This window comes from Triticum urartu, chromosome 2 (assembly GCF_003073215.2).
Source record: "Triticum urartu cultivar G1812 chromosome 2, Tu2.1, whole genome shotgun sequence".
Taxonomy (NCBI): Eukaryota; Viridiplantae; Streptophyta; class Magnoliopsida; order Poales; family Poaceae; genus Triticum; species Triticum urartu.
In genome coordinates this window covers 480,840,229-481,128,586 of record NC_053023.1, presented here as the reverse complement: position 1 = coordinate 481,128,586, position 288,358 = coordinate 480,840,229, and the positions used below count along the sequence as shown (strand labels likewise).

The 288,358-nt window shown below is 48.2% G+C and overlaps 1 pseudogene; it reads left to right on the top strand.

Moving 5' to 3' along the window:
- The first annotated feature begins 62,196 nt into the window (after positions 1-62,196).
- LOC125537095 lies at positions 62,197-227,698 on the top strand (annotated as a pseudogene).
- The last annotated feature ends 60,660 nt before the right edge of the window (positions 227,699-288,358 follow it).

Sequence of the window (288,358 nt, the reverse complement as noted above, 5' to 3'; positions counted from 1 at the left end):
TTGGTCAGAAAAACCCATCAGCTGGAGCCGGGCCGACCATCCAGAGGTGATGCCGTCTCCCGGCTCTTATGCGTTGGTCCTGGAAGCCACCCTCGCGACGGACAGACGCGCTGCCCGCTTCTCCCGCGTGCTGATAGACGGCGGGAGCAGCATCAACATCCTGTACCGTGACACCCTGGAGAAGCTAAATGTCAAGACGAAGCAGCTCATGCCTACTCGGATAGTGTTCCATGGCATCGTACCCGGCCTGTCCTGCGCCCCCATTGGCAAGATCAAGATTGATGTACTTTTTGGGGACAAGGAGCATTTCCGCCGGGAAGCGATCTGGTTTGAAGTGGTGGACCTGGAGAGCCCTTACCAAGCATTGCTTGGCCGACCTGCCTTGGCCAAATTCATGGCGGTTCCCCACTATGCATACCTCAAGATGAAGATACCAAGCACCAAAGGTGTCATCACCGTAGCCGGCGATTACAAGAAATCCTCTGAGTGCGTAGCAGCCAGCAGCCGGCTGGCCGAGTCCCTTGTGATTGCTGAAGAAAAGAAGATGTTGGACCGAGTCGTGGCCATAGCTGGCAAGCAGTCGGCCGTGTCCCCCGATCCCAAGGAGCATGATGCTCAAGGATCTTTCCAGCCGGCCAAGGAGACGAAGAAGATACCCCTTGACCCCGAGCACCCAGAGAGGTTTGCCGTCATCGGGGCAAGCCTGAACAGCAAATAGGAAGGCGAGCTCGTCGATTTCCTCCGTGAGAATCGGGACATCTTTGCATGGTCCCCCAAGGACATGCCTGGTGTTCCGAAGGAATTAGCCGAGCACAAACTACACGTCCGAGAAGACGCAAAACCAGTCAAGCAGCCCCTCCGCCGACTATCAGAGGAAAAGAGAAGGATTTTAGGGGAGGAGATAGCCCGGCTTCTGGCAGCCGGCTTCATTATGGAAGTCTTCTTTCCAGAGTGGCTTGCCAACCCGGTCCTCGTGTTAAAGAAGAACAACAAGTGGCACATGTGTATAGACTACACCAGTCTCAACAAGGCCTGCCCTAAAGATCCCTTTGCCCTGCCGAGGATTGACCAAGTGATAGACTCCACAGCCGGATGCGAGCTGTTGAGTTTCTTGGATGCTTACTCAGGATATCACCAGATAAAGCTAGATCCGGACGACCGCCTGAAGACCGCCTTCATCACGCCATTTGGAGCCTTCTGCTACCTGACTATGACATTCGGCGTAAGAAATGCCGGTGCCACTTTTCAGTGTTGCATGCAGAAGTGCCTCCTCAAGCAACTCGGTAGAAATGCTCACGTCTACATGGACGACATTGTGGTGAAGACGGAGAAGCGCGGCACCTTGCTGGAAGACCTCAAAGAAACGTTTGAGAACCTACGCCGATTCCAAATCAAGCTCAACCCCGAGAAATGCGTGTTCGGAGTGCCAGCCGGCCAGCTCCTAGGCTTCCTGTTCTCCGAACGCGGCATCGAATGCAACCCGGTGAAGATCAAGGCCATCGAGAGAATGGCGATCCCCACCAAGCTTCGAGACATCCAAAAGTTCACCGGATGCTTGGCCTCCTTGAACCGCTTCATCAGCCGGCTCGGAGAGAAAGCTCTCCCCCTCTACCGCCTCATGAAGAAGAGCACTCACTTCGAGTGGAACGACCAGGACGACCAAGCTTTTCACGAGCTGAAAAAGATGCTGGCCACGCCGCCTGTCCTGGCGGCGCCGACTGAGAAAGAGCCCATGCTCCTTTACATTGCCGCAACTAGCCGGGTGGTCAGCACCGTCATCGTAGTCCAAAGCCCAGAAGAAGGCCGAGCCCAGCCGGTCCAGAGGCCGGTGTATTATTTGAGCGAGGTGCTGTCCGCTTCAAAGCAGAACTACCCGCACTACCAGAAGATGTGTTACGGCGTGTACTTCACCGCCAAGAAGCTGACGCCCTACTTTCAAGAGCATCCCGTCACGGTCGTATGCACCGCCCCGCTGGCCGAGATCATAGGCAGCCGGGACGCATCCGGCCGGGTGGCGAAATGGGCCATCGAGCTGGCCCCTTACACGATCTTCTACCAGCCCCACACCGCCATCAAGTCCCAAGCACTGGCCGACTTCCTCGTCGACTGGGCCGAGACCCAGTACCTACCGCCGGCTCCCGACTCCACCCATTGGCGCATGCACTTTGACGGGTCCAAGATGCGCACTGGCTTGGGAGCCGGCGTCATCCTTACCTCTCCCAAAGGCGACAAGCTCAGATACACGCTGCAAATTCACTTTGCCGCCTCCAACAACGTGGCCGAGTACGAGGCGCTCATACACGGGCTCCGGCTTGCCAAAGAACTCGGCATTCGCCGGATCCTATGTTATGGCGACTCGGACTTGGTGGTCCAGCAATCATCCGGCGACTGGGATGCCAAGGACGCAAATATGGCAAGCTACCGCTTCCTGGTCCAACAACTCAGCGGATACTTTGAAGGATGCGAGTTCCTCCACGTACCGCGAGCCGACAACGAGCCAGCCGATGCCCTGGCCCGAATAGGCTCCACTCGGCAAGCAATACCAACCGGCGTCGCTCTACAACGCCTCCTCAAGCCGTCCATCAAGCCGTCTCGAGAGTCTGATTCCATCTTCGTGCCGCCTGACCCCGATGCTGCCGGGTCCGGCTCGAAGAACCAAGCAGGCGACCCCGGGACTTCAGTAGTCGGCCCGGGGACTTCGGCACCCGGCTCGGGGACTGCCACACCCGGCTCGGGGACTGCAGTAGCCGGCTCGGGGACTGCACCAGCACAACAGCCGGCGGCCGACTCTAGCATTTCACCACCCAGCCCGCCCACCCTGGTGGCAGTAGCCACATTGGCAACAGGAGAAGTCGCGGCTCCGTCATGGGCCCAGTCCATCCTCAACTTCCTAGTAAACCAAGATCTGCCGGCTGACAAAACAGAGGCAAGACAAGTCCAACGTCGAGCTGGATCCTACACAATCGTCAACAGAGAACTCGTCAAGCGCATTGTCACTGGAGTCCTCCAACGGTGCGTCGAGCAAGAGAAGGGCATTGCAATCCTCAGTGACATTCACCAAGGAGAATGCGGCCACCATGCGGCTTCAAGATCGCTCGTCGCCAAAGCTTTCCGCCATGGTTTCTTCTGGCCGACTGCTTTGGATGACGCCAAAGAATTAGTTAAATATTGCAAAGGGTGCCAACTCTTCAGCTCCAAGCAACACATGCCGCCTTCGGCACTCAAGACCATTCCCCTCACTTGGCCCTTCGCCGTTTGGGGACTGGACATGGTGGGCCCATTCAAGACGGCGCGCGGCAGCATGACGCATTTGCTCGTCGCCGTGGACAAATTCACCAAGTGGATTGAGGCAAAGCCGATCAAGAAGCTGAATGGGCCGACTGCTGTGACATTCATCGCAGATATAACAACTCGGTACGGCGTGCCACACAGCATCATCACCGACAATGGCACGAATTTTGCCAAAGGAGCCTTGGCGCGTTTCTGTGTAGCCCAAGGTATCCGGCTGGACTTAGCGTCCGTCGCCCACCCGCAGTCAAACGGCCAGGTCGAGCGAGCCAACGGCCTCATCCTCTCCGGCATCAAACCCCGACTGGTCGTACCACTGGAGCGTTCAGCCGGCTGTTGGCTCAATGAGCTGCCGGCTGTCCTTTGGAGTCTGCGCACTACACCAAACAAGTCAACCGGCTTCACCCCTTTCTTCCTTGTGTATGGTGCCGAGGCGGTCATCCCAACTGACATCGAGTTCGACTCGCCTCGAGTAACCATGTACACAGAGGCGGAGGCCAAGGAAGCACGAGAAGACGGCGTCGACCTGCTGGAAGAAGGCCGGCTGTTAGCCCTCAGCCGGTCTGCCATCTACCAGCAGGGTTTGCGTCGCTACCACAGTCGGAAGGTCAGGCCAAGATCTTTCCAAGAGGGTGATCTTGTTCTCCGGCTGATCCAGCGAACAGCCGGCCAGCCCAAACTCTCGGCCCCCTGGGAAGGCCCCTTCATCGTCAGCAGAGCCTTAGGCAACGACTCCTAATACCTGATCGACGCGTAGAAGCTGAAGGCACGAAAGAGAGACGACTCCGGCAAGGAGTCGGAACGACCATGGAACGCCAACCTCCTTTGAAGATTTTACAGTTGAAATGCAGTATGTATCACGCTAACTTTTGTACTAAGTACGAGACAATACGCCCCCCGAGGAGAGCTCGGGGACTGCCATCTTTTATCTATGAATGAAAAGTATCATGCTTATGACCATGTCATTTCATTTACTTGTTCCGTCCGGCACCGGGTTCGACAAGTCGGCCCGAGGACTGGCCGACTGGAGTTATATTAGAAGTCCTACCCACGGTCAGACAAGTAGTGTGCCGACACCCAGGCTTAGCTCTTGCCAAAGTCGCAGTTCGAAGAACCGGCTGTCCGGCTGGCAAGTGTCAAAAGCAGGAAAGGATGCCCACACGAAAAATGGCCAGGGACCAACGGACTAATATAACGAAAGCCGGTTCGTCGCCTACCACGGACCGACTACCAGAGTAGCCGGCCGGCCGGTTTCCATTCACTTCACTTCAATCCAAGAAAGCTCGAATACTTGCCTCCCCAAAGAGGGAAGGCAGAAAAGGAAAAAGCCTAAGGATAAAAAGCATACGCGAATGGAAACCAAACATGCACATAATAATATTTACAAAAAAGACCTCCAAGAGGCCAGCATTCAACATAGTTTGGATACACCCCAGTGGGTGGAACTGCGAAGCTTAATAAAGATTGTTCAAAAGGCAACAAGCAGGAAAAATAAGGATGGCAGGTCAAGCTGGCGGAGCGACCGACGAGCCGGGCTGGTTGGCGGAGACGGTTGTGCCGGCTGAAGGAGCGGCCGGCTGGCGAACCTCGGCTTGATCACCACCTCCCGCAGAGGGCGCGCTTCCACACGCCTCGTTGCTGGAGGCACGGTCGGCCTGAGGTCGGCCGATTGTTCCACCAGCCGGCTCGTCGTCTTCACCGTCCTCTTCTTCGTCATCCTCGCCCTCGTCGCTGGAGGCGATCTCCTCCGCCGAGTCCTCGCCCACTGCCGGGTTCGGCCCGAACCACTCCTCCGGCTGGGCAATGCCGTCATCATTGATTTTAGGGGCAAAAACGCTGATGTCGGTGCACTCGACGATCGTCGAAGCACGCTGGGCGATAGCCGGCCGCACCTCCTCCAGCTCCGCATCGGCCTCCAGCCGCCAAGTGCGCAGCTGGTCCAGGTTCAGCCCTGGGTACCAAGCCCGAACGAACTCCAACGCCCGCCCGGCTCCGAGACGGGCCGCCAACGCCTTCCAAGCCTCAAAGCGACCGACTGCAACCTCCAGCCAGTTGGCAGTCCGGCTTGGGGTGCGGGGGATCGTCTCACCGGGCCAGAGGGCGGCCAACACCTGCGCCCCGGCACGTTGGAGACGGCGAAGCATCCGATGAGCCGGCTGCAGCCGCGCCTGGACAGCCAAGAGCTGCTCCTCAAGCGTCCGGTTCGCGTCCGGCGCAATGTTGGCCCCCGCCTGACGGCGCGCCTCGCGATGGGCCTCGATGGTTTGGGCGGCGAAGTGGAGTAGCCGGGAAAGTAGTCTGCACAAGAAAATAGGCAGCAGCACAAGTCAAGCCAAAAACTAGATGGCAAGGGGCAGGAGAGGAGCGAGGAAGGCGACTTACCGTCGATCAAGTCCTCGATGCGGCCGAAGCCTTCATCCAGCGCTCGCCGGGTCTCAGCCCAGCTCGCCGCCTCGGTCTCAAACTCTGCCTTCAGGGCGGCCTCGCTGTCCTGCGCTTTCTGCAGGGCCGCCTTGTGGCTCTCCTCTTGGTCAGCCAGCTTCTTGGCCAGGCGGTCATGCTCTTGGACCAAGGCGGCGTACTCAGCATCCTTGGTACGAAGGGCGGCCTGTGCTTCGCCGAGCTCCCTCCTCAAGTCGGCGTTGGCCCCTGGAAGCACGAAAGACAAGAGAAGAAAAACCAATAAGGAGAAAGTCGTCAAGGAAGATCCGACCCGACTGCTCAGCAGTCGGCCCGAATCTCGGGGACTACACCCAGTGGGTGCGCTGACGCGCCCCCACAGGAGATAGACAAGATCAAGCACTTACTTCGGCTGTCGGCCAGGTCATTGGTCTTCCGACCCAACTCCTGAGCCTGGGAGTTGAAGGCGGCGGCACGGGAGTTATGATATTCCTGGAAGTTCAGACAGGAAGAAAAAATAAGATAGTCGTCAAGAAAGATCCGACCCGACTGCTCAGTAGTCGGCCCGAATCTCGGGGACTACACCTAGTGGGTGCGCTGACGCGCCCCCACGGAAGAAACCAAGAGATCAAAGCGGCCAAGAATGAAGGACTCACCCGGATGGCAGCCCGCGTCGACAGGAACTCCTGGGTGAACTGCTGCAGCAGGGCGGCCTGAGCTTGAAGCCGGTTCCAGACCCCTTGAGCCGCCACATTCAGCTCGCCAGTTCCCCCGCTGGGAGTCCACTCGGACGTGGCGGTGCTGGACGCCTCCGGATCCTCCGCCGATTGGCCGGCGCTCGCAACTCGGTGCGTCTCCGGCGGAACGGCGCCTCCCCCTGCGCGCCGACGTGTCACCGGCTGCACCTCGAAGCCGGCTCCGTCCTCCGGCTCACCCCCGGCCGGCTCCTCTGGCGCCGCTGACGATTGGCCGCCTTGGCCCGCTCCGGTTGGCGCTGCCGGCGGCGCTCTCCCCGCGAAGACCATGAGGTCCTCCCTCCTCTCCATCAGCGGCGGGTCTTGGACGATTTCCTCCGCCAGAGGCAATGGGGTGTCAGGGGCCACGGCTCGGAGGGGAATGGCGAGCAGCGGAGGCTGGTTGCGTGAACCCTCCGCCTCCGTTTCCGCGGTCGCTGCCTCCGCCTGGGCCTTGGCTGCCGCGTCGGCCTGCTCCCTCGCCGCCTGGGCGGCTGCTTTCTCCGCCGCCTCACGCTCCTCCCGTGCCTCACGGGCGTTCCGCTCCGTGTCCTCCCCGAGGTTGGCACGGGGGTCCACACGGCGGGAGCTCGAAGACCCCCCAGCCGGCCCAACTACGGAGGCGCCCGGACCCCGCTCAAGGGAAAGCGGCGCCCTATCCAGCAAGCAGGAAAAGGTTAAGAAGAATGTTCGAACAAGAGAGAACGATGAAAAGCATGCGACAAGGCAATCGACGACTTACGCTGAGACCGCCTGAGGTTGCTTCACCGCCTTGCGGAAGCAGGCCGCTTTCGCGGCCGCCTCATCTCGCTTGGTCGCCGCGGTAGAGGCTTTGGACTTCTTCGGCCGACTGCCGAAGAGGATTGACGTGGCCCGGCGCTTCTGCGCGCCGCCACTGGCAGCCGGCACGGTGGACGAGCCCGCGCCCTGATGGTCGGCCGCCGGCTGGCGACGCGGGGCGACTTCGGCTTCGGCGTCATCCGACCAGTCCTCGAAGCTGGCGGTGAGCCTTGTGCCTCCGGGCTCGGCGTCGTCCCCCACGACGGCGTCTTCCATGGCGGCCGCCCCCAAATCCGGGTCGTCGACGTCGTCCGCCGTGCGGTCGGGGACGTACTCGTGCTCTATCCCTGCTGCCCCGGTCGTTGGCGGAAGAAGGGGGTTCTGCTAAGAAGAACCTACCAATCAGAAGCCGGCCATCATAAAGCCGGCTACCAACGGAAAGAAGAAAGAGAGGAAAAGCTTACCACGGGCGGAGGGTTGGCGCGAGAATACGGCGCCTTGCCGTATCGCCAGTCCTCGGCGAGCTTGCAATTAGAGATATAATTTACCATGTACGACACCTCCGCATGAGGCATCTCCCTGGTTCTCAGCCGGCTTGGGTCGAAGCGGCCGCTCATCTGACACATCATGTGGGGCCGGCTTTGGAGAGGAGATATCCTGAGCTCCACGAAGGTGGCCACCAAGTCGACCCCGCTCAGGCCTTCCGACTGGATCATCACCCGAAGACGGGAGACAGCAGCGTTCCCGGCCTGAGACAGTGACCGGGACCGGAAACTCCATGAGGGCTGCCTCCCAGCCGGCGGGCCGGCTACGTAAGCCGGCAGGTTGACGTGGTCTCCTTGCTGGGCGACGTTCTTCACGTAGAAGTACGACTTCTGCCAGATCTTCACCGACTGGATCAGGGGGATGGGCGGGAACGGGTTGTTCTCACCCACCCTCCTCATGGCGATAAAGGCCCCGCAGGGGGCGGGCACGCTTGCGACGACGGTGCCGAGTTTGCTCTGGAAGAATTCCCCCCGGAGCTCCAGCGTGGGGAGCAGCCCCAAGAAACCTTCGCAGAGAGAGACGAAGGCCAACAGCAGCATCACCGCATTGGGCGTGAGGTGATGCGGCTGAAGATTGTAGAACTCGAGGAAGGAGCGCAGGAATCCGCTCGCCGGAAGGCCGAAGCCGCGCAGGAAGTGCGAGCGGAAGACGACCCGCTCGCCCTCCTCCAGTGCCGGCGAAATCTCCGTCTCCGGCGCCAGGAGGACCCGCACGAGGTTGGCATCGGGCAGGCGCCGAGTCTGGCGGAGGAACTCAACATGGTCCTCATGGACGTTGGAGCCATCCCACGAGCTTGACAGCGCCATGGGAGCAAGACGATGTGGCGGCGCGGCGGTGCTGAGACGGGAGGCTGCGGCGGCAACGAGAGGAAGAAAGGAGGGCGAGAAGGGGCGGAGCGAGAGAGAGCGTGCGAACCTCTGTCTCTCCCCCTCCCCCTCTTACTTATAGGCTCGCGTGGCGGAGCCGAGGAGGCGCGGCGTGGGGAAACATGGGGATCGATCGTGCCCACTCCCCCACGTCCCGCGTTTATTGCGCCCTAACGGCGAAATAAAATCGCCGCGGGAAGGCGAGCGGTCCACCTGGGCCGCAGAAGATCAGCGTTCGGGCCGAGGCCTAGGAGTGGCGGGCCCGGGCCTGCGGCGGCGTCCCGTCGCGCGCGTGCGCCGGCAGGGTCTCGCTGCCACATGGCCCACGGGAGGGCCCGCGGTCAGCACGCGGGTCGACCACTTCCCCGCCTGCGAGACGCAGGGCTCCCCGAAATCGGCATACACCAGCAAAGCCGGCTCTTCAGGGTAGGAAGCTGACCAAGCTTCTCGTCCCTTTGTCCGCCTCGGAGCTCGATCAGCTTCGGGGACTACTGTAGGAGGAAATAGCCATGGGTAGCCTAGCCGGCTTCCCCTGGCCCTTCTGAAAAAATTACGAGCCCGTCCGGCTCTCAAGAATCCAAGACATGGGGCCACCTTCCCCTTGCTGGCTGTCACCCAGGACGGCTTTTCGAAGGCGGCCCGACTTTAGCCCTCATGAAGAAAGCCATGTGAGGGCCGCCTTCGAGAAGCCGGCCACGAGGAGGCCGACTCCAAGAAGTCGGCTCCCATAGAGCGGTCGAGACCGTACCCTCAAAGTTTGCATCCACCTAGCGGCGATGAGATGGGGCGTGGCTACAGTAAAGCCTGCAAACTCCCGAATCCCGGAGCACGCCTGGCATAGTGCGCCGTACGGGTGGCCATGACCCGTCCGGCGCGGCACTGTTGCCATGTTGACCCTAATGTCATCCACGACGGGCTGCCAGCGCAGCCCACGGGCGGTGGGCCCCTTCGGGCAGAGAGACACCCGAAGGCGGCCAGCCCCCCCAGTCGGCCCAAGACAGAGCCGGCTCCCCGCAGCCGGCTTGCCACCTCCCTCGAAGGAGACGCCCCCTTAAGGAGACAAGACGCGGTGAGGCTACAGCGATCGCCCGCCGAGCGGCGGCACTGTAGCCACGCCTACCACGACGAAGCCCACATCACCAAGATGGAGCAACAGTAACCAGCCGCCGACCAGGTCCTGGACAGTGGGGCCTGCCTGTCGACCAAGGGGCCGGCAGCCGGCGGGACCCACTAGTCGGCGGGCCCTAGCAGCCGGCGCAGAAGCCGGCGAGCGCAGTCACAGACGGCTGGGCCCTGCGCCCAGTCGGATTACCATTGTACCCCCGGGGGGTAGGCCTATATAAACCCCCCGGGGCACCCATGCAAAGGGTTAGACACTCAGCAAGGGTTCGACCCCCAGCTAGTTTTAGACACCATACAAGGAGAAGAAGCAAGCTAGCCGTGCCCTTCTTCCTCCTCCCACCGAACAGCTCAAGGAGCATTGTGTAGCTACTAGTCCATCTAGTGATCATGTGGAGACCCCGCAGAGCAGCAGTAGGGGTGTTATCTCCACGGAGAGCCCCGAAGATGGGTAAGATTCGCCGGCGTGCATGTCTTCGCCTCATCCTGTTTCCAGGCACCGGCGATGTCTTACTGGCTCCCACAATGATAAGCCACCCGTTAGCATATGTCGCACCTACCACCCGACAGACGCTATTTTCAGCAGAATTGCCATGATGTTGTTTTATGTGCAGAAAACAAAAGTTCTCGGAATGACCTGAAACTCCACGGAATATCTTACAATAAATAATAAAAAATCCTCACCAAAGATGAACACCAGGGGGCCCATAGCCTTGCCACAAGGGTGGGGGCGCCCCCCCCCCTAGGGCGCGCCCCCTACCTCGTGGGCCCCTTGGAGACCTCCCGACTCCAACTCCAACTCTATATAACTGCTTTCGAGGAGAAAAAAAATAGGAGAGAAGATTTCATCGCGTTTTACGATACAGAGCCGCGGCCAAGCCCTAAAACCTCTCGGGAGGGCTGATCTGGAGTTCGTTCGGGGCTCCGGAGAGGGAGATTCATCATTGTCGTCATTATCAACCATCCGCCATCACCAATTTCATGATGCTCACCGCCGTGCGTGAGTAATTTCATCGTAGGCTTGCCGGACGATGATGGGTTGGATGAGATTTATCATGTCATCGAGTTAGTTTTGTTAGGGTTTGATCCCTAGTATCCACTATGTTCTGAGATTGATGTTGCTATGACTTTGCTATGCTTAATGCTTGTCACTAGGGCCCGAGTGCGATGATTTCAGATCTGAACCTATTATGTTTTCCACAATATATGAGAGTTCTTGATCCTATCTTGCAAGTCTATTGTCACCTATTATGTGTTATGATCCATTAACCCCGAAGTGACAATAATCGGGATACTTACCGGTGATGACCGTAGTTTGAGGAGTTCATGTATTCACTATGTGCTAATGCTTTGTTCGGGTTCTCTATTAAAAGGAGGCCTTAATATTCCTTAGTTTCCATTAGGACCCCGCTGCCACGGGAGGGTAGGACAAAAGATGTCATGCAAGTTCTTTTCCATAAGCACGTATGACTATATTCGGAATACATGCCTGCATTACATTGATGAATTGGAGCTAGTTTTGTGTCACCCTATGTTATGACTGTTACATGATGAACCACATCCGACATAATTATCCATCATTGATCCAATGCCTACGAGCTTTCCATATACTCGTTTACGCTTATTTACTTTCTCGTTGCTAGTGTTACAATCACTACAAAATACCAAAAATATTACTTTTCTTTCATTACTCTTTTGTTACCGTTACCATCACTATCATATTACTTTGCTACTAAACACTTTGCTACAGATACTAAGTTTCCAGGTGTGGTTGAATTGATAACTCTGCTGCTAATACTTGAGAATATTCTTTGGCTCCCCTTGTGTCGAATCAATAAATTTGGGTTGAATACTCTACCCTCAAAAGCTGTTGTGATCCCCTATACTTGTGGGTTATCAAGACTAATTTCTGACGCCGTTGCCAGGGAGCATAGCTCTATTCTTTGAGTCACTTGGGATTTATATCTGCTAGACACTATGAAGAACTTGAAAGAGACAACAATTTATCCCTCAACTACGAGGGGAGGTAAGGAACTGCCATCTAGCTCTGCACTTGATTCACCTTCTGTTATGAGTAAGCTTGCGACACCTAAACCTGCTTCTGCTTCGCTCTGATATGTCGCATGTTATTGATGATGCTACTTCTGCTATACATGATACTTATGATGAAACTACTTCCATGCTTGATACTACTGTGCCACTTGGTGATTTTCTAGAGGAACGACTTGCTAGGGCTAGAGAGATTGAAAATATTGAATCTGATTATGAAGATAAAAGTAATGATGAAGAATCACTTGTTATTCCCGAGGGTTATTTATTTGATTAAGAAGCTTCTTTAGCTATTTTAGCTTGCAAAGATAGATATGAACTCAAAAGGTTATTAGCTAAATGGAATAAGCAATCTCTAAATGCTAGGATGAGACCCGACCCTGGTTTTGCTACTTCACCTATCAGTGTTGCTGATAAGGATTATGAATTATCTATTGATCCTGATATAATTACTTTGGTTGAATCTGATCCTTTTCATGGCTATGAATCTGAAACTGTTATGGCACATCTTACTAAATTGAATGATATAGACACCCTGTTCACTAATGATGAGAGATCTCGCTACTTTTATATCCTTAAAATATTTCCATTCTCATTAAAGGGTGATGCTAAGATATGGTTTAATTCTCTTGATCCTGGTTGTGTGCGTAGTCCCCAGGATATGATTTACTACTCTGCTAAATATTTCCCTGCTCATAAGAAACAAGCTTCTTTAAAGGAAATATACAACTTTGTGCAAATGAAATACTTAATGCTCTTCCTGATCATCCTCTTAAGAAAAATGAAATACTTGATATCTTTTATAATGGACTAACCGATTCTTCCAGAGATTACCTAGATAGTTGTGCTGGTTCTCTTTTCAGGGAAAGAACACCAGATGAAGCTGAAATGTTATTGAATAATATGTTGACAAATGAAAATAACTGGGCACCTCCTAAGCCAGGCTCAGCTCCTGCTCCAATTAATGATCCTATTACTAAACCAACTCCGAAGAAGAGAGGTGTTCTATTTCTCAGTCCCAAAAATATGCAAGAGGCATAGAAATCTATGAAAGAAAAAGGTATTAAAGCTGAATATGATAAGAATTTACCTCCTATTGAAGAAATACATGGTCTTAATTTACCGCCTATTGAAGAAACATATGATATTGATCCTTTATTTATTGAAGAACCTCCAGACCCCGATAACCCGATACAGGTAGTAAAGGTAAATTCTCTCTATAGATATGATAAAGCTGAAATCCCTCCTGCTAAAATTGCTAGTCAATGCTTGGATGAGTTTGATAATTTTATGTTTAAGCAAGAAGACTTCAATGCTTATTTTGGTAGACAATTAAAACAAGATGCTGATATGATTAAATACTTGGGTGATTATATGGCTAATATTAGAGGTGAACTTAAACTTGTTAGCAAACATGCTTCTATGGTTACCACTCAAGTAGAACAAGTACTTAAAGCTCAAAAGGAATTGCTCAATGAGATGAATAGTAAGAAAAATGATTATGCTGTTAAAGTGGCTACCAGAACTGGTAGAATTTATCAGGAACCTTTGTATCTTGAAGGCCACCCTAAGAGAATTGAGCAAGATTCTCAGAGAAATAATATTGATGCACCTAGTTCTTCTAAAAAGAAGAAAAAGAAAAATGATAGAACTGTGCAAACTTCTAGTGAACCTATTGCTGAACCACCTGATAATCCAAATGATATCTCTATGTCTGATGCTGAAACACAATCTGGCAATGAACATGAACCTAATGAAAATGTTAATGATGATGTTCATAATGATGCTCAACCTAGTAATGATAATGATGTAGAAATTGAACCTGCTGTTGATCTTGATAACCCACAATCAAAGAATCAACGTTATGATAAGAAAGACTTTGTTGCTAGGAAACATGGTAAAGAAAGAGAGCCTTGGGTTCCGAAACCCACGCCTTTTCCTCCCAAACCATCCAAGAAAAAGGATGATGAGGATTTTGAGCGCTTTGCTGAAATGATTAGACCTATCTTTTTGCGTATGCGATTGACTGATATGTTCAAAATGAATCCTTATGCTAAGTACATGAAAGATATTGTTACAAATAAAAGAAAGATACCAGAAGCTGAAATTTCCACAATGCTTGCTAATTATACTTTTAAGGGTGGAATACCAAAGAAACTTGGAGATCCAGGAGTACTGAGGGAGTCCTGAATTAGGGGGTATCCGAACAGCCGGATAATATCCTTTGGTCGGACTGTTGGACTATGAAGATACAAGATTGAAGACTTCGTCCCATGTCCGGATGGGACTCTCCTTGGCGTGGAAGCCAAGATTGGCAATACGGATATGTAGATCTCCTTCCTTGCAACCGACTCTGTGTAACCCTAGCCCCCTCCGGTGTCTATATAAACCAGAGGGTTTAGTCCGTAGGACGAACAACAATCATACCATAGGCTAGCTTCTAGGGTTTAGCCTCTCTGATCTCGTGGTAGATCAACTCTTGTACTACTCATATTATCAAGAACAATCAAGCAAGACGTAGGGTATTACCTCCATCAAGAGGGCTCGAACCTGGGTAAACGTCGTGTCCCCTTCCTCCTGTTACCATCCGCCTAGACGCACAGTTCGGGACCCCCTACCCGAGATCCGAAGGTTTTGACACCGACATTGGTGCTTTCATTGAGAGTTCATCTGTTTCATCATCGTTAGGCTGGATGGCCACTTCAATCATCGATAGCGATGCACTCCAGGGTGAGACTTTTCTCCCCGGAGAGATCTTTGTATTCGGCGGCTCCGCACTGCGGACCAACTCACTTGGCCATCTGGAGCAGATCGAAAGTTACGCCCCTAGCCACCAGGTCAGGTGTGGAAGCATAAACCACACGGCTGACATCCATAGAGACTTGATCTCTGGCGGATTCGAGCCCTTGCCGAGTGTGCCGCATGGTCACAATGAGCATGATTTAGCTCTACCATCGGACAGTGTTCGGGAGATCGCACCGGCGACCGTTCCGACCCTCAATTTGGAGCCAGTTGCCCCATCCAAGGATGGGTGGATAGACCATGCCACGGAGGCCGCATCTTCAGCGGCGATCGAGCCAAATACCGACCTTACCCTTCGCGGGAGCCATGACACCGAATTGCCGGATTCTTCCCCGGCCACGGACTCCGAACCGTCTACGCCCGTGCCTATCAAATCCGACTGAGCGCTGATCATGGAGTTCACCTCCACGGATATCTTTCAGCACTCGCCCTTCGGCGACATACTGAATTCATTAAAGTCTCTCTCCTTGTCAGCAGAGTCCTGGCCTAACTATGTCCGGCAGGATTGGGATGCGGATGAGGAAGAAATTCGCCGCCCACCCACCACCCACTTAGTAGTCACTGTCGACGATTTGACTGACATGCTCGACTTCGACCCCGAAGACATCGACGGTATGGACGACGATGCAAGAGACGAACAGGAGCCACTGCCCACAGGGCACTGGACGCTCACTTCATCATATGATGTATACATGGTGGACACACCCAAAGAAAACGACGACGAGGAACGGAAGGATGCAGCGAAGGATCGATCCCTCGAGAAGCAGTCAAAGCGGCGACATAAGCACCGCTCCAAATCCCGCCTCGGTAGAAACAGCGATCATATAGATCCAGCGATAGAGCAGGGTGAGCCAGCGGACGACGAACACGGTGTTGAACCACCGTCCAACCATGGCAACACGGATAATCAAACTGAACAACCCGACTCCGACGAAGATTACAGTCCGGATGACATCACACCGGACAGGCACCCGGAGCAACAGAATACCCATCAAAGGCTTGTTGCCACTGCAAGGAGTCTGAAAAAGCAGAAGCAACGGCTCAGGGCTACACAAGACACACTCAGAATTAGATGGAGTGAGGTACTCAACACTGCAGCAAGGTACGGTGGTAGTCGCCACACAAAGAGCTACCCGAAGCGAAAGCTGCTACCTGAATTCGATGAGGAGGCCTTAGATCCCCCGCAATCAAAAAACAAAACAGCCATCCGGTGGGATAGACGACCTCGTGGCCAACATAGAGCGGCAAACGATGCCGCACACAAGCCAGTACGCGATCCACGTGAGCGCTCGCATCGAAAGGACGGCGCAACCAGATCCATCTATGGGCCAAACAAGCGCGCTCCAGCATGCAATGCAACACAACAAAAATCCGAACACCATGGTACACCCAAATACAGGGGTGCGGCACACCCCCTATGTTTCACCGATGAGGTGCTAGACCATGAATTTCCAGAGGGATTAAAACCCGTAAACATCGAGGCGTACGACAGAACGACAGACCCTGGGGTCTGGATTGAGGACTACATCCTCCATATCCACATGGCTCGAGGGGACGATCTCCACGCCATCAAGTACTTACCCCTTAAGCTCAAAGGGCCAGCTCGGCACTGGCTTAAAAGCCTCCCCGAAAACTCCATTGGAAGCTGGGAAGAGCTCGAAGACGCTTTTCGGGCAAATTTTCAAGGGATCTATGTCCGACCACCGGACGCAGACGATTTAAGTCATATAACTCAACAGCCCGGAGAGTCAGCCCGAAAGATTTGGAACAGGTTTCTCACTAAAAAGAACCAAATAGTCGACTGTCTGGACGCTGAAGCCTTAGCAGCTTTCAAGCACAGCGTTCGAGACAAATGGCTTGCCAGACACCTCGGCCAAGAAAAGCCAAGAACAATGGCATCATTAACAAGCCTCATGACCCGCTTTTGAGCGGGCGAGGACAGCTGGTTAGCTCGATGCAGCACCGGTGACCTAAGTACATCCGAAGTAAGGGACGGAAACGGGAAGCCACGACGCAGCAAAAACAAGCGCCGGAATAAAGAAGACAGCCCGAAGAGCACGGCGGTAAACGCCGGATTCAGAAGCTCTCGGCCAGGTCAGCAAAAGCTGCCCTCCAAAGGCAACAGAGACGAACTGTCCAGCCTGAGCAAGATTCTGGACAAACTATGTCAGATCCACAACACCCCCGATAAACATGCAAATCATACCCATAGAGAATGTTGGGTCTTCAAGCAATCCGGCAAGCTCAACGCCGAACACAAGGGGCATGATACACCAAGCGAAGATGAGGATGAGCCTCGCAAGGAAAGTAGTGGGGAACAGAAGAAATTCCCACCAGAAGTCAAAACAGTAAACGTATTACATGTGATGAAGGGGAGAAACAAAGCGGCACTCCTAGAGACACATGCCCCAGGGCCTATCACCACGGAGTTCTGCCACTAGTCGTCCAAACCAATCACCTTTGACCATCGGGATTACTCGGCAAGTATCCGACATGCAGGATGGGCTGCCTTGGTGTTAGACCCGATAATTGACGGATACCACTTCACACGAGCCCTGATGGACGGTGGCAGTAGTTTAAACCTGATATATCAGGACACAATCCGCAAAATGGGGATAGACCCAACAAAAATCAGCCATAGCAATACTACCTTTAAAGGAGTAATGCCAGGCCTAGAAGCCCATTGTACGGGCTCCCTGCTACTAGAGGTTATATTCGGCTTTCCCGATAACTTCTGCAGCTAAAAGTTAATCTTCCACATCGCTCCGTTCCAAAGTGGCTTTCAAGCACTACTCCGACGCGAAGCTTTCGCTCGCTTTAATGCAATACCTCATTACGCTTCTCTCATGCTTAAGATGCCCGGTCCATGTGGCATCATTACAGTAAATGGAAGTATTGAGCGCTCCTTGCGTGCGGAAGACCATGCGGCTGCCTTGGCAGCCGCACACTAGACGGCCTCACCAACTAAAGCATCTGACAGGTCGTTAAGACCACGGACACGGTTAGATGAGTCCAGTGGAGCTATATATAATTGATATAGGTTTGATGGCTATACCCCTATAACAATACAAGGGGCTCAACGCGTGTATACAAGTGACAATTAGGCTCAACTTTACTCATCTTGAACTGTACATGGTTTATTTAGTATAACCTACCTTTTGTCTGACAACTTTTCAACTAAGTTCCTCTCTTTTTCAGATGACCATCATGCTACACCCCTCCAGGATACGGCACAACGGAGAAACAGGCGCAGACGTGCAACAGGCACCCATTCCAAGGATTCTTTTTAGATTAAGACCCTGCGTAAACCTTTTTTACTGTCTCTTGTTGATACACATCCCCCGGATTCTTAGTACAATTGAGAAGGATGCTGACGTATTGGCATGTGGCCACATCAGAATATTGCACGTACCTGGACACCAGGGGCTTATTACAAAGGGTATTATTTAGCCCGGTTTACATCATAAAGACCGAATACCCTAGGGAGTGTTCGGCATCGCGAGTTTGGCCTCATATGCATCAGCTCCGAATCATGTCTTTGGTCAAATGTTGGGTTTGCCCAGCTCCTGTGTTTTGCTGCCTTACGTTCCGCTCTATCGGCTAAGGCGGCACCAGGAGAACTACTGCGATTGTGCCCTGGTTCATCTGGACGAGCACCTCAGTAGAGAAAGCCGAAAACTGACTATTATGATATAGCGTAAGACTGGTCAACCACTCGATGACCTAGAGGAATCTTCGGGATTCCTCCGCCTTAACGAAGGGCCGTTTCCCGACCAGGCATGTACGCGCCCCGAATTCGGATGAGCGCGGAGCCACCAGTGGCTATATAGTAGCCCCACTGTCAAACTCCTCTGGCTAAGTGAAAGTGTTAAAGCATTATAGTCCGATTGCCTAGTTCGCTGCGCTATCACCTCTCCTTAATGGACCAAGACATTGGATCAAGTGTGAACATGCGTCTTCTGCGAGCACCCCCGCATTATATGCGTGGGGGCTGAAGCCGACGACTGCCATCTTTCAGGTTATATACATATATACATAAACGGCCGCACAGGAGGCATCATAGTACTTTCGGGCAAAAGTATTAATACAGCCTTGATAAACTCAATAAAACATTGTTTTTACAATGGGAATACATGTCACTCAAACATAATATTCTTCGAGCACTGAGCCTCTATCGAACGATCACCTTCAAGAACTTCTTCAAAGTAGTGCTCGGCAGCCACTCGACCTATGGCCGAACCCTGTGCCGCAATAGTGGTGGCATCCATCTCCGCCCTGTATGTTTTGACACGGGCAAGGGCCATCCGCGAGCCTTCTATGCACACCGACCTCTTTACAGCATCGATGTGTGGCACATCACCAAGGAATTGTTGCACTAAGCTAAAGTAGCTATTCGGCCTTGGCCCTCTCGGCCACAGATGATCCACAATGGACCTCATCGCAAGTACGGATAATCTATGGAGCTCGGCCCACTCGGCCATTTGCTCATTCAACAGCAGCGGACGGGCTGGAGCATGAAACTATGACCAAAATAGTTTTTCCACATCGTGATCTTTCCGATCCTTGAAGTACTCGGCCGCATTAGCGGCACTTGTAGCAAAATCCACGTAGGCGTCCGCAGAACTCCATAGCCGGTCCAGAGGTGCATACTTCGGATCCCCGAACTTAGTCCGCAACAAGAAGGGCTTCCCAGATACAATATCCGCAGCTTGATGCAGCTCCTCCTTCGTCGCTCTAATTTTGGAGCGGGCTTCCTTGGCAGCCACCCGGGCCTTTTCCAGGTCCGTCGCCTTCGCCCGGTTTTCTTCTTCAAGAAGCTGGTAACGGTCAGCAGCATCTTTTAACTCTACATCCATCTTGGCTATTTTTTCTTTGCTCTCACAATGCGCGGCCTGTTCGGCCCTTAACTCTTCGGCTGCCTTTAAAGCGGCCGCATTGCTACTCCTTGCTTGCTCCTTGGCTCGGGCAAGCTCCGCCCGAAGGGTCTCCACGATGGCAGCTCCATTTGCAGTCACAACATATTAAAGATACTGGCATCATGCTGCTCTTATTATGTGACAATCACCAGAAAAATCACCTACCCTGTGCCTCGTCAAGGCGCTTGTTAACAAGCACGATGTCGGCATCTGCCGCATCCAGTTGCCACCTTAGTTCGGCAAACCAATTAGTCCGGCTAGCCACCGGAGCTTCAACCACCTGCACATAAAGGCGGTCTGGTTATTACCTGGGACTATGATCCTCTGTTTGCCACCGTTTTCGACGACAACCAGAGTCTTAGGGGCTACTATCTACATAGGGCACATCTAAAAATGTGCGGTACTGTCAACAATGTACATCATTTCGTGTACCTCAAAACCCGTCAGTAGACTCATAAAGGCTTCATGCAACCCGCTTTCGACGGACAAAATCCTTTCAATCACCGTACCCATCAATGTGTGGTGCTCTTCTGAGATAGCCGCTTGCTCTAGCAGATCCCTCAGTACGTCCAACCGCACACCAGACGGTGCCAGACTCTTTTGATTGCTCTCTTCAAGAGCCGGATACTGAGGACTTCGGGTGGCCATAGGATTACCTTCTGGCCTTGCCGGATCAGGAGAAACCCTCCGCGATGACACCCCGGGGTCGCCCGCCTCGTGAGGCGGTGTGGCAGGGGGAGGCGTTTCGCTCTCCATCATCTCTGGAAGAAGATCCCCTGAAGACGAGCTCTGCTGAGAAGGGCTAAGATCTGAACTGCAAGATAAATGCTTCGATTATTTTCCTCAGAAGTAAAGCGAGATATTTTCATTATTAAGTACCCCTTTACTTATAGCTCGGTGGAGGGCTGATCCCCTTGAGGGCATAGTGCGGCCAGGGTATCCCCCAGGGCAGGACCCTCCGGCGGAGATTTCTTCCCCCGTTTGGAGACCATTGTCTCCGGGTCCTCAGAGGCGGTTCTCTTCCTTCCTTTGGGAGAGGAAGTTTCAGTTCCTCCTCCCCGGCTAACCTCCTTCGCGGAGGCGCTAGCCTCCTTGTTCCCCCCTCTATCTTCTCTTGAGGGCGCTTGATAAGGCGCGATCTCCAGCATCCTGGTTAGCACAGGATTTGGTGAAGTCTCAGGGAGGGGGGGACACCTGATCAACTTTGCCTTCGCTATCCAATCCTGGTCAAAGAGCGGCTTTAAGGGCAATGTTGCGATAAATAAACGGACAGTGTGTTCGGATGCGGGGCTACTTACTTGGGTATCCGTGCGATTGCAGCTCAGACCTGCATCCTCAGTGATGTCCGGACACATTATTTGTGGTCTGAAGAACAATTTGTACATCTCTTTGTGCATCATGCCGAGGAAACGTTGAATAGCTCACAGTCCTTCCGGGTTGAATTCCCACATGCGAAGGGGCCGGCGTTTGCAAGGCTAGACTTGACGAACTAGCATAACTTGCACTACCATAACCAGACTGAAATCTCTCTTAAAGAGATCTCGGATACGGCTTTGCAGTATTGGCACGTCCTTGGCTGGACCCCAGCTTAGCCCCCTGCTGATCCATGACATCAGTTGTGGTGGGGGGCCTGAGATAAAGGTGGGGGCAGCTACCCACTTGGCACTTCGGGGAGCTGTGATGTAGAACCTCTCCCGCTACCACAATCCGGACACCTCTAGGAAGCAACCCTCAGGCCATGGAGCGTCAGCGATTTTCCTTATTGAAGCGCCTCCGCATGCTGCGTGCTGCCCCTCGATCATCTTCGGCTTCACATCGGAGGTCTTGAGCCACAGGCCGAACTGAGGGGTAATGCGGAGGAAGGCCTCACATACAACAATAAATGTCGAGATGTGAAGAAGGGAATCCGGGGCCAGATCATGAAAATCTAGCCTGTAATAGAACATAAGACCCCTAACAAAGGGAACCAGAGCGAGGCCTAGTCCTGAGAGGAAGTGGGAGACGAACACGACGCGCTCGTTGGGTTCGGGAGTAGGGACGACCTGCCCTCGGGCGGGCAGCTGATGCGAAATTTCGGCGGTCAGATATCTGGCCTCTCTCAAACTCTTGATGTCCTCCTTCGTGATGGAGGAAGGCATCCACCGACCTTGAAGGTTGGATCCGGACATAGTTGAAGGTCTGAAGCACCTGACCTGAGTTTTGGGTGTTAGAACTAGAGGCGGGGGAAGGATTTGATTGAGCACAAGAGGGAAAAAACAAAAAGCCTTGTCCCCTTTATAAAGAGGGTGAATATCAAGCGTCCTCCTCGTGGCCGTTTGGGACTTGCCTAAGATCTAGGATACCTACCAATAAGCACGGTTGGGTTACCCACGTCCGTATTGATGAGAATCCCGTAATAAAGGGGACACGATCTCTGCTTCGACAAGACGTGCCGAGGAAACCGCCTCGCGAAACACGCTGAGATTGGTTATGAAAAACGATTCGAATAAAGACCTGGCTGTGGTGTGATGTCACACTACGGGGTACGTCATCATATTAGATTTATGGAAATATTATTCTCTCTATGGTGGTATGTGGAACTTGTTTTGCAGAGCCGGACACGATCCTCGTGTTCAAAATCTTCTATGAAGTATTCGAAGGAGGAACCCGCCTTGCAATGCCGAAAACAATCTGTGCGCTGGACTCATCATCATTGAAGCCTGGTTCAGGGGCTACTGAGGGAGTCCTAGATTAGGGGGTATCTGGACAGCCGGATTATATCCTTTGGCCGGACTATTGGACTATGAAGATACAAGATTGAAGACTTCGTCCCGTGTCCGGATGGGACTCTCCTTGGCGTGGAAGGCAAGCTTGGTAATACGGATAGGTAGATCTCCTTCCTTGTAACCGACTCTGTGTAACCCTAGCCCCCTCCGATGTCTATATAAACTGGAGGGTTTAGTCCGTAGGACGAACAACAATCATACCATAGGCTAGCTTCTAGGGTTTAGCCTCTCTGATCTTGTGGTAGATCAACTCTTGTACTACTCATATTATCAAGAACAATCAAGCAAGACATAGGGTATTACCTCCATCAAGAGGGCCCGAACATGGGTAAACGTCGTGTCCCCTGCCTCCTAGACGCATAGTTCGGTACCCCCTACCCGAGATCCGCTGGTTTTGACACCGACAAGTACCTACTATACCATGCTCCATTAAAAGAAACCATGTTAAAACTGCTTTATGTGATCTTGGAGCTGGTGTTAGTGTTATGCCTCTCTCTTTATATCGTAGACTTGATTTGAATAAGTTGACACTTACTGAAATATCTTTGCAAATGGCTGATAAATCAACTGCTATACCTGTCGGTATTTGTGAGGATGTGCCTGTTGTGGTTGCAAACGTTACTATTTTAACGGACTTTGTTATTCTTGATATTCCCGAGGACGATAGTATGTCTATTATTCTTGGAAGACCTTTTCTTAATACTGTAGGGGCTGTTATTGATTGCAACAAAGGCAATGTCACTTTTCATGTTAATGGTAATGAGCATACGGTACACTTTCCGAGGAAACAACCTCAAGTTCATAGTATCAGTTCTATCTGAAAAATTCCATCAATTATATTGGGAGGTTTTGAATTTCCTCTTCCTTCTGTCAAGAAGAAATATGATATACTTATTATTGGGGATGTGCATATCCCCGTTGAGGTAACCTAGTGTTATTCGAAATTTCTCCGGCTTCATGTTAATCGGAATGAGTTTGTTAACAAGACTTGATCAACCTTGTTAGTGGATTCCTTTTGACGAGCATGAGATGGATGAAACTAGAAGCACAACCTTCTGTACCCTCTCTATACTTTCTGTTATTTTGTTGAAATAAAATAAAAGTTCTCCAAATGCCCTGAAAATTAAATATGATTTTTTCTAGAATATTTGAGGATTTATGGAACAAATAACACACCAGGGGGACCAACCACCTTACCACGAGGATGGAGGGCGCGTCCCCCACCTCGTGGGCCCACGGTGGCCCTCCTCCACTTATTCCTGCACCCATCCTCTTATTCTTCCTCCCACAAACACGAAAAACCAACTCAAGCACGAGTTCCAACCCTCTTTGCTGCCGTTTTCGATCTCCTTGCTCAAACACCTCTCACAAAACTGCTTGGGGAGATTGTTCCTTGGTATGTGACCCCTCCATTGGTCCAATTAGTTTTTGTTCTAGTGCTTTATTCATTGCAAATTTTTGCTTCTTAGGTGACCCTGTTCTTGAGCTTGCATGTCAACTTTATATGGTCAAAAGTAGTTTTGATGCATGATATAGGCCCTAGGCACTTGTAGGAGTGGTTGCTATCAATATTATTGAGTTTGGTTTACTTTTATTTTGAAGTTACTAAAAATTTCAGAATTTTTCAAAAAATGATGAGGAGATTATTGGGGGGCTCATTGAGCCAAAGCTCGAAGGAAAAGGCACCGAAGCCTAAGTATAATTTGCCACGCACCATGGAGGTTCGGGCGTGTGAATAGCCTTCCGAGGATTTCTTGAGAGCAGCCAGGATTTATGAAGATTTTCATGAATTGGCTCATAATGCAGGCCTCACCACTTTCCTCCACGACCAATGCGATCAGTATCTCTTACTCACAAATACCTTTGTGCAAAACTTTCATTTTCATTCTAGGAACTCACCACCTATGGTGGAGTTTCATTTATATGATGAGCATAAGGAGATGTCACTTTATGATTTCTGTCGGATTTGTTTAGTCCCTTTTGGGGGCAAGACAGAAGAACCACATCATGATGATGTGGAGGGGTTTATTGATACTATCATTGTAGGAGAAACTAGGAAGGTTTCCGATGCACGTATCACTAGCATACATTTTCCTGTTTTACATTACTTTGCGTTATTTGCTAGTCGTTGCTTAATTGGACGCGGAAACTTTGGAAACCTTAGTATCCCTGATATAATTATTCTGCTCCACGGTTTATACAGTGATAACACTTTTAGTATGGGCGATATTGTTGCTAAACGATTAAGTCTGAACCGTACAAAGGGCCCCATCTTTGGAGGCATCTATGCTACACGCCTAGATGCACATTTTAACATACCTATTAGGCATGCTGAGAAGGAAGAAAAAGTGTTGCCTCGTGTTTATCTAGATTATAAAAGTATGGTGGCACATGACTTTATTATTAAGAATAGGGCAGGAGAGCTTAAATATCAATTGTTCTTTAATAAACACCATCCTGAGACTATTACCTTGCCTGCTCCTTCTTTGTTTGATTTGACTGTAGGCATGTACCTTGTTCCGTTGACGGCTATCCACGCCTACCGGAACCCTGCACCAGCCGAGGAGTCAGAACCGGAACCACAATTTCATCCTTCACGACAGTCTAACTACCAGTGGGATCCGGAGATGATTGCCAGCCAGTGGCAATCGGAGCCTTCTTCTTCCTCATCGCATTATGACTCCAACTATTATTATGGATATCAGCCAGGCCAGCCATGGCCATAGACCAACTTAGGCCAAAAGCCTAAGCTTGGGGGAGTACGTATTTCTCACCGACATTACATTTATGTTCACACACACTCATTGCTAGATGTCGGTGCGCATACTTTTTCATTGTATCATCCATGCTAGTTTATTTCCTTTTACGCTTTCTTCTTGTGTGTTTAATAAACCTTAAGAAAAGAACCAAAAAAATTAGTTGTAACTTTTAATAAGTTTAATTTCCATGCTTGTAGTAGTAATTAAAAAGAAAACCCAAAAAGATTTCGCGTTCTTCTTTTGCTTGTTGGGAGCTTTCCCGTGTAAATAGTTTTATTTCTTTTCTTTGGGGGTCGATAGGAGAAGACCATGATTAAATTGTTGAGTGGCTCTCATATGCATTATTGTTGACCTAACAAAGAGCCCATATTACCTTGTCTTCTCTCTTGAATGGAATGCTCGCAGATTCCAGCTTAGTCCAATGCACGTGCACTCTTATTATTCGCATCGTTCGGTCATGCAAGTGAAAGGCAATTATGATGATATATGATGGACTGACTGAGATGAGAAAAGCTGGTACGAACTCGACCTCTTTTGTTTTTGTAAATATGATGAGTTCATCGTTCTTGATTCAGCTTATTATGAATAAACATGTTTGCAATGACAATTAGAGATCATAGTTGCTTGTGCCATGCTTGATTAGCTATGAGTTATAATGGTTTACCTTGCATGCCAACATGCTATTCAAATGGTTATGATGTGGTATCCTCCTCTGAATGATTTAAGTGACTTGACTTGGCACATGTTCACGCATATAGTTGAAACAAATCAACATAGCCTTCACGATATTTATGTTCATGGTGGATTATATCCTACTCATGCTTGCATCCAATGTTTATTAATTTTAATGCATGTACATGGCTGTTGTCGCTCTCTAGTTGGTCGCTTCCCAGTCTTCTGCTAGCCTTCACCTGTACTAAGCGGGAATACTGCTTGTGCATCCAATCCCTTAAACCCCAAAGTTCTTCCAGATGAGTCCACTATACCTTCCTATATGCGGTATCTACATGCCGTTCCAAGTAAATTTGTATGTGCCAAACTCTAAACCTTCAAATAATCATCCTGTTTTGTATGCTCGAATAGCTCATGTATCAACTAGGGCTGTTTGTATCTTCCATGTTAGGCGGGTTATTCTCAAGAAGAGTGGACTCCGCTCCTCACTCACGAGATAAATGGATGGTCACCGGGATGCCCAGTCCCATGCTTTATGCAAACTAAATCAAAATAATTGCAAAACAAAACTCCCCTTGGGACCTGATGTATGTTGGAGGCACTCGTTATTTCGAGCAAGCCATGGATTGATGTTTGTTGGTGGAGGGGGAGTATAAACTTTACCATTCTGTTTGGGAACCGCCTATAATGTGTGTAGCATGGAAGATATCGCCATCTCTTGGTTGTTATGTTGACAATGAAAGTATACCGCTCAAAATATTATTCACCTCTATTTCAAAACCGAGCTCTGGCACCTCTACAAATCCCTGCTTCCCTCTGCGAAGGGCCTATCCATTTACTTTTATGTCGAGTCATCACCCTCTTATTAAAAGCACCAGTTGGAGAGCACCGCTGTCATTTGCATTCATTATTGTTAGTTTACATTGGGTGTGACTATGATTGGATCTCTTTTACCATGAAATACAATGTCTAGTCAGTCCTTGATCTTTAAACGTGTTATGCATTTATGTTTTGCGGTCTCAGAAAGGGCTAGAGAGATACCATCTTGTTATATCATCTTATGATTGTTTTGAGAAAGTGTTGTCATCCGAGATTTATTATTATGGCTTGCTAGTTGATTATGCTATTGATATGGATAATCATGAGACCTGAGAATTATTGCAAATGTGGTTAGTTCTAATCTTTGCTAAAAACTTGAATGCTAGCTTGACATATTTACAACAACAAGAGCAAACAAAGTTTGTAAAAGTTTTTCTTTATTTCTTTCAGTTTGTCAACTGAATTGCTTGAGGACAAGCAAGGGTTTAAGCTTGGGGGAGTTGATATGTCTCCGTAGTATCTACTTTTCCAAACACTTTTGCCCTTGTATTGGACTCTAGCATGCATGATTTGAATGGAACTAACCCGGAATGACGTTGTTTTCAGCAGAATTGCCATTATATTGTTTTATGTGCAGAAAACAAAAGTTCTCGGAATGACCTGAAACTCCATAGAATATCTTACAATAAATAATAAAAAATCCTCGCCAAAGATGAAGACAAGGGGGCCCACACCCTTGCCACGAGGGTGGGGGGCGTCCCCCTAGGGCGCTCCCCCCTACCTCGTGGCCCCCCTGGAGACCTCCCGACTCCAACTCCAACTCTATATAACTGCTTTCGGGGAGAAAAAAATAGGAGAGAAGATTTCATCAAGTTTTACGATACGGAGCCGCCGCCAAGCCCTAAAACCTCTCGGGAGGGCTGATCTGGTGTCCATTCGGGGCTCTAGAGAGGGGGATTCGTCGCCGTCGTCATCATCAACCATCCTCCATCACCAATTTCATGATGCTCACCTCCGTGTGTGAGTAATTCCATCGTAGGCTTGCTGGACGGTGATGGGTTGGATGAGATTTATCATGTAATCGAGTTAGTTTTGTTAGGGCTTGATCCCTAGTATCCACTATGTTCTGAGATTGGTGTTGCTATGACTTTGCTATGCTTAATGCTTGTCACGAGGGCCCGAGTGCCATGATTTCAGATCTGAACCTATTATGTTTTCATCAATTTATTAGAGTTCTTGATCCTATCTTGCAAGTCTATAGTCACCGATTATGTGTTATGATCACCCCGAAGTGACAATAATCGAGATACTTACCGGTGATGACCGTAGTTTGAGGAGTTCATGTATTCACTATGTGCTAATGCTTTGTTCTGGTTCTCTATTAAAAGGACGCCTTAATATCCCTTAGTTTCCATGGGAGGGTAGGATAAAAGATGTCATGCAAGTTCTTTTCAATAAGCACGTATGACTATATTCGGAATACATGCCTACATTACATTGGTGAATTGGAGCTAGTTCTGTGTCACCCTATATTATGACCGTTACATGATGAACCACATCCGGCATAATTATCCATCATTGATCCAATGCCTATGAGCTTTCCACATACTGGTTTACGCTTATTTACTTTCTCGTTGCTATTGTTACAATCACTACAAAATACCAAAAATATTACTTTTCTTTCATTACTCGTTTGTTACCATTACCATCACTATCATATTACTTTGCTACTAAACACTTTGCTGCAGATACTAAGTGTTGGGACCCCGATTCTAAGTCACACTGATCTAGCATGTAACACCTCATATCACTTTGCGGTCTCACGCACGGTATTCCCACGGGCGTCGCCTCACCATGGCCCGGGACCATTTGTGCCTTTTGGCTCACGTATATGATAGTATCGCTAGCATCCATATGACAGAGAACCCGGGCTGACATGACTAGTCGTGAACCCAAAGTGGCACTAACTTACGGGGACATGCATACATGAATCAACATCGAGCATGTCGGACAGCAGCGGGTGAATCCGGGCTGTAGCACTGGGCTAACAGGACTCCGGTGAACCGGGCTGTAGCGGGCTAGGCAGGACTCCAGATGTCACCACGTGACATTTCCCTGAAGGGACTGACACAGGAACGAAGTGAATCACATGCCGGCCAGTCTAAGTGTTCCGGAGCAGTAGTGCTGGGCTAGCAGGACTCCGGGTAAACCGGGCTGCAGCGGACTACCATGGCTCGGTGGAAGCACTAGACTACATTTCCCCATAAGAGAGGCTACCAAGGATAGACAACTAGGTTGCCGGATCCCACACATAGCAATACACGTTACACGTACGCATAACATGCAAGTATGTGCTATTCAACATGGCATCACAACATAACGCAAACTCATATAGATAAAGGCCCAGAAGAGCCACATAGCATTAAATACAAACAGGGGTCACATGACCCATCATTCAGAGCATACAAGCAACGGAAGCATTACATGTCTGAGTATAGACAACTACAAAAGAAAAAGGGTAAGAAGCCTGACTATCTACAAGTCCCTCCCAAGGGTACAAGATCGTAGCTGAGGTAACAAGCTGAAAGATGTCTCACCTACAAAACATAAATAAAGCAAACGTGAGTACAAAGGTACTCAGCAAGACTTACATCAGATCCTATCATACATGCATTTGTATCAAGAAGGTAATGTGGGGTTTAGTTGCAGCAAGCCAGCTTTGACTCAGTGGCTATCCTGTTCTACGACTACGAGAAACTTCTTTGAGGTGAGCCAGCACACACGATTCCACTAATCACCACATCAATACACTACTATGGATTCATCCCCGTCTCTCTACGAGAAGGCCATCCATAGCACTCACACTTGTCTTGAGCATTTTAGAGTATCCACTTTAAGTTGTCTAGGTACCACGTAAGCATCAAAGAAGTCGATAACCGAGGACATGGCTATTCAAATAGATCATGATAACCCTGCAGGGGTGTACTTCTTCACACACGCTCTCACCAATTATCACCATGTACACGTCATGTATCTCGGCAACCTTCAAGCGGAAGCCTGGAGAGGGTGTCGGCCATGACCTGACTAACCACACAAGACTCTAGTCCAGGTTTATCGCCTATTCGGGTTCCATCGATAAGGAGATCCGGCCGGGGTTTCGCTCACGGCCCCAAACGATGTGTACAGGGTTCTCGAGCCCACCATCCAGGTGCCACTCGGTACACCGGGCCACGATGCATAGTCTGTCCCAAGTCCACCCTGCCGGGTGCCACTCGATAGAAAAATAGCACTACCTACAAATACCAGAAACTATTTGCAACTCCTGGACAGAGATCAAGGCGATTAATAAGTCGAGAGAGCTTGGAGCGCCCGGAGCCCAATGTGTGGTAGTAGCTAGTCATTGGACAACTTACATAGAACTCAGTTCTTAAGGACGATCCCAATGAGACAACCCACCATGTACTCGTACATGGCCTCTCACCGCTATCTTTACCAAATCGTGTTCACACGCTTAACTCTTAGCACCAGAACATATCGTAACACTCCAATTCATTCTCGATGAATCAGATCTAACATAACTCTAAGCAATAGCAGGCATGGCATGGTAGGAACACAACTTGGCTCAATCAACTCCTACACATGCTAGTGGTTTTAACTATTTACTGTGGCAATGATAGGTCATGCAGAGGAATGGGTTCAACTACCGCAGCATAAAGTAGCAGTTGAATCGTTGTTGTCCTAATGCAATAAATGAGAGCAGGAGAAAGAGCGTAGGATTGTATCGGAATGAACAAGTGGGTTTGCTTGCCTGGTAGATCAACAGGGGCACTGCTCCTCTGACAGGTACTCTGGATCGGTCTCCGGAGCAGGACCTATCGAGAAGGAACGGTGTCGGCAATCAATACACAATCATATGCAACAATATGATGCATGAACATGGCATGAGTATGTGATGTGTTTTGAGCTAATGCATTTAGCATTATATTTGGAAGAGGTCCATTTGAACCAAAGGATCAAATGCAACTCTAAATTAAGTCCCTTTAAATGCCATACGTGTGTTTTCTCGTATACAGCATGTATAAGTTGGTTTTTCATGCATGAAAATGGTACAGATGGATATATTGCATTTTTTGATAATTTTTCATATAAAAATTATTTTAATCTGAGCTATGGTTGAATTTCTATGAATTTTTGAAGTATAGCTAATTTTCTGGAATTTCCTGATTTAATTTAAAACCAGAAAAGAATTAATTGCGTCAGCATGACATCTGAGTGACATCTGCAGGTCAATGGGCCGGTCCAGGTCAATCCTGATGAGTGGGACCCATATGTTAGTGTCTAACTAACTAACTTAAGTTAATTAGAACTAATCTAATCCTAATCTAGCTTAGTTAAGGTCCTGGGCCCACTTGTTAGTATCAGCAGGCTAATTAGGTTTAATTAATAATTAACTAATATTAGCAGGGGCCTGGGCCCACTTGTCAGCGATCTAGGGGAGGTCAAACCCCTGGTCAGCGGGGTCAAACCCGCCGGCGACTTGACGCCGGCGAGGCCAAACACGGCGGAGGGCCTCGGATTTGGTCCTCCGATGACCAAATGGGCCGCGGAGACCATCTCCGAGGAGCTGGTGCTCGCGCACATCTAGTGGAGGCGACGGGAGGACGCGGGGTGGCTGGAGCTCGCCGGAGTGGAGCTCGCAGCGGCGGCCGGAGCACGGCTCCGAACGGGATGTGGCTGCAGGGCACGACTGGAGCTGCAGGTGGCAGTGTTGGCCTTCTAGGAGGCTGCTGAGCGCGGTGGCAGGTGCAGGCGCGGGCTGCGGTGGCTCTGGCCACGACAAGGAGGTACCACGGCGGCGCGACCGCTCGGGTCCGGCGGCTAGCGTGGCTACGGCACGAAATCGAGCATGGGGAAGGAGGGGAAAACGGAGTAGAGCTCACGGGGAGACTGTAGACGTCGTCAGCAAGCTCAGGAAAGGTCGAACGTGAGTGGAAGGGCGACGGCGATCCGGTGGTCGGCGATGAAGATGACGGTGATGGAGGCGCTCCAGGGCCTCCCGAGGCGCATGGCTCGATGGAGAGGTAGACGGGGACGTGGTGGAGCTTGTGGACTCGACGGAGGGGCGAGGGGACGGCGGGGAGCGCGTCGGCTATCGCGGGAGAGAGCGAGAGAGAGGAGGGGAAGGAACGAGAGAGTGAGAGAGGTGAGGGGCGGCGTGTGGCGTCGCATGGGGCATCCAGGCTATGAGGGGGAGGCCAGGCAGGTAGGTGGTGTGGCGGCACGGCGGTGCGCGCGCGTCGGCCACACGCCCGGCCGACTGGCGCGAGGACAAGGACGACTGGCACTGTGCCAGTGGGCCGGCTGGGCTGCACAGTGCCAGGCTACAGGAAGGCACAGGTAAGCGTTTTTTCCTTTTTTTGTTTTCTTTTCTATTTTCTGACATTTGTTTTGACTTAGTAATAATACTAAATCATTTTATTTTCTTCTCACAATTTTTGCAGGGACCTAAAGGATTAATCCAAAGCCCCTCACCAAAATTCAGAATTTTTGGACATATATTATATATATAGCAAATATATATCCAAAGCAATTAATTACTGGATTAATTCCAAATGCCTAAAATAAATACTTATGAGCTCTTAAAAATATTGGTTTGATTTTCATCTTTGTCCAATATTTTCAGAGAGCAACATGAGCATTTTCTTGGACCTTTTTGGAGCAATTTTTTTATTTGGGTCATTTCCAGAAATGATTCTGAGGGTTTCACAAATCCTCATTTCAAATTTAAATGTAATTTAAACATGATGCTCACAAGAAGGCTAGACTAGGTCATACCAGATCTAGGGATGTGACAACTCGCCCCCACTAGAAAAAATCTCGTCCCGAGATTCAGGAGTTGGCAGAAAGAAAGTGGGGTACTCCAGTCGAAGACGATCTTCACGCTCCCACGTAGCTTCTCTCTCGGAATGATGAGACCACTGAACCTTGAGAAACTTGATGTTATGACGTCGAGTGACACGCTCTGCTTGATCCAGAATGCGGACGGGGCACTCTCGATAAGTGAGGTTATCTTGGAGATCAAGCATTTCGTGGTCCACTCCACAGATGGGATCCGATAAGCAACGCCTGAGTTGGGAGACGTGGAAGACATCATGTACTCAAGAAAGATGTGGGGGTAGTTCCAACTGGTAGGCAACCTCTCCTCGTTTAGCGAGAATGTGAAAAGGACCAATGTAATGAGGAGCCAACTTGCCCTTGATACCGAAATGATGGGTACCCTTCAGAGGGGTAACCCGAAGGTAAGCTTTGTCGCCAACTTCATAAGCCACTTCCTTATGACTATAGTCATACTGGCTCTTTTGACGAGATTGGGCTGTTTTCAAATTCTCACGAATGATGCGAACTTCCTCTTCTTCCTCTTGGATCATATCAGGTCCAAAGAATTGTCTTCACCAGTTTCTGACCAGTTCAAAGGTGTTCGACATCTTCGTCCATACAGAACCTCAAAAGGAGCTTTCTTGAGGCTAGATTGGTAGCGAAGGGAAGACACTTCTCCCAATCCATACCGAATGAGATAACACAAGCTCTAAGCATGTCTTCGAGAATTTGGTTGACCATTTCCACCTGACCACTTGATTGAGGGTGGAAAGCGGTACTGAAGGAAAGATGGGTGCCCATTGCAGTTTGGAAACTCTCCCAGAAATGAGAAGTGAAAAGACTACCACGGTCTAAATTGATCTCTAGTGGAACACCATGAAGTGACACTATTCGAGAAATATATAAGCCAGCAAGCTGACTAGCGGTGATATTCTTTCGAACAGGTAGGAAGTGAGCCACTTTGGAAAGACGATCAATGACTACGAAGATAGCATTATTCCCTTTCTTGGTCCTGGGAAAGCCGGTGATGAAGTACATACCAACTTTATCCCATTTCCACTCAGGAATGGCTAAAGGCTGAAGGGTGCTAGCATGTCTTTGATGTTCTGCCTTAACGTGATGACAAACGTCACAGTTAGCAATGAACTCAGCGATTTCTCTCTTCATCCTAGTCCACCAGAACCTCTGGCGTAGGTCCTGATACATCTTAGTACTACTAGGATGAATTGTGAGAGGAGATTCATGAGCCTCCTTAAGGATCAGTTGTCGCAGATGTTGATTCTTGGGAACCACCAAGCGATTCTCAAATAAAACAACACCTCGATCATCTATGGAGAAACTGCCACCAACTCCCTTGTCAATGTTTCTCTTGATCCAAGAAATTCCCGTATCCTCCTTCTGAGCAGAGATGATCTGATCCACAAGAGTAGTTTTCGCCACCAAGGTAGAAAGGAATCTGTGAGGAGCAATCTGAAGGTTGAGCTTACATAACTCCTCATGGAGAAGTGGTTGGCCCTGTTGCAACATGAGATTGTTGCAATAGGACTTACGACTTAGTGCATCAGCCATGACATTTCCCTTGCCCGGGGTGTAGGTAATCCCTAAGTCGTAATCTGATATCAACTCCAACCAACGCCTTTGCCTAAGGTTCAAATCTGGTAGGGTGAAAATATACTTGAGACTCTGGTGATCGGTGTAAATCTCGCAACGCTTACCAAGAAGGTAATGTCGCCAGGTCTTAAGTGCATAGACCACGGCTGCAAGCACTAGATCATGTGTAGTATAATTCTCCTCATGTGGATGCAACTGTCGAGATGCATAGGCAATCACATGGTGATCTTGCATAAGAATGCAACCTAGTCCCTGTCGTGAGGCATCGCAGCAGATAACAAAGTCTTTAGTGAAATCAGGTGGCACAAGTATGGGAGCAGAAGTCAGGCATCTTTTCAGTTCCTGAAAACTGTGCTCACACTATGGGGACCACTCAAACTTTTTATCTTTCTTGAGAAGTTCCGTGAGAGGATTGGCCACTTTGGAGAAGTTCACAATGAAGCGGCGACAATAACTGGCTAGGCCAAGGAAACTCCTAACTTGCTTAACCGTTTCAGGCGGAGTCCAATCAAGAACGACCTGAACTCTCTCGGGATTAACAGCAATGCCCTTACCAGATATCACATGGCCCGGGTAGGTCACTTCTGGCAACCAAAATTCGCACTTGGAGAACTTGGCATAAAGGCGATGCTCTCTGAGTTTCTCTAACACAAGTCTAAGATGTTCGACATGCTCTTCCTCGTTCTTCGAGTAAATAAGAATATCATCAAGGTAAACCACCACGAACTTATCTAAGTACTCCATGAAGATCGAGTTCATTAAGCGAGAGAATGTAGCTGGAGCATTGGTTAGACCAAAAGACATGAAGGTGTACTCGTACTGGCCATAACGAGTGACAAAAGCCGTCTTAGGAATGTCCCCATTTCTGATCTTGATTTGGTGGTAGCCTAACCTCAAATCCATCTTGGAAAAGACTAAGGATCTAGCGAGCTGGTCATATAGATCGTTGATCCTGGGAGTGGATACTTGTTCTTTATCGTGACCAAATTAACAGGACGATAATCTACAACCATCCGATCCGTACCATCCTTCTTCTTGACAAAGAGGATGGGGCAAGCCCAAGGGGAAGAACTAGGACAGATGAAACCTTTTTGTAAGGATTCATCGAGTTGCTTCTTAAGCTCAGCTAGTTCTAAGGGTGCCATCTTGTAAGGTCTCCTAGAGATTGGAGCGGTTCCTGGGATAAGATCTATGACAAACTCTGCATCTCTGTCAGGTGGAATACCTGGCAGTTCCTCTGGAAAGACATCCGGAAAGTCACGGACTACCGGGATACCTTCAAGGTCAGGAAGAGGGTTCGCATTAACAGAATAGAGTTGGCGCTTTGCAACTCTAGTGGAGACAGTGACTATCTTGCCAGATGGGTGTCTAATCTAAACAGACCTGGTGAAACAATCAATCTTGGCATGATGAACTGTCATCCAGTCCATACCCAAGATGATGTTAATATCTAAAGACTTGAGGGCTACAAGTGATGCAAGGAATACAAGTCTGTCAACAAGGATTTCATTACCATGGCTTATTCTGGTAGTTTGCCATCTAGACCCTGGAGTTTGGATTTCAAGTGGAGTTGGCATATCACAAAATGACATGTCGTGCAAACGAGCATAGCCTTCAGAGATGGAGTGAGATGCTCCAGTATCGAACAAAACCGAAGCTGGATGACAGTTGACAAGTAGTGTACCAAGAACGACATCCGGATCATCATGAGCGTCTTTAGCTGAGACGTGATGCACACATCCACGTCCAGTGGAAGTTGACTTGACACTAATTGTCTTGCATGATGGCTTACCACGAAGAACAGACTCCTCGGGCTAGGGTGGAGCATATTTGGCTTGAGGGCGGTCACGTGCATAGTGTCCTGGCTCTCCGCATGTGAAACAAGTCCCTGAAGTAGGACGTGGACCCGCATTGACAAGCGGTCCACCAATAGGCCTGGGTGGAGCATACTGTTGAACTTGGTGAGGTACCACACAAGAAGGCCTCGGTGTATAACCAGGTGGAAGAGCAGAGTTCGGAACCCAAATCCGGCGCTTCTGAGAACTAGAACCGGAGGAAGAACCCAAATCACGGGTGTGCTTACGAGACTCCTCGTATGTGAGTTGAGCTGTCTCTGCATTAATGGCCTTGTTCACAAGAGCTTGGAATGTATCACAGTGATGCAGGTGGAGATCACGACGCAACTTGGGGTTGAGACCCTTCCGGAACCTAGCTTCCTTCTTGGCGTCCGTGGACACCTCTTCTGTAGCATAGCGGGCGAGGTTCTCAAAATATTTACTGTAAGCATCAACAGCCATCTTACCCTGGGTGAAACTACAGAACTCTTCTCTCTTGCGGTCAATGAGGGCTTGAGGAATGTGATGCTCGCGAAAAGCCTCAGTGAAATCTCTCCAGGTGGGTATCTGGCCAGCTGGAAGCATAGCCTCATAGTTCTGCCACCAAAGACTAGCAGGACCTTCCAGGTGATATGCAGCATAGGTGACCTTGTCACTTTTAGCTACGTTCGCAGAACGCAGCTTGTGAGTGATACTACGAAGCCAGTCATCTGCATCGGGTGGTTCGATGGAATGATGGAAGGTAGGTGGTTTCAGACCAATGAAATCATAGATGGTCGCTGACTCTTTGCACTAGGGTGCGGTGTTCTTCTCGATACGGGCTAACAAGCGGTTAGACTGATGCTTGTTCCTCTCCATCTCTAACATGAACTCTGCCAATGAAGACTGGTCGGGAGGATCCTCATCCCTACCATCTCCGGGGTTCCGACTACGAGAAACAGAACTTCGGTTAACCGGCAACATCCTGAAGAACGAAACCAAGGAAAACAAGGATGGATTCAGCACCAACTATAGGATGCAGAAGGTAGCACAAGAAATTAGTATCTCTCGAACCCCTAGGACAATTCCGGCAGCATAATGGCAATAAAATGCTCAAAATGAGACAGTCTGCAAAAGACGGGGTAGCACCAAACTCAACATCATCACTCAAGGTTCTGAGATATTACTAAACAGGCTACACCGGAGGTACTCGAACTAGGATATGACTCAGATCAACCAATCCTTAGAGACTACGGAGTAGTAACACGTGATCCTGATAGACGGAAGAGTAAGCCTAGTTCCTTAACCACGTAGGAAAGATAGGATGACCCAGATCAGAAGGCATGAGGTATAAGGAGTAAAAAGAGCCTTACGTTCCCTTCCACAATCAATTCCCCTATATAGCTAAAGAATTTCTAGACCCAACTTCGACCAGGATGGCTTGGTAATCCTACAGGCAGTCAGGCTCTGATACCAAAGCTGTCGGGACCCCGATTCTAAGTCACACCGATCTAGCATGTAACACCTCATATCACTTTGCGGCCTCACGCACGGTATTCCCACGGGTGTCGCCTCACCATGGCCCGGGACCGTTTGCGCCTTTTGGCTCACGTATATGATAGTATCGCTAGCATCCATATGACAGAGAACCTGGGCCGACATGACTAGTCGTGAACCCAAAGTGGCACTAACTTATGGGGACAGGCATACATGAATCAACATCGAGCATGTCGGTCAGCAGCGGGCGAATCCGGGCTGTAGCACTGGGCTAACAGGACTCCGGTGAACCGGGCTGTAGCTGGCTAGGCAGGACTCCGGATGTCACCGCGTGACATTTCCCCGAAGGGATAGACACAGGAAAAAAGTGAATCACATGCCGGCCAATCTAAGTGTTCCAGAGCAGTAGTGCTGGGCTAGCAGGACTCCGGGTAAACCGGGCTGTAGCGGATTACAATGGCTCGGTGGAAGCACTAGACTAGATTTCCCCATAAGAGAGGCTACCAAGGATAGACAACTAGGTTGTCGGATCCCACACATAGCAATACACGTTACACGTACGCATAACATGCAAGTATGTGTTGTACAACATGGCATCACAACATAACGCAAACTCATATAGATAAAGGCCCAGAAGAGCCACATAGCATTAAATACAAACAGGGGTCACATGACCCATCATTCAGAGCATACAAGCAACGGAAGCATTACATGTTTGAGTACAGACAACTAAAAAAGAAAAAGGCTAAGAAGCCTGACTATCTACAAGTCCCTCCCAAGGGTACAAGATCGTAGCTGAGGTAACAAGCTACTCATCGAAGTCCAAGCGGTACTACTAGTGAGACAGATGTCTCACCTGCAAAACATAAATAAAGCAAACGTGAGTACAAAGGTACTCAGCAAGACTTACATCAGATCCTATCATACATGCATTTGTATCAAGAAGGTAATGTGGGGTTTAGTTGTAGCAAGCCAGCTTTGACTCAGTGGCTATCCTGTTCCACGACTATGAGAAACTTCTTTGAGGTGAGGCAGCGCACACGAGTCCACTAATCACCACATCAATAGAGTACTATGGATTCATCCCCGTCTCTCTACGAGAAGGCCATCCATAGCACTCACACTTGTCTTGAGCATTTTAGAGTATCCACTTTAAGTTGTCTATGTACCACGTAAACATCCAAGAAGTCCATAACCGAGGACACGGCTATTCGAATAGATCATGATAACCCTGCAGGGGTGTACTTCTTCACACACGCTCTTACCACTTATCACCATGTACACATCATGTATCTCATCAACCTTCAAGCGGAAGCCTGGCGAGGGTGCCGTCCACGACCAGACTAACCACACAAGACTCTAGTCCAGGTTTATCGCCTATTCGGGTTCCATCCGCAAGGAGATCCGGCCAGGGTTTCGCTCACGGCCCCAAACAATGTGTACAGGGTTCCCGAGCCCACCATCCGGGTGCCACTCGATACATCGGGCCACGGTGCCTAGTCTGTCCCAAGTCCACCCTGCCGGGTGCCACTCGGTAGAAAAATAGCACTACCTACAAACACCAGAAACTATTTGCAACTCCTAGACAGAGATGAAGGCGGTTAATAAGTCGAGAGAGCTTGGAGCGCCCGGAGCCCAATGTGTGGTAGTAGCTAGTCATTGGACAACTTACACAGAACTCAGTTCTTAAGGACGGTCCCAATGAGACAACCCACCATGTACTCCTACAGGGCCTCTCACCGCTACCTTTACCAAATTGTGTTCACACGCTTAACTCTCAGCACCAGAACATGTCGTAACACTCCAATTCATTCCCGTTGAATCAGACCTGACATAACTCTAAGAAATGGCAGGCATGGCATGGTAGGAACAGAACATGGCTCAATCAACTCCTACACATGCTAGTGGGTTTTAACTATTTACTGTGGCAATGACAGGTCATGCAGAGGAATGGGTTCAACTACCGCAGCATAAAGTAGCAGTTGAATCATTGTTGTCCTAATGCAATAAATGAGAGCAGGAGCGAGAGAGTAGGATTGTATCGGAATGAACAAGGGGGTTTGCTTGCCTGGTAGATCAACAGGGGGGGCACTGCTCCTCTGACAGGTACTTTGGATCGGTCTCCGGAGCAGGACCTATCGAGAAGGAACGGTGTCGGCAATCAATACACAATCATATGCAATAATATGATGCATGAAAATAGCATGAGTATGTGATTTGTTTTGAGCTAATGCATTTAGCATTGTATTTGGAAGAGGTCCATTTGAACCAAAGGTTCAAATGCAACTCTAAATTAAGTCCCTTTAAATGCCATAAGTGTCTTTTCTCATATAGAGCATGTATAAGTTGGTTTGTCATGCATGAAAATGGTACAGATGGATAGATTGCATTTTTTTGATAATTTTTCATATATAAATTATTTCAATCTAAGCTACGGTTGAATTTCTATGAATTTTTGAAGTACAGCTAATTTTCTGGAATTTCCTGATTTAATTTAAAACCAGAAAAGAATTAATTGTGTCAACATGACGTCTCAGTGACATCAGCAGGTCAACGGGTTGGTCTAGGTCAAACCTGACCAGTGGGACCCATATGTCAGTGTCTAACTAACTAACTTAAGTTAATTAGCACTAATCTAATCCTAATCTAGCTTAGTTAAGGTCCTGGGCCCACATGTCAGTATCAGCAGGCTAATTAGGTTTAATTAACACTTAACTAATATTAGCAGGGGCCTGGGCCCACTTGTCAGTGATCCAGGGGAGGTCAAACCCCTGGTCAGCAGGGTCAAACTCGCCGGCGACTCGACGCCGGCGAGGCCAGACGCGGCGGAGGGCCTCGGATTTGGTCCTCCGATGACCAAATGGGCCGCGGAGACCATCTTCGAGGAGCTTGTGCTCGCACGCATCTAGTGGAGGCGACGTGAGGACGCGGGGTGGCCGGAACTCGCCGGAGCGGTGCTCGCAATGGCGGCCGGAGCACGGCTCCGAGCGGGATGTGGCTGCAGGGCACGACAAGGGCTGCGGTGGCTCTGGCCACGACGGGGAGGTACCACGGTGGCGCGACTGCTCGTGTCCGGCGGCTAGCGTGGCTACGGCACGAAATCGAGCGCGGGGAAGGAGGGGAAAACAGAGTAGAGCTCACGGGGAGAGCGTAGACGTCGTCAGCGAGCTTGGGGAGGCTCGAATCCGAGCGGAACGACGACGGTGATCTCCGGTGGCCGGCGATGAAGATGACGACGATGGAGGCGCTCCAGGGCCTCTCGAGGCGCGTCTTTCAACGGAGAGGTAGACGGGGACGTGGCGGAGCTTGTGGACTCGATGGAGGGGCGAGGGGACGGCGGGGAGCGCGTCGACGGTGAGCTGTGGCGACGGCAGTGCTTCGACTGTCGTGGGAGAGAGCGAGAGAGAGGAGGGGAAGGAACGAGAGAGGGTGAGAGAGGTGCGGGGCGGTGCGTGGCGTCGTGCGGGGCATCCAGGCGATGAGGGGGAGGCCAGGCAGGTAGGTGGCGTGGCGGCACGATGGTGCGCGCGCGTCGGCCACACGCCCAGCCGACTGGCGCGAGGACAAGGACAACTGGCACTGTGCCAGTGGGCCGGCTGGGCTGCATAGTGCCAGGCTGCAGGAAGGCACAGGTAAGCGTTTTTCCTTTTTTGTTTTCTTTTCTATTTTCTGACATTTGTTTTGACTTAGTAATAATACTAAATCATTTTATTTTCTTCTCACAATTTTTGCAGGGACCTAAAGGATTAATCCAAAGCCCCTCACCAAAATTCAGAATTTTTGGACATATATATTATATATAGCAAATATATATCCAAAGCAATTAATTACTGGATTAATTCCAAATGCCCAAGATAAATACTTATGAGCTTTAAAAATATTGGTTTGATTTTCATCTCTATCCAATATTTTTAGAGAGCAACATGAGCATTTTCTTGGACCTTTTTGGAGCAATTTTTTTTATTTGGGTCATTTCCAGAAATGATTCTGAGGGTTACACAAATCCTCATTTCAAATTTAAATGGAATTTAAACATGATGCTCACAAGAAGGCTAGCCTAGGTCATACCAGATCTAGGGATGTGACACTAAGTTTCCAGGTGTGGTTGAATTGACAACTCAGCTGCTAATACTTGAGAATATTCTTTGGCTCCCCTTGCGTCGAATCAATAAATTTGGGTTGAATACTCTACCCTCGAAAGCTGTTGCAATCCCCTATACTTGTGGGTTATCAGTGAACAAATTACTATTGAGCAATTGACCGACTCCTGCCTACATCTACTACTATTACTCCACACATCGACCGCTATCCAGCATGCATCTAGAGTATTAAGTTCATAAGAACAGAGTAACGCCTTAAGCAAGATGACATGATGTAGAGGGATAAATTCATGCAATATTATAAAAACCCCATCTTGTTATCCTCGATGGCAACAATACAATACGTGCCTTGCTGCCCCTACTGTCACTGGGAAAGGACACCGCAAGATTGAACCCAAAGCTAAGCACTTCTCCCATTGCAAGAAAGATCAATCTAGTATGCCAAACCAAACTAATAATTCAAATAGACTTGCAAAGATAACCAACCATACATAAAAGAATTCAAAGAAGATTCAAATATTGTTCATAGATAAACTTGATCATAAACCCACAATTCATCGGTCTCAACAAACACACTGCAAAAGAAGATTACATTGAATAGATCTATAGAAGAGAGGGGGAGAACTTTGTATTGAGATCCAAAAAAGGATAAGAAGCCATCTAGCTAATAACTATGGACTCGAAGGTCTGAGGTAAACTACTCACACTTCATCGGAGAGGCTATGGTGTTTGATGTAGAAGCCCTCTGTGATCGATGCCCCCTCTGGCGGAGCTCCGAAACAGGCCCCAAGATGGGATCCTGTGGATACAAAAAGTTACGGCGGTGGAATTAGGGTTTTGGCTCCGTATCTGATCGTTTGGGGGTACATTGGTATATATAGGAGGAAGGAGTACGTCGGTGGAGAAACAGGGGGCCCACGAGGGTGGGGGGCGCGCCGGGGGGGGGGAGGGTAGGCGGGCCCCCCTACCTTGTGGCTTCCTTGTTGGTTGCTTGACGTAGGGTCCAAGTCTCCTGGATCTTGTTCGTTCCAAAAATCACGTTCCCGAAGGTTTCATTCCGTTTGGACTCCGTTTGATATTCTTTTCCCGCGAAACTCTGAAATAGGCAAAAAACAACAATTCTGGGCTGGGCCTCCGGTTAATTGGTTAGTCCCAAAAATAATATAAAAGTGAATAATAAAGCCCAATAATGTCCAAAATATAAGATAATATAGCATGGAGCAATAAAAAATTATAGATACGTTAGAGACGTATCAGTCTACTGTCAGCGTCCTGTGAACGGGGGTCCCCAGATTTGCCTGCCTGTGGCCCACGGCGTGGCTGGGCTGGCAGGTCTGTACGTCCCATCGTCATCGACAAGGCATTCAAGACCCTCGCGAGGGGCCAAGCCTCGTGAGGCGGACGGCGCAAGACCCCCTCAGGAGTGGCCACGCCAAGCAGGCTCACGAGGGGCGGAGAGACCAAGCCAGGGCAAACCTCGTGAGGTCCGCATGACGTGAGCCATGACGATCGAGACCAGGCAGGCACCAGCGCGCACAGTGTCCTTGTTTCCCCTTTGGTGCCAAGGGGGCAAGCGCAGGCGCGGAGTACCGAGGCATCAAGCAAAGGTTTCCATATTGGTGCAACGAGACCAAGACCAGAAGGACGGCAGGATGGAGATCACCATGGAGCCCAATACGGCATCATCACCAGAGCCTTTGGTAGGCGAAGACCACCTTTTGTCAGGATAACTTGTACTAGCTGTCCCCTTTCAAATTGGCCGTTGTTGGTCACTTCCTGCACAATATTTGGGAAGAGGACCAGGGCCTATATAAGTAGAACTAGCCACCACAGAGAGGGGGATGAAAGGAAAAAGGGGAGAGAGGAGAAGAGAGAGGAAACGAGAGAGGATCGACCTCATCACAAGCAAACCAAGCACAAGAACACCTCAACCTCAGGAGGCTGTTCTTCCCCTTGTAACTGTTCTTCATCAGCCCAAGAGGCAATCCACCACCACCACACTAGAGTAGGGTATTACACCACAACGGTGGCCCGAACCAGTAAAAATCTTGTGTCTTTCTGTGTTGTGAATTCGTCGAGTTCATCTCCAGGATCTTAGAGAGCTAGGGTGTGGATCGACAGGGAGAAAACCTTCATGCGCACCCGAGTGTTCGAACCTCAAGGGTTTGCCGGAACCCGTGATCCGACAGGTTCTTTTCCATAAGCACATATGACTATATTCGGAATACATGCCTACATTACATTGATGAACTGGAGCTGGTTCTGTGTCACCCTATGTTATAACCATGGCATGAGGAATCGCATCCGACATAATTATCCATCGCTGATCCATTGCCTACGAGCTTTTCATATATTGATCTTTGCTTAGTTAATTTTCTGTTGCCACTGTTACAATCACTACAAACCCAATACTGTTACTTTTGCTACCATTACTGCTACTATCATATTACTTTGCTACTAAATACTTTGCTGCAGATATTAAGTCCTTCGGGTGCGGTTGAATTGACAACTCAACTGTTAATACTTGAGAATATTCTTTGGCTCCCCTTGTGTCGAATCAATAAATTTGGGTTAAATACTCTACCCTCGAAAACTGTTGCGATACCCTATACTTGTGGGTTATCAAGACTATTTTCTGGCACCGTTGCCGGGGAGCATAGCTCTATTCTTTGACTTACTTGGGATTTATATCTGCTGATCACTATGAAGAACTTGAAAGATAAAAGAACCACGTTTTTTCCCTCAACTACGAGGGGAGGTATGGAACTGCCATCTTGCTCTGCACTCGATTCTCCTTCTGCTTTGAGTAAACTTGGGACACCTACACCTGCTATTCATTCTGATATGTCGCATGTTATTGATGATGCCACTTCTGCTTTGCATGATACTTATGATGAAACTACTTCTATGCTTGATAATACTGTGCCACTAGGTGAATTTCTTGATGAAGAACTTGCTAGGGTTAGAGAGAATGAAATTATTGAAACAGATAATATTGATGAAAGTGATGTTGAAGATTCTCCCCCTAGATATGAATTGCCTGTTGTGCCTGAGGGTTATGTTATGGATGAAGAAACTGCTAGAGACTTTTTAGCTTGCAATGATAGATCTGATCTTAAGAAATTATTAGCTAAGCTTAAAGAAAAATCCTTGAATGCTAGAATGAAATATGACCCTGCTTTTGCTACTTCACCTATCTTTATTTCCGATGAGGATTATGATTTCTCTGTCAATCCTGAGTTAATTACTTTGGTTGAATCTGATCCTTTCTATGGCAATGAATCTGAAACTGTTGTGGCACATCTTACTAAATTAAATGATATACCCACCCTGTTCACTAATGATGAGAAAACTCGTTATTACTTTATTCTTAAGCTATTTCCGTTCTCATTAAAGGGTGATGCTAAAACATGGTTTAATTCTCTTGATCCAAGTTGTGTACGTAGTCCCCAGGATATGATTTATTACTTCTCTGCTAAATATTTCCCTGCTCATAAGAAACAAGCTGCCTTAAGGGAAATATATAATTTTGTGCAAATTAAAGAAGGGAGTCTCCCACAAGCTTGGGGGAGGCTTCTTCAATTACTTAATGCTTTGCCTAACCATTCTCCAGAGAAAAATGAAATACTTGATATCTTTTATAATGGACTAACCGATGCTTCCAGAGACCACATGGATAGTTGTGCTGGTTGTGTTTTCAGGGAAAGAACTATTGATCAAGCTGAATTGCTATTGAATAATATGTTGAGTAATGAAAATGATTGGACACTTCCTGAACCAACTCCTACGCCAACTCCGAAGAAAAGAGGTATTCTATTTCTCACTCCTGAAGATATGCAAGAGGCAAAGAAATATATGAAAGAAAAAGGTATTAAAGCTAAATATGTTAAGAATGTAGCACCTATTGAAGAGATACATGGTCTTGATAACCCGACACAGGTAGTAAAGGTAAATACTCTCTATAGATTTGATGAAGGTGATATTCCTCATTATAAGTCTGCTAGCCAATGCTTGGATGAGTTTGATAATTTTATTGTTAAACAAGAAAACTTCAATGCTTATGTTGGTAGACAATTGAAACGTAATTCTTATATGATTGAACACTTGAGTGATTATTTGTCTAGTGTTAAAGGTGAACTTAAACTTATTAGTAAACATGCTTCTATGGTTACCACTCAAGTAGAACAAGTACTTAAAGCTTAGAATGATTTGCTCAATGAACTAAATAATAAGAAAAATGATAATGCTATTAGAGTTATGACTAGTGGGGGTAAAATGACTCAGGAACCTTTATATCCTGAGGGCCACCCTAAAATAATTGAGCAATATTCTCAGAGAACTAATATTGATGCACCTAGTTCTTCTAAGAAGAAGAAAAAGAAAAATGATAGGACTTTGCATGCTTCTAGTGAACCTGTTGTTGACACACCTGAGAATCCCAATGATATTTCTATTTCTGATGCTGAAACACAATCTGGTAATGAACATGAACCTAGTGATATCGTTAATAATGATGTTCATGTTCATGCTCAACCTAGCAATGATAATGATGTAGAGATTGAACCTGCTGTTGATCTTGATAACCCACAATCAAAGAATCAACGTTATGATAAGAGAGACTTCGTTGCTAGGAAGTGTCGGTGTCAAAACCGGCGGATCTCGGGTAGGGGGTCCCGAACTGTGCGTCTAAGGCGGATGGTAACAGGAAGCAGGGGACACGATGTTTTACCCAGATTCGGGCCCTCTTGATGGAGGTAAAACCCTACGTCCTGCTTGATTTATTCTTGATGATATGAGTATTACAAGAGTTGATCTACCACGAGATCAGAGAGGCTAAACCCTAGAAGCTAGCCTATGGTATGATTGTATGTTGTCCTATGGACTTAAACCCTCCGGTTTATGTAGACACCGGAGGGGGCTAGGGTTACACAAGGTCGGTTACAAGGAGGAGATATACATATCCGTATTGCCTAGCTTGCCTTCCACGCCAAGTAGAGTCCCATCCGGACACGAGACAAAGTCTTCAATCTTGTATCTTCATAGTCTAACAGTCCGGCCAAAGGATATAATCCAGCTGTCCGGAGACCCCCTAATCCAGGACTCCCTTAGGAAGCACGGTAAAGAAAGAGAACCATGGGTTCAGAAACCCATGCCCTTTCCTCCTAAACCATCCAAGAAAAAGGATGATAAGGATTTTGAGCGCTTTGCTGAAATGATTAGACCTATCTTTTTGCGTATGCGTTTGACCGATATGCTTAAAATGAATCCTTATGCTAAGTATATGTAAGATATTGTTACTAATAAAAGAAAGATACTGCAAGCTGAAATTTCCACCATGCTTGCTAATTACACTTTTAAAGGTGGAATACCAAAGAAGCTTGGAGATCCAGGAGTACCAACTATACCATGCTCCATTAAAGGAAACTATGTTAAAACTGCTTTATGTGATCTTGGAGCCGGTGTTAGTGTTATGCCTCTCTCTTTATATCGTAGACTTGATTTGAATAAGTTAACACCTACTGAAATATCTTTGCAAATGGCTGATAAATCAACTGCTATACCTGTCGGTATTTGTGAGGATGTTCCTGTTGTGGTTGCAAACGTTACTATTTTAATGGACTTTATTATTCTTGATATTCCCAAGGACAATAGTATGTCGATTATCCTTGGTAGACCCCTTTTGAATACTACAGGGGCTGTTATTGATTGCAACAAAGGCAATGTCACTTTTCATGTTAATGGTAATGAGCATACGATACACTTTCCGAGGAAACAACCTCAAGTCCGCAGTATCAATTCTATTGGAAAAATTCCAACAATTACTATTGGAGGTTTTGAATTTCCCCTTCCTATTGTCAAGAAGAAATATGATATTCTTATTGTTGGGGACGTGCATATCCCCGTTGACGTAACCTAGTGTTATTCAAAAATTCTCCGGTTTCATGCGAATCGGAATGAGTTTGTTAACAAGACTTGATCAAACTTGTTAGTGTATTCCTTTTGATGAGCATGAGATGGATGAAGTTAGAAAGCACAACCTTCTGTACCCTCTTTTTACTTTTTGCTATTTATATTAAATAAAGTAAAAATAGTATTTTCTGTCTGTTTTCTGAATTATCCTTGCAATAAAAAAATACCCTGAAAATAAAAGTTCTCCAAATGCCCTGATAATTTAATATGATTTTTCTGGAATATTTGAGAATTATTGGCACTGAGAACACACCAGGGGGACCCACCATGTCCCCATGAGGGTGGAGGGTGCGCCCCCTGCCTCGTGGACCCCACGTGGGTCCCCTCCACTTATTCTTGCATCCACACACTTCGTCTTCCACCAGAAAAAATCATCCACCAGCTCAAACCCGTGTTCTAGCTCATCTTGCTGCCATTTTCGATCTCCTTGCTCAAAGCTCCATTCACAAAACCGCTTTGGGGGATTGTTCTTTGGCATGTGACTCCTCCAATGGTCCAATTAGTTTTTGTTCTAGTGCTTTATTTACTGCAAATTTTTGCTGCTTAGGTGACCGTTTTCTTGAGCTTGCATGTCAAATTTATGTGGTTAAAAGTAGTTTTAATGCATGATATAGCCTCTAGACACTTGTAGGAGTAGGTGCTATCAATTTTGTTGAGTTTGGTTCACTTTTATTTTAAGTTACTAAAAATTTCAAAAAATTTCAGAAAAATATGAAGAGATTTTTGAAGGGCTCATCGAGCCAAAGCTCGAAGGATAAGCAAAGTGAAGAGAATAAGAAGCCCAAGTATAATCTCCCTCGTACTTCGGAGGTTCGGCCATGTGAATGGCCTTGTGATGAGTTCTTGAGAGAAGGCGGGATTTATGAAGAATTTTATTATTTGGCTGGGAATGCAGGCCTCACCGACTTCCTCCACGACTAGCGTGAACAATATCTCCTACTAACCAATATTTTTGTGCAAAAATTTCATTTCCATGCTAGGAGATCGCCACCTTCGATGGAATTTTATTTATATAATGAGCATAAGGAGATGTCACTTCATGATTTTTGCCGGGTTTGTAGGATACCCTTTGAGGGCAGCATAGAGGAACCACATCGTAATGGTGTGGAAGGATTCATTGATATGATTGTTGTAGGGGAAACGAGGAAGGTTTCTGATGCAAGAATTACTAGCATACATTTTCCTGTTCTACGTTACTTCGCAATATTTGCTAGTAGATGCTTAATTGGTCGCGAGAACTGTGGAAATCTTAGTGCCCCTGATATTTTTATTTTGCGCCATGCTTTGTTTCATGATACCTGTCGGAGTAATGGGCCGCAGGTAGGCTAACCCGAGTCCCAGAACCTTTCAAGACATCGGGGCAGGCTGCGCCCCTCAAGACCCCAGGACAAAGAGCCGCCTTCTGAGAAGTCGGCGGCAAGGCAACCGACTAGCCGCTCGCGGCCGAGTCTCAGGGACGACTTCAGGATAAGCCGACTCCTGACTAACGACTTCCTGAGAAGCCGGCCTTGGGAAGTCAGCCCGCGACTCCCACAAACCCCATGTCCTCATCAAGAGGGACATGACAGGGGAGTGGCTACAGTGAAGCCTGCTCCCACCCCTTTCCAGAGGCAGGCATGGCCACAATACGCCGTACTCGTGGAGATCTCTGAGCGGTGTGGCACTGTTGTCACGCCGGCCCTGACATCAGCACCGGTGGACCAAATCCTGCGCCCACGACGGCTTGTCTGTACGACCCTGGGGTGACGGGTCCCACCAGCCAGCGGGATCCCAGAAGACGGCAAGTGCACCACCAGCCGGACCCGTTGGGAGTCGGCCCCCGAGAGTCGGCCAGCTCCTCCCCCGGGGCCCACGCGCCATTAACCAGATGTGATGGAGAGTGGCAATAGTGATCGCCCGCCAGATGGCGGGGCTGTTACCACGACTCCATGACCAAGCCCGCGTCATTAGAAGTACGGCTACAGTAATCAGCAGCCGGCAAGACCCGCCCGCGGCGGACGTGGCCTGTCGGCTCTGTACCGAGCCAGTCGGCGGGGCCCACCAGTCGGCGGGCCGCAGGAGTCGGCGGATAAGACGGCGGCCAGAGAGACTGACGGCTGGGCCTGCGTCCGGCCGGATTACCATTGTACCCCTGGGGGGTTGGCCTATATAAACCCCCCAAGGCACCCAAGCAGAGGGTTGGAATCCATTAGTACTAGACCAGATCATATAGGAAGGAGAGAGCTAGCCTTGCCTTCTCCTACCTCTAGGAAACAGCTCAAGGAGCAGTCGTGTAAGCACTTTGCCATAGTGATCATGCGGAGACTCCTAAAAGCAGCAGTAGGGGTATTATCTCCCCGGAGAGCCCTGAAGCTGGGTAAGATTCGCCGACGTGCATGTGTTCGCCTCATCCCATTTCTAGGCACCAGCGACGTTCTACTCGCCCCCACCATGATAAGCCATCCTTTGGCATATGTCGCACCCAACCCCTGACATTTGGCGCCCACCGTGGGGCCTGGTGCACCGCCGTCTGGAGACCTGCTCTGGACGGGACCCTTTTCCTCCCTGGCGAGCGCAGCCAGCCAGGCACGCCAGACGGAGTTAGCATTGACGCGCTGCACGGTGTTGAGATCGCCTGCGCAGCCAGCTGCCTCGCCGAACTTGTCGGCAAGGTTCGCCTCTCCGACGAACCTGCATCCAATGCAGGCACGGGCGGCTCCGAGAGCCTCCTCGCAGGCCTCCTTGATCAACTCCACGTCACCGGCGAGCCTGTCGTGGACTTGGAGTCTGTAGGTTCCACCAACCCGATGCTGGTCGACTCCGACACCGCGTCGCTCGACGCGTTCCCCACTAATGTGGTGGTCTACGACGAGCCTCTCCCTCATGCGGAGAACGGCGGAAGCACCGTCACCGAGGTGCTCGTCATCAGTCATGACGAGCCTCTCGGCGGGGGAGCGCATGACCCACTTGGCGCGGCGCTACAAGACCTGACTGTGCCCATTTCGGAAGACGCTGACGCGGAGACGTTGGAGGCATGCCGCCTTCAGCTCGTCGAAGGCGTGAAGAAGCTGGCTAGCATGAGATGCTTGTCAGAAGCCTACCAGCGAGAGATGGATCGCGCTGTTGGCGGCTCACCGGCCCCAGCAGGGCCCAGCCGCCTTGGCGCGGTCCAGCAGTGCGGCGTAGCCATCGCCAATCTGTTCGGGGCAAGTCGCCCTGTGTATGCTACACCAGCGGAGAACATCCGAGCCGTCCAGGCGGCGGCGGACGAGCTGGACAATTTCGAGGCCGAAGAGCGCCGCCTGATGATGGAGAGAGTCCAGCGGCTCCTCGACGCGGCTGCCTCACAGAACGAGGCCGAGTGCTGCACGGAGGCGCCGCAGCGGCAAAACGACAACCTTCGCCGAGATCAAGGCGCGACGTCTTGAACGCCGACTGGCGGCGCCCGAGGAAGAAGAGACAAGGATCCGACTGTCAGCCACAGTCAGACTTACATTACCATAGAGCGCGACCGAGAAGGCCGCCCGAGAGCAGTGGAAAGACGGGACGACTGTCTGCCTCCTCCTCTTTGCAAGGAAAGGCGAGTCTCCCCGCCGCCTGTTGACCATCTGACTCTCGGCGACCGCCTTGGCCGCCGAGAGGGAGTCGGAGAAAACGACGCCCGCCACCGGATCGACCGACTTCACCGATCCCTGGCGCTGGAAGAAGAAGACGAGTTGGGTCCGCCTTGTTTCGGGCCCTGCATTCGAGACGAGCCCTTTCCCAAAGGGTTCACGCTCCCAAGAGACACGCCCAAGTACACCGGCTCCGTGAAGCTGGAAGACTGGCTGGTCGACTACTCCACGGTTGTCAGCATAGCGAACGGCAACAAGCATGTCGCCGTAAAATACGTTCCGCTCATGCTCCAGGGCACGGCCCGGACATGGCTGAACAGCCTGAAGCCCCGCAGCATCAATAGCTGGGTCGACTTCACCGAGGCATTCGTCCGCAACTTCACCAGCATGTACAAGCGTCCTCCCAAGCCTCGTCAGCTTTCCTTGTGCATGCAAGGTCCCAACGAGTCGACTCGCGATTATCTCACGTGTTGGGCCGAGCTTCGGAACTCCTGCGAGGGCGTGCACGAGGTGCAGGCTATCGAGTACTTCACAGCCAGGTGCAGAGAAGGCACCCTCCTCAAGCAGAAGCTCCTCTGCGACGAGCCAGAAACCCTCGACGAGCTCCTCATCATAGCAGACAAGTACGCCACGGCCGACTCCTCCATGAAGGCGGAGATTCAAGTTAGCGCAACTGGCAAAGTAGCCCCTCAGGCTCCAAGAACTCCGGCGGGAGACGCCAGTCGGCGGCAACAGCAGAGCGACCACAAGCGCAAGGCCCCACAGCCGGCTTCCAGCAGTCGGTAGGTCGCAACAGTTGAAGCCCAGTAGCCGGATGGGCAGCCTCCACCCAAGCGACAGAAAGGTGGCAAGCCCAACTGGTTGCCGGCCTTCTCCTACGAGCAGACTCTGGATGGTCCTTGCAAATTCCATAGTGGCGCGAAGCCGTCAAATCACACCACCCGGAAGTGCCACTGGCTCACCAGGATCGCCAAGGGAGATGGCCTCCTACCTCCCCAGCCTGCTGGGCAGCCGCCTCCGCCTCCGCCCCAGCAGCCGGCTGTCAGACCAGTCGGCGCAGTACAAGACGAATACCCCAAAGAGCATGGAGCCTACGTGGTGTTTACCAGTATGGCTGATGATCAACGCAGCAGGCGGCTGCAGCAACAAGAGGTGAATGCAGTAGCATCAGAGACGCCAGAGTTCATGCACTGGTCCGAGAAGCCTATCAACTGGAGCAGGGCTGATCACCCAGAGGTGATGCCGAGTCCAGGCTCCTATGCCTCGGTCATGGATGCCACCTTTGCCACGGATAGACGAGCCGCTCGTTTTTCGCGAGTTCTGATAGACGGAGGTAGCAGCATCAACATCCTATACAAGGACACCATGGAGAAACTGGGGATCAAGCAAAGATAGCTTCAGAGCAGCCGGACTGTGTTCCACGGCATTGTTCCTGGGCTTTCTATCACACCCCTAGTTCTGGTATGACCTAGGCTAGCCCTTCATGTTTGCATCATGTTTAAATTCCATATAAATTTGAAATGGGGATTTGTGAAACCCTCAGAAGTCATTTCTAGAAATAATCCAGATAAAAATTTCTCCAAAAACGTCCAAGAAAATGTTCATGTTACTCTCTGAAAATATTGGTCACAGGTAAAAATCAAACCAATATTTTTAGGAGCTCATAAATATTTATTTTGGGCATTTGGAATTAATCCAGTATTTATTTGCGTTGGATAAATATTTATATTTATATATATATAAGATATTGTCCAAAAATTATGCTAGTTATTAAGGAGCTCTGAAATAATACCATTAGCCCATGCAAAAATTGGCATAAGAAAATAAAATGGTTTAGTATTTTATTTAAACCAAACAAATGTCAGGAAATTAGAAAAGAAAACAAAAAGGGAAAGCCTACCTGTGCTTACCTGCGGCCTGGCACTGTGCAGCCGGCCTGGCCCAGCGGCCCAGCAGGCCGGCCCAGCCGACTGGCACTGCCAGTCGTCCCCTTCCTCGCGCCAGGAGGACAGGGGCACGCGCTCGCCGCGCGCGAGCACGCGCCGGCCACCTCCTGCTTCCCCGCTCGCTGCTGGAGGCCCCCGACGACGCCACGCACTCCCCTCGGCCTCTCTCACTCCCTCTCGCTCTTCCTCCTCCCCTGGATCCCTCTCTCTCACCCCCCCCGAACGGCTCCGTCGCCACGGCTCGCCGTTGCCGCGCCCACCGTCACGGCCTCGCCTTCGTTCCGTGCCCAAACGCTCCGCGCTGTCCTCCTCAACCTCTCCGACGACTCACGCAAGCCAGGACGCCCTGCAGAGCTGCCCTCGACGTCGTCTTCCTCCTCGGGCTCCGCCATCCGCCGCCATCGATTCGCCGTCACCAGGACTTCCCCGAGCGCGTTGTGCTGCTCCGTGTGACCGCCGTGAGCATCTCCCCGTTTCCCCTCTCTTCTCCTCCTCGTTCCCGCGTCGTAGCTTCATTCCCCACCATGGCCGAAGCGCCCCGCCGCCGTCCCTGTCGCCGCCATCGCCCTGGCCACCGTAGCCCGCAGCTGAGTGCGTCACCCTGCTCCTGGTGACGCCAGGAGGCTGTAGAGTCTCTCCGCTCGCTTCCCCATGCACCACAGCCCTCGCCCACACTTAGCCGTGCTCCGGCCACCGCCGCGAGCCTCGCTCCGGCGAGCTCCGGCCACCCCTCCTCCTCCTACCTACCCCACTGGATGCGCGAGAGCACGGGCTATGCCTCGGTGCTCCCAGCCGCCGCCCCCGTGCCCTACAGCGTGGATGCCGCCGCGTTCAGAGGTCGCCGGTGAAGACCTCGCCGGCCTGACGTGCGGGCCCGACCTTCCAGGTGATTAGCTTAAGGCTAATCACCATTTTTGCTAACCCCCTAACACTGACAGTGGGCCCCAGAGCCAATAATCTAAATTAGATTTGGAATAACTCCTCTGTTAACTAACTAAGTCACTGACATGTGGACCCCACACGTCAGGTTTGACCTGCTGATGCAGGCATGACGCAATGCTGATGCAATATTTCATTTTCTGGTTTAAATTAATCAGGAAATTCCATAATATATTCAAAACTTCAAAAATTCATAGAAATTCAACCGTAGCTCAGATTGAAATAATTTATATATGAAAATTATCAGAAAAATTCAATCTATCCATCTATACCACTTTCATGCATGTTCAACCAACTTATACCACTGTATAAGTGAAAACATGATAATGGCATTTTAAATGCTAAATATGGAGTTTGCATATGAACCCTTGGTCCATATGGACTTCATTTAAATGGTTGCTAGATGCATTATTGCAATCATAGCATCATTACCATGTTCATGCATCATAATGTTGCATATGCTTGTGTTTTGATTTCCGACACCGTTCCTTCTCGATAGGTCCTGCTCCAGAGAGTGTTCGAGAGTACCTGTCTGAGGAGCAGTGCCCCCCATGTTGATCTACCAGGCAAGCAACCCCCCTTGTTCATTCCGATACAATCCTACTCTCTCGCTCCTGCTATCCTTTATCACATTAGGACAACAACGATTCAACTGCTACTTTATGCTGCGGTAGTTGAACCCATTCCTCTGCATGACCTGTCATTGCCATAGTAAATAGTTAAAACCCACTAGCATGTGTAGGAGTTGTTTGAGCCATGTTGTGTTCTTGCCATGCCATGCCTGCTATTGCTTAGAGTATGTCAGGTCTGATTCATTGGGAATGAATTAGAGTACAGTGCTATGTTCTAATGTTGAGAGTTAAGCGTGTGAACACAATTTGGTAAAGGTAGCGGTGAGAGGCCATGTAGGAGTACATGGTGGGTTGTCTCACTGGAACCGTCCCTAAGAACTGAGTTCTGTGTATGTTGTCCAAGGACTAGCTACTACCACACGTTGGGTTCCGGTAACTCGACCCCTCTCGACTTATTAGCCAACTTGATCTCTGTGCAGGAGTTGCAAATAGTTTCTGGTGTTTATAGGTAGTGCTATTTTTCTACCGAGTGGCACCCGGCAGGGTGGACTTGGGACAGACTAGGCACATGTGGCCCGGTGTACCGAGTGGCACCCGGATGGTGGGCTCGGGAACCCTGTACACATCATTTGGGGCCGTGAGCGAAACCTCGGCCGGATCTCCTTGCGGATGGAACCCAAATAGGCGATAAACCTGGACTAGAGTCTTGCGTGGTTAGGCAGGTCGTGGCCGACACACTCGCCAGGCTTCCGCTTGAAGGTTGCCGAGATTCTTGACGTGTACATGGTGATAAGTGGTGAGAGCGTGTGTGAAGAAGTACACCCCTGCAGGGTTATCATGATCTATTCGAATAGCCGTGTCCTCGGTTATGGACTTCTTGGGTGCTTACGTGGTACATAGACAACTTAAAGTGGATAATCTAAAATGCTCAAGACAAGTCTGAGTGCTATGGATGGCCTTCTCGTAAGGAGACGAGGATGAATCCATAGTATTGTATTGATGTGGTGATTAGTGGACTCGTGTGCACTGCCTCATCTCAAAGAAGTTTCTCGTTGTCGTAGAACAGGATAGCCACTAAGTCAAAGCTGGCTTGCTGCAACTAAACCCCACATTACCTTCTTGGTACAAATGCATGTATGGTAGGATCTGATGTACATCTTGGTGAGTACCTTTGTACTCACGTTTGCTTTATTTATGTTTTGGAGGTGAGACATCTGTCTCACTAGTAGTACCGCTTGGACTTCGATGAGTAACTTGTTACCTCAGCTACGATCTTGTACCCTTGGGAGGGTCTTGTAGATAGTCAGGCTTCTGAGCCCTTTTCCTTTTGTAGTTGTCTGTACTCAGACATGTAATGCTTCCGTTGCTTGTATGCTCTGAATGATGGGTCATGTGACCCCTGTTTGTATTAATGCTATGTGCCTCTTCTGAGCCTTTATCTATATGAGTTTGCGTTATATTGTGATGCCATGTTGTATAGCACATACTTGCATGTTATGCATACGTGTGACGTGTATTGCTATGTGTGGGATCCGACAATCTAGTTGTTTATCCTTGGCAGCCTCTCTTATGGGGAAATGTAGTCTAGTGCTTCCTTGAGCCATAGTAGTCCGCTATAGCCCAGTTCACCGGAGTCCTGCTAGCCCAGCACTACTGGTCAGGACACTTGACTGGCCGGCATGTGTTTCACTTCGTTCCTGTGTCTGTCCCTTCGGGGAAATGTCACGCGGTGACATCCGGAGTCCTGTTAGCCCAGTGCTACAACCCGGATTCACACGCTGCTGACCAACATGCTCGATGAGAATCATGTATGCCTGTCCCCATAGGTTAGTGCCGCTTCGGGTTCACGACTAGCCATGTCGGCCCGGGTTCTCTGTCATATGGATGCTAGCGACACTATCATATACGTGAGCCAAAAGGCACAAACGGTCCCGGGCCATGGTAAGGCGACACCCGTGGGGATACCGTGCGTGAGGCCGCAAAGTGATATGAGGTGTTACATGCTAGATCAGTGTGACTTAGAATTAGGGTCCTGACAGCTTTGGTATGAGAGCCTGACTGCCTGTAGGATTACCAAGCCAACCTGGTCAAAGTTTGCGATGGTAGGGATGGTAGGGATGACGATCCTCCCGACCAGTGTTCGTTGGCAGAGTTCATGTCAGAGATGGAGAAGAACCACGGAGATGGTAGGGATGACGATCCTCGTAGCCAGAACCACGGAGATGGTAGGGATGACGATCCTCCCGACCAGTGTTCGTTGGCAGAGTTCATGTCAGAGATGGAGAAGAACAAGCGAGAGTCTAACCGCTTGTTGGCACGTATTGAGGAGAACACCTCCCATCAGCACAAAGAGTCAGCGTCCATCTATGATTTCATAGGTCTGAAACCACCTACCTTCCATCATTCCATTGAACCACTCGATGCAGATGACTGCCTCCGTAGTATCACACACAAGCTGCGCTCTGCGAACGTAGTTGAAAGTGACAAGGTCACCTACACTGCTTATCATCTGGAAGGTCCTGCTAGTCTTTGGTGGAAGAACTATGAGGCTATGCTTCCAGCTGGCCAGATACCTACCTAGAGAGATTTCACTGAGGCTTTTCGCGAGCATCACATCCCTCAGGCTCTCATTGACCGTAAGAGAGAAGAGTTCTGTAGTTTTACTCAGAGTAAGATGGCTGTTGATGCTTACAGTAGAGAGTTTGAGAACCTTGCCCGCTATGCTACAGAAGAGGTGTCCACAGACGCCAAGAAGCAGGCTAGGTTCCGGAAGGGTCTCAACCCCAAGTTGTGTCGTGATATCCACTTGCATCATTGCAATACATTCCAGGCTCTTGTGAACAAGGCCATTAATGCAGAGAAAGCTCAGCTCACTTACGAGGAGTCTCGTAAGCACACCCGTGATTTGGGTTCTTCTTCCGGTTCTACTTCGCAGAAGCGTCGGATTTGGGTTCCGAACTCCGCTCTTCCACCCGGTTATACACCAAGGCCATCTTGTGTGGAACCTCACCCAGTTCAGTTACATGCTCCACCTAGACCTATAGGTAGACCGCTTGTCAATGCAGGTCCACGTCCTACCTCAGGGACTTGCTTCACATGTGGAGAGCCAGGACACTATGCACGTGACTGCCCTCAAACCAATTATGCTCCACCCCAGCCTGAGTAGTCTGTTGGCCGTGGTAAGCCATCACGCAAGATGATTAGTGTCAAGTCAGCTCCCACTGAACGTGGATGTGTGCATCACGTCTCAGCTAAAGACACTCATGATGATCCGGATGTCGTTCTTGGTACACTCCTTGTCAACTGTCATCCAACTTCGGTTCTGTTCGATACCGGAGCATCTCACTCGTTCATCTCTGAAGGCTATGCTCGTTTGCACGACATGTCATTTTGTGATATGCCAACTCCACTTGAAATCCAAAGTCCAGGGTCTAGATGGAAAACTACCAGAATAAGCCATGGTAACGAAATCCTTGTTGACAGACTTGTATTCCTTGCATCACTTATAGCCCTCAAGTCTACAGATATTAACATCATCTTGGGTATGGACTGGATGAAAGCTCATTATGCCAAGATTGATTGTTACACTAGGTCAGTTCAGCTTACACACCCATCTGGCAAGATAGTCACTGTCTCCACTAGAGTTGCAAAGCGCCAACTCTATTCTCTTAATGCTAACCCTCTTCCTGACCTTGAAGATGTCTCGGTAGTCCGTGACTTTTCGGATGTCTTTCCAGAGGAACTGCCAGGTATTCCACCTGACAGAGATGTAGAGTTTGTCATAGATCTTATTCCAGGAACCGCTCCAATCTCTAGGAGACCTTAGAAGATGGCACCCGTAGAACTAGCTAAGCTTAAGAAACAACTTGATGAATCCTTACAAAAGGGTTTCATCCGTCCTAGTTCTTCTCCCTGGGCTTGCCCCGTCCTCTTTGTCAAGAAGAAGGATGGTACGGACCGGATGGTTGTAGATTATCGTCCCGTTAATTTGGTCACGATAAAGAACAAGTATTCGCTCCCCAGGGTCAACGACCTGTATGATCAGCTCGCTGGATACTCAGTCTTTTCCAAGATGAATTTGAGGTTAGGCTACCACCAAATCAAGATCAGAAATGGGGACATTCCTAAGACAGCTTTTGTCACTCGTTATGGCTAGTATGAGTACACCGTCATGTCCTTCGGTCTAACCAATGCTCCAGCTATGTTCTCCCGCTTGATGAACTCGATCTTCATGGAGTACGTAGATAAGTTCGTCGTGGTTTACCTCGATGATATCCTTATTTACTCGAAGAACGAGGAATAGCATGCCGAACATCTTAGACTTGTGTTAGAAAAACTCAGAGAGCACCGCCTTTATGCCAAGTTCTCCAAGTGTGAATTTTGGTTGCCAGAAGTGACCTACCTAGGCCACGTGATATCTGGTAAGGGCATTGCCGTCAATCCCGAGAGAGTTCAGGCCGTTCTTGATTGGACTCCGCCTGAAACGGTTAAGCAAGTTAGAAGTTTCCTTGGTCTAGCCAGTTATTGTTGCCGCTTCGTTGAGAACTTCTCCAAAGTGGCCAGACCTCTCACGGAACTTCTTAAGAAAGATAAAAGGTTTGAGTGGTCCCCACAATGTGAGCACAGTTTTCAGGAACTGAAAAGATGCCTGACTTCTGCTCCCATACTTGTCCCACCGGATTTCACTAAAGACTTTGTTATCTACTGCGATGCCTCACGACAGGGACTAGGTTGCATTCTTATGCAAGATCACCATGTGATTGCCTATGCTTCTCGACAGTTGCATCCACATGAGGAGAATTATCCTACACATGATCTAGAGCTTGCAGCCGTAGTCTATGCACTTAAGACATGGCGGCATTACCTTCTCGGTTAACATTGCGAGATTTACACCGATCACCAGAGTCTCAAGTATATCTTCACCCAACCAGATTTGAACCTTAGGCAAAGACGTTGGCTGTAGTTGATCTCAGATTACGACTTAGGGGTTACCTACACCCCAGGCAAGGGCAATGTCATGGCTGATGCGCTAAGTCGTAAGTCCTATTGCAACAATCTCATGTTGCAGCAGGGCCAACCACTTCTCCATGAGGAATTATGTAAACCTAACCTTCACATTGCTCCTCACGGGTTCCTCTCTACCTTGGTGGCGAGACCTACTCTTGTGGACCATATCATAGAAGCCCAGAAGCATGATACGGGGATTACCCGGATCAAGAGAAACATTGCCAAGGGCATTGCTGGTAGTTCCTCTATAGATGACCGGGGTGTTGTTTTCTTCGGGAATCGCCTGGTGGTCCCCAAGAAGCAGCATCTTCAGCAATTAATCCTTAAGGAGGCGCATGAATCTCCTCTCACGATTCATCCCGGTAGTACTAAGATGTATCAGTACCTATGCCAGAGGTTCTGGTGGACAAGGATGAAGAGAGAAATCGCTCAGTTTATTGGTAACTATGACGTTTGTCGTCGTGTGAAGGCAGTGCATCAGAGACCTGCTGGCACCTTTCAGCCTTTAGCTATTCATGAATGGAAATGGGATAAAGTTGGTATGGTCTTCATCACCGGCTTTCCCAGGACCAAGAAAGGGAATAATGCTATCTTTGTAGTCATTGATCGTCTTTCTAAAGTGGCTCACTTCCTACCTATTCGAGAGAGTATCGCAGCTAGTCAGCTCGCTGACTTATATATTTCTCGAATAGTGTCACTTCATGGTGTTCCACTAGATATCAATTTAGACCGTGGTAGTCTTTTCACTTCTCACTTCTGGGAGAGTTTCCAAACTGCCATGGGCACCCATCTTTCCTTCAGTACCGCTTTCCACCCTCAATCAAGTGGTCAGGTGGAAAGGGTCAACCAAATTCTCGAAGACATGCTTAGAGCTTGTGTTATCTCATTCGATATGGATTGGGAGAAGTGTCTTCCCTTCGCTGAGTTTGCTTATAACAACAACTACCAATCCAGCCTCAAGAAAGCTCCTTTTGAGGTTCTATATGGACGAAGATGTCGAACACCTTTGAACTGGTCAGAAACCGGTGAAAGACAATTCTTTGGACCGGATATGATCCTGGAGGCAGAAGAGCAAGTTTGCATCATTCATGAGAACTTGAAAACAGCCCAATCTCGTCAAAAGAGCCAGTATGACTGTAGTCATAAGGAAGTGGCTTATGACATTGGCGACAAAGCTTACCTTCGGGTTACCCCTTTGAAGGGTACCCATCGATTCGGTATCAAGGGCAAGTTGGCTCCTCGTTACACTGGTCCCTTTTTCATTCTCGCTAAACGAGGAGAGGTTGCCTACCAGTTGGAACTACCGCCACATCTTTCTCGAGTTCATGATGTCTTCCACGTCTCTCAACTCAGGTGTTGCTTCTCGGATCCCATCCGCGAAGTGGACCACGAAGCGCTTGATCTTCAAGATAACCTCACTTATCGAGAGTACCCTGTTCGCATCCTTGATCAAGAAGAGCGTGTCACTCGACGTCATAACATCAAGTTTCTCAAGGTTCAGTGGTCTCATCATTCCGAGAGAGAAGCTACCTGGGAGCGTGAAGATCGTCTTCGACTTGAGTACCCCGCTTTCTTTCCGCCAACTCCTGAATCTCGGGACGAGATTTCTTCGAGTGGGGGCGAGTTGTCCATCCCTAGTTCTGGTATGACCTAGGCTAGCCCTTCATGTTTGCATCATGTTTAAATTCCATATAAATTTGAAATGGGGATTTGTGAAACCCTCAGAAGTCATTTCTGGAAATAATCCAGATAAAAATTTCTCCAAAAAGGTCCAATAAAATGTTCATGTTACTCTCTGAAAATATTGGTCAGAGGTAAAAATCAAACCAATATTTTTAGGAGCTCATAAATATTTATTTTGGGCATTTGGAATTAATCCAGTATTTATTTGCGTTGGATAAATATTTTTATATATATAAGATATTGTCCAAAAATTATGCCAGTTTGTTGAGGAGCTCTGAAATAATACCATTAGCCCCTGCAAAAATTGGCATAAGAAAATAAAATGGTTTAGTATTTTATTTAAACCAAACAAATGTCAGAAAATTAGAAATGAAAACAAAAAGGGAAAGCCTACCTGTGCTTACCTACGGCCAGGCACTGTGCAGCCGGCCTGGCCCAGCGGCCCAGCAGGCCGGCCCAGCCGACTGGCACTGCCAGTCGTCCCCTTCCTCGCGCCAGGAGGACAGGGGCACGCGCTCGCCGCGCGCGAGCACGCGCCGGCCACCTCCTGCTTCCCCGCTCACTGCTAGAGGCCCCCAACGATGCCACGCACTCCCCTCGGCCTCTCTCACTCCCTATCGCTCTCCCTCCTCCCTTGGATCCCTCTCTCTCACCGCCCCGAATGGCTCCGTCGCCACGCCTCGCCGTTGCAGCGCCCACCGTCACGGCCTCGCCCTCGTTCCGTGCCCAGACGCTCCGCGCCGTCCTCCTCGACCTCTCCGACGACTCACAAAAGTCGGGATGCCCTGCAAAGCTGCCCTCGACGTCGTCTTCCTCCTCGGGCTATGCCGTCCGCCGCCGTCGATTCGCCGTCACCAGGTCTTCCCCGAGCCCGCTGTGCTGCTCCGCGTGACCGCCGTGAGCATCTCAACATTTCCCCTCTTTTCTCCCCCTCGTTCCCGCGTCGTAGCTTCATTCCCCACCACGGCCGAAGCGCCCCGCCGTCGCCCTGGCCACCGCATCCCGCAGCCGAGCGCGTCACCCTGCTCCTAGTGACGCCAGGAGGCCGTAGAGTCTCTCCGCTCGCTTCCCCATGCACCGCAGCCCTCGCCCGCACTTAGCCGTGCTCTGGCCGCCGCCGCGAGCCTCGCTCCGGCGAGCTCCGGCCAACCCTCCTCCTCCTACCTACCCCACTAGATGCGCGAGAGCACGGGCTACGCCCCGGTGCTCCCAGCCACCGCCCCCGTGCCCTGCAGCGTGGACGCTGCCGCGTCCTAAGGTCACCGGCGACGACCTCGCCGGCCTGACGTGCGGGCCCGACCTGCCAGGTGATTAGCTTAAGGCTAATCACCATTTTTGCTAACCCCCTGACACAGAAAGTGGGCCCCAGAGCCACTAATCTAAATTGGATTAGGAATAACTCCTCTGTTAACTAAGTCACTGACGTGTGGACCCCACACGTCAGGTTTGACCTGGTCAGATCCGTTGACCTGCTGACGCAGGCATGACGCTACGCTGACGCAATATTTCATTTTCTGGTTTTAAATTAATCAGGAAATTCCAGAATATATTCAAAACTTCAAAAATTCATAGAAATTCAACCGTAGCTCAGATTGAAATAATTTATATATGAAAAATTATCAGAAAAATTCAATCTATCCATCTATACCACTTTCATGCATGTTCAACCAACTTATACCACTGTATAAGTGAAAACATGATAATGGCATTTTAAATGCTAAATATGGAGTTTGCATATGAACCCTTGGTCCATATGGACTTCATTTAAATGGTTGCTAGATGCATTATTGCAATCATAACATCATTACCATGTTCATGCATCATAATGTTGCATATGCTTGTGTTTTGATTTCCGACACCGTTCCTTCTCGATAGGTCCTGCTCCGGAGAGTGTTCGAGAGTACCTGTCTGAGGAGCAGTGCCCCCCTGTTGATCTACCAGGCAAGCAACCCCCCCCCCCCTTGTTCATTCCGATATAATCCTACTCTCTCGCTCCTGCTCTCCTTTATTGCATTAGGACAACAACGATTCAACTGCTACTTTATGCTACGGTAGTTGAACCCATTCCTCTGCATGACCTGTCATTGTCAAAGTAAATAGTTAAAACCCACTAGCATGTGTAGGAGATGCTTGAGCCATGTTGTGTTCTTGCCGTACCATGCTTGCAATTGCTTAGAGTATGTCAGGTCTGATTCATTGGGAATGAATTAGAGTACAGTGCTATGTTCTGATGTTGAGAGTTAAGCGTGTGAACACAATTTGGTAAAGGTAGCGGTGAGAGGCCATGTAGGAGTACATGGTGGGTTGTCTCACTGGAACTGTCCCTAAGAACTGAGTTCTATGTATGTTGTCCAAGGACTAGCTACTACCACACGTTGGGTTCTGGTAACTCGATCCCTCTCGACTTATTAGCCAACTTGATCTCTGTCCAGGAGTTGCAAATAGTTTCTGGTGTTTATAGGTAGTGCTATGTTTCTACCGAGTGGCACCCGGCAGGGTGGACTTGGGACAAACTAGGCACATGTGGCCCGGTGTACCGAGTGGCACCCGGATGGTGGGCTCGGGAACCCTGTACACATCATTTGGGGCCGTGAGTGAAACCCCGGCCGGATCTCCTTGCGGATGGAACCCAAATAGGCGATAAACCTTGACTAGAGTCTTGCGTGGTTAGTCAGGTCGTGGCCGACACCCTCGCCAGGATTCCGCTTGAAGGTTGCCGAGATACATGACGTGTACATGGTGATAAGTGGTGAGAGCGTGTGTGAAGAAGTACACCCCTGCAGGGTTATCATGATCTATTCGAATAGCCGTGTCCTCGGTTATGGACTTCTTGGATGCTTACGTGGTACATAGACAACTTAAAGTGGATACTCTAAAATGCTCAAGACAAGTGTGAGTGCTATGGATGGCCTTCTCATAAGTAGACGAGGATGAATCCATAGTAGTGTATTTATGTGGTGATTAGTGGACTCGTGTGCGCTGCCTCATCTCAAAGAAGTATCTCGTTGTCGTAGAACAGGATAGCCACTGAGTCAAAGCTGGCTTGCTGCAACTAAACCCCACATTACCTTCTTGATACAAATGCATGTATGGTAGGATCTGATGTAAGTCTTGCTGAGTACCTTTGTACTCATGTTTGCTTTATTTATGTTTTGCATGTGAGACATCTGTCTCACTAGTAGTACCGCTTGGACTTCGATGAGTAACTTGTTACCTCAGCTACAATCTTGTACCCTTGGGAGGGTCTTGTAGATAGTCAGGCTTCTAAGCCCTTTTCCTTTTGTAGTTGTCTATACTCAGACATGTAATGCTTCCGTTGCTTGTATGCTCTGAATGATGGGTCATGTGACCCCTGTTTGTATTAATGCTATGTGGCTCTTCTGAGCCTTTACCTATATGAGTTTGCATTATATTGTGATGCCATGTTGTATAGCACATACTTGCATGTTATGCGTACGTGTGACGTGTCATGCTATGTGTGGGATCCGACAATCTAGTTGTTTATCCTTGGCAGCCTCTCTTATGGGGAAATGTAGTCTAGTGCTTCCTTGAGCCATAGTAGTCCGCTACAGCCTGGTTCACCGGAGTCCTGCTAGCCCAGCACTACTGCTCAGGCCACTTGGCTGGCCGGCATGTGTTTCACTTCGTTCCTGTGTCTGTCCCTTCGGGGAAATGTCACGCAGTGACATCCGGAGTCCTGTTAGCCCAGTGCTATAGCCCGGATTCACACGCTGCTGACCGACATGCTCGATGTGAATCATGTATGCCTGTCCCCATAGGTTAGTGCCGCTTTGGGTTCACGACTAGCCATGTCGGTCCGGGTTCTCTGTCATATGGATGCTAGCGACACTATCATATACGTGAGCCAAAAGGCGCAAACGGTCCCGGGCCATGGTAAGGCGACACCCATGGGGATACCGTGCGTGAGGCCGCAAAGTGATATGAGGTGTTACATGCTATATCGGTGTGACTTAGAATCGGGGTCCCGACACTTTCCTGCTCTCCAATCGGCAAGATCCTCATGGACGTCCTCTTTGGAGACAAAGATCACTTCCGTCGAGAGTCAGTTTGGTTTGAGGTGGTGGACCTCGAGAGCCCATACCATGCACTACTTGGCCGACCCGCCCTGGCCAAGTTCATGGTGGTCCCCCACTACGCCTACCTCAAAATGAAGATGCCCAGTTCCAGGGGAATTCTGATCGTAGCCGGCGACTATAGGAAGTCGTCTGCCTGTGCGGCCGAGAGCAGTCGGCTAGCCGAGTCCCTGGTGATCGCAGCCGAGAAGCGGCTCCTTGAATGGGTCGTGGCGATGGCCGGAAAGCAGCCAGAGGTGTTGCCTAACCCAAAGGAGTCGGAGGCTGAGGGTTCGTTCAAGCCGGCCAAGGAGACAAAGAAGATACCCTTGGATCCGGAGCACCCAGAGAGGTACGCTGTCGTAGGCGCAAACCTCGACAGCAAATAGGAAGGCGAGCTCGTCGATTTCCTCCGTGAGAATCGGGACATCTTCGCATGGTCCCCCAAAGACATGCCAGGTGTACCGACGGAATTCGCCGAGCACAAGTTACTTGTCCGATCTGATGCAAAGCCGGTCAGGTAGCCCCTGCGCCGCCTATCAGAAGAGAAGAGAAGAGTTGTCGGAGAAGAGATAGCCCGACTCCTAGCAGCCGGCTTCATTATGGAAGTATTCTTTCCAGAGTGGCTAGCCAATCCGGTCCTGGTACTGAAGAAGAACAAGCAGTGGCGAATGTGTGTTGACTACACGAGCCTCAACAAGGCCTGCCCCAAGGACCCGTTTGCTCTGCCAAGAATTGATCAGGTGATAGACTCCACCGCCGGATGCGAGCTGTTGAGCTTTTTGGATGCATATTCAGGATATCACCAGATCAAGATGAACCCAGCTGACAGACTGAAGACCGCTTTCATCACGCCGTTTGGAGCCTTTTGCTACCTCAGCATGACGTTCGGTTTGAGGAATGCTGGCGCCACCTTTCAGCGTTGCATGCAGAAGTGCCTCCTCAAGCAACTCGGCAGGAACGCCCACGTCTACATGGACGATGTGGTGGTGAAGAAGGAAAAGTGTGGAACACTACTGGAAGACCTCAAGGAGACCTTTGAGAACCTGCGCCGATTCCAGATCGAGCTCAACCCCGAGAAGTGAGTCTTCGGAGTACCAGCCGGCCAACTCCTTGGCTTCCTGATCTCTAAACGCGGCATAGAATGCAACCCTGTAAAGATCAAGGCCATTGAGAGGATGGAGGTACCCAGCCGACTGCTGGACGTGCAAAAGTTCACCGGTTGCTTGGCGTCCATCAGCCGATTTATCAGTCGGCTGGGTGAGAAAGCTCTCCCCTTATACCAACTCATGAAGAAGACCACTTTTTTCGAGTGGAACCACAAGGCGGACGAAGCTTTTCTCTAGTTGAAAAAGATGCTGACTACTCCACCTGTTCTGGCGGCTCCGACTCCTAAGGAACCTATGCTCCTATATATCGCCGCCACCAGCCGGGTAGTTAGCACGGTCATTGTAGTGGAACGCAAGGAGGAAGGCAAGGCACTACTTGTCCAAAGACCAGTATATTACCTGAGCGAAGTACTGTCGGCCTCCAAGCAGAACTACCCCCACTACCAGAAGATGTGCTATGGCGTGCACTTTACCGCCAAGATATTGAAGCCCTACTTTCAAGACCACCCAATCATTATGGTCTGCAAGGCCCCACTTGCCGAGATCATCGGAACCCGAGATGCTTCTGGCCAAGTGGCCAAGTGGGCCATAGAGCTGGCTCCCTACACCATCCACTACCAGCCCCGCACCGCCATCAAGTCACAAGCACTGGCCGACTTTCTCGTCGACTGGACCGAGACCCAGTACCTACCTCCAGCGCCCGACTCCACCCATTAGCGGATGCATTTTGATGGCTCCAAGATGTGCACCGGCTTGGGAGCTGGCATTGTCCTCACTTCTCCTAAAGGGGACAAGCTGAAATACGCACTGCAAATCCATTTTGCCGCCTGCAACAACGTCGCCGAGTACGAGGCGCTCATTCACGGGCTCCGGCTTGCCAAAGAACTCGGCTTTCATCGGATCCTGTGTTATGGCGACTCAGACTTAGTGCTCCAGCAGTCGTCTGGCGATTGGGACGCCAAAGATGCAAACATGGCGAGTTACCGTTTCCTCGTGGAGCAACTCAGTGGGTATTTCGAGGGGTGCGAGTTCCTCCATGTGCCAAGAAACGACAACGACCAAGCAAACGCCTTGGCACGAATCGGCTCTACCCGTCAGGCAATACCATCCGGCATCGCCCTTCAACGCCTCCTCAAACCGTCTGTCAAGCCTTCACCAGAATCAAACTCCATCTTCATGCCGGCTCATCCCGAAGAAGTCGGATCCGACTCCAGAGCCCCGGCAGACGGTACGGGGATTTTGGCAGATGGCTCCAAAGCCGCCACAGTCGAGGCCGGCCTAGGGACTGCAGAGCCTAGCCCCGGGACTGCGGCGGTGGGCTCAAAGACTCTAGAACTCGGCCCGAGAGCCGCGCCAGTCGGCCTGGGGACTTCATTAACCCAGCAAGCGGTTGTTGACTCCACCCCGCTGCCTCCCAGCCCAGCCGCCCTCGTCCAAGTCGCAGTTCTGGCAGTCGAAGAAATTGCAGCACCCTCATGGGCCCAGCCCATCCTCAAATTTCTGGTGAGCAAAGAGCTGCCAACTGATGAGACCTTAGCTCGGCAGGTACGACGTCGAGCGGCAGCCTACACCATAGTCAACAGAGAGCTGGTCAGGCGCAGCGTCACTGGTATCTACCAGCGCTGTGTAGAGCCAGAGCAAGGCCAAGCAATTCTCAGCGACATCCACCAAGGCGAGTGCGGCCACCATGCGGCTTCAAGAGCACTCGTCGCCAAAGCTTTCCGACACGGCTTCTTTTGGCCAACGGCCTTAGAAGAGGCCAAGGAATTGGTCCAAAAATGCAAAGGGTGCCAGAAGTTCCGCTCCAAGCCGCATCAGTCGGCTTCCGCACTCAAGACCATCCCCATTGCCTGGCATTTCACAGTTTGGGGTCTAGACATGGTGGGACCATTCAAGACAGCACGAGGTGGCTTAACTCACTTACTTGTTGCAGTGGACAAGTTCACCAAGTGGATAGAAGGGAAGCCAATCAAGAAACTGAACGGTCCGACTGCCGTGACTTTCATCTCCGATATCACAATTCGGTACGGCATACACACAGCATCATCACCGACAATGGCACAAATTTTGCCAAAGGTGCCTTGGCCCGTTTCTGCGCAACACAGGGCATCCGACTGGACCTAGCATCCGTCGCCCATCCACAGTCAAATGACCAGGTGGAGCGAGCAAACGGCCTCATCCTGTCCGGCATCAAGCCCCGATTGGTCGAGCCTCTAGAGCGTTCGGCTGGCTGCTGGCTCGGTGAGTTGCCAGCCGTCCTCTGGAGTCTGCGCACGACTCCAAACAAGTCAACCGGCTTCACGCCTTTCTTCCTCGTCTATGGTGCTGAAGCCGTCATCCCAATGGACATAGAGTTCGACTCCCCGCGAGTCACCATGTACACCAAGGAGGAAGCAGAAGAAGCACGTCAAGACGGCGTCGATCTGCTGGAAGAGGGCCGGCTGTTGGCACTCAGCCGGTCCGGCATCTACCAGCAGAGCCTGTGCCGATACTACAACAGGAAGGTCAAGCCAAGATCTTTCCAAGAGGGCGACCTTGTGCTCCGACTGATCCAGTGAACGCCCGGCCAGCACAAGCTGTCGGCGCCTTGGGAAGGCCCTTTCATCATCAGCAAAGTACTGGGTAACGACTCCTACTACCTGATTGACGCTCAGAAGCCCCGAGCATGCAAGAGGGACGACTCCGGCAAAGAGACGGAGCGGCCATGGAATGCAAATCTCCTCCGAAGATTTTACAGTTGATGCAGTATGTACCACTCTACCTTTTGTATTAAAGTACCAAGACTTCGGGACCCCCGAGACGAGCTCGGGGACTGCCCTCTTTTGTCTATATGATAAAAATTGTACCTACGAGTATGTTACTCTTTGTTTTGCCGCTTGGCACCGGGCTCGACAGGTCGGCCCGGAGACTTGCCGCCTTGCACTATGAAATGCTTCCTGCAGCCGGACAAGTAGTGTGTGGCGCCTAAGCCATCTCCTGTTAGAAGTCGCAGCTCGGAGAGCGACTGTACGGTGGGCAGGAGTAAGGTAGAATGGGCGTTCGCATGAAAAATGGCTAAGGACTCAAAGCATAAAACATTGCTTAAGACGGCTTCCAGCCTTCCTTTTTTCTTTTCGCAAGCCGACTATTAAGCAGTCGGCTCACCGCCTTCTATCCAACTTGCTATAAAACTCTAAAACGGCTAAGTACTTGCCTTCCCAAAGTAGCCAAGCATTTGATCCAACGGCAGTCCGCAGAGCGGCTGTCCGACTGGCAAGACAGGCAACTAAGGGAAAGCGGCAAAGGAAAATGCCAAAAGAGCAATGAGAAAGAAAAGATAGAATTCGGATAAATATTTACATAACATAGGCCCTTGGCCGAATCTTCGAGCAGAAGTTCAAAATACACCCCGCGGGTGGAATTGTGCGAATTAACAAGTTCTTCAAAGACTACTAAAGTAGATAAAATAAAGATAAGGCGGCAACTTAGGAAGTGGCAGACGGATTCGGAGGGTCGGAGGAGGCAGCAGCGTCAGGCGTTGGGGCGGCCGGCTGGGCAGTGTCGGCTTGATCGCCTCCGGTGGCAGTCGGCTCGCTCGCACGCGGCTCGTTGCTGGAGGCGCTGTCGAGCTGAGGCTGGCCGTCTGCTCCGTCTTCTGGTGCTTCCGCCTCGCCTCCGTCCTCCGCCTCGCCTTCCTCCTCGACGCTGGAGCCGATCACCTTCGCCGAGTCCTCGCCGTAGTCTGGGTTCATCCCAAGCCACTCCGGTGGTACCTCCTCGCCGTCTTCAGACCGCTCGGGGACGAAGATGCTGGTGTCGGTGTACTCGGCGATCGCTACGGCATCCTTGACGAGGGCGTCTTCCGTGGCTGCCAGCTCCGGCTGGGCCTCTGACCGGAGTGTGGCCAGCCGGTCTAGGTCCAGCCCCGGATACCACGCCTTGACGAACTCCAAGGCCCGGCGCGCTCCAGCTCAGGCCGAGGAACCTTTCCAGGCTTCAAGACGACCAGCCGCGACCTCCATCCAGTCGGCAGTCCGATTGGGGGTGCGCGGAGCCTGCATATCCAGCCACAGGGCGGCAATCGCCTGGGCGCCGACACGTTGAAGCCGGCGCAGCATCCGGTGAGTCGGCCGAAGGTGAGCCTCGATGCTCAGGATATGCTCGTCAAGGGTTCGTGGAGCATCGGTGGCGATCTCTGCGCCTTCCGCCCTCCGACCCTCACGGTCAGCCTCGATGGCTTGGATGGCAGCCTGCGAATGCCCAGGAAAGAAGTCTGCCAAGACGGAAGAAGCGAAGAAGCAAGTCAAAACCAGGAGTCGGCACGACTTATAATCGGCAGCTCGAAGAAAGAAAGTAAAGAAACTCACCATCAATGATGTCTTCAATCTCATGGAAGCCGGAGGCCAGCATTGCCTCTTTGTCAGTCCAGGAGGAGCGGTCGCTCGCGAACTCGGCCAGGAGGGCGGCTTCCGGCTCTTCCGCCTCCTTCTGCGTCTTCGTAAGCAGCTCCCTCTGCTCTGCCAATTGTGTGGCCAGCAAATCGCGCTCTGTGGCAAGCTTGCTGCACTCCTCCCCCTTGGCGCGCAACGCGGAGTAGGCTTCGCTCAGCTGCTGTTGAAGAGCAGCGTTGGCTCCTGAAGAGAAGGAAGAAAGAAGGCGTTAAGTCATCAAACAAGAAGGTCACCGAGGAGATCCAGCCCGATTGCTCAGCAGTCGGCCCGAATCTCGGGGACTACAGCCCACGGGTGCGCCAGTGCACCCCGCAAAGAAGGAAAAGGACTCACTCCGGCTCTCCGACAGGTCGGCGGTCCGCTTGCCCAGCTCTTCAATGTTGCGGTTGAAGGCAGTGACACAGAGGTTGTGGTAGTCCTGCGACAAGTATTTCAGACAAAAATTAGTACCTGGAACTCACCAATTGGAAGTTCCGGGCCGCCTGCTCAGCAGCCAGCCCGAAACTCGGGGACTACACCCAGTGGGTGCGCTGGCGCGCCCCCACAGAAAGGAACAAGAAAACAAGGACCAACGAGAAAGCATACCCGGACAGCTGCCCGCGAAGCCAGATACGCCTTCGTGCAATTCTAGATGGCGTCGCCCTCAGCTCGCAGCTTCGTTTGGACGTCCAGAAGCGCCTGGTTCAGCGGCCCTCTGCCGCCTCCTCGCACCCATCGAATGGGCGCGGCGCTCGTCGCTTCAGCGTCTGGGATCGCCGAGCTGGCGGTGTCGGGTCTCCAGGGGGCGGCGTGGCGCCAAAGTCGCCTTCTCAAGACGGCGGCGCATTGGCGAGCCGACTTGGAGGAGTAGCCTCGCCAGGGCCTCGTCTTCAGTCGGCGGCACCGGCAGGTCCGTCGGCTGTCTGCCTTGCGCGCTCCCAGACGGCGGCGGAGGTGGCGGCGGAGCGATCACGTCCGGCATTGAGGAGTCGCCGCCTTCCCTCTCCATGATGGGGTTCTCGCCGCCGGCTTCCCTAGTCTGCCCCGTGAACTCCGGAGGCGGCGGTGCAGAGTTCAGCGGAGTGACGAACACCGCCGATTGGCAGTGCGCGGCCTCCTCAGCCTGCCGCTTCGTTGCGGCGACGGCTTTGACCTCCGCCAGTTTCTTCTTGGCGGAGGCCTCCGCCTTATCGGCCTCCACCTTCCCCAGGCGGGCGGCCTCTTCCTCGTTGCGCTTCTCCTGCGCGTTCCGCTCCGTTGCCTCCTGGAGGTCGGCAGCGGGGTCAATCCGCCGAGTGGTGGCGGACGTCTCCGCTGACCCCATGACGGAGGCGGCGACAACCCTCTCAAGAGTGAGGGGAGCCCTGAAGCGAGGGAAGCAAGTAAAAGACTCAGACAAAAGCTACAAAGAAAGAATAAAGCGTTAAGACAGGAATACTCACGCGGAGACCAGTGGCGGCTTCTTTACTTCCTTGCGGAAGCGGATGGCCTTCGCGGCCGCCTCGTCCCGCTTGGTCGCCGAGCGCGAACTCTTGGGCTTCTTCGGCCGACTGCCGAATAAGGTCGGCACGGCCCTACGTTTCTTCCCGCCGCCTAGAGCACCCGACGCGGCAGAAGAGCCCGCACCGGGATGGCTGGCTGCTGGCCGATGGCAGGGGGCGACCTCCTCCTCATCATCAGGCCAGTCCTCTCGACTGGCACCGAGCCGCGGGCCGCCTCCTTCCTTGGCGTCGTCTTCCAAAGCCGCCGCCCCCAGATCAGGGTTGTCGACGTCGCTCTCCGCCCGGTCGGCAAGGAACTCGCGGGCCGGCCCCGTGGTGCCGGCTGGTGGATGGAGGAGGGGATTCTGACCAAAGCCGACTGGTCAGGTCACACAAACAAACTTGGCAAGACAGAAGACAATCCAAAGAAAGAAAGGGCAACTCACCGTGGGCGGGGGGTTGGCACGGGAGTATGGCTCCTTGCCGAACCGCAAGTCCTCTAGGAGCTTGCTGTCCGAGAGGTAGTTCACCATGTAGGCCACCTCCTCGTGAGGCATGTCCTTGGTGCACATCCGACTCGGGTCACGGCGCCCGCTCATTTGGCATATCATGTGGGGGCAGCCTTGGAGCGGGAGAACTCGGTGCACCACGAAGGCGGCCAGTAGGTCCGGGCCAGTCAGGCCCTCCGACTGCCTCAGCACTCGGAGTCGCGCGACGGTGCCAGCTCCCGCAAGCGTCAGCGACTTGGCCCGGAACGACCAGTTGGGCAGTCTCCCAGCCGGCGGGCCGGCTTCGAAAGCCGGCAGGTTGACCCAATCGCCCCTCTCGAAGACGCTCTTCACGTAGAAGTACGATCACTGCCACATCTTCACCGACTTTATTAGCTTGATGGTGGGGAAGGGGTTGTTGGCCCCCGACCTCCGCACGGCGATGAATGCGCCGCACTGAGCCGGCATGCCTGCAGCTGGGTGCCGAGCTTGGAGTAGAAGAACTCCCCCCAGAGCTCGAGGGTGGGGAGGACTCCGAGGAAGCCTTCGCACAAGGCCACGAAGGCGGTCAGCAGCACCACCGTGTTGGGCGTGAGGTGGTGCGGCTGGAGGCCGTAGAACTCCAGAAAGGAGCGGAAGAAGTTGCTCGCCGGCAGCCCCAATCCGCGCAGGCAGTGCGAGCAGAAGATAACCCGCTCGCCCTCCTATGGTGCCGGAGAGATCTCCCCCCTCGGCGCAAGGCGTACCCGCACATAATCTTCGCCGGGGAGCCGACGAGTCTTGCGGAGGAACTTGATGTGGTCTTCATGGACTTCTGAGCCATCCCAGGTGCCGGAATGCACCGAGGGAGGCACGGCGGCAGAAGAAGAACTCATCGTGAGCGGATCGCCGCGGCGTTCGGCAAAGTTTGGGCGCGCGGCGGTGCGAGAAAGAAGAAGAAGAAGAAGAAGAGCAAGGAGTAGCGTGGAGGAGGGGTGCGCGTGCTCTGCCGCGCCCCCCTCCTCCCCCTGCTTATAGCTTCATGGGCTGCGAAGCCGAGGGGCCGGACGTGGAATTTACTGCGCCGACGACCCCACGACCCCCACGTTTCCATGACAAAGTTACTGCGTGCAGTAACTCCATGGGAATCCGAACCGTCCGCCTGGGCCACAGCGGATCCGCTTGGGCGCTGAGGCGCGGTAATGGCGGGCCCCACCTACGGACCTGTCCTGTCACGCGCGTAGGCTGGCAGACTGGCCCGGCCGCGTGTTGCCACGTGATGGGCCCGGAACGGGCAGCGACCTGGAAGCTTAGCCATCACTCTACTTGGATCCCGTCGCGACGTTTGAAATATCGTGCGAGTCAGAGTTGGGCGAGTCCGACCCCTTCTAGTCGGCCCGACAGAAGTCAAGCAAGATCCATGTCTCGGGCACCCGGAAAGAGAAACTGCTGAGGCTCCTCGGCCGATCGTCCGCGGCACCTCATCAGCTTCGGGGACTACTGTCGGAGTAATGGGCCGCAGGTAGGCTAACCCGAGTCCCAGAACCTTTCAAGACATCGGGGCAGGCTGCGCCCCTCAAGACCCCAGGACAAAGAGCCGCCTTCTGAGAAGTCCGTGGCAAGGCAACCGACTAGCCGCTCGTGGCCGAGTCCTAGGGACGACTTCAGGATAAGCCGACTCCTGACTGACGACTTCCTGAGAAGCCGGCCTTGGGAAGTCAGCCCGCGACTCCCACAAACCCCATGTCCTCATCAAGAGGGACAGGACAGGGGAGTGGCTACAGTGAAGCCTGCTCCCGCCCCTTCCCAGAGGCAGGCATGGCCACAGTACGCCGTACCCATGGAGATCTCCGAGAGGCGTGGCACTGTTGTCACACCGGCCCTAACATCAGCACCGGTGGACCAAATCCTGCGCCCACGACGGCTTGTCTGTACGACCCTGGGGTGAGGGGTCCCATCGGCCAGCGGGACCCCAGAAGACGGCAAGTGCACCACCAGCCGGACCCGTTGGGAGTCGGCCCCCGAGAGTCGGCCAGCTCCTCCCCCGGGGCCCACGCGCCATTAACCAGATGTGACGGAGAGTGGCAATAGTGATCGCCCACCAGACGGTGAGGCTGTTGCCACGACTCCATGACCAAGCCCGCGTCATTAGAAGCACGGCTACAGTAATCAGCAACCGGCAAGACCCGCCCGTGGCGGACACGGCCTGTCGGCTCCGTACCGAGCTAGTCGGCGGGGCCCACCAGTCGGCGGGCCCCAGGAGTCGGCGGATAAGACGGCGACCAGATAGATAGACGGGTGGGCCCGCGTCCGGCCGGATTACCATTGTACCCCTGGGGGGTAGGCCTATATAACCCCCCAGGGCACCCAAGCAGAGGGTTGGAATCCATTAGTACTAGACCAGATCATATAGGAAGGAGAGAGCTAGCCTTGCCTTCTCCTACCTCTAGGAAATAGCTCAAGGAGCAGTCGTGTAAGCACTTTGCCATAGTGATCATGCGGAGACCCCGCAAAGCAGCAGTAGGGGTATTATCTCCCCGGAGAGCCCTGAAGCTGGGTAAGATTCGCCGGCGTGCATGTCTTCGCCTCATCCCGTTTCTAGGAACCGGCGACGTTCTACTCGCCCCCACCATGATAAGCCATCCTTTGGCATATGTCGCACCCAACCCCCGACAATACCACTTTTAGTTTAAGCGCTATTGTTGCTAAATGGTTAAATTTGAACCATACAAAGGATCCCGTCTTAGGAGGCATCTTCTCCTCGTACCTTGCTGCACTATGAGAAAGAGGAAAAGTTGCTAGCTCATAGTTTTCTAGATTATAATAGTATGGTAGCACATGATTTTATTGTTAAGTATAAGAAGAAGATTCTTAACTATAGACTGATATTTGATAAGAATTACTTTGAGACTATTACCTTGCCTGCTCCCTCTTTGTTCAACATATTTTCAGGCACGTACCTTGTTTTGCCAGAGGCCGTTCAGGCATACCAGAGCCTGATATCAGCTCTAGAGCCGAAGCCACTATTTGATCCTCACCGCCAGTCTGTTTATCAGTGGGATCCGGAGGAGATCACCAACCAGTGGCAACCCGAGGGCCCTCCTTAGTACACCGGAGAGGGCAGCTTTGATCCATGGGCATAGACCAACTTAGGCCAAAGGCCTAAGCTTGGGGGAGTACGTATTTCTCACCGACATTACATTCATGTTCACACACTCATGTCAGTTGTCGGTGCTCATACTTTTTCATTGTATTATCCATGCTAGTTTATTTTCTTTTCTGGCATTCTTCTTGTGTGTTTGAAAAACCTTAAGAAAAAACAAAAACAATTAGATTTAGCTTTTAGCTAGTTTACTTTCCATGCTTGTAGTAGTAGCAATTAAAAAGAAAACCCAAAAAGATTTCTCGTTTTTCTTTTTGCTTGTTGGGAGCATTCTCGTGTAAATAGTTTTGTTTCTTTTCTTTTCTTTGGGGTCGAGAGGAGAAGACCTTAATGAAAATGTTGAGGGGCTCTCATACGCATTATTGTTGATCTAACAAAGAGCCCATATTACCTTGTCTTCTCCCTTGAATTGAATGCTTGCAGGTTCCATCTTAGTCCAATGCACGTGCACTATTATTATTATCCACACTATTCGGTTATGCAAGTGAAAGGCAATAATGACGATATATGATGGACTGATTGAGATGTGAAAAGCTCGTATGAACTCGACCTCTCTTGTTTTTGTAAATATGATTAGTTCATCGTTCCTGATTCAGCCTAATATGAATGAAACATGTTTGCAATTACATTTAGAGATTACAGTTGCTCATGCCATGCTTAATTTGCTAGGAGTTTATAATGGTTTACCTTGCGCGCCAACATGCTATTAAAATGGTTGTGATGTGTTATGATAGGGTGGTATCCTTGTTTGAACGATTTGAGTGGATTGACTTGGCACATGTAGTTGAAACAAAATCAACATAGCCTCCACGATATTTATATTCATGGTGATTTATATCCTACTCATGCTTGCATTCAGCATTGATTAATTTTAATGCATGTTCATGACTGTTGTCGCTCTCTAGCTGGTTGCTTCCCAGTCTCTTTCTAGCATTCACTTGTACTAAGCGGGAATACTACCTGTGCATCCAACTCTATAAACCCCCAAAGTTATTCCATATGAGTCCACCATACCTTCTTATATGTGGTATCTACCTGCCGTTCCAAGTAAATTTGTATGTGCCAAACTCTAAACCTTCAAATGAAATTCTGATTTGTATGCTCGAATAGCTCATGTATCAACTCAGGCTGTCTGTATCTTCCATGCTAGGCGGGTTATTCTCAAGAGGAGTGGACTCCGCTCCTCACTCACGAGAAAATGGCCGGTCACCGGGATGCCCAGTCCCATGTTCAAATCAAATAAAAATAATTGCAAACAACACTCCCCCAGGATTGTTGTTAGTTGGAGGCACCCGTTGTTTCGGGCAAGCCATGGATTGATGCTTGTTGGTGGTGGGGGAGTATAAACTTTACCATTCTTCTTGGGAACCGCCTATAATGTGTGTAGCATGGAAGATATCGAGATCTCTCAGTTGCTATGTTGACAATGAAAGTATACCACTCAAAATATTATTCATCTCTATTTCAAAATCGAGCTCTAGCACCTCTACAAATCCACTTTTATGTTGAGTCATTATCCTCTTATTAAAAAGCACCAGTTGGAGAGCACCACTATCATTTGCATGTATTATTATTAGTTTACATTGAGTATGACTGGGACTAGATCTCTTACAATTTCCATTTAGCCCTTGATCTTGAGGGGTGCTCTGCATTTTTGTTTTGCGGTCTCATCAAGGGCTAGCGAGATACCATCTTGTCATATCATATTATGATTGTTTTGAGAAAGTGTTGTCATCCGAGATTTATTATTATCGCTCGCTAGTTGATTATGTCATTGATATGAGAAAACATGAGACCAAAATGTCATTGTGAATACGGTTAGTTCATAATCTTTGCTGAGAATTTGAATGCCGGCTTTACATATTTACAACAACAAGAGCAAACCGAGTTTGTAAAAGTTTTTCTTTATCACTTTCAGTTTATCAACTAAGTTGCTTGAGGACAAGCAAAGGTTTAAGCTTGGGGGAGTTGATAGGTCTCCAACGTATCTACTTTTCCAAACACTTTTGCCCTTGCTTTGGACTATAACTTGCATGATTTGAATGGAACTAACCTGGACTGACGCTGTTTTCAGCAGAATTGCCATGGTGTTATTTTTGTGCAGAAATAAAAGTTCTCGGAATGACATGAAAATCAACAGAGAATATTTTTGGAATATATAAAAAATACCGGCAAAAGAATCAAGGCTAGGGGGCCCACACCCTATCCATGAGGGTGGGGGCACGCCCCCTGCCTCATGCCCCCCTGGTGCCCACCGACCTCAACTCCAACTCTATATATTCATGTTCGGGGAGAAAAAAAATCTGAGGGAAGGATTCATCGCGTTTTATGATACGGAGCCACCGCCAAGCCCTAATCTCTCTCGGGAGGGCTGATCTGGAGTCCGTTAGGGGCTCTGGAGAGGGGAATCCGTCGCTATCGTCATCATCAACCTTCCTCCATCACCAATTTCATGATGCTCACAACCGTGCGTGAGTAATTCCATCATAGGCTTGCTGGACAGTGATGGGTTGGATGAAATTTATCATGTAATCGAGTTAGTTTTGTTAGGGTTTGATACCTAGTATCCATTATGTTCTGAGATTGATGTTGCTATGACTTTGCTATGCTTAATGCTTGTCACTAGGGCCCGAGTGCCATGATTTCAGATTTGAACCTATTATGTTTTCATGAATATATGTGAGTTCTTGATCCTATCTCGCAAGTCTATAGTCACCTTTATGTGTTATGATCCGTTAACCCAGAAGTGACAATAATCGGGATACTTACCGGTTATGACCGTAGTTTGAGGAGTTCATGTATTCACTAAGTGTTAATGCTTTGGTTCGGTACGCTATTAAAAGGAGGCCTTAATATCCCTTAGTTTCCAATAGGACCCCTCTGCCACGGGAGGGTAGGACAAAAGATGTCATGCAAGTTCTTTTCCATAAGCACGTATGACTATATTCGGAATACATGCCTACATTACATTGATGAACTGGAGCTAGTTCTGTGTCACCCTATGTTGTAACCATTGCATGAGGAATCGCATCCGACATAATTATCCATCACTGATCCATTGCCTACGAGATTTTCATATATTGAGGTTTGCTTAGTTACTTTTCCGTTGCCACTCTAACAATCACTACAAATCCAATAATGTTACTTTTGCTACCATTACCGCTACTATCATATTACTTTGCTACTAAATACTTTGCTGCAGATATTAAGTCTTTCAGGTGCGGTTGAATTGACAACTCAACTTTTAATACTTGACAATATTCTTTGGCTCCCCTTGTGTCAAATCAATAAATTTGGGTTGAATACTCTACGCTCGAAAGCTATTGCGATCCCCTATACTTGTGGGTTATCAGGATCTTTTAGAAAGAATTAAATGCAACTCTAAAGATTGGGAACTCGATGAAGGTAAAGAGTCAGTTATTAATCTTGAGTTTGATTGTGTTAAATATTTTATGAATACCGATGCTTTTCACAAGTTTAGCACTAAGTATGGACTTGACTCTGAGATAGTAGCCTGTTTTTGTGAATCATCTGCTACTCATGTTGATCTCTCTAAGGGTAAGTGGTTTAAATAGCACCCCCAACTAAAGAAGAAACTAACGAACTGATGAAACTATCATTACAATGTTGATCCAGTTGTTCCTACTGCTTATATTGAAAAACCACCTTTCCCTATTAGGATAAAGTAACATGCTAAGGTATCAATAGTGGTATGAAAAAGTAATATCAAAGCACCTAAACCCTATGAACAAATTAAAGTAGAACCTAGTGTGTTGCTATGGTTAAAGATCTCTTGTAGGAAATGTTGATGGCCATGTTATTTGTTTTTGTGATGAAGCTACTAGAATTACCAGACCCGATACTAAAGATAAGAACAAGCCTGTTGTCTCAGTTAAAATAGGAGATCATCGCTATCATGGTTTATGTGACTTAGGTGCTAGTGTGAGTGCTATTCCTTTTACTTTATACCAAGAAATTATGGATGATATAGCACCTGTTGAAATAGAAGACATAAATGTTACTATTAAACTTGCTAATAGAGATACCAACACACCACTTGGGATAGTTAGAGATGTTGAAGTCTTGTGTGGGAAAATTAAATACCCTACTAAGTTTCTAGTTCTTGGTTCTCGACAAGATGACTTTTGTCCCATAATTTTTGGTAGACCTTTCTTGAACACTGTTAATGCTAAAATAAATTTTGAGAAGGAAACTGCCAGTGTTAGTGTTGGTGATGTGTCTCATGAGTTTAATTTCTCTAAGTTTCGTAGAAAACCTCATAATTGGTATTGCTTCTATTGTCGTACCTCCTATTGATCCACTAGAACAATATTTACCAGACCATGAGAATGATATGCACTTTTGAGTGAAAGAAATGAAATAGATAAAATATTCGTTGAACAACAACCTCTCCTTAAACACAATTTGCCTATTGAAACTGTAGGAGGTCCTCCTCCACGTGAAGGTGATCCTGTGTTTGAATTAAACCAATTGCCTGACACATTGAAGTATGCTTATCTTGATGAGAAAAAGATATATCCTGTTATTATTAGTGCTAACCTTTTAGAACATGAAGAAGAAAGATTATTAAAAATTCCAAGGAAGCACCATGCTCCTATTGGATATACTCTTGATGATCTTAAGGGCATTAGTCCCACTCTTTGTCAGCACAAAATTAATATGGAACCTAATGCTAAACCCGTTGTTGACAAGCAACGACTGAGGGAATCCTGGATTATGGGGTCCTCGGATGGCCGAGCTATGCGGCATGGGCCAGATAGATGGGCCATGAAGATACAAGATAGAAGGCCTTCCCCCATGTCTAGGTGGGACTCTCCTTTGCGTGGATGGCAAGCTTGGAGTTCGGATGTGAAGATTCCTTTCTCTGTAAACCGATTCTATATAACCCTAGGTCCCTCCGGTGTCTATATATACCGGAGGATTTAGTCCATAGAGGCAATCACAATCATATAGGCTAGATATCTAGGGTCTAGCCATTACGATCTTGGGGTAGATCAACTCTTGTAACCCCTATACTCATCAAAGTCAATCAAGTAGGAAGTAGGGTATTACCTTCATCAAGAGGGCTCGAACCTGGTTAAACATCGTGTCCCCTGCCTCCAGTTACCTTTGATCCTCAGACACACAGCTCGGGACCCCCTGCCCGAGATCGGCCGGTTTTGACACTGACATTGGTGCTTTCATTGAGAGTTCCTCTGTGTCATCAATAGAAGGATCGATGGCTCGCCTTGTCGCCAATGAAAAAATCACCTCTGGAAGGGCCCTAGTTCCTGGGCAGATCCTCCAGATCGTTAGTTTCACCATGGGTGCTTGCCCGGCCGTTAAGCCCAAAGCAGGCCCCCAGATTGCCAAAAACCATCTCCGCATCATCCTTGAATGCGTCGATAAGATGGATCCAGTAGATATATCGTCTTTAAATGAACTACTAGATCGCATCGTTGCCCTGGGGGTCGCCCATCTAGTGACCGTCGTGGAAGAGCAAGAAGGGGATATCGTTCCACCTATGCTGAAAATGAACTATGTTCGGATCTCTGAGCCCCGCGAGCCAGATACCCCTCTTCGAGAAGAGACCATCTGTCCTCCGAACATAGAATCTGGAGTCAAGCCTAAAAATCCCCAGGACACTCCGGATCATGGGAAAATCACCTCAGAAATTTTGCAAAATCCGGATTCCCTAGTGGGTCAGGGTTCGGATTGAAAACCACACGCCCACCACAATCAATACTCTCCCAGCAATTCCGGTCCCTCGGATATATACGACTTAATGTATATACGATAGCAACCTTGGGAAACAGTCCATCACTTTTGGGCTAGGTTCCTGCTTGTTAAAAACAAGATTACAGATTGTTGCGACGACGATGCGGTATCAGCCTTTTCCCGCAACTGTATGTATGAAGGGATCCTCAATGCCCTCAACCAACATCGTATACTGCACTTCACAGATTTGGCACACATAGTACAGAAGTACTGTGCAATGAAAGCGCCTGGAATGCCCAGACAGCTCGGTGGGAACCACTGATTACCCACAAGTATAGGGGATCTATCGTAGTCCTTTCGATAAGTAAGAGTGTCGAACCCAACGAGGAGCAGAAGGAAATGATAAGCGGTTTCCAGCAAGGTATTCTCTGCAAGTACTGAAATAAGTGGTAACAGATAGTTTTGTGATAAGATAATTTGTAACAAGCAACAAGTAACAAAAGTAAATAAGGTGCAGCAAGGTAGCCCAATCCTTTATGATGTAAGGCGCTCTCGAGGACACATGGGAATATCGTCAAGCTAGTTTTCATCACGTTCATATGATTCGCGTTCGGTACTTTGATAATTTGGTATGTGGGTGGACTGGTGCTTGGGTACTGCCCTTACTTGGACAAGCATCCCACTTATGATTAACCTCTATTGCAAGCATCCGCAACTACAACAAAAGTATTAAGGTAAACCTAACCATAGCATGTGGATCCAAATCAGCCCCTTACGAAGCAACACATAAACTAGGGTTTAAGCATCTGTCACTCTAGCAACCCATCATCTAATTATTACTCCCCAATGCCTTCCTCTAGGCCCAAATAATGGTGAAGTTTCATGTAGTCGACGTTCACATAACACCACTAGAGGGGAGACAACATACATCTCATCAAAATATCGAACGAATACCAAATTCACATGACTACTAATAGCAAGACTTCTCCCATGTCCTCAGGAACAAAAGTAACTACTCACAAAGCATAAACATGTTCATAATCAGAGGGGTATTAATATGCATATAGGATCTGAACATATGATCTTCCACCAATTAAACCAACGAGCATCAACTACAAGGAGTAATTAACACTAATAGCAACCTACTAGCACCAATCCCGGACTTGGAGACAAGAATTGGATACAAGAGATGAACTAGGGTTTTGAGATGAGATGGTGCTGATGAAGATGTTGATGGAGATTGCCCTCTCTAGATGATAGGAGAGTTGGTGATGACGATGGCGATGATTTCCCCCTCCGGGAGGGAAGTTTCCCGGATAGAACAGCTCCGCCAGAGCCCTAGATTGGTTCCGCCAAGGTTCCGCCTCATGGTGGCGGAGTTTCGTCCGAGAAGATGGCTTATGATTTTTTCCCATCGAAAGACTCCATATAGCAGAAGATGGTCACCGAAGGGCCACCAGGGGGCCCACGAGGTAGGGGGGCGCGCCCAGGGGGGTAGGGCGCGCCCCCACCCTCGTGGGCAGGGTGTGGCCCCCCTGGTGAAGTTCTTGCTCTCAGTATTTTTGATATATTTGGAAAACATCTTCCGTGAAGTTTCAGGACTTTTGGAGCTGTGCAGACTAGGTCTCTAATATTTGCTCCTTTTCCAGCCCAGAATCCCAGCTGACCTTGTAAAATAAGAGAGAATAGGCATAAGTATTGTGACATAATGTGTAATAACAACCCATAATGCAATAAATATTGATATAAAAGCATGATGCAAAATGGACGTATCAACTCCCCCAAGCTTAGACCTTGCTTGTCCTCAAGCGAAAAGCTGAAATCGAGAAATATGTCCACATGTTTAGAGATAGAGGCGTCGATAAAAATAAAATACGGACATGAGGGCATCATGATCATTCTTAGAACATCAACTTATATAATTCTTGTCATATAATCTCTAATGCTAGAGTAATAATTCAATCACAATATCAAGTATGAATCTTAAACTTCATTGAAAACTAACAAACTATAATCTCTGTCATTGAAGCAATTGCAATTTATCATAACATAGGAAAGAGTCAATGTATAAGAGCTTTTCAGCAAGTCCACATACTCAACTATCATATAGTCTTTCACAATTGCTGACACTCACGCATTACTTATGAGTATGAAGTTTTAATTGGACACAGAGAAACATAGAGGCTTATAGTTTTGCCTCCCAACGCTTTACCTCAAGGGTAATGTCAACAGTAATAGTTCATGAAAACTCACATCCAATTATCCATATATACCAGGATCTTTCCAACATATTGTGCTTGCCAAAGGATAAAATGTAAAAAGGAAGGGTGAGAATCACCATGACTCTTTTGCAATGTAGGAGATAAAAGTAAAAGATAGGCCCTTCGCAAAGGGAAGGAGAGGTTGTCATGCGCTTTTATGGTTGGATGCACAAAATCTTAATGCGAAAGAACGTCACTTTATATTGCCACTTGTGATATGGACCTTTATTATGTAGTTTGTTTCTTTTATTACTTCCATATCACATGATCGTCTAAAGCTTATTTCCTCCACACCAATCAATCATACATATTTAGAGAGCAATTTTTATTACTTGCACCGATGACAACTTACTTGATGGATCTTACTCAATCCATAGGTAGATATGATGGACTCTTATGGCAAGACTGGTTTAAGGGTATTTGGAAGCACAAGTAGTATCTCTACTTGGTGCAATTAATTTGGCTAGCATGAGGGGGAAAGGCAAGCTCATCATGTTGGAAGATCCAAGACAATATAATTCATCTCAGATGTAAGAAAACATAACCCATTACGTTGTCTTCCTTGTCCAATGTCAACTCTTTAACATGTCATATTTTAATGAGTGCTCACAATCATAAAACATGTCCAAGATAGTATATTTATATGTGAAGAAATCCCTCTTTATTACTTCCTATTAATTGCAACGATGACCAAAACTATGCTTGTCAACTCTCAACAACTTTTATTCATCATACTTTTCTATGTGAGCTCATTACTCTCCATAAGACTCACATGATATCTTTGTTTCTTTTTATTTCTTTCTCTTTTCTTTTATTCACTTAGGATCATGGAAAAATAATCAAGGCCTTGACTCAACACTAATCTTTATTATATAGCTCACTGACTCGATTAGATAGAAGGATAATAAAGCAAAACTCACAACTAGATCACACTAACTTTTATTCTACTAGATCAAGATATTACCAAAAGTATCGAACTAAGAAAAACGGTAAAGATAAAGTGATGGTGATATGATACCGGGGCACTCCCCCAAGCTTGGCAATTGCCAAGTGGAGTGCCCATACCAGATACTCAATTCTTCTTTGTTGGTGGAGACGGTGGTGATTTTGTTGATGGCGTAGGCTTGTCGCCCTTCTTCCAGGGCATAGGCTCACCATCATAGAAGGATGATCGAGTCTCCTGAAACCTTAAATCTGCAGCCAAACTCATCCTCTTGAATCTATATTCATACTCACAGTTTTGGTTTTGCAGGTCATAAATCTGGGCTTGGAGGTGCTCGATTTTCTCATGAAGCTTGAAGATGGCCTCCCCAATGTCCTTGACATCCAGCTTGTGGTTGTTGATGAACTCCGTGATCATAATGTGATTGGAATCAAGTCCACGCTCCACCATCTCCTGACACTTGAAAACTTCTTGCTCCAATGCCTCGTGCCTGGCCTCCGTGCTTCCGGTCTTCCTTGGTCCCTCAGCATCGCGGATGTGCAACAACCCCTCACGCATCTCTATGGTTTGAGGGTATTGCAGCACTTCTACGAGGTAGGGGTTGATGACGTTCTCGAAGAACTGGTCCTTGGGGGCACTTGAAGACGACATGACGACCTGGATCTGCCAGAAAAACAGCTCGAAAACAAAGTGATTTTTGCGTGATACGGGAGTCAAAACCCCCGGGGAGATCATATAATGAATTTTTACCGACCAAAATATGTGTCGTGTATGGAAATGGAGTCCGGAGAGCACACGAGGTGCCCACGAGATAGGGGGCGCGCCCAGTAGGGTAGGGCGCACCCTCCACCCTCATGGAGCCCTCGTGTCCTTCCCGGACTGCTGCTTATTTTTGTATTTTTCTAAACATTCCAAAACGAAGAAATATTGCCTTGAAAACTGTTTTGGAGTCGGTTTACTTACCATATCACATACCTATTCCTTTTCGGAGTCCAAAACGTTCCGGAAAGTGTCCCTTATGTATTCCTCCGGGGTTACGGTTTCAATAACATTGGTTTCAACGTTTATGGGATTACCTGAAATATAGTGTTTGATTCTTTGACCGTTCACCACCTTCGGATTTGTGCCTTCGAAGTTGTTGATTTTTATGGCACTGGAACGGTAGACCTCCTCGATAACGTAAGGACCTTCCCATTTAGAGAGAAGTTTTCCTGCCAAAAATCTTAAACGAGAGTTGTATAGCAATACATAATCACCTACATTAAACTCACGCTTTTGTATCCTTTTGTCATGCCATCTTTTAACTTTTTCTTTAAACAACTTGGCATTTCTTAGGCTTGGGTTCTCCATTCATCAAGCGAGATAATATAAAATAACCTCTTCTCATCGGCAAGTTTAAAATCATAATTAAGTTCTTTAATAGCACAATAAGCCTTATGTTCTAGTTCGAGAGGTAAGTGACATGCTTTTCCATAGACCAGTTTATACGGAGGCATACCCATAGGATTTTTATATGCAGTTCTATAGGCCCATAATGCATCATCAAGTTTCTTGGATCAATTCTTTCTAGATCTATTAACAGTCTTTTGCAAAATTAATTTGAGTTCTCTATTGCTCAATTCTACTTGACCACTAGACTGAGGGTGATAAGGAGATGCAATTCTATGATTAACATCATATTTAGCAAGCATTTTACGGAAAGCACCATGAATAAAATGTGAACCACCATGAGTCATTAAATATCTAGGGACTCCAAATCTTGGAAAAACAACTTCTTTAAGCATTTTAATAGAAGTGTTATGATCAGCACTGCTAGTTGGAATAGCTTCTACCCACTTAGTAACGTAATCAACAGCAACTAAAATATGTGTATAACCATTAGAGGAAGGAAAAGGTCCCATATAGTCAAAGCCCCAAACATCAAATGGTTAAATAACAAGTGAATAATTCATAGGCATTTCTTGACATCTACTAATATTACCAATTCTTTGTCATTCATCACAAGATAAGACAAACTTACGGGCATCCTTGAAGAGAGTAGGCCAATAAAAACCAGATTGCAGTACCTTATGTATAGTTCTATCTCCAGCATGGTGTCCTCCATAAGCTTCAGAGTGACACTTGCGTAGGATCTGTTCCTGTTCACACTCAGGTACACAACGTCTAATAACACCATCTACTCCTTCTTTATAAAGATGTGGGTCATCCCAAAAGTAATGCCTCAAATCATAGAAGAACTTTTTCTTTTGCTGGTATGTGAAACTAGGTGGTATAAACTTAGCAACAATGTAATTAGCATAATCAGCATACCATGGAGCAGTATGAGAAGCATTTATGACATTTAATTGCTCATCAGGAAAGTTATCATCAATAGGTAGTGGGTCATCAAGCACATTTTCTAACCTAGACAAGTTGTCTGCAACGGGGTTCTCAGCTCCTTTTCTATCAACAATATGCAAATCAAATTCTTGTAGCAAGAGAACCCATCTAATAAGTCTAGGTTTAGCATCTTTCTTTTCCATAAGATATTTAATAGCAGCATGATCAGTGTGAATAGTTACTTTAGAATCAACAATAGAAGGTCTAAACTTATCACAAGCAAATACAACTGCTAAGAATTCTTTTTCAGTAGTAGCATAATTTCTTTGAGCATTGTCTAGAGTTTTACTAGCATATTGAATAACATTTAGTTTCTTATCAACTCTTTGTCCTAGAACAGCACCTACAACATAATCACTAGCATCACACATAATTTCAAAGGGTAAATTCCAATCAGGTGGCTGAACAATAGGTGCAGAAATCAATGCTTTCTTAAGTATTTCAAATGCTTCTACACAATCATCATGAAAGACAAATGGTATATCTTTTTGTAATAAATTAGTCAGAGGCCGAGAGATTTTTGAGAAGTACTTGATGAACCTCCTATAAAAACTGGCATGAACAAGGAAACTTCTTATACCTTTGATGTCCTTGGGACATGGCATCTTTTCAATAGCATCAACCTTGGCTTTATCAACTTCAATACCTCTTTCAGAAACTTTATGCCCCAAGACAATACCTTCATTAACCATAAAGTGGCAGTTTTCCCAATTCAAGACAAGATTAGTTTCTTCACATCTCTGCAAAACTCGATCAAGGTTGCTGAAGCAATCATCAAAAGAAGATCCATAGACAGAAAAGTCGTCCATGAAAACTTCACAAATCTTTTCACAAAAGTCAGAGAATATAGCCATCATGCATCTTTGAAAGGTAGCAGGTGCATTGCATAAACCAAAAGGCATACATCTATAAGGAGAAGTACCAAAAGGGCATGTAAAAGTAGTCTTTGATTGATCTTTGGCTGACACAGGTATTTGAGAGAAACCAGAATAACCATCTAGAAAGCAAAAATGTGTATGTTTGGACAATCTTTCTAGCATTTGATCGATAAAAGGTAAGGGGTAATGATCCTTTTTAGTAGCCTTATTTAATTTGCGGAAATCAATTACCATCCTATAACCTGTAATAATTCTTTGAGGAATCAATTCATCTTTATCATTAGGTACAACAGTAATACCCCCTTCTTAGGGACACAATGGACAGGGCTTACCCACTGACTATCAACAACGGGATAAATTATACCTGCCTCAAGGAGCTTTAGTATCTGCTTTCTTACCACTTCTTTCATTTTAGGATTCAGCCATGATCACGAACTGGTTTAGCATCTTCTTCCAAATTAATTTTATGTTGACATAGAGTGGGACTAATGCCCTTAAGTTCATCAAGAGTATACCCAATAGCAGCGCGATGCTTCTTTAGAGTTTTCAATAATCTCTCTTCCTCATGCTCTGAAAGGTTAGCACTAATAATAACATGATATATCTTTTTCTCATCAAGATAAGCATATTTAAGAGTATCAGGTAACTGTTTAAGCTCAAACACGGGATCACCCTCGGGTGGAGGAGGATCCCCTAGGATTTCAACAGGTAAATTGTTTTTCAGAATAGGTTCCTGTTTAAAGAATACTTCATCTAACTCCCTTCTGTTATTCATAAACATATCATTTTCATGGTCTAGCAAGTATTGTTCTAAAGGATCACTAGGAGGTACGACAATAGAAGCAAGACCAATAATTTCATCCTTACTAGGTAATTCTTCTTCACGGTGTTGTCTACTAAATTTAGAAAAATTAAATTCATGAGTCATTTCGTCTAAACCGATAGTAACAACATCTCTTTTGCAATATATGGTAGCATTAACAGTATTTAAGAAGGGTCTACCAAATATAATGGGACGGAAGTTATCTTGTGGGGAACCAAGAACAATAAAATCAGCAGGATATTTAGTTTTCCCACACAAGACTTCAACATATCTAACAATTCCGATTGGTGAAATAGTATCTTGATTGGCAAGTTTAATTGTGACATCAATATCTTCCATCTCAGCAGGTGCAATATCATGCATAACTTCCTTGTATAAGGAATAAGGTATTGCACTAGCACTAGCACCCATATCACATAAGCCATGATAACAATGATCTCCTATTTTAACAGAAAAAACAGGCATGCCTACCAAAGGTCTAGGTTTATCTTTATCACGGGGTTTAGCAATTCTAGCAGTTTCATCACAGAAATAAATAACATGCCCATCAATATTATTAGACAAGAGATCTTTAATGATAGCAATATTAGGTTCAACTTTAACTTGCTCAGGAGGTGTATATGTTTTAATATTGCTTTTACGAACCAGAGTTGAAGCTTTAGCATGATCCTTTATCCTAACAGGGAAAGGTGGTCTCTCAAGATAAGAAGTAGGAACAATAGGATCATTATAAGTGATAGTCTTTTCTTCAACTTAAATAGGTGCAGCTACTTTTACTTCTATGCGAGGATGATATTTAAACCACTTCTCCTTGGGGAGATCAACATAGGCACAAAAGATTCACAGAAAGAAGCTACTATCTCAGAGTCAAGTCCATATTTAGTGCTAAATTTACAAAAAATATTGGTATCCCTAAAAGATTTAACACAATCAAAACTAGGTGTCATACCTGACTCCTTACCATTGTCGAGGTCCCAATCTTCAGAGTTGCGTTCAATTCTTTCCAATAAATCCCATTTGAATTCCATAGTCTTGATCATAAAAGAGCCAGCACAAGAAGTATCAAGCATGGTGCGATTGTTACCAGAAAGCCGAGCATAAAATTTTTGAATAATCATTTATCTTGAGAGCTCATGATTGGGGCATGTATATAACATTGATTTAAGCCTCCCCCAAGCTTGAGCGATGCTTTCTCCTTCGCGAGGCCAAAAATTATATATATAATTGCAATCACGATGAACAAGATGCATAGGATAAAACTTTTGATGAAATTCCAATTTCAATCGTTTGTAATTCCAAGACCCCATATCATCACATAGCCTATACCATGTCGATGCATCTCCCCTCAAAGATAAAGGGAAGACCTTCTTCTTAACAACATCTCTGGGTACACCTACAAGCTTAAATAATCCACAATCTTCATCCACATATATCAGATGTTCATCAGGATGTTTCGTTCCATCTCCTAAAAAAGGATTAGATAGCAGTTTTTCTATCATACCCAAAGGAACTTCAAAGCAAGCATTTTCATTTTCATTTTCAGTAGGTTTAGTAGGTTGAGGAGCAACTCTTTGCTCTACTGGTCAGGGTGAAGATACCCCGAACAAGCCCCTCAGAAGATTACTTTCCATGGTAACAAGTGATAGTAAATTTCAGCACACTATATAAATTTTTCCTTACCAAATTCCACCTACCAAAGGCGCTTCACTCCCCGGCAACGGCGGCCGAAAAGATTCTTTATGAACCACAAGTATAGGGGATCTATCGTAGTCCTTTTGATAAGTAAGAGTGTCGAACCCAGCGAGGAGCAGAAGGAAATGATAAGTGGTTTCCAGCAAGGTATTCTCTGCAAGTACTGAAATAAATGGTAACAAATAGTTTTGTGATAAGATAGTTTGTAACGAGCAACAAGTATCAAAAGTAAATAAGGTGTAGCAAGGTGGCCCAATCCTTTTTGTAGCAAAGGACAAGCCTGGACAAACTCTTATATGATGTAAAGCGCTCCTGAGGACACATGGGAATATCGTCAAGCTAGTTTTCATCACGTTCATATGATTCGCGTTCGGTACTTTGATAATTTGGTATGTGCGTGGACCGGTGCTTGGGTACTGCCCTTACTTGGACAAGCATCCCACTTATGATTAACCTCTATTGCAAGCATCCGAAACTACAACAAAAGTATTAAGGTAAACCTAACCATAGCATGTGGATCCAAATCAGCCCCTTAGGAAGCAACACATAAACTAGGGTTTAAGCTTCTATCACTCTAGCAACCCATCATCTACTTATTACTCCCCAATGCCTTCCTCTAGGCCCAAATTATGGTGAAGTGTCATGTAGCCGACGTTCACATAACACCACTAGAGAGGAGACAATATACATCTCATCAAAATATCGAACGAATACCAAATTCACATGACTACTAATAGCAAGACTTCTCCCATGTCCTCGAGAACAAAAGTAACTACTCACAAAGCATAAACATGTTCATAATCAGAGGGGTATTAATATGCATATAGGATCTGAACATATGATCTTCCACCAATTAAACCAACTAACATCAACTACAAGGAGTAATTAACACTAATAGCAACCTACTAGCACCAATCCCGAACTTGGAGACAAGAATTGGATATAAGAGATGAACTAGGGTTTTGAGATGAGATGGTGCTGATGAAGATGTTGATGGAGATTGGTCTCTCCCGATGATAGGAGAGTTGGTGATGACGATGGCGATGATTTCCCCCTCCGGGAGGGAAGTTTCCCGGGCAGAACAGCTCCGCCAGAGCCCTAGATTGGTTCCGCCAAGGTTCCGCCTCGTGGCAGCGGAGTTTCGTCCGATAAGATGGCTTATGATTTTTTTCCCATTGAAAGACTCCATATAGCAGAAGATGGTCACCGGAGGGCCACCAGGGGACCCACTAGGTAGGGGCGTGCCCAGGGGGTAGGGCGCCCCCCACCCTCGTGGGCAAGGTGTGGCCCCCCTAGTGAAGTTCTTGCTCTCAGTATTTTTTATATATTTGGAAAACATCTTCCGTGAAGTTTCAGGACTTTTGGAGCTGTATAGACTAGGTCTCTAATGTTTGCTCCTTTTCCAGCCCAGAATCCCAGCTGCCGGCATTCTCCCTCTTTATGTAAACCTTGTAAAATAAGAGAGAATAGGCATAAGTATTGTGACATAATGTGTAATAAAAACCCATAATGTATTAAATATTGATATAAAAGCATGATGCAAAATGGACGTATCAACCACCGGCCGTTAAGCCACTCACCGGTCGGGCAAAAAGGATGGACCCTCACGGGGCACCTGATCATCACTACATGGACAAGAAAATTAAGCCCTTAACGGGACAGAGAACTGTCCTCGATGAATGGCTCGACAAGCCCTGCCATATACACGCAACACCAAATTCCAAACCAACACACAACCTTTGACCATGTTGGATACTCCAGCAGGTGGCTAAGAGCGGCGAGGCAATCCTCACCAACACTACCCCAGAGAAGTACTCCTCTGAGGATAATGGTCTCAATGTATTCACGGCCTTCGAGACCTTTTCTTCAAATAATCAGCGTAAAAGGGCACTCCGGGACCTCGCTGAAGTTAACCAAGTAGCCGCAATAAACCCTTGGAACGACACGGCGATAACCTTCAATGCCACTGACAACCACGCACCTGATCAGTCCGAGCACCAGCCACCTTAGTCCTAAACCCAATTATGGACGGCTTTCGGCTAACTAAAGTGCTCATGGATGGAGGTAGCGGATTAAACCTCATTTATGAGGACACCCTCGACAAAATACAAATAGACAAGAGCCGCATCGAGCAGAGCAGTACAACCTTTCGAGGTATTATCCCCAGCCGAGAAGCACAGTGTGCGGGACAAATAAAACTTGATGTGGTATTCAGCACGCCTGAGAACTACAGGTCCAAAGAATTATTCTTCCAGGTGGCACCTTCCAACAATGGATATCATGTCCTGTTAGGGAGAGATGCTTTCACACGATGTCGGGGGACTAATCCACGAGCACCTATGGGACCGGCGGACCGAGTCCCTTTCGGTTCGGCGGGGGCGAGGGTCGCACGAAGAGCGGATCGAGGCGAAGCACACGAGCAGTTTACCCAGGTTCGGGCCGCACGGATGCGTAAAACCCTACTCCTGCTTTGTGGTTTGTATTGAGTTCTTTCTCGGGAGCGCGGAGTGCTACAGTACACTCCAGCAGCTAACGAGACCGAGCGTGAGTGTTCTCTTCCTCCTCTCCTCTACGTTGCGCATGGGCCTCCTTTTATATGCTCAAGGGGTCACCGACAGGTGGCAACGTAGACAAGGGTAAAAATGGAAAGGTGTTGCGGTTGGTACAGCTACCTGCTATAGTGTATCATACCTAACCCTGACGGCAGGGGACAAGGGCATTAAATGCCCGTCTGCGTCGCCTAAATAGTGCAAAAGGGACCGTCAGGGACGCCACCGCTCGCCACGATGGCAATCTTGTCAGCGCCGCTTGCCACCGCGCACCGCTGGCTACACAGCCCCCAGCCACGTACGCCTAGATGGGTCCCAGAGCGACACGTTGGTGGATGTGCTGGAGCGCGGGCACAGAGTGGTGGCTTGCCGCGGCAAGCGCCTTGCCGCGGTCGTTGTCTTATCGCTCACCGGGCCTTGCCGGGACGCGTGGCGCGTCGCGGCAAGTTCCTTGAGATGCCTTGGTTGGCCTTCCCGGCAAGCTCCTCTTGCCGGGGTCTTGTCTCCTTGGCTTGGATACTTTGTCCTTGAATGGCTCCAAAGGAACCACGGAGGACCTTGGCGGTCACCCGGCAAGCCTTGCCGCGGGATGCTGCGACTGCTCGTGCACAAGTTCGGGATACTAGGGTACCCCTACTCTAGTACACCGACAGGAGCCCCCGGTCCTGGGCCATACACGGTGCCGAGCGCTGTTGGGCCAGGCCCAAAACAGGGCACGGGCACGCGCGGCCTGGGTTACGCCGTATCTCTCCCCGTATCCACCGCGCCCTCCCTGAACGGCATGCATTGAATGCGGCATCGTGGGAGAGATCCAGATCTTGAGTTGAAGCTGACCACTTTGACCAAGACGCTAGACGGCGCCAGGGAGCAGGAGGTGGCCTTGAAGGAGGAGATCAAGGCCGACAAGGCACTGCTGGCGAATGCTGCCGCCACCCAGAATGCTTTTAGGGAGAATGTGGAGCACTGGACGGGGGGTCTCGTGAATGCTGCCGCAGATTTCGACAGGGAGCTGGCGCAACTGGGGGTGGAGGATCTCGGGTATCCCTCTGATGAGAACCTCCAACCCAGCGCCAAGCTCACCTTGTTCTTCAAAGGCGTGGCGACGGCCCTCCAGCGGCTCCGGGAGAAGATCCCAAAGCAGCTGGCCGACGAGTCGCGCAAGATCTGCGCGGGAGCTCTTCAAAAGGTGTTGGTGAAGGTGGCCTTCCGCAACCCGGGCCTCAACCTCACCAACGTGCTCAAGACCCTGCTGCCGGATGCTAATCTGGAGGCGCTCAAGACCCTTGTCGCACCCATTGTGGACAAGGTGAGCGGGATCAAGAGGATTGAGGGCGATCGTGTAGACTAGGCCGCCCGTTTTCTTCTTTTCTTGTCACTGCTGGTCATGTTATGAGAACAATCTGTTAGAGCCACGACAAGCTACCTTGTAATATAACTCTATTCTGGGTAATGATTGCAATGTTATTCCCTTTACTTGATTCCTCCCTTTGTATGTTTTTTCCCTACGCTTTTAGGGAACTTTCCGGTGCAGGCACCTTAGCCGCGAGCGCTGAGTGCGGGATGTCAGCAGCTTGCTGGCGGTGCCGCTACCGACAAGAAACCTTGTCGCAACTAGTCGCAGCTCACTTATGTTGTTGAGCGGACTCGAAACAAAGTAAGGGCGCAACTAGCTATGAGTTGGTTCCTCCGCGCACAGGTTTTCCATACAAAGTGCGGTCGTTCAAGGGAGATAACTTAAAAATTTAAAAAATCTGATTGCTCAAACTTTGGCAACTTAGCTTTTCTGTTGTTTGCTTCCCGGTAAGGCGAAACTTTCTTGAACGACGCCTGGTCCATACCATTATCTTCTCCTTTCCCCCCGGCAAACTTTTGGGCGAGGGAACCTTCCTTTCCTTGAGAAAAAAGAAAGAGGATAAAATAAAGATATGGAGCCTTACGGCTCGTTATTGCTTACCGGGGAGTAGGTGCCGCACAAAGTGTCAGATCACATATGCAAAAAATAGGAAGCATGAAATTGACAAGATGTGCGGAGCATATGAGCTTTACTTATGCACGGGGTCTGCATCCGGCTTTGTACAAAGGATTACATGCAACAGTGGCAAGACTTGTACAAAAGGTGGTTGCCGGAACAGGTTCCGGCAACCGCGCCTTACGGGTAAAACTTACGAAGATGTTCAATGTTCCAGGAATTGCTCACCGGAATGCTATCTTCGGTCTCAAGGCGGACAGCGCCAGGCCTAGTGACTCGTTTCACCCGGTAAGGGCCTTCCCACTTCGGCGTCAACTTGTTGGAATTCTTGGCGGACTGAACACGCCGAAGAACAAGGTCGCCCTCCTCGAGACTTCTGGCGTTAACTTTGCAGCTATGGTAGCGGCGCAAAGCTTGCTGGTAGCGAGCAGTTCGTATAGCAGCCTGAAGACGGTCTTCCTCAAGGAGTAGCGCGTCATGTTGTCGCAGCTGCTCTTGCTCAAGCTCATCATAAGCGAGCACTCGAGGTGACCCGTATACGAGTTCCGTGGGGAGAACTACCTCTGCTCCATAGACTAGAGCGAAAGGTGTCTGGCCAGTGGCTCGATTTGGCGTCGTCCTGATCGACCAAAGAACCACTGGCAGCTCCTCGATCCAGTTTCTTCCGCACTTGTGCAGCCTGTCGAAAGTCCTGGTCTTGAGCCCATGCAGCACTTCAGCATTTGCCCTCTCCGCTTGACCGTTGCTTCTAGGGTGAGCAACAGAAGCGAAGCAGACCTTGGCGCCAAGATCTTGGACGTACTGCATGAAGGTGCGGCTCGTGAATTGCGTATCGTTGTCGGTGATTATCCTGTTAGGGATCCCGAAGCGGCAAACAATCGACCTGAAGAACTTGACTGCTGACTGTGCTGTCACCTTCCTCACTGCTTCCACTTCCGACCACTTTGTGAACTTGTCGATTGCAACGTACAAGTACTCAAAGCCCCCGACTGCTCGGGGAAAGGGGCCGAGGATGTCGAGCCCCCAGACCGAAAATGGCCAGGATAAAGGGATCGTCTGGAGAGCTTGAGCTGGTTGGTGTATTTGCTTGGAATGGAACTGGCACGCTTCACACTTGGTTACTTGTGCAGTTGCATCCTGGAGGGCTGTCGGCCAAAAGAAACCTTGCCGGAATGCTTTGCCGGCAAGTGCTCTTGCACCAATGTGGTGACCACATATGCCTCCATGTATCTCTGCCAACAGCTTTTGTCCGTCTTCCCGGTGAATACACTTCAATTTTCACACCATTGAGTCTTCTTCTGTACAGTGTGTTGTCGACAAACTGGTACATACTTGACTGCCGGGCTACTCTTTCCGCTTCTTCTTGCTCTTCGGGAAGTCCTCCTGTCTGAAGGAAACGGACAATCTGCTGTGCCCATGCTGGAGCTTGTGGCTCGACAACAAGGACTAAAGGCAAATCTGCTGCTGCGGGAACATCTGCTTCTACGGCGAGAACCTGCGGCTCTGCCGGAGCTTGACGTTCCCCAGCAAGCTTGCCGGAGCAAAACTTGTCAGGAGATTCTGCTTCAACGGAACAAACCCTAGGGCTTGCCGGAGCAGACTGCTCCTCAGCGCTATTGGCGTTGATCTTGGGGACCTTCTTGGCGGAGAGTGCACAGTGGTTGCACCCCCACCGGTCTTGTCGCCACCGGCTCGTGCCTGGCTAACTTGCCGCGGCTGCGACGTGCTCGACTGCCGTTGAGTGTCGCCGTTGACGAAGCCGATGAGACTCTGAATGGTGGCCCTCCAGTCGTCGATCTTGTCTGCCGTTGGAGGGTAGTCCAGGAGCAGTTGAGCTCGCGCCAAAGCTTCTGCTGTAGTGGCGGGTGGCGGTGGCGAACGGTGCGAGGAGCGGGATATGCTCGGACTTCTAACTATGTTAGAAGGAGCAGTATCCCGTCCAGGCAACCGTGCCTCGCTCGTGCCAGCATGTTGGCGTGCATGCTGGTCTTGAGCACTCCGAGATCCACCAGCTCGATCTTGGTCCAGCAAACGCATGGTACCGTGAGTACCATGACGCTGCCGGTCCCGCGCCTCCTGAGATGGGCGCGGTGCATGTACGGACGCCGCGGTCTTGGAGTGTGCCCGGTCGTTGTGGGAGCTGGCTACGCCGCCGATGGGCAGCGCAGCCTTGTCCTTGGACCTTGCAGCACCGTGAGCTCCCTCGTCGACGCCCGTTCTTCCGCCGGCGTCTGCCCCATCAGCCGTTTGCTCCGGCGGTGGTGGCTTCGGCGCGGACGGAGCAGCCGCCTCCGAAGCCTTCTTCTTCGGCGGCATGTCGATGAAGATGATGAAGATCTAGCTCGTGTGAACGCCGGATCTGGTTCACACAACCTCGACCCCCCTACCTGGCGCGCCAAAGATGTCGGGGGACTAATCCACGAGCACCTATGGGACCGGCGGACCGAGTCCCTTTCGGTTCGGCGGGGGCGAGGGTCGCACGAAGAGCGGATCGAGGCGAAGCACACGAGCAGTTTACCCAGGTTCGGGCCGCACGGATGCGTAAAACCCTACTCCTGCTTTGTGGTTTGTATTGAGTTCTTGCTCGGGAGCGCGGAGTGCTACAGTACACCCCAGCAGCTAACGAGACCGAGCGTGAGTGTTCTCTTCCTCCTCTCCTCTACGTTGCGCATGGGCCTCCTTTTATATGCTCAAGGGGTCACCGACAGGTGGCAACGTAGACAAGGGTAAAAATGGAAAGGTGTGCGGTTGGTACAGCTACCTGCTATAGTGTATCATACCTAACCCTGACGGCAGGGGACAAGGGCATTAAATGCCCGTCTGCGTCGCCTAAATAGTGCAAAAGGGACCGTCAGGGACGCCACCGCTCGCCACGATGGCAATCTTGTCAGCGCCGCTTGCCACCGCGCACCGCTGGCTGCACAGCCCCCAGCCACGTACGCCTGGAAGGGTCCCAAAGCGACACGTTGGTGGATGTGCTGGAGCGCGGGCACAGAGTGGTGGCTTGCCGCGGCAAGCGCCTTGCCGCGGTCGTTTTCTTGTCGCGTCCGGGAGCTTGTCGCTCACCGGGCCTTGCCGGGACGCGTGGCGCGTCGCGGCAAGTTCCTTGAGATGCCTTGGTTGGCCTTCCCGGCAAGCTCCTCTTGCCGGGGTCTTGTCTCCTTGGCTTGGATACTTTGTCCTTGAATGGCTCCAAAGGAACCACGGAGGACCTTGGCGGTCACCCGGCAAGCCTTGCCGTGGGATGCTGCGACTGCCCGTGCACAAGTTCGGGATACTAGGGTACCCCTACTCTAGTACACCTACACACGATTTCAAGCCATACCTCATTACGGGTACATGAAACTCAAAATGCCCGGGCCCAACAGAGTCATCACTGTCGCCAGTGATCCAAACATAGCACTCCGCGCCAAAAACAAAACCACATCCTTGGCCCTCGAGGCACTGTCTGACGCCCTCGTGGCCGAGGAGCTCACGACTCTACATTCCACAGTGGATAGAGATGATGTAATTCTAGATAAAATACCTAAGTCCACTTCTTTCAAGCCAGCAGACGAAATAGTCAAATTCCAAGTCCACCCAACGGATCCCAACAAAATAACATCCATTGGGGCATAGCTGGATCCGATGGTCGATGTCGCCCAAAGGGCATTCCTGTGAGAGAATTGGGACATTTTCTCCTGGCACCCTTTGGATATGCCAGGAATCCCACATAGACTGGCCGAACACAGCCTCAATATAATAAAGGGGTTCAAGCCAGTTAAGCAAGCGCTATGGTGATTTTCCGAACCCAAGCGGCAAGCTATGGGTGTGGAGCTAGCCAAGCTACTTGAAGTCGGGTTTATTAGAGAAATAAAACACCCGGAGTGGCTAGCAAACCTGGTCATTGTGCCAAAGAAGGACAAATCCTGGCGACTTTGTGTCGATTTTAAGGACCTTAATAAAGCTTGCCCTAAGGACCCCTTCCCACTGCCCCGCATTGACCAAATCATTGAAGCAACTGCAGGACACAATTCATTGTGTTTCCTTGACGCATACTCCGGATACAATCAGATTAAGATGAAGGAATCTGATCAGGCCGCAACGGCATTTATCACTCCATATGGGCCTTTCTGCTTTAACACTATGCCATTCGGACATAAGAACGCCGGCGCCACCTACCAACACATGATTCAAACATACCTGGAAAAACAATTTGGCAAGACGGTGGAGGCATATGTAGATGATGTAGTCATCAAAACCAAACACGTCGAATCATTGGTGGACGACTTACGTCTCACGTTCGACAACCTCCGAACATATGACATACGGCTCAATCTGGAAAAATTCATTTTCGGCGTTCCGGCCGGAAAGTTGCTCCTGTTAATCGTTTCCAATAGAGGAATCGAAGCAAACCCAGCAAAAATTCGAGCCTTGTCACCGTTGGCGATACCAACAGACCTAAAACAGGTCCAAAAACTAGCTGGGTGCGTGGCAACTTTTGGCCGCTTTATCTCTAGATTGGGAGAAAAGGCGCTGCCACTATATCGCCTGCTTCGGCGTACCGACCACTTTTAATGGACGGACACGGCAACAACCGGACTGGCAGAAATAAAAACTCAGCTTGCAATCAATCCAATCCGTGCCGCACCTAACATCGGCAAACCCGTGCTACTGTATATATCTACAACTCAACAGGTGGTGAGCGCGGTGCTCGTCGTTGAACGAGAGGAAGAGGGACATAAATTCCCGCTCCAAAAACCAGTATACTATGTATTGGCGGTTCTCACACCATGCAAATCCCGATACCCGCATTATCAAAATATAGCATATGCGGTTTTCATGGCATCTCGGAAGCTGCGATACTACTTTCAAGAGCGTTCGATCACGGTGGCCTCCGAGGTACACCTCAATGACATCATAAATAATCGAGACACCACCGGCCGAATTGCAAAATGGGCTATCGAGCTCTTACTATTTGAAATAACATTCAAGCCATGCCGAGCTATTAAATCTTAGGTGTTAGCCGACTTCGTCGCGGAATGGACAGAAGCCGAACTCCCTAAAGAGTATGGCACATACTCCAACTGGGTGATGTACTTCAACAACTCTAAAATGTTAGCCGGATTGGGGATCGGTGTCATGCTAACATCCCCCATAGGGACACAGTCTGCTACGTATTGCAAATCATGTATACGGACTCCAATAATGCAGACGATTATGAGGCCCTACTGCATGGTCTCCGGATGGCTGTTTCTATGGGCATACAACGCCTTGAGGTGCGCGGAGATTCAAACCTTGCAATATCCCAAATAAATGGAGAATTTGATGCAGAAGATCCAAAGATGGCAGCTTACTGCAATGTTGTGCTCAAAATATCAGCTCGCTTCGAGGGGCTCGAGTTTCATCACATGGCCCAAGACAGTAACCAAGCAACAGACATCCTTGCTCGAATGGGCGCTAAGCGCGACCCCATCCCACCTAACACCGTCCTAGAAAGGCTCTTCAAGCCATTCGTGGCATGGCAGGACGAGAGCGGAAATACCAGTCCGACGCCGATCACACCCCCGGATGCCGAACACGATTCAGACATCATAGGGGCCTCGGGCTTAGATCCAACACCTTCCACACATGTAATTATGGCGTTAATCACCCCATGGACTGAACCCTTCCTGGCCTACCTTAATAGGCAGGAGCTCCCTCGGGACCAGAATGAGGCTCGTTGCATCGTTCGGCGTTCGAAAGCTTACAAATTTCATGAAGGAAAGCTCTACAAGAAAAGCATAACCAGAGTCCTTCAAAGATGTATCTCCGAAGAGGAAGGACGGTAGCTCTTGGCCGAAATGCACGCTGGTCTTGGCGGCCACCACGCCGCAGCTCGGGCCCTTGTAAGTAAGGCCTTCCGTACATGTTTCTTTTGGCTCACGGCCCGAGCAGACGCGCAAGACCTTGTACGACGCTGCGTCGGATGCCAGCTTTTTGCCAATCAAAGCCATATGCCACCCACTGCCCTACGAACAATCCCCAGTACTTGGCCTTTCGCGATCTGGGGGCTGGACATGGTCGGACCCCTTAAAAGGGGGAAGCCATAAGAAAAAATACTTGTTGGTTATGGTTGGTAAATTCACCAAGTGGATAGAGGCCAAACTAGTTAAAACGGCTGAAGATGGACCGGTGATAGACTTTATATCCGGTGTCGTACACCGTTGTGGTGTCCCACACATTATTATTACTGATAATGGCTCTAACTTCATAGCCGACGAGGTAAAAACTTGGTGTGCTAATCTAGGCATTAAACTTGATTACGCCTCCATATATCACCCTCAAACAAACTGTCAAGTTGACCGGGCCAATGGCCTGATAATGAGCGGCATTAAACCCAGACTAGTGCGATCCTTAAAGGAGTCAGATAAACACTGGGTTGAGGAGCTCGACTCCGTACTCTAGGGGCTGCGGACCACACCCAATCGCACGACCAGATACACATCGTTCTTCATGGTGTAAGGCGCAGAGGCCGTCTTGCCCTGTGATATTATTCATGACTCACCTTGAGTGCGCATGTATGAAGAGAGAGAGAGAGAGAGAGAGAGGCCGAGCTCGATCGGCAAGATGACTTAGATGGCCTGGAGGAGGAGCGCGATGTTGCAAAAGCTCGTTCCGCATTCTACCAACAACAAGCTCGAAGATACCAAAGCAGAGAAGTGCGGGCCAAGACTTCTAATGTCGGTGAACTCGTTCTACGCCTACCAGCGAAGAAAAAGGACAATCTCAAGCCCAAATGGGAGGGTCCCTTCATTATAGAGAAGTCCTCACTGGAGGAGCCTATCTCCTTCGTAATCCATCAGACAATCACTTAGAGCCAAACCCATGGAACACTGCCAGACTCCGAAGATTCTACGCCTAAGTCCGGACACATTGTTCGTTACCTTCTTCTCTTTTTTCCCTCTCTTTTTTCGTTTAATTTACAATTTCTAGCGTATGTTCGGGTAAGCCGCACACTTACGGGGAATACATCTTTAAATGTACACACCCCATTATAACTAGGGCTTCCTTCAAATAGAACACTGGTGCACGTCGGTCCTAAACAAACGGTTTTTAACCCCTTTCCATGACGGCATTTGGAACCGTCGCCAAGTGAGTGTGTGCGATAGGGTGTCCTTCCCACACGACCTAGAAATCGTCGGGGATAGGCCCTCCTGGGACCCAGGCTGGGGCCGTGTGCGATCGGGCGAGGCATCAAAACCCTATTATTTCCATAGGTATGTATATCCCACACGGTAATCCGAGAAAATCATTTCCGTAGGTATGTACATCCCACGCGGTAATCGGAGAAAATCATTTTCTTAGGTATGTACATCCCACATGGTGAATCCCAAAAAAACATTTCCGTTCGTATGTATATCACACATGGTCAATCCAAGGAATACATTTCCGTTCCTATGTACATCCCACACAGTCAAATCCAGGGAAAACGTTTCTGTTGAGACGTACATCCCACACATTTTTATGTGTAGGCTCGTGTTTGAAAGGTGTAACTATCACACACGGTCTTCCTTGGTTAACTGTTTGCTTTTATCAACTATATCACACACGATTTGATGAAGAAAACTGTGTGGCATTGGGATATCCATCGCAAGAGCTTTTACTGCTAGAACCATTTGCAAAGATCCATGACACATTTAGCAGGTTTATTAGTTTACAATTAATAATTCCAGTATTTCACAAATTCACATTTCATATCGAACAGTTGTTTGCCAATTTCATATCAGGCACATTAATATATTATAACATCACAGTACAGTAGCTACATGAAAACAACACAGTACAACATATAGCTAGTTCAACTTCATAAGAACAATATATTCATTTCCCTAAGCGAGATCATTCAGGCTCGTCTTACCCACCTCTGCTTCCACTTCAGTGAGAACCCGTTTTGCACGGGCCAACTTGGAAAGTGCCTCCTCCTTCGCTAACACCATCTTAGCAAAGTCTGATTTAAAAAATCTGAGCTCATTCTCCACCTTCGACTTTTTATCCCGCATCTTGAAATATGCTTCAGCGTTGACAAGACTTTATCTAAGCCTACGTGTGTTCTCTTCCTCATACATGCTCCAGAGCTTTGTTAGGCACATCTTCAAAGATTGTGGCCACTCTTGATCAACCCAGTCCAAGTAAGAACACTTCAGTTCATCCTATAATATTTAAAACTAGGTCAGTAACAATTGTAGGGGAAATGGGTTTATAGCAACATAGAAAATCACCAATGCTTATTTTGAAAAACTAAAGAAACATGTTAATTATGACATATCTTCTCAAAAAGATAAATGTGCAAATGAAATAATTGGTACTGAGACAACAACCAAATTCTGGAACATCAGAAGCTATAATTAACTACAACGACGCTACAAGCTCTTACTCGTGTACAATAAATAACAAATTGAACATTTTATGAGGAAGGTAAATATAATTGCAACAACATAGCGACAGTGTTTGGATGACAACAAATTGAAACTAACAGGTGTGCACATGCACAAATTTAGTAACATAGAACTAATTGCACTAAGGCCGTCCACTATGTATTCCAAAACTGGGGTAAAGAGAACCGTTCCTACATGTCGCACCGGTGCCTTGCACTGGCGAGCCGATGAAGCGGAAAAAAATCAGGGACCCGGACTTCAGAGCACGTAGTTGCTCCGATGCCCAGTTCCTTCGTGCCATAAAGATTTAGTATTTTACTGCTTGGCTGCTAGGATGTGTGGACCAAAGTTGGCTGCACAAACTGCTAAAGCGGTGCCAAATAATTTTCTAATGGCACCGTTGATGAGATGGCAACAATTTAAGATACTAGGTACAAACTATGACACTGTCTTAGGATGCGTTTGGTTGAAGGTGTGGTATGAATGGGTTGGGACCATGACAATGTCTGAATCACATCTAACAAATGATTTGTAACGATGTAAGAGGGTCAAACCTTCTCTGCACATGCCAAAAACTTCCTCCCACTGTCCATAGAATCAAACGCAACTAGCTTCACGCATGGAGATTGATGGTGACAATGAGCAGATAGATCTTCAGCCACCCCGCTCCATTGTTGGCACTGATGGTCTTAGGGAGCTACAAGAGGAACAAACGACTCAAATCAACCTCCGGGAAAAAATCCTTCATTACAAGTCATAGCCCGAGAGAGAGAAGAGAGGCATACCTGGGTGGTGAAGGAGTAGTCACCGGAGGAGGAACCACTGGAGATGTCTTTCAAGAAGACCATGGCAACCCCTGCGGTAGGATGCGAGACAACGAGAGCGAGGAAGAGGCTATAGCTTAGCAAGGAGCGAAGGAAGGAGGAAACAGAGGAAATGTGACTAGTGATCGGGGAGAAAAGGGGGTGGGGAAGGGTGGAAGGGGGGAAGGGGTAGATATTTTGGCGGTAGGCAAATATTTTGGAAATGTGGAGGGAAACTTTGCGAGGTGCCGCCGGACCATTCACTTTGAACGATTGTGTGAATCACAAACGATTCTTCTGCTTTACGCGCATGGGATGAGTTTGATAATTCAAATTTTGGTCTCAAGGCATGGGCACATTCAATTTGAACGGGCGCGGTGCCGCCGGACCATTCACTTTGAACGATTGTGTGCATCGCAAACGATTATTCTGCTTTACACGCATGGGATGAGTTTGATAATTCAAATTTTGGTGGAAATTTCCCCGGGTATGTCATTGTATAATTTAACATCGGTTGCTAATCTGGGCATAGAAAAGAGCGTACAACAGATAGACCACACTTACTGAATCGAGCAATTTTAGTAATTACACAGAGCCAGTTGACCTAAACATTGCTCTAACAAAAGACCAACATTAAAAACAAAGCCTAAGTACGCATAATTAAAAATCCGCCGCCGCGTCGGCCTATGCATCGCCGGTGTGAGATGAGACATCGATGACTTGTCCTGTTAATATGCCGCCGTTGGTGGACTCCGCGTCCCCCCTGCTGAAGTCGACCGCGTCCTCGTCCTCGTCCTCATCCTCGGCGCCGCCCTCAAGGTTGTAGTACTCATAGTAGTGGGTGCGCTAGAGCTCGCGTTGGTACTCCACTGTCGATTCCTCGACGGACAGACTCTTCTCTACCTCGACCTCAGCCACGCGCAACTCCTCCTCCCGGCGCTCCTCGATATCTACCGCCTCCTGCATCTCCAGCTCCCGCTCGGCGAACTCATGAGGAAGCAGGTGCTCCATGGCCACCGCTGCCTTTTCAGACATGGGTTGCATGCTGGAGTCCGAGGTGGCATGGAATATCTTGGCGTGTGCATCCTCGATCTTGCCGTGGATGGCCTCGACCCGGGCCATGGCGACATCAGCGGCACGGATGGCAGCTCGAGCGCTCTCGGCATTTGTAGCCGCCGTCGCAGGAGCAGCTGCAGCCGTCTCGGCTGCAGGTGCCCTGTCGGCTGCCGCAGATGCCCTCTTGGCGGAAACGACCGCGCTCAATGCGGATGCGGTGGCACTCTCGGTGTAGGCGGCTGCGCTCTCGGCGTAGGCGATGGCGCCCGGGGGGTGGGGGGAAGCGGCCATCGTACGGGCCTTCACGAAGCATTTCCACGGCGTCATCTTTGCAAGAAGGGGTGCGGGAATTGGGATCAGGATTCGTGGATTCAGGGGTTGCCGACACTAGAGCAGACGAGCCGGCGAAGCTTAAGGAGGGAGACTTAAATAGACCCAGATATTTTCATCGCCAACAGTTCCTAGAAAACAACTGTGTGATGGTGTAGATATTTTTTATTAGCTGTGAAAGACGAATTTGGAATAAAGTGCCAACGGATAGTGTTTTAAATGAACGGGAAATATTGTAGTACTAATACAACTGTCATGTCAAATTTTGGAAAATCTCAGGGGTCATTTGACCTTCTAAGACATTTAAGTGATTTTCTAGCCATTTAATGACCGTAATTGAAATTTGAACTACATGTACATGCAACAGCTAACCACAACGGTTTGAAAACTCATATTTCGTTTAGTTGTGTGTGATTTAATTCCATGTGAAGTAAATTGGAAGGAATTTTCAAACATATTGGACTAACGGCTATGACACAATTAAGCATGGAGTGACATGGCATTTTAATTCCAAAAAAAACAGAAACACATGAAACCTTGGTTGATGTAATGTCATGCCACCAAGATGATGTGGTAAAGAAATTGTCATGTTTGACAAAAGTTTGGACACACACCCCTCACAAACCGGAGCAACTCGCTAGAAGGTTTGTGGTTCCGAGACGGAACAATGCATGTTTGATGACGAACGGGAGATGGCTTCCTCTTACGGCCTTCAAATTTTTTCTACGTGTAACTTGCACTGCTACAACTGTAATATGAAATTTTGGAAAATTCTAGCGGTCATTTGACCTTTTAAAGACATTTAAGTGATTTTCTAACCATTTAATGATCGTAATTCAAATTTGAACTTCATCTAAATGTAATGCCTAACCAAAACGGTATGAAAATCATATATGTGTACTTGTGTGTGAGTTAATTCCATGTGCAGTAAATTAGAAAGAATTTTCAAACATATTGGTCTCACGACATGGACACATCCATACGTATGCATGGAGTGACATGGCATTTTAATCCAAAAAATAGAAAAATGATCAGAAACACATGAAACCTTGATGATGTAATGTCATGCCACCAAGATGATGTGGTAAAGAAATTGGCATAGTTTATGAATGTTTGGACACATGCCCCTCACGAACCAGAGCAACTCGCTAGAAGGTTCGTGGTTACAAGAGGGAAGAATGCATGTTTGATGACGAATGGGAGATAGCTTCCTCTTATGGCCTTCAAATTTTTTTCCTATGTTTAAAGTGCAACTGTCATGTGAAAATTTGGTAAATTTCAGGGGTTATTTCACCTTCTAAAGACATTTAAGTGATTTTCTAACCATTTAATGACCATAATTCAAATTTGAACTACATCTACATGCAACGCCTAACCAAAAGGGTTTGAAAAATCATATTTTTTGTACTTTGTGTGTGAATGAATTCCATGTGCAGTAAATTATAAGGAAATTTCAAACATATTGGTGCCAAGGCATGTGCACATGCATGGAGTGCATGCCGTGGCATTTTAATTCGAAAAAATTAAAAAATGATCAGAAAAACATGAAAACATGCTTGATTTAATGTCATGCCACCAAGATGATGTGGTAAAAAAATGGGCCTGTTTGACGAAAGTTTGGACACACACCCCTCACAAACCGGAGCAACTCACTAGAAGGTTTGTGGTTCTGAGAGGGTACAATGCATGTTTGCTGATGAACGGGAGATAGCTTCCTCTTACGGCCTTCAAATTTCTTCCTATGTTTAACGTGCACTAATACAACTGTCATGTGAAAATTTGGAAATTTTCAGGGGCCATTTGAACTTTTAAAGACATTTAAGTGATTTTCTAACCATTTAATGATTGTAATTCAAATTTGAACTACATCTACATGCAACGCCTAACCAAAATGGTTTGGAAAATCATATTTTTGTGTACTTGTATGCGAGTTAAAAAATCATCAAACGATGTAAATATCTGGTGTTCAAAAAAGAAAATGTAAAGATCTGGCAAGACAACCGGCCCCCTCACGATTCGCAGTCTATCTCGCGGCTCGAGGTTTGGTAGGTGAATGGAGGGGATCATTAATCAGACACGCTTCTGCATTGGAAACCGTCAGCTATTATGTTCACACACAGATTTTGGCTATTATGTTCACACATGGATTTTGCTTCGGGAATCATGTGTAATTCAAACTACAATACTCATAAATTCCGGAGACCGGCGTTTGTACTGTCCCCATCGATCTATATTTCAGCCGCCAATAAATACTACCTTGCTCACGTCATCCTGCCTGCATTCTCATCTACATCCTCCCCTCGCTCGCCCTCTCTCTCTCTCAAATCTCTGCCATGGCGCGCCGGTCTGTCCACGCGCCGACGAGGAGTCGCCGCCCCTCGAGGACACTCACTCGATTAGCAGCGACGAGGACCCCTACACGCCGCCTGGCGAGGTTGCTCTGGACCCCCCAACTTTGGATTGGTTTTGGGGCAAGTACAATCTTTGTTTGTGGAAGTTGCTGCCACCGGCTGAGAAAGCCAGGAAAATGGCGTTCAAGAAGGAGATGGCGGAGGAGGAAGCCCGTGATGCCGCCTGGAAAAAGGAGGCAGCGGAGCTTTGGGGGCGGGCGCGTCGTCATGCCGAGGAGGTGTACGAAGACGGGTACTTCGCCAGGAAGGTCATAGGCGCTGGGCGCCTCGTCGCTGCGTAGAGGTGGGCCGATAAGCTCCAGCGTGCCACCGATGAGGAGCTCCGGTGGGCGCCCAATGAAATGGCAAGATCGATCATGCGCGTCCGCCAGCAAGAGGCAGATCGGTACGTCAAGCGCTGCGAGGCGGAGGAGTCAAAGTACTGCCTCCGCACTGGGAAGACGTCGCGCACCAGGGAGCTGCTGGCGAGGGGCTGCCGGAATACTGGCCCCAGGAGGGATTATTAGTTTTAGTATTGATCGTTTTAAATTTTATGCATTGTACCTAGTAGTTAAGTATCATCATGTATATGTGATGATATTATATATATATACATATATTCTGTGATGAACTAATGAACAATTAATATATATATATATATATATATATATTATGAATTCCATTTTCTATCTATTTTTGTATACTAATTTGAATCTAGCTGTTATCATCCACATATACAGAATGGAAAGCGTATATACACACATTGAAACAGAACATATAAGAATGGAAAACAGAGTACACACATTGAAACAGAGCAATAAACAGAGCAATACTATGATTGTTGTGAATACATAGCTATCCACGTCGAAACGACTTCTCAAAATAAAACACGTCCATGAGACCATAATTAGCAGCCTTGCCTAGGTTAGCTCTTGGCTCTGCCTAAACTCGTGTAGGCGTTCATCGAAGCGGTTGACATGCTCGCGATACATCTCAAGCGCAATCTCGAGCTCCAAGTTGGCTATTTCATTGGAGATCACCAGCTCGAGGATGCGACGGCCATGTTCCTCTACTGCGCCCAGGTGGACACCCAGGCCAATCAGGCGGACGAGCCTACGGACCAGCGCGTTGGCATCCAGCGGGCCGCGGACAAGGCGAACGGCGACACCCATGCGAATGGCGCAGTGGGCGTCCGGTGCAAGTACGATGTGCCGGCCTCTGGTGCAAGTATGGCGCTGAGGGCCTCTACCCACTCCTGGCGAGTAATGGGGGTACTAACGGGACGTGTACCCAGCTGCAACGCCGTGTCGACAGTAGGCAAGCGCCACTTGATCCGCTCTTGCTGTGCGGCGCGCCGCGCCTCTCGCTCTGCGGTGCTCCAACGGTCTCGCCGTGCGGCGAGCCGCAGCCTATCGGCGCGGACGCGCCTAGCTTGCTCTGCGGCGCGCCATCGATCATGTTGTGCGGCGAGCTGCAGCTTGTTGGCGCTGACATGCCTATCTTGATCCACGGTGCTCAAGAGCCATGCGCCAAAGGTCTACTCAACCCTGGCGATGACGCGCATCACAGCGTCGTCATCGCGTTGCCGGGGAGCGCCTCCCCTCGGCGGGCCGTGGCGCCTGCTCGTGTTCCTCGTCGACGAGGTTGATGGCATAGGCGGCGCTTTGGTGGGTTTGGCATGCTTGGAAAAGGTGGATGTGCTACAGGCTGCGCTTGTCGCCTCCATGCGTCGCGCGCCCCCTATGCGCAATATAGCAGGGTGGCGGGAAACAGGTGATGAAATGGCGGAAAATGGTGGCGTGTTCATAAAACGCCATCAATTAATGGAAATTTAGCATCGAGCTAGCACAAGAAGTAGATGATGATGAGATGAACATGGACCACACTAGGGAACCCGTCGGTGATGAATTCATCAATCCCAAACGGTTGAATACTAGCAAGCGTTTGCCCACAACACACACGGCCTATTCCATCACAAATAGGTCAGATGGATCAACTGTATGCCACGTATCGCACATTGTCAAAAAGTAATGCGGTAGACCTTCTTTAACATGTGTTAAAAAATAAAGAAAATAAAAAACAAGGACCTCGAGGTTAAATTAGCTAAGGGAATGGGGCATTTCGGTCATCGACACAACTTCCCATCCAGTCACCCATCCGATGGCTGCTCCAGCCCGAGCACACTTAACTTGATAGTTTTCTTACATGAGCTACCGGTGGAACAACTAGTACTTGCTAATAGGAATGCCTCTTCACATCCTTATGGCATATCCGGATGACCGCCCGTCCCACAATGGCCAATAGATGTTGTGTAGACAGAGCATATCACATATGTCTTATTAGAAGCAATCGTCTGCGTTATTATCGGTCTTTGCACACATTTCTGATTACAGACCTGTTTGCCGCGTATCACACACATCTTGTTATATTGAACCATTTCTGTTCTCTTGCCTAATCACAAATAGTTCATCCGAGTGAACCGTATGTTGTACATCGCACACACCTTGATCGGGCTGACCATTTCTTTTATGTTGCCTAATCACACACTGTTCATCCCAATGAACCGTATGTTGTATATCACACGCGCCTTCATATGGCTGCCCATTTATTTTGTTCCTCCTTGTCACAAACAGTTAACTGAGCTGAGTCATATGCCCTGCATCGCACACACAACTGAAATCTGAACCTTGTCTGATGCATCCTCCATCGCAAATGTTTTGCACCTTTTTTGACGGTTTTCATACACCATCGTTTGTGATTATTGCATCACACGCAGTTTCTCGAAGTGTCTCTGGTCGTAGTGTCACGTTAGCAGCATCCTGTAGTAGTGAAGGTTTGTTTACCTTGAATTTTTGACATGAGCAATTAGTAGCCCCCATGGGCCGGCTCATCACTATGTGATAGGTCGGGTCTTCAATAAGGGCGAGTTAAAAATGACTTTGCATTAGACCCCAAGTGCCATGGTGCATGCTGGTAGTGACATGGGACTTGCATATTTGATGTAATCTCAACTTGAATAATGTAGCCCCCAAGTGTCGGGTTGTAAGCCTGTAGCGACTCGGGACTACTCCTTCCATTGTAGAATAAATCATATCCATTGATAAAATAATAGCCATTGCACTGAAGCGACTTTGAAAACCTCAATCATAATACTGGTTATTGATAACAATAATAAAAATCCAGCCATGTTGGCTATTCAAGATTTGAATAATATAATTCGGTATGAAAACCTCAATCATTCAATATTATCATGACAATCCAGCCAAGTTTGGTTATTAAAGATTTGAATACCTTATCGGTTGACAAGTAAATCCAGAGTTTAAATACTTAGTGGCTCTTGGCCGATGGCGACTTAATGCGCATCCGTTATAATCTGGGATTTTTGTAACCCGGCGACTTATAGCCTTTGTGAAAATCAATAATTGATAACCCTTTTGAAACACCAATTTCAATTTTTGATGATGGGCTTGAACTTAATCATTTATGTAAGTCATAGCTCTGCAAATCCTGCACAGAGCTTAAACAACATATGCCCTGGCGACTTAACGTCAAAAGTCAGGGCGGGTAACAACCCAAACATAATATACTCTTATATAATTATGGAAAATACTAGTAATAAGGCCATTCAAGCCTAACATACTAGTGAGTTAAAGTCAAAAGGCAGGGCGGTTTACCAAACCCAAAATATTCATACCATTAGTGAAAGACATACCTGTAGATTAGTACCATGGTGATGCCTTGATAATTATAATCTGGGGCCAGTATCAACCCGGAGTCATGAAATATCAACATTTTGATTTCTCAAGGCAAAATATCCTGGCGACTTAAAGTTTGCTATCAGGGCAGGTCATCAAACCCAAATATACTCAATGATGAGTCATATAATCAAGGCTATATGGCCTGTGACATCAGTGCACGCTGCAGGCTTATCATATCAGCGCAATAAGGGTGATAACCCAAAAGATTGAGCGTACAAAGCTTTGTGCAATTTGACATATACCGCCGTCTTAATACGCCGTATGCAGCAAGGGGTAATATCCCAAAACTTAGAGCATAGCGCTTCCAAGTATATAAATTATCATACACTGACGACTTATAATCCAAAGCTAGGCCGGGTTAATAAACACCGAGTAGTTTCATGTAGGAACCATAAGGCATCATAGCCCTCATCGTTTTTTAACCATGTATTAATATGTCACAGGAGAGGAACCTCAAAAAATGTTCAAATCAAATAACAAAAAAAATCAAGGCTTTCATAGGCGGCCAGGCCTAACAATCAAGTGCTTTCAAGGGCCGCACAGCCACTAAGTTAAACCTTCATACAAACCTTATAAGTCGGACCTCACATAACCAATCGTCGTTTTAACTTTGACAAGTTCAGGGTCTGTATAAGATTGACTTGTCAAAAGTATGGAAGGTCGTTCCAAGATTACCTGGGTAGAGTGTTAGACTTAAAAAGGCAGGATAACCCGGGTTTTTAGGTGAATACACCTGGCTTCCAAGCCTGGCTTTTAAGCCTATTACAAGGGTCATAAAAACTCTTATCCGTTGAACAAAGAGCCCCGAAGTAAAATTTTATTTCAGGCATATAAGCCAGATCAACAAGGGTAGTCATAGCTATGCTTGATGAGCAGGAAACCCCCAAGTGATATATTTCTGAGCTGTGCTCGCCAGGTACCTATGTTTGAGTTGTGATGTGCAACAAACTCTCTTTGGGCCCTATAAATGGGGCATCAAGCCTCCAAGTGATTTGTAATAAGGCGTGTAAGCCGGAGTAAGAGGGTAAGCACATCTATGCTCATTGAGCAGGAAGCCCCCAAGTGACCAATAAAATAAGCCAATAAGGCAGGATACCCATGTTTGGACCGCGCATCATGGCAGTAATCTCTCTTTGGAAACCATTAATTTTTCTGAGAACTCAAACTTGCGAGAGATGGATTGTTTTTGAACCGGATGTTAAACGGGATACTGAGAGCTTCAAAGCTTTATGGGAGAGAGATGTCTCTTGAGCCGGATTTTAAACCGGAATCTTCATTTTGAGCCGGAAATTTTCTGACGGCCTTTCAATTTTCACCAATAGGGCAGTAGCCTCCGGGGCCGGGTTACTTTCCCTCCAATTGACCCGGGATTCTTGAACTGGCAAAATTTCCAAATTTTGTTGAGTTCTTTCTGTAGCGCTCGAGTCTTAAGCTGACTCGAAGAGGCGGCTTGAGAGTCTTCATAGTTGACTGTGCCATAAACGTATGTCCTTGGTGTTGACAATGCCATGTGAATCCATGGAAACTTGAGGTCGACTGTGGCATTATAAACCGGTGAGGACGGGTGAGTCAGCAGCGGTGTTGTAAGCCGGTGCGGACGAGAGAGTTGCCCGCAACATTGAAAACGGCTCGGCCGCGGGCGCGGACGACGAGTCAGTCACGTGTGTTGGTGTAGTGGGGGCGGTGACTTGCACACATATCCGTCGAGAAGTACGTCACGGACAAGCGCTAGTGCAAAGATAATGTTGGCGTACGCCCCTCTATGATACCTCTGTAATGAATAACGGTCCGGTGAAAAAATACCACGGAGCCGAGTAATTGTTCTCAAACAACTGAACATATACTGAAAATAGATTGAACAAATGGCACCTGATACTTTTTTCGGAGGAACACAGACACTCGTGCCAAGATAATGCTGAATAGTACATGCATGTTGAGCTCCGCTGATGTGATGTAGCACAAACTCCCACGCGACCCTCTTTTATCTAGTACTGTTGTAACTTGAATTGTTTTTCTTGCCCCGAATATTAGCTGCTCGTCATAGGAAACGCTTGAACGGTGGCTCAACAATGAAACGAGGCAGAGAGGCCTTGGAATTTTTCCACTAGGGGATAATACTTCATCTAGTCTGATTGACCAACTTTGCCTTCACATACCAACGAAAAAGCCCATTCGGTTTTACCTGCTGTTGAACGAGCCTAGCAGATGAAATTCCTCTGAATTTGTGCATGTACATAGCCACACGCAGCTAGACGAACCTAGCAGAGGATCGCGAGTGTGCATTTTGCAAATGAGTTGAACGGACCATAGACTTGTATCCTTGGCACATGTCCATCAGTCATTAGGTAGCTCGGCCCATTGGTATGGCGCAGAGATGGGTGGCTTTGACTGAGGGTTGGCATACAGTATCTGCAATACTTTTTGTCGGAGTCAGACCTGCCGTATCAATAAACGATAAAGTTCATGTGGCCATGGCCCTTCCAAAATTCTGGATGTGTCTGGCTGAATGATGGAGGAGTACAGACGTTGAACTAGCACTCATGTCACTTCCTATTTTTTGTGAATGTTTTAACTAGAAAAACGCCATGTTGCTTTCAGCTCCTACACCGTGACCAGTATATGGTCAATCTAAAATACAGGCCAGTGTTTTCCATGTCCAGAAGCTGATGAAACTGAACCATTGCAATTGAAATTAAGCCTGTCTTGTTCTTTTCCCAAGCCCTGTATGATGTATGTGCGGCCAATGGATTGGAATGCAGAAGCGACGCGAGGTCGGGCTCGTAGGTGAGCGCTGGCCATCCGGAGCGAAAAACGAGCGAAGGTGGCCCTGCGGGGCCGCAACGGCGGGGGCGGCTTGAGGGCGGACTCTGCTCAGAAACGAGAGGAGGCCGTGGCGACTTCAGAGGACAAGGCCGACTCAGATGCGATGCCGGCGGATCAATGTAGAAGTGATGGCGACTCATTGAATTAGTAAGGATGAGGCCGACTCGTAGGATAGACCGGTGTTGGTGAGGCCATGGCAGTGGCTTCAGGCACCTCGGCCCTGACATGAAGGGACGCGGGACAGCGGCTCTCCAGTGGCAGCTCATCGTAGGGAGGCTCTCCGGCGGTGGCTCAATGCGGGACGGCGGCTCAAGGTGGGGTGGCCCAGACGCGGCGAGGGCGGCTCAGGGCCAGTCAAAGCAGACGGCTCGTCGAGGCAAGCGCTGTGGAGGTGGTTTAATATCAGCCATGCGGGGGCTCATCGGCGACGACGATTTTAGGGGAGACAAGGCACGATGGCGACTCAGACGAGAGACGAGGCGTGATAGTGACTCGGACAAACGCCAAGGTGCGATGGCGACTTGGAAGGGAGGCAATGCTCGACAGCCACTCAGACGGGAGGCAAGGCGCGTCCCGTGGTGGCCGAGGAGTCCGGGTCATGGCCGTTCTGACTAATCCATGTTTATTTCTCCGAGTCTTGGTCGTCGTGCGGTACTGGCTTGGTCGTCAACGAGCAATAATCCAACAATCTTGATATTTGATGAAGGCTTTCACTATAAAAAAAATACACTTCCGTAATGATACGTGTTTGTCACAGTAGGTCGCATTTTCTGTCATGCATGTACATCCATGACGATTTTATGACAGAATCAAGATAGTCATACCTGTGCTGTCGTACAAGTGTTCCATGACATTACCAAAATTATCATCATGGAAGTGTCCACTTCCATAACGATAAATCCCGCGTCACAGACGTGCTTTCGTCAAGGGTGACTGACATGTGGCATCCACCGTAATGGAACGCCGTTAAGCTATTGGGTCGGGTTTTGGATCCGATTACCCGTTAACAGCCCCGACCAATGGGGATTTTCCACGTGTAAAATCATCATTGTCTAGAGGAAACATGTGTCGGCTCATCGTTGGGACAGATGTCATCCACTCATTGGACAAAAGGAACCTATGATACGTCGACACGTGGCACGGCCCAACAGAGGCCCATTCCTGTGAAAAGGCCGGCCCGTTTGACTTGGTCAAAAGGTGGCGGGCCGGCCCATGTAAAGCATGTTAACGGCTTGTTCGCATATATCCCATTTACAGCCCGCTAACCCAAGGCCCGTTACGCCCTATCCGAATTAGGCCCAGTAGTGTCATATGGGCCACTCAATATGATTCCAGCCCATTTTCACTTCTAGCCCATGTATGGCCCATGACGTCTTTCGGCCCATATGAGGCCCTATGTAACTCTTGGCCTATTAACGGCCCGTGGTGAAACTGGCCCGTAATGAACAGTGTATCACTTTACACCCATTAACGGCCCGTGGCAAAACTGGCCCGTAATGAACAGTGTATCACTTTATACCCATTAACGGCCCGTTATTCCGTTGGGCCGTTTCCAGCCCATGTTATCATTCGGCCTTCACAGAGCCCATTTATTCTTGGGCTCTATTCCAGCAATCATTTACTTATGGCCCGTTACTATCATTTTCTGCTTGTGGGCCAAATTCAGCCTGTGGTTACAGTCGGCCCATTTGTGGTCCGTTAATACGTTGGGCCGTTTTCATAGCGTCATCAAATACAGCCTATTAACGATGGCCCGTTATGGTCAGCTCATGAACGGATGATTTCTACTCCAGCTCGTTTACGGCCATAATGCGGCCTGTTATTGGCCCATGTTTGGCCAATCGATCATACTGCCCGTATAAGGCCCATTGATGATACGACCCGTAGAAGGCCCATTGTTTCTACCGCCCGTAGAAGGCCCACTGTTTCTACAGCCCATAGGAGGCCCAGTGTCACTACAGTAAATATTAGCCCATGGTTATTGTGGCCTAGGTTTAAAAAATAGGTTATTGCAGCCACTAGCAAACCACGGAAAAAGAACTGCAATGACTACAAGCAAACAAATAAACAAGACAACAAGGAAATAAATAAGAAAGCAACTTACGCTAGGCTATCACGGCTATCACACATATTACATCCACTGGGCATCAAAGTTTGCCACCAGTGCAAATAAACACGCCGGCAAAAGAATATACAAAACTGAGAGCACTTCAGAAGGCACTAGGCCTGGCCAGGTCGCCCCCCCCCCCCAAACAGATGAAGAAGCTGAGTAGACCTCAGTTGTGTCAACGATAGATGCAAAAACAGTCCTCTGACATCTTCATTGCATCTTTGACTTCAAGTCGAAGCTGAGCTGAAGCAAGCCTTTCCGCTTTAATTTGAGACTGAAGAAGTCGAACTGATTGAGGCAGCGACTGCACAGAGGTTGTCTCACACCTGTTGGTGAGTAGCTTCAACTCACTGTCTTCATCAAGACAGGACCTTGGGGTCATCTCGCTGTCCTCAAGATGGTTTGGCTCACTATCTTCCCTAAAGTTCTGCCTGGCGTAAGAGATACAAGTCTAAAAGAGAAACAAGGAGACACGTAACAGGTTTCACAATTATATAAGCAAATAAATGGATCTGTTCTGCATAAGGAACATGTTTTTACAACTACAATTTGAAACTGGTAGTTGTTGCAAACATCCAATCAGATGTAAACAGCAAAGCAAACAGAAGTGGAGGAAATGATGCCTATCCAAATCTATACTAGAACAAATTTTGAAGGCTTGAGAAGGATGAACTTACATTACATGTTAACACCGGCTGGACAAAGCCCTTCTCCATGTTGATGGAAGGATAATTCAATAAATTCCCCAAAGAAATTTCTTTATAAGCGTTGCCATTATTCTACATTTTGCAAAGAGTAAATATAGATCAAATAATATTGGAAGAAACAAAGGATAATGAAGCTTAGGTGCAGACTGATGATACATAATCAAATAGCAATTAATTAAGTACAGCGTTACAATGCAAAAGGGAGAGAGGTACTGACAAGAGAAATGCGAGCCCATTATTGTTTTGAGATCGTATGATCCTTTGAGCAAGGAGATTCATCTAAAATTAGTTTTCATACAAGAGAGAAGGTAAGGCACAAGCAGAAATTTAGGAGTTCAAATTTTGAATTGATATTATAGACAGTACCTAACGCTGGGCTCCCAGCAGTTCTAATAGGGGTTTGGCCACTTGAGTAGGGGTAAAGTGTGGTACAGTTGGGCCTGTATTTTCTATGGCTGCTGATCTATCGGATTTAACAGGTATCGCTACCTTTTCCAAATACCTAGTTTGCACTCCTTGAGGATCTGCACTCACCCTATTCGTTTTGGACATCTATTACGAAAGAACAACATTTGACTGGAAAAACATAGAGTGACGACACATGGAATAGGTACAGAAAATGGATAGGTATGGCATATACTCATATATGATGCTTAAAATAAGCAGATGGTGTAACAAAGTAGAAGTAATGCAAGAGATCAGATGCAAAATATGTGCGACCAATACAACTTTACAAAGTTAGAGCAAGCACCTTGATGGGTGAATAAGATAGGGCATCCTCCACCATGCCCAGTTTGTTAGCCAGTGGATCGTTCCACAATATTCCTCTCGTGCGCCCATTCTCATATTCATTTTGATAATGTTCAATATCTGACATGCATGAAAACATAAAAACAAGTGAGATTTTCTTTGTAATGCAGAAGTGATTCTAATCCAATACTGCCTCCGTGTAAACCCCTTTGTGCTATCTCTACAATTCTTTTAAAAGATGCCATGCATGATGTAATTTGTTGTGTGCATTAATATAATGTGGCCTACTACTCAAAATACAAGAGCTCCAGAAGTGATGACACTTCGCAGATGATAGCTTCAACATATAGTAAAGAAGAACAAGTCGACCTGACCTGACAGATTCAAAATATACTAAGGGAGAACAACTCGACCTGACCAGTCGACCGCAAGAGAAGAGTATCATCTTAAAGAAGAGCAGAAGAGCAAGCAGATTGAAGATATTACAAGTCTTTCAATACAATGTCGGTTGGCCACCCATGGTGAACCAGAGCGCACAGAGAAATACTATTCTTTCCGGTCTCTCCATATGTGGCTCACATGCATTTCGAAACTAAAGTAGGAACATTTAGCTTACCAATTAAACATCTCTCAGTTTTACTAATATCAGCAATAATATAAGATATGAATTTGTACAACTAATCTTGTTTAGCTCGATGGGTGGAGCAGTGCTATTACAACACGAACCATGTTGGCTGATTGTGTGGTCATCATAAAATGGGGAAACCATAAGCATGATGAGTACAGTGTTGACCGTGGCAGTGCGATGGCAGATCTGAAGCTGCAAACCGCACAAAGGATAGTTAGAAACCGATGTTTGCTTTGAAATAACAACTAAGATTTGGTATGGACAAGAAAGTACAGTCAACAAGTGACAAAGAAATGCAATTATGCTGTCTCTCTATATGTCGCGACATGCATTTGGAAACTCAAGTGGGACCTTTAGCTAACCAATTAAATGTGTCGGTTAACTAATATTAGTATCATATCACAAGCATATTTGAACAACTAAACTATCGAATTCTGAGTGTTGTGTTGTTTAGCTTGAAGGGTGGAGTAATGCTAGTACGATAGAAAGCACCTACGCAGATCATAGTAGAGTACTCCCTCCGTTCGGAATTACTTGTCGCAGAAATGGATGTATATAGACGTATTTTAGTTCTAGATACATCCATTTCCGAGACAAGTAATTCCGAATGGAGGGAGTAGATAAAAGGGGAAAACCCTTAGCATCAAGAGAAAAATCAGGAAAGTGGAACTAGCTGGACCAGTGGGTGACGCACATGCTCTTCGAAACGAATATAGGAACATTAGGTGACCAATTAAATGATCTCTGTTTTAGTGATATGAGCATCATATCGGATTCGTATTTCAACACGTAAGCTTTGGGTTGAGGTCTTGAGGATCAGTGCTAGCATGACATGAAGCAGCTACGATGATGGTAGTGAATATAAAGGGGGGAAACCATAAGCTTTACGAGTATAGTGCCCGTGCCATGTTGGATCTGAATGTGCAAACCGGACAAAGCTACTTCGCAACCAATGTTTGCTTTCAACTAGCCACTACGATTTGGTACGGACAAGAAAAGTATAGTAAACAAATTACGATCTGTTTTCCGGGTGAGATCAATAACTTAAGCACATATGGAAGAGTACCACCTCTCTTGCGACGCCATGTAGGCCTATGCTAATACGTTGAGGGTGCTACGGGTGCGATGGTTGTCGGCGGCGGGGAAGAAGACTTTAGATGGCAGACGGCCGGGTCGGGGGATATATCCTATTGCCGTGGACGAGGCGGTCGTAGGAGCGGCAACGACAAGGTGGACGACGGCGTCGATGAAGCGAGAGGAGGTGATGAAAGGATCCTGGTCGAGCGCCGTGGATGAGAGATGTCCATCTCTTGCAGTGGACGATGGGGTAGGGGTAGCGGCTCCGGCAAGGTGGAGGATGAGGTGGCGGACGAAGGAGGCTGGCCGCAGTGTGGAGGTTGTCATGCCGCCGATGCTGTATGAATGGGAAAATGGAGGGGAGGGGGGATCTCAAACTTTGGGACGCGCTTCTCTGAAATGGAGGAAAGTTACGAACTTATCCCCCATTTAAAATTTCGGACATCGCGTCCGTTGGGGATGGGACGGTAATCTCGCATCTCCCAAATATTTGCTGGTAACTATTTCGGGCGAGGAGAGGGTGTTTTGCCGCCCACGGTTGGCGCCCATGGTGTATGAATGGGGCTGACAGGTAGGGCAGTTGTGTCACGTATGATGGAAGTTACACATCTGCCCCTATTTAAAATATTAGCCTACATCGATTTTGGACGAGAAGAGTTTGTTTTGACGCCCACCGTGTATGAATGGGGAAATGGAGGAAGAGACACATGTCTTTCAGACGAGCTTGAATCAAATGTGTTTTGCCGCCCATGTTTGGCGCCCACCGTGTCTGAATGGGCTAAGAGGCTGTCGCGTCACATCTGATTGAAGTTACTAGTCTACCCCTATCAACAACAGTGTAAATCCGGTCGATAAGGATGTCAAGTGTCAGCGGTAGACAGTAATTTCCATCTCGCAAACACTTGCTTCGGGCAGCCCACAAATTATAGTGGGTGTTTAGCCGCTTCGTTCAAAACTTGGGAGAATTAGCATTCACGTTTGCCTTAGGACCTAGCAAACTAAATTGAAATCCAATTTGTATTCGATTACGAATATCCACAGATAATTATACGTTTTGTTATTTATTTCTTCAAAACCACAACAACGATTTATTCCACCTTTATATATGATTATGATTTAGAAATGTCATGATCTTCGAATTCATTAGGTTGGATACACTCCGAGTCAAACAGTTATTTCATCCAATACAATATGCTCACACGAAAAACAGTTCACCTTATGTTAATCATACAAGTACTGAGGATTACCTCGCCTAAAAAATTCGGATCATTACAACACATGGACAACATAGGGTGTCTTGCAACATAATCCATTCAGAGACATGACACAACATGCAAGTACAATAATCTAATGACAATTTCAACTGGTATCTAAAGAAGAACCGGGATCACCTTGGGCTTCAGATAGCAGAAACAGCAGGACCTCCTCCGTCTTCAAATGCAACATTCTTACTTCCTATAATTCTTGGGTTGCTTGCATAATGTGTGCCGCTAATTCCGTAATTTCCAGCCTCAAGATAAAGATTACCTCATTCATGGCAGCCACACCATCTCTTTCTTCCACTAGTAGAGCCTCAAGCACTATAATATCTGTGCTCAGACTGGTCTCCGGTGGTGTTGCCTCTGAACTGCTACCATCTGGTAACATGGATGGCACACTGCTTCCACAAATAGATTCTGGGGTTGTATGTTGTCTCCTAGTGTGAACGGTATCCTGAAAGGTTTCCGCTGGACATCAGTAAGAGATAGTTATCGTATGAACCAGGCAGTAAGCTTACATGGTAAACGACGGACGAATTATTGCCGAGCATGGCAAACTATATTTAAATGGTTCGTAGCAGCATCAGCCGAAAAGAAATTAAAATGGTAAGATGAAACTAGGGATGTAAGTGGCAAATAAACGACATCCGCCAGTCCCATCTAGTTAGTTTTTGCTACCTCCCTAGTTCATTTTCCTCAAAAAACAAAAACTCTTTTGAACTATCATACCACTAGTGGACTTTAATCAGGATTAAACGGGACCCAATTGACATCCCTAGTTGAAAGGGAGTGTACAACCGCTAGATTTAAGTTGCCAAGGCATCTAAGCAGTTGAAATAATCTGAGAAAGCACTTAACAGTGTGGCCTCATATAAACTACGAAGACACTCTTGTGATGAAGTTGAGAGGAAAAGTTAAGGACTCAAATGAAATAGGCATGCATTTCTTTACGATAGTACAACAGGCACTACTAACATATTGGCCAACTCAGGTATAGCGTAACAACAGATAAGCATTCGAATCAAGCAATACAACAAAGAAGACAACTGAACTATTTATAATTCGGTAGGATTACACGTTGAGGGCACAAGCCAAGAAAGTATCCCACTCGCATTACATTTCACATGTACTAAAACACATTGGCTTACCATATGTTGCTGTGAAGCCTAGCTGCTGTTGCAATGTTCTTTGAAGATATCGTCAGCATCCCGTGGTTGCAAGTCTAGTTGTTGTAGTTTATTCTGCACCATCTATTTAGGTAAAATTAATTTTAATCGCATGCACTGGTCCGAATTGATCATCAATGGTTCATCTAAACTAATGAAAGAAGGGTGTGCTCATACACGACAATATATCTGCTTCCCTCTATTTTTATGCTTGTTCGAGGTGCCAGCCCCAAAAGAACAAATATTTTGCTTGATGGGGTTGGCAGCTTCATAATTAATAGAAGCATCAAATTAGTCATGCAACTTGGGAAGATCAAGAACACACAAACAAGTAATGAATAGAGGCTCGGAGCAGTGATGTAATAGCTAGCATCAGAAAATTTAGGGTAAAACAAACAAAAAGCAGCGGAACCACATGCTAGTTTGCTGATGTGTAATTAAGCATAGAGAACATTAAGCAGTCTGATGGAACCAACAGGTGGCATCAGAACAAAACTAAAGCATATTAAGTATATGTGCACTGGTATGTAATTTAGCCCATGTAACATGTTCACTGCCAGAAGTATGGCCCTATAGGTGCAAGCAGAATAACGTGTCTCATGAAAAACTGAATGATGCCCTGAATAAATTCAAAGGTGCAGTGCTTATGCTAGGAAAGGGAACATAGGCGCCGGCCGTTGGATAATAGTACCTGATTCTCGGTGGCGTATGGGTATCGTTTTCATACTTGCTAGCTAAGGATCGTCGATGGTGCTCGTGTTGCGGTTGAGTTTGTGCCGGCTATCACCGTCGCTGAAGCGGCTCCGGTGCTACGGTTGCGGCGCCTGTCGACATACAAGAAAGCTCATCTGTGGTAAGTGAACAGTTGCACGATAAAGAGAAAAACCGAAGGAGTACAAATCGAAATAACCTGATGAGGCTACGGCATCGGTAAAGCAGGGCCGGTGGAGTTGAATATGGCGTCTGTCGGTGTACAAAAAGAGGGGTACACTTTTTGTACCCCTATAACTGTGCACGGGAAGTCTGAGCCACGGGCACCACCACACTGAGCAAGGCAAGGGAGGTGAGCCAAGGTAGGGCCAAAGCTCAGGAGAAGCAGAACGACGCCAAGACCAAGACCACAAAGAGCAAAGGGGACGAAGCGAACCCCCCGGCAAGATCCTTGCCGCGAGGCGGTTTTGGCAAACCCGGCAAGACCCTTGCCGTGGCAGCTCGCCCCACACGTACGGAGTGAGTCACCCTTGAGTCCACTGCCCCCATGGGGCAAGGATTCGGGAGACATCCCCGTGGTGGCATGCAGATCTTTGTGAAGACATTCGAGATCAGATACACCCTTTAGAAGATGATGATCCTTGGCGGGATCCCAGCCAAAGAGGACCATAGGGCCCCCCAGCAAGAGCCTTGCCGGGGATGACAGCAGGCGCCACGGCAAGACCCTTGCCGGGGCCCCGGAAAGGCCCTTGCCAAGAACACCCGTTGGGCCACCATCAGGCCCACGCCAGTCAAACCTCCACCGCCATTCGCATGCAACTGCCGACTCAACCAGCTGGGCAGGCACCTGCATGGCGGCATGCAGATCTTCATGGAAACCCACAACTGCGCCACCTCAGCTGCCTGCCTGCCTACATGGCACCGCGGGCGCCGCTGGCCAGGGCGCGTGTCGACGCGAGAGGGAGCGGCGACGGACGAGACAGGGCTCTCCCCCGTCCCCGATAAAGCAAGGACACCTGGACAAAGCACATTAAATGCACCTTGTCATGAATGCGAGGGATAACCTCACATCACTGCTCCCTTTCCACCTCCTGGTGCTACTGTGGCAACCCCTTTTCCTATAAAAGGAGGCCCGAGGCGACCAGGAGGAGGATTCGGCTTTTTGGAGCTCCTCATGCCCCATAGCTAGCTCAAGAACACAGATATACAATCCACCAAAGCAGGAGTAGGGTTTTACGCATCCCCGCGGCCCGAACCTAGATAAACGAACCGTGTGCTATCTGTTTGATCCGCTCTTCTCACGACCCCGCGCCCCGCAACTGTAGTAGGGATTCTTGTGATCCCATAGGTGTCATTCCCACCGACATCTTTGGCGCGCTAGGTAGGGGAGCGCAGTTGTGAGAATCAGCTTTAGCAGTTAGTTCGACGCTTCTTCATCGTCATGGCGCCCAAGAAGAAGACGAGGGTGGCGGTTGGACCGTCGGAAGCTGGACATCCCATCCCGACGCGGGCGAGCAGCGGACCGGTCGCAGAAAGGACCAACCGGTTGACCCGGGGCACCATTCGCGGACACTAACACCGTCCCAGCAGCCGGAGATTGGGAGGCGGCGATGTTCGTGCGCCTGGTAGCGGGCCGCATGCCACCAAATCCAAAGACGGAGCCAGGCCCTCCGCGGGTGGCGCGGGGCCTTCCAAGATCGCTACTGGCCCGCCCGAAGGCAATGCGAGGGCCTCCAAGACTCCCACGCCGGCGCCGACGGCGCGCTCCTCTCAAGCGGCGCGTGACGAACGGCGCAACCACGCTGAAGACCCCGGGCATCGCCACGGGAAGAGCCCCGAGCGCCACTCCCGGGAGGTAGAAGACCTGCCCGCTCGCCGAGGCGCTGGTGAAGATGGCATGCGACCGCGGGGTCGTGATAGAGCTCCTTCTGACATGGTCAGAAGTCGAAGCGCGTCGCGATCCGTGCAGCTTTCGCTGCCACCAACGCCAGCAGAAGCCCTAGCGCGCGCGCAGTTGCTCCTCGATTTTCCTCCCACTATGGGGAAACTCGACGAATGGAGAGCAGCTATCCAAAGCCTTGTTGCGGTGGCCAACAAAGACGAACCGAGTCCGGTGGAGCCCCCGGGTCGATGCTCCGACGGAGTCCCATGCACGAGTGGCAGGAAAGCCGGCGGTGCCGCGACCACGGTGCACTCGCCTCCTCCTTGCCCGGTACCGCGGACGCCAGCCCGTCGCGACGTTGCGGGCGACGAAATCTCCATAGCATCGTCCGACCCGCGGACCCACTATGACCAGTGCCAAGTCCTTCGGGAACGAGAACATGAAGACGCTCGAACCACTAACGAGCGCCGGCGTGGAGCACGCCACCAGTCAGACAGGTGAGTAGGGCCTGCTGTGAACCACCCGGCACCGGAGAGCCCTGCAGGCCTACCTTACGAGGTAGGCTGTCCGGCTTTTACTCGTGAGCTGCGGCAGTTCCAGTGGCCCACTCACCGCACCTTCAAACCTGACGTGGGCGAAAAGTACAGCGACAAAACCCACCCGTCCGAGTTCCTCAGCATCTACACCATTGCGACGCAAGCTGCCGGAGCCCGCGACGATAAGGTTCTTGCGAATTACTTTCCGTTGGCTCTTAAACCCAACGCCATGTCATGGTTGATGCACTTGCCGGTGGACTCTATTTCCTCCTGGTCGGATTTGTGCCATGAGTTTGTGGGCGCCTTTACTGGAGGCCACCAAGCCCATGGCCAAGCGAGCGACCTGCACGTCATTCCCCAGAAGGGAGGCGAGAGTCTCCACAAGTATATACAGAGGTTCAGCCGGATACAGTACAATATCCGAGATGTTCACCCTGCCGCCATCATCAGCGCGTTCCATCAGAACGTGCGTAACCGCAAGATGCGCGAAGAGCTAGCAATGAACAAGGTGAAAGATGTAGCAGAACTCTATGTTCTTGCTGACAGATGTGCCCGGCTGAAGAGGGAAGGAAGAACCCCGGCGAAGACGCCGACATGGAAACCGACTCCTTTGATGAAGATACTGCCGCCCCGGCGAAGAAGGGCCGGCGCCGCAACAGGAAGCGCAAAGGTAAAGCCGTGCTTGCCGTCGAGGGATCTGGTGACACCGGCTCCACCAAGGAAACCAAGGCAGATGACCCCGGCAAGGAAATTGCCGGATGTGTCGCCTGCCGGGCCTTGGCGGTTGCCGAGAAGCCGGGGAACTCCGACAAGCGATACTGCAAGATCCATCGCACCAAAGGCCATGATCTCCAAGACTGCCGACAGGTTGAGCTCCTCGCTGAGAAGCAGAGGGCTGAATATGAGAGGCGGGACAAGGAGAAGGGCCAAGATGGTGCTGAGGGGTCCGGCAAGAAGCCTGACGGCCAGGCGGGCCGTCGCGGCAAGGATAAACAACAGGAGAGGCCCGCCCGGGGCCGTGACAAAAAGCCAGAAGACGACGATCACGAAGAGGACGATGAATCTGGCGACCAAGAGTTTCAGAAAGCTACAGAGGCCATGTGCATCGACGGCGGCGCCTTGCTGCATACTTCTCACCGCCAGCTTAAACAATGGGCGCGAGAGATTACAGCGGCAGAGCCGTCGTTTGATGCCCAAAGGCCGCTGAAGTGGTCCAGCACACCTATCATTTTTGATACTAAGGATCACCCTGATCGCACTACTGCGGTCGGGTGCTTGCCATTGTTGGTTTCACCAACAATACGCAACCTCAAGGTGACAAAGATGCTAGTCGATGGCGGGGCCGGTCTGAACTTGATCTCGCCTGCCGTGATCGAGAAACTGCAGATTCCTGATGGAGACCTCGAGGAGACGGGCACGTTTCAGGGGGTCAACCCGGGAAGAAGCCAACCTAAGGGAAAGGTCACGCTACCCATGACTTTTGGGAGCGATCTGAACTACAGGACGGAGAGGATCGTGTTTGATGTTGCCAAGATCCCCTTGCCCTACAACAGGATCCTTGGCCGCCCAGCGCTGGCCAAGTTCATGGCGGCGTCACACTACGCCTACAACACCCTGAAGATGCCAGGACCTGTGACGATCATCACCATCCCCTCCGATAAGAAAGATGCACTGATTTGCGCTGACCAACTATACCAGCAAGCAGTTGCAGCAGCTGCCACCACTAGGGCACTTGCTCCTGCCGCTGGGACCCCGGGAGGAAAGAAGAAGAAGAAGACCGGTGAGACCTTGGACACCCACTCCGGCAAGCGCACCTCTTCAGAGTGTAGCGCTCCCGTCGAGGACGTGCCAGAGAGCTCCACCGGCGAAAACAAGAAACCCAAGGCCATACCGCCGGGAACCAAGAAGGTTTCTGTCAATGAGGACGGCACCGGAGGGGCTTTCACCATAAGCTCCACCCTTGACAAAAAATAGGAAGACGTGCTCGTCACCTTCCTGCGGGCGAATGTCGATGTGTTTGCATGGCAAGCTTCCGACATCCCCGGTGTTCCCAGGGAGGTGATTGAGCACCACCTTGCTGTCTGTCCTCATGCGCGGCCCGTCAAGCAGAAGGTCAGAAAGCAAGCTTTGGAATGACAAGAGTTCATCACAGAGGAGATCGGGAAACTAGAAGCAGCGGGCTTGGTAAGAGGAGTGCTCCATCCAACGTGGTTGGCCAATCCAGTCATAGTGCACAAGGCTAATGGGAAGTGGAGGCTGTGTATTGATTACACAGATATCAATAAGGCTTGTCCTAAGGACCCCTTCCCATTGCCGCGCATCGACCAGATTGTTGACTCCACAGCTGGGTGTGATCTGTTGTCATTCCTCGATGCCTACTCCGGCTACCACCAGATCTTCATGATAAGAGAAGACAAAGAGAAAACGGCATTCATCACCCCATGTGGTACGTATTGTTTCATGCGGATGCCTTTAGGGCTGAAGAGTGCTGGTTCGACATTTGCAAGGGAGGTCCAGATTGGTTTTGAACCCCAGCTCCATAGAAATATGGAAGCTTATATGGATGACATAGTGGTCAAAACCAAGGACAGGGCAACCCTCATACCGGATTTGCAAGAAACATTTGCAAACCTGCGCAAGATCAATCTCAAGCTGAACCCTGAGAAGTGCGTCTTTGGCGTCCCATCTGGCAAGCTTCTCGGGTTCTTTGTGTCATAGCATGGGATAGAGGCCAATCCAGACAAGATCAAAGCTATAGAGCAGATTGAAGCACCCAAGCGAATCAAGGATGTGCATCGGCTTGCTGGTTGCATTGCTGCCATGGGCGGATTCATTTCCATGTCTGCCGAGTGCGCCCTTCCCTTTTTCAAGATCCTGAAAAAGGCAGGCCCGATGGAGTGGACGCCAGAAGCCGAAGCAGCATTACAAGATTTGAAGAAGTACCTCTCCTCCGCGCCAATACTAGTTGCGCCTAGGCCACAAGAGCCGTTGCTGCTATACCTGGCGGCAACGAACCAGGTGGTCAGCGCCGCACTAGTGGCGCAGAGAGAGGTTGACGACGAGGTAATGACAGCGCCAGAGCCCGACACCACCAATGCAGAGACAACACAGCCAGTTGAAGTGCCGCCGAAGAAGAAAATGATCCACACCCGGTCTACTTTGTTAGTTCCCTCCTGCAGGGAGCTAGATCAACGTACTCTGGCGTGCAGAAGCTGCTCTTCGGCCTTCTTATGGCCTCGAGGAAGCTGCGTCACTACTTCCAGGCACACGAGATCACTGTTGTCACTCGCCTCCCTCTGCAACGGATATTGCACAATCCAGATGCAACGGGAAGAATTGTGGAATGGGCACTGGAGCTGTCTAGCTTTGGCCTCAAGTTTGAAAGTACTTTGACGATTCAGAGCCGAGTCCTGGCGGAGTTCATTGCAGAATGGACCGCAACGCCTGACGAAGAAGCCCAAGAGACTGCTCTCCCCGACAAGGAGGCAAGTTGCAGTTGGATCATGTACTTTGATGGAGCTTTCTCCTTACACGGCGCTGGGGCTGGCGTACTACTTGTCGCGCCCACCGGAGAGCACCTCAAGTACGTGATCCAGATGCACTTCCCCAGGGAGGTGTCAACAAACAATACGGCAGAGTACGAAGGGCTGCTTGCCGGTCTTAGGATCGCGGCGGACCTCGGAATCAAGAAGCTCATCGTCAATGGCGACTCGCAGCTCGTCGTCAAGCAAGTCAACAAGGACTACCAGAGCCTGTTGATGAAGGCCTACGTCGATGAAGTGAGAAAGCTGGAAGAGCATTTCGATGGTATACAGGCTGAATACGTTCCCCGAGCGGAGAACGATATCGCCGATTACCTGTCAAAATGCGCTGCCCTCAAGCTACCTGTGGAACCAGGTACCTTTGTGCTCCAGCTAACTCAGCCATCCATTGATCCATCAACAGAGCAGAACAAGAGGAGGAAATCAGGACCCGGCAGGTACTTTCCTGCCGAGCTCCCCGGAGCCGCCGGCAAGGATGTTGCCGGGGACACTGAGCCCGCCATGGGATGGCTAGCTCCGGTGGAGTGTCAAGCTCTTGCCGTCAAGACAGCCGCTCCTATAGCGGAGGAAATGCCTTTAGTCCTCACCGTCGAGCCTCAGGCTCCAGCATGGGCACAGCATACCGTCCAATTCCTCCAAACAGGGGAACTTCCTGAAGAGCGGGAAGAAGTGGAAAAAGTAGCCCGTCGCTCTATCATGTACCAGTTCGTCGATGACGTCCTGTACAAAAAGAGGCCGAACGGTGTGAAATTGAAGTGTATCCCTCGGGAGGAAGGACTGGAGCTGTTGGCGGAGATACACAGAGGCATATGTGGATCCCACATCGGGTCAAGGGCCCTTGCCGGCAAGGCATTTCGGCAAGGCTTCTTCTGGTCCACCGCACTCCAGGATGCGACGACACCAGTCACCAGGTGTGAAGCGTGTCAGTTCCATTCAAAAAAGCTTCATTAGCCAGCTCAAGCCCTTCAAACCATTCCTCTCTCCTGGCCCTTCTCGGTCTGGGGGCTCGACATACTGGGCCCTTTCCCCCGCGCTGTCGGGGGCTTTGAGTACTTGTACGTTGCAATCGACAAGTTCACAAAGTGGCCGGAGGTGGAGGCAGTGAGGAAGGTCACAACTCAGTCAGCCGTCAAGTTCTTCAAGGGACTAGTGTGCCGTTTTGGTGTACCCAACAGGGTCATCACCGACAATGGCACACAGTTCACAAGCCGCACCTTCATGCAATATATCCAAGACCTCGGCAGCAAAGTCTGTTTCGCTTCCGTTGCTCACCCACGAAGCAATGGTCAAGCTGAGAGGGCAAACGCTGAAGTACTATGAGGCTTAAGGACCAAGACCTTTGACAGGCTGCACAAGAGTGGAAGGCGCTGGATTGATGAGTTACCGACGGTTCTTTGGTCGATCAGGACGACGCCAAAACGAGCCACCGGCCGGACACCTTTTGCCCTGGTATACAGGGTAGAAGCAGTTCTCCCCACTGAACTCATATACGGGTCACCTCGAGTGCTCGCTTATGATGAGCTTGAGCAAGAGCAACTGCGGAAAGATGACGCAATGCTCCTTGAGGAAGATCGTCTTCTGGCGGCTGTGAAAGCAGCACGCTACCAGCAAGCCTTGTGCCGCTACCATAGCCGCAAGGTCCATGCCCGACGCCTTGAGGAAGGCGACCTTGTCCTTCGGCGCGTTCAATCGGCCAAGAATTCCAACAAGTTGACGCCAAAGTGGGAAGGCCCTTATCGGGTAATACGAGTCACCAGGCCTGGCGCAGTCCGCCTGGAGACCGAAGATGCTGTTCCGGTGAGTAACTCCTGGAACATTGAGCATCTTCGCAAGTTTACCCGTGAGGCGCGGCTTGCCGGGCCCCCTGGCAAGCCACCTTTTGTACAAGCATTGCCGATGATGCATGTAACCCTTTGTACAAAGCCAGGCGCAGACCCTGAGCATAAATAAATGAAGCGCTGGCGCCCTAAGTTATAGCATGCATGCTAGGTCGAGTCTCGTCCTTGGTTAGGGTTGATAGTGCTTAGCAGCGACTAACCCCTAGCTTAGAGGTCGATTGTGCGTCTCTTTGCCGTTCTTTCGTCTTCTTTGGTTCGCAGGACTCATAGGTATCCTTGCCGGATCACTTGAGGATGAAAAAGAGAAGAGGCACAGACCAGCATCTAGACCCCGGCAAGCCAGTATTGCCGGGAGCTGCAAGAGCAAAGATTCACCCACGGCAAACCAGAGTTGCCGGGGGCTACAGCTTCAGATTAGTTCTTCATCCCTTATCATGCATTCCCTTATGGACGGAGGTATGTGAAACCTCGTTTTTTCCTAAAAACTACCATGCTCCCCTAACTCTAGGCCCTAGGGCTCGTTTCTGGGGCCAGGTTTGGTAGTAGTCGCGGCAGCGAGAGGATGAAACAAGGAGCCTGAACCCACCTCATCCCTGCCTCCGCCAAGGGTGTGATAAAGGTCGAGCAAAGTGGGGAGACGGCAAGGCCTGTTGCTGGGCAAGGAAATGTTTATCTTAAGGATATCAATGGCTTACTCCTTGTCGTGGGTTCTACCCACAAACAAATAACCAGGCAAGCATCCCTTTTTCATTAAAAACATTCCACTCAGGTACAGTCCATAGGGAATGAAAAACATGAATGATGGGATTACAAGTTTTAAATCCAGCTAAGGCCCGAAGGCTTACAAACTAAAAAGAGATAAGATGCCCATAATCCCTTTCTTGTCCCTCTCCCCAGGAGGCAGGTCAAGGAGGCGAAAAGGGCAAAAGGAGCGCCTAGGCGAGCTACGGGTGGCAGAAGACACCAAGAGAACATCTCGGTGGCCGTCCGAAGGCTGGATGGTGATGGCGGCGCCGGAAGCAGAGCTCGAAGACGAGGCGGCAGGACGTCAGCACGCGTCGAAGGCGTCGGTGCCTGCGTACTCCGACTTGACGGCCTTGCCGCCCGCCCTCTTCCTCTTCCGCAGCCTCCCAATGCCAGCCGCCCATGGAGATAACCCCGAGAAGCTCAGGGAGCCGGCGACGTGGATGATGGGGTCGCCGGTGCCACATGGAGCGGCGCTCGACACCTAATCGGACCCGTCATCCTGCCGCCTACTACCCTCATCGTCGCTGCCGCTGTCCTCCTCGTCACTCCCGCCCGAGGAGGAGCCTTCACTCTCAGAAGAGCTCTCCACGCAGCACCTTGCATGGGTCCCAAAGCACCCGAAGACCTTGACGGAGAGGAGGCCACCCTCCATCAGCTTAAAATGAAGAGTGAGACCCTCCGTCAAGCGGTGGATATGGGCAAACGTCTTCCATCCCCGACGGAGATACATCACGTGAGGGGCGGGGAATCGACGCGGGCCCGCGTACCACTGATCGCGCAGCCCCTCATGTGCAGCCACAACGACTCCAGCGGATCCGACTCTATCTCCCGCGCGAATGGAGTCGGGAGACGAAGGCGACAGTGAGGCGTCCGGCGTAGCCTGACAAAGAAGTCGCAAGGGTCATCCCCAACGTGGCCCTCCATGGGGGGAAGAGCTGCTGGCGGAGGCGAGGCCGGCGCGTCGCCCCGTCCTCCTCTTCCCCGAGCGCCTCGGCCTCGCCCACGGCCCCGCCGCCTCCCCCTTCCCCTCGCGGCTGGCTCTGCCACCACGGGTGCAGGAGAAGGAGGGACGCATTGTCGAGCGGCGACCCTCGCCGCCACCGTTGAAGGACCAGGATTCCCTCTCTCCATGACGGATGGAAGGGGGGAGCAGAAGCTGAAGGAAGGAGGAGATGAAGGAATGCGGGACGCCATCCCCCCCCTCCCGCTCTATATAAAGGAACGGGGTGGGGGCTCGGCCGCCCCGCTCAGCCAATCAAGACGCGGAAGGCGCAGGGAACTGGGACTGACCCGCCGCCCCAGCCCGCGGCGGCCCGGTTTCCTGCCTCCACCGTTCGCCACCCCAAGCGCATGAGAGCCACATGGCATGCGTGCAGGACCGAGGCGACGGGTGAGGCGACCTCTCCCCACCCCGTGATCGTGGGGAGTGGACGCCTTGAAGACCACGCCTCGGCCCCGTTCAGTAAATGGGCCGCGCCTCCGCGCCTCCCTCCGTTTATGGGGAAGGCGCAAACCGCCCCCTTTACTATGACATGACGCGTGCATGCAGAGCTCAGCCCCATGCATGCCGCCCACGTCACACACGCCTCCCCACGCCGCGCCACGCGCGGGAAGCATGGGAAGCGCAGCGCGCGAAGAGACTTACCGTGGTAAAAACCGCCCCGCCTGCCCGCGCACCGTTTTTGGGCCTAGCCCAACGATGCGATTGCGCTTACGTGTGGCCCAGGCCCGGGGGCTCCTGTCGGTGTACAAAAAGAGGGGTACACTTTTTGTACCCCTATAACTGTGCACGAGCAGTCTGAGCCACGGGCACCACCACACTGAGCAAGGCAAGGGAGGTGAGCCAAGGTAGGGCCAAAGCTCAGGAGAAGCAGAACGACGCCAAGACCAAGACCACAAAGAGCAAAGGGGACGAAGCGGAACCCCCGGCAAGATCCTTGCCGGGAGGCGGTTTTGGCAAACCCGGCAAGACCCTTGCCGTGGCAGCTCGCCCCACACCTACAGAGTGAGTCACACTTGAGTCCACTGCCCTCATGGGGCAAGGATTCGGGAGACATCCCTGTGGTAGCATGAAGATCTTTGTGAAGACATTCGAGATCAGATACACCCTTCAGAAGATGATGATCCTTGGCGGGATCCCAGCCAAAGAGGACCACAAGGCCCCCGGCAAGAGCCTTGCCGGGGATGACAGCAGGCGCCACGGCAAGACCCTTGCCGGGGCCCCGGCAAGGCCCTTGCCAAGAACACCCATTGGGCCACCATCAGGCCCACGCCAGTCAAACCTCCACCGTCGTTCGCATGCAGCTGCCGACCCAACCAGCTGGGCAGGCACCTGCGTGGCGGCATGCAGATCTTCATGGAGACCCACCACTGTGCCACCTCAGCTGCCTGCCTGCCTACATGGCACCGCGGGCGCCGCTGGCCAGGGCTCGTGTCGATGCAAGAGGGAGCGGCGACGGACGAGACAGGGCTCTCCCCCGTCCCCGATAAAGCAAGGACACCTGGGCAAGACGCATTAAATGCGCCTTGTCATGTAATGCGAGGGATAACCTCACATCACTACTCCCTTTCCACCTCCTGGTGCTACTGTGGCAACCCCTTTTCCTATAAAAGGAGGCCCGAGGCGAGCAGGTGGAGGATTCTACTTTTTGGAGCTCCTCACGCCCCATGGCTAGCTCAAGAACACAGATATACAATCCACCAAAGTAGGAGTAGGGTTTTATGCATCCCCGCGGCCCGAACCTGGATAAACGAACCATGTGCTATCTGTTTGATCCGCTCTTCTCACGACCCCGCGCCCCGCAACCGTAGTAGGGATTCATGTGATCCCATAGGTGTCGTTCCCACCGACAGCGTCCGTGGAGCGGGTCCGGTGCAGTGGACGAAGGCTTCGGCGTGCGCATTGTATAGTGCTTTCGGTGAGGCGGATCTGTTGTGGCGGACGAGGGCTTGTACGAAGGGCCAGTGACCGGGCGGACGAGGGAGTCAGTGAAGGGCCTATGCTGTGGTGGACGAGGGCGCCGGTGCGGTGGACCATCATGGCGGTCAAGGAGATCTGGAGCGATGGACAAGCCAGTCGCTGAAGCGGCTCCGGTGAAGTGGTGAGTTGGCAGTTGGGGGTTCCAAGGTGTGGAAGGTAGATTCAGTGGGGTGTGAGGTCCACCGCTGCGGCGGAGGACTAGATTCGGCGGCTTGCCGTGGTGGGGGGGGTGGGGGAGGGGAAGGGGAGGGGCTCTGGGGAAGAATGTTGGGGGCAAAGAGGGGAAAACAATGGAGTTACCAAAGCTGCCCTTTTCCATTCGTGTGGCAAGGGTAAAACAGGAATAACGCAGGGCTAAACTTTCGGGCGCATGATATTTCGATATGAGCGGGAAGTTTGAAAGATTTTGGCGCCTAAAATTATAATTATTCTGCTCTCGTACGACCGACTATGATTTCTTGGTCGACAATTTGTTTGTTTTGCACGCAAAAAAATGTGCAAGTTTTGAAAATCAATGTCTCCAACTCAAAACTTAGATTGTCCGTTCAATTCAAATATGGATCATTGAGCTACTACAAGCAAATACCATCATACGGTCCAATTCAAATGAAATTCCAAATGTGTTTATCCTAAATATGATGACAAAAGCAAAAATGTGTATGTGTATGAATAAAGTGGATGATTATAAAGTTTGAATATGCCCGTATGTGTATATATTTAGGTTTGATATATGAATTTGAAATGATGAAATCCCGGCTTAAAAATGTACCTCCGTTTAAATGAATTACAAAAGCTAATGATGGAGTCGAATTCCAAAATTCCAATCTTAGGTTTGTAATTCTGGTACATCAAGGTATATCACGCATGTTCAAAAGTATCGTTATCTCATACTACAAACTATGAAACAAATTAATCAACCATGAGTGCACAATATCTCAATTACGCTAAAGTCCCTCAAATATAGACACCTCACTCTTTATCTTAAGTCAACCCCCCCACCACACACACACACACACACACATAGAGAAGTCGTTCTCTCCCCCAAACAGCAACACACGAGCACATTAACACCCCTCTCTCTTGTAAAGTCCGGACCCCAACATAGGTCTCTATCACTTTGTCTCTCGGGCATGCACACATCTCTTCCCTCACTCTCTAGGTCTCCTGCTATCTCTCTTACCCAAGCACACACAAACTATGTAGAGTGTATATTTCCCATACACACAAAACGTCGCCCCCAAACGTCTATCTCCCTAGTTATGTGGTTCTCGCGCACTCACCTCACACACCACCCCCACTGCAAACAAGCACACTTTGTCTCCTTGTGCACCACTCTCCTCTTTCTATCTCTCCCACATGCGGACCCGCCGAGCTCCTTCCCTGTATACATATATGTCGTGACTCTTTGCATAGCTCCCTAATGTATAATCGTTCTCGATTTCGCACATTGTTCTCTACACCATCTATTCTAGATCTCTCATGAAGTCCCTATCACACACACGATGACTCGCTTCCCTTGCGTCTCCGTTCATAGGCCAATTTCGGACAACATCAACATTGTCTCCCTATCTATACGCCATTTATAGACACAAACGACCCCTCTCGCCCCCTCTCTTCCTCTCTCTCTCTCTCCGTCGCTAGCTCTCTCTTTCTCTCGCTCTCACACCCCTCTCCCCCACACACACACTCGATGTCTCTTCCAAATAGTCTACTCCCCCCGCCCGCACCCGTGCTATCTCGCTACTACACATGTCACGCCATTCCCCCTTCCCTTATACTAGGTTTACATCATCAGTGGTCTCTCTACTCCACATACACTCTCTCCCTCTCAAACACAAACGCGTGCACAAACACACACATACACGCACAAACACCCATTTATCTGGATCCTCATATCTCCTCATGTCCACATGTGTATCTCACACAGACACTCTCCAATTATGTATATGTGTCTCCATGTTACACAACACAAAGCCCCATGTACATATCTCCCTCTATCCTCCACACACATCGACACAAAGAATCTGTTATCATTGCCTCAGTCTCTAACATATCACACACGCACACTGTCTCTCTTTCTCTCGCAAACAAGCTCAACAAGGGTTTCCCCGTGAATAACTTACCGTCTATTCATCAACAGTCGTGGCAGTACGGCGAACACGAGACGTGAAAAAGAATAAATCTACACGTGCTTAGACCACCTAGTATGACTACTAGGACTAGAGCAAGCCAAAAAGCACGCCGCCGTCACCCCCTCCTTGCCGGCGACGGGAAAATCTTTGTTTTACATAGTCGAGAAGTCATTGTGCTAAGGCCCCACATGCCGAGGCATTGAATAGAATGTAGATGCTAGTTTACGGAAGCAAGTATCGATAATACGTTTGTATCTCCATACTTATATTTCTTCTCTTATAAAAAACCGAGTTGGTGATGATGGTACGTGTGCCATCTTGCAATATAGACCGTCTGATCTATATCTGACGGATGGAAATTAAACTAAAAGATAACCGCACCCCTCTCCACATTTGCAGACAAGGCCTTCCCTCGTTCATCCTTATCTCCAACAAACCTCATTGTTGAGCAATTAAGAAAGGAAGCCTCTGGAACAAACTAGCCTGGTGGCCGCTGCCAGCGTCGTGAATCCCCATGCCTCCGCTCAGTCCGACCACCAACCACCACCACGCCCCACTCCTCTTCACCTTATCTCATATTTCTCGAGATATCATTAGTTTTTACACATGGGATTACTCCCGCAAGGGTCAATCACAACAAGTGTTTTATAAAAAAATGCATCTTGATGTCTCGTGCAATGCACGGATCTTGCTAGTACTCCTACACAAGACTAAGTTGGTGATGCTGGTGTGTCTGCCATCCGTCGTTTTTGACCATTAGATCTACATCTAACGATTGTGAGGTAAGTTGTTGCCTTTTCTCACCAACATCCCACTTGTCTACCAATTTGCAGAAAAACCCATAATTAGTATCTTAAAACCAACCACATCCCTCCCTAGCCTCACTAAAACAGCCCAAGGAATATATTCTAATTGAAACATAATATATCTCTAGTGACATATGTATATCAAAATTAGAGTGTTTTGTACCAAGTTTGTGAATAAGTATTATTCTAATTATGATACGTTGCAACGGACATGAACATTGCTAGTATTTCCAACCATGCATTTTTTCCTAGTATTCCATAGTTTCGACTTTTCCATCAAGATATTAGTCACTCATGGTTGATATTTACTTTCAATCATGTAAACATATGCACTGTGTAACTGGCCTTGCTTATTGGCTTCCAAAGCTTAACTTCCACTACTACTTACAATATGTAGAGTATTTAACAAAAAACTACCACTTTCAACCAGCCCTAGGAAGAATCTATTGTACAAAAAATAGCAAAAACATACCCAAAATTTCTTAATCCACGCCAAAAACTACCTAGTACTCCTACCGATTAGGTTTGTTTAAACCCATTTATGACAGGGTTGGCTCACACATCCGTGCTGACAAGGCAGCTTAAACCAACACATTTTGTTTGACCGTTGACACGAGAGACCCACATCTGACCTTCTATCCTGTTATTCCCCCTCAAATCATTATTTTTCCTGAACATTACTTCAAACAGTACTGATGCGTGTTCGTCGATGGCGCCGGTGATGAGCAAGTTGGCTGCCGCTCCATCGGACGGGCCGGACGCCGCGCTGGCCTCCGCACGGGTTGGCAGGCTGGCCCGAGCGTGACTCATGAGCGAGCAAGCCGCCGTGCCGGTCTTCGCTCGAGCCAGATGGCTGGCCTTAGCGCGGCGTGCACAAGCAAGCCGCCACGCTGCCGTGCCAATCTAGCTAGCAAACCATGCAGACAAGCAGCTGGACGGGGCTATCTTGGCTAGCTAGCGGCCGGGAGCGCCGGACGGAGCTGGCATCTGGGCTGCCGCAACATGGGCTCCGCATCGCCGGCGGTTTTGACCTTGCCTTCTGCCGGCAGCGGTTGCTGCGTCCCATGGCCGAGGATGACTAGGTGGACGGGCCGGAGGTAGGAGGTCACTCGAGGATTTTTGTTGGTAAGAGCATGTACAATGGTTGATAAGGTAGTCTTATCTTTAGTCTGCCATGTATGCATTATTAGAGCAAGTACAATAGAGCTGAGTCAGCGGGCTATAAGAAATAAACTAGTATATTTCTGCTTAGTTGGAGGAAAGAGAAGAGGAGAGAGAAGGTAAGCGGGCTCTTCGTGAAGAGCCAGCTCTAGCATGTGCTCCTAGGCACTTTGTGAGAATGAGAAGTGGGCCACATAATAAAAAAGTAGTACACTCTTTTGATCTATTATTGTACATGTTGGCTATAAGATGGGCTGTAGATGACATGGCACTGGCTTATAGCCAGCAGCAGATGATAGGGGTTTCTTATAAGGAACAATGTACATACTACTAGCGACAAAAGGCGATTCTAGGTTGCGTTGTACTCCAACGAGTACTACTAGTGGTCGTGGGAGTGTATACCTCATTTTGTGGGTTCGATCCCGGCCGAACGCACGGCAGCCTTTTAAAAAAAATAGTACTACTACACTTTGCTGTGAGCCAATATTTTACACGGGTAGTTTGAGTTTTGAAGTCAAACGGACGTGCGGCCCCACAATCTGGGTGCACTGGATAGCCTAGCCACGTGAACGGGTTTTCCTTCCCAACATCCCGTGGCTCGCGTGCTCACCCTAGCCGCACCTCGCTTGCAGCTTCCTCATCAGCTAGTAGCATATTTAAATTAGCGCCTCCCAACTAAGCCCGAGGAGCTGGAAAAGCCTGGCGGGGCATTGGGAACTGTGCAATATGGCTCTGTACATAAAGTGCTCTACTCCCTCCGTCTAGGTGTGTAAGTCACCATACGAAAACCAAATAGTCCCAAAACACTTAGGCACCGTACATTAACTCCCTTCTCGTTTTTTGTTTTGTGGCATATCAACCAATAAGATATGTGGGCTGTGCATGCTTTCAATGACTTGAGACTACCAAACATAACATGCAGTGGTTAATTCATTGCATGCAATGCTATTAATTAGCAAAAAGACATTAAGTTTTATCGTTTTCCTCTCCGCCTTGGTCGCGATGCACAACGTAAGATGACTTACACACCTAGACGGAGGAAGTACTACTACTCTATAGCTTGTGGCGTTGCACGCATGGACTTCACTCCATTATCGGCTCTACTATAAAAGAAATTCCTCTTGACGTGTTTTTTTTAAACGGAGGCAAAAGCTTTACTTCATCTCATTCATAAAGAAGGAACTACTAACAAAGTTCAACGAGATCCATTACACCTCCACAAATGGAAGCAAAAAGCCTAGTCTCGCTGTATCAAATAACTCAAATGTTCTGCTCCCGCAGTAACCGTCGCTGATAAACAGGCTACTAGTGTGTGCGTGAGAGGAGCGGTAGAGTAGGCCAGCTATGTGAGAGGAGCGGATGAATAGAGCACCGAGAGTACCCACTAGGCCACTACGCAGGTGTACTTCCCATGCATTGATAGTACATCGATGGTTCTAGAGAACAGTAGTACCCTCCACTTCCAACTGTAGCTCCTTGGCCCTGAGATTCAAGAGTTCAAAACTGGTTGAGAAAAGTAGTACTAGTACTGCTACAGTATGAGTACGTACTCCTCCGTCACATAATGTAAGACATTTTTTGACACTAGTTGGCATGTACAAAAAATGGCAAAAACATACCCAAAATTTCTTAATCCACGCCAAAAACTACTACCTAGTGCCAAATATTTCTTACTAGTGCTATTATTTACAGTATAATGCAATCCCATAACGTTCCGTAATCCCTTTCTTTCAAAAAAATCTCTTCTGGAGAGAAGATTGCTATCTCCACGCGAGCTTCTCATAGGCCAGCGCCACCGCATGCAGTCATGTGAGAGAGAGGGAGACATCCATGCAGCATGCAGAGAGAGGAGAACGCAGGCGGACAGCCAATGGGCTGCATGGGGCATTTATAGCTGCTAGCTCCTCGCATCCATGCGCCAGGGGTATTTCCGTCCAGAAAGCATACAGAGAGCCCCTGCCTTGGTATCTAGGTCTGCTCTTATGCGCAGAGTAAAAAGAATCGAAGGGAGTACTAGGAGTAAATAATAGCCTCACCCCTTCGCTGAGGAACGATCTACAGTTGGAAGGGACGAGGGCCTGCAGTTACTACGCTCTTATCTCCTCCTTGCCATCCCCCCCGAAGAGAAGGTAGTTCGTTGTTGCTCCCATGGATTTGCCAGGCGGTTCTCCTCCTCGTCAGGGCTGGGAGACCTTGGACGACGATCCTGTGGGAGAAATCGCATGCCGCTCCGACGTCCTCACCGCCGCAAGACTCGGTGCTTCCTGCACCAACTTTTTCAAGACGCTCCTTAAACAGGCCATGCTTGTTGGTCTTCCATGCATCCTTGAGGATAAGGTTCTTCTATGGGACAATCCTTCGAACAGTCCACCACTCCCTGGCCATGGTTGCACGTTGACTCCGCTAGAGTTGCCGATGTTGAGAGGTAGTCAGATTTTGTCCGATGAGCAGGTCAGTAATGGAGTTTGATCATGTAGTACTTACTTATTCCATTTCCATACCGTAATTTCTGCGCTGCCCACCATCTTATGTATAGGTCTGGGTCGGTGCCAACGAAGATTGGCTTGCATACCTCCGGCCGGATACCACCATCATTTTTCACAACATCCACAACAGTGCGGCCGTTCTGGTAGACCCCTTCTCCACCATTGGGATCGGCCTTCCAGACTGGCTGGGCTTGAATACGTATGATGATGCCTACATGAGATTGAAGAAGATAGCAATTGCGGACCCGCCGACAAAGCGACGCGGCTACGATGAGATCTCATCGCGGTGTTCGACATAAGGATTGCCATCAATGCAAGATGCAGTAATGGCAGAGGTTGGCGCATGTTGACGGCGGCAGATTTGTACCACTACACGTTCGAAGATGCCGTGCGCCATCTAGGCCGCATATTCGCGGTGATAAGCCAGGGGACTTGTTTCATCTGGTTGCCATCCTATGGTACGGGAGATTACAAACCGATTGCACAAACCATCATTTGCATCCCTAACGGTACTCCATTATTTTGCAGGGACCAGTCATCCCCCGATCAAAATAAGATCGCTGATCTGGGATGTGCATTTGCATCCGCGATTCGGTCTAACCTGGAACCTTGTAGCTAACTGTGGCATATTGGGATCAACTATCTTAGCAGTCGTTACCCATGGTACCACTGATGTGCAACATGGTCACACAATCTACCATGATCGGACCGTCACCATCTACCCAGGTATTCCATTTTTTAACCCTCTCGCCTTCTCTTTCATTGTTTTACTAGTAGTATACTTTGTAGTACTAGTAGGAGTACTTTTTACCTTGGAGGATGCGTATAGCTAGCTAGGCCCTTGAATACTTGAACCCACTACCTGCCACCATTTTTTTTTTCCATGTCTTACTATCTCATCCATGTAGCCAAGAGTGGCTATGTATAATAAACCGGTTATTTTACTTCCTCTATACCGGAGTAGTACTATTTGCTGCATAGTATTACTGACCGCCATATTTGACCACAACATTATTATGCATGGACCTTGACTATGTACGTCACCATGTGTCCAGATCTGGGATGCCGCGTGTACCAGATGAACGGCGCCGAGTTCGACCCCCGTGATGCTACGTGGGTGCCGAGGAACACTCTTGGAGAGTACTCGCTTTTCATCGGGGACAGCTACCCCATTGTGAAGCGGATGCCACCTTCTGTGCACAACACGGAAGGCCTGCCGTTCATGAAGCATGGTTGTGTATTCAATGCGCACCGCTGGATGAATGACATGCTGGGACACGCTAATCCCTGATTTATGCCGCTTCAGCTTGGATGAGTCTCCATCGTGTGGAACCGCACTAGAAAGCTGTGACAATGATTCCTGTTGCCCACCGCTATGTATCATGCCATCCATGAAGAACACCTGGGACTGGAACCTGGAGGAGGACATGTAGCCCATCTATAACGTAATTGTGAACGGTAATTGTGAATGGTAGCGCTGTGAATATATGTAGACTAGTCGTGCACAAATTTATCACATGAATTACAGATGAACTTGTGTGGCATACTGGCATGTGTCCTTTAGAATTTATTACTAGTAAATGTGTTATGTGTACGTACAACTTGTGTAGTTGTTGCACGGGCTCCAACACGCTCTTTGAGAAAAAAATGTGGCACAGCTTTGGATATACGTGACATGGCGGCATCATACAGTAGCATCGTTCACTATAGTTGTAGTACACTCCTACTAGGACAACAACTCCTATAAAACCTTGCGCTTGGCTCTTTGCCTCTTTGGGAGGTTCAACAGTTCGTACTCGTGTGAACCTTGCACTTGGCTCTTCGCCTCTTCGGAAGGTCCAACAATGATGAAACTACAGTACAATATGCTTCTGGCAATCTGACACCGATTGAACTGCTGCACATCCACCGCGAGGGCGAGGGCGAGGGCGAGGGAGAGGGAGAGGGAGAGGGCGCTGTAGTCAAAACCCTCTCCTCGTCCTGCGAACCACCGCGCGCGTGGGCGAGGGAGAGGCGTAGTAAGCAAGCTTCTCCTTGTTCGGCGAGTTGATGGGACACATCAAAGCAGTACTAGTACTAGTAGTAGTAGTCCATATTACTTCCTTTCCTATTAATATGGCTTAATTTGAAACGAGAAAAATACACTGGCGGTCAACGTTTGTAACAATACGCTCTTTACGGTAACTATATATAGTTTTGCGGCGATTATACGATCACTAGCTCATCGTAGAGCACCGTATTGCACCCTACTGACTGGCCACATAGTCGACGTGGCACTTTGTTGACTGGTTAAATTGTCACCTGGTTTCTGGGTCCCACCTGTTAGTTGGCAGAGCAAAGAAATCAGTTAAACAAAACTTTACGCAGGCGCGGCACGAGTCCAACCCTTGCGCGCGAACCGCCCTGGCTGTGTATGTGAGTGCATGCACGTGTCCTCCCTCGGTCTTCCAACACAGAGTGTACATCGTCTATAAAACAAAGAGTGTAGTACATGATGTAAATCTACACTTCCAATGCATTTAGCCTTTAATCTAAATCGATATTGATTGACTAATGCACCAACTTGTGATGTAGGTATAGGCTACATGTCTATCCTTAATTACAGCATGCAACAGCCTTCATTTAATATTCTTATCTCAATGGTCGCATGCACACATAAGTCTGCTACTTTTGGGCATTAATTATGCCCTGGTTAATGTGTAAATCTCTAAATGTACAGTCTTTCACGGACGTAGGGAGTAGGTTGAGCACTTGAGCATGAGCGTGTGTGTTGCGTCGTGTGTTGTGTGCCGCATGGGTGCGTGAGTGTTGCGTGCGTCCATGTGTACGTGTGAGTGTTGCATGTTGCATGCATGCATGCATGGGGTTACTCCCTCCCATTGACATTTTCATATTTCAAGCTTCCTATGTTCCCTCCATATGGTGATACTCCCTTTGTTCCCAAATAGTACGGAGTAAAAGCCTCCCTCTGTTCCCGAATACGGAGTATTTGTCTTTCTACAGATTTCAACAAGTGACTAGGTACGGAGAAAAATGAGTGAAGTGAGCGTAGAGGCATAGGGATACTGTAGAAAGGAAGTCCTCATGATCCATTATTCCCCATCTCGGTCAGAGAGAACTATTCAACTAGTCTTCGCAGTGAAGTGACAATACACGCTGCAGCAGATGGGGCACGTATTTAATAAGCTGAACCGGCGTGTTGGTGTTACTAAATCAGCCTTACCCAGTACTGCCATCTTGAAAGTGCAACTATTCCTGGGTGGTTTTGGTAATTCGTAACAACATATAGCTCATTGAGATAACATTATTCCAAGATTAATATTTCAGGAAAAGCTCAATGAATGGCATGGCATGGATGAGGAAAGTGGACCCCTCAGAATACTAAGGACAAAAAGATTGGCTCAAGCCCAAAGCTCAAGACTCTACATTTTATATTTTAGTGATCCAAGATCACATTGAGTCTATAGGAATAGCCAATACTATCAAGGAGGGATGAGGTGTTGCTTGATGAGGTTCTTGCTTCATAGTGCTCAGTGATATGCTCCAAAACCCTCAACTACCTTCCCACATCCACATATGACCTAAACCAAAAGTCAAACTCGGCCCCACCGATTCTTCCTATCCAGTGCCACCGAGTTCAGATGTCATAGCCACTGCCACAAACCCTAGGCAAATCGGTCTCACCGATAGGGATCTCGGTCACACCGAGATGGGGTTGTAATCTCTCTGTTTCCCTTCGTAATGTTTCGGTCCTACCGAGATGAGCGATCGGTCCCACCGAGATTTCAATGTAAACTCTCTTTTTCCTTTTGTAACAGTTCGATCCCACCGAAATGAGCAAATCGGTCCCACCGAGTTTACCTGACCAACTCTCTGGTTAGCTTATTACCAAAATCGGTCCCACCGAGTATGTGTAATCGGTCACACCAAGATTACGTTATGCCCTAACCCTAATCATACCGGTCCCACCGAGTTGCATCTCAGTCCCACCGAAAATCCTAACGGTCACTAGGTTTGCTAAATCGGTCAGACCGAGTTTCTCAATTCATTCTCACCGAGATTGGTAAATTGTGTGTAACGGTTAGTTTTTGTGTGGAGGCTATATATACCCCTCCACCCACTCTTCATTCGTGGAGAGAGCCATCAGAACATACCTACACTTCCAATACACATTTTCTGAGAGAGAACCACCTACTCATGTGTTGAGGCCAAGATATTCCATTCCCACCATATGAATCTTGATCTCTAGCCTTCCCCAAGTTTCTTTCCACTCAAATCTTCTTTCCACCAAATCCATATCCTGTGAGAGAGAGTTGAGTGTTGGGGAGACTATCATTTGAAGCACAAGAGCAAGGAGTTCATCATCAACACACCATTTTTTACTCCTTGGAGAGTGGTGTCTCCAAGATTGGCTAGGTGTCACTTCGGAGCCTCCGACAAGGTTGTGGAGTTGAACCAAGGAGTTTGTAAGAGCAAGGAGATCGCCTACTTCGTGAAGATCTACCGCTAGTGAGGCAAGTCCTTCGTGGGTGATGGCCATGATGGGATAGACAAGATTACTTCTTCGTGGACCCTTCGTGGGTGGAGCCCTCCGTGGACTCGCGCAACCGTTACCCTTCATGGGTTGAAGTCTCCATCAACGTGGATGTACGATAGCACCACCTATCGGAACCACGACAAAAACATCCGTGTCTCCAATTGCGTTTGAATTCTCCAAACCCTTCCCTTTACATTCTTGCAAGTTGCATGCTTTACTTTCCGCTGCTCATAGACTCTTTGCATGCTTGCTTGAATTGTGTTAAGATTGCTTGACTTGTGCGAAGATAGCTAAAATCTGCCAAAGACTAAAATTGGGAAAACAATAGATTTTTAATTGGTCAAGTAGTATAATCCCCCCTCTAGACATAATTTTGATCCTACAAGTGGTATCAGAGCTTTGGTCTACATTTGCTTTGATTTCCATAGCTTTTCGTGGTCATAGCCTTGGTTTCACAACCTAGGAGAGTATGGCGTCTAGCAAGGGAAATTACCACCGTAGAGGTCCTTACTTTGATGGTACTAATTTTGCTAGTTGGAAGCATAAGATGAAAATGCATATTCTTGGACATAACCCCGCTGTTTGGGCTATTGTGTGTGTTGGCTTGCAAGGTGAATTCTTTGATGGGAGAGAACCGAATCGTGAAGCTACCGCGGAAGAGTTGAAGATGCTACAATACAATGCTCAAGCTTGTGATATCCTCTTCAACGGATTATGCCCCGAAGAATTCAACAAAATCAGCCGTCTTGAGAATGCAAAGGAAATATGGGATACTTTGATTGATATGCACGAAGGTACCGACTCCGTCAAGGAATCCAAGTTGGATGTGCTTCAAAGTCAACTTGACAAGTTCAAAATGAAGGATGGTGAAGGCATCGCTGAAATGTACTCTAGGCTTGCTCTTATCACAAATGAGATTGCCGTCTTAGGAAGTGAAGAGATGACCGACAAATTCATCATCAAGAAGATCCTAAGAGCCTTGGATGTAAAATACGATACCGTATGCACATTGATCCAAATGATTCCAAATTACAAAGATCTCAAGCCAACGGAAGTCATTGGAAGAATTGTTGCTCATGAGATGTCACTCAAGAATAAGGAGGAGCTCCATAACAAGTCAAGTGGTGCTTACAAAGCCTCATGTGAAGCCCCCACATCATAAAGTGAGAAACAAACCTTCAATGAAGAATTGAGCTTAATGGTGAGGAACTTCAACAAGTTCTACAAGAATAGAAGCAAAGAGAGAAGTTCCAAGTCAAGGTCCTACAATGACAAAAGATCTTCTAGTCGGGAGCGAATTACTACAATTGTGGAAGACCCGGACACTACTCCAATGAGTGTACGGCTCCCCACAAGAGAAGAGAAGATTCTCCCAAAAGAAGAAGTAGAAGAGAAGAATCACCATCAAGGGAGAGAAGGAGTAGGGATGATCGATATGAACGAAGACCCTCTCGGAGAAGCAAGGATTCAGAAAGGAAGGGCAAGGCATCAAGGAGCTACACAAAACGAAGACATCAAGCTCATGTTGGTGAATGGGTATCCGGCTCCGACTCTGACAATGACTCCAAGAGAAGCTATCACTCCGACTCCGAATATAATCAAGATGACGGTGTTTCCGGTCTAGCACTTGTGTCAACCAACTCCTACGACATATTTGATTCACAAAATGAAGGAATTGGAAGATGCTTCATGGCCAAAGGTCCAAAGGTATCACACCCCGAGTATGTTGATTTCAATAGTGATGAAGATGACTTGTTAGGTGATGATGATTTAATTGTTGACAACTATAGTGATGAATACTATGATGAAACGAATGACAATGATAAGGAGAAGATTGAGTCTCTAACTAAAGAACTGAACACTCTGAAGTTAGCTCATGAAACTATCTTAGGAGATCATCGAGAACTTTTAAGGACTCATGAGAAATTACGTTTTGAGAAGCTCAACCTTGAGCAAGAGCATGAGTTCTTAAATGCAATCAATGATGATCTTCGCAAGAAAAGTTCTTCTTACATTGACAAGCGTTTACTCTTATCCACTTACATGCCTCAAGTCAAGTCTAGTAACAAGAACAAGAAAGATTCTTCCTCTAGTAGTAACAATAATCATGCTAAATCCAATATTATTGCTTCTAGTAGTTCTCTAGATTCCACTAATGATTCTCTTAGCCAAGTTACACTTGAGCAAGAAAATAGCTTATTGAAGGGAATCATAGAGAAAGGTGTTTACAAGAGCCTTGCCGGGAGTAAGCAATTCGAGGAAATTGTACGCAAGCAAGGAAGGCACCGGAAGAATCAAGGTATTGGTTTTGAACGAAAGTTCAATGCCAATGGAGTTGAGTGGGAAGAAGATCAGTACCCCAAGACGAAGTTTGTTCCTCAACAAGAGAAGTATGACCCTACTTCTTCCAAAGGGACACAAGCTCAAGATGATCTTCCACCACAAGACCACCGGCAAAAAAGGCAAGGACAAGCTTCAGGAGGAAATTGATGCATTTAAAGAAGCTCCTAAGGCCTTGGTGTAACGCCCCAAGACCGATGTGCCAGGTGTCTTCCAATTATTCGCTGTTGTTGCTTTGTCATTTGCTTGCGTGTTGCATCTTATTATGTCATCATGTGCATTGCATCATCATGTTTTAAAACTTGCATCCGTCGCGGCCTCCTCGTTCTATCCGTTGTCCGTTCTGAGCCCAGGTACAATTGCACGCGCCCGCGGCATGTGTGAAATATTATTTTATAAGTGGCCGGAAAATGTTCTCGGAATGGGCTGAAAGTTGGCATGCGGTGTTTTTATGTTGTAGGTAGGCCGCCTGTCAATTTTCGTCGCATTCGGAGTTCGTTTGACGCCCCAACGGTTAACTATAGAGGCAATATAGCCGGTCTAACGTCGGACGTTTTCGGTCTCCGAAAACAGTCGCCGGGCCTCTCTCTCTTCTCTTCTCTCAGCTCGAGCCCTTCTGCACAGCCCACGAGTCCAACCGACCCCTTGCGCGCGCGTCCGAAAAGCTGGCCCGGACCCGACCCGGACTGTCGCCACCGTTGTGTCCGGATCATCCCCAAACATCTACAAAACGTCTCCGTTGTGTTAATTGGACTTCCTAACATATTTTTCTTGACCGTCCAATTATGATTGAAGGGACGAGTTAACCCCTACCCAGATATCCTCAAGTAATATATTCTAGCAAAACCCTATTTTCTAGGGATTCCCCTAGCTGCCGCCGCCACTCTTCCTGTCTCCTCCTCATCGGGATCTTCGCCCGATCCACCTGCTCCTCTCTTTCTGCGCCTGACCAACCCTCCATCCCGATGCACCCGCCTCCTTCCTCGGCCCCTGCCCGGCAATCCAGCCCCAGGAAGCAGCAGCGCCCGAGCGCTCCTCTCCTCTCCGGTGCGCCCCTCCACTCCGGCGCCGGGAACGGAACCCCGCGCCCGGATCTCGCCACCGGCCGCCCGCGCCTCTGCTTCGAGGACCTCCTCGTCCCCAACCAGGAGCGCCGTCCGGTCCCGAGCTCCTCCGCCATGGACGCCGGGTCCCAAGGCCGTGCCTCTCCTCCTCCTCACCTTCCCCTCCCTCCGTTTCCCCCTACCATGGCCTCTCTCCTCACGATCTCCCTCTTCTGCTGCACCAGGGAACGCGCCTCTCCTCCTCCTCACCTTCCCCTCCCTCCGTTTCCCCCTGCCATGGCCTCTCTCCTCACGATCTCCCTCTTGTGCTGCACCAGGGAACGCCATGGCTGCCGCACCATGGAGCCACATCGACCCGGATCCGGCCGGAAACAGGATGAGCCTGTGCCTTCCCCGCCTCGGATCGGGTCGTCCCCGCGCCAAGTTCGTTGCTTCGGCTCCAGCCCTCGTGCACGCAGCTCCACTACTTCGCCTGCGTCCTCGCGTCCTCTGCTTCCCCTATGTAACCCCCTGTCTTCTTCCTCTTCCTTGTTCAAGCAGAGAATGAGCTCGCTGCCGCCTCACTCGTTGACTGCTCGATGACCACGCTTGGGCCGCAAGCGCGCGATCCGGCCCAGCGCCTCCTCACCTCGCGGCTGGACCGCACCAAGTCAGCCTCCCTGCTGCAAGCCGCTCCACGGGCCCAAGGCCTCGAAGGCCCATTGTGAGCAGCTCCCCAATCCGCCCAGATTCAGCCTGCCTATGTTTTTTTTCATGCCCTGTGAATTTGTCTAGTTATCCGGAGACTGCCTGTTTTACAGAAAACCCCTCTTAGTTCATGCATATAATAACTTATTAACTATGCACCATATGTAAAAACTTAATATATGAAACTTGCTTAGAATTTTGTCTAGATTCATAATTTGTCATTTTCATCTATGTTTAAAATTTTTAAAATACGGTTTGATTAAATTTGCCCCTATGCCATGCTAAAATGATTTAATTCATATCTAAATAACCGTAGCTCGGTTTTAAATAATCTTTATATGTAAATGGGGTAGAAAAATGCCTAGTTTAACATGGTGGCATCACTTTGCATGTTTAACAACTCTAAAATTGTGTTTAGGGGCAGAACAGTACCATAACCAAAATATGCATATGGGGATTTACCGGAATTGTTGTTTGTTGCTTCCGGCCTCATTTAAACTTGACTAGATAGGTAGTTTCACTTTGCTTCACCCTCTTGCCATGTTTAACAACATTTAATATTGTTGGGTACATAAACGAGATCGAACTAAATAACTTGTATGTGGTGTTTTGTCAATATGCAACGGAGTTGCATATTGAGCTCCACTTAATTTGTAGGGTTGTTTGTGCATTTTGCCATGCCATGCCTCATTAAACCGGACATGCATCATACTTGGTTGTGCATCATGCCATGCTTATGTGGTGGTTGTTTACTATGTTGTTTGCTTCTTTCCGGTGTTGCTTCTTCGGGTTGGTTCCGATAACGTCGTGTTTGTGAGGACCCGTTCGACTACGTCCGTTTGTCTTCTTCATGGACTCGTTCTTCTTCCCTGCGGGATTTCAGGAAAGATGACCATACCCTCGAAATCACTTCTATCCTTGCTTGCTAGTTGCTCGCTCTTTTGCTATGCCTATGCTGCGATACCTACCACTTGCTTATCATGCCTCCCATATTGTTGAACCAAGCCGCTAACCCACCTTGTCCTAGCAAACCGTTGTTTGGCTATGTTACCGCTTTGCTCAGCCCTTCTAATAGCGTTGTTAGTTGCAGGTGAAGATTGGAGTTTGTTCCATGTTCAGAACATGGTTATTTGTTGGGATATCACAATATCTCTTATTTAATTAATGCATCTATATAATTGGTAAAGGGTGGAAGGCTCGGCCTTATGCCTGGTGTTTTGTTCCACTCTTGCCGCCCTAGTTTCCGTCATATCGGTCTTATGTTCCCAGATTTTGCATTCCTTACGCGGTTGGGTCATAATGGGAACCCCTTGATAGTTCGCCTTGAATAAAACTCCTCTAGCAAGGCCCAACCTTGGTTTTACCATTTGCACTAACAACCTATAACCTTCCCTTGGGTTTTCGCGAGCCCAAGGGTCATCTTTATTTTAAACCCCCCCGGGCCAGTGCTCCTCTGAGTGTTGGTCCGAAACGGGCAGCCTGCGGGGCCACCTCGAGGCAACTCGAGGGTTGGTTTTACTCGTAGCTTGACCTATCCGGTGTGCCCTGAGAACGAGATATGTGCAGCTCCTATCGGGATTTGTCGGCGCATCGGGCGGCTTTGCTGGTCTTGTTTTACCTGTCAAAATGTCTTGTAACAGGATTCCGAGTCTAATCGGGTCTTCCCGCTAGAAGGAATATCCTTCGTTGACCGTGAGAGCTTGTGACGGGCTAAGTTGGGACACCCCTGCAGGGTTTTGAACTTTCGAAAGCCGTGCCCGTGGTTATGGGCAGATGGGAATTTGTTAACGTCCGGTTGTAGAAAACCCGAAGTTGATCTTAATTAAAATACATCAACCGCGTGTGTAACCGTGATGGTCTCTTTCCGGCGGAGTCCGGGAAGTGAACACGGTGTTGGAGTTATGCTTGACGTAGGTTGTTCTAGGATCACTTCTCGATCATAGTTGTTCGACCATGCTTTTGCCTTCTCTTCTCGCTCTCATTTGCGTATGTTAGCCACCATATATGCTAGTCGCTTGCTGCAGCTCCACCTCATACCTTTTACCCTTCCCATAAGCTTAAATAGTCTTGATCGCGAGGGTGTGAGATTGCTGAATCCCCGTGACTCACAGATACTTCCAGAACCAGTTTGCAGGTGCCGATGTTATCGTGCAGGTGACGCAACCGAGCTCAAGGAGGAGCTCAATGAAGATCGTGTTCGTTATGTCGTTTCCGTTTCTAGTTGATCAGTAGTGGAGCCCAGTTGGGGTCGATCAGGGATCTGTGTAGCTTTTGGGGTAGTCTTCTTTTATTTTGGTTCCGTAGTCGGACCTTGATTCTATCTGTTTGATGTAATGCTTTATTCATGTAATTGGGTGAAGTGGCGATTGTAAGCCAACTATGTATCTCTTTCCCTTATGTATTACATGGGTTGTGTGAATATTACCTCACTTGCGACATTGCTTTGAATGCGGTTATGCCTCTAAGTCGTGCTTCGACACGTGGGAGATATAGCTGCATCGAGGGCGTTACAAGTTGGTATCGGAGCCTTCCCCGACCTTAGGAGCCCCCTGCTTGATCGAATAGCTGGCGTTGTTGAGTCTAGAAAAATGTTTTGAGTCATTTAGGCTTATATATATCGGAGAGTTTAGGAATTCTTTTTACTCCCCAGTCCCTCGTCGCTCTGGTGAGGCATCCTGACGTAGAGTTTTGACTCTTCTCTTCTGAAATTTCACTAAAAAAATTTAGGATCACGCGGGTATCTTGGAATCGTTCCGATGGTTTTGTGACGAGAACATTGTTCTTGGTGCCTCCTGACATTTAGGGGTTGTGGCAGTGTCCCGGGGAGTTGAGCTCCGAGGTGTTGTCGTCGCAATTTTATCCTTGCAGTTCTAGAATACCTGAGTTTAGTTTCGCCGACATCAAAAATCTCTTTTATGGAGTTGTTGGTGAGATAACCTCGACGCCACCCAGTACTGGGGCGGGAGTTTGGGATTATTGCCATAACTCGTATAACGGATGCTTTTCGAAGGTTGAGGTAAACAATTTTTGAAGGTTTCTTGGTTATGTGTTGAAGGATGGATACAGCTGGATGTAGGAATTGCTAGTTTTGGGTGAGATATTATGTTTCCCCTGTATCCCCAACACCTGATTGCATAACCGGAAAGTTTCGGGAGTTTATAGGTGGGAATTCAAGTAGCTCTTAGGATGTCTTTCCGACGGATATATGATATGAAATTGGGGTTCGACGTCTAGTGGTCCGCCTATCCACGGTTGGTTTTACAGTGGTCTCGTTGTGTCTTAAAGAGTCCTTGGCTATGCTGACTCGGGGACGCTTCGTATGTCATGTGCACTGCCTTGTACATGATGGTGTTGTACGATCGAGCCCGTGTAGGCCCCACCACGAAAACTTCGGACGAAATTGCTATCATATGTTTGTTCCGGCTTATTCTGCAAGCCAATCCTTTGTTTTGTTTTGAGTTGTGGTATTCGAGTTGCTTCGAAGTCAAATGTTGATTCCATACCTTTCCTAAATGGTGTTCTCATACTCTGAGGTGAATACCAATCCTCCTTGATCATCAAGATTGTTTTGTCAATCTTTTTTCACCGGCGTGTTTCTCTTCAAGTGGATCCGATCACTTCAACATTCGCAAGATCAATTATCAGTTCTTCTCAACGGTGTTTGTGTCATCCGTCCCCAAGTTGCCTTGATTTTCCCGCCCACCCACCTTTTTTCTTCAAGGAATCCGATGTCTTAATCAAGTATCCGTTATATTCTTGTGAAGTCTCTCCATTCCTTTTCCGTCAATGTTCTTATCCGGTGATTCTCAGGAAGATTCTAATGGAGCTTCAAGTTCGTCATTCTTCATTCTTTTTCTTCTCCGGTGGATTCTATTCAAGCTTTTGGTGTTGATCATACCCTTTCCTCATTTCAATGCTTTCTCATGCCGGTGCAATTCTTAATCATTCACCTCTCGCTATTCAGTTGTGCCGGAGTGCTGAAGATATCTCTAAGATTCGTGTTTCCACTCTGCATTCGTTCAAGCTCTTTCGAGATGGGTATCTCATTCAAGCCATTTTAATTCAACCGGTGCAATCTCTCTTTTCAAGTAATCTTTTCAATGGTGTATCTTTTGAGTGGGCCCTAACCCATAGGTTTTTACAAGGATCTTACCTGACTCTTCTATTTTCCCGGAGCTATCCTAAATTCTTTTGAAGTTTGACGTAAGAATGAGTTATCATCAGTCATATGTATTTCTCCAAGATCTATCAAATTTTTTCATCGTTGGCTCAACCTCTTCGCTTTTGATTCTTCCGGAGTGTCTAAATAATTCATGGTGGTGCTTCTCGTCATCATTCTCAAAATTTGAAGACCGAAGAAGAGTTTTACCTCTATTTCTTGTCCGTTCTCTTCAAGATTTGTGATTCTAGCTTGTTGCCATCCTCTCACAATTTGTTTTGGTTGTGAGAATTCTTTTCATCCTTCCGGAGCAATCCAGTAGTCTTTTCAGTCTGATTCTTTGGAGCCTATCATCTCATAATTATTCATTCCACCTTTCAGCTCTCGTTCTCCAAATCATACCGGTGCATCATTCAAGTTTTCTCTTATCAGCTCGTGATCTATTCGTTCTCATGGATCTAAATTGACTCTAGCATCTTCGTTCATTTTCTAATTCTTCCCGGTGTTTCTTTATCTTTACTTCGTTCATTTTCAATTCTTACGGTGGTTCGTTCAAGATCTCTCTTCCATGGTTATCATACTAATTCATTCGTTGTTTCATCCTACCGGTGGTTCGTTGAAGACCTTCCCAAGTTTGTGCTATATCTATCTTAATCCTTACTACGTCAATAAGTAGTGTTCCAAAACCATTGTTGGTCATCAATTTAATTGGTGAAGGATAAGCATAATGTAATTCTTATTCTTGTTTCATCCTAATGATTAATTCCTTATTCCGGAGGTTCTTCAAATTCTCTATTTCAATTGTTTCATCTTTCTTTTCTGGAGTTCCGAGGTTTTCCGTTTTATCTCACCACGGAGATCCATCTAAATCATTACAAGGTTTCACCTTGTGTCTTCAACTTCTCTTTCCTTTTGTTTGATCATCCTTTTATTACCGGAGTTCCTCATGGTGGTTCGTCAAGGATTCTTTTCATTCTTCAATTGTTCTTCAAGATATCTCTCGAAGCTATGATCCGCCAAGATATACTTCAAGTTTTCTTCTTCTTGCAATCCGAAGTGCAATTCTTTCTTCCATATCATTAGAGGTGGTATTATGTCATTCTTGATAATTTGAGTTCATGTTTCACGATTCACAAGTTATCAAGAATGAGATATTTTAAATCCATCAATCTCGTAATTGGAGTTACCTTGGGATATATTTTACCTAAAGCCTTCCCTAAGGACTGTTGCTATCTATGGTGCTTATAAATGACCCAAGTTCTTCATTTATCCTCCCGGTGAAATAGATTTCTCGTCTCCTTGTTGATATCAATCCAATCAAATCTTTTTCGTGAGTGGCAAGTTGTCACCTCATAATTTTGAGATGTCCTCTATAAGTCCATATCAAGCTAATCCTTTTCGTTGTTGATAATCCAACAACTCCGCTCTAGCCTTTGTTGGAAGCGTGCGCTGCCAAGATCTTGTTTTCTACTTCGTTCATTCCATTCCTTTCTCTCATTTCTTCCGGAGGCATTGTGGTGTTGTTCTTTTCACCCATTGTCTCGTTTTTTCAAAGATCATGTTCTTTCCTTTGCTTATCCATTCAACCGGAGGGTCGTGTTTTCATTCCAATTCAATCATCTGATCAAGTTTTACCTCCATTCTCAACCGGAGTGATGTCTGAAATCTTCCTTACCCCTTGTGCCATTTTTTTGCAATAGTTCCGGAGGCATTGTGTTATTGTTTTCGTCAAGTATCTCCTCATCTTACCAAGTTCTTATTCAATTCCTTTTCTTTTCAATCGGAGTGCTGTCTGAAGTTGTTCTCCCTTGTTCCTCTTTTCTAACAGAGTGTTTTCAGCTTCGTCATCTCCGCTGTATTCTTTTCTCGAAATGGCTTAACCTTTTCAAGGTTCTTTGGTCTCACTCATTTGTCAAAGAAGCAACTTAGTTTTACCTCTCCTCTTTCTCTTCCGTTGTCCCTCCGGTGCCATTCTAGAGCTCGGGACGAGATCCTCTCGTAGTGGTGGAGTGTTGTAACGCCCCGAGACCGATGTGCCAGGTGTCTTCCAACTATTCGCTGTTGTTGCTTTGTCATTTGCTTGCGTGTTGCATCTTATTATGTCATCATGTGCATTGCATCATCATGTTTTAAAACTTGCATCCGTCGCGGCCTCCTCATTCTATCCGTTGTCCGTTCTGAGCCCAGGTACACATGCACGTGCCCGCGGCATGTCCGAAATATTATTTTATAAGTGGCCGGAAAATGTTCTCGAAATGGGATGAAAGTTGGTGTGTGGTGTTTTTATGTTGTAGGTAGGCCGCTTGTCAATTTTCGTCGCTTCGGAGTTCGTTTGACGCCCCAACGGTTAACTATAGAGGCAATATAGCCGGTCTAACGTCGGACGTTTTCGGTCTCCGAAAACAGTCGCCGGGCCTCTCTCTCTTCTCTTCTCTCAACTCGAGCCCTTCTGCACAGCCCACGAGTCCAACCGACCCCTCGCGTGCGCGTCCGAAAAGCTGGCTCAGACCCGACCCGGACTGTCGCCACTATTGTGTCCGGATCATCCCCAAACATCTACAAAACGTCTCCGTTGTGTTGATTGGACTTCCTAACATATTTTTCTTGACCGTCCGATTACGATCGAAGGGACGAGTTAACCCCTACCCAGATATCCTCAGGTTATATATTCTAGCCAAACCCTATTTTCTAGGGATTCCCCTAGCTGCCGCCACCACTCTTCCTGTCTCCTCCTCATCGGGATCTCCGCCCGATCCACCTGCTCCTCTCTTTCCGCGCCTGACCAACCCTCCATCCCGATGCACCCGCCTCCTTCCTCGGCCCCTGCCCGGCAATCCAGCCCCAGGAAACAGCAGCGCCCGAGCGCTCCTCTCCTCTCCGGAGCGCCCCTCCACTCCGGCGCCGGGAACGGAACCCCGTGCCCGGATCTCACCACCGGCCGCCCGCGCCTCTGCTTCGAGGACCTCCTCGTCCCCAACCAGGAGCGTCGTCCGGTCCCGAGCTCCTCCGCCATGGACGCCGGGTCCCAAGGCCGTGCCTCTCCTCCTCCTCACCTTCCCCTCCCTCCGTTTCCCCCTGCCATGGCCTCTCTCCTCACGATCTCCCTCTTGTGCTGCACCAGGGAACGCCATGGCCGCCGCACCATGGAGCCACATCGACCCGGATCTGGCCGGAAACAGGACGAGCCCGTGCCTTCCCCGCCTCGGATCGGGTCGTCCCTGCGCCAAGTTCGTTGCTTCGCCTCCAGCCCTCGTGCACGCGGCTCCACTACTTCGCTTGCGTCCTCGCGTCCTCTGCTTCCCCTGTGTCGCCCCCTGTCTTCTTCCTCGTCCTCGTTCAAGCAGAGAACGAGCTCGCTGCCGCCTCACTCGTTGACTGCTCGATGACCATTCTTGGGCCGCAAGCGCGCGATCCGGCACAGCGCCTCCTCACCTCGTGGCTGGACCGCACCAAGTCAGCCTCCCTTCTGCAAGCCACTCCACGGGCCCAAGGCCTCGAAGGCCCATTGTGAGCAGCTCCTGAATCCGCCCAGATTCAGCCTACCTATGTTTTTTTTCGTGCCCTGTGAATTTGTCTAATTATCCGGAGACTGCCTGTTTTATAGAAAACCCCTCTTAGTTCATGCACCATATGTAAAAACTTAATATACGAAACTTGCTTAGAATTTTGTCTAGATTCATAATTTGTCATTTTCATCTATGTTTAAAATGTTTAAAATGCGGTTTGATTAAATTTGCCCCTATGCCATGCTAAAATGATTTAATTCATATCTAAATAACCGTAGCTCGGTTTTAAATAATCTTTATATGTAAATGGGGTAGAAAAATGCCTAGTTTAACATGGTGGCATCACTTTGCATGTTTAACAACTCTAAAATTGTGTTTAGGGCAGAACAGTACCATAACCAAAATATGCATATGGGGATTTACCGGAATTGTTGTTCGTTGTTTCCGGCCTCATTTAAACTTGACTAGATAGGTAGTTTCACTTTGCTTCACCCTCTTGCCATGTTTAACAACATTTAATATTGTTGGGTGCATAAACGAGATCGAACTAAATAACTTGTATGTGGTGTTTTGTCAATATGCAACGGAGTTGCATATTGAGCTCCACTTAATTTGTAGGGTTGTTTGTGCATTTTTCCATGCCATGCCTCATTAAACCGGACATGCATCATACTTGGTTGTGCATCATGCCATGCTTATGTGGTGGTTGTTTACTATGTTGTTTACTTCTTTCCGGTGTTCCTTCTTCGGGTTGGTTCCGATAACGTCGTGTTTGTGAGGACCCGTTCAACTACATCCGTTTGTCTTCTTCATGGACTCGTTCTTCTTCCGTGCGGGATTTCAGGCAAGATGACCATACCCTCGAAATCAATTCTATCTTTGCTTGCTTGTTGTTCGCTCTTTTGCTATGCCTATGCTGTGATACATACCACTTGCTTATCATGCCTCCCATATTGTTGAACCAAGCCGCTAACCCACCTTGTCCTAGCAAACCGTTGTTTGGCTATGTTACCCCTTTGCTCAGCCCCTCTTGTAGTGTTGTTAGTTGCAGGTGAAGATTGGAGCTTGTTCCATGTTCAGAACATGGTTATTTGTTGGGATATCACAATATCTCTTATTTAATTAATGCATCTATATACTTGGTAAAGGGTGGAAGGCTCGGCCTTATGCCTGGTGTTTTGTTCCACTCTTGCCGCCCTAGTTTCCATCATATCGGTGTTATGTTCTCGGATTTTGCGTTCCTTACGCGGTTGGGTTATAATGGGAACCCCTTGACAGTTTGCCTTGAATAAAACTCCTCCAGCAAGGCCCAAGGCTTGGTTTTACCATTTGCACTAACAACCTATAACCTTCCCTTGGGTTTTCGCGAGCCCAAGGGTCATCTTTATTTTAACCCCCCCGGCCAGTGCTCCTCTGAGTGTTTGGTCCGAAACGGGCAGCCTGCGGGGCCACCTCGGGGCAACTCGAGGGTTGGTTTTACTCGTAGCTTGACCTATCCGGTGTGCCCTGAGAACGAGATATGTGCAGCTCCTATCGGGATTTGTCGGCGCATCGGGCGGCTTTGCTGGTCTTGTTTTACCTGTCGAAATGTCTTGTAACCGGGATTCCGAGTCTGATCGGGTCTTCCCGCTAGAAGGAATATCCTTCGTTGACCGTGAGAGCTTGTGACGGGCTAAGTTGGGACACCCCTGCAGGGTTTTGAACTTTCGAAAGCCATGCCCGCGGTTATGGGCAGATGGGAATTTGTTAACGTCCGGTTGTAGAAAACTTGAAGTTGATCTTAATTAAAATACATCAACCGCGTGTGTAACCGTGATGGTCTCTTTCCGGCGGAGTCCGGGAAGTGAACACGGTGTTGGAGTTATGCTTGACGTAGGTTGTTCTAGGATCACTTCTTGATCATAGTTGTTCGACCGTGCTTTTGCCTTCTCTTCTCACTCTCATTTGCGTATGTTAGCCACCATATATGCTAGTCGCTTGCTGCAGCTCCACCTCATACCTTTTACCCTTCCCATAAGCTTAAATAGTCTTGATCACGAGGGTGTGAGATTGCTGAGTCCCCGTGACTCACAGATACTTCCAAAACCAGTTTGAAGGTGCCAATGATATTGTGCAGGTGATGCAACCGAGCTCAAGGAGGAGCTCAATGAAGATCGTGTTCGTTATGTCGTTTCCATTTCCAGTTGATCAGTAGTGGGGCCCAGTTGGGGTCGATCAGGGATCTGTGTAGCTTTTGGGGTAGTCTTATTTTATTTTGGTTCCATAGTCGGACCTTGATTGTATCTGTTTGATGTAATGCTTTATTCATGTAATTGGGTGAAGTGGCGATTGTAAGCCAACTATGTATCTCTTTCCCTTATGTATTACATGGGTTGTGTGAAAATTACCTCACTTGCGACATTGCTTTCAATGCGGTTATGCCTCTAAGTCGTGCTTCGACACGTGGGAGATATAGCCGCATCGAGGGCGTTACACTTGGTCAAGTGGGTTCCCAAGACTACATCAAGTTCCACTTCATCAAGTACAACTACAACTCCAAGGATTCCCATCAAGATGGTGTGGATTCCGAAGAAGAAGAACTAGAGAGTTCTTGAGGGTGACTCCGCCAACATACTTCACTCTTATCATTTTGGCAAGAACAAGTGCAATCAACTTCCACATCTTGCACTACTTCAAGGAGTCACAAACCCTCTTGTTGGTAAGACAAGGGACAAGGTAACCTAATGCTCTCATAGACATCATCTTGTGTGTGCATCACTCTATGTCTATGGATATCCTTGTTTGTTCCTTGTGGGACTAACCCGTGTAGGTATTGAAAGTGCAACTCACTCCAAAGGATAGCTCCGAATGATCTACATCAACTTAGAGCATCCACATCTTCAACACCTGCATGAAGTCATCATCGACAAAACCAAAGGTTAGTTCATCCCTCTTAGGGGGGATCTCACATCTAGGGGGAGCTTTACTCTAACAATTGAGTTAAAGCAACTCTAATGGTGTGAACACAACAACGCTTTATGTAAAAGTGGTAACCCCACTTGTGCTTAAACGATGAGTATGACCTATGATCAAATGTTCTCATTTGACTCCTAAGTCAATATACTCATATATAGATGACCTAGTCATCGCCAATTGCTTGATAGATGCTAGAATTGTTTGTGCATGCTTTGCCACATATTTCATTTGTCATTTTATTGTGTGAGCATGATGGTTGCATAATTTACTCATTCGAGGACATCCACTTGTTGTTTTGATTGATTGATTTCCTTTTCTTTTGGCCAAGTGGATGGACAAGAATGCCTAAGAACCTTCTCTAGCTATTTATGCTTTTCTCGTCTCAAACTCTGTTCGTGCTACATCACAAAGTTTGATCAAGTGTCGGGACCCCGATTCTAAGTCACACTGATCTAGCATGTAACACCTCATTTCACTTTGTGGCCTCATGCACGGTATTCCCATGGGTGTCGCCTTACCATGGCCCGGGACCGTTTGTGCCTTTTGGCTCACGTATATGATATTATCGCTAGCATCCATATGACAGAGAACCCGGGCCGACATGACTAGTCATGAACCCAAAGTGGCACTGACTTACAGGGACATGCATACATGAAACAACATCGAGCATGTCGGTCATCAGCGTGTGAATCCGGGCTGTAGCAACTGGGCTAACAAGACTCCGGTGAACCGGGCTGTAGCAGGCTAGGAGGACTCCGGAAGTCACCGCGTGACATTTCCCCGAAGGGACAGACATAGGAACGAAGTGAATCACATGTCGGCCAGTCTAAGTGTTCCGGATTAGTACTGCTGGGCTAGCAGGACTCCGGTGAACCGGGCTATAGCAGACTACCATGGATCAGTGGAAGCACTAGACTACATTTCCCCATAAGAGAGGCTACCAAGGATAAACAACTAGGATGTCGGATCCCACACATAGCAATACACGTCACACGTACGCATAACATGCAAGTATGTGATGTACAACATGGCATCACAACATAACGCAAACTCATATAGAATAAGGCCTAGAAGATCCACATAGCATTAAATACAAATAGGGGTCACATGACCCATCATTCAGAGCATACAAGCAATGGAAGCATTACATGTCTGAGTACACACAACTACAAAAGGAAAAGGCTCAGAAGCCTGACTATCTACAAGTCCCTCCCAAGGGACCAAGATCGTAGCTAAGGTAACAAGCTACTCATCGAAGTCCAAGTGGTACTACAGTGAGACAGATGTCTCACCTGCAAAACATAAATAAAGCAAACGTGAGTACAAAGGTACTCAGCAAGACTTACATCAGATCCTATCATACATGCATTTGTATCAAGAAGGTAATGTGGGGTTTAGTTGCAGCAAGCCAGCTTTGACTCAGTGGCTATCCTGTTCTACGACAATGAGAAATTCTTTGAGGTGAGGCAGCACACACGAGTCCACTAATCACCACATCAATACACTACTATGGATTCATCCTCGTCTCCTTACGAGAAGGCCATCCATAGCACTCACACTTGTCTTGAGAATTTTAGAGTATCCACTTTAAGTTGTCTATGTACCACGTAAGCATCCAAGAAGTCCATAACCGAGGACACGGCTATTCGAATAGATCATGATAACCCTGCAGGGGTGTACTTCTTCACACACGCTCTCACCACTTATCACCATGTACACGTCATGTATCTCGGCAACCTTCAAGCGGAATCCTGGCGAGGGTGTCGGCCATGACCTGTCTAACCACACAAGACTCTAGTCCAGGTTTATCGCCTATTCGGGTTCCATCCGTAAGGAGATCCGGCCGGGGTTTCGCTCACGGCCCCAAACGATGTGTACAGGGTTCCCGAGCCCACCATCCGGGTGCCACTCGATACACCGGGCCACATGTGCCTAGTCTGTCCCAAGTCCACCCTGCCGGGTGCCACTCGGTAGAAAAATAGCTCTACCTACAAACACCAGAAACTATTTGCAACTCCTGGACAGAGATCAAGGCGGTTAATAAGTCGAGAGAGCTTGGAGCACCCGGAGCCGAATGTGTGGTAGTAGCTAGTCATTGGACAACTTACATAGAACTTAGTTCTTAAGGACGGTCCCAATGAGACAACCCACCATGTACTCTTACATGGCCTCTCACCGCTACCTTTACCAAATCATGTTCACACGCTTAACTCTCAGCACCGGATCATATCGTAACACTCCAATTCATTCTCGATGAATCAGACCTAACAAACTCTAAGCAATACCAGGCAAAGCATGGTAGGAACACAACATGGCTCAATCAACTCCTACACATGCTAGTGGGTTTCAACTATTTACTGTGGCAATGACAGGTCATGCAGAGGAATGGGTTCAACTACCGCAGCATAAAGTAGCAGTTGAATCGTTGTTGTCCTAATGCAATAAATGAGAGCAGGAGCCAGAGAGTAGGATTGTTTCGGAATGAACAAGGGGGTTTGCTTGCCTGGTAGATCAACAGGGGGGCACTGCTCCACTGACAGGTACTCTGGATCGGTCTCCGGAGCAGGACCTATTGAGAAGGAACGGTGTCGAAAATCAAACACAAGCATATGCAACAATATGATGCATGAACATGGCATGAGTATGTGATGTTGTTTGAGTTAATGCAACTAGCATTCATTTGGTTGAGGTCCATTTGAACGAAAGGTTCAAATGCAACTCCAGAATAAGCTCTTATAAATGCCATTTATATGTTTTCATATATACAGCATGTATAGGTTGGTTTTTCATGCATGAAAATGGTACAGATGGATAGATTGAATTTTTCTGATAATTTTCCACATATAAATTATTTCAATCTAAGCTACGGTTGAATTTCTATGAATTTTTGAAGTTTAGCTAATTTTCTAGAATTCCCAAAATAGAAATAATCCAGAATTCATTTATTGCGTCAGCACTGCGTCATGCCTGCGTCAGCAGGTCAACGGCGCTGACCAGGTCAAACCTGACGTGTGGGGTCCACACGTTAGTGTCACAGGTTAAACAGGGGGTTATTTCTAATTAAACTAAAAGATTAAGGTGCCAGGGCCCACTGTCAGTGTCACGGAGGGGGGTAGTTAGTGCCTAACTAAGATGCCACGTCAGCCCACCGGAGTTCTGGCCGGCGGCGACCAATAGCGCGGCGGCGACTCACCGGACTTGCGCTACGAGCGGCGTTTGGACGCGCGAAGACCACCGGGGCATAGCCCGTCGTCGTCCGCATCCAGGGGAGCTGGTGGGAGGCTGCGGGGCCACCGGACCTCGCCGGAGTAGGGCTTGAGGCGGCGGCCGGAGTTCGGCTCCAGGCGAAAATGGGCTGCGGGGTACGGGGAGGCCACCCGAGGGGCTCTGCGGCACCCTCGTGGCACCAGGAGTAAGATGGGGTGCTCGGTTTGGGCGGAGGCGGGCCGAGACGACGATGGCGACATGGACGGCGGCGAGGCGGTACGGCCATGGCGGGGAATGATGCTACGGCGCGCGAGCGACTAAGCGGAGAGGGGGGAACGGTGGCGGGGCTCACCACGGATCCGGTGGAGGCGTCAGAGAGCTCGGGGGAGGTCCAACGCGGCGGAATGGCGACGGCGATCTCCGGCGGCCGGCGATGAAGAAGATGGCAGGAGGACGAAGCGGAGCTCGCCCGAGTTGCTTGCTCGGTGAGGAGGGAGAGGGGGTCGCGGCGAAGCTGGGGAGCGTGTCGGGGAGGTGCGGCAGTGGCCGAGGCCACGGTGGCTGTGGACGGCTGCGACGACGATTTCGGCCGCGAGAGAGGGAGCGAGGGGGAGGAGAGAATGGTACGGGAGAGAGCGAGAGAGGCTTGGGGGGCGCATGGCGACGTCTGGCGTGAGGAGAAGGAGCCAGGCAGGCAGCTGCATGCCAGCGTGCACGGCGTCGGGCACCGCTTCCCCTCTGCCTACTGGCAAGAGGAGGAAGACGGCTCTGCCCCTGGTGGGCTGGGCCAGAACAGGAACGGGCCGGCCAGAGGCGCTAGGTAAGTCTCTGGTTTTCTATTTATTAATGTTTTCTATTTTCTGCAATTTGTTTGGACTTAGTAATAATACTAATCCATTTTATTTTATTCTGTCAAATTTTGCAGGGACCTAAGGAATTAATCCAAAGCCCCTCACCAAAATTCAGAATTTTTGGACATATATTATATATATAGCAAATATATATCCAAAGCAAATAATTACTGGATTAATTCCAAATGCCCAAAATAAATACTTATGAGTTCTTAAAAATATTGATTTGATTTTTATCGCTGTCCAATATTTTCAGAGAGCAACATGAGCATTTTTTTGGACCCTTTTGGATCAATTTTTACTTGGGTCATTTTCAGAAATGATTCTGAGGGTTTCACAAATCCCCATTTCAAATTTAAATGGAATTTAAACATGATGCAAACATGAAGGCTAGCCTAGGTCATACCAGAACTAGGGATGTGACATCAAGTCAGATTCGAACCACTCTGTGTGAGGAGCACTCGGGGTCCCCGATTCGTCATAGACATAAACTTCCAAAACTTCTTTGTGTGTTTTGGTATGACCGATTCATCCATTTCGGTCATACTGAGATCACTAAGTCGATCTAGGGTTTCAATCTCGGTGAAACCGATTCGAACTTTTCGGTCACACCGAGTTTCAGTAACTACTTGCAGTTATGAATCTCGGTGCCACCGAGTAGTTCCACTCAGTCACACCGATAGGATCGGGCTATATATACCCATGGGCAAAATTTTGGAAATTTTCTCCGAACTCTGTCGCCCGCGCTTAGCCCGCTCTACCTCCAGGCTATCCGGATATTCCTCCTCGTCGCCAGTTGCCTCCTGCCGCTGGTCTCCGCCGCCGTCAACGGGAATCATGCCCGCCGTTGCCGCCGTAGCAAGTTCATCACCGAACTAGGGTATGGACTTGAACTTTGTGCTGTTCTAACTCCGATTCCCCAGCACATTGCTTTGCCATGAATCTTGCCACGATTGAAACCATTCTATCCATCGAAAACACTCCGTAGTTTAGTCGTGAATTGAGAATTTAGGGTTAGGTTTCCGCTGAAACCATCTCGGACCGACCGAGTTGATGAAATCGGTTCCACCGATTTAGCTCAGGCCATTGCATATGTGATTCTTGGTCTGACCAAGAATTGCAAATCGGTGTGACCGAGTTCAGCACTTTGTGAAACCTTAGCAGTCTCGGTGCCACCGAACTGTGACTCGGTCCGACCAAGTTCACTAGTTTAGGTTCCAAAAGCTGCTTCGGTATCACCGAGTTTGCAAATCGGTAGATCCGAAATGCTTTCTATGGAAAACTAAAACTAAGTTTTTAATTCATTCTTTTGCAAAAACCTCTGTATTTTGTGATGCTCATCCACTCTACCTCATCTATAATCTATTCACAGGGTCTGTTGTCAGTGTTTGCATCATGTCAGATCAGAGTGACAGTCAGAACAAGTCAGAGGAGCAGGTTCACTTGAGTGAGGGCACTACTCCCTCTAGCAGCTCAGATGATGGCAGCAGGAGAACACCAAGCAGTCTGCCAAAGGCTGCCACCAGGGCCAGCAAGAAAAGAACCTCAGAGTCAGAGGATGAGGACTATGTGGTTGAGGAAGAAGAAACCATCTCAAAGAGGAAAGTCCTGAAGAAGGAATATGGCACAGTTGCTGCCACCAAGCGAGGAATGAAGCAAAAGGTTCCTGCCAAGAGAGCTCCAATGTCTAAGGCCAGAGAATCAACTCAAGAGACTTTGGGATCTGCACCCAAAGAGCAGGTTGTGGCAGAAAAGACAAGGAAAGAGAGGGTCAAAAAGACCACTGCTAGAGTGCTTGGGAGATCTTTAATCATGAAAGACTCTGAAGAAGAAGAGGAAGAGGAAGAGGATGCTGCACCCGCACCTAAGGCACAGAAACTTATGGGAGATGCCATAAGATCAGGGGCTGCTTCATCTAAGCCCAAAGGAACTTCTAAGCCATCTGCTCCAAAACCCAAAACTGCACCAAAGAGGAGTACCAGGAACATTCCAGCTGCTGAGAAAAACAAGGCCCCATTGCCTGAAACTGCTGCTGAAGAAGAAGATGATGAGACACATGTTTTGAGGAAGCTAAAGCCAAAAATTCCAGATCATAATGATGCTCATCAATGATGCAGAAAACATGAAGATCAGGAAGGACTCAGGATTGAGGATATGAAGAGAGTCAGATCCATATGCCACCAGAAGGAGAACAATTATGGACTACAGGTTCCATACCAAAGAACATCAGGATTTTTATGAGATACTGTTGCTTGACAAGAACCAATAGTATGTGACATGAGATGGGTCAACTGGGAGTACATCAAGGAGAATGAATAACATTATCCAGCAGTATATGACAGTTTCAAGGCTTGTGGAGTTGATGAGTTTGTGGCTCAGAAGCTCACAAAGTGGAATGATGAGCTTATCATGCAGTTCTACTCCACAGCTCACTTCTACCCAGATGGCAAGATAGTTTGGAAGTCTGAAGGCACTAGATACCAGTCAACAGTAGCAGAATGGGCTAAGTTGATCCATGCCCCTAAGGAGAATGAAGTTGACATGGATGTTTATGCCAAGAAGAAGAAGGATCACAACACCATGACACACATGTACAAGGAAATCACAGATGCTGCTCTTGAGACACACAAGTTTGGATCTGTACATTACCTTATGTCAAGCTTGCCAACTATCAACTAGATCCTCAGGCACACTCTCTTGCCAAAGTCAGGTGATCACAAGATGATCAGAGGCCATGAAATTAACTTGATTCACATCTTTGATGTCCCACAAAAGTTCAAAGTCATGAGCCTAATAGTGGAAACCATAAAGAGGACAGCTGCAGATCAGAAAAGGAGTTGTGGATATGCCCCACAGATTCAGGAGCTGATTAACTCCAAGATGGGCACTGGCACATACTTGTTGGACAAAGAGCACATGCCTATCTATCCAGACTTTGAGGACAACCAAGTGGTCATGAATGAGGATGAACCATCTTCGGTGCACGTTCAAGCAAAGAGGGAGAAGGCAAAGGCTGAGAAAGCTGCAAAGATGCCAACCATGGAAGAGGCATCTCAGTATCTTCTGAAGAGCAAGCAAGATCAGCTCGGCTACTTGATTGCATCCACTCTAAGGATTGAGAAAGGGCTGGCAACCCTGACTCAAAACCAGGAGAGCTTGGAAAGGATCATGGAGCAGAAGTTCTATGACATGGATGTGAAGGTAACTGATATCCAGTCTGTTGTGGAGCAACTTCAGGATGATATGCAGGAGAGGAAGGGCAACACAACCACTGTGCTTTTGCTAGAGTGCCTAGAGGACAAAGATCTACTGAAGTGTCTGTTCCAGACACCAGAGCAACTTCATCTGCACCAGCTACAGCTTCAGTGGCACCAGCTCCAGCACCTACTCCATCAGCTCCATCTACATCGACTGAAGCCTTCGTTCTTGGAGTTATCCGGACACCACCACCTGAAGACCAAGCCTGAGAGATGATTTAGTGCTATGCATTTTCTATGAACTTTTTGGTAACTTGTTGCCAAAGGGGGAGAAAAATGTATAGATCATAGCCTTCGAGAGAGAGCGTGCCTTTTTATTCTCTCTTGCTTTGGTGGTTGAACTTTATTTGCTTATTTGAGATACTTTCTTTCTGTGTGATACTTGGATGATCATGTGTGTTTGATCATATGCTACATTAATGCTTGTTGGATGACATTATCATTTTATCCCTATATGATCATTCACTTTGCTTGGTGATGAGTGCATGTATTTAATTATTATCATTTTGAGCGCTCCACCAAGATGTATGTGACATGGAACTCTTGCTTTGCAGTCCAAAGCAAATCATAAACTATGCACAAATTTAGGGGGAGCTCTTGCTTTTCACATACTTCTCAAAGCGACAATGTTTTTCAGTCTTATTATCATTCATCGAAGCTTTGATCTATATGTTGTCATCAATTACCAAAAATGGGGAGATTGAAAGTGCAACTATCCCTGGGTGGTTTTGGTAATTCCTAACAACATATAGCTCATTGAGATAACATTATTCCAAGATTAATATTTCAGGAAAAGCTCAATGAATGGAATGGCATGGATGAGGAAAGTGGACTCCTCAGAATACTAAGGACAAAAAGATTGGCTCAAGCTCAAAGCTCAAGACTCTACATTTTATATTTTAGTGATCCAAGATCACATTGAGTCTATAGGAATAGCCAATACTATCAAGGAGAGATGAGGTGTTGCTTCATGAGGTTCTTGCTTCATAGTGCTCAGTGATATGCTCCAAAACCCTCAACTACCTTCCCACATCCACATATGACCTAAACCAAAAGTCAAACTCAGCAACACCGATTCTTCCTATCCGGCGCCACCGAGTTCAGATGTCATAGCCACTGCCACAAACCCTAGGCAAATCGGTCTCACCGATAGGGATCTCGGTCACACCGAGATGGGGTTGTAATCTCTCTGTTTCCCTTCGTAACGTTTCGGTCCTACCGAGATGAGCGATCGTTCCCACCGAGATTGCAATGTAAACTCTTTGTTTCCCTTTTGTAACATTTCGGTCGCACCGAAATGAGAAAACCGGTCCCACCGAGTTTACCTGACAAACTCTCTGGTTAGCTTATTACCAAAATCGTTCCCACCGAGTTTGTGTAATCTGTCACACCAACATTACGTTATGCCCAAACCCTAACCATATCGGTCCCACTGAGTTGCATGTCAGTCCCACCGAAAATCCTAATGGTCACTAGGTTTGCTAAATTTGTCCGACCGAGTTTCTCAATTCGGTCTCACCGAGATTGGTAAATTGTGTGTAACGGTTAGTTTCTGTGTGGAGGCTATATATACCCCTCCACCCACTCTTCATTCGTGGAGAGAGCCATCAGAACATACCTACACTTCCAATACACATTTTCTGAGATAGAACCACCTACTCATGTGTTGAGGCCAAGATATTCCATTCCCACCATATGAATCTTGATCTCTAGCCTTCCCCAAGTTGCTTTCCACTCAAATCTTCTTTCCACCAAATCCATATCCTGTGAGAGAGAGTTGAGTGTTGGGGAGACTATCATTTGAAGCACAAGAGCAAGGAGTTCATCATCAACACACCATTTGTTACTTCTTGGAGAGTGGTGTCTCCTAGATTGGCTAGGTGTCACTTGGGAGCCTCCGACAAGGTTGTGGAGTTGAACCAAGGAGTTTGTAAGAGCAAGGAGATCGCCTACTTCGTGAAGATCTACCGCTAGTGAGGCAAGTCCTTCGTGGGAGATGTCCATGATGGGATAGACAAGGTTGCTTCTTCGTGGACCCTTCATGGGTGGAGCCCTCCGTGGACTCGCGCAACCGTTACCCTTCGTGGGTTGAAGTCTCCATCAACGTGGATGTATGATAGCACCACCTATCGGAACCACGACAAAAACATCCGTGTCTCCAATTGCGTTTGAATTCTCCAAACCCTTCCCTTTACATTCTTGCAAGTTGCATGCTTTACTTTCCGCTGCTCATAGACTCTGTGCAGGCTTGCTTGAATTGTGTTAAGATTGCTTGACTTGTGCTAAGATAGCTAAAATCTGCTGAGGCAGTCCTAGATTTGGGGGTCTCCGGACAGCCGAACTATCTCCATTGGCCGGACTGTTAGACTATGAAGATACAAGATTGAATACTTTGTCTCGTTTCCGGGTGGGACTCTACTTGGCGTGGAAGGCAAGCTAGGGGATACGGATATGGATATCTCCTCCTTTGTAACCAACCTTGTGTAACCCTAACCCTCTCTGATGTCTATATAAACTGAAGGGTTTTTGTCCGTAGGCGACAACAACCACAACATACAATCATACCATAGGCTAGCTTCTAGGGTTTAGCCTCTCTCATCTTGTGGTAGATCTACTATTGTACTACCCATATCATCAATATTAATCAAGCGGGACGTAGGGTTTTACCTCCATCAAGAGGGCCCGAACCTGGGTAAAACATTGTGTCCCTGCCTCCTGTTACCATCCGGCCTAGACGCACAGTTCGGTACCCCCTACCCGAGATCCGCTGGTTTTGACACCGACATTGGTGCTTTCATTGAGAGTTCCTCTGTGTCATCACCTTTAGGCCTGATGGCTCCTCCGATCATCAACAACGATGCGGTCCAGGGTGAGACCTTTCTCCCCAGACAGATCTTCGTGTTCGGCGGCTTTGCACTGCGGGCTAATTCGCTTGTCCATCTGGAGAAGATTGAAAGCTACGCCCCTGGCCATCAGGTTAGATTTGGAAGTTTGAACTACACGGCCGACATACGTGGAGACTTGATCTTCGACGGATTCGAGCCACAGCCGGGCGCGCTGCACTATCACGATGGGTATGACCTAGCTCTACCGCCGAATAGTACCCAGAGGCCGCGCCCGCATCAGCTCCGACCTTTAGCTCGGAGCCAACTGCGCCAATTGAAGACGGGTCGCTAGACACCGCCTCAGGGGCTGCAGTCTCAACGGCGATCGAGCCGAACACCAGCCTAATCCTCTACGAAGCCCGTGACTCCAAGGTGCTAGACTCTTTTCCGGACTCCGAACCGCCCGCGCCCCTGCCAATCGAATCTGATTGGGCGCCGATCATGGAATTCACCGCCGCGGATATCTTTCAGCACTCGCCCTTCGGCGACATTCTGAATTCACTAAGGTCTCTCTCTTTGTCAGGAGAGCCCTGGCCGGACTATGGCCAACAGGATTGGGATGCGGACAACGAAGAAATTCGACGCCCACCCACCACCCACTTTGTAGCCACTGTCGATGATTTAACCGACATGCTCGACTTCGACTCTGAAGACATCGACGGTATGGACGATGATGTACGAGACAAACATGAACCAGCGCCTATAGGGAACTGGAAAGCCACCTCGTCATATGACATATACATGGTGGATACACCCAAAGAAGGCAATGGTGACGAGATAGCGGAGGATGACCCCTCCAAGAAGCAACCCAAGCGCCGACGTCAGCGGCGCCGCTCTAAGTCCCGCCAAAGCAAAAGTGGTGATACCGGCACAGGAGATAATAACACTCCGGGTAGTGCCGAAGACAACAACAATCCCCTCCGGCAAGATTTAGAGCAAGAGGATGGAGGAGCCAGCTCTCCCGAGAGAGCGGCAGATGGAGAGGAGGAGGATGACAATTACATGCCCCCTCCGAAGATGAGGCAAGCCTCGGTGACGATGAATTCGCCGTACCAGAGGATCCCGTCGAACAAGAGCGCTTCAAGCGCCGGCTTATGGCCACGGCAAATAGCCTAAAGAAAAAGCAGCAGCAGCTTCAAGCTGATCAAGATCTGCTAGCTGATAGATGGACTGAACTCCTCGCGGCCGAGGAATATAAATCGAGCGGCCCTCCAAGAATTACCCAAAGTGCAGGTTACTACCCTGACTGGAGGAAGAAGCGTATGATACGGCTGACCGGCCACCTCGTGGCCGCGATAGAGAGGCATTCCAGCCAAAAACTCAGCCTCCACCCCAACGCCATTTAAATAAAAAGGCATGGGGAGATACGCCAGACCTGCGAGACATATTGGAGGACAAAGCAAAGCATGCAAGATCGATCTATGGATCACAAGGGCGCACAACTCTGCAGGACGATAAACGTCACGCCGGATATAGTAAAAGGAAATCCGGCCGGGCCGAACACAGCGGGCAAGACCCATTGGAGGTGCCTTGCGATATAGCCCAATACAGAGGTGCCGCACACCCCTTATGCTTCACAGACAAAGTAATGGATCATCAATTCCCAGAAGGTCTCAAACCTGTAAATATTGAATCATACGACGGCACAACAGATCCCGCAGTATGGATCGAGGATTTCCTCCTCCACATCCACATGGCCCGCGTTGATGACTTACACGCCATCAAATACCTCCCACTAAAGCTCAAAGGACCAGCGCGGCATTGGCTTAACAGCTTGCCAGCGGACTCCATTAGCTGTTGGGAAGATCTGGAAGCCGCATTCCTCGAAAACTTTTAGGGCACTTATGTGCGACCATCAGATGCCGATGACTTGAGCCACATAATTCACCATCCAGAAGAGTTGGCCAGGCAATTCTGGACTCAGTTCCTTACAAAGAAAAATCAAATCGTCGACTGTCCGGATGCAGAGGCCTTACCGTCTTTCAAACACAACATCCGAGACGAGTGGCTAGCCCGGCACCTTGGTCAAGAAAAGCCGAAATCTATGGCAGCTCTCACGATGCTCATGACCTGCTTCTGTGCGGGAGAAGACAGCTAGCTGGCTCGCAGTAATAACATATCAAAAAACCATGGTACCTCCGATACCAAAGACGGCAATAGCAGGTCACGTCACAACAAACATAAGCGCCGTATTAACAGCGAAAATACCGAGGATACGGCAGTCAATGCCGGATTCAAAGGATCTAAACCCGGTCAGCGGAAAAAGCCATTCAAACAAAGTACGCTGGGTCCGTCCAGCTTGGACCGTATACTCAATCGCTCGTGTCAAATACACCGAACCCCAGACAAGCCAGCCAATCACACCAACAGGGATTGTTGGGTGTTCAAGCAGGCCGGCAAGTTAATTGCCGAAAACAAGGACAAGGGCCGCATAGCGATGACGAGGAGGAGCCCGGCAGCCGCACACCGGAGGACAGAAGAGGTTTCCCCCGCAAGTGCGGACGGTGAACATGACATACACAACCCATATACCCAAGAGGGAGCGGAAGCGTGCGCTCAGGGACGTATATGCGTTGGAGCTAGTCGCCCCAAAGTTCAACCCTTGGTCCTCCTGTCCGATCACCTTCGATCGCAGGGACCACCCCACTAGTATCCGTCATGGCGGATTTGCTGCATTGGTCCTAGACCCATTCATTGACGGATTTCACCTCACTCGAGTCCTTATGGATGGCGGCAGCAGCCTGAACCTGCTTTATCAGGACACAGTGCGCAAAATGGGTATAGACCCCTCAAGGATCAAACCCACAAAAATGACCTTTAAAGGCGTCATTCCAGGTATGGAGGCCCATTGCACAGGCTCAATTACACTGGAAGTGGTCTTCGGATCCCCGGATAACTTCCGAAGCGAAGAGTTAATCTTCGATATAGTCCCGTTCTGCAGTGGTTATCACGCGCCGCTCGGGCGAACCGCATTTGCTAGATTCAATGCGGTACCGCATTATGCATACCTCAAGCTCAAGATGCCAGGACCTCGCGGAGTTATTACAGTCAATGGAAACATAGAGCGCTCTCTCCGAACAGAGGAGCACACCGCGGCCCTCGCAGCAGAAGCGCAAAGCAGCCTCTCAAGCCAATCAACCAGTTCGGGGCTTCAAAGCCCGGACACCTTCAAGCACGCTTGGAGCAATCGGCAAATAGACCGCCTGGCGCGATCTGAGCTCGCGTAGCAATACGGCGGCCACCCCAATCCCAGCCCAACGGCGAAAATCGTGTCGCGCGTACATAATTACGCATTAAAAATACCATGGGCACAGGTGGGGAGGGGGCACAACTGCGGCATGCCCCAAGACGCGGCTTAAACCGCACTAGGGGCTTCCCGTTTGGTTATTTTTCTCCTTTTTCTCAGGACCTTAATGTAACACCCTCGATGCGACTATAGCTCCCACGTGTCGAGGCACGACTTAGAGACATAATCGCATTGAAGGCATATGTCGCAAGTTAGGCAATCTTCACAACATCCCATGTAATAATAATAAAGGGGAGATAACATAGTTGGCTTACACTCGCCACGTCAATCAAGTACATAAATAACATTACATCATCCATACACTCAGGGCCCGACTACGGCGCCAAAATAAAAGAGAACCCAACATGCGACACGATCCCAATCACCCCCAACTGGGCACCACTACTGATCGTCGGGAAAGGAAACGTAGTATCGTTGAGAGTCCTCGTCGAACTCCCACTTGAGCTCGTACTCGTCACCTGGAGCGGAAACACCTGGACCTGCATCTGGTGTAATAGTAATCTGTGAGCCACAGGGACTCAGCAATCTCGCACCCTCGCGATCAAGACTATTTAAGCTTATAGGCATGGCAAGGTAAATATAAGTGGAGCTACAGCAAGCGTCTAGCATATATGGTGGCTAACTTATACGCAAAGGAGAGCGAGAAGAGGAGGCAAAGCGCGGGTGAGAAACTAGAGAGCAACCTGCGCAAACATTACTCCAACACCGTGTCCACTTCCCGGACCCCGCCGAGAAGAGGCCATCACGGTAACACACTCAGTTGATTCATTTTAATTAATTAAGGTTCAAGTTATCTACAACCGGACATTAAAAAATTCCCATCTGCCCATAACCGTGGGCACGGCTTTCAAAAGTTCAATCCCTGTAGGGGAGTCCCAACTTAGCCCATGACAAGCTCTCACGGTCAACGAAGGAATAGACCTCCACCCGAGACGTTCCGATCAGGCTCGGTATCCCGGTACAACAAGACATCTTGACAGGTTAAAACTAGACCAGCAACACCGCCCGAATGTGCCGACAAATCCCGATAGGAGCTGCACATATCTCTTTCTCAGGGCACACTCAGATGAGACATCCTACGAGTAAAACCAACCCTCAAGTTGCCCCGAGGTGGCCCCGCAGTCTACTCGGTTCGGACCAACACTCAGAGGGAGCACTGGCCTGGGGGGTTAAAACAAGATGACCCTTGGGCTCCGGTAACCCAAGGGAAAAAGAGGCTAGGTGGCGAATGGTAAAACCAAGGTTGGGCATTGCTGGAAAAGCTTTAATCAAGGTGAACTATCAAGGGGTTCCCATTATAACCCAACCGCGTAAGGAACGCAAAATCCGGGAACATAACACCGATATGACGGAAACTAGGGCGGCAAGAGTGGAACAAAACACTAGGCGAGAGGCCGAGCCTTCCACCCTTTACCAAGTATATAGATGCATTAAGATAACATAGCAATATAATGATATCCCCACAAGTAAATAAAGGTTCCAACAAGGAACGGCCTCCAATCTTCACCTGCAACTAGCAACGCTATAAGAGGGGCTGAGCAAGGCGGTAACATAGCCAATCAACGGTTTGCTAGGACAATGGTGGGTTAGAGGTTTTACATGGCAATTTGGGAGGCTTGCAAGCAAGTGGTAGGCATCGTAGCAATGGCATAGCAAAAGAGCGAGCAAAGTAGCATAGCAAAGATAGTAGTGATTTCGAGGGTATGATCATCTTGCCTGCACAGTTGTCAGAGTTGACTGGATCCTCAAGAGCAAACTCAACGGGCTCCTCGTTAGCGAACTCGTCTCCCGGCTCTACCCAAACAAGACAAACAAGCAACAAGGAAACAATCAAACCACGTGCAAGACCAAGCGATATGATGAAAATGATGATATGCTATGCGGGATGCGATGCGGGATGCGAAATGCAAGATATGACAGGAAATTGCATGAACCTGGCCTCAACATGGAAATCCAAGTGTTCCACTGGAAAGACGGGATGAAATCGGTTGAAAACGATATAAAGAACGCCGGAATCGGAGTTACGGTTTGGAAATGGCAAGCGATTCAAAAATGACACTGGTCTGCGATTTACAGCAAGTAGGCATCTAAATGCAATGAGATGAACATGCTACAGCACCCAAACAAGACAACAAAATACATGGCAGGGATCCACACAAGATGCTTAACAAAATACTAGCACTGAGCCACGGCCAATTCATCCATTAAGAGGTTCAAACAAGCATGGCAAAAACGCGAACGCAAAACAGATTTCAGACTTAGTGAAATTAACACTTGTCTGAAATTTCAGATCATGAAGCCCTCTTCAGAGCAGCAAAACAACATGCTACTGGATCTGATCATGACAAAGAAAGACATGACATGGAGCTACTCAACAAGCTTAACAAAAGTCCCTTAGTGACCTTGAGACAAAAGGGATCACAAAATATACTAACGAGCACACGAACATAGCTAAAACACAATCAGTTTTCAGACTTAGTGAAAACTGAGACATGCTGAAATATAACTCACGAAGGCATGTAAACGAGCTCGATGCACTCACTAAGGTGCAAGTCATGGCAAGGCAAGAATATATCCATTAAGAAGGCACAAAATTCAAGCTAGACATGGCAAGAACAATGGCATAGCATGCACGGATCAACTACAATAACATCGGCAAAATCGCAAACGAGTTGACGATCTGCCTAGATTCGCAACGAAGCAAAAGTAGAGCTCAATTGACTCAAGCTAGGGTGCTCCATAATTGCAAACAAAGGCATGGATGGATAGAACATAACACGATTAACAAAAATTCTTTACTGATCATCCTCAAAAGAGGCATGGATCACTAGGAAATAGCATGAACGTATGGCATCGTGAACTAAATAATCCCAGACTTAGTGAAAACTACTAAGTCCCTGAAAACAGATTTACCGGGTGCCTCACTTTGCAAGCTTGCACAAGTCACCACACACATCACAAAAATGCATGGGTTGCACCTCTGGAAAGATAACAAAATGCTTAACAAAACATATGAAGGACTCACAGGCATATCATGCACACAATAATCATGGCAAAAATGACAAAAGTCTAAGATGAACTAGCAGATCTGACAATTAACTCATGAAGCCTCCTTCTAACAGCATTTCGGGCATCAAGATGAACTCAACTGAAAATGATGCAATGGAATGAAATGATGCACTCGTCGAGGCGAACATTTTGATATACTATATGTCCAAATCGGAGCTACGGATGCGGAGAAATGGCAGGTCAAAGTAGGCATAAACAATTAGGGTTAGAGAGACAAAAGTCAACCGAAAAAAAACAGATCTCAGATCTGCACGCTTTACGAGGATCGCCGGGGTCCCTGTTCACCGGATCCGGCACCGGTCGCCGGAGAGGAGCGGCGTGGAGGCGGCGGGGCGGCGGGGTCGCCCGCGGTGGCGCGGTGGCAGCGGCGGCCCGCGGTGGCGGCGACGGCGGCCCGGCAAAGGTGGCGGCGGCAGACGGGCGAGGCGGCGGCGATGGCGGCGATGGCGGCTCCGGCCGCCGGAGTTGGAAGAGGCGGCAGGGATGGCAGCCTCGGGCGGCGGCGCGTGGATGGGCTCGCGGGGGCCCCTCCTGGGCCTCCCGGGCCGGCGGCGGGTGGGACGCGGCGGCCACGTGGCGGCTTGCCACTGGCTGCGGGCAGCGGCGGAGGTCGCGTCGGACACGTCCGGCCTGGCAAATTTTGTCCGGCGGCGGCGTGGGGAATGGATCTAGGGTTTCGGAGAGGGGGAGAGATCCGAATTTCGGGGGGGGGGGGTCTATTTATAGGCATAAGTGGAGCTAGGAGAGTCCAAATGAGGTGCGGTTTTCGGCCACGCGATCGTGATCGAACGTTCTAGGACATGGAGCAGAGTTTGGTGGGTTTTGGGCCAAATTGGAGGGGTGTTGGGCTGCAACACACACGAGGCCTTTTCGGTCCCTCGGTTAACCGTTGGAGTATCAAACGAAGTCCAAATGATATGAAACTTGACAGGCGGTCTACCGGTAGTAAACCAAGGCCGCTTGGCAAGTCTCGGTCCAATCCGGAAATGTTTAATCCCCACACACGAAAGAAAGCTAGAAATGGCCACCGGAGGAGAACGAAGCGCCGGAACGCAAAACGGACAACGGGGAAAATGCTCGAATGCATGAGATGAACACGTATGCGAATGCAATGCACATGATGACATGATATGAGATGCATGACAACGATAACAACACACGGAGAAAAGGACCCGATCCCGAGAAAAAAATATAACTTAACGCCGGAAACGGCAAGAGTTGGAGTACAAATTGGGAAAATTACATCCGGGGTGTTACACTTAATCTCTAGAAACACTGTCCGACAGAACTATTGCCGAACACATGATGCAACAACCAAGGAGGCAGTCAGCTACGTCATACCACGGAATTCCCAGGTGGATTACAGTAACGAGCGAAATATTCGATTTAATATCATTCCTCAGCTTGCCCTTGGAAGGGACATAGTCCTACTCTTTGCTTATCACACTATCTTTATCACTCTGCTTTAACGCAATTTTTTGAATAATCAATGCATGACATTACGACTATTATTGCATTCTTGTTATATATATATATGTGTGTGTTCATTAATGACGCCTTGCAACCATACACTTTGGTACGACCAATACACCAGGGGCTTACGTACCCCACAATACGGTGTGAAAAGTCCGAACACTTTCACAAGTGCGGCACCCGGAACTTATAGCATTATATGTATCAGCTCCGAATCATGTCTTTGGTCAAATGTTGGGTTTGCCCGGCTCCTATGTTTTGGTACCTTACGTTCCGCTCTATCTGCTAAGGTAGCACTAGGAGAACTACTGTAATTGTGCCCCGGTTCTGCTGGGTTCAGCACCTCAGTAGAGAAAGCTAAAACTGACTGTCATGATAAGGCGAGAGACTGGTCGCTGTTCGGTGAGGTTTTCGAGTCCCTAAAGACTTATGCCGCTTAAAGTGAGGGGCCGGCCCAGTCCGGCTTAAAGGCATGTATCGCGCCCTAAATTCGGCCTTCTGAATACCAGGGGCTTCGTCGAAATTTAAAATTATAGAATTCTATGGCTAAGTGAGAGTGATAAAGCATCATTAGTCCGGTCGCCTTGTTCGCTGTGCTGAGCACCTCCCTCGGAGGACCCAAACATGGGAACAAGAGTGGTCAGGTTTATCCCGGACACCCCAGCACTCATGGCATGGGGGCAGAAGCCGAGGACTAGCCATCTCTCAGATTGGATAAACAGCCAAACAGAAGGTAATATTTTAAATTCAAACAAGCGTTGCATAGCGCATATGAAACAAGTTTTCATAAATACAAGATAAAATGAGCAAGTCTCACTCAAATATTACATATTTTGAGCACTTGTCCGCTATGAGACGGGCACCCGGCAGAACACCCTCATAGTACATCTCGGGGTGGCGGTGCTCCTTGCCCTCGGGTGGCCCCTCCTCGATCAGGTTCACGGCGTCTAGCTTGACCCACTGCAATTTCACATGGGCGAAAGCCCGGCGTGCACCTTCAATGCAGACAGATCGCTTGACGACCTCCAGCCGTGGGTAGGCATCCACAAGCCGCCTTACCAGGCCGAAGAAGCTGTTCGGAAGGGCGTCGCCAGGCCACAGCCGGACTATAAAGCCCTTCATGGCCTGATCGGCCGCCTTATGTAGCTCGACCATCTGCTTCAGCTGGTCGCTCATTGGCACCGGGTGTCCGGCCTCAGCATACTAAGACCAAAACAGCTTCTCCGTTGATCTTCCATCCTCGGCCTGGTAAAATTGTGCGGCATCGGACACGCGGCGGGGCAAATCTATGAATGCTCCTGGAGAGCTCCGGATTCGGGTAAGTAATCGGTAATTTACTTTTACATGATTGCTTTGCATATAGAAAGCCTTACCCGCCGCTATCTTCTTCATTGCGTCGATCTCCTGGAGGGCCTTTTGGGCTTCGGCCTTGGCACTTTTTGCGCTCTCGAGGGCCGCGACAAGTTCAGACTCCCGCGTCTTTGAGTCAAGCTCCAATGCCTCGTGCTTCGCCACGAGAGCCTAGAGCTCTTGCTGCACCTCGCCCACCCGAGCCTCGTGCTTCTCTTGCTCGGTGTGCTCCTTGGCCGCTTTATCTTCGACCTTGGTTAGCGCTTGCTACAGGGTTGCCACCTCGGTCGTGGCCCCATGCAAATATACGATGATCCTGTCATTTTGCAATCGCGTCTTCTTTTATATATACATATCTATAGACAGGGTATTACTTACCCTTGTTCTCCTCGAGCTGCCTCTTGGCAAGGACGAGCTCTTTCCTGGACCCCTCGAGGTCCTGCTTCAGTACGGCGACCTCCGCAGTCAGTGCGGCGGACGCCAGCAGCGAAGCCTGCATATGCATATTGACATACTTATATTAGACTCCTGCGATATTATATGATCCTTTGTTTCGCTTTTCTTTGTGAACACCGAACAAAGCATCAGGGGCTACTGTCTATGCGGTAATATTTCTACTACATTTTAAAACACTTACCTCAAAGCCTCTTAGAAGGCTGGCACATGCTTCAGTCAACCCGCTCTTGGCGGACTGAACCTTCTGGACCACCACACTCATAACAATACAGTGCTCCTCGTCGATGGAAGCACTGCGAAGCGCTTCCGGCAGATTGTCCGGCGCCTCTAGATGGACAGAGGTCACCGGCACAGGCGTCTTGCCCCTCTTAGAAGGAGGCCGCCTGCCCGAGCCCGGAACCGCTGGAGGTTCCGGCGCGGTGTTCGGCTGAGTGCCGAACTCGGAGCTCTCAGGGGCCCCGTCCCCTCGGCTCCCGGAGTCCGGAAGGTCGCCTTGAGGCACCTCCGGGACTGTCTCCCCTCGGTCCGGTGCCTCTTGAGACAGCACCTCGGTGTCGTCGGCAGGATGAGGGGAGGTGGCGGTCAGGACTGGATCGCTATCCATGTCCGATGAGCCCAGGGAGCCGTCCGATGATAAATCGATACTGGCTCGTGCCGGCCTGCATAATTATGTTCGGCGTTAGGGAAAGCAGTGCAACAAAGGAATGCTATGAGTTACTCTGGTATCTGAATACTTACGATCTCCCCGGGGGCTTGGCCCTGGGCAACCACTCGTCTTCGCCTTCAAACTGTCCGGAAGGAGAGTCCTTCCCTTCTTGGACCCTTCGGCCCCCCAGTTGGGGCGGCCTTCCTTTTCTTATCTCCCCCAGCCAGTGGGAGAGCATCTTCTTCTTCTTCCTCGTCTTCGGGGGAAGAGTGCGCCGCAGAGTCATCGGACGGTGGGTCCGACGATGCCTGGCGTCGGGAACTCTTTCGGGTTCCCTTGGCCTTCTTGGTCTTCTCCGGCACCGTATAAGGGGCCGGAGTCAGCATCTTCGCTAGAAGAGCGTCTGCGGGGCCTTCGGGCAAAGGAGCCGGACAGTCGATCTACCCGGCCGTCTCCTGCCAGTCCTGTCAAAGGTACGGGAGTTTAGATCCCGCATGGAGTCAATCTATAAAAAATAAGTATCCTGTGAAAGGTAAAGCAGCTTACCACACTGGCTTGGCGCTTCGCGCTGAATCCGCGATCCTCAGTAATAGGAGGGGGGACATCCGCGCTTTTGAACAGCACCCTCCAGGCATCTTCGTGAGTTGTGTCGAAGAGCTTGTTCAGAGTTTGGTGCTACGCCGGGTCGAACTCCCACAAGTTGAACACCCGTTGTTGGCACAAGAGGATCCGGCGGTGGAGCATGACCTGGACCACGTTGACAAGTTTGAGCTTCTTATTCACCATGTTTTGAATGCATGTTTGGAGTCCGGTCAGCTGTCCCGAACTACCCCAGGACAGGCCCTTCTCTTTCTAGGAGGTGAGCCGCGTGGGGATGCCAGATCGGAACTCGGGGGCCGCTGCCCATGCAGGGTCGCGCGGCTCGGTGATGTAGAACCACCCCGATTGCCACCCCTTTATGGTTTCCACAAAGGAGCCCTCGAGCCATGTTATGTTGGGCATCTTGCCCACCATGGCGCCTCCGCACTCCGCCTGGAAGCCGCCCACAACCTTCGGCTTGACATTGAAGGTCTTCAACCATAAGCCGAAGTGGGGCTTGATGCGGAGGATGGCCTCGCACACGACGATAAATGCCGAGATGTTGAGGATGGAGTTCGGGGCCAGATCGTGGAAATCCAGGCCGTAATAGAACATGAGCCCCCAAATGAATGGATGGAGAGGGAATCCCAGTCCACAGAGGAAATGGGTGAGGAACACTACCCTCTCATGGGGCCTGGGGGTGGGGATGAGCTGCCCCTCATCTGGGAGCCGGTGCGCGATGTCGTCGGGCAGGTATCCGGCTCTCCTCAGTTTCTTGATGTCTCCATCTGTGACGGAGGATATCATCCACCTGCCTCCCGCTCCAGACATGGTTGGAGAAGGTTGACGTAGGAAGTGTGGACTTGGGCGCTAGAGCTCGAGTGTGCGAAAACGGATGAGCAAAGGAGGAAGAAGGCGTGGATAGAAAGGTGAATCCTTATCCCTTTATATGGGCGAACGAAACTAAGCATCCCCACTTGCCTGGTAAAACTCGCTTATCCCCCAAGCCCCGTAATCGATGGCGTGGCTGGGTTACCCATGCCCGTATTGATGAGAATCCCGTAATAAGGGGACACGATCTCTCCTTTGACAAAGACATGTCGAAAAACTGCCTCGCGTTGTGTGCGGTGCTAGTTAAAGGAAACGGTTCGAATAATCACCGGGCCATGACATAATGTCATACTGTCAAAACAAGTCAGCAAATTAGATTTGCGAAAATATTATTATCTCTACGGTGGTATGTGGAACTTATTTTGCAGGGTCGGACACTATCCTCGTATTCAAATTCTTCTGTGATGTATTCGGAGAAGGAACCTGCCTTGCAATGCCGAAGACAATACTGCGCGACGGACTCATCGTCATTGAAGCCTGGTTCAGGGGCTACTGAGGGAGTCCTGGATTAGGGGGTCTCCAGACAGCCGGACTATCTTTATTGGCCGGACTGTTAGACTATGAAGATACAAGATTGAAGACTTCGTCTCGTGTCCGGGTGGGACTCTACTTGGCGTGGAAGGCAAGCTAGGCGATACGGATATGGATATCTCCTCCTTTGTAACCGACCTTGTGTAACCCTAACCCTCTCCGGTGTCTATATAAACCGAAGGGTTTTAGTCCGTAGGCGACAACAACCACAACATACAATCATACCATAGGCTAGCTTCTAGGGTTTAGCCTCTTTGATCTCGTGGTAGATCTACTCTTGTACTACCCATATCATCAATATTAATCAAGTAGGACGTAGGGTTTTACCTCCATCAAGAGGGCCCGAACCTGGGTAAAACATTGTGTCCCCTACCTCCTGTTACCATCCGGCCTAGACGCACAGTTTGGGACCCCCTACCCGAGATCCGCCTGTTTTGACACTGACATCTGCCAAAGACTAAAATTGGGAAAAGGATATATTTTTAATTGGTCAAGTAGTCTAATCCCCCCCTCTAGACATACTCTCGATCCTACACATCTCTTCTTCCTCCTCTCTTCTTCTTCCTCCTCTCTTCCCCATCGTCGGTCGCACACCATTTACCCCCGCTCACTGCTCGCCCGCCCGCACCATCTTCCTTGGTAGCTCGCGCTTACCATATCCCCCCGCTCACTGCTCGGGCACACGAGGAGAAGCTTCTTCGCTCGCCCGCCCGAATCCACTTCCCCGCTGGCTCACAAGCACCGAAAACCCCAATGGCAGAACCGACTGACACACAGAGCCACGATTGGAATTCCCTCCCCGATGTTCTCTTGGAGTAGATCTGTAGTCGTATGGACCTACTCAGCACCGTCCGTCTGGCCGCATGCTCGGTGTCTTTGTACCGTCTACTCGTCTGCAACCGGCCGGCTCTTTTCAAGACACCCTGCTTGCTGATGCCCGATCCTCGCATGTGGCCTAGACACCAACTTGACGATCCTACGGAAGTTGCCATGGTGCCCCTCGACATGCTACCACTACCCGTCCACCTGTCCTTCATGTGCAGCCACTACTGGGCGGGCATGAAGGCTAACTGGATCATCCTCATCCACCACACCGGTAGTCCGTGGCGTCTCGTGGATATCTACACCCAGCGAGACATCACCCTTCCATCGTTGGATACCGCCGCCATCGAGCCTCGCGGCCCGCCGGACACTCCTGCCTACTATGCACGAGACGCGTCAAGCTTTTGGCTTGAGCTCTGTTTGCAAAAAGTTGTAATCTGCGAAGTGCCCACACAATCAGAAGACTACATGGATTACAAGCTCATTGCCTTGTTCAACATGGGATTAGTCTATCTTGAATCTGGTCGCCATACATGGTTATGGCTCATCATCAATCCTGTTGAGGCAACATTTTTGTTTGATGCTATAGTGCATGATGGCATCATTTGCGCGGTCGACGCATAGATTGGCTGCCTATACTGGTGGAATCTATCATCGTGTAATTGTTCCATATCATCTCATCTTTACCTTATGAATACGACTGCCTGTTCATTTGTTACAAATTTAGAATGCATAGCATGTCTATAACCACATCATTGCTATATGTTCCTCCCATTTCCTAGATTTTTATGACCACACATGTTATTGTTAGAGTTGATATGAGAACAATTGGCATCTAATGATTGTTAGAATACATATTATGAGCATAACATCATGATTGCTATATGTTACTCTCGTTTACAATATTTTTATAACAACACTTGTTATTGCTTAGAGTTGATATGAGAACAGTAGTAGTAAGTGCTATGGTAGAATATGAGTAGGCGTTGTCATAGCTGTTTTCCTCTCATTGTTACATGATGTTTGAACCATGACATATTGCTAGAATATGAAAGCCATTGGCTTATTTTTTTAACTCGGGGTATGATTATGACCACGGCATTGCAATTCTCTATCTATGATATGTGTCACTGTTATAATAATCTTAATTCCACACATACTCTAAACATGATTGTTTATTTTTGTCCTTTTGGTCTCCAATTTGAATTGTTGCAGCAGACGCAAATGCACTCGCCTTCATGATTCCAGGACCTAGAATCATACCAGCCGATGGCTGGTGGTTTATCGCTCATTCAGCTGACGGCGGTCATTTGATGCTCATTCGCATGTACCAAATTGACCAAACCATTACATCAAACCGCATGCAGTACAATGCGTGGGGCGTTTGTGACATTGATGGCTATGGCTGCTTCGTGTTCGAGAAAGATCCCAGCTCCGTTGGGCCAAACGTATTCAACTGGAGGCGGGTTTACAGCGTCGGCAACCACTCTTTGTTCCTCGGGCTCAATTATCCGATCATCCAACCAATCATCGATCATATCACCGGCGATTATTACTATGCTATGCAACTTCCATTCACGAGGGGGGATGTGTTTACACATCATACCATGGGTTTCATGAATCACCATATCCAGAGATTCGTCGACACAGCTTGTTGCCAGATAATCTTCAGTGTGTGAAAGGCATCAAGCTTCCATACGATGGATGGATTTTGCAAACCCGACATCCGGCAATGTGGTTCATGCCAACAGCAAATATGCACAACTTGATTCGTGCTGATATCTAGACTGAGCCATGTATTCTGCTGCTGTAGCACAACCCTCTTTTGTTGGATATTATGTACTGTTGTTAGTTTTAAGCACTCCTCTGGTTTGAAGGATAGATACCTTCCTGGGATCAAGTGCAGCCTAACTCACCTGCGTAGGATGTACTGATAATGATGATGGAGATGCTGTGCAGAAGCCATATATATATATATCAGTTAGGCTTCAAGTGCGTACTTGTTAGTTAAACCTATGTATAAATTGTGACACTAAATATGACTACTAAGAACTCCAGTACAGTAGCAGTACTAGTATACGTCGGTCAAATTATTCATCATGTCCACACATTGAATTGAAGTGACAACACGCTGCGCGTGAGGTGACACAAGAATCCCGGCGGCATGTTCGGGTATTCCGGACTTCATATTTGGAGTACCACTTGTCTATCGAAATCTTTCATCATTCACTTAAAACAGTCGATAGATCATACATTGAGTACCATATAACTGGAATTACCGATGCAAGTCAAAGAAGGATTGGCCAGTGCTGCCAGCTGGCGTCAAGTTCGATCCCATGGATCAGGAGCTGATTGAGCACCTTGAGGCCAAAGTGAGTGCTGACAGTGCGAGATTTCAGTCTCTCATCGATTTGTTCATACCAACCATCGACAGCGAGCACGACATATGCTACACCCAACCTGAGAAACTTCTAGGTAAGACACTGATCGGCCGTCTACTTGCACAAACATATTACTTTGTTTATAGCTCTATTTTTCTTTTTAGACGCAGACCTGGTGAAGCAATTACAATTTGACAGTTAATAAAAAGTGAAACAAGTGACTGCAACATGCCAAAGATGTTATGAAAATGCCAACTAGGTACACTAAAACATGTATTCCACAATACTGCAGGTATCACACTGAGTGGCCTAAGGAAGCATTTCTTCCAGCGCAATTCCAGGGCGTTCAAAAGGGTCACGTGGACGTGTCGCAAGATACAGTCAGAGTGCGGCATGCACGCGATGTGGCACAAGACTGGCAATACCTTGCCAGTGATGGTCAACGGCCAACAGACGGGTAGCAAAAAAGGTTCTGGTGCTCCACACCAACAAGAACTTCGACCAGCAGAGGACAAACTGGGTGATGCACCAGTACCACTGTGACGCCCCGAGATCTGATGTGCCAGGTGTCTTCCAGTGATTCGTTGTTGTTGCCTTGTCATTTGCTTGCGTGTCGCATCTTGCCATGTCATCATTCGCATTGCATCATCATGTTTTCAAAACTTGCATCCGTCCGGGTTCCCCCAGTTCCGTCCGTTGTCCGTTCTGAGCCCAGACACACTTGCACGCGCCCGCGGCATGTCCGAAGTAGTATTTTATAAGTGGCCGAAAAATGTTCTTGGAATGGGATGAAAGTTGGCGTGTGGTCTTATTATAGTGTAGATAGACCGCCTGTCAAGTTTCATCACATTTGGAGTCCGTTTGATGCCCCAACGAATAACTATAGTGGCAGTATAGCCGGCCTAACGTCGGACGTTCTCGGTCTCTGGAAACGGTTGCCGGGTTGCATTCCCCCTCTCTCCTCTCAGTCCGCACACTTGACCTTGTCCGTCTAACCCTCTCTACACAGTGCATCGAACCCTTCGCGCGCGTTCGAAAGTTTTCCCGGACCCGACTCGGACAGTCATCACCGTTGGGTCCGGATCATCCCCAAACATCTACAAAACATCTCCGATTCTTTGTTTGGTCTCCCAAAGCATTTTATTCTCGACTGTCCGATTACGATCGGAGGGACGATATAGTCTTACCCTAGCCACCTACTATATACATAGCCAATGCATTTCTAGACCAAACCCTATTTTCTAGGGATCCTTCCCTATCCACTCATCGCCGCCGCCGCTCACCAAATCCCCCTCGGGATCCATCCATCCCCAACCATCGCTCGCCACCTATCGCCACCAGGATCCCATCGCCCTCTCCTTCATTTTCATCTCCCTGCCTCCTTTTATTTTTCCTTCTACTTTCTCCTCCTGTTTGCCTCGCTCTTAAGATCTCCCGATCTCTCCCTACTTGCTCTCGCAGGACGCCGCGCCAGCACCAGGGAACTGGAAGTCCGCCGCCGGTCAGGTTCCTCGCCGTCATCCGCGACCGCCGACCCGGATCAGCTGGCGTCGCCGGGATCGCAGTCAAGTCCGCCGCCGACAAGCCCTGCCTCAGCCGCCGCGCCAAGTCCCTCTGCTTCCCTGCAGGTCGAGCGTCAAGCGCCGCTGCCTCCCCTATTGACTGCAACCCCGCTGGATCCGGTGGCGCGAAGCACCGCTGCCGCCCGAAGCTTCCTTGACCCCATTGTCGACCAGATCCGCGTCTGCCCTGCGCCACCTTGCCTTCCTCACCTGCATCTCGCCGGATGGAGCAGCCGCTGCATCCCTACCGTCGCCGCTGCTTAGCCTCTGTCGAGCAGAGAACGAACGTAGCCTGCGCCTCCGCTTGCCTTGCGTTGACTGCGCCGCACGGACCTGGCCTCGATCTCCTCCAGCCCCAGTTCCAGCCTGCCTCTTTCACGAACTGGGCCGAAGCCCATGGGTGAGGCCACCCCAAGCGCCCCCTCCTTTTTTTCTCTTACTGCTGGGCCAGTTCATTTTCGGTCCAGTGGATTTTTTTCAGCGTCTGCGAATTTAGCTAATTATCGAGAGTTGGCAGTTTTGAAGAAAAGCCCTCATACTTCATTCATTTAATAACTCACAAACTATGCATCATATGTAAAAACTTAATATATGAAACTTGCTTAAAATTGTGTCTAGTTTGATAATATGTCATTTTCATCCATGTTCAAAATGTTTAAAATGTTGTTTGTTTAAATTTGCTCTTATGTCATGCTAAAAAGCTTTAATTCATAACTAAATAACCGTAACTCGGAATTTAATAAACTTTATATGTAAATGGGGTAGAAAAAAGCCTAGTTTAACATGATGCACTCATCTAGCATTTTTAAAAACTCTAAAATTATGTTTAGGGCAGAACAGTACCAAACCTTAAAATATGCACATGAGGAGTTTCCGGATTTGTTGTTTGTTGTTCCGGCCTCATTTAAACTTGCCTAGATAGGTAGTTTTGTATTGCTTCACCTCTTGCCATGCTAACAACATTTAATATTGTTTGGTACATAAACGAGATCGAACTAAATAACTTGAATGTGGTGTTTCGTCAATATGCAACGGAGTTGCATATTGAGCTCCACTTAATTTGTAGGGTTGTTTGCGCACTTTGCCATGCCATGCTTCTTTAAACCGGACATGCATCATACTCGGTTGTGCATCTTGCCATGCTTATGTGATGGTTGTTTACTATGTTGTTTGCTTTCTTTCCGGTGTTGCTTCTTCGTGTTGGTTCCGATAACGTCGCGTTTGTGAGGATTCGTTCGTCTATGCCCGTTTGTCTTCCTCATGGACTCATTCTTCTTCCTTGTGGGATTTCAGGCAAGATGACCATACCCTCGAAATCACTTCTATCTTTGCTTGCTAGTTGCTCGCTCTTTTGCTATGCCTATGCTGCGATACCTACCACTTGCTTATCATGCCTCCCATATTGTTAAACCAAGCCTCTAACCCACCTTGTCCTAGCAAACCGTTGTTTGGCTATGTTACCGCTTTGCTCAGCCCCTCTTGTAGCGTTGTTAGTTGCAGGTGAAGATTGAAGTTTGTTCCTTGTTGGAACATGGATATTTTGTTGGGATATCACAATATCTCTTATTTAATTAACGCATCTATATACTTGGTAAAGGATGGAAGGCTCGGCCTTATGACTGGTGTTTTGTTCCACTCTTGCCGCCCTAGTTTCCGTCATATCGGTGTCATGTTCCCGGATTTTGCGTTCCTTACGCGGTTGGGTTATAATGGGAACCCCTTGACAGTTCGCCTTGAATAAAACTCCTCCAGCAATGCCCAACCTTGGTTTTACCATTTGCCACCTAGCCTTTTCTTTCCCTTGGGTTCTGCAGACTCAAGGGTCATCATTATTTTAACCCCCCGGGCCAGTGCTCCTCTGAGTGTTGGTCCAAATTGTCAGCCGCCGGTGGCCACCAGGGGCAACTCTGGGCTGGCCTATCGGAAGTTTGGACAATCCGGTGTGCCCTGAGAACGAGATATGTGCAGCTCCTATCGGGATTTGTCGGCACACTCGGGTGGCTTTGCTGGACTTGTTTTACCATTGTCGAGGATGTCTTGTAACCTGGATGCCAAGCCTGATCGGATTGTCTTGGGAGAAGGAATACCCTTCGTTGACCATGAGAGCTTGTGATGGGCTAAGTTGGGACACCCCTGCAGGGATTTGAACTTTCAAAAGCCGTGCCCGCGGTTATGGGCAGATGGGAATTTGTTAATGTCCGGTTGTAGAAAACCTGAAGATGACCTTAATTAAAACACATCAACTGCGTGTGTAATCGTGATGGTCTCTTCTCGGCGGAGTCCGGGAAGTGAACACGGTGTTGGAGTAATGCTTGACGTAGGTTGTTCTAGCATCACCTTTGATCATAGATTTCTCGAACGTGCTTTGGCTTCTCTTCTCGCTCTCTTTTGCGTATATGTTAGCCACCATATATGCTAGTCGCTTGCTGCAGCTCCACCTCATACCTTTTACCCTACCTATAAGCTTAAATAGTCTTGATCGCGAGGGTGTGAGATTGTTGAGTCCCCGTGACTCACAGATACTTCCAAAACTAGCTTGCAGGTGCCGTTGAACCATGCAGATGACGCAACCAAGCTCAAGGAGGAGCTCTATGAAGATCGTGTTCTTTATGTTGTTTCGTTTTCCAGTTGATCAGTAGTGGAGCCCAGTTGGGTCGATCGGGGACCTGTGTAGCATTTGAGGTAGTCTTCTTTTATTTTGGTTCCGTAGTCGGACCTTGATTGTATCTGGTTGATGTAATGCTTTATTCATGTATTTGTGTGAAGTGGCGATTGTAGCCAACTATGTATCTTTTCCCTTATTGTATTACATGGGTTGTTTGCAAAGATTACCTCACTTGCGACATTGCTTTCAATGCGGTTATGCATCTAAGTCGTGCTTTGGCACGTGGGAGATATAGCCGCATCGAGGGCATTTCAACCACCTTGGGGACCTGGAGCAAGAGAAGGAGCGGGAGCTGGTCCTCTGCAAGATTTTCTACTAGATGAACACTAGGGTCAGGAGTAAAAAGATTATAAGTTAGTTTGGCATTGGTAGTTGTACTACCTTGTCGTTCGCAAGCTGGTATTTTTGTTAACGATCTTTTGGTATGAACTTGCATTTGCTTCCAACCATCATGCCGAGGGTCAACGTGGATATAAAGTTGAATCATTTGTTTCGAAACGAATTTTCAGGCACCTGATTTTTATTTGATGGGTAGCATAAGCACCCGCCATTCGAATTCCCAGTTCTCCAATTTTTCGAAACAAGTGCATGCACTTATTATCACGATAAAAAAACAATATCTGTGCTGCATCCCAGTTATCAGTCTGTACTTGCAGAATTCTCTCGTTTATTGAGCACGTATATTGTTTTTTCAGGTCGAGCAAGTTTGAACTGGGTTGTAGACTGCCCAGGGTTGGTTTTGTTTTTTAACAGGCCCAGCCCATGAGGACAATGAGGCACAAAGATCCAGCATGTATCTACTGGCCTCTGGCCCGCCAGCGTTAGTTATATTTTGTCTTACAACATCCGCATGCAGTTTTTTTTACTGAATCAAACATACAGCCCAGTTCTATTATCCTCTTGAAACGCATGTCCTACATCCATTTTCTAATCTCTACCTATAGTTTTACTAGTTCATATACACGTATCATTATATTGAAAACACATAAAATTCCCTTTTCATATTTACATCCTTATTTTTTTTGTTTTTCCCACCCAGCGCTGATTTTATTACCACTGGTTTTCCCTTAAACCAACTCAATTGTCCCACGTCTTATTTGCTTACAAAAACAAAACAATTTCTTTGGCAAATCAATAAGTTCTTAAAAAATGTTTATCATTTCGGGATTACAATAGTTCAGACTCCACCAAAATATGCAAAATAAGGTTGAACTTTTTGACCGTGGTCTTGGGCAGAAAATGGGCTGTAATAAATTACTTAAGAATTAGCAAATGGGCTACAAATTATAAAAAATAGAAAATGGGCTTTATGTTGTCTGCCACAGATTTGGAGGCTGACTTGTGGGCCTACTAAGTTCATGCGTACACAAGGTTTCTCAAAAAAGAAACTTAGTCAACAATCGACTCTACCAGCGTCAGACCGTTAGATGTCAATCTAACGGCAATTGTGCTTCTTCAGTCTCTGATCTTCCTGCCCCAGCCGCCCAAACCAGCGCCGTCGGAACCGCCTGCTCCCGCCTCCCGTGGCTGGAAGTGCTTCCGGGTAGGCCTCACGGCCCCATCATACTCACATCCCTGGCCTGTCTATCACTCTACTCACCCACACCTCCTGTTATTTTGCGGCGACGGCAGCCGAACCAGTCAACCCTCGTACTCTCCACCGCGTGGGCAGCCACTGCCGTGTCTTCCCCGGCTCCGTGTCATTCCCTTCGTAGGCCTCGCCGTCGTCCACCGCCCTGGTGCTCTCGGCGCGGCATGGTCAACGATGTCCATCCAACGTCCGTAGTGCTTCTTCAACCTCTGGTCTTCTTGCCCCAGCCGCCCAAAGCAGCGCCGGTCGTGCCGCATGCTCCTGCCTCCTGTGGCCGGCTGTGCTGCCGCGGAGGCCTCACCGTCCCCATACTACTCCAACCGCTGGCCAGGCCATCCCTCTACTCACCCACTCCCCCTGTTATTCTACGGCGACGGCAACCTCACACCGCCACCGAACCAGTGAACCCTCATATTCCTCTTCGCGTGGGCATCCACTGCCTCGTCTTCCCCGGCTCCGTGTCGTCCCCTTCCTAGGCATCGCCGTCGTCCACCGCCGTGGTGCTCTCGGCGCGGCGTGGTCAATGTGGTCAACAACCGACTTCCATCGGAAGAGTACTGTACGTGGAGAGGCTGACAGCTGGGTCCACGGCAGCCGCAAGGAAGTGTCTCCTTATTACGCACAAAATAATTATTCCTCCACCTGACAGCAGGGACCCACCGGACGGGCCACCAGTATTTCGCGGAAAAAACGTTTCCCCCTGACTGCTGGGACCCACCGGACGGGCCACCGTATTTTGCAAAAAAAACGTTTGCCCCTGACTGCTGGGACCCATGAACGAACCACCGTATTTCACGAGAAAATGTTCCCCCCGCTGTCAGCTCGGACCCACCATTAGTGCCTCCTTATTACGCACCGAAAAATGAATACTCCCCCTGCTAGCTGGGACCGACCATGGTGGGAGGCTGACTTGTGGGCCTACTAAGTTGACGGGGACAGAGGGCTTTGTGAACTTAGTCAATATGAACGATTGTAGCTCCAGTGACCGTACGATGTCCATTGAACGGCCGTCGTGCTTCTTCAATCTCTACTCTTCCTGCTCCAGCCTCTCAAACAAGCACCGGCAGGACTGCCTGCTCCCTCCTCCCCGCGGCCGGCTGTGCCGCCGCGCAGGCCTCACCGCCCCACTGTACTCCCATCGCTGGCCTAGCCATGCCTCTACTCACCCACACCTGCTGTTATTCTCCAGCGACGGCAGATGAACCAGTAAACCCTTGTACAGTCGTACTCCCCTCCATGTGGGAAACAACTGTCGAGTCTTCCCTGCCTCCGTGTCGTTCCCTTCCTAGGCCTCGCCGTCGTCCACCGCCCTGGTGCTCTCGGCGCGGCCTGGTCAACGTGGTCAATGACCGACATGCATCTGAAGTGGACTGTACGTGGAGAGGCCGACAGTTGGGTCCATGGTCGCACGCAAGGAAATGCCTCCTTATTACGCGCAAAATAATGATTCCTCCACCTGACATCAGGGACCCACCAAAAGGGCCTCTGTATTTCGTGAAAAAAACGTTACCGCCGCTGACAGCTCGGACCCACCAGCTATATCTTCGCACGCAAGGAAGTGCCTCCTTATTACACAAAAAAAATGAATACTCCCCATGTTAGCTAGGACCAAGTATAGTGGCAGGCTGACTTGTGGGCCTACTAAGTTGACGGGGACGGAGGGCTTTGTCAACTTAGTCAATATGCACGATTCTAGCTCCAGTGACCGTACGATGTCCATCCAACAGCCGTAGTGCTTTTTCAACCTCTGGTCTTCTTGCTCCAGCCGCCCAAACCAGCGCCGGTCATGCCTCGTGCTCCTGCCTCCCGTGGCCGGCTACGATGTGGCGGAGGCCTCACCGCCCCCTACTACTCCCACCACTGGCCAGGCCATCCCTCTACTCACCCACACCCCCTGTTATTCTGCAGCGATGACAGCCTCACACCGCAGCGAACCAGTGAACCCTCGTACTCCTCTACGCGTGGGCATCCACTGCCGCGTCTTCCCCGGCTCCGCGTCATCCCCTTCCTAAGCCTCGCCGTCGTCCACTGCCCTGGTGCTCTCGGCGCGGCGTGGTCAACATGGTCAAGGAACGGCTTCCATCGGACGTGGACTGTACATGGAGAGGCTGACAGCTGGGTCCACGGCCGCAGCAAGGAAGTGCCTCCTTACGACGTGCAAAATAATTATTCCTCCACCTGACAATGGGGACCCACCGGACAGGCCACCGTATTTTGCAAAAAGAACGTTTGCCCCTGACTGCTGGGACCCGCCAGCTACATCTTCGCACGCAAGGAAGTGCGTGCAAAAAACAATTCGCCCCACTGACTGCTGGGACCCACCAGCTACATCTTCACAGGCAAGGAAGTTCCTGACAGTCGGGACCCGCCTGGTCAAAGCGTACGTAGAGTTGTCATTCTAGTCGCGAACGTGTACGTACATATATACCGGTGGATGTAGAGGCACGCACGTGTTGTAGTAGAGGCGCATACATGTCGTAGTAGAGGCACGCACATAGCATGTACACGTACGTACAGCGGCCAGGGTGCAAGAAAGAAAATACGGCCATGTATGTGTACATACGGGCGGGGTCTCGAACGCCTACTCGCGCATACGTACGGCGAGGGCTCGTGTACATGGCTAGGTCGGAACGGAGAAACATCATCGTCGTCGTGATCATGGGGAGGCAGCATCGTCGTGTTCATGGGGAGGCAACGGAATGCGTCGTGTTCATGGGGAGGCAACATAATGCGTAGTGTTCATCGGGAGGCAACAGAACGCGTGGGAGCCAACCGGCTGGGTCGGAACGGAATGTGTGGTCGTGTTCATCGGGAGGGCTTGGACGGAACAGGCAATGGAAATGAGGCCTGAACGGGGTCATGTTCATCGGGAGGGGTCTGGCGTACCGCAAACGGAGGAAACGGACCTCCTACGGTCGAAACGGGGGTCCTGTTGATCGGGAGGGGAGTGGCCTACCGCAAAACGGGCGAAACGGACCTCCTACAGTCGAAACGGGGGTCATATTGATCGGGAGGGGTGTGCCGTACCGCAAAACGGACGAAACGGACATCCTACGGTCGAAACGGGGGTCCTGTTCATCGGGAGGGGTGTGGCGTACCGCAAAATGGGACTCCACGAGATACTGTTCATCTCCACCGTCGACCTCCTCCAGCCTCCACGGGCTCCTGTTCATCCAGCCTCCACCGCGCGCTACTCCACCGGCTACTGTTCAACCACCCCTCCACTGTCTACTGTTCATCCAGCCCTCCACACCACGGGGTCCTGTTCAACCACCCCTCCACGGGCACCCCTCCACCGTCTACTGTTCATCCAGCCCTCCACCACACCACAGGGTCCTGTTCATCCAGAGGCAACGCCACCGCTCACTGTTCATCCAACCCCCCCCCCCCCACAACGCTCACTGTTCATCCCAGAGGCAGCATCGATCGGCTTCAGTTAGCAACAGTAGCGAAGGAATCGCTCAATCGGGTTCAGTTAACATCCATCGATCGATCGCTCGGGTTCAGTAACGCGTAGCATGCTATGCAATCGCTCGGGTTCAGTTAGAGCCCAACGCCTCGCTCGGGTTCAGTTAGAGCGAATGCCTCGCACACACACGCGTACGTGTACGAGAGAAATGCGCATCGCTCGGCCCCCGACCTCCCACCGTAACCGGGAACTCCCTGAAATTTTCCTCCCCCTTGCTTCTACCATGGTTTTTTCTGTCATGGACGGCCCAAAGAATGTCATGCAGCTGCGTCTCCGGCCCGCCCAGGACGAAAAGCCCATTTTCTGTCATTATTTTTTGTCATAGAAGTAGGAGCCCACCACATCTATGATGATACCGGGTTTTGTCACAATTATCGTCATAGAAGTGTCATATGTATGACAGAAAAAATTTTCGTTCGGCCCAAAATGTCACGGATGTGTCTTTTTTTGTAGTGTTTGAGGAAACGCAAGGTAATGCTTCTGCGTCAGGACTTTGATGTGACCGTGTAGCACAATCGTTATTGGGGGAGAACTTGTCCGTGTACCCGAATCATGGCGGCTCTTGATAAAAAACCTAGTTGGTCTTGCCAACGTGCGAGAGCTCCAAAAACTGATCTGGCTTTGAATTGGATCACCCATCGGCATCATTAACTCGGCCACTTTTTGGCAGCACACGTAATGCAACCCTAATTTCTTGAATTTTTCTTCATCTGATGAATTGCGAGCTTCTCAATCCTTCAGAGAGATCCCTTCAAGAACTCAAAACCATCGTGTGTAGTCCCCACGGTGGGTGCCAACTGTCGTGGATTTGTCATGGCAGATGTCCTGGTGTGAGGACTAAGTCGTGAGGCCAGCGCATATACATAGTAGCTTGAGAAGGGTTGAGCAGGACGAGAGACACGAGATTTCTACCCAGGTTCAGCCCCTCACGGTGGAGGTAAAATCCTACAGCCTGCTTCATTGATATTGATGGTGATGATCACGATTAGAAGGGTGCTCTATCTCGAGAGCCATTGACTTGTCTGTCTAAACCTAACTTGTGAAAAACATGTCCCTCTTGGGGTGCCCTATTCCTCCTTATATAGGTTGGAGGGCCGGGTTACATGTGGAGTCCTAGTAGGACTAGGACTACTCTATTACAACCGGAGTCCTATTCTTGCTTCCTTTTCAAGGGAATATTCCTTATGCCTTTCATATTAAACCGGCCCACTGTAACATGAGCCGGCCTTCCATGAACCGCCTTCTGGGCCTCCGGGTCTTGTTGCTCCTCTGACCTGCCTGCTGGGTCACCAATGAGTCGCCTAGCTTGGTCGGGTCATCAGTGAGTGGAGAGATCCGGGCGGGTCATCACTGAGTCGCCAAGTCCGGCCGGGTCATACCGCGGGGTATATCCCCGACATGTTCTGAGGCGGATTCAGACGTAGCTGACCACTCCTATTTACCCCAAGGTGTTTGCTCTACCTTGACATGATGATGTTAGTCATATCATGCATATGTTGCCTTGCAGTGCCTACTTTTGACATCATATATGTCATCTGCTTAGTTTAGACATGTTCTGTAATGCCACCTGTTTAGTTTATATATCATATATGGGAATTATGCATTCTCATGTCTTTTAGCCAGCCATAATATATGTGAAATGTGCAATGCCATCCTGTTTAACCTTGCATCATATATTTGAATGATATCTTCCCCATCCTTTTCTTCTTTACATTTCCATTTGTTGACAATGTTTGTGCATTAAACTACTCTTCCTATGAATCAGCCATTTGGGTGGGAGATGGAAAAATCTGGAGTGAAAACAAGGCCTTCAGAGTAGATAGTGCTACCTGTCGAACCAGATCTCTTGTTGGGTCCCGATAGCTCCTCAGAGATGGATTCAGAGACAGATGACCAGTCCTATTTCCCCACCAAGGTGTATGCTCTAACTTGGCATGGTTATACTGCTCATATCATACATATGGTGTGTTGCATTGCATAGTTTAGACAACATTTACACAATATTAAACACCATGTTCTTAGTTCAGACATCATATATGCGGATGCCCTCTGCTTAGCATATAAATCACATATGTGAATTAAATCATGTGATCCTGATTACTTAGATAACTTGTATGTGAATTATGTCATGCCATCATGTTTAGTTATTCATCATATCTTTGAATTATGTTATGCTATGCTATCTAGTTTAGATAAACACAATATATGTGAAATTATTTCATGCTATCTGTTTTAATTAAACAATATACATGTCAACTGTTTCATTCCCCCTTTTTTCCACACTATCTATTGCATCTGTCTCTCATATAATGTATGTACATTCAACTATGTTTCCTTTTTATCAGCCATTTGAATTGGAGCGGGTGATGCCAGTATCTAGCAGAGGAAAAACACGGTCTTAAAAAAAACAGTGCTACCTCTTGGTGGAGATAGCACCCCGGTTGTACATGCACGAGAACCAGCCCTACCACACATAACCCAGACTCTCGCAAATTGTACCCCGACTGCGATGGACAGAGAACTAGCTTCACCCAATCTAACCCCAACCCCAGTAGATAGTAACCCAGTTCCTATTGACACAGCACCATCCCCACCACAGAGCTCCCAAACAAGAGCAGTTAGTAAGGCAGCTCCACTGCCCAAAGGGCCAATACTACCACGACGAACCCCAACTCCACCAATTAGAACACCTATTCCCGTGGAGGAAGCACAACCAGCCAGTCGTAGTTTAGCATCTATCGCATTTGATGTTGTTAAATCCTATGTGTGTATCTTCCCATCTTGGAAATATTATACTGAAGATGGAGGAAAATGCTAGTTGCAGGTGTTTGTCTAGATGTTATGTGTAAGTAATGTTATTCATGGCAATTACTTTGCTTTGTCCTATACATTCTACCTCCATGATGGTTATAATACAGCAAGTTTTCCCATTTTTCTCTATAGAGAAGGACCGATTTGGAAACTCAGGATGAGGTAACCTGTGCTAATTCTTCTACTTTCTTCAAGAATGCTTGGTGGCAGTATCAGAATTACCTAAACAAAACATACTTCACTGCCAAACAAACTCATCAGATTCCCTTACGTTCTCCTGAGACACATTTACTGGACAATGACTGGGAACGCCTTGTTCTGTACTGGTCCCGAACCAAGAATGTGGTAAGGTCTATGAGCTCATTTTCCATTTTTAAGTACTATATTCTTGCGTCTTACCAAGATTCATGTAGAACGTCTTATTCATGTAGAACAAGTGCTTAAACCTGAAGAACAACTGTTCTAATTTAAGATTCCATTTCTATCATGCATACGGCTTTGCTCTTGTATCATTGTATTTACTCATACAAACTTATTTTTAAATTGAAGGATCCAATCGAAACTCCAATGGCACGGCAGGTATGTTCATGCATGTTTCTTTAATAGGTTTGCTCTTATCAATAGTGTTGGGGAATGTAGCAATAATTCAAAAATTTCCTACGTGTCACCAAGATCAATCTAGGAGATACTACCAACGAGAGAGAGGGAGTGCATCTTCATACCCTTGAAGATCAGTAAGCGGAAGCGTTCAAGAGAATAGGGTTGATGGAGTCATACTCGTCGTGATCCAAATCGCCGATGATCCAAGCGCCGAACGGACGGCACCTCTGCGTTCAACACACGTACGGAACGGAGATGTCTCCCGCGCCTTGATCCATCAAGGAGGAGGGAGAGGTTGAGGAAGAGAGTCCAACAGCAGCACAATGGCGTGGTGGTGATGGAGTGGCACTTCTCCGGCAGGGCTTCGCCAAGCTCACGCGGAGGAGGAGAGGTATTGGAGGGGAGGGGCTGCGCCAGGTGCAAGGGTGTGGCCGCCCTCCCACCCCTACACTATTTATAGGTGGGGAGAGAGGGGGGCGGCCCCCCTAGATCCCATCTAGGGTTGGGGGTGGCGGCCAAGGGGGGAGGAATGCCTCCCAAGTCAAGTGGAGGCCCTCCCCCTTAGGGTTTCCGCTCTCCCATGCGCATGGGCCTTGGGGGGGCTGGTGCCCCTGGCCCATTAAGGCTAGCGAGGCCCCCTACAGCCCATCCTATTGTATTGGACGTGGTGGAACATTTTCCGGACCTCCGGACCCCTCCGGAATCCTCGGAACCTTCCGGAAGCTTCCCAGTACAATACCGGAAAAACCGAACAACAACTTTCCATATATAAATCTTTACCTCCGGACCATTCCGGAACTCCTCGTGACGTCCAGGATCTCATCCGGGACTCCGAACAACATTCGGTAATCACATACAAGTCTTCCTAATAACCCTAGCGTCATTGAACCTTAAGTGTGTAGACCCTACGGGTTCGGGAACCATGCAGACATGACCGAGACATCTCTCTGGTCAATAACCAATAGCGGGATCTGGATACCCATGTTGGCTCCCACATGTTCCACAATGATCTCATCGGATGAACCACGATGTCAAGGATTCAGTCAATCCGGTATACAATTCCCTTTGTCTATCGGTACGATACTTGCCCGAGATTCGATCGTCGGTATCCCGATACCTCGTTCAATCTCGTTACCGGCAAGTCTCTTTACTCGTTCCGTAACACATCATCTCGTGATCAACTCCTTGGTCACATTGTGCACATTATGATGATGTCCTATCGACTGGGCCCAGAGATACCTCTCTATTACACGGAGTGACAAATCCCAGTCTCGATTCGCGCCAACCCAACAGACACTTTCGGAGATACCCGCAGTGCACCTTTATAGCCACCCAGTTACGTTGTGACGTTTGGTACACCCAAAGCATTCCTACGGTATCCGGGAGTTGCACAATCTCATGGTCTAAGGAAATGATACTTGACATTAGAAAAGCTTTAGCATATGAACTACACGATCTTGTGCTAGGCTTAGGATTGGGTCTTGTCCATCACATCATTCTCCTAATGATGTGTTCCCGTCATCAACGACATCCAATGTCCATGTTCAGGAAACCATAACCATCTATCGATCAATGAGCTAGTCAACTAGAGGCTTACTAGGGACATGGTGTTGTCTATGTATCCACACATGTATCTGAGTTTCCTATCAATACAATTCTAGCATGGATAATAAACGATTATCATGAACAAGGAAATATAATAATAACTAATTTATTATTGCCTCTAGGGTATATTTCCAACAGTCTCCCACTTGCACTAGAGTCAATAATCCAGTTCACATCGCTATGTGATTAACACTCAAGGTCACATCCCCATGTCACTAACACCCAAAGAGTTTACTAGAGTCAATAATCTAGTTCACATTACCATGTGATTAACACTCAATGAGTTTTGGGTTTGATCATGTTATGCTTGTGAGAGATGTTATAGTCAATGGATCTGAACCTTTCAGATCCGTGTGTGCTTTACAAATCTCTATGTCATCTTGTATATGCAGCTACCACGCTCTATTTGGAGCTATTCCAAATAACTGTTCTACTATACGAATCCGGTTTACTACTCATAATCATCCAGATTAGTGTCAAAGATTGCATCGGCGTAACCCTTTACGACGTACTCTTTTACCACCTCCATAATCGAGAAAATTCCTTAGTCCACTAGTTACTAAGGATAACCTTGAACGTTGTCCTGTGATCCATTCCTAGATCACACTTGTACCCCTTGACTGACTCATGGCTTGGCACACTTCAGATGCGGTACACAACACAACATACTTTAGAGCCTACGTCTAAAGCATAGGGGACGACCTTCGTCCTTTCTCTCTATTCTGCCGTGGTCAGGTCTTGAGTTTTACTCAATACTCATACCTCATAACACAGCCAAGAACTCCTTCTTTGCCGATCTATTTTTGAACTCCTTCAAAATTCTGTCATGGTATGTGTTCATTTGAAAGTACTATTAAGCAATTTTGATCTATCCTTATAGATCTTGATGCTCAATGTTCAAGTAGCTTAATCCAGGTTTTCCATTGAAAAACACTTTTCAAACAACCCTATATGCTTTCCAGAAACTCTACATCATTTCTGATCAACAATAATCAACAACATATACTCATCAGAAATTCTATAGTGCTCCCACTCACTTCTTTGGAAATACAAGTTTCTCATAAACTTTGTATAAACCCAAAATCTTTGATCATCTCATCAAAGCGTACATTCCAACTCTGAGATGCTTACTCCAGTCCTTAGAATGATTGCTGGAGCTTCGCATACTTGTTAGCATCTTTCAGGATTGTCAAAAAACTTCTGGTTTTATCACATACAACCTTTCCTCAAGAAAAACGTCGAGGAAACAATGTTTTGACATCCTATCTGCAAGATTTCATAAATAATGCAGTAACTGCTAACATAATTCCAACAGACTCTTAGCATCTCTACGAGTGAGAAAGTCTCATTGTAGTCAACTCCTTTGAACTTGTCGGAAAACATCTTAACGACAAGTCGAGCTTTCTTAATGGTGACATTTACCATCATTGTCCATCTTCCTTTTAAAAACCATCTGCACCCAACAGCCTTACGACCATCAAGTAGTTCTTCCAAAGTCTATACTTTGTTTTTATACATGGATCCTCTCTCGGATTTTATGGCCTCGAGCCATTCATCGGAATCCGAGCCCACCATCGCATCTCCATAGCTTGTAGGTTCATTGTTGTCTAGCAACATGACTTCCAAGACAGGATTACATACCACTCTGAAGTAGTATGCATCCTTGTCGACCTATGAGGTTTGGTAGTGACTTGATCGGAAGTTTCATGATCACTATCATAAGCTTCCACTTCAATCGGTGTAGGTGCCACAGGAACAACTTCCTGTGCCCTGCTCCACACTAGTTGAAGTGACGGTTCAATAACCTCATCAAGTTTCCACCATCCTCCCACTCAATTCTTTCGAGAGAAACTTTTCCTTGAGAAAGGACCCGTTTCTAGAAACAATCACTTTTTCTTCCGGATCTGAAATAAGAGGTATACCCAACTATTTTGGGTATTCTATGAAGATGCATTTATCCGCTTTGGGTTCAAGCTTATCGGCCTGAAACCTTTTCACATAAGCATCGCAGCCCCAAACTTTTAAGAAACGACAGCTTAGGGTTTTTCTAAACCATAGTTCATACGGTGTCGTCTCAACGGAATTGTGTGGTGCCCTATTTAGAGTGAGTGCGATTGTCTCTAATACCTAACCCATAAACGATAGTTGTAATTCGATAAGAGACATCATGGTATGCACCATATCCAATAGGGCGCAGTTGTGATGTTCGGACACACCATCACACAATGGTGGTCCAGGTGGTATTAGTCGTGAAACAATTTCCATAATGTCTTAATTGTGTGCCAAACTCGTAACTCGGATATTCATCTCTATGATCATATCACACACATTTTATCCTCTTGTCACAACGATCTTCAACTTCACTCTGAAATTACTTAAACCTTTCAATAATTCAGACTTGTGTTTCATCAAGTAAATATACGCAGCATCTACTCGAATCATCTGTGAAGTAAGAACATAACGATATCCACTGCATGCCTTAGCACTCATTGGACTGCACACATCAAAATGTATTACTTCCAACAAGTTGCTTTCTTGTTCCATCTTACTGAAAATGAGGCCTTTTAGTCATCTTGCCCAGGTGGTATGATTTGCATGTCTCAAGTGATTCAAAATCAAGTGAGTCCAAATGATCCATCTGCATGGAGTTTCTTCATGCATATCTACAAATAGACATGGTCCGCATGTCTCAATCTTTTCAAAACGAGTGAGACCAAAGATCCATCGACATGGAGCTTCTTCATGTGTTTTATACCAACATGACTCAAATGGCAGTGCCACAAGTACGTGGTACTATCATTACTATCTTATATCTTTTGGCATGAACATGTGTATCACTACGATCGAGATTCAATAAACCATTCATTTTAGGTGCAAGACCATCGAAGGTATTATTCAAATAAATAGAGTAACCATTATTCTCCTTAAATGAATAACCGTGTTGCAATAAACATAATCCAATCATGTCTATGCTCAACGCAAACACCAAATAACAATTATTTCGGTTTAACACCAATCTCGATGGTAGAGGGAGCGTGCGATGTTTGATCGCATCAACCTTGGAAACACTTCCAACACATATCGTCATCTCACCTTTAGCTAGTCTCCACAGCCTTTTATTTTGAGTTACTAACGCTTAGCAACCGAACCGGTATTTATTACCCTGGTGCTACTATGAGTACTAGTAAAGTACACAATAATATGACGTATATCTAAAATACTTCTCTCGACCTTGCCAGCCTTCTCATCTACCAAGTATCTAGGGTAGTTCTACTTCAGTGACCGTTCCCCTCATTATAGAAGCACTTAGTCTCGGGTTTGGTTCAACCTTGGGTTTCTTCACTAGAGCAGCAATTGATTTGCCGTCTCATGAAGTATCCCTTATTTCCCTTGCCCTTCTTGAAACTAGTGTTTTAACCATCAACAATTGATGCTCCTACTTGATTTCTACTTTCGCGGTGTCAAACATCGCGAGTTGCTCAAGGACCATCAAGTCTAACCCTGATATGTTATAGTTCATCACGTAGCTCCAATAGCTTGGTGGCAGTCACTATGGAGAACCATCACTTTCTCATCTGGAAGATTAACTCCCACTCAATTCAAGCAATTGCAGTACTCTGACAATCTGAGTACATGCTCAACGATTGAGTTTTTCTCCCTTAGTTTGCAGGCTTAAGAAACTTGTCAGAGGTCTCATACCTCTTGACGTGAGCACTAGTCTGAAATTCCAATTTTAGTCTTTGGAACATCTCATATGTTCTGCGACGTTTCAAAAACGTCTTTGGTGCCATAATTCGAAACTGTTAGCATTACGCACTGAACTATCACGTAGTCATCAAAACGTGTATGTCAGATGTTTCCCAACATCTACAGACGACGCTCGAGGTTCAACGCACTGAGCGGTGCATTAAGGACATAGCCCTTCTGTGCAGCAATGAGGACAATCCTCAGTTCACGGACCTAGTCTGCATAATTGCTACTGTCAACTCTCATCTAAATTTTCTCTAGGAACATATCTAAAACAGTAGAACCAAAGCGTGAGCTACGACATAATTTGCAAAGACCTTTTGACTATGTTCATGATAATTAAGTTCATCTAATCAAATTATTCAATGAACTCCCACTTAAATAGACATCCCTCTAGTCATCTAAGTGATACATGATCCGAGTCAACTAGGCCGTGTCCGATCATCACGTGAGACGGACTAGTCATCATCGGTGAACATCTTCATCTTGATCGTATCCACTATACGACTCATGTTCGACCTTTCGGTCTTTCGTGTTCCGAGGCCATGTCTGTACATGCTAGGCTCGTCAAGTTAACCTAAGTGTATTGCGTGTGTAAATCCGGCTTACACCCGTTGTATGCGAACGTTAGAACTTATTACACCCGATCATCACATGGTGCTTCGGAACAACGAACCTTAGCAACGGTGCATAGTTAGGGGGAACACTTTCTTGAAATTATTGCAAGGGATCATCTTATTTATGCTACCATCGTTCGAAGCAAAAAAGATGTAAACATGACAAACATCACATGCAAATCATAAAGTGACATGATATGTCCAATATCATCTTGCGCCTTTGATCTCCGTCTTTGAGGCGCGGCATGAACACCATCGTCACCGACATGACACCATGATCTCCATCATCATGATCTCCATCATCGTGTCTTCATGAAGTTGCCTCGCCAACTATTACTTCTACTACTATGGCTAACGGTTAGCAATAGAGTAAAGTAATTACATGGCGTTTTTATTAAGACACAGGTCATAAATAAATTAAGACAACTCCTATGGCTCCTGCCGGTTGTCATACTCATCGACATGCAAATCGTGATTCCTATTACAAGAACATGATCAATCTCATACATCACCTATATCATTCATCACATCCTTTTGGCCATATCACATCACATAGCATACCCTACAAAAACAAGTTAGACGTCCTCTAATTGTTGTTGCATGTTTTACGTGGCTGCTATGGGTTTCTAGCAAGAACGTTTCTTACCTACGCAAAACCACAACGGTGATATGCCAATTGCTATTTACCCTTCATAAGGATCCTTTTCATCGAATCCGATCCAACTAAAGTGGGAGAGACAGACACCCGCTAGCCACCTTATGCAACTAGTGCATGTTAGTCGGTGGAACCTGTCTCACGTAAGAGTACGTGTAAGGACGGTCCGGGCCGCTTCATCCAACAATGCCGCCGAATCAAGATAAGACTAGTAACATCAAGCAAATTGAACAAATCATCGCCCACAACTACTTTGTGTTCTACTCGTGCATAGAATCTACGCATAGACCTAGCTCATGATGCCACTGTTGGCGAACATAGCAATAATTAAAAAATTTCCTACGTGTCACCAAGATCAATCCAGGAGATACTAGCAACGAGAGAGAGGGAGTGCATCTTCATACCCTTGAAGATCGCTAAGCGGAAGCGTTCAAGAGAACGGGGTTGATGGAGTCGTACTCGTCGTGATCCAAATCACCGATGATCCAAGCGCCGAACGGACGACACCTCCGCGTTCAACACATGTACGGAACGGAGAAGTCTCCCGCGCCTAGATCCAGCAAGGAGGAGGGAGAGGTTGAGGAAGATAGTCCAACAGCAGCACAACGGCGTGGTGGTGATGGAGTGGCAGTTCTCCGGTAGGGCTTCGCCATGCTCACGCGGAGGAGGAGAGGTATTGGAGGGGAGGGGCTGCGCCAGGTGCAAGGGTGTGGCCACCCTCCCACACCTACACTATTTATAGGTGGGGAGAGAGGGGGCCGGCCCCCCTAGATCCCATCTAGGGTTGGGGGCGGCGGCCAAGGGGGGGAGGAGTGCCTGCCAAGTCAAGCGGAGGCCCTCCCCCTTAGGGTTTCCCCTCTCCCATGCGCATGGGCATTGGGGGGGCTGGTGCCCCTGGCCCATTAAGGCTAGGGAGCCCCCCTACAGCCCATGCTGCTGTATTGGACGTGGTGGAACATTTTCTGGACCTCCAGACCCCTCCGGAACCTTCCGGAAGCTTCCCGGTACAATGCCGAAAAAACCGAACAATAACTTTCATACATAAATCTTTACCTCTGGACCATTCCGGAACTCCTCGTGACGTCCGGGATCTCATCCGGGACTCCAAACAACATTCGGTAATCACATACAAGTCTTCCTAATAACCCTAGCGTCATCGAACCTTAAGTGTGTAGACCCTACGGGTTCGGGAACCATGCAGACATGACCGAGACATCTCTCTGGTCAATAACCAACAGCGGGATCTGGATACCCATGTTGGCTCCCACATGTTCCACGATGATCTCATCGGCTGAACCACGATGTCGAGGACTCAGTCAATCCCATATACAATTCCCTTTGTCTATCAGTACGATACTTGCCTGAGATTCGATCGTCGGCATCCAGATACCTCGTTCAATCTCGTTACCGGCAAGTCTCTTTACTCGTTCTGTAACACATCATCCCGTGATCAACTCCTTGGTCACATTGTGCACATTATGATGATGTCCTACCGAGTGGGCCCAGAGCTCTCCGTTACATGGAGTGACAAATACCAGTCTCGATTCGTGCCAACCCAACAGACACTTTCGGAGATACCCGCAGTGCACCTTTTAGCCACCCAGTTACGTTGTGACGTTTGGTACACCCAAAGCATTCCTACAGTATCCGGGAGTTGCACAATCTCATGGTCTAAGGAAATGATACTTGACATTAGAAAAGCTTTAGCATACGAACTACACGATCTTGTGTTAGGCTTAGGATTGGGTCTTGTCCATCACATCATTCTCCTATGATGTGATCCCGTCATCAACGACATCCAATGTCCATAGTCAGGAAACCGTAACCATCTATCGATCAACGAGCTAGTGAACTAGAGGCTAACTTGGGACATGGTGTTGTCTATGTATCCACACATGTATCTGAGTTTCCTATCAATACAATTCTAGCATGGATAATAAACGATTATCATGAACAAGGAAATATAATAATAACTAATTTATTATTGCCTCTAGGGCATATTTCCAACAAATAGCTCTGTTGATTTCAATTTCAATTGTGTATACAGTTGACTTCTCATATCATGCACATTACTAGCATCGCAACAGAGCCAATAGTGTTGTTGTACATGTAGACTCATGGTACCCATCTGAAATCTTGTTGTGCCGTGTAGTTTCCCACACTTTGTATTCTTTCAGTGCTGCTTTGTTTTGAACTGATATGATTTGAAACGTGTCTCTATTTGGATTTGGCAAGACAATGAAGTGACCATAGGACATAGATATATGTTTGTTTGATGCTTTCATTGTGTACTACTTGGCAATAGAAGACTTGGTAGTTTAATCCTGTCCACCTCACTGATTAACTGGTTCACCGAAATGCATATACTAATACAAGCTAAACCTATTATGTGTCTGCTTGTTTTTTCTTTTAGAATGCTGACAGAATATTGGGGAAGAGTGCCTTATTAAGCAATTGTAAAGGAAGTAATGCATATAAGGTTCAGGATAGTGAGACATCCTTGTTGGTCTCCAACAAAGCTGATAAAACAACTAAGGAAACCTATCTTGAAGACAGTGAGACAACCCCAAAGTCCTGTCTTTTTTTTGACCATGAAGACTGCAGGGCTTACACCCCACAACATTTTATTAAAAATAAAGCAAACACATACAGGGTTTCCTCAAGGTGAGGAAAGAAAAAAAAATAACAAAGAAAAAGTCAGTTTCCTTAGGGTTTCCCCAAAGTCCTGTCTTGGTTTAGTGTTCGAGTTACTGGCCACTACTGCTTGCACAAGCTATTCAAACTCACTGTCTAAATCAGTTCGGTTTCTTGAGTCTCAACTACAAGCTGCAAGACATCGATCAGCTATGTTGTGACAAGAAGCGGATGGACCGCGGAAGTCCCTGGAGCATTCAAATGTATACTTTCTGGTGCAACAACAAGCGTTGGAGGATTTTAGTGCCAAACAGGACAAAGCTAATAAGATTGCTAAGCTTATTGCGAACATGGTAGATACCCAGGATAATGTTTCTTGAGCTCTTCTGAAGTTGCTTCAATTATGGACTTGTTTCGCTGCCGCATTTATTTGCACTGGTGGCCAGTTGTCATAGCCCTAGAATTTGGTTGCAGTTAGTTACATAAGCATTCATGTCATCATGTTTAATTTCAAATGAATTTGAAATGGGGGATGTTCAACCCTAGAATGAAATGGAATTCAAATAGGTTCAACCTATAAATATTTTCAATGATCCCAAAATTCCCTTAAAAATGTTCATAATTTAGGGAAAAAGGTGAAAACCTTATCTTGTGATGATGCATATTTTTCATTGGCATTTTAGGTCTTTGAATTAACTGACTACTTATTTGAATTGGAGTTGTAAAATTCTATAAGTAATATTATAGCTCCAATAATTTTGGAAAATATGGTGGGGCTGTGTAATAATCCATTTTGCGTCCTCAAAGTTTTTCCAGAATTTATAAGAAATGATTTGGTGTTAAACTAAATCGAAACAGAGGCAAACAATTAGAAAACAAAAGCATATTAGAAAACAGAAAAGGGAGAGAGAGAAGTGTTTAGCTGTAGCCCACCTGGCACAGCCACCTAGCACAGCACAGGAGGCCCAGCCCACAAGGGCATCCTTGTATTCTAACCCTACCAGAAGGCAGAGGCGAACCAGAGCAAGGCGCCGGCCATGCCAGATCCTGCTTCACCCTGGCAAGCTCCCCTTCATCCCAACAGTGTCTGGAGAATGCGCTGGCCCCTCTCGCTTTCCCCTCCTCTCTCTAGACCTCCCTCGAGCTCATCCCCTCCTCTGCTCCCTCCCTTCTCTCTGTTCGAGAGCACCCGAGAACGCCCATGAGCACCGCCGCGCCCACCGCCTCCCCCTCGCTTCTCCGACCGTGTCCAGAGCTCCACGACGACACAAGGCTACTCGACGACGAAGCAGGCGATCCCGGAGGCACCGCAGCGATGCCATCGCCGTCTTCTCCACCATTGGTCACCGGACCTCCCCGTTGCCAATTCGCTGGCTCCCGGACTCCCCCGAGCGTGCTGACCAACTACTCTGCATCTGTGTGAGCTGATGAATCTTTCCCCACTAGAACCGCTATCAATTTCGTCCTCTAACCCGCCTAGCCGTCGTGGCCGTGAGCTTGTTGCCGCCGGCCATGGCGCCGCCGTGGCCATAGATGCCTTAGCTCGCGCCTGAGCACGCCCTTGGGATTATGATGTTCCCAGGAGCCGAAAGCACCCATCGGTTCATACGTAGCTGCACCAAAGCATCGTCTTCGTCGGTGCCTAAGCTCCGGCCGCCGCCTCTCTCGCTGCAGTTGCCGCTACTGGCCACCCCAGCCGCAACTGCAGCCAACGCTGGACGCGCCGCGTCGCGGCCGTTCCAACGATACCAGCCGCACGTCCTCCCGACGCCAGAGTTGGCCGGACGGCGAACGCCGCCATGCTTCGGTTATCGCCGACACTAACCCGCTGACGTGGGACCATCATTAGGGCCTAATTACTAGTTAGTTAACCCACTGACCGTTGGGCCCCAACCGTGTTTACTGATAATTACATTTTAACTAAATCATGTTAGCCACTGTGTGACTGACATGTAGCACCCAGCCATCAGGTTTGACCTGGGATGAAGTTGTTGACTAGCTGACGTCAGCATGACACATTGATGACGCAGTAATCATTTTCCTGGATTATTTCTAATTCTGAATGATTTGGAAATTCCAGAAAATGTTTAGAACTTCTAAAAATCATAGAAAATAATCTATAACTCAGATTGAAAAGATTTATATATGAAAAATTATCAGAAAAATCCAATCTATCCATTTGTACTGGTTTCATGCATGTCCAAGCAACTTATACCTACTGTATAAGTGAAATCACTTAAATGGCATATGAATAATCACATATGGTGTTTGAATTTGAATCTTGGATTCAAACAAACTTCATTTAAATTGTTGCTAGTTGCATTAGCACAGACCACAACATATTGCCATGTCATGATCATGCATCATATTGCTGCATTGCATTGATTGTGTTCCTTCTTTGTTGCCGGTCTTTGTCCCCTCTCAGTAGACGTGGTTCCGACGATGAGATCGATGACACCGATGAAGACCTATACTATCTTCAGAAGTGCTAGGAAAGAAAAACCCCCTTGTTCATCCCGATACAATCCCACTCTCTAGCTTCTGCTCTCTTTTACTGCATTAAGACAACAACGCTTCAACTGTTACAGGCTGCGGTAGTTGAACCCCTTTCCTCTGCATGACCTGTCTTTGCCACAGTAAATAAATGAAACCCACTAGCATGAGTAGGAGTTGTGTGATCCCGGATGTGCCTACTCATTCATGCTTGTTGTCATGCCTGCTACTGCTTAGAGTTGAGTCAGGTCTGATTCATCGGGGATGAATTGGAATGTGGTGAACAGGTCTTTCTGTTGAGAGCTAAGTGTGTGAACACGATATGGTAAAGGTAGTGGTGAGAGGCCATGTAGGAGTACACTCCTCAAGAAATGAGTTCTTTGTTTGTGATCCATGAACAGTTACTACCACACATTGGGTTCCGGTAAGTCGACCCCTCTCGGCTTATTAATCGCCTCGATCTCTGTCTAGGAGTTGCAACTAGTTTCTGGTGTTTGTAGGATATGTGTTGGGGGTCGTGCGTAGTGCTGGCCCTAGGGGTGCTATGATGTGGTAGAGACATGAGGCACGGTGTACAGAGACACCCGTTTGGTGCCTCGGGAACCCTGCTCTCATCGTTTGGGGCTGTGAGCGAAACCCCGGCCGGATCTCCTTGCGGATGGAACCCAAATAGGCGATAAACCTGGACTAGAGACTTGTGTGTATAGTCAGGTCGTGGATAACTCCCTCGCCAGGCTTCCGCTTGAAGGTTGCCGAGATACAAGACGTGTACATGGGAGTAAGTGGCGAGAGCGTATGTGAAGAAGTACACCCCTGCAGGGTTATAAATGATCTATTCGAATAGTCGCCTCCGCGGTAAAGGACCTCTGGGTTGCCTATACAGTTCATAGACAAGTGAAAGTCGATATTCTAAAATGCGCAAGATAATCGTGAGTGCTATGGATGGCGTCCTCGTAGGGAGATGGGAGCGGATCCATAGTGGTGTATTGATATGGTGAATATGTGGACTCGTGTGCGCCACCCCAAAAGAGTTACTTGCAGACATAGTTCAGGATAGCCACTGAGTCAAAGCGGGCTTGCTGCAGTTAAACTCCACCACCCCCTTTGTTGATACTGATGCATATGTAGCTAGTTCTAATGTATGTCTTGCTGAGTACATATGTACTCACGTTTGCTGAATTTATGTTTTTGCAGAGAGACTTCAGTCTCACTGGTAGTTCCGTGTGGACTTCGGCGTTTAGCTTGTTACCTCATCTACGATCTTGTACCTTTGGCAGGATCTTGTAGATAGTCAGTTTTCTCAACCCTTTTCATTTGTAGTTGTCTGTACTCAGACATGTTATTCTTCCATTGTTTGTATGCTTTGAATGTTGGGTCGTGAGACCCATGTTGTAATATCTGGCTCCTCGGAGCCTAATGAATAAATACTTTGAGTCATAGAGTTATGTTGTGATGCCATGTTGTATTTGCACATATCGAGCATATTGTGTGTATGTTATTGAAATGCTTGGTATGTGTGGGATCCGACAACCTAGTTGTTTATACTTGGTAGCCTCTCTTATGGGGAAATGTCTCCTAGTGCTTCCACTGAGCCATGGTATCTTGCTACTGCTCCGGAACACATAGGCTGGCCGGCATGTGTCCTTCTTTGTTCCTGTGTCTGTCCCTTGGGGGAAATGTCACACGGTGACTACCGGAGTCCTGTTAGCCCAGCTGCTACAGCCCGGATTCACTCGCTGATGACCGACACGCTCGTTGCTGGGTCATGTATGCATGTCCCTGTAAGTTAGTGCCACTTTGGATTCACGACTAGTCATGTCGGCCTGGGTTCTTTGTCATATCGATGCTAGCGACACTATCATATACGTGAGCCAAAAGGCGCAAACGGTCCCGGGCCAGGTAAGGTGGCACCCGTGGGAATACCATGCATGAGGCCGCAAAGTGATATGATGTGTTACATGCTAGATCGGTGTGACTTAGGATCGGGGTCCTGACATCTTTGGTATTAGAGCCTGACTGCCTATAGGATTACCAAGCCAAACTGGTCGAAGTTGAGTCTAGAAATTCTTTAGTTATATAAGGGAATTGATCGTGGAAGGGAACGTAGGGCTCTTTTTACTCCTTATACCTTATGCCCTTCTGATCCGAGTCATCCTATCTTTCCTACGGGGTTAAGAAACTAGGCATTCTTATCTATCTATCAGGATGACGAGTTACTATGATAGAGACTTATAGGATTGATGGTTTCAAGCCTCGATTTAGTTCCTACTACTTCCGTGTGTTCATAACTGGCCTCAGAACCTTGATATTGTGATGTTAAGTGGTTATGCCACCATTTTGCAGGATGTCTCAAATCTTTTTAAGCATTTACAGCCGTTATGATGTCCAAGTCATCCCAGGTTTCTAAATAGTTTGATGCACTTGCAAATCTTTCTTCCTGTTCCCGATGTCCTTTGGGCCAGATTAACCACACTAACCAGTGTGTTGAGGTAGTCTGTTGCCTCTACATATATGTTGAAGCTATTATTATGACCCTAGGTGTCTTAGAGGATCACCTAGTAATCTAACCATGTTTTGTGTTCCCAGTGTGATGATTCTGGCCGTCATTCTAGAAAGCATCCCATGATGCCATTTAGTTAGTAGGCCTTCTACTTTTGGGTTCTTCAGCCCAAGATTCACTCTACTTACCTCGAGTTGGTAGTGTTTGCTCATTCCTTTAGGATATTAGTAACCTTTGTGATAGTCTTTGAGGTCCATGGTATATCATTCTTCCAATACCATGGACCAATATGGCAGAAGTTCTTTTGAACCAAAAAGATCACAACCAGAGTGCTCTTGATGAGTACTCCATTCATATTGTGACTCTGCTAGTCCTCCTCTTCTGCATGGGTTATCCGAAAAATATGTTGAACTTGCTCGACATACTAAACTATGCATCCACAACCCAGAAAGATATATGTTCCTTGAGTTGTCCCTCTTTAATTGTTATTCTGACCCTAGTATATTAGTTGATAGTCAGGAGTAGTTGTACATTCATGCTCATCGATACCTCATATTCATGTGGTCTGTCAAGCCATTCTATTTTGGAATGGCTAGGAGAAACAAACTCCAGTACCTTGTCCACTTCGAGGATTGGGTCAAAGTAGTTGTATTCCGTGCATCAAAATGCCAATCCAGCCTTTGCTCCGTTCTAGCTTGGAGTGTTACCATCTTTATGTCAAGAATGTCATGAGAATTGCACCACCTCTTATGATCTCTTGACGCAGTGATACTTCTCGCCATCATTATTCATTCCTTGGTCTCGTGTTGTTGTAACCAGAATGCCGACAAGTGAACTGTGATGTGTGAAATCAATACTCCTAGCAACCTCATTGCTTGGTAGTTAATGGACAATACTCTCACTCTTAGCGTGTTGGATACTGAACCATCATTCTAAGATTGATCGTGCTACCTAGTCCATTTTCCCTGGTGCACTCCTCGATCAATGAGATAGGATTGTGTCACTCCATCACTCTCTTGGTCACATCACCTTGCCCTGAAAAGCAAGATTATTCTCGAGCTTAGTAACATATCGCTGGTTCATGATTTTTTGAATATCTTCTCGGAAGTATTACGAGGTTGTCAGCTGACCGCTATGTTGAGTTCATGATCAAGTTGGTTTCTTGTAACCACCCCTTCTCCAGGAATCTGTGTTGGATACCCCTGAGCTAGTTGGTTAAGCCAAACAACAACTTGGAGAGTTGGAGGATAAAGGCTTGTCTAGCTTAGTCCATTTCAAGGGATATAATTGTGTGTGTTGAAGAAAGATAATATGTTCATCGATTGGTCCCTGTGATAGTTGTTGGACCTATTGTCTTATCAAAACTTCGATTTGAGTGTGGGCTATCCTCAAATCAAATCAGAACCAACAATGTTCTTAATGTTGTCTTACTCATGGTTCTTCCTCGAGCATTCTCCGTTATATCTTTTGTTCTGACCAATGCCATCGCCTTGTTCACATAGTTGTGGAATTCCATCTTCATGGGAATCTTGATGACTTGTTGTTGAGCCCATCAGCAACATCTTTATCTCCTCCATGATTCGTGTTGAACATCCAGCTAGTGTTGGAAACTTCTAAAAGCATTATCTTCATGCCCCGTTCATGAATCATATGTTGGATGAAAGAAGTGACTTTCTCTGATTCACGTGCATTTGGTGCAAGTTGTCGCCGTGAGTTCGAGAAAGATTGTTTTGGTTTCCTATGGTACCATCCCAAGTTATTTATGCATGTGCGAATGTATTCTATGGTTTGGTAGATTAATTACCTCCACTACATATGAATTCCCTAGCACACAAAACCACTGATTGATTTGCTCAGGGAGAAGAAGTTCCTTCTTAAGAATCATGACTTATGTTAGGACTTCATTATCCTCGATGATGGTTCCCAACCTAAACTCAGTAGTGTTTTATCATAAGACTACTACGTGGTCATGCTTGTCTGGTACAGCGTGTTCACATGTGTGTAGCAGAACCACTCATGTTTTGGAGCTTGCTACCGTAGTTCCTCTCCCGAGAATCTCGCAACGTCATCTCGCCGATTTGTGTTGCAACCTTTCCTTCTCAGACGTTGTCTGAATTATCCTGTTACCAACCAGATTTGAATCTCAAGCAGAGATGATGGTTGGAACTTCTTCCAAGAACTATGATATAGGTTCCAGTGAAGTGGACGCACCTAGCTGTAAGCACTATTATTGTAGTATCTTAATTAAGCTGTTTGGTCACTTCCCATGAGGATTTCGCATGACTTATTCAAGAAGTTGTTCCTTATGGATCCTTTGTCTTCCCATAGTCCGACCTATACTTGATGGTTACGTTAATGCTTTAAGTATGACTGTGGTATGTAGAACGTCAAGGAGAACATTAGAAGCGAAGTGCTAAATGTCTCTCGGTCGACCATCCAGATTTTGTTTCCTTGGCATCGCTAAGGTGAAATCTGAGAAAGTGTTGTCTTCCTTTGCATCTGCATTCTCCATCATTGTTCACCATGGTAGTATGATGTGTTCCCAGGATCCTTGGCACGGATGTTGGTAAGATCTTGATGAGTATGGAATGCTATAGTTCTTGAAAGCACACTCAGTTACAAGGTTATATCATCGGTATCAATTGGAAGCTCCTGTTTGCCGAGTTGTTCTATAACTCTAGTTTCTTTTCCAAACTAAGTATGCCATTCCTTTGAACTCCTTCAAATGATCATTTATGAACTGCCTTAGCATGGTATGAAGAGTTTCAATGACCCTTGTATCAAAAGTAATTATTTTTGCCACTTAAGGGAATAGTTCTGTCACACCTTCCGTAAGGTGCTCCATTGTGGTATTAAGGGCAATATATCTCCTCGCTACTCTAAAGCTAGTTCACCATCTTTTCAAGCGTGGAATTTTTGCCTACCAAATTAAATGTTCGTCATCAGATCCTTACCATCATCTCTGGTGTGTGTTTTCTGTATCAACTCAAGAGGTGTTCTAATGTCTCATTTCGTGAGTTCGTCATGAGTTGCTCGATCTTTGAGAAGATCAATTCTTGTAGGGTTTCCCATTATTTTGGTCGTCGTGTTGGATGAAGATCTCGAAAGCAAAGACGTCAAGATCATTTTGAATCAATGAATCAACATCTTCGAGAAATGAAATTGGATCATGAAGATCGTGTTAGCTCGGTGCCCCCTCTGTCTTCTTACCACATGTCTTGAATCTCGGGACGAGATTCTTGTTTAGTGGGGGTGAGTTGTCACAGCCCTAGAATTTGGTTGTAGTTAGTTGCATAAGCATTCATGTCATCATATATAATTTCAGATGAATTTGAAATGGGGGATGTTCAACCCTAGCATCAAATGGAACTCAAATAGGTTCAACCCAAATATATTTTCAATGATCCCAAAATGGCCTTAAAAATGTTCATAATTTAGGGGAAAACGTGAAAACATTATCCTGTGATGATGCATATTTTTCATTGGCATTTTAGGTCTTTGAATTAACTAACTACTTATTTGAATTGGAGTTATAAAATTCTATAAGTAATATTATAGCTCCAATAATTTTGGAAAATATGCTGGGCTCTGTAATAATCCATTTTGCATCCTCAAAGTTTTTCCAGAATTTATAAGAAATGATTTGGTGTTAAACTAAATCGAAACAGAGGCAAACAGTTAGAAAACAAAAGTAAATTAGAAAACAGAAATGAGAGAGAGAGAGAAAGAGAGAGAAGTTTTTAGCTGTAGCCCACCTGGCACAGCCACCTGGCACAGCACATGAGCCCCAGCCCATAAGTGCATCCTTGTCTTCTACCCCTGCCAGAAGGCAGAGGCTAACCAGAGAACGACGCCGACCGTGCTAGCTCCTGCTTCGCGCTAGCGAGCTCCCCTTCATCCCAACAGCGCCTGGAGAACGCGCTGACCCCTCTTGCTTTCCCCTCCTCTCTCTGGATCTCCCTCGAGCTCATCCCCTCCTCTACTCCATCCCTTCTCTCTATTCGTGAGCGCCCGAGAACGCCGATGAGCACCGCCGCATCCACCGCCTCCCCGTCACTTCTCCGACCGTGTCCAGAGCTCCACGACGACACAAGGCTACTCGACGAAGAAGCAGGCGATCCCGGAGGCACCGCAGCGACGCCATCGCCGTCTTCTCCACCACCGGTCACCGGACCTCCCCGTCGTTGATTCGCTGGCTCCCGGACGCCCCCGAGTGTGCTGACCAACTACTCCACCTCCCTGTGAGCTCACGAATCTTCCCCCGCTAGCGCCGCTATCGATTTTGTCCTCTAACCCGCCTAGCCATCATGGCCATGAGCCTGTTGCCGCCGGCCATGGTGCCGCTGTGGCCATAGATGCCTTAGCTCACGCCTGAGCACGCCCTCGGGATTGCGATGTTCCTAGGAGCCGAAAGCACCCATCGGTTCGTCCGTAGCTGCACCATAACATCGTCTTCATCGGTGCCTGAGCTCCGTCTACCGCCTCGCTCGACGCAGTTGCCGCTACCGGCCACCCTAGCCACAACGGCAGCCACGGCTGGACGCGCCGCGTCGCGGCCATTCCAACAAGACCAGCCACACGTCCTCCCGATGCCGGAGTTGGCCGGACGGTGAACGCCGCCGTGCTCCGATTTTCACCGGCACTAACCCGCCGATGTTGCACCATCATTAGGGCCTAATTACTAGTTAGTTAACCCCCTGACCAAGTGACTACTAAGCCCCAGCCGTGTTAACTAATAGTTAGGTTTTAACTAAATCCTGTTAGCCACTGTGTGACTGACATGTAGGCCCCAGCTGCCAGGTTTGACCTGGGCTGACATTGTTGACTAGCTGACATCAGCATGACACACTGATGACGCAGTAATCATTTTCCTGGATTATTTCTAATTCTAAATGATCTTGAAATTCCAGAAAATGTTTAGAACTTCTAAAAATCATAGAAAATAATCTATAACTCAGATTGAAAAGATCTATATATGAAAAATTATCAAAAAAATCCAATCTATCCATTGGTACTGGTTTCATGCATGTCCAAGAAACTTATATCCACTGTATAAGTAAAATAATTTAAATGGCATATGAATAATCACATATGGAGTTTTAATTTGAATCTTGGATTCAAACCAACTTCATTTAAATAGTTGCTAGTTGCATTAGCTCAAACCACAGCATATTGCAATGTCATGATCATGCATCATATTGCTGCATTGCATTGATTGTGTTCCCTCTCTGTTGCCGGTATGTGTCCCCTCTCAGTAGACGTGGTTCCGACGATGAGATCGATGACACCGATGAAGAACTATACTATCTTCAAAAGTGCCAGGCAAGCAAAACCCCCTTGTTCATTCCGATACAATCCCACTCTCTCGCTTCTGCTCTCTTTTACTGCATTAAGACAACAACGCTTCAATTGTTACAGGCTGCGGTAGTTGAACCCCTTTCCTCTGCATGACCTGCCTTTGCCATAGTAAATAGATGAAACCCACTAGCATGAGTAGGAGTTGTTTGAGCCCTGATGTGCCTACTCATTCATGCTTGTTGTCATGCCTACTACTGCTTAGAGTTGAGTCAGGTCTGATTCGTCAGGGATGAATTGGAATGTGGTGAAAATGTCTTGCTATTGAGAGCTAAGTGTGTGCACACAATTTGTTAAAGGTGCGGTGAGAAGCCATGTAGGAGTACATGGTGGGTTGTCTAATTGAAACCGTCCACAAGAACTGAGTTCTGTGTTTGTGATCCATGAACAGTTACTACCACACATTGGGTTCCGGTAACTCGACCCCTCTCGGCTTATTAATCGCCTCAATCTCTGTCCAGGAGTTGCAACTAGTTTTTGGTGTTTGTAGGATATGTGTTGGGGGGCGTGTGTAGTGCTGATGCTAGGGGTGGGCTATGATGCGGTAGAGACACGAGGCACGGTGTACCGAGATGTCAGTTTGGTGCCTCGGGAACCCTGCTCTCATCGTTTGGGGCCGTGAGCAAAACCCTGGCCGGATCTCCTTGCGGATGGAACCCGAATAGGCGATAAACCTGGACTAGAGACTTGTGTGGCTAGTCAGGTCATGGACGACTCCCTCGCCAGGCTTCCGCTTGAAGGTTGCCGAGATACACGACGTGTACATGGTGGTAAGTGGCAAGAGCGTGTGTGAAGAGGTACGCCCCTGCAGGGTTATAAATGATCTATTCGAATAGCCGCGTCCGTGGTTAAGGACCTCTGGGTTGCCTATACAGTTCATAGACAAGTGAAAGAGGATACTCTAAAATGCGCAAGATAAGCGTGAGTGCTATGGATGGCGTCCTCATAGGGAGACGAGAGCGGATCCATACTGGTGTATTGATATGGTGAATATGTGTACTCGTGTGAGCCACCCCAAAAGAGTTACTTGCAGACATAGTTCAGGATAGCCACTGAGTCAAAGCTGGCTTGCTGCAGTTAAACTCCACCACCCCTTTGTTGATATTGATGCATATGTAGCAAGTTCTGATGTAAGTCTTGCTGGGTACATTTGTACTCACGTTTGCTTAATTTATGTTTTTTGCAGAGAGACTTCAGTCTCACTTGTAGTTCCGCGTGGACTTCGACGTTTAGCTTGTTACCTCATCTAAGATCTTGTACCCTTGGGAGGATCTTGTAGATAGTTAGGCTTCTCAGCCCTTTTCATTTGTAATTGTTTGTACTCAGACATGTTATGCTTCTGTTGTTTGTATGCTCAGAATGTTGGGTCGTGAGACCCAGGTTTGTAATATCTGGATCCTCGAAGCCTAATGAATAAATACTTTGAGTCATGGAGTTATGTTGTGATGCCATGTTGTATTTGCACATATCGAGCATGTTGTGTGTATGTTATTGAAATGCTTGGTATGTGTGGGATCCAACAACCTAGTTGTTTATACTTGGTAGCCTCTCTTATTGGGAAATGTCTCCTAGTGCTTCCACTGAGCCATGGTAGCTTGCTACTGCTCCGGAACACTTAGGCTGGCCGGCATGTGTCTGTCCCTTGGGGGAAATGTCACGCGGTGTCTACCGGAGTCCTATTAGCCCAGCTGCTACAGCCCGGATTCACTCGCTGATGACCGACATGTTTGTTGCTGGGTCATGTATGCATGTCCCTGTAAGTTAGTACCACTTTGGATTCACGACTAGTCATGTCGGCCTGGGTTCTTTGTCATATCGATGCTAGCGACACTATCATATACGTGAGCCAAAAGGCACGGATTCGGGCCAGGTAAGGTGGCACCCATGGGAATACCGTGCGTGAGGCCGCAAACTGATATGATGTGTTACATGCTAGATCGGTGTGACTTAGGATCGGGGTCCTGGCAGCAATTTAGACGGCCAGTGTATGTAATATGCCGCTTTGTTCCCTATATTTGCACTGGCGGCGAACTTTGATGCCCAGTGGATGTAATATGTATAATAGCCGTAATAGCCTTGCGTTAGTTCCTTGCTTATTTATTTCCATATTGTCTTGTTTAGTTGTTTGCTTGTAGTCATTGTAGTTCTTTTTCTGTGTTTTCTAGTGGCCACAATAAACTAGGCCACAATAACCATGGCAACACACGGACTGTTGTGACCATGGTCCTACTACCTGCGTAGTGACCATGGCCCTTCACGGGCTATACGATCCATGGGCCTTCCACAGGCCGTAGGATCCATGGGCCTTCTACGGGCCGTAGGATCCATGGGCCTTCTACGGGCCGTCTCATCTATGGGCCTTCTACAGGCCGTATAATCGTTTTGCCAAACATGGGCCATACTATTCATGGACCAATGACAGACCGCAAAATAGGCCGTAAACGGGCTAGAGTGAAAATCGTCTATTTATGGCCCGACTATAATGGGCCGGCAATAGGCCGTAATTGATGACGCTATGAAAGCAGCCCAACATGTTAACGGGCCACAAGCAGGCCGACTGTAACCACGGGCTGAATTTGGCCCACAAGCTGAACAGGCCAGTAATGGACCGTAAGTAATCGAATTCTGGAAATGAGCCCAAGAATAAATGTGCACGTAGAAGGCCGAAAGTTAACATGAGATGGAAACGACCGAATGACTAATGGGCTGTTAATGGGCATAAAGCAATACACCGTTCATTACGGGCCAGTTTCACCACGGGCCGTTAATGGGCCAAGATTTACAAACGGCCTCATATGGGCAGAAAGACGTCATGGGCCAGACATGGGCCGGAAATTACAACGGGCCGGAATCATACTGGACGGCCCAGATGAAGCTACTGGGCCTAATCCGAGTAAGACGTAATGGGTCGTGACCTAGCGGACTGTATATGGGCTATATGGTAACAGGCCGTTAACAGGCTTTCCGTGGGCCGGCCCGCTACCTCTTTGACCAAGTCAAACAGGTTGGCCTTTTCACCGGAATGTGCCTCTGTTGGGCCGTGTCACGTGTCGACCTATCATAGGCGCCTCCCGTCCAGTGAGTGGATGACATCTGTCCCAATGGTGAGCCAACACATGTTTCCTCCCGCCAATGAGAATTTTAAACATGGAAAATCCCCATTGGTCTAGGCTATTAATGGGTTATCGGATCCAAAACTGGACCCGATAGCTTAACGGCGACCCGTTACGGTGGATGACACGTGTCAGTCACCCTTGACGAAAGCACTTCCATGACGCGCCATTTATCGTCATGGAAGTGTACACTTCCGTGATGATAATTTTGGTAATGTCATGGAACACTTCTACGACAGCACATGTATGACTATCTTGATTCTGTCATAAAATCGTCATAGATGTACATACATGACAGGAAACGTGACCTACTGTGACAAACATGTATCATCACAGAAGTGTATTTTTTTGTAGTGTTAGGGGGTGGTTCGGGAAGTGTCCAATTATTATCATTCCTCAATATATTATTCAATAGCTCTTCAGCTTGTTCAATAGTTCGTTCCCTGAAAACTCAACCAGCACAATTATCTAGGTCATCCCTAGAAGCATCGGTTAGTCCATTATAAAAGGTATCAAGAATTTCATTTTTCTTAAGAGGGTGATCAGGCAAAGAATTAAGTAATTGGAGAAGTCTCCCCCAAGCTTGAGGGAGATTCTCTTCTTCAATTTGCACAAAGTTAAATATTTCCTGTAAGGCAGCTTATTTCTTATGAGCATGAAGATATTTTTCAGAGAAGTAATCACTTATGCGGCACCCTGCTATACAAACGGTTTAACCCCCTTTCTGTGATGGGGTTTTAAACCGTCGCCTGGCCTGTGTGTGTGATAGGGGGGTCCTTTCCGGACAACCCAGAAACCATCAGGAATAGGTCCTCCGGTCACACACGCGGGGCAAATGAGCTCATGTGCGATTGGGCGACGCAGCGGAGACAATTATACATGCCCAATCATTTTCTGTTCGTATGTACATCCCACACAGTGAATCCCAGAAACACGTGTCCATTCATATGTATATCACACACAATTTTTTATGTGGAAATGTTTGTGCAAGGTGGCCTAATGCAAATAGTTCTATGACAGAAGTCATGTGTGATTCTTCTTTGATCTGACGCGCTACTTTCTAGAAACCGTGTGGGTTGTTTGAGTTCATCGCCCACGGTGTTGTCTGAGAAACTGTTTGCAATAGAAAACCCCAATAAGCATGCTAATTGGTCTATTATTGATAATCAGTTAGTAATAAAATTGACATTCCTTATAAAACACACCATATATTTCATATTTGTATTATGACAACCAGGATTACATAATTGAATTACATCAAATAGCTTCAGCACTTAGTTACACCATATAGGCATATAGCTAGCTACGCCATTACACAACAGCACCAAGTTTCACATGTAACATCGAAAACCTTTGGAAAGTAGTATCATACACGGTAAATAGAGAGATGAATCTCATTAGGGAAACTGCAGAAGCGAAAGGCAAACATTGAGCCTTCAGTGATGTTGAATGTCCTTGCAACTTTAGGCCAGTGGCTACAGACAATTGCCCGCCCAACCTTCTCCCTCTTGAGTAAGACTTCAATATTGTACCATGGGTGTTGAATGAATACCTTCCTCACCTCTTGACCATGCGAGAGGTAATCATCAGTGAACTGCTTTCGAAAGGACTGAAAACAAAGATATGCATAAATAGTTCTAAATTTGAAATGGCACAAGGGAAAAAACAAGGTAAACGAGTTAGTACCATCCTATAGTTGACTGATGTCTTCTTCATTGTGCAAACAAAGATCTTGCTATTATTCGTCGCAAGTTTCTTTATCCTAACAATTTTATGAGTTTCTTGACTTGACTGGTATTCATGGACATCTCATTTCCCCATAGGCAAAATGGGTCGAACAGTGGGCCTAAACCTCTGACAGCAGGACCTACATGTGCAAGACCACATTGTTAAAAACCTAAATATTAGAATGATTCCTTCAACTGCACAATAATGTGCTATTAGCCAAAGGACCATGCATTTGCAAACCTCGATGGTAAACCTCATTGCGTCCCATTGTTTCCCTGCAACACATATATGGCGGATCTTGATCAGGTTATTCAAGAGTTGGCATACTATCAATAGAGTATGTTACTGAAAAATAGACAAATTCCAGATCCAATAGATTAAGTCGACCTAGACCAACCTCATGCCAATGGTGATGAGGCAAATCATAGAGCAACCAAGCCGCTACACACCAACGCCTAAGACCTCTACAACACCACCGAGACCCAAGGATAACACGGACCTTGCTAAAAAACTTGGAAATAGAGAAATTGTGTATGTTTCTCGTGTATTTAGCACAACCAAACTCAATTTATTTCTCACATGCGTAACTATACAGAACTGTACCCACAACAAATGAACATCATATTGCCAAATTGAACCAAACAGTTAACTAGACAGCAGAACAAATGAACCAAACAGTTAACTGAGCACCACATGGCAGAATAGAACATATACTAGAAGATAAGACAATTAACCAAACCAAGAATTCTTGATAACTACTAGGAAATGTAGCAATTTTTGGACCAAACTATTAAATAAACATTACATTTTAGAACATTAGATTGCATACTAACATCACAGAGGAAAATTCACATGAAGGCACCGGCGGTGGCCTTGAGAAAATACCACGAACTATAGTATAAAGTAGCCAACCGTGTGGCAGCATCGACGGTGGCCTCGAAGGCGAGGTGCTCCTCCAAGATCTGGCGGTCGGTAGGCATGGCAGCCATCGCGACCTCATCCGTGCATGCGGCCGTGATTTGCTTCTCCACTACCAGATGCTCCTGAGCTCCTTGCTATACTGCATGTAAAATGGTTGTGGGCGGCACTTATTTGGAGGACGGGGCAGTGATTTGGGTAGAAGGTGTCGCACCGTCGGTCAGGGCATGTGGGATGGAGAAGGAGGAGGATGATGGGGATGGGGTGTGGATTACCTAACTATATCGACGAGGCCATGCTGCAAGAAGAAGGGTCCCCGGCGAGGAGGCAGCGCTGCAAGTAAGCAGTGAAGGTTTGAACTTGGAAAGGAAGGAGGAATAGTGGAAATGTGGATTTTGGTTGGGGGAGGGGCGGGAATCTAGATATTTCCTCGGTTCCTGAAATTTTTCACTCGATGCCATGAGAAACTGGCGTGGTGTGTGGTTGAAGCGCGAGTTCTGGACTGTAGACGACGAAGCTTCCGGCATAGGCCATACTAGAGGGTGCGTCAAGATATTTTATATCGCATCGCACACGGTTCTTGCTAGTAAACTGTTTGTGGTGTACCTGATTTTTTCATTCTGATTTGAAAGACAAAATGGTATTACGAAGAGAATGATGGTGTTTGAATTGCTAGAACATTTATTTGTAGTGAACATGCAACTATACGAGTGTCATGTTAAAATTTGGAATTATTTAGGGTTCATTTGGCCTTTTTATACATTAATTAAGTTTCTAGGCATTTAATGTGCATAATTCAAATTTGAACTACAAGCACATGCTTCAGTGCACGCACATGAGTTTAAAATACATATATGTGTCCTTGGGTGAATGTTTAGGTCCCATGCAAGAAATGGGAATGAATTTCAAACACCTTGGCATCGTGGCTCGGCCGGAAACATTGAAATACTTGGTTTTTAAATTACTGTAAATCTAAAAATCGCCTAAAAATCACCAAACTTGGCATGGTTGATGGAAATATTCCCTAGAGGCAATAATAAAATGGTTATTATTATATTTCCGAAATCATGATAAAGGTTTGTTATTCATGCTAGAATTTTATTGATCAGAAACTTAAATACATGTGTGAATACATAAACAACTGCCGTGTCCCTAGTAAGCCTCTACTAGACTAGCTCATTGATAAAAGATGGTTAAGGTTTCCTAAACATAGACATGTGTTGTCATTTGATAACGGGATCACATCATTAGGAGAATGATGTGATGGACAAGACTCATCTGTTAGCTTAGCATAATGATCATTCAGTTTATTGCTATTGCTTTCTTCATGTCAAATACTTATTCCTTTGACTATGAGATTATGCAACTCCTGGATACCATAGGAATACCTTGTGTGCTATCAAACATCACAACGTAATTGGGTAATCATAAAGATTCTCTACAGGTATCTCCCAAAGGTGTTTGTTGAGTTGGCATAGTTCGAGATTAGGATTTGTCACTCTAAGTATCCGAGAGGTATCTCTAGGCCCTCTCGGTAATACACATGATAAGCTTGCAAGAAAATGACTAAGGAGTTAGTCACAAGGTGATGTATTACGGAACGAGTAAAGAGACTTGCCGGTAACGAGATTGAACTGGGTATGAAGATACCGACGATCGAATCTCGGGCAAGTAACATACCGATGTGGACAAAGGGAATTACGTATGTTGTCATAACAGTTCGACCGATAAAGATCTTCGTAGAATATGTAGGAGCCAATATGGGCATCTAGGTTCCTCTATTGGTTATTGACCGAAGAGGTGTCTCGATCATGTCTACATAGTTCTCGAACCCGTTGGGTCCGCACGCTTAATGTTCGTTGATGATATAGTGTTATATGAGTTATATGTTTTGGTGATCGAATGTTGTTTGGAGTACCGGATGAGATCACAGACATGATGAGGAGTCTTGAAATGGTTGGGAGGTAAAGATTGATATATAGGACGATGGTATTTGGACACCGGAAGTGTTCTGGGATGTACCGGGAAGGAATCGGGTCACCGGAAGGGGTTCCAGGCACCCCCCCCCCGACAAGTTATGGGCCTTATGGGCCAAAGGAGGGGACAGACCAGCCCACAAGGGGGCTGGTGCGCCCCCTCCCTTGTTCAGCCAGCCGTAGGGAAGGAAAAGGGGGAGGGCTAGCCCCTCCTTCCTTTCCCTCTCATGGGAGAAAAGGAAAGGGGGGGCGCCACCCTGCCCTGCCTTTCCCCGCACTCCAAATAAGGAAAGGGAGCACGGCTTGGGAGGGACCCCAAGTAGGATTCCTCCTACTTGGGTGCCTTATTTGGCTGCTCCTCCCTCCCTCCCACCTATATATATATATATTGGGTTATTTTGTTTCGCGTAATAGAATATTATTCTGTTACCCTACTTGAACTGATGCATTCGAGGGGTTGTACTGATTCTATCATTTTCGTTGAACTGATCGTCTTTTATTAAAATTGCAAATAAGAGCCACTCCCGCTCTCCCCCCGTCCGTTCAGCCGGCCACTCCAGCCGTCGACCAAGCTGCTTGTGGCCGATCCCTCCCGGCAACCCAGGCCCTACCTCCAGCGACCGCGACTTTCTCGGCTACATCTTCCTCAATGGCTCCGCCTCCTGGCTCCCCAACCTGCAGGCGCCCTACCAGTTCCGCCTCTTTCGCTGTACTGCCAAAGAGTACTCCTACCACCACGTCGACCACGACGGTAACCCGCTCCTCCATGGCCGCCACCGCGTCCTCCACTCTGGCGAGGTCTCTTTCGCGAGCTCGTCCACGCGGCCCGAGCAGGTGCACCTCACGTTCGCCGATAGGGCCGACGAGATGCGGGTGATGTTCATGTGCGCGTACGCCGGAAAGAGGGTCGTGAGGTATGGGCTTGAGAAGGAGGAGGAGATGGGATGGACGTTGGTGGGCACAGAGGTGAGGACGTATGAGCAGAAGCACATGTGCAACGCACCGGCGAACGACACCGTAGGGTGGAGGGATCCGGGCTTCGTCTTTGATGGCCTCATGAATGGGTTGGAGCCCGGAATGAGGTACTTTTACAAGGTAAACCAAAGATTGGATTCCCCACAAGAAAATAATCAGAGATTGAACCTGCAAAAAAACACCTTAATTTATCAATCTTGACACCAATTTAGTGTTCTAGCGGTAGCAGATTGTTCTTCCAGTACCTTGCCCAGCAGAGGAGTCGGCCGTTATCCTGAGCGGCGCGCTGTTCTCCATGTTGTCAGGTGACTTGCTGGAGCTCGATGATGAGCAGTGGTTTGGCGACATGGTTGCCGGGTCATACTATGAGAGCTTGGCGCAGGAGATGCTCATCGAGCCGCCGGACGCTGGAGCGTGGCGAGAGGATAGGGAGCACAGCGGCATGGCGGAGACGCAGACGCTGTGTGGAGTTAATCGTTCAGCTAAGTAGAGCACAGTTATACTATACATAGTACTAGTTGTATTGCGTTCTTCCCAAATTGGGAAGAAACAGAGGAGGCAGTTTGTTCCTTAATTGTGTATATAGCAAGTTTCCGATTTCTATTTTTTGAGAGAAAGGGCTAGATTGCTTATTTGCATCCATCAATTATTGTTGTCCACGAATCCAAACCCATTTACTGCCAGAGTGCTTATTTGCTTATCCACGAAATTTCACAAAGAATTGTCAAATGCGAAACTTTCAAAGAGGCCAAAGATTTCAGTTCAACGTCTATGCAATGCTATTGAAAATGTGAAACTTAGTCATGTTGAACATTTTCTCAAATTCGCAACTAGTGAAGAATAATTTGAAATACGGTGAGACCCTTCGTATTGTTTTCACGTCAGAAAAAACAGAGTACTCGTACTGATCTATGTGTATGTGTGTACTCAGGAGGTATTTTTCACAGAATAATTTTGAATGGTTCCAAAAAATCTACTTGAACTGATGTCTGTATGGTTTTGTAATGATCGTGTTTTCACAGACTAGACTTTACTCTCTTTTGGTATGGTTTTCCTCGTAAGTTTTCAATGGTTTACAGTATCATAGTCCTCGGACTTGCATGGTTTATATCTTGAATTGAATGATATTTTTTCAAAAATAAAATGTTTTGTGTGTTTCTTTTTTGAACTCTTTTTTTTTGCAATGATGTTTTTGAACTTCTCGCGTTTTGTGACATGAACTTTTACCATTTGAATTTCCATGGGCTTTTCTTTTATTTGAGTTTTTTCACAAACTTATCTGAGACGTCATGTTTGAACGTACAACTTTTGTAGTTGTGAACTTGTTATTTTTTCATTTATTAAGTTGCTTTTTTCCTTCGAACTTCTACTAGTACAATTTTTTTGCAAATTTAATGTCCCTTGAGTCAGAACTGATGCAATTTTTTATTTTTTATTTATGGTACTAGAGAGTTTGTACTTCTCAAAAAATAATCACTCGATGTTCTTTTAGTTTTAGTTTTTAGTTTTCTTTCTCATCCTTATCCTTACTGACGGTGTCATCACACATCGTACCTTCATGGTTTATGTAGTTGAACGGACTTACATTTTTACCATTCCCTTCTTTTAAAAACGTATGTTTTATTCTCCAAACTGCCTACCTGACGAGAATCAGAAATTATTTATTTTTCACATTTGTACTTCCAAGTATTTTTAATGACATTTTCACCTTTTACTTTGCTTTACCTCATCAAACAGGCACACAACACATTTCAAGAAACAAAATATGAATCTTGGAAGCACTAGGGGTGTAACCATTTGCACAGGACTTCATGTGTGCCTTCGTCATAGAAAAATATACTGAATATAACCAAGTTCTAAGGTTGAACATATGAATCATATAGAATATTGTCAAAACCCCGCATTTTTCTCACTAAAACAAACTTCTGTACTTGCATACGACCCTTTTTGAACTTGGACGGCACCTAGTCCTCAACTTGGACGATGACCAATGCTCAACTCGAACGGAGGAGGTTGTTGTTGCTTTTTAACCATGAATTCTTCGAAAGACACTAGGAATTGCTTCAAAACTGCTTTATACTTTTTAACACGAGGGTTCTCTCAGCTGGGCCAAGAAGCAATGCATACATCATTTTTCATTCTACAAGAACAAAATACATCATATTGTTCTCTAACACTCACAGAATACACACAGAACACACACACTTAAGTTCAGAGAGCCATCCTATTTATGTTTAGAGAATAAATGCATTTAAGCTCAAAGAAAAAATGTGTTTAGGTTCAGAGAACAAAACAATCTTTTAGTGTGATTTTCTACATATGGATAATCACAGACGCAACATATTTGGACTGAAGCTCTAAATTTTTTTGGAAACTGCAATTGGAAAGGTGAGCATGAAGTGGTAATTAAGGAAGGCTAACAAAAACAAAAGTAGCATTTTTTACATGACGAGTAGTGGTAGGTATTGGTTCATTGCTTTTGCAATCTATGGTGTCAACAAGGATGAGGTAGCTCTCGTCCTTGATGGGCGCCCAATCATCATCGAAGAGATTGAGGAGGAGCTTCAGGACTGGCCAAACATGCTAATTGGAGAAGCCAGGAGGCTTCATCACCTCCAGCTCCTTTCTAGTAGCATTAGCATTGTTGGAAACCATGGACTTTAATGAAATGGTTCAGGGATCACTCCCAGTCAATCCCATTTGCTACTTGTGATGCAGAGAACATGAATATAAAGCAGATGGTGACTCATCGATTTTTCTTTACAATATATCTAAACTTACAGAATTTTGAAACTTGCACTGACGATATTAGGGTGATATATCTAAACTTTACTGAATTTTGAAGAAACTCACTACAAATCATTACTTATTTAGGTGATATATCTAAAGTTACAGAATTTTGAAACTTGCACTGACGATATTTCTGCACACACACCAACTATTCTATGATTTTTCATGGATTCGCTACAAATCATTACTTATTTAGGTGATATATCTAAAGTTACAGAATTTTGAAACTTGCACTGACGATATTTCTGCACACACACCAACTATTCTATGATTTTTCATGGATTCGCTACAAATCATTACTTATTTAGGTGATATATCTAAAGTTACAGAATTTTGAAACTTGCACTGACGATATTTCTGCACACACACCAACTATTCTATGATTTTTCATGGATTCGCTACAAATCATTACTTATTTAGGTGATATATCTAAAGTTACAGAATTTTGAAACTTGCACTGACGATATTTCTGCACACACACCAACTATTCTGTGATTTTTCATGGACTGAAGATAGAACATGCACCAAACTAATATTAAGTCTGGTACATAAATTTTCTATTCATGAACTGACAATATTTCTTCTATGTGGAATACACAAGATCTCCTCAATGGGCCATGATGCAGGCATCGCCGCAGGAAATACTTGGTGCACCGAAGAACCTGTACTGTTGGATTTGTCGAGAGAGGAGTGAGGGAACACGCCAACGTTAGGGTGGCGGATGCAAGTATTGGAGTTCAGCCTAAAATCACAAGAGAATGGATCAAAATGAATTCAGATTGACTTCTAATCATTTATCAAGCTATAAAAGTTAGAACTGATGTTACACAAACTGAGGCATTTTTTTATATGAACAACTCACGTAATTTGTATAGTACCACTGTTTTCTCATTCTCATGAACAAATAACCATAGACTAATGAGAGAATGTATTACTCGATAGTAGGCATTTTCTTCTTAGAACCACTTTGGTTTTCTTTTCTTTTTCTTCACTTTTGCTCTGCTTTCTTTTTTCTTTGCTTTATGAAGTGCCCCATCAGAAAAGTTGAACTTTAGATTTTACCAATCTCCACATCTACTAAAACTAAGGGAGCTCCTTTTGAAACATGTACAATGAACTGAAAAGGCATATACAAGGTCAACTGAAAAACCATATACAAGGTGAACCAAAAAAGCTTCTGAGAAAAAAAAGCGAACCAAGTTTTTGTTGTTTTTCTAGTTACTAAACTACTGATTACCATAACAACGGCTGAACTGATGCTGCATATGTATATAGGAAGGTTACTGGTACCAAAAAATTACGACAGTAAACAACATTATAAATTGAATTATGTTATATGAAGATGAGGCAATTGTACTTATGATTTGGCATTAGATGTACTAAATAGCACACAGAAGATGGACTGAAAAAATTGAACTAGCACAACCATTCTTCTTGGTGAAGATGGTGGCTTCAATTCTACATGGACTGATGTCCGTGCTCCACTTGGACGGCAGCGAGTAAGCATGGTGGACGAGCTCATGGCCGAGGGCGGCCAAGGCAATCACCGGAGATTGTAGGTGGTCATGCTTGTTCTCGGCAGCGAACTTACACGAGGTGGTGGTGATGGCCGAGGAAGTCAGAAATCGGCGCTGAACTAAAATAATAAGAATTGTACTAACTAAAAATTAGAATTTGAACCGAGTGTGTCACTGAAGATGAACTTGTGCATCTATTTTTTGCTCCCGCACCAGTGTAACAAATTTAGGATGACATGAATTTTGTGTGCATATAATAAGATGAACGAGTGAGAGAAGAAAGGGAGCAGTAAAATGATTTTTTTTCACCTTGAGATGATATCTCTTCTTGAGTTCTTGATGAAAAGTGATGGTGTAGGTACCACATAACCACCAACTAAACACCAGACCTTAACAAACAATGATCTCTCCTTCCAGAGTCTGAACTTACTAGCTTTTCATAAACTGCTGCAAAATCCCCAAATGCCATATAATATAAAATCCCCAAACTGCAGCAACATCCATTTCAAGATAAGTTATCCATTTAGATCTTAATAAGCAAGAGAAAAAATAAATAAATGATGCATTTGTGTCCTCGGACCATTCTTTAGGCACACTAAAACAAACATGCTGCTCATGTTAAGTATTCTTTCCAATAAACTTTCTAGAGTATCTTTGTTTAAATGTACTATGGGGCGTACTTTTTCATTGTGTAGTTTTTGAACTCCTATGGTAGTAATACATGAACTCCCTGAGGACACGAATTCTTATATTAGCACCTAAAGTACAGATCACTCATGAAAATTGCTCTAAGTGGAGAAATGATCACACACGAAAAATGATAATTGCAGGAAAACTTTTATCTGAAAAAGCTCTCTGAATACCTTATTGAACTAGTTGTTTTGAACTTGCAAACGTTCATTTTTGCACTTTTCCAAAATGTTTGAAAGGAGCAGGTTGTTTGACATTATTTTGAACACACCTTTTCATCTCCATTGTATGGTATCCTCTCATAGGTATTTGCACAAACAGGTGGTGTGCTATGAAGAACAATGGTACTGTGAGCGAGTGAAATCAGAACTGAAACTCGTTACAAATTCTTGAAAAAAAGGAGCAGCATATAACCATTAGTCCATTACTCACAACAAACAAAACTCATCCCATACATAGAAATTTCATAGATTTGCATGCACCTTTGGGATTCCACTAGACCTAGACACTGAATCAACTATGACAGATTGCTCTGAACCTTGTGAATTGTGCTCTCTGTTCTTGGCATGAGTGGTCGGAGCAGTAGAAGAATTTGGTGCTAGATAACGGATGCAAGTCTTGCAGCTCGAAGAGCCACTATGTGCCGCTGCAATACTTCACGACGACCATACCAACAACACAGACTTGCATATCAGGCAAATGCATTTACTTGTATGTCAAGCATCATCAGGCACATTGAGGAGGTTGCATGTTTAGTTCATAACTAGTCTACATATGATGAACTTTACTACTGCTTGATGTGGCCGTCCATGCACAACTAATTTGGGAACCCCTCTAGCCGAGTGTTCTCCCTCGATCACCACCATGGCTAATTCTCGGGTCAGTGGTTGGTCTAAAAAAATGAAAAGGTTAGTGCCTCCATAGAAGTAACAAGATGCAAGCTTAATTCTTAGGTCACAAGTTTTTAAATGCTAGCACTGCTACCAGCATTTGTAAATACTGGTGAACTTGAACTTATGGTCTCCCGAGATATGAATTGATTGTGTTACAAGTAGACGCACAAAATCCAACGAGCTGCTGTAAGTACATGTAAAAAGAAAATCAAGTTCATGTATATTAATTGGGAGAAGTTCAAAAAGAAACTTTTAAAAAGTTTGTACTGTTTTTGCTATAACAACTATATTCATCTTTGCAAACAATGTATATTACACGATTAAAATAAGATCTTTGGACTGAACTAAAATAATAAATTGTACTAGACTAAAATGAGCAAACGGAAATGAGCGTGTTACTGAAATATTAACTGACCGAACTGTAGTTTATTGGAGGAATTCACACAAGTTAGTCGTCATTGAAGATCATTCCTTGTGGACATCCTATGAAAACAGATGTAGTGTCACTTGATGCAAAAAAAATCTCATAGTCCTTTGGAGGTATTATAAACTTCTTTGAACTTATAACAACTAATCGCATGAACTAAGTGTGAAAGAAAGTGCGACCTTTTTGCAATTTGTGTGAAACAAAATCACTAGACAATCTAACATCTAAAATAATTAACTGCATTTTTTATTTCTCTCACTACACTGATGTGCAGTATACATCTTACCAACTACACACGAAAACATAAGTTCGACATTTAACATCAATCCCTCTCAGCACTCTGTAATAGAGACCTATAAAAGAAATCTCGGGAACACAAAGTAGATAAATTACAAGCATCAACATAGACATATGGTGATGCGTAAGTTTAAATATCACAAACCAAACGAAGTACCATTTCTATCAAAACTCTGCAATGCACAATTAACACACTAATTATTACTGTACATGGACAAAATAAGCTCAGCTTGGGCACAAAAACTTGACTGAAAATCGCAATATATTAAAATAATCCATTTTCTAGTCCACACAGTATTACAGAGGAGATCAATAAAACTATACCACCTCTGGGTCAAGTAAATATATTTCTCTGAACTTTCTAGTCATCCCTCTCATCCCAACAAGGACCTGCAGAAAGTAGAAACATTGTTCAGAAATCGGTTGGGTACCCATACTTTTGTACTGGGGTAAACCTTTTCATCGAACTGTTGCCAAATTTTCAAAGAACTTGAACTTCAGATTTTGAAGAAATTCAGACCTCACCTGAGTGAGTACTGAAGATGCAAAGAATAGGCTTTTTGGGGACTTTGACTTTAGCAACTTGTTTTTGCTGCAACCTGCAAAAAATAGGAACAAGATAAGATTTTTTTCAAGGGGAACTTAACAGGGTTTGGTGTTCGAACGATCTAGGGGGTTCTGTCCAAACTTTTTCAGAGTTTTTATGTAAATATGCATCGATCAGCAAATAGCATCATTTTAAGCAACAAAATTTTGATAGCAATCAACTTTCTAAAAACAACAAACAAAGTAGTGCAGCAGCATGCACATTCATCTTCCTGAATTTCTTCTCACTTCCTATAAATGCAAAACCAGAATACATAGCAACAGCAACCCCACATACACATTCATCTCTCAAATCTCTCTCAAACTCGCTCACTTCCTGTAATGCAATAGGATCGAGGGTCGAGAGTAGAGGTATGAGGAAAGAACAATTAATTGGCTGATGGATTCGAAGTTGAGATCAAACAAGAGAAGTTAAGATTAAAGAACAATTGATTGTTCCCCGGATTGAATGGAAAGAAACTAACAAAATGAATCAATTTGATTACTCATTGCACTGCGGCAGCTACCTTTGTCGATCTTGAGCTGCTCGTTGAGGGGCACCATGGGCGGTATGCTTGGCCTTCTCGTTCTCCTCCACGTCAAGGTTGTTAGTCTGCTCCTTCTCCTTCTCCTTCTCCTTCCTACTTCCTTCTCGATCAAAATAACAACATAAACACCACCACTAGCAACATTAAAGGTGTGAGTAAGGGTTATGGTCAAATCAACATTCTGTACCTCTCTAGCTTCGCTAGTCACCGCACTAGAACTGAACTTCAGATAGAAAATAGAGGTAACAATAGCAGCAATTGGTAGCTGCGTAGGGGCATGCATCGGTAGCAACAGAAAAGGATGCGGCTATGCCGGGCAGTCCTAGGTGCTGCAGTAGCTTGCAGCAAGGAGCGGCTTGCACTCAGCTCCTTGAGCGACCGGCCATAGAGGAACCAGTTGGACTGTTGAGCTGGTGGTCCTTGACCCCGCGACTCCTCCAGCAAGCTCCACTTTTTGCCGCTGAAGCATAAGGCATGGCCTTGGAGCGGTCATGTTGCAGGGTGCCGAGTGCCTCGTAGAGATGGTTGGCGCAGACGCATCCGGAGGAGGGAACCGAAGCCATGCTGCAGGGAGACCGGCGGCGACACTCGGGGCAGAGAAGCCAGCCGAGGTCCACATGTGAGGTCGGAGGTTGCGCATCCCAGGCATGCGGCAACGGGTGGAGGTCAGAGCCAGTGTATGCTCGAGCATGGGAAAATCCTTGAACTTGGTGTACACCAATAGTAGCACTTACTGGTTCTCCGCCACCTAAAATGCAGAACACATGGAAAATAAGAATTGCACTGATCCAAAATTAGATTCTGACTGAGTGTGTCACTTGTGTGTGATCATTCCTTGTGAATATTCCATCAAACAGGTTTGGTGTCACTTGATGCAAGAACACAAAACAAGCATACAGAAAGCTATAGTTCTTTCATTCAGCTATTTTTTGAATTGAGCAGTGCATTTCTCCCTCTCAACATCTGAAAAGTTCCAATTATCTGACGACAACTATATTTGAACTCTGAACTACCATTGTACCTATTTTTTGAACTGTTTTAGTTACTAAAATTTTTGTGGTCTAGGCCCTAAACCACAGTATGTGTTTTTATTTTTTGTTTAACAAACTATAGAATTTTTTGAATCAAACTGCTACTACAGTGTATACATATCTAAGTGAATTATTTTCCATCAACTAACTGATTTCACTTTTTATGTTGAACTTCTACAAATCTATTTTTGCTAGCACTGAAAAAGCCTACAAAGGTGTAAACATTTATAGCAAATCCTATGAGAGGCATTTTGATCATACCCATTTTAATGATACGTTGTGTCAACATTTGCATAGGAAAACCATTGCTGCATAATGAGCAATTCATCGATTTCTCCTTTTGCTCACTTCTTTGTCCCTGCCTCAAGAGAAACCAGATTTGACATTAGCTACAAACGAACATGAACATATTAAAACTAGTAGGCGAGTGCACTGGGACATTTTAGCAAACACATGGAATGCACTTAGCAATAGCTTATGCGGTGAAGAAGAAAGAACGGGGGTGGGCAGGGACCTGGGAGCTGCGACGAGTGAACGGCCTGGGGAGGCCGGGTTGGACTGCTGGTCGCACTAGCGGCGAACCCAACGCCCTGGCCACACCAGGATGACAGGCAACCGGAAGGAGGTAGAGGGGCGTGTCCACGGCGGAGACATTGAACGGCCCATGGTCGCACGTTGAACTGCCTGCACGCGGTGGGGAAGTGGGACGAACGGCGCGTGCTGGGGAGGGAGGTCGTGGCGGCGGCACGCTGGGGGAGGGGGGTGTGGCGATGGCGCGTCGGGGAGGGTGGTCATGGCAATGGCGCATCGGGGAGGGTGGTCGTGGTGGCGCCGGCGTCCGGCGGGGCTGGTGAGAGAGGCGGCGTTCGGCGGCGTGGGGGAGGGAGGCGGCGTCCGGCGGGGCGGGGGAGGGAGGCGGCGTCCGGCGGCGCGGGGGATGGAGGTGGTGGCTGGCGGCGCGCGGGAAGGTGGAGGTGGTGTGCGCTCGGGATGGAGAAGGTCAGGGGTTGACCAGATGCAAGAGGTCCGGTGGGCTTTGGACAAACGGATCACCTCCTCTATATAGGGCGCGAGGGTAACAGAATAGTCCAGCCCTATATATATATATAAATATATATGTGTGTGGGGGGGGAGGGGCGCCTAGCACACAATAGACAATTGGCTAGCCGTGTGCGGTGCCCCCTCCACCATTTACACCCCTGGTCATATTTTCGTAGTGCTTAGGCGAAGCCCTACGAAGATCAGTTCACCATCACCGACACCATGCCATTGTGCTGCCGGAACTCATCTACTACCTTGCCATCTTGCTAGATCAAGAAGGCAGAGGACGTCACCGAGCTGAACGTGTGCAGAACGCGAAGGTGCCGTATGTTCGGTACTTGATCAGTTGGAGCGGAAAGAAGTTCGACTACATCAACCGCATTGTTATGCATCTCCATGGATATATAGATCATTGTGTGTGCATAGAATTTTTTTCGTTTTCATGCAATGATTCCCAACAGTGGTATCAAAGCCAGGTCTATGTGTAGATGATACGCACGAGTAGAACACAAAGAGTTGTGGGCGGTGATAGTGCATACTTCTTACCACCAACATCTTATTTTGATTCGGCGGTATTGTGGGACAAAGCGGCCCAGACCAACCATACATGTCCACGCACATGAGACAGGTTCCACCGAGTGGCATCACTACAAAAAAAGACACATCCGTGACATTTTCGGCTGTATGGAATAATTTTCTGTCATGCTTATGACACTTCTATGGCGATAATTGTGACAAAACCTGGTATCATCATAGATGTGGTGGTCTCCTACTTCTATGACAAAAAATCAAGACAGAAAATGGGCTTTTCGTCCTGGGCGGGCCGGAGACGCAGCTGCATGACATTCTTTGGGCCTTCCATGACGGAAAAAACCATGGTAGAAGCGAGGGCGAGGAAAATATCGGGGGAGTTCCCGGTTACGGTGGGTGGTCGAGGGCCGAGCGATGCACGTTTCTCTCATACATACGTGTGTGTGTGTGTGAGGCATTGCGCTCTAACTGAACCCGAGCGAGGCGTTGGGCTCTAACTGAAGCCGAGCTATTGCACTGCAGGCTACGCGTTATTGAACCCCAGCGATCGATCGATCCCTTGCTGTTAACTGAACCCGAGTGATTGCTTTGCTACTGCTGCTAACTGAAGCCGATCGATGCTTCCTATGGATGAACAGTTAGCGTTTGTTGGGGGGGTTGGATGAACAGTTCCCGGTTGGGGGCTGGCTGAATAGGACCCCATGGTAGTAGAGGTCGTTGCCGCTGGATGAACAGGAGCCCGATCAATCGAGCCGGTGGATGAACAGGACCCCATGGAGGGGTGGATGAACATGACGCCGTGGAGGGCTAGATGAACAGGACGACCCCATGGAGGGCTAGATGAATAGTAGCCGGTGGAGGGCTGGATGAACAGTAGCCCGTGGAGGGGTGGTTGAACAGGACCCCGTGGAGAGCGCTGGTTGAACAATAGCCGGTGGAGGAGTGCATAGTGGAGGCTGGATCAACAGGGGACCGTGGATGAACAGTCGCAGGTGAAGGCTGGAGGAGCTTGACGGTGGATGAACAGTAGCCAGTGGAGGCAGTCGACAATGGAGATGAACAGTATCCCGTGGAGTCTCGTTTTGCGGTATGCCAGACCCCTCCCTATGAACAGGACCCCCGTTTCGACCATAGCGTCCCAACACAAGTCTATTTCCTCCGTTTTGCGGTACGCCACACCCTCCCGATCAACAGTACCCCGTTTCGACGATAGGAGGTCTGTTTCCTTCGTTTTGTGGTACGCCAGACCCCTCCTAATGAACAGGATCCCATTTCGACCGTGCCCGGTCGAACACAAGGCCGTTTCCTCCGTTCTGTGGTACGCCAGGCCTCGTTTCCATCGGCTGTTCCGTCCAAGCTGGTTGGCTCCCGATGAACAGCACGTGTTCCATTGCCTCCCAATGAACACAACGCATTTCGTTGCCTCCCCATGAACACGACAATGACGCAGTTTCTCCGTTCCGACCAAGCCATGTACACGAGCCCTGGCCATATGTATGCGCGAGTAGGTGTTCGAGACCCCGCCTGTATGTAAGTACGTGGCCGCATTTACTTTCTTGCACCCTGGCCGTTGTACATACGTGTACATGCTACGTGCGCGCCTCTACTATGACACATGTACGCCTCTAATACGACACGTTCCCTTTCTCACACGGCCACAGTTCATCGCTGCAGCCTGCAGACAGACCGATCGTATGTATGTACATGTTCGCGACCAGGATGACAACGCTACGTACGCTTCGACCAAGTGGGTCCCGACTGTCTGGAACTTCCTTGTGTGCGAAGATGTAGCTGGTGGGTCTGATCAGTCAGGGGGCGAATCTTTATTTTTTTCCCGTAATATGGACGCACTTCCTTGTGTGCAAAGATGTAGCTGCTGGGTCCCGGCATTCTGGGGGGAAACGTTTTTTCACGAAATACGGTGGCCCATCCGGTGGGTCCCTGTTGTCAGGTGGAGGAATCATTATTTTGCGCGTAATAAGGAGGCATTTCCTTGTGTGCGGTCGTGGACCAAGATGTCAGCCTCTCCACGTACAGTCCACGTCTAATGGATGTCGTTCGTTGAACATGTTGACCACGGCGCGCCGAGAGCACCTGGCCAGTGGATGACGGCGAGGCCTAGGAAGGGAATGACACAGAGCCGGGGAAAACTCGGCAGTGGTTGCCCACGTGTTGGGGAGTACGAGGGTTTATTGGTCCGGCTGCCATCGCCGGAAAATAATAGGAGGTGTGGGTGAGTAGAGGAATGGCCTGGCCAGCAATGGAGTAGGGTGGGGCGGTGCGGCCTGTGCGGTAGCACAACCGGCCACGGGAGGCGGGAGCAGGCAGTCCCACCGGCGCTGATTTGGGCAGCAGGAGCAAGAAGACCAGAGGTTGAAGAAGCACTACGGCCGTTGGATGGACATCGTACGGTCTCTACGGCTAGAATCTCTTATATTGGGTGGCTGAAGCTAGAATATCTGAGGTTGAAGAAGAAGCACGACAACCGTTGGATGGACATCCAACGGCCACTGCTGCTAGAACCGTGTGTTGACTATAAGTTGATAAAGCCTTGCATACGCGTCAACTTACTTCTTTTTTTGAGGGGACGCGTCAACTTAGTAGACCCACAAGTGTGTGGCAGAGAACTTAGAGCCCATTTGCGATTTGTAAGAATGTACAGCCCATTTTTGAATTCTAATGGAATTTACTATAGTCCATTTACAGTTTGTTAAAAGTACAACCCATTTTCTAGCTAGGACAACGATTAATAATTTCAACCAACCGTTCAAAACAGAATTCAATAATATTTCCCACATTTTGATGGGATCTAAAATATTTTTATTCCAAAATTTCTAATCAGATTAAATACAATTTCAATATAAATTTTTATTACGTGAAAATCCAATGAAACATTGCGCGCGCAACAATTAATGAAATTAAAATTTTCAAAATCCAAAAAAATAATTTTTAAACTAATTACATGTTTGGTGCATTTTTTATAGTTACTGCCCAGTTTTTATAATTACGTTCCATTTATTATTTCTGAAAGCCCATTTTCTTGTTAAGCCTAATGCATCCCTCCGTGGAAAGATTTGCAGCCCAGCGGGGCGGAGAATAACAGGTTGACCTTGCCTGGGTATTCCTCAAAAAAAGTATAGCTAGGCTAGCCATTTTTAGCTTGAAAAAAATTAATATCTGGGATGGATATCTGGCCTGGGCCAGACGGGCCATAGACCGCCCAGTTAATACCCTGCTCTCCTTTGAACAACAATGAAAACATCGCTCGAGAAAAACTCTGAAGTGCTCGCACCTCAAAAACACAAATACTGCTCGAGATACTTGGTCCCAGCTGTCGGCCGCTCCTTGTGCAATTCTCTTGTTTATTGACTACATAGGTTGACAATGGTGTGAGACCGTGATGTCAGGAAACCAGGAGGAAGCAAAAAAATATAGTTGTATATAATAAGGAGGCACTTGCGTACATGCAGCTATGGCCCTGGTGGGTCCCCACTGTCATCCTCTCCAAGTTAAGTCATCTCTTCATTCCTCATGTCCGTTGACCATGTTGACAACGCGAGACGGCGGCGCCACGGCGAGCGCAACCACTCGAAGGACGACGGAGAGGGCCTTGCGGGACCTACGGATGGTCTGATACAGCGCCGCTGCTCATTCGGGAAGCCAGGATCATAGGGCCACATGTCCGCGGTGGCATTGCCGTTCGCTTGTTCACCGGTGCTCGTTGAGGAGACGGAGGTTGCAACACAAGTCCTCCTACGCTGGTAGCTCTTCTGCTATTAGGGCGTCAATGTGCCGCCGCACCTGCTCTATGGTGAACACGGCATGAACCGGCTTGGACAGTGGCGCCGGCTCCTGGTCGGAAGCTACTCCATCGTCTGATTGTCGACGCTCAGCTCGGCGAGCTCGCTGGTGAGCCAGCATGTCCGGATGCTGGACCAACCCGCTGCCAAGCACGAGTCTGGCTGCCGTGGCCCATCCAGACCGCCTCCCTCGCCCGCGGGCGCTTTCCGCCTAAAACGGTCAGGGCCGCCCGCCCCGCTTCCCGGTGCAGGCGATTGCTCCACCTTCAAACCACACAAGTGTCGTCCGTCCATCCGTCTGACGCCCACATTAATGATACACTATTGCCGAGGCAGCTACTCCGGTGCCACACGTCCATCCCTCTGCCACCCACCATTGCTATATAAACTGTTGCGCTAGCCATAGCCGCAGTCATCCGGCTCCATTCCCTTTCTCCTGTCCACACCACTACTGCCCACCATGGCTTCCTCGTGCTCCAACGCTCTTCAGGACAGGCGGACGACGTACCACAAGGAGATGGCAGCCATTGCTGCCGACAGGCTGGCCGGCAGGCAGCTAGAGGACGACGACGTCCCAATGGATAACATGGTAGTCGATGATTCGGCGCCAACTCCCTCCTCCGTGCCATCCTCGCTGGTGCACTGCACCATGACCATCGGCGAGGCCCGTGCCCAATACATGGACATGATGAGGTAGAAGCATCAGGAGCAGTTCTGGGAGGCGCATGCCGGCCTACAACCACCATCTCCTCCACGAGCACCTGCCGATGGAGGAGCAGATTGCCGCGGAGCGGGCGGAGCAGGAGGCGCTTCTTGACTCATACCGCTCCGCCCACGAGGGCCGCCTCGAGCGCTAGCGGTACTGCATGCGGGTGGTGGAGGCTGTGGCCGCCTACAAAGAGCGTGAAGAAGCGGGTGAGGCGTTGTTTGGCAAGACCGAGGACGAGGCAGAGGACAATGCTGGCTCCGACGAGTCCCCGCTCCGCTAGCATCGACAAGGCCCTGCTCCGCAGAGGCCCCACGGTGCCAACAACGAGGTAGAGGACACCGCCGGCTCCGCCGAGGCCTCCCCCCCCCCCCCGGCACCGAGGCGGAGGACCTCGCCGGCTTCGCCGAGGCCCTACTCCGTCGTGGCCCTGCCCTGCCAACAACGAGGCAGAGGACATCGTCGGCTTAGGCGAGGCCCCACCCCGCTGACAACGAGTGGGAGGATTTCCCCCGCTCCGCCGAGGCGCCTCCCGTCGGCAACGAGACAGAGGACATCGCCGTCTTCGTTGAGGCCCCACCCCGCTGCCAACGAGGCTGTGCCGCATAGAAAACAAGGAAAAGTAGAACACAGTAGGTCGCCGCCGCTCGGGTCCAAGTAAGGCCACCACTGCTACCCTCCGGTTGAAGCCAAGCTAGGCGGGTTGACCATTGACAGCCGATTAGCTTCTTGCGGCAATGTGGAGTCGGAGAGCTATGTTGGATAAGGACGCTGCTTCAGTTACTTAACTGCTAGTGCAGTTGGGTCACTGACACGTGGGCCCAAAAGACATCTGGGCCACATGTCAGTTACGCAACTACACCTGCAGTTAAGTCACTGAAGCTCAGTCCGCTCGAGAATAAGCTTCTGTTTGGCTCAGCCGGACACAGGTGAGTAGATTCGGTTAATTAATTATACCTCCAGTGCACCCCTTTTTAGTTGAAGAATGTATGAAATGTAATGACATCCGGCATGTTTATATGAAATCCGACTGTGTATGAATGGATTTAGTTTGATTAGTTTGAATTCTTGTATCCTTGGCATTGGATGAACGTGCAAAACAATACATATTAGGATTATTCCCAGGGTGATCACCTCGTTTGCAGCAGTTTCACATGTACTCCATCCTGTCCTTTTTAGTCTGCATACAAGTTTTGTCTGCAGTCAAAGTATCTCTACTTTGACCTATCTTTTAGAAAAAAGTATGAACATTCACAATGTAAAATCAATTGACTTGAAAGAAAACTAATATGCGAAGTAAAAAGGAACTGAGGGAGTACAAAGAGTTTGAGATGCTTTTTAGCGTTCATGTACATTGCAATCAAACACACAGGCCTGACAATTCATAGAGAACATTCAAAACAATCGATGATTACGCATCTCAGTGATTCACATGTCAGAGCCAATATTTACTTCACAACTAAACAATAAATATAAATCGATCGATGCTGCTGACAGCAAAGGGCGTCCCATTCAAAAATATCAAACGCATGTCTTCTTGCTAACATCAATGAGCAAAATTTGACAAGGTTGTCCCATTCCAAAATGTCAAATGCGTGTTGTTTTACGTACATTAATGAGCAAACTTTGACAAGGTTTTTCCATTCCAAAATATCAAATGCCTACGATTGTGGAATGGCAGGGTTTGCCATCAGTTCAGACATTGAAATGCCACCTCATGCTAAATAAACCAGCTATTCTTTTTGTGCAGTTCCACCAAAATCAACCAAATTCGTGCGTATCTTGTGTGATTTTTCCTTTATATGTTGCAATGCCTTGAACATATCGGCACCTCCTTTCTTGTGGTGGAAATGAATGATTCGATGTATTCATGAACATTTTGTGCAGTTCCCATTGAAATCAAGCTAAGAACCCCTATTTGCACAAATTCAAAATAAGTGATTAGTATAAAGCAAACTGTAATTTGAATTGACAGTTTAAACAGGCACCTACATGGTCCATGTAGTGCACACTTTATAAAAAATGGAACTCACCAGAAAGAACCCTAGAACAACATTATACTTGTGCATCACAGCAGAAAAGATGGAGATCTGTCAGTCCTTCTGAGCTGAAGTTAGTTTGGTCTTGTGGGGAGTAATGTAACCATCCTCCAACTACTCCTTCCGATGAGAACATAGACAGGGCTTCTTCATCCTAGCATAATCGGAACTAGTCACTTCACGTACTCCATATTCTTCTTCAGAGGAGGATGATCCTGTTGTGCAAAGAAAAGAGGACAACTATATGCTAGCATCCCTGTTTGCTCGAAAAAAGGAAATGGAACATTTAAAACAACATAGATGAAGCACTTCTCAAGGACAATACCACTTTCTCATGACAGTATCTAAATAGTAGCACAACATCAATAGAGGTGACAAAGCTCAATCATATGGACGAAATCTGTGGGCGAGTAACAACCTTTCTCAGGAGGCTTGTTGTGTAGGGCATACATATCAAGCACTTATCCGGAACCATCTGTTGTTATCTACTATGGTTGCCATGCTTACTATATACTCCTCGATCAGTTTAATGTTTCCAACATCTTCTTGTGCAGTTCCACTAAAATATATGGTAGATTCAAAGAAGATCCCTGTTTGCACAAGTAGAGATAATTACATATTACATTAAGAGTGGCATCAAACCAGTGGCAAAACAATTGCTCGTTCCAGCCATAGCTATAAATTAAGATGCAAAACTATATCATTACTTGTGTCATCATAGTTCTAGTGCTTCATTACATCACCGGGAGTTGATTTTTGTTTTTCTTCCACTTGGTCTTCCCCTTCATCACTTGGTTCAATAACAGACAAGCTTCGCCTTCAATGTAAGATTAGGCATGTCAATTAGTGAGCACAAGTATATAACTAAACAATGACATTAATTTTCTAATGAAAGTGGCAAAATATAGGCCAAAAGTTGTGCAATATCCTTATCTTACCTCAATGGGATATTATGTTGCACATACAGATTAGAAGTCTTGTCTCCATTTGTGCAGTTCACTAAAATCAAGCAACATTACCGTACAAGTAGCACAACATATGAAAGCACACTACACAATCATGTGAAAGAAGGCTAGTACTGACCTCTCATCATGCGGAATTCAAACAACTCACAAGAAGATCTGAACCAAATTTGCCAACGCGGATAGGAAGTAAGATCTTCTCTTGTGCAGTTCCACTAAGATCAAGCAATAAGGCAACATTGTCGGTGTGAAATTTTGTTTGAACTGCACAAAACACTCTTAAAACAAAAGTGTTTTGTGTAGTGCAACAAAAGGCCACAATAGCAACGAGGTGATGTAGATAACCCTGTTTACACAGAGGTGCACAGGAAACAACAAGTGGTCAACAACGATGGATGACACAGAAGTCAACAAAAAGAAGCATCTAACTTATCTAATTGGGAAATAAAGCAAGACAGTAGCATTTCTCAAACGGTGGCATTGATTCATATTAACAGAGAGATTATATTAACAATAAAATTCGTTAAACATGTAATTTGCTTTTAACTATGGCATTGCATCAATTTTCCAGCGGCATTATTAGAGGGTGTTTGTTTACATGGACTTTTTGGTGTAGGGACTAAAAAAGTCCCTTTCAGTACCATCTAAACCAAACAGGAGGGACTTTTAGGGACTAAAATTGGGCTTTTGGGACTAAAGAAAGAAGACCCCGAGAGAGAGTCTTTTTGGGACTTTTTCCAACAGTTGCCCCTGCCCCGCATCACAGCTGATCTCTATTAGTTCATTACTAGGGGTAACATGGTATTTTAGCATGTCATTTAATAACCTCTAGTCCATGTATAGTCCTTGGAACCAAGCAGGTAGGGACTAGGGACTTTTTAGTTGGGACTAAAAAAGTCCTAGGACTTTTTAACCAAACAGGGCCTTAAATTAACAACAGCTAAAGAGTTGCATGGGACAATGGACTCACCATCACCATGTGCATCTACCGATGTATGAAGGGGTGATGCATAGTCTATTGCAATAAAGAACAAACAACCAAGGAGCATATGTGTGTTGGTCCCAGTTTTTTTATCCTTAGACACCTTTCCCTATGTGAGCGCAACAAATCTAGTCCTGTTGAAACTCTACAACCTTGTCCGCCAAAACAAAAAGATCAGTTTGTTACAGATGTGCGTATTGCGTATGTCATTGTTTTCCCTTTTCGACCAACATAGGTGCTGGATAGCCAGTCTAGACTAGTACTTTCCCCCCTTTCCTTTCCTCTTTGAACCACGTCCTAGATTCATGCTATACAACTTTCCCCACTACTTTCCCCCTTCCTTTCCTCTTTGATCCACATCCTAGATTCATGCTATACAAATTTCCCCACTACTTTCCCCCTTCCTCTCCTCTTTGAACCCCGTCCTAGATTCATGCTATACAACTTTCCCCACAACTTTCCCCTCTTCCTTCCCTTTTGAACCACGTCCTAGATTCATGCTATAGAACTTTCCCCACTACTTCCCCCCATTCCTTTCCTCGTTGAACCATGTCCTAGATTCATGCTATACAACTTTTCCCACTACTTTCCTGTTTGATCCATCACCAAGATTCGAGTGCAAAGGCGGAAAAAGCCCACATGCAGCTAGAGCAATGCATGTGGAATAAGTAAATTATAATTTAAGGTTCTTGGGGTGTGGTTCGGTGGGCGACCGGAGGCAGTTCTGCCCACACTATGTACGGTGGCGAGGAAGAAGGGGTCGAAGGCCCTCCCGCGCCGTCGCTGGGTGAAAGAGAACAACAGTGCCAGTAGTGGATTCCCTCCCTCGCCAACGGCGACAACGATAAGCCTCCTTCCCTTCCCGGTGGACGGATCCTGCCGGCTCTTTGACCAGTAGTTTGGGGGGAGAGAGAGAGGCCAACGAAGTCTTGTTTAGATCTGGAGAGGGTGAGATAGTATGAAGAGAGCAACTACAAGCGTTGAGGCTTCGGCATGTATATATATAGTGGAGAGTGAGTGTGAAGAGTGCAAACCCTAGAAAACAACAAAATTATGCTCAAGTGCGGTTATCGAACCCGAGAACTCAAGTTTGATGAGCGAACAGGCTAACCAGCTACACCACCCTCACGTTATGTTTAACGAGAGGAAAGTAACCTTTTATACTTTCCTGCATTTGTGTGACAAGCATGCCGTGTTTTTTTGCATGGGAGTCATTGGGATTTAAATTATAATCGTGTCATGTGGCTTTGGTGGTAAGGCCTTTTGTGATTTAAAGCAATGTTTGCAGTATAGAAATAATGCAGCCTTAGTCACCTTATGCCGGATGTGGCGTTCCGGCAAACCCTTAAGGTTCGAACACTGGGGTGCGTGTGAGGTCTTTTCCTCCCACGATCTACGCCCTAGCTCGCTAAGATCTCGCGGACGAACTCGACGAACTCGCAACACAAAAAGACACGAGGTTTATACTGGTTCGGGCCACTGTTGTGGTGTAATACCCTTCTCTAGTGTGGTGGTGGTGGATTGCCTCTAGGGCTGATGATGAACAGTACAAGGGAAGAACAGCCTCTTGAGGTTGAGGTGTTCTTGAGCTCGGTGAGCTTGTGTGTGTGGGGGTGGTCTGAATGATCCATCTCACAATGATCCATGCCTTCATGATCCGTCCTTTGCTAAGGTGGTGGCTAGTCCTATTTATATTGGCCCGGGTCCTCTTCCCAAATATCGAGCGGGAAGGGAGTCAACAATGGCGGGCTCATTCGAAGGGGGACACCTAGTACAAGCTATCCTGACAAAAGTGGTCTTCGCCTGCCAAAGGCTCTAGTGGTGATGCCGTCTTGGGCTCCACGATGATCTCCGTCTTGCCGTCCTCCTGGTCTTGGTCTCGTTGCACCGATATAGCAATATTTGCCTGATGCCTCGGTACTCTTCGCCTGCGCTGGCCTCCTTAGAACCAAAGAGGAAACAAGGACGCTGCGCGCGTTGGCGCTCGCCTGGTGTCATGCGTCATGGCTCACGTCATGTGGGTCTCGTGAGGTTTTCCCCGCCTTGATATCTCTGCTCCTCGTGAGGCTGCCTAGCTAGGCTACTCCTGAGGAGGTCTTGCGTCGTCCGCCTCGCGAGCCTTGGACCCTCGCCAGGGTCTTGGATGCTTTCTTGGTGAAGATGGGTCATACGGCCTGCTGGCTCAGCCACGCCGCGGGCCGTAGGCAGGCAAGTCTGGGGACCCCCGTTCCCAGGACGCCCACAATAGCCCCCGGGCCCAAGGTGCGCTCGGGCTTGGCTTCATGGCGAAGCCAAGGGCCAAGTACAGAGCGATGCGGGCCCCCAAAGTCTGCGGCGTCGGTTGACGTGTGGTGATTGATTGGACGTGGGTGTCTCCGCTTCCCCACGCTACCTCGGCAATTGCTTGACCTGACAAAAAGGCTGGCGCAGGCAGCACTTGCCTTTGTTGCTTCTTCCTTGCCTCGCTCCAGATCCCCTTTCTTGCTCTTCGCTGCCGCTACCTCCAGATCTGCCCCAGCCTCGCTCTGCATCTGCCGCTCATGGCGCCGCGCAAGGTCAAGACTTCCTCGGCACCGTCTTGGTACGAGCCCGCTCTCGAGGCGCCCACCATCAGGGAGAAGAGCCTCGCCTTCGTGCGGCTGCTGACAGCAGGGGAGAGCAACGAGTGGGGGAAGACGTAGCTCCGACTTGCATCCGACGAGTCGGAGCCCGAGGGGAGCACCTTCTTCTCCTTCTTCTTGAGTAGCATCGCTGTTGGGTTGGATCCTCCCTTCTCTGATTTCTTTTATGAAGTCCTCGACCACTATGAGCTGCACGCGTTGCACCTCCGTCCCAACTCTGTCCTCCTCATGTCCATCTTCGCCTACTACTGTGAGGCGTACCTGGGCGTGATGCCATCAGTGGCGCTCCTGCACCATTTCTTCTTCCTCCACATCAGCGAGGGTCACATCTCCGGATGCGCCAACTTCGTTGCGTCCGGCAAGGCCAACTCGATCTCGAGCACTGGGAAGAGGGCCGACAATATTCGGTCCAAATGGGTCATGATGGATGCCAAGCTCGCCCATCCGCGCCTGATGTTACCGACGAAGGCACCCCGGCAGGGCAAGGAGTGGCCCAGGGCGGAGCTTGTCGAAGAGCGGGCATCATCAGTGCTGGGATAGATGATGACTGACCTGAAGCCAAGCAATGCAAGGGCGGCCAAAATAACGGGAGTGATGCTCCTGAGGGAGTTCTTGATGCTGCTGGTTGCCCCACTCCAGGCGCGCGCATGCCCCTTATGGGAGCATGAAGGAGGGGAAAAAAGGCCCTCCTGAGGCCAGGGGACCTGCCTGACGACGAACTGGAAGCTGTCCTACGTCTCATAGTTGGAGACAGCCAGGAGTACCCTCCTAGCGCCTTCATTCCCTGTTCCAACGCAGGGACCGGGAGGAATTCGTCGCCTCCAGGCCGACTTTTGATGCGTGCGGGTTGGTGCTGCCGGTGTTTCCGGGAGCTCCTAAGGCGCAGAAACCGGTGGAGCTGTCTTCTGGCGAGTCCCGTGGAGAGGTGGAGGAGGAGGTGGACTCGGAGAAGACCCCAGAAGAGGTGGGGGAGACCTCCCCTCTGAGCAAGGCCGAGATTCTCTGCGCCCTTCCTGATGATGCCAAAACCGACGCCTACCAAGGGGAGAGGGAGCAACCCCTCATCCCGGCAAAGTGTAGGTCGTCGCTCGTGGTCCGTGGTGTCGTCTCTACCCCGGCGCCTCCTGGGGCTGGATCCGGTTCCGCCTCCGCACCGCCTGGCGCCGCCGGAGCCCGAACGCCTACCCCTTAGGTCCCGATGCTGTCAGGCCTCAAGCTTCACAAGTGAAAGGTGGAGTACTTCGCGGTGGACCGGTAGGTGTTTCGAGCTTCGCTTTATCCCTGCCGGTACTTGTTATTTCCTAACGCTCACCCTTGGTTTATCAGGCCACCATCTTCGGCGAAGAAGAGGAAGGAGGGTACGCCGGCTGTGCCTCCCTCCGCAGAGAAAGGAGGCAGGAGCGCCCGCATCTCCCCAGCCCGGTCGTCCTCCCGAGGCCAAGAAGAACATCGCTGCGTGGAGTCAGCCCCCATGGCCCCGCTGGCTCCGGAGGTGTCGGTGCTTGGCGCGGCTGACGAGATCCCAGCTGCTCCGGAACCCGTGGCCTCCCGAGCCCTGGTGACGGGGCCGCTTCCTCCCTCCGCAGCACCTCCACTCCCTGGTTCCTCTGCTCCTGCTGCTGCCTTGGAGCGTGCCCTTTCGGAATGACCCGGCTGCAGGCGGATCTCCTAAGCGCAGACCCGCGCCTGGTGGCCGGGCGTCTAGAGCTGGCCTCTGGCTGGCTTCACTCCGACCTGGCGGTTCGTGCAGCGCTGAGCCAGGCTGCTGCGGCTTCCGAGGAGGAGAAGCGAGGAGCCGCCAGTGCTACAGCCGATCGTGAGGCGGCGCTGAAAGACGCCAAGGCCGCCCGTGACCGTTGCCATGTGCTGGAGGGCGAGTTGCAGAGCCTGCGCGACAAGCACGCCGAAGTGGTACGCTGCCGCCAAGCGAAGGAGGAGGGGATGAAGGCCCGGGAGGAAGCTGTCAAGAACCGTGATGCTGAGCTAGCAGAGCTAGGGAGGAAGTAGGCCGACGAGCGCAACCGATTGGAAGAGTTGGAGCGGAAGATGGGGACGAGGGAGGACGATCTTGATGCCAAGGCGTGAGTCCTGGCCGAAGACCGTGTGGCCTTCGCCGATCTCGAGAAGAGGTCTCACAAGGCGCTTAAGACACTCTACGAGCACGACCTGGAGAGGCCGCTGGACACCGACAAGGACGGCCCCGCCCAGCTGCTTCCTCTCGTGGTGAAGGCGCTTGAGGAGGTCGATGATGGCCTTGGTCCCATGGCAGAGGCAGAAGCTCGCGTCCTGTCTTCAGCTGCACTGACTCGCGTCTTCAGCCATCTGCACCTACGCGACCCCAACGCTCGCCTTGACGAGCTACTAGAGCCTGTGGCTGAAGATCACTGCGAGGCCGCCTCCGCGGATGTACAAGGTCAAGTGGAGGCCTTGCTGGGGAAGTTACGTGGCTTTGTCTCTGATCCTCTGTCTGGCGACGCCACGGGTCCTGCGACTGGTGGTGAAGGTGAGAACATCGTTGCCCGCGAGGGAGCTCCTTCCGCTGGTGATGGCGATATCCAGGGGTGACCTGCGGCTACTCTTCACATTTCGTTCCTGCGACATTTATCAGGCCTCATGGAGGCATTTAGACTTTTCATTTGGTATTGTGAGAACAATATGCTTGTAATATTTGCTTTGAGATTTGGCGATTTCCTTCCTATTTGCTTTGCGTTCTACGTCGGCAGAGCCCGGCCCCGCGCATACCTCAACCGCCATTGGGCCGACCGGAGACCAGGACGGACCAAGGAGTGAGGGGCTACGTGACCAGTTAGGCTCTTGAGTCGCGATGCTCAAGAGTCCCCCTTGACACGCAAACAACATATAGGGAGAGTTTGTGAGGATAGATTAATGTTCTACGTCGACAGAGCCCGGCCACGCGGCATACCTCAACCACCATTGGGTCGACCGGAGACCAGGACGGACCAAGGAGTGAGGGGCTACGTGACCAGTTTGGCTCCTGAGTCGCGATGCTCAGGAGTCCCCCTTGACGTGTAAACAATTTCCATACATGCCCTCGCCAAGGCCTCGGGAGGGGCGCGCGATGCCCAGGTCTGGGGGGCCTGGTTGGGTGGCGTGCGCTTGGGCGTGACCCGAGCGCAGCCCCCGTGCCCAGCCCCCTCATGCGGCTCTCCCGAGGGGAGGCGTTGTGGCGAGGCTGGGCGCTGAGCTCTGGGCTCCCTGAGGTTGGTACGACCGTGGGGCCGCCCTTAGTTGTTTATCACCAGCGTGGAGCATAGTGCTTCCGCTTGTGCACGGGCATAGCCGCTCCTCAGTAGTGTCGCCAGCCAGCGCGGAGCATGGTGCTTCCACTTGGGCGTGGGATGGGGGGCCCCTCCGGGAGGAGCCCCCGAGGTGTGTACAGCCCCACCCTGACACGTGGCTTGCACGGCAGGGCTGCGTGGTGTATCTGGGCACTCGTGAGCCAACGCGGGACTCATAAGGCCCTACCTTAAGGTGGGTTGCGCCTGGTCTTGAGTCTTGGTGACTGTATGTCCCTGCAAGGCGGTTAGATGCAAGCACTCTACGTCCTCAGGTCCCGGCCCTCGAGCGAGCTCAGCCGCCGCTGGTATGCCAGGTCGCGATGCCGTAGTCAAGGCCAGGGGGTGAGGGCTGGAGAGCCAGTAAGAGATCCTGAGTCGCGATGCTCAGGAGCCCCCCTTTTAACGTGCAAGCGGATTGCAAAGGATGAACAGACCCGTGGTGGGCAGCAATCGAGCAGGTGACAGTAGTTGGCAGGTTAAGCATGGAGAGCAGATCAACTTGGATAAATGCAGGAAGGTACATGCCACCGGGTCCGGCCTGAGCGGTTTGGGGATGATGCAGCCCGAGGGGCACCCCCAACAAGGTAAGTTGAAGACATAAGCAAAAGGGATACATGCCGCAGGGATGGACCCACGCGGCCTGGGAATAATGCAGCCCGAGGGGCGCTCCCAGCTAAACGAGCTTGTACGGTGTCACTTGGTTTTGTAGACGAAGCAGAGTTGGTGTAGCTCAAGGCGTGCGTTGAAGAAATGACTCCTCATGAGCCGCCAGAACCCTGAGCCTCAAGAGGCTCCGAGGGTTCGGGAGGTTCCCAGAAGACCGTCTCCATCTCCTCCAGAACGGCATTGTACCTAGCTTCCTAAGCTGCCAGGACACGTCGCATGTTGCGCTGATAGGCCGACGCCACACTCCGCATGCTAAAGGGCATACGAACGTAGCTTTGCGGCGGGCCCTCGCAGTGGCCCACACGTGAAGGCCACACACGCTCCTGAGATGCGGCCCTGTTGAGCCCTGGGACGTTGATGCAGATGCGCAGCCCAGCATCCTCGCCAGGATACAGAGCTACGCCTTGTGGGCGGCCGTCGTCGCGCATGGCTCTTGCTTCTTGTAGTTCCTGGGTGGTCTTGGTGATGAACTCCTGGGTGGTGGGCACTCCTTGCCCTGTGCTCTCCTGAGGGTCGCGTACCGCGAAGCATGCCTCCAAGTGGTGCCCAAGTGCCTCCCTCGCGAGGTTGGCAAGGTCTGAGGCCCTCTAGAAGAGAGCCCCCGAGCCCTGCCTGAGGAGGGCGCCGGGCGCACCTTCCTATGTGATAGAGGGAGGTGCCCCTGGAGCGGGCGCTGGTCCTGACGTGGCTTCTGCCGCGACGCCTTCCTCCTGAGGTCCTGCGCGGCGCGGCTGCTTCTTCTTGGGGATGGCCTCTAGAGGGCCTTCATTTCTGCGGTCTGGGTCATCGATTGCTGCGGCTTGAAAGGCGCACTCAAGGGAGCACACCGCATCTCTCTCTTCACATGGGACCGTGATGATTCCTCCGTTTCCTGGCATCTTGAGAACGTTGTAGCTGTGATGAGTGACTGCCATGAACTTGGCCAGGGCTGGATACCCGAGGATGGCATTGTACGGCAGGCGGATGTGCGCGCCATCGAAGTCGATGAGCTCGGTGGGGTAGTTCTTGCGCTCCCCGAAGGTGACAGGCAGGCGGACCTGCCCTATCGGCGTGGTGGAGCCGTGGGTCACTCCTGAGAAAGGCTTGGTGGGCTGGACCTGCTCATATGGCACTTGGAGGTTGTCGAACATGTCAACGGACAGCACATTGAGCCCCGCGCCGCCGTCGATCCCGGTCTTCGTGACCTGCACATTGCTAATGACTGGGGAACACAGCATAGGGAGGGTGCCAGCGGTGGCTGCGCACTTGAGTTGATCCGCCGAGTTGAAAGTGATGGGCATTGTGACCACCTGAGTGGGCGTGTGGCCTCGAGCTTGGGGAGCGCCGCGTTCACCTCGCGAGCAAACTGCTTTGAAGACGCGCTGAGAGGCTGGGGCCTGGGCGCTGCCCAAGATGCAGGCGATCGCGCGCGGCTCCTGGAAGCCCCCAGCCCCCTCGTCCTGCTGGTGGTCGTCGTTCCTTCTTGGTGGCGGTAGCGGGGGAAGACCGGCGTTACCCTGGGGGCGATCCTCAAGAGGTGGGTCCCTCTAGGCACCCTCACGAGGTTGGTACTGCCAACGGTCCTCATGAGGTCAGTCGCACCACTCCTGGCGTGGGCCACGGTCGTCTCAGCGTCCGCCTCCATGTCCTCCTACGCGGTCGTAGCCCCGGTCGTTGTGCTCGGGGCATCAACCGTAGCGTCCTTCTCGTATGGCTCTGAGCTCTTAACGGTCGCTGGTGTTGTGAGTGTTCAGGTTGTGGAAGGCGCAGAACGGTCGGCCGTTCTTGGATGACTCGGGATGATCTCTGCCCTGCTTGATGTCGGGTCCGCTGCGAGCACGGCTACCTCCTTGTGCTTCACGTCCTTGGCCTTGGCCTTCTTCTCCTCTGTGCCCACGGCTGGCGGCTCAAGGAGAGAGAGGCGCCCCTCCTCAGCTCTTGCACACCTGGTTGCCAGGTTGAATAGCTCCTGAGATGTGCAGAGCTCCTCGTGGATGGCGAGCTCTTCCTTCATCTTGACGTCACGGACGCTGTCGGAGAACACGGAGATGATGGCCTCATCCGTGACCTTAGGGATCTTGAGGCGGGTGTTGTTGAAGCGCTGGATGTACTTCTAGAGGGTCTCTCCTGGCTGCTGCCAGATGCGACGTAGATCACCCGCGGCCGGAGGGCGGTCACGAGTGCCCTGGAAGTTGGCAACGAAGCGGTCGCGCATCTCGTCCTAGGAGGAGATCGAGCCGTGCTGCAGATTCAGTAGCCAAGAGCGAGCTCCATCCTTGAGAGCCATGGGAAACCAGTTCACCATGACCTTTTCGTCGCTGTTGGCCGCTTCGATGCTCAGCTCATAGAGCTGCAGGAACTCCACGGGGTCGGCGGTACCGTCATAACAAGGAGGCAGGTCCGGCTTGAACTTGCCCGGCCAGGCAACGCTACGCAGCTCGAGAGTGAAGGCGCGGCATCCAGCCGTGGTTGCCGGGGCCTGCTCCGAAGGTGGAGCTTGGTCTTGACGAGGTGCACGCTGCGCCGCTGCGGGTGGTACGCGGTCTTGACGAGGTGGCGCGGGGAGCACAAGTGCGGCTTCTCACGGCCGCGGAATTTCTTGGCAGCTTCTCTCTTCGCGCACGGGCACCGGGCGCGGTGGATCACGTCGCGGAGCAGCGCGCCTTGGTGCCAAGGCGACGTCTTCGGGCTGAGGTGATGGAGGCGCACCATGAGCCCCGTCGCCCGCGGCTGGTTGAGGGGGAGGCAGAGAGTGGGACGGCGCCAGAGAGCCCCCCGCGGCGCGGACGAGCTCGGCGACCCGTTCGAGCCAATCCTCGTAGAGGTCGTCGATGGGGCGGTTGCGCAGGAGCTCATTCGCTGCGAGGAGCACGGCCCGTGCCTCCATGGGAGCGCGGTGCGCGTGAGACGAAGAACCGGCAGGGGTCAGCGATGGAGTGGCGGTGCGGCCGTCCTGCCGCACCGAAGAATGCAGCGAGGACGCCTGCTGCTCGTTCCCCACAAGGCCGGTGGCAGCGTTGGCGGCGGGGGACGAAGAACGGCGATGTGGCCCGCCGACGGATCCGTCTGAGCGACGCGGGCAGTGAGGGCAGCCCGACGCTCAGCTCGAGCACGGCGAGCGTCCACCATGGAGACGACGGAGCGATGGAGCGATGAACTGATGGAAGGGAGGCTACGACGCACCCCTACCTGGCGCGCAAATGTCGGATGTGGGGTTTCGGCAAACCCTTAAGGTTCGAATACTAGGGTGCGCGCGAAGTCTTTTCCTCCCACCGATCTACACTCTAGCTCGCTAAGATCTCGTGGACGAACCCGATGAACTCGCAACACAAAAAGACACGAGGTTTATACTAGTTCGGGCCACCGTTGTGGTGTAATACACTACTCCAGTGTGGTGGTGGTGGATTGCCTCTAGGGCTGATGATGAATAGTACAAGGGAAGAACAGCCTCCCGAGGTTGAGGTGTTCTTGAGCTTGGTGAGCTTGTGTGTGTGTGGGTGGTCTGAATGATCCGTCTCTCAATGATCCGTGCCTTCATGATATGTCCTTAATGATCCATCCTTTGCTAAGGTGGTGGCTAGTCCTATTTATATTGGCCCTGGTCCTCTTTCCAAATATCGAGCGGGAAGGGAGCCAACAATGGCGGGCTCATTCGAAGGGGGACAGCTAGTACAAGCTATCCTGACAAAAGTGGTCTTCGCCTGCCAAAGGCTCTGGTGGTGACGCCGTCTTGGGCTCCACGATGACCTCCATCTTGCCGTCCTCCTGGTCTTGGTCTCGTTGCACTGATATAGCAACCTTTGCCTGATGCCTCGGTACTCTTCGCCTGCGCTGGCCTCCTTAGCACCAAAGAGGAAACAAGGACGCTACGCGCGCTGGCGCCCGCCTGACGTCCGCCTGGTGTCGTGCGTCATGGCTCACGTCACAAGGGTCTCGTGAGGTTTTCCCCGCCTTGATATCTCCACTCCTCATGAGGCTTCCTAGCTAGGCTACTCCTGAGGAGGTCTTGCGTCCTCCGCCTTGCGAGGCTTGGACCCTCGCGAGGGTCTTGGATGCTCTGTTGGTGAAGATGGGACGTACGGCCTGTTGGCTCAGCCACGTCGCGAGCCGCAGGCAGGCAAGTTTGGGGACCCCCGTTCCTAGGACGCCGACACCTTACCTCTCTCCACATAGTACGTTGGGTCCCACCAGTCATAGGGTGAAACAAACAAAGTAATAAGAAAAATTAAAAACGCCAGCGATGTATCTTACCTCACACATCTCCCTACTGCTTGTGAACACTATCCAATTGATCCCTCTGTTTGCTCATGTACTATTTTAAGTGAATCCTTATTATAACATGCACACTATTTTGGGCACTTGTATTCGACCTAAGTCAGTATGCCATCGTATCTTGTACTACTCCCTCCATCTAGGTGTAATAAGTCACGTTAGAAGGTGCAGCGGGACCAAGGTGCAAGAAGATTGGAGGAGAAGGAGAAACTTAATCGGTCCTTCCTCCAATCAAAGCACTGATTTCTATCTCTAAACACAACAATTAATCACAACAATTAAGAGATGCCGTTTTAGCTACCATGTAGGGCCACATATTAACTCGCATGCAAGCCAACTTTGATTTCTTGATTGATCAACACGTAGTTGCACTCCATGCATTGGGTTTCCGGGGGAGAAAACAAGGCAGAGTAAGGAGTGTTTGGTTACATTGCTAGGCTGCTCATAGTGGTGAGTAACTTGGACTAGTAACATGCATATGGATGGTAACATGCAAGTCTTCATTAATTGAGATATAGACTCATTTTACATAGGCGCGTGTGTGTGTGTGTGTGTGTTTAACAGCATGTGTGTGTTAGAGAGTGACACATCAACCTACTCCTATAGAGAGATGGTGTGTAGTGTATGATTTAGCCGGGAGAGTTGGTGCATCCTCTCGTTTCCGGGCATCCGGTCGAGATAGGCGGACAGCTGCCATGCCCGCTCCTTACCAGCCTGGCCCACCCAAAGCCCCTGCATCGTCCGCACGCACTTCCCACACGAAACGGTCAGCACCGCTCCAAAGAATCGGTGCCGCATTCATGACCGGGCAGAGCGGATGCGACCTCTCACTAGCGCGTGCGTTGAAGGGAGAAGCGGATTCAAGAGTGATGGTTGCTTTGTCTGTCCAACTTACTACTGAGTTTATGTGATTTGACAGCTCATTGGTCATTATTACTGAGGTGGTATGACTGTTGGATGTCCCATGCTTTCAGTGGAAGGAGGTACTACTAGATTACAATTTTCTCCATTCTTACAGTGGAGAAGTGCGAAAGCAGTGAAAACATGTAGGCTCAGTGATTACATGTCCCATCTCACACTAACACCATATTTTCTGGACACCGGCGACACCTAACTCTTTACATCATATTGTACTAGTATAGTACGTACTGTAATTTCTCAGCGAGATAAATATGTACAATGCTATGAAGCTTCCAGCTTCTGTTTCATGTATCTTGCGTCCAAGGTTGCCCGTTGCAACATTTCATCAAATACAAAGGAGACTAACATGCATGGTATTGCATCTCAATGATTGACAGATCATAGCCAATATGTACTCTCTCCGTTCCAAAATAAGTGTCTCAACTTTATGAAAACTTTAGTACAAAGTTGTACTACTACTAATGTTGACACTTATTTTGGAACAGAGATAGCTAAAGAAAAAATGATCCATGCAGTCCCTAGCCCTTGAACCGTAAAACCTAACCAGGCTTTGATTTTCTGGCAACGTTGGAGCTTCCGAAGAAATGAAGTTTCCAACCCTTTGACCATCGGATCATTTTGTGCAGTTTCAACAAAATCGAGATGAGCATCCCAGTGGCAAAGAAATTGAAGAAGCGTGATTAGAATAAGATTACTAGGACTAGTTGATGAGACATAAACTCATCACAAATACAGTACGTAGAAGCCAGTGGAGGTATGTGTGGGGCAAAGAAGTAGAGAAATATACACATGGAGTGATGTGGGAAGCTGGAGTGGTGGTGCAAGCCGACTGTAAAGGAAGTTGTACCTGAGGAATGTCGGGACGTAGCTCAACCTAGAGGAGGGCGGCGGGAGGCGGCAACTGCCCATGTTGCGGCGGTGAGCAAGGGAAGAAGGCAACCTCACCGGCTTTGTGAGAGAGAACGGCGGGGACCCCTGATCGGGACGTGCTGACAGTGCCTCCATATGAACCTATTTATAGTGCGTATGTGCCACCGAAGAAAAAAATTATTAGTGCTACTAGTAAACTACGTGCGTGGGTGCGTGCACCTCTTCTCTTTGAGCATGGTTATTAAAATTATTGCCCACTACTGTACTACCACGCGGTTATTATATATGGGCAAAGAGTATAGGCAGTAATAATGACTAAGACTAGCCACAGTGGGAGTAACTTCAACAGTAACATCGAGTTGAACTCAACAAATTTGCTTATGTGGCAATGAGTTAATGAGGAGAGACGTAGTTTGAATAACTTAGCTAGTTACCATAACATCACATGTCCCAATGCAATATGAGTCTATAACCTAATCAATGAAGTTTTCCATGTTACCACACTTATGTTACTACCCACTATGAAGGTAGTAACATAGTCTAGGGATATGTGTATGTTACTAGTGTATGTTACTCTACAATGTGGCTAGTCTAATAAGGCGTGAAATCATGAGGCCCACCTTTCTCTATGTTTGACCGAGGAAGCAGCCATCATTTCACTCCTCGTTGAATATCCATCCGCTGCTACCTCCGCGAGTAAATAAAAATCTGCTTCTACCCCCGTACCATGGTTAATAATATAGCCATGTCAATCACAATGTAGAAATATCATTCACTGATACAATAGGGCTGGATCTAAGGCTGGTGATTCTTTTTTACTTTATCTCTTTCTCTTTTTGTCTCATTTACTTATTTTACATAGGAGCACGTGTAGAGGATGCCTATTCCTTTCGATGGGACTTTTTCATGGAGTTTAAGACTCAGCTCCAAATTATGCCCGCTACCCACCACTCTGAATCATGCCATCTATGATAGGGAGTAGTCCCATTGCAACAATGAGGTCCACTAGGCCTAGCACATCCTGTAAGAAGAGACTGTCACGCAAAACATACATCTTGTTGCCTTCTTCCTCGTACAATACGTACCACCAGTACGTACTACTAGTACTCGTTCTCCTATAAACCTTGCGCTTGGCATCTCTAAAATATTAACCTTGCGTTTGGCTCTTCGCCTCTTCGGGAAGTAGAGCAATAATGGTATTGCAGTATATATTGTTCTAGCTATATTAGACTGTATGAATTGTTGCACGTCCACCACGTGGGCAAGGGAGAGTGCGTACTATTATGTCCATTTCATTATTGACTACATACGGAGCAAAATGAGTGAATCTACACTCTAAAATACGTCTATATACATCAGAGTTCAGAGTATGTACTAGTAGTTCATATTGAAATCTACTAAAGGACATATATTCCAAACAATATGATAATCTCTCTAACCAAGGAAGGGACGAGGAGTAAAAGGAGGGAGTAGTAAAATTTTCTCCTCGTTCGGTGAGCCACCGTGCGCGTGGGAAAGGGAGCGGGCGTAAGGCGTAGTAAGCAAGCTTCACCTCGTCATGCGATCCACCGCGCCCGTGGTCGGTTGAGACGGCATACTAAGCAAGCTTCTCCTCATTTTACGAGTTGCTGAGACACATCAAAAGTAATATGCATAGAGCATGCCGAGTGTATAGAGCATTGCCTCTAAGGTAGGCCCCACAAGGTTTGCCTCTTTTTTAACATAACACGTCAAGTCGCAATTTGTTTGTTCACCCATGGTAGACTATCCTCCATCAAGTGGACAACCAGTACATGTGTCAAATTACCACGTGGGCTGCCTTTTCATACAGAAATGAGATCCACCGTGTACCCGCGCGGGTGTGGTTGGGAAAGAGACGGGAGTACGTGCACCATGCGTGCTGCTCTTCTCTTCGTGCATGTCCCCACCTACGTGGGTGTGTGTGAGAGAGATACAAACCTAGACAGATGGCGTGTGTGTTCGTGAGTGTTTTTTGTTTGGGGGTGATTTTGTGAATGTATTTGTGGGAATATGTGTCGATGACATCTCAAACAAAAATTTGACACATGCAATGTGTGTGAAATAGAGGCCTATCGATATCATATATAGAGGGGGCGATCTACGAGAAGAGAGGGAGGGGTCATAGATATCGATAGAGTTGAAGAGTGGATCAAGTGGGTGGGTGCAAGATCAATGAAGAGACACTACAAAAAAATACACTTCCGTGATGATACGTGTTTGTCACAGTGGGGCACGTTTTCTATCATGCATGTGCATACATGACGATTTTATGACAGAATCAAGATAGTCATACCTGTGCTGTCGTAGAAGTGTTCCATGACATTACCAAAATTATCATCACGGAAGTGTCAACTTCCATGACGATAAATCGCGTGTCATAGAAGTGCTTTCGTCAAGGGTGACCGACACGGGGCATCCACCGTAACGGCTTGCCATTAAGCTATCGGGTCCGGTTTTGGATCCGATAACCCGTTATCAGCCCGGACCAATGGTTATTTTCCAAGTGTAAAATTCTCATTGACCGGAGGAAACACGTGTCTGCTCCTCGGTGGGCCAGATGTCCCGTCCATTGGAGGAGACATGCCTATGATACGTCGACACGTGGTAGGGCCCAATAGAGGCCCATATAGATTAAATGGGCCGGCCCAACTAAAGGCCCACAATATTTTGCGGACCATAACGGGCCGGCCCAACTAAAGGCCCATAAGATTTTGCGGACCATAATGGGCCGGCCCATCTAAAGGCCCACAAGATTTTGCAAACCATAATGGGCCCGCCCAGCTAAAGGCCCACAAGATTTTACCAGCCATAATGGGCTGGCCCAGCTAAAGGCCCACAAGATTTTGAGGACACTAGTGGGCCAGCCCATTCACAAGCTGCCATGTTTTGGGCCAAATGCCGGCCCATATTTGATCTGGTCCATTAACAGTCTGCCATGTTCCGGGCCTAATAAAGGCCCATATGAGATCCGACTCGTTAAAAGCCTACCACATTCTGGGCCAAATTGCGACCCAAATAAGATCCGGCCCTTTAAGAGGCTTTGGGCCAAATTATGGCCCATATCAGATTCAGCATGTCAACTAGACGCTATACTTTTCGGCCCACTTTCTAAAGGCCCATTTAGTAATTAGGCACGATATTAGTTTCGTCCTGTTAAAGGCCCATTTAACATTTCGGCCCTATATTTATTTCGGCATGTTAAAAGCCCGTCATCTAGTTGGGCCTAACTACGACCCGGTTTGCATCCGGCGTGCACACAGCCGATAATCTGATTGGGCCAAACAAGGAGCAAGACAATTTTGGCCTGTTAACGGCCCATGATGTGATTGGCACAATCATGGGCCGGGGTCTATTCCGGCCTGCTGCCGGCCCATGAGCAGTTCAGCACGTTTCAGGCTCCTAAAAGCCCATTGAGTTTTCTTGCGAAAATAGGGGCGGCAGTATACTCGGCCTATTAAAGGCCCGAGTCTATTTCTGGGCCAGTTTACATTTAGGCATGTCAACGGACCAAGATGACTAGGCCCATGATGCGGATCATACATGGTAATTTGCATGACGGCCCAAATTATGTACCGTAATTTTACGGTTTGGCTGGTTTACTGCGAAGACAGGATATATATATATATATATATATATATATATATATATATATCATCGCAAGCAGCTGAGCAAGCTGATGAGACTGCGCTTGTTTGACACTTATATCCTCCTCACTCTGAAAGATAAACAAGCAGACAGATGACCGGTTTTGCACATATAAGTATGAGTGCTGACAATTGATACGTCTCCGCCGTATCTACTTTTCCAAACACTTTTGCCCTTGTTTTGGACTCTAACTTGCATGATTTTAATGGAACTAACCCGGATTGACGTTGTTTTTAGCAGAATTGCGATGGTGTTATTTATGTGCAGAAATAAAAGTTCTCGGAATGACCTGAAACTCCACGGAGCGTATTTTTGGAAATAATAAAAAATAATGGCAAAAGATTAAGGCCAGGGGGCCCACACCCTATCCACGAGGGTGGGGGCGCGCCCCCTACCTCGTGGGCCCCCTGGAGCTCCTCCAACCTCAATTCCAACTCTATATATTCATGTTCGGAGATAAAAAATCAAGGAGAAAGATTCATCGTGTTTTACGATACGGAGCTGTCGCCAAGCCCTAAACTCTCTTGGGAGGGTTGATCTGGAGTCCGTTCGGGGCTCCGGATAGGGGAATCCGTCGCCATCGTCGTCATCATCCATCCTCCATCACCAATTTCATGATGCTCACCGCTGTGCGTGAGAATTCCATCATAGGCTTGCTGGACGGTGATGGATTGGATGAGATTTATCATGTAATCGAGTTAGTTTTGTTAGGGTTTGATCCCTAGTATCCACTACGTTCTGAGATTGATGTTGCTATGACTTTGCTATGCTTAATGCTTGTCACTAGGGCCCGAGTGCCATGATTTCAGATCTGAACCTATTATGTTTTCATCAATATATGAGAGTTCTTGATCCTATCTTGCAACTCTATAGTCACCTACTATGTGTTATGATCCGGCAACCCCAAAGTGACAATAATCGGGACCACTTCCGGTGATGACCGTAGTTTGAGGAGTTCATATATTCACTATGTGTTAATGCTTTGGTCCGGTACTCTATTAAAAGGAGGCCTTAATATCCCTTAGTTTCCGCTAGGACCCCGCTGCCACGGGATGGTAGGACAAAAGATGGCATGCAAGTTCTTTTCCATAAGCACGTATGACTATATTCGGAATACATGCCTACATTACATTGATGAATTGAAGCTAGTTCTGTGTCACTCTAGGTTATGACTGTTACATGATGAACCACATCGGGAAAAATTCTCTATCATTGATCCATTGCCTACAAGCTTTCTATATATTGTTCTTTGCTTATTTACTTTTCTGTTGCTATTGTTACAATCACTACAAAACACCAAAAACATTACTTTTGCTATCGTTACCTTTTGCTACCATTACCATTACTATCATATTACTTCGCTACTAAATATCTTGCTGCAGATATTAAGTTTCTAGGTGTGGTTGAATTGACAACTCAGATGCTAATACTTGAGAATATTCTTTGGCTCCCCTTGTGTCGAATCAATAAATTTGGGTTGAATACTCTACCCTCGAAAACTGTTGCGATCCCCTATACTTGTGGGTTATCAAGACTATTTTCTGGCGCCGTTGCTGGGGAGCATAGCTCTATTCTTTGAGTCACTTGGGATTTATATCTGCTTATCATTATGAAGAACTTGAGAGATCCAAAAACCAGGATTTATCCCTCAACTACGAGGGCGACGAAAGGAACTGCCATCTAGCTCTGCACTTGATTCACCTTCTGTTTTGAGTAAGCTTGTGACACCTAAATCTGCTTCTACTATTGATTCTGATATGTCGCATATTATTGATGATGCCACTTCTACTATGCATGATACTTTTGATGAAACTACTTCTATGCCTAATACTACTGTGCCACTTGGTGAATTTCTTGATGAACAACTTGCTAGGGCTAGAGAGAATGAAATTATTGAAACTGATAATACTAATGAAAGTGATTATGAAGTCTCTCCTAATAAATATGAATTACCTATTGTGCCTGAGGGCTATGTTATGGATGAAGAAACTAAAAGAGACTTTCTTGCTTGCAATGATAGAAGTGATCTTAAGAAATTATTAGCTAAGCTTAAACAAAAAAACTCTGAATGCCAGAATGAAATATGATCCTGCTTATGCTACTTCACCTATCTGTGTTACTGATAAGGATTATGAAATCTCTATTGATCCTGATATAATTACTTTGGTTGAATCTGATCCTTTCTATGGTTATGAATCTGAAACTGTTGTGGCACATCTTACTAAATTAAATGATATAGCCACCCTGTTCACTAATGATGAGAGAACTCGCTACTTTTATATCCTTAAAATATTTCCGTTCTCATTAAATGGTGATGCTAAGATATGGTTTAATTCTCTTGATACTGCTTGTGTGCGTAGTCCCCAGGATATGATTTATTACTTCTCTGCTAAATATTTCCCTGCTCAGAAGAAACAAGCTGCCTTAAGGGATATATATAATTTTGTGCAAATTGAAGAAGAGAGTCTCCCACAAGCTTGGGGGAGGCTTCTCCAATTACTTAATGATTTGCCTGATCATCCTATTAAGAAAAATGAAATACTTAATATCTTTTATAATGGACTAACCGATGCTTACAGAGATTACCTGGATAGTTGTGCTGGTTCTGTTTTCAGGGAAAGAACACCGGATGAAGCTGAAATTTTATTGAATAATATGTTGAAAAATGAAAATAATTGGACACTTCCTGAGCCAGCTCCTGAGCCTATTCCTAAACCAACTCTGAGGAAAAGGGGTGTTCTATTTCTCAATCCTGAAGATATGCAAGAGGCAAAGAAATCCATGAAAGAAAAGGGTATTAAAGCTGAAGATGTTAAGAATTTACCTCCAATTGAAGAAATACATGGTCTTAATTTACCACCTATTGAAGAAACACATGGTCTTTATAACCCGACACAGGTAGTAAAGGTAAATTCTCACTATATATATGATAAAGCTGAAATCCCATTTACTAAGTTTGCTAGCCCATGCTTGGATGAGTTTGATGACTTTATGGTTAAACAAGAAAACTTCAATGCTTATTTTGGTAGAGAATTAAAACACAATGCTGATATGCTTGAACACTTGGGTGATTATATGGCTAATGTTAAAGATGAACTTAAACTTAGTAGTAAACATGCTTCTATGGTTACCACTCAAGTAGAACAACTACTTAAAGCTCAGAATGATTTGCTCAATGAATTGAATAGTAAGAATAATGACTATGCTATTAGAGTGGCTACTAGAACTAGTAAAATGACTCAGGAACTTTTGTATCCTGAAGGCCACCCTAAGAGAATTGAGCAAGATTCTCAGAGAAATAATATAGATGCACCTAGTCCTTCTAAAAGGAAGAAAAAGAAAAATGATAGGACTTTGCATGCTTCTAGTGAACCTGTTATTGACACACCTGAGAATCCCAATGATATCTCTATTTCTGATGCTGAAACACAATCTGGTAATGAACATGAACCTAATGAAAATGTTAATGATGATGTTCATGTTGATGCTCAACCCAGCAATGATAATGATATAGAAATTGAACCTGCTGTTGATCTTGATAACCCACAATCAAAGAATCAATGTTATGATAATAAAGACTTTGTTGCTAGGAAACACGGTAAAGAAAGAGAGCCTTGGGTTCAGAAACCCATGCATTTTCCTCCCAAACCATCCAAGAAAAAGGATGATGAGGATTTTGAGCACTTTGTTGAAATGATTAGACCTATCTTTTTGCGTATGCGATTAACTGATATGCTCAAAATGAATCCTTATGCTAAGTACATGAAAGAAATTGTTACTAATAAAAGAAAGATACCGGAAGCTGAAATTTCCACCATGCTTGCTAATTATACTTTTAAGGGAGGAATACCAAAGAAACTTGGAGATCCCGGAGTACCAACTATACCATGCTCCATTAAAAGAAACTATGTTAAAACTGCTTTATGTGATCTTGGAACCGGTGTTAGTGTTATGCCTCTCTCTTTATATCGTAGACTTGATTTGAATAAGTTGACACCTACTGAAATATCTTTGCAAATGGCTGATAAATCAACTGCTATACCTGTCGGTATTTGTGAGGATGTGCCTATTGTGGTTGCAAATGTTACTCTTTTAACGTACTTTGTTATTCTTGATATTCCCGAGGACGATAGTATTTCTATTATTCTTGGAAGACCCTTTTTGAATACTGCAGGGGCTGTTATTGATTGCACCAAAGGCAATGTCACTTTTCATGTTAATGGTAACGAGCATACGGTACACTTTCCGAGGAAACAACCTCAAGTCCACAATATCAATTCTATTGGAAAAATTCCATCGATTATTTTGGGAGGTTTTGAATTTCCTCTTCCTACTGTCAAGAAGAAATATGATATTCTTATTGTTGGGGATGTGCATATCCCCGTTGAGGTAACCTAGTGTTATTCGAAAATTCTCCGGTTCCATGTTATTCGGAATGAGTTTGTTAACAAGACTTGATCAACCTTGTTAATGGATTCCTTTTGATGATCATGAGATGGATGAATTTAGAAAACACAACTCTCTGTACCCTCCTTTTACTTTCTGTTATTTATATTAAATAAAATAAAAATAGTATTCCTGTCTATTATATGTTTTATCCATGCAATATAAAAATACCCCAAAAATAAAAATTCTCCAAATGCCCTGAAATTTAAATATGATTTTTTTCTGGAATATTTGAGAATATTTGGCACTGAGAACACAGTAGGGGGCCATCCACCTGGCCACGAGGGTGGAGGGCGCGCCCTACCCCCCTTGGCGCGCCCCCTGCCTCGTGGGACCATGGTGGCCATCCTCCACTTATTCCTGCACCCACACACTCCTTCTTCCTCCCACAAACACCTTTATCCAGCTCAAACCCGAGTCCAAGCTCATTTTGCTGCCATTTTTCGATCTCCTTGCTCAAAGCACCTCTCGCAAAACTGCTTTGGGGGATTGTTCCTTGGTATGTGACTCCTCCAATGGTCCAATTAGTTTTTGTTCTAGTGCTTTATTCATTGCATATTTGTGCTGCCTAGGTGACCATGTTCTTGGTCTTGCATGTCAAATTTATGTGGTTCCAAGTAGTTTTGATGCATGATATAGGCTCTAGGCACTTGTAGGAGTAGTAGCTATCAATTTTGTTGAGTTTGATTCACTTTTATTTGAAGTTACTAAAAATTTCAGAAATTTTTCAGAGGGGGAAATATGTTCAGGAAAATGTACCAAGGTGGTTCTTCAAGGAAACAAGGACCCAGGCTTGCAATGCGTGATGCTGATGATGAGCCACCAAGGGACGCTCCAGTGTGGCCTTGTGCATGGCCTTCAGAGGACTTCATGGATCGAGCGGGAATTAAGGAAGAATTTAACGCACATTTGTGTAACACCGATCTTGTGAGCTTCGAGGAAGAAAAGTGTCGTCAGTGCCACTATCTCACTAGTTCCTTTGTGAGGAGGTTTGAATTTTCATCTTCACGTAATTCTCAAACTGTCCTGTTTGATCTTTATGAAAATTCTTACACTGTGGACTTAGAGGATTTTACCACAGCTTGCAAACTTGCACAATAGGGTAGTGCTAGTGAACCTCGTAAATCTGAATTTAGAGATTTTCTTGGTAGTATAAATGTGGGGGAATCTAGAGATATAGCACAAGCTACCATAGGGAGCATTCACTTTCCTGCTATACATTATTTTGCTCTCTTCATAGGTAGATGCATTAACGGTAAAGATGGAGCATGTCACATGTGTGTCCCTGACCTCAGCATTCTTAGGAGTGTTGTGTTAGGAGATAAATCTTATAATTTGGGAGCCATTATTGCATGTAGGTTGCATCTTAATAGATTTAATGGAGATTTCTTTGATGAAATTTATGCAACCCGCATAGCTAATTTTCTTGGTATAACCATACGTGAAGATGATATTGAGTTGCCCCTTGTTTATTTGGATTATGAGGCTATGGTTCGTCATCAGTTTGTTGAGAGGAACGATCAGTTCCTCTAGTGTCGACTAATCTTTGACAGACGACGCACCTATCATGTCGCTCTCCCTGCTTCTACTTTCTTTGACTTTCAGGTAAAAAGGAGATATTTTATAACCAAAGAGGAGGCGGAAGAGTATAAGAGGAGAGCTGAGATAGCTCGCCTCCAAGCTGCAGCCCACGATGCAATGACTTCTGCATCTCAGTATGACCCCAACTACAACTTTGGATATCCACCAGGCCATCCGTGGCATTAGACCAACTTAGGCCAAAAGCCTAAGCTTGGGGGAGTACGTATTTCCCACTGACATTACATTCATGTTCACACACTCACTGCTAGTTGTCGGTGCTCATACTTTTTCATTGTATCATCCATGTTAGTTTATTTTCTCTTTTTATGCTTTCTTCTTGTGTGTTTGATAAACCTTAAGAAAAACCAAAAAAATTAGTTGTAGCTTTTAGCAAGCTTTAATTTCTATGCTTGTAGTAGTAATTAAAAAGAAAACCCAAAAAGATTTCCTGTTCTTCTTTTTGCTTGTTGGGAGCTTTCCCGTGTAAATAGTTTTATTTTTTTATTTTTTGGGGGGTCGATAGGAGAAGACCATGATTAAATTGTTAAAGTGGCTCTTATATGCATTATTCTTGATCTGACAAAAGAGCCCATATTGCCTTGTCTTCTCCTATTTATTGGATGCTTGCAGATTCCAGCTTACTCCAATGCACACGCACTATTATTATTATCCACATCGTTCGGTCGTGCAAGTGAAAGGCAATAATGATGATTATATGATGAACTTATTGAGATGATAGAAGCTGGTATGAACTCGACCTCTCTTGTTTTTGTAAATATGATTAGTTCATCGTTCCTGATTTAGCCTATTATGAATAAACATGTTTGCAATGACAATTAGAGATTATAGTTGCTTATGCCATGCTTAATTAGCTAGGAGCTTATAATGGTTTACCTTGCATGCCAACATGCTATTAAAATGGTTGTTATGTGGTATGATAGGGTGGTATCCTCTTTTGAACGATTAGAGTGGCTTGACTTGGCACATGTTCACGCATGTAGTTAAAACAAAATCAACATAGCATCTACGATATTTATGTTCATGGTGCATTATATCCTACTCATGCTTGTATTCGGTGTTGATTAATTTTAATGCATGTTCATGACTGTTGTCGCTCTCTAGCTGGTCGCTTCCCAGTCTTTTTCTAGCCTTCACCTGTACTAAGAGGGAATAATTCTTGTGCATCCAATCTCATAAACCCCAAAGTTGTTCCATATGAGTCCACCATACCTACCTATATACGGTATCTACCTGCCGTTCCAAGTAAATTTGTATGTGCCAAACTCTAAACCTTCAAATAAATATCCTGTTTTATATGCTCGAATAGCTCATGTATCAACTAGGGATGTCTGTATCTTCCATGTTAGATGGGTTATTCTCAAGAGGAGTGCACTCCGCTCCTCACTCACGAGAAAATAGCTGGTCATTGGGATGCCCAGTCCCATGCTTTATGCAAATCAAATCAAATAATTGCAAACAAAACTCCCCCTGGGACTCTTGTTAGTTGGAGGCACTCGTTGTTTCGAGCAAGCCATGGATTGATGCTTGTTGGTGGAGGGGGAGTATAAACTTTACCATTCTGTTTGGGAACCGCCTATAATGTGTGTAGCATGGAAGATATCGCCATCTCTTGGTTGTTATGTTGACAATGAAAGTATACCGCTCAAAATATTATTCATCTCTATTTCAAAACCGAGCTCTGGCACCTCTACAAATCCCTGCTTCCCTCTGCGAAGGGCCTATCTATTTACTTTTATGTTGAGTCATCATCCTCTTATTAAAAAGCACCAGTTGGAGAGCACCTCTGTCATTTGCATTCATTACTGTTAGTTTACATTGAGTATGACTTGACTGGATCTCTTTTACCATGAATTACAATGTCTAGTCAGTCCTTGATCTTTAAAGGTGCTCTGCATTTATGTTTTGCGGTCTCAGAAAGGGCTAGCGAGATACCATCTTATTATATCATATTATGATTGTTTTGAGAAAGTGTTGTCATCCGAGATTTATTATTATTGCTCGCTAGTTGATTATGCCATTGATATGAGTAAACATGAGACCTAAGAGTTATTGTGAATATGGTTAGTTCATAATCTTTGCTGAAAACTTGAATGCTGGCTTTACATATTTACAATAACAAGAGCAAACAGAGTTTGTAAAAGTTTTTCTTTATCACTTTCAGTTTTTCAACTGAATTGCTTGAGGACAAGCAAAGGTTTAAGCTTGGGGGAGTTGATACGTCTCCGTCGTATCTACTTTTCCAAACACTTTTGCCCTTGTTTTGGACTCTAACTTGCATGATTTGAATGGAACTAACCAAGACTGACGTTGTTTTCAGCAGAATTGCGATGGTGTTATTTATGTGCAAAAACAAAAGTTCTCGGAATGACCTGGAACTCCACGGAGCGTATTTTTGGAAATAATAAAAAATACTGGCTAAAGATCAAGGCCAGGGGGACCACACCCTATCCACGAGGGTGGGAGGCGCGCCTGCCCCCCTGGGCGCGCGCCCCTACCTCTTGGGCCCCCTGGAGCTCCTCCGATCTCAACTCCAACTCTATATATTCGTGTTCGGAGAGAAAAAAATCAAGGAGAAAGATTCTTCGCGTTTTACAATACGGAGCCGCCGCCAAGCCCTAAACTCTCTTGGGAGGGCTGATCTGGAGTCCGTTCGGGGCTCCGGAGAGGGGAATCCGTCGCCATCGTCATCATCAACCATCCTCCATCACCAATTCCATGATGCTCACCGCCGTGTGTGAGTAATTCCATCGTAGGCTTGCTAGACGGTGATGGGTTGGATGAGATTTATCATGTTATCGAGTTCGTTTTGTTATGGTTTGATCCCTAGTGTCCACTATGTTCTGAGATTGATATTGCTATGACTTTGTTATGCTTAATGCTTGTCACTAGGGCCTGAGTGCCATGATTTCAGATTTGAACCTATTATGTTTTCATCAATATATGAGAGTTCTTGATCCTATCTTGAAAGTCTATAGTCACCTACTATGTGTTATGATCCGCAACCCCAAAGTGACAATAATCGGGACCACTTCCGGTGATGACCGTAGTTTGAGGAGTTCATGTATTCACTATGTGTTAATGCTTTGGTCCCGTACTCTATTAAAAGGAGGCCTTAATATCCCTTAGTTACCGCTAGGACCCCGCTGCCACGGGAGGGTAGGACAAAAGATGGCATGCAAGTTCTTTTCCATAAGCACGTATGACTATATTCGGAATACATGCATACATTACATTGATGAATTGGAGCTAGTTCTGTGTCACTCTGGGTTATGACTGTTATATGATGAACCACATCCGGTATAATTCTCTATCACTGATCCATTGCCTATGAGCTTTCTATATATTGTTCTTCGCTTATTTACTTTTCCGTTGCTATTGTTATAATCACTACAAAACACCAAAAACATTACTTTTGCTATCATTACCGTTCGCTACCATTACCATTACTATCATATTACTTTGCTACTAAATACCTTGCTGCAGATATTAAGTTTCCAGGTGTGGTTGAATTGACAACTCAGCTGCTAATAGTTGAGAATATTCTTTGGCTCCCTGAGGGAGTCTTGGATTAGGGGGTCTCGGGACAGCCGGACTATATCCTTTGGCCGGACTGTTGGACTATGAAGATACAAGATTGAAGACTTCGTCCCGTGTCCGGATGGGACTCTCCTGAGCGTGGAAGGCAAGCTAGGAAATACGGATATGTAGATCTCCTCCATTGTAACCGACCTTGTGTAACCTAAGCCCCCTCCGGTTTCTATATAAACCGGAGGGTTTAGTCCGTAGGACAACAGAAAATCATACCATAGGCTAGCTTCTAGGGTTTAGCCTCTACGATCTTGTGGTAGATCAACTCTTGTAATACTCATATCATCAAGAACAATGAAGTAGGACGTAGGGTATTACCTCCATCAAGAGGGCCCGAACCTGGGTAAACATCGTGTCCCATGCCTCCTGTTACCATCCGCCTTAGACGCACAGTTCGGGACCCCCTACCCGAGATCCGCCGGTTTTGACACCAACATTGGTGCTTTCATTGAGAGTTCCACTGTGCCGGCGCCATAAGGTTTGATGGCTCCTTCGATTATCGGTAACGATGCGGTCCAGGGTGAGGTTTTCCTCCCCGAATAGATCTTTGTATTCGGCGGCTTCGCACTGCGGGCCAATTCGCTTGGCCATCTGGAGCAGATCGAGAGCTACGCCCCTGGCCATTAGGTCAGATTCGGAAACTTAAACTACACTGCCGACATTCGCGGAGACTTGATCTTCAACGGAGTCGAGCCCATGTCAGGTGCGCCGCACGGTCACGACGAGCATGACGTAACTCTGCCGTCGGACAGTGTTCGGGAGATCGCATCTGCAACTACTCCGGCCTTCAATCCGGAGCAAATTGCGCCATCCAAGGACGGAGGGATAGACCCCGCCATGGAGGTCGCACTCTCAGTGGCGATGGAGCCGGATACTGACTACACCCCTTACGAGAGCCGTGTCACCAAACCACTGGATTCGTGTCCGGCCACGGACTCCGAACCGCCTGCATCTGTGCCCATCGAATCCGACTGGACGCCGATCATGGATTTCACCTCCGTAGATATCTTTCAGCACTCGCCTTTCGGCGATGTGCTAAATTCATTAATGTCTCTCTCCTTGTCAGGAGAACCTTGGCCGAACTATGTCCGGCTAGAATGGGATACGAACGATGAAGAAATTCGCTGCCCGCCCACCACCCACTTAGTAGCCACTGTCGGCGACTTAACCGACATGCTCAACTTCGACTCCGAAGACATCGATGGCATGGACGAAGATGCAGGAGACGAACAGGAACCAGCGCTCATAGGGTGCCGGACAGCCACTTCATCACATGACATTTACATGGTGGATACACCCAAAGAAGGCAATGGCGAAGAGACAGCGGAGGATGGCCCCTCCAAGAAGCAACCCAAGCGCCGATGTCAGCGGCGCCGCTCTAAGTCCCGCCATAGCAAAAACAGCGATAACAGCGCAAGAGAAAATAACACTCCAGTCGACTCCAGAGGAAACGACAACCACATTGCCCTGGCGGCAGAGCACGATGAAGCTGCAAGCGGCGAACATAGTGCGGATCCGATGTCCGAACACGGCGACGCCGATTATAAACCTCATCAAACCCCCTTTGGGGAGGAAAACAGTCCGGACGAAGAGGCACACATCATCCCGGAAACGCACTTGGAGCAAGAGAACCTCCGCAGAAGGCTTATTGCCATAGCGAGGAGTCTGAAGAAGCAGAAGTAAAGGCTTAAGGCCAGACAAAATACACTCAACAGCAGGTGGAACAAAGTGCTCGACAATGAAGCAAAGTATGGTGGAAGTTACCACACAAAGAGCTATCCAAAGCGCAAGTTGTTACCTGAATTCAACGACGAGGCCTTAGAGCCCACATAGCCAAAAAATGAAACGGCCAACCGGCCGGATCCACCACCTTGTGACCGCGGTAGAGCGGATAACAAATACGCACATAAGTCAACACACGATGTACGTGAGGACTTGCGCCAAAAATCCGGTATGACAAGTTCCATCTATGGATCTAGGAAGCGTGCTCCGGCACAAAATCAAAACCAAATACCACAACCATCCGAACGCCATGGTACATCCAAGTACAGGGGTGCATGTAACACCCTCGATGCGGCTATATCTCCTACGTGTCGATGCACGACTTAGAGGCATAACCGCATTGAAAGCAATGTCGCAAGTGAGGTAATCTTCACACAACCCATGTAATACATAAGGGAAAAAGATACATAGTTGGCTTACAATCGCCACTTCACACAATTACATGAATAAAGCATTACAACAACCAAATACAATCAAGGTCCGACTACGGAACCAAAATAAAAGAAGAACCCCAAATGCGACAAGGTCCCCGATCGACCCCAACTGGGCTCCACTACTGATCAACTAGAACGAAACAACACAAAGGACAAGATCTTCATCGAGCTCCTCCTGAGCTTGGTTGCGTCATCTGCACGGCCTCATCGGCACCTGCAAGCTGGTTTTGGAAGTATCTGTGAGCCACGGGGACTCAGTAATCTCGCACCCTCGCGATCAAGACTATTTAAGCTTATGGGTAAGGTAAAAGTATGAGGTGGAGCTGCAGCAAGCGACTAGCATATATGGTGGCTAACATACGCAAATGAGAGCGAGAAGAGAAGGCAAAGCATGTTCGATAAAAGTATGATCAAGAAGTGATCCTAAAACAACCTACGTCAAGCATAACTCCAACACCGTGTTCACTTCCCGGACTCCGCCGGAAAGAGACCATCACGGTTACACACGTGGTTGATACATTTTAATTAAGGTCAACTTCAGGTTTTCTTCAACCGGACGTTAACAAATTCCCATCTGCCCATAACCGCGGGCACGGCTTTCGAAAGTTCAAAACCCTGCAGGGATGTCCCAACTTAGCCCATCACAAGCTCTCACGGTCAACGAAGGAATAGACCTTCTAGCGGGAAGACCCGATCAGACTCAGAATCTCGGTTACAAGACATTTCGACATGGTAAAACTAAACCAGCAACACCGCCCGAATGTGCCGACAAATCCCGATAGGAGCTGCACATATCTCTTTCTCAAGGCACACTCAGATTGTCCTAGGTACGGGTAGGCCAGCCCAGAGTTGCCCCTGGTGGTCACCAGCAGCTGACAGGTTGGACCAACACTCAGAGGAGCACTGGCCCGGGGGGCTAAAATAATGATGACCCTCAGGAGCACGACTCCCAAGGGAAAAGAAAAGGCTAGGTGGCAAATGGTAAAACCAATGTTGGGCATTGCTGGAGGAGTTTTACTCAAGGTGAACTGTCAAGGGGTTCCCATAATAGCCCAACCGCGTGAGGAACGCAAAATCCGGGAACATAACACCGATATGACGGAAACTAGGGCGGCAAGAGTGGAACAAAACACCAGGCATAAGGCCGAGCCTTCCACCCTTTACCAAGTATATAGATGCATTAATTAAATAAGATATATTGTGATATCCCAACAAGTAACATGTTCCAACAAGGAACAACATCTCCATGTTCCAACAAGGAACAAACTTCAATCTTCACCTGCAACTAACAACGCTATAAGAGGGGCTGAGCAAAGCGGTAACATAGCCAATCAACGGTTTGCTAGGACAAGGTGGGTTAGAGGCTTGGTTCAACAACATGGGAGGCATGATAAGCAAGTGGTAGGTATCGCAGCATAGGCATAGCAAAAGAGCGAGCAACTAGCAAAGCAAAGATAGTAGTGATTTCGAGGGTATGATCATCTTGCCTGAAATCCCGCAAGGAAGAAGAACGAGTCCATGAAGAAGACAAACGGACGTAGACGAACGGGTCCTCACAAACGCGACGTTAACAGAACCAACCCGAAGAAGCAACACCGGAAAGAAGCACACAACATAGTAAACAACCAACACATAAGCATGGCACGATGCGCAAACAAGTATGATGCATGTCCGGTTTAAAGAGGGCATGGCATGGCAAAGTGCAACAACCAAAACTACAAATTAAGTGGAGCTCAATATGCAACGGGTTGCATATTGACGGAACACCACATCCATTATTTAGTTCTCTCTCGGTTATGTACCCAACAAGATTAAATGTTGCTAGCATGGCAAGAGATGAAGCATAAAGAAACTACACATCTAGTCAAGGTTAAATGAGGCCGGAAGCAACGAACAACAAATCCGGAAACTCCTCATGTGCATATATTAGGTTAGGTCCTGTTCTTCCCTAAACCATATTTTAGAGTTGTTTAACATGCAAAACAATGTCACCATGATAAAGTAGGCAAAATTCTACCCCATTTACATATAAAGTTTATTAAATTCCGAGTTACGGTTAAATAGTTATGAATTAAAGCATTTTAACATGACATAGGAGCAAATTTACTCAAACAGCATTTTAAACATTTCAAACATAGATGAAAGTTGGATATTATGAATCTAGACAAAATTCCAAGCAAGATTCATATATAATTTATTTTAATCCGATGCACGGTTTGTGAGATATTAAATGCATGATCAACAAGGGCTTTTCTGTAAAACTTCAATTCCCTGGAAAATAACTAAATCACAGAACCTAAAAAAACCTACACAGGCCAGATCTAGAACAGGGCCCAACAGAGAAGGGGAGGCGCAGCGGAGGCTCACCATGGGCTGAGGCCCAGCTGGTGAGGAGGAAGGCCAACAAGGGCGGCGCAGATCTGGCCCGACTGGGCCTGGCTTGGCGCTGGCCGGCCCAGACTCGCGAGGCGGGGAGGATACGGGTGCGGCACCCTCTGTTCAACAGAGAAGCAGAGGAGCAGCGGTGCTGGAGCAGCTTGCAAGCGGACTTGGCGCGGCGGCTTGCCGGTGGTCTCCGGCGAGGGCAGCGAGGTTGGCCGGATCCGAATAGATCCGAGCGGGGCCGATCCATTCCCGGCGGTGGGAGGCGACTCCGGTGCGCTGGAGCTCCAGCGGCGCAGGCGCGAAGCTTCAGGCTATCCTAGCATCGTTCCTGTGAGGGAGAGCTGAAGGAGCTCGGGCCTCAGGTGCAGGAGCAGAGGGGCCGAGGCGCCATGTCAGGGGAACGGCAGCGGCCGCGAGGGAGCTTGGCGGCATCCATGGCTGGCGGCGTTGTATGGTTCCTGCAGTGACACGGTAGAGAGAGAGGGAGCACACGGTGAGAGAGAGAGGAGAGAAGGACGGGGAAGGAAGAGGCAGGGGCGCAGGTCCTGCTGCAGGTGGTCTACGACGAGACCGGCCGGCGACGAGGGACTAGAGGAGCTCCTCTCCTTTGGGTTCGAGCGGGGCAGGGAGGAAGAAACGCATTGGACAGGAGGCGGCGGCTGCGGGATGCCTCAGGCTCCTCTGGTTCGATGCGCCGCAGACGCGGGAGGCGAGACAAGGCTGGATTGGTGGGTGGAGGAAAAAGAGGAGAAGGAGATCCCGAGGAGGATCGAGACCGGGTGGCGGCGGCGGGATGGGACTGATGGGACAACTCGCCTAGATTTTATGGTTGGACTGATACATATATAGCATGTGGATTTTTGGGTAGGGGCTACCTCGTCCCTCCGATCGAAATCGGGCGGTCGAGAAAAAATATATTAGGAAGTCCAATTAACAAAAAGGAGACGTTTTGTAGATGTTTGGGGATGATCCGGACACAGCGGTAACGACTGTCCGGGTCGGTTCCGGGACAGATTTCGGACGCGCGCGGGAGGAGGGCCGCGGGCTGACGAGAGAGGTTAGGTTGGATCTGGCGGTAGGTCGTGGGCTGTGTAGACGGTCTCGAGCTGAGAGAAGAGAAGAGAGGGAGGCCCGGTGACTGTTTCCGAAGACCGAAAACGTCCGACGTTAGACCGACTATAATGTCGCTATAGTTATCGTTGGGGCGTCAAGCGAACTCCGAATGCGATGAAAATTAACAGGCGGCCTACCTACAACATAAAAACACCGCACGCCAACTTTCATCCCATTCTGAGAACATTTTCCGGCCACTTATAAAATAATATTTCGGACGTGCCGCGGGCGCGTGCAAGTGTGACTGGGCTCAGAACGGATAACGGATGGAACGAGGAGGCCGGGACGGATGCAAGTTTTAAAACATGATGATGCAATGCACATGATGACATGACAAGATGCAACATGCAAGCACATGACATGGCAACGACGGTGAATAACTGGAGGAACACCTGGCACATCTGTCTCGGGGCGTCACAGTGCCGCACACCCCCTATGTTTCACCGATGAGGTGCTGGACCACGAATTCCCAGAAGGATTCAAACCAGTGAACATAGAGGCATACGACGGGACCACAGACCCTGGGGTCTGGATTGAGGACTTTATCCTCCAAATCCATATGGCTCATGGAGAGGATCTCCATGCCATTAAATACTTGCCCCTCAAGCTTAAAGGACCAGCTTGGCATTGGCTGAAAAGCCTCCCCGAAAACTCAATTGGAAGTTGGGAGGAGCTCGAGGATGCTTTTTGGTCTAATTTTCAAGGGACCTACATCTGACCTCCGAATGCAGACGATTTAAGTCATATAATTCAACAGTCCGGAGAGTCCGCCCAAAAGCTTTGGAACAGGTTTCTCACCAAGAAGAACCAAATCGTCGACTGTCCGGACGCCGAAGCCTTAGCAGCTTTCAAACACAGCGTCCGAGACGAATGGCTCGCCAGACACCTCGGCCAAGAAAAACCGAGAACAATGGCAGCTCTAACAAGTCTCATGACCAACTTCTGCGCGGGCGAAGACAGTTGGTTAGCCCGCAGTAGCACCAGCGACCCAAGCACATCCAAAGTCAGGGATGGCAATGGAAAACCACGACGCAATAAAAGCAAGCGTCAAAATAAAGAAGATAGCCCAGATAATACGACGGTAAACGCCGGATTCAGGGGCTCTCGACCAGGTTAGCGGAAAAAGCCTTTCAAAGGCAGCAGAGACGGACCGTCTGGCTAAACAAGATTCTTGACAAACTATTTCAGATTCATGGCACCCCCGATAAACCTGCAAATCACACCCACAGAGAATGCTGGGTCTTCAAGCAGGCAGGTAAGCTAAATGCCGAACACAAGGGGGGAGACACCAAGCGAAGACGAGGACGAGCCTCGCCAGCAAAGCACTGGAGGACAGAAAAAAATCCCACCAGAGGTTAAAACAGTCAACATGATCCATGTGACGAAGAGGAGAAGCAAACATGCACTCCAAGATACACGCGCCATAGAGCCCGTCACCCCTAGGTTCAACCCCTGGTTGGCCTGCCCGATCACTTTTGATCGCGGGGATCACGCGACAAGCATCTGGCACAAAGGATTGACTGCCATGGTGTTAGACCCAATAATAAACGGATACCATCTCACACGAGTCCTCATGGACGGCGGCAGTGGTCTAAATCTGATATATCAGGACATAGTCCGCAAAATGGGGATAGTCCCGACAAAAATAAGCCACCATACTACTACCTTCAAGGGAGTAATACCAGGCCTAGAGGCCCGCTGCACGGTCTCTCTATTACTAGAGGTTGTATTCGGTTCTTCCGACAACTTCTGAAGCGAAAGGTTAACTTTCTACATCGCTCCATTCCGAAGTGGCTATCAGGCACTACTCGGAAGAGCGGCTTTCGCTCGTTTTAATGCAATCCCGCATTACGCTTCTCTCAAGCTTAAGATGCCGGGTCCACGTGGCACCATCACAGTTAGCGGAAATACTAAGCATGCTCTATGCGCGGAAGAATGTGCGGCGACTTTAGCCGCCGAGCACTAGACAGCCTCACCAACCAGAAAAAATGACAGGTCGTCAAGACCACGGACACGGTTAGACGAGTCCGGTGCACCACTACGTATACATGAGATTGGTTTGATGATCAAGCCCTCCTAGACAGTACCAGGGGCTTCCCGCGTGTAATCAGGGCTAGTCCGGCTCAACTTGACATATCTTGAATTTTAATGGTTTATTGATAATAACCAATTTTCTGGCACGACAACTTTCAACTAAGTTCTTCTCTTTTACAGATGACAATCGTGCTACATCCGTCCAGGACACAACACAACGGAGACACAGGCGCAGACATACAGTAGGGACCCGCTCAAAGGTTTCCTTTTAGACTAAGACCCTGCGTAAACCTTTTTTACTGTCTCTTGTTGTTCACATCCTCCGGATACTCAATACAACCGAGAAGGATGCCGACATATTGGCATGTGGCCACGTCAGGATATTGCACGTACCTAGACACCTGGGGTTTATTATTAAGGGCATTGTTCAGCCCGGCATATGTTATAAAGACCGAATACCTTAGGGAGTGTTCGGCGTCGCGAGTTTGGCCTTATATGCATCAGCTCCGAATCATGTCTTTGGTCAAATGTTGGGTTTGCCCGGCTCCCATGTTTTTGTACCTTACGTTCTGCTATATCAGCTAAGGTAGCACTAGGAGAACTACTGCGATTGTGTCCTGGTTCATCCGGATGAGCACCTCAGTAGAGAAAGTCGAAAACTGACTGTCATGATATAGCGCGAGACTGGTCAACCACTCGATGACTCAGCGGAATCTTCGGGATTCCTCCGCATTAACGAAGGGCCGTTTCCCGGTCATGTACGTACGCGCCCCGTATTCGGACGAGCTCAGAAGCACCAGGGGCTATATAGTAGCCCCACCATGAAACTCCTATGGCTAAGTGAAAGTGTTAAAGAAATATAGTTTGATTGCCTCGTTCGCTGCGCTACCACCTCCTTAATGGACCAAGACGTTGGATCAAGTGTGAATACATGTTTTTTGCGAACACCTCCGCATTATATGCGTGGGGGCGGAAGCCGGCGACTGCAAACTTTCAGGTTATATACATATATACATAAATGGCCGCACATGAGGCATCATAATACTTTCAGGCATAAGTATAAACACAGCCTTGACGACTCAATAAAACATTGTTCTTACAATGGGAGTACATGTCACTAGAACATGATATTCTTCGAGCACTGAGCCTCTATCGAACGAGCGCCTTCAAGGACTTCTTCAAAGTGGTGCTCGGCAGCCACTCGGCCCACGGACGAACCCTATGTTGCAACAGTGGTGGCCTCCATCTCTGCCCAGTATGTCTTGACACGGGCAAAGGCCATCCGCGCACCCTCTATGCACGCCGACCTCTTCATATCATCGATGTGCGGCATAGCACCAAAGAATTGTTGCACTAAACTAAAGTAACTATTCAGCCTTGGCCCTCCCGGCCACAGATGATCCACAACGGACCTCATGGCGAGTCCGGACAACCTATGGAGCTCGGCCCACTCGGCCATTTTCTCATTCAATAGCAGCGGATGCACTGGAGCATGGAACTGTGACCAGAACAGCTTTTCCACTTCACGATCTCTTTGATCCTTGAAGTACTCAGCCGCGTCAGCAGCACTTGCCGCCAAATCCACGTAGGAGTCCGCAGAACTCCATTGTTGATCAAGAGGAGCATACTTCAGATCTCCGATCTTAGTCCGCAACAAGAAGGGCTTCCCAGCCAGGATATCCGCAGCTTCATGCAGCTCCTCCTTCGTCGCTCTGATTTTAGAGCTTGCTACCTTGGCTGCTACCATGGCCTTCTCTAGGTCCGTCACCCTCGCTCGGCTTTCTTTTTCAAGAAGCTGGTAATGGTCAGCGGCATCTTTCAACACAATGGCCATCTTGGCTATCCTTTCCTTGCTCTGGCGATGCGCGGACTATTCGGCCCGCAGCTCTTCGACCGCCCTTAGAGCGGCCGCATCGCTATTCCTTGCTTGTTCCTTGGCTCGGGCAAGCTCTGCCTGAAGGGTCTCCATGGTGGCAGCTCATCTGCAGTCACAGTTGAGGGAGTCCTGGATTAGGGGGTGTCCGGATAGCCGGACTATAACCTTTGGCCGGACTGTCGGACTAGGAAGATACAAGATTGAAGACTTCGTCCCGTGTCTGGATGGGACTTTCCTTGGCGTGGAAGGCAAGCTTGGCAATATGGATATGTAGATCTCCTCCCCATTGTAACCGACCTTGTGTAACCCTAACCCGCTCCCGTGTCTATATAAACCGGTGTCTATATAAACCGGAGGGTTTTAGTCCGTAGGACACAACAACCACAACATACAATCATACCATAGGCTAGCTTCTAGGGTTTAGCCTCTCCGATCTCGTGGTAGATCTACTCTTGTACTACCCATATCATCAATATTAATCAAGCAGGACGTAGGGTTTTACCTCCATCAAGAGGGCCCGAACCTGGGTAAAACATTGTGCCCCCTGCCTCCTGTTACCATCCGACCTAGACGCACAGTTCGGGACCCCCTACCCGAGATCCGCCGGTTTTGACACCGACATTGGTGCTTTCATTGAGAGTTCCTCTGTGTCGTCACCTTTAGGCACGATGGCTCCTCCGATCATCAACAACGATGCGGTCCAGGGTGAGACCTTTCTCCCCGGACAGATCTTCGTGTTCAGCGGCTTTGCACTGCGGGCTAATTCGCTTGGCCATCTGGAGCAGATTGAAAGCTACGCCCCTGGCCATCAGGTCAGATTTGGAAGTTTGAACTATACGGCCGACATCCGCGGAGACTTGATCTTCGACGGATTCGAGCCATAGCCGGGCGCGCCGCACTATCACGATGGGTATGACCTAGCTTTGCCGCCGAACAGTGCCCTGGAAGCCGCGCCCGCATCGGCTCCAACCCTTAGCTCAGAGCTAACTGCGTCGATCGAGGACGGGTGGCTAGACCCTGCCTCGGGGGCTGCAGTCTCAATAGCGATCGAGCCGAACACCAACCTTACCCTCTGTGAAGCCCGTGATTAGAGGGTGTCGGACTCTTCTCCGGACTCCGGACCCTCCGCGCCCCCGCCCATCGAGTCCGATTGGGCGCCGATCATGGAATTCACCGTCACGGATATCTTTCAGCACTCGCCCTTCGGCGACATTCTGAACTCACTAAGGTCTCTCTCTTTATTAGAAGAGTCCTGGCCGGACTATGGCCAATAGGATTGGGATGCGAACGACGAAGAAATTCGACGCCCAACCACCACCCACTTCGTAGCCACTGTCGATGATTTAACCGACATGCTCGACTTCGACTCCGAAGACATCGACGGTATGGATGACAATGTAGGAGACGAACATGAACCAGCGCCTATAGGGCACTGGACAGCCACCCCATCCTATGACGTATACATGGTGGACACACCAAAAGAAGACGACGATGAGGAACGGAAGGACGCAACAAAGGCTTGTCCCCTCGAGAAGCAGTCAAAGCGGCGGCGTAAGCGCCGCCCCAAATCCCACCTCGGCAGAAATAACGATCATACAGACCCAGCGTTGGAGCAGGGTGAACCACTGCCGGACCACGGCAATACGGAGAATCAAACCGAACAAACCGATTCTGTCAAAGATAATAGTCCCGATGACATAACGCCGGACAGGCACCCGGAGCAACAGAATGCCCATCAAAGGCTTGTTGCCACCGCAAGGAGTCTGAAAAAGCAGAAGCAAAGGCTCAAGCCTGCGCAGGACACACTCCAAATAAGATGGAGTAAAGTACTCAACACAGCAGCGAAGTATGGTGGTAATCGCCCCACCAAGAGCTACCCTAAGCGGAAGTTGCTACCCGAATTCGATGAGGAGGCCCTAGATCCCCCACAACCAAAAATCAAAATGGCCACCTGGCCGGATAGACGACCTCAAGGCCAGCATAGAGCAGCAAACAATGCCAGTCACAAGCCAATACGCGATCCACGCGAGGGCTCGCACCAAAAGGACGCCACAACCAGATCCATCTATGGACCACGCAAGCGCGCCCCAGCATACGATGTAACACAACAAACATCCGAACAACATGGTACACCCAGATACAGGGGTGCCGCACACCCCCTATGTTTCACCGATGAGGTGCTGGACCATGAATTTCCAGAGGGATTCAAACCCGTAAACATAGAGGCATACGACGAAACAACAGACCCTGGGGTCTGGATTGAGGACTATATCCTCCATATCCATGTGGCTCGAGGAGATGATCTCCACGCCATCAAGTACTTACCCCTCAAACTCAAAGGGCCAGCTCGGCACTGGCTTAAAAGCCTCCCCGAAAACTCCATTGGAAGCTGGGAAGAGCTCGAAGATGCTTTTCGGGCAAATTTTCAAGGGACTTATGTCCGACCCCCGGATGTGGACGATTTGAGTCATATAACTCAACAGCCCGGAGAGTCAGCCCGAAAGCTTTGGAACAGGTTTCTTACTAAGAAGAACCAAATAGCTGACTGTCCGGACGCCGAAGCCTTGGCATCTTTCAAGCATAGCGTCCGCGACGAATGGCTTGCCAGACACCTCGGCCAAGAAAAGGCGAGAACAATGTCAGCATTAACAAGCCTCATGACCCGCTTTTGCGCGGGTGAGGACAGCTGGCTAGCCAGATGCAGCACCAGCAACCCAAGCACATCCGAAGTTAGAGATGAAAACGGGAAATCACGACGCAGCAAAAATAATAACTGTTGGAATAAAGAAGACAACCCGAAGAGCACGGCGGTAAATGCCGGATTCCGAAGCTCTCGGCCCGAAGAGAATGTTGGGTCTTCAAGCAGTCCGGCAAGCTCAACGCCGTACACAAGGGGGAGGATACACCAAGCGAAGATGAGGATGAGCCTCTCAAGCAAGACACTGGGGAACAAAAGAAGTTTCCATCAGAAGTCAAAACAGTCAACGTATTACACGTGATCAAGGGAAGCAAAGCGGCCCTCCCAGATAAATATGCCCAAGGGCCTATCACCGCGAAATCCTGCCACTGGTCGTCTCAACCGGTCACTTTCGACCATCGTGATTACTCAGCAAGTATTCGGCGGGCAGGATGAGTTGCCCTGGTATTAGACCCAATAATTGATGGATACCACTTTACACGAGTCCTGATGGACGGTGGCAGCAGTTTAAACCTGATATACCAGGATACAATCCGTGAAATGGGGATAGACCCAACGAAAATTTGCCATAGCAACACTACCTTCAAAGGAGTAACGCCAGGCCCAGGGGCTCACTGCACAGGCTCCCTGCTACTAAAGGTTATATTCGGCTTCCCCGATAACTCCCGTAGCGAACATTTAACCGTCCACATTGCTCCGTTCCAAAGCGGTTATCAAGCACTACTTGGACGCGAAGCTTTTGCTCGCTTTAGTGCAATACCGCATTACGCTTCCCTCACGCTCAAGATGCCCGGTCCATGTGGCGTCATTATAGTGAACAGAAATATTAAGCGATCTTTGCGTGCCGAAGAGAATGCGACTGCCTTGGCAGCCGCACACTAAAAACGGCCTCACCAACTAAAGCATTTGATAGGTCGTCAAGACCACGAACGCGGTTAGACGAGTCCAGCGCTGCTATATGTAATTTGTACCGGATTGATGGCCGCACCCCTATTACAAATACAAGGGGCTCAACATGCGCAGACAAGTGGCAATTTCTACTCATTTTTATTTATACATGGTTTCTTTAAAAACCATCTTTTTGAACGACAACTTTTTCACCTAAGTTCCTCTCTTTTACAGATGATCATCGTGCTACACCCGTCCAGGATACGGCATAACGGAGACACAGGCGCAGACGCGCAGCAGGGACCCGCTCCAAGGATTCTTTTTAGATTAAGACCCTGCGTAAACCTTTTTTACTGTCTCTTGTTGATACACATCCCTCGAATTCTCAGTACAATTGAGAAGGATGTTGACGTCTTGGCATGTGGCCACGTCAGAATAATGCACGTACTTGGACACAAGGGGCTTCTTACAAAGGGCACTATTTAGGCCCAGTTTATACCATAAAGACCGAATACCTTAGGGAGTGTTCGGCGTCGCAAGTTTGGCCTTATATGCATCAGCTTCGAATCATTGTCTTTAGTCAAATGTTGGGTTTGCCCGGCTCCTGTGTTTTGGTGCCTTACGTTCCGCTTTATTGGCTAAGGTAGCACCAGGAGAACTACTGCGATTGTGCCCTAGTTCATCCGGACGAGCACCTCAGTAGTGAAAGCCGAAAACTAACTGTCATGATATAGCGTGAGACTGGTCAACCACTCGATGACCTATCGGAATGTTATAATTCCTCCGCCTTAACGAAGGGCCGTTTTCCGGCCAGGCATGTACGCACCCCGAGATCGGGAGAGTGCGGAGCCACCAGGGGCTATCTAGTAGCCCCACTGTCAAACTACTATGGCTAAGTGAAAGTGTTAAAGCATTATAGTTTGGTTGCCTCGTTCGCTACGCTATCACCTCCTTAATAGGACCAAGACGTTGGGTTAAGTGTGAACACGCGTTTTTTGCGAGCACCTCCGCATTATATGCGTGGGGGTTGAAGCCGATGACTGCAATCTTTCAGGTTATATACATATATACACAAACTGCCGCACAGGAGGCATCACATTACTTTCAAGCAAAAGTATAAATACAGCCTTACTATATTTCATAAAAACATTGTGTTTACAATGGGAATACATGTCATTCAAACATAATATTCTTCGAGCACTGGGACTCTATCAAACGAGCACCCTCAAGAACCTCTTCAAAATAGTGCTCGGCAGCTACTCGGCCTATGGCCGAACCTTGCGCCGCAACAGTGGTAGCATCCATCTCCGCCCAGTATGCCTTGACACGGGCAAAGGCCATCCATGAGCCTTCTATGCACGCCGACCGCTTCATCGCGTTGATGGGCGGCACCGCACCAAGGAAGTGCTACACTAAGCTGAAATAGTTGTTTGGCTTCGGCTTCTCCGGCCACAAATGATCTACAACAGACCTCATGGCGAGTCCGGACAACCTATTAAGTTCGGCCCATTCGGCTAGCTGATCAGTCAAGGGAAGCGGACGCTCTGGAACGTTGAATTGCAACCAGAATAGCTTGTCCACTTCACGATCTGATTGATCTTGGAAGTATTCGACCGCATCGATAGCGCTCGCCGTCAAGTCCATATATGCGTCTGCCGAACTCCACAGCCGATCCAGAGGGGCATATCACGGATCTCCGAACTTCCTCCGCAGCAGAAAGGGCTTCCCAGCCGCAATATCACCGGCTTCACGCAGCTCCTCCTTCTTCGCCCTCATAGCAGAGCGACTGTCTTTGGTCGCCATAGTGGCCTTCTCAAGGTCCGCTACCTTCACTCGGTTCTCTTCTTCAAGGAACTGGCAACGGTCGGTAGTGCCTTTTAATTCTACGGCCATCTTGGCCATCTTTTCTTTGCTTTCGCAATGGGCGGCCTTCTCAGCTCTTAACTCTTCGGCCGCCTTCAAAGCAGCCGCATTACTAACCCTCGCTTGTTCCTTGGCTCGGGCGAGTTCCGCCCGAAGGGTCTCCACGGTGGCAGCTCTGTCTGCAGTCACAACATATTAAAGATACTGGCATCATGCTTCTCTTATTGTGTGACATTCACCAGAAAACATTACTTACCCTGTGATTCATCAAGCCGCTTGTTAACAAGCTCGATGTCGGCTTCTGCCGCATCCAGTTGCCGTTTTAATTCGGCAAACTCACTAGTCCGTCTAGCCACCGGAGCTTCCACCACCTGCACATAAAGGCAGTTTGGTTATTGCCTGGGACTATGATCCTCTATTCGCCGCCATTCTCGACGACAACCAGAGTCTCAGGGGCTACTATCTACACAGGGCACACCTAACATGTGCGGTACTATCACATATTATTTCACGTACCTCAAAGCCTGTCAGTAGACTCATAAAGGATTCATGTAATCCACTTTCGGCGGACGAAATTCTTTCCATCGCCATACCCATCAGCGTACGGTGTTCTTCTGAGATAGCCGCTCGCCCCAACAGCTCCCTCAGAATGTCCGACCGCATACCAGACGGTGCCGGACTCTTTTGTTTGCTCTCTTCGAGAGCCGGACGCTGGGGACTTCGGGGGTCTATGGGATTATCTTCTGGCCTCACCGGATCCGGAGAGGCCCTCCGTGACGACACTTCGGGGTCGCCCGCTTCTTGAGCGGAGGAGTCCAGGGGAGGCGTTTCGCTTTCCATCATCCCCGGAAGAAGATCCCCCGAAGACGAGCTCAACTGAGAAGGGCTAAGACCCAAATTGCAAGATATATGCGGCGGTTATTTTCTCAGAAGAAAGATAGTATACCTTCACTATTAAAGTATTTTTTGGATCATTTACGACTCGTTGGAGGGCTGATCCCCCCGCGGACTTTGTGCGGCGAGAGCACCCCCGGAGGTAGGACCCTCTGTTGGAGACTTCTTCTCTCATTTGGAGGCCTTGGCTTCCGGATCCTCGGAAGCAGTCCTCTTCCTTCCCCGGTTATCCTCTTTTATGGAGGCGCTCATTCCCTCGGTTGGAACTGGCAGCGATGGGGGCCCGCTTCCGCCCATATTATTCCCCCCTGTATCTTCCTTCGAGGGCTCCGGGCAAGGTGCGAGCTCGAGCATCTTTTCCAATACCGGATTTTCCAAACCCTCGGGAAGGGGGGCTGGACACTGAATCATCTTCGCCTTTGTTAGCCAGTCCTGGTCAAAGAGTGATCTCTCAGAAATAACTTCATGATGAATAAAAGACGGTGTGTTCGGTTAGAGGATTTCTTACTTGTTCGGCGGCGCGGTTACTGCTCAGACCCACGT